Source organism: Natator depressus, chromosome 2, assembly GCF_965152275.1.
Source record: "Natator depressus isolate rNatDep1 chromosome 2, rNatDep2.hap1, whole genome shotgun sequence".
In the NCBI taxonomy this organism is placed as follows: Eukaryota; Metazoa; Chordata; order Testudines; family Cheloniidae; genus Natator; species Natator depressus.
In genome coordinates this window covers 251,364,218-251,652,575 of record NC_134235.1, presented here as the reverse complement: position 1 = coordinate 251,652,575, position 288,358 = coordinate 251,364,218, and the positions used below count along the sequence as shown (strand labels likewise).

Genomic DNA, 288,358 nt, shown 5'->3' with positions numbered 1-288,358 from the left:
TGCCCAAAGGAGCAATCTCCCTCTCTTGGATTTATTGCCATATGCCGCAGGAATAGACACCAGGTTAGTTCCATGCCCAGTTTTGAGCAGAGTGCACCAAGCAGGAGTTCAAAAGTGGGCATGTCTTGCAAGGCCTTCAAAGCCTGCCACCACTCCAGCTGCCCTGTGGTACTGCAAGAGTAGAGACCCGACAAGAACGGTCCTGCCCCAAACCAGCCAGTTTTCCCAACGTCGTGCACAGCATCACAGTCTGTTGCTTCTCTGGAAAGATTTTGCACAGCAGTGAAGAGCCACTCCTGATGATGCAAAATACTCTTGTGAATAGATTGCTCTTGCAGGTCTGAAACAAAACGATGATCAGGCCTTATGGGTAGGCTGGGCCCAAAAAGAATTAATTGAAATGATCCACTAATTGTGAGGGCTTTTAGGAAGGGCAGTGGTCTCTCCAGTTGGCTCTCACACAGGGAACTGTAGACAAAATATAACTACTGAAGTCAGAATTTGTAAATTGTAACATCTCTGCTCTTCCAAGAAGCAAGATGGGATCTCATATGATCATGAACACTGTGGGCCTTGGTCCCAAAATATAAATGACGTTCTGTGAAGTCCTTTCTGTGGGTTTATTCTTCTCAGTCTGGAGAGATCAACAAACAACAAAGTCAGTGCTTAAATAAGGACAGTGAATACTGAATTTGCAAAGGGCAGTTTATAATGGCCAAGAATTGCCACATTTATCATCAAAAGATTCTTTGAGCTGGAAAATCATTACCCAGAAATGTACGCTGAAAAAGAAACCTTTGACACCAGGCTTGAGCCAGTGAGTGAGTGCAAATCAGAGAACTGGGTACATAAACTGACAGATGACCCAAACTGAGAGGCTGAGCAGTTCTTTCCTCTGTGTGTTATTACTCTATAGAATAACATTTTGTACATTTCTATAGAGCCTGATCCAAAGCCCACTGAAGTCAATAGAAAGGATCCCTGTGTATCTTCTATCCAAGGATCTTAAAAATCACTTTATAAACATTAATAAACTTAGCTCCTCAGCTCCCACGAGGTAGGTAAATATAATGAGACCCATTGTATGTTATTATTACTAATCATGTTTATTACTGTAATGCCTAAGGGCCAGCCAAGGATGAGGCCCTGTTGTGCAAATACAGAATAATAGACAATCCTTGCCCTGAAGCGCTTACAATCTAAATAGACCAGCCACACACAGGGGAGAGAGAAGGGTAGAACACACCTGCAGAAGTGATCAGTGTGGTGGCAGTAAATGGCATGTAGTGCCAGGACTTTAAAGATATATTTCTGGTCCGGTTATTTTAGAGGTAGAGGGGACAGGGCTGGGGAGCAAAGGGTCAGGGGGGCAGGTGCGGAGTGAAACTGAGGAGAAGAGACTCTGGACGAGGATTGGCATAAGCAGTCAATCAGCACAGGGCAGAGAAAGTCCAGGGTAAAATCTGCTTCCCTATTTTAAAATTGGAGGTTGTCATTTTAAATTTCAGGGGGGTTCCTGGTCCTGCTCTCAGGCTAGGGGGCTCTGTAGGAAAGCAAGCCCCTGCTTGGGCCTCGAAGTGGTCAGTTAGTAGACAGCCAATCTAGAGTAAGCTGGGATGAGTTGTGCTGCTCAGTTTTTAGGGAGCAGCCTGCTTTGTCTCTCTCTCTTTTTGAGTTCTTACATGTGTTATCATTCTGAATTCTAAGAAATAAGTAGTGTTACATTTCAACCTGCCAGCAAGAGTATTCTATGTTTTAATCTAACTTCTCTATTCTAGGTAATGAAGCCTAATAACTCTGTGCCTCAGTTTCCCCATCTGTAAAATGAGATAATCATACTGATGTCCTTTGCGATATATGGATGAAAAGCACTATATAAGAGCTAGATGTTATTATTAGATCTAGCCCATTAGTTCCTATTACATTATTTATAACTGTCTCACTGTTACCTTGTACTCCCCCATCTGTCTATCGTCTCTTGTCTTACAGTTAGATTGTAAACACTCTGGACAGGGACTGTCTTGTCATTACATGTATGTACAGTGCCTAGCATAATGGGGCCTTAATCTCTGACTCAGGCCTCTGGGCACTATTGTAATATAAATTATGTGTCCTATTTTACTTATTATTTGACATAGCTCCACTAAGTCAGGTGGGTGCTTTATGGAGAAGTGGTCTGAAGACAACTTTCTGTTTCTGAAGATTTTACAATGCTAGGCCCTAATACCACTATCAGCTGCACATGGAGAGAAGGGCCAGTGTGGCCTTGTGGATAGCTCACTGGACTCAGATTCAACAGAGCTGCAGTCTCTCCCTGTCTCTGCCACTGGCCTGCTGGGTGGCCTTGGGCAAGTCACGTCATCCCTCTGTGCCTCAGTTTCCCCATCTGTAAAATGGGGTTAATGATACCTCCTCCTTTGTAATGTGCTTTGAGATCAGATATAAGTTGGGGGAGGGGGAATAGTGGTGTTCAGTGATCACACTGTTTACATGTTTTCCATATTTCCAGAGACTTTCAGCTCTGATGGGGCTTTTAACTACTCCGTTCTTCCACTCAGGCTATTTCCTGGTTCCTTTTGACTCCTGGTGCCATGTGGTGTTCAGTGATCACTCAGCGCCCTGCTTTATTCTGTGTCCCGTCCCAACTAGTTGTGCATTACAAGAGCTTCACAGCGACCCACCCAGACTCTCTGTCCGCCCAGGACGCTCAGCTCTTAAAAGGCACAGACAGGGGTAGGCACAGGGGTATGCAACAAAAAGCAGGTGACTGAGTGAGAAGGGTTAGCACCTGTCTTGCTAGGCTCCTCTGGAATCTTTATTTTCTTGCGTCGAGCATGAAGAAGCATGGAGGGCCCAATGTAGGAGAGAGATCCAGGGCCCGGGGAGGAGAGTAGAAAGGAAACAGCTGCATGGGAAAAAGGCATGGACAGAGCTGGGAAGAAGAAATTAAGGGGGCGTTTATTTAGTTGAGTGGCAATGTGGTCTAATGCCTAGGGCAGTGGCCTGGGAGTTAGGAGAGCTGGGTTGTGGTCTTAGCTCTGCCACTGGCCTGCTGGATTCACGCTGGGTGGGTTGCTTCTCCTCTCTTTTCCCTGCCACTATTTGTCTGTCTTATCTGCTTAGACTGTAAGCTCCTCAGGGCAGGAACTGCATGTTAGTAGGAGTTGGGGCCTGTATGTTGTACCGTAATACCCAGTCATAGTAACGTGGCCCATCTTGAATGAGGGTTGGTATCTGAGACCTGGCATGAGACTGAGCAGGGCCTTGACTGAGGGGAACCAGTGAGGGGATATGAAGAGGGACTGGATGTGATCAGAGGGCAACAGATAATTTTTCTAGCATCATGTCTGATGGATCGACCTGAGGCTACAGAGGGCCAGGATTTTATGTGAGGAGCTCTGTTTTTGCAGTTATATAATGTTGTTTTGATACTTGTATTCCCATTAAAACTGGTGAGTTTCTGTGTGTGTGTGTGGTGTTTTTTTATATTGCATGTGCTCAGCTTAATTTTTACTGCTTTGTGTTGGTTTGTTCAATGGTTGTTTGTTCCTTACCACTTGGCTTGGTTGTCAAACATCCCATGTGTGGAGTGACTGAGTTGATTCAAGTATCAGAGGGGTAGCTGTGTTAGTCTGTATCCACAAAAACAACAAGGAGTCTGGTAATGCCTTAAAGACTAACAGATTTATTTGGGCATAAGCTTTTGTGAGTAAAAATCCACCTCTTCAGATGCGTGGAGTGAAAATTACAGATACAGGCATAAATATACTGGCACGTGAAGAGAAGGGAGTTACCTTTCAAGTGGAGAACCAGTGTTGACAAGGCCAATTCAGTCAGGGTGGATGTGGTCCACTCCCAGTAACTGATGAGGTGTCAATACCAAGAGAGGAAAAATTGCTTTTGTAGTGAGTCAGCCACTCCCAGTCCCTATTGAAGCCAAAATTTAATGATGTTAAATTTGCAAAGGAATTGTAGTTCTGCAGTTTCTCTTTGAAGTCTGTTTTTGAAGTTTTTTTGTTGAAGGATGGCTACTTTTAAATCTGTTACTGAATGTTGATTCAGGGCTTTGAGATCAGCATGGCGGTTTTTTTTTTTTCAGGTTAATAACAAAAGCCTCATCACCAGACTGTTTGACAGAGCATGGTAGAGAGCGCCACCTTCTGGACTTGATGATTTTTAACCTTTTTAGCCAAAAAATTTTCAAGTCAGGAGATTCTTCAAAACCCACCCTGTTTCATGAACGCTTTTGGTTTTAAGGAATTGCATTTTTCAGCAAAAATAACAACAAAAAGATTTGTTGGAAAAATGTCTGATCTGCTCTAACTCTAATTGCTTTAGAATGTTTTGTTTAAGTTCCACCAAAGATTTTTTTTTAAAAAATTCCATCTACTTTACAGAAAACAAAGGAAAACCAAAAAATGGAACCTGCTAACAGGTCTCAAAGACTTGTTTCACAACAGCTCCATCTAGTTCTGCTATGGTTAATACTCCGCCGGTGCATCCTTTATAAACAATCTATATCGGGGGTTAGTGTCTCTGAGTCTTGCTGAAGGTTGCCACATGCTACGTCAGGTCAGGAGTGAACTTTTTTAAACTAATTATCAAAAACCAAACAAATCATTGTACTACTGTTTTGAAATTAAGGCCAAGACTTTCAGAAGTGGCCAGTGATCTGCGGTACCTCCATATTGGGGGTTCCTCAACTTAAGATAATGTGATGGGGCCTGATTTTCAGAAAGTTCTAGGCACCCTGAAAATCAGGCCCAGTTTAAGGCATCTTAGATTGGGCCCTGAGAAACTGAGGCCCCCAAAATCATTAGTCTCTTTTGAAAATTAGGCCTAAAGTCATGTGCTATTTTCAAGCCAGGTTCTAGCGTCTCATCACATGAAACCAGGACTCGTCTGATCTGACGCTGAGAGGTTTGTTGTCTCAAGGCTCAGCTGGATTCTGTCCTGAGAGGGCTTTGGGTGTTAATTACTAGGAGAATATGGGTAGAGTGGTAGATTCTCCATCTTTCGATGTCTTGAAATCAAGACTGGATAACTTTCTGGAAGATGCTTTCATCAAAACACAAGTTATTGGGTTCAATACAGGTGAGTGGGTGAATAGAGGGTGAAATTCTGTTTCCTGGGTTATACAGGAAGTTACATGGGATGACCTAATGGCTCCTTCTGGCTTTGAAAATCTGTAAATCTATGATATTAAGGTCGATGGAAGTGATTGATCTCAGTTACTGATGGCAGTCAACAGCTTGCAAATTTGAAGGCCGCCCTCTTAGCCAACACAACAGGGACTGAACTGGGCCTCCAGAGCTAAAAGCATGAGCTCCCACTTGAGCTAAAGAGCTGGAAAGGAAGGTGCGTGTGTGTGTGTTCTGTAATAACACATGGTGTGAGGATCAGCATAAAGGAGGCCCCATAACTCACCCTGTGGGTTACACAAGCATCCCCACATGCTGCTCTGCAGCCATCATCCAAGCTATTCCTTCTGCTCCTCAAAGCAAAGACTTCCAGGCTGCATTTGCTATGTAGTCACAACAACTGATGTAGGGGCAAGCTCAGAACCACCCAATTTATGTTTTTGGACTTCCTGTTCATTTATAACCAGTGTCCTTCCAAAGGGGAAAGGTGCTATGCTTGAACCACCATATTGCCTTTTCTTCTTGGATTGTGTCCTGAAGGTGGCATTGGGCTGAGTCTGGCTCTGTATGCAGGTCTCCTTTTCCACACCCCTCCTCCATACTCTATGCTCCAGGCCTGTAGTAAGGTCGACCTCTGCCAGAGACAATCTCACTCTTGTCTTTTTTGTGCAGATGAGTAAAGTGAGATTAGCCATTATGTTGGCCACTTCCCATTTATTTTTTAGAAAGGTTGAGAGAGAAAAGGGTGGCCCAGTGTTTCAAGCACAGAGCTGGATATGTGGCAGTCTGTAGCGCTAATCCCACTGTTGACACCAACTCCTCTGTGGCTTTGGGCACCTCCCTTCATCTTTTTGCCTCAAATCCCCTTCTCCGTAAAGTAGGAAAAGTGCTATGTAAGCACCAGGTATTATTAATTACCCACAGCCCCGTTCTGCCACCCTCACACACCTTGAGTAGTACCTACCCCATTCATTTCAGTGGTACTGCTCACTAGAAGCAAGGGTGAGTAGAACTGAGCCCATCGCACGTAGCACCCCCCACTGAGAGCTTTGATGCTACAGCCACTGTGAACTTGGACCATGCACGTGCAGAGCTGGACATGACCCAACGGAACTGTTCCTGCTTTTTCACCCTACCAGTATCTATAGGAGCAAGACACAGTATCCGAAGTTGTTTCACAAGAGGACAAAACCCCAAACAAACCCTGTGCCTTTAGCCCTTAGTACGGCAGTGGTGCATAAGCTGTCCTGCTCCTGGAGCAGGTCTGAGAGGAACTGTGCCTTACAGATGCTCCTCTGGCTCTGAGGCACAGTTCCCTCCCTGCTTACCCCTTGCTCCAGTATGGTGGTAGTTTGCAGCCAGCCTGTCCCAGCACTGCAGATTATGACACCCCCTCTGTGCTGGCTCAGCAGCATTGGCTGGCATTTTGTGGAGAGTGGAGCCAAACTCCCTGCCCACGCCTCACACATGTGCGCTGGGAGAAAGTATCAGGTATGTGGTGTCCATATATATATATGCTTGGCTGGACTCATGGCCCAGGTAGCATGTATAGGGATGTAAGGGGCCAGGGGTGCGGGGGGTTCTTACAGTGCAACCTTCAGGAGCAAATACTAGCAGAATTGATGTCTTTATTTCCTCTGGTCTGGAACATAAAGCTCTGCATTATCAGTTTATTGGTGATTTCTGTTTAAGAAAAGAAAAAATTATCCCTTGCATTGCCTCTCAAATTCCATTCTCTCAGCTCTGTGTTGTTTTCAAGAGGAGAAAATCTGGCCCTAGCTGTCATTTCCCTGATTGTGGGTTTCATGTTAAGTGACAAAAATTATCTCTCAAATGCACATGTGGAACAAATGTGGCTTATTTGGAAAGGCCCATTTTTATGTTTACAGTTGTTGCATCACACGCAGTCAATTTTAATTAGGTGCCACAGCATCAAAATCTGCAATGGAGGAAATTCACAGGCACACACCCTAGCTCCCTGCTCATCTGAACAGTGGGTTATCCTGGAAAGCCCAGGTTTCCACTTGCATTCCAAATGTGCTGGTCCTCAAGTGCATGTTCCTCGGGTTTGGGTGCATGTGGAGGACACCAGGATAAGCGATGGGGAGGCTCAGGGTTTGTAGATTGCATTTGAATGTTCCAGAATGGATATTTTAGATTCTTGATCCAAACTTCTCTCTTTTGGGGATCATGCAGGAGATCTGCCTTTCCATAACCTTGGTAAGAATAACCTTGGTCCTTGCTAGCCAGGGCCAGGAAGTAAAACAGCATGTCGTTTATCATGTTAGAAAAGTCAGTCAAGCTTTTTTGAACTCCATACGTTCAGGTTCAGTTGGTGTTTTGGTTGAAGAGGGGCAGCATGGAAGAGGGCACTGGATGGGAAACTAAGGCCAAGAACTCCTGGTTTCCAATCCAGCTCTTGCTGAGCCTTGGGCAAACTACTTAATCTCAGAGGCCTGATCCAAAGCAGACTGGGATCAATGGGGATCTTTCTGTTAACTTCAGTGGGCTTTAGATTAGGCTCTGGACACCTCAGCTTAACTATCAGTGTAATGAGGCTCAGGCTTACCTGCCTCAAGGGGGTGGCGTGAGGATGAATTTGTTAATTTTCAGATTGTGCTTTGAAAACACAAAGCACGATGGCCACCATGTTCAGAACGGATCATTAATTTGGGGCACCTCCATTTTTGGTTCTGATTTTCAGCGCTGCGCCTGGAACTCGCATCTCCTGTTGAAGGCAGTGGATTTGTGGATTGAAAGCGCCTGCGAAGATCGGGTACAAGCTTTCTCGAGTTGGGCACCTAAATCTGGGCCATGGTTCAGGGTGGGTGAATAGTTTGACCCAACAGTGAGTTTTGTGGGGCAGACATAACTGCAAATCAAAAATTTTGGGGGGAGGGAAAGGGAGGGGCTTGCCACAAATTCTCTGTTATTCCCCCCCACCCCGCCATTCTGCACTGTTTAGCCAAATGAGAGCCAACAGGTTTTAGCACCTGCTCATCTATCTACAGGAATTGTGTCAGACCGCAGAGGCTCACTGTTATCATCCAGTCCCGGTTGTCTAGTGGGAAATGAATCCAGGCACTCACACGGGAGCACGTTCAACAGTGTTGCATTGGCAGAGCTCCCACTGGCTGCTTTAGACTCAGCAACAGACTGATCGTACGAGCAGTGGGCGGGTTCTTGGCTTACAGCCACACAAGGCCCTTATAGGGACATGCCATTACATCTCCCTACACTGAGGAGAGGCAGATTTCCACACAGCTCTCTGCACGCCAGCCAAGTGCTGCACCTGGATCAACAGGGCCAGGCACTCAACTTCTCCCAAGTTCATGTCCTGACACATGCACAGGGCCTGGTTCACATGCTTCATCTCTGTGTTGCCAGCACTGATAGAGTGGTTTATGCTGGGGTGGGGGGGATTTGTTATCAGCTCACTCTGATGATCTACTTTAGTACCAAGAAAGTGCTGCAACCCAAAGTGAGGAAGTCAGTATCACCAGAAGAAAATTGCTGCTTTTTAAATAGACCTCCCCCCTCCCCCCCCCCGAGGGCCAGATTTCCAATTCAGCACAGTAGGGAAGTGCCTAGGGGCGCCTAAAAGTCAAAAGTGGGCTAAAAGTTAAAAAGTTAATGCATACAGCTCCCATGCGGGCGGCTGGGCTCCTGGCACGGGTTGGTGGTCCCCCAGCGTGTGGGGCTGGAGCAGGGTGAGCATCCCAGTCAGCCAGCCGGGGGGGCGCTGTGAGCCACGGCCAGGCGGGGCGGCTGCTGAAGGTGCTTGGAGCGTCCCAGCCCATTCCCAATCTCAGCCGCCCCGCTGCTTCCACCCCCTGCCAGGAAGGGAGAGGGAGAGGCGTGGCCGGTGCCCCATACACTTGCATGAGCAGAACTGGAGTGTGGCTGCAGCACCGGGCTGCAGGAGGGACAGAAGACACCTAGGGACCGCTCACTGTGGGGAGAGGTACAGTCCCCTCACCACGGTGCCTCGTCTGGGTGGGAGGGCTGCACCCCAGCTCGGACTGGGAGCGCCATGCATGGCGGAGGGTATTGTGCCTTCCAGGGAGGCTGTGTTTATATTTCTTTTTGTTTCATTTTTTTTTTTTTTACAGAAAACACAAAGGTCAGCTGTAGGCCGGGGGTGTGTGTGTGTGTGTGCTGAAGATGCTGTGCCTAGTGGCCCGTAAGGTGTAAATCCAGTCCTGCCCCCTCCAGGCCTGTCAAACTGAGCGCTCAACCCCTGGCCCTTTCTATAGGTGTCGGGGGTTGGCGTTGGTGTAAGTACCCTGTTCTCTCACCTGAGCCTGATGATATCTGCTTTTACAAACAGTTAAAGCTTGGCGACTTTGTTCGTTCCCAGAGAGATGGCTACATTTCAATGGAGAGTAATGCTACAGTTAAGTGGTCCCAGTCCTTTCTGAGCTGGTCCCTAAGGCAAATTACCCCCTCCTCATTTAAAGCTCTCCAGAAGACCCTCTTCTTCTATGACCTTTACAGGAAGCTAGTGAAGTCACCTCCCTGTCTATTTCACTTATGTATCATAAGAGTGAACTGCTCACCTCTACAGGAGGGAGTAAGGACTCTGGAACTGAAGCTGGGGATTAGACTAGCAGATGGAAAGAAGGCTGAATGTTGGAAGGTGTGTGAAAGGAGATGAATGTAGGGTGTTTTTAAAAAAAAGAACAATCATGTAACTAACAAGCGCTACATCTATCACTACCCGGATTGTCCTGCTTGTGTATATCTCTTCCCCACCCTTCATCTGTCTTTGTATTCTCAGTCTATATATTCTTGGGGGCAGAGACTGTATTTCCCTCTAACTGCTATCAAATTAATACATTCATTAGAGCTGGTTGCCTCTTACATTGAACTGGTTTTTTGACAAGCATTGATTTTTCAACCAAAACATTTTGGTTAAAATTTTCTGTTTTTTCAGGAAAGCTCCAAACCAAAAAATGTTTCAGATTTAGTTTTTTATTGAAAAACCAAGGTGTTTTGCCAAAAATTTAGGGAAAAAAACCATTCAAATCTTCTTGCAGAAAACAATTGGTGGGTTTTGACCATGTCTAAAATTAGTATGTTGAGTGAATGAATATAATGCATATATTCTGTAATCAGTATCTGTACACACACACACACACACACGGAATTTGTAGTGTGTCCTGGGCTCCTTCAGAATACACACCAGTTATTGTTTTTCACTATTAGGAAACCTCTCTTCTTAGCCAGCATCGCAAATCGTTCCACCTTAAACTGCTAAGACAAAAGGGATAGTTGAACAATGGCTCAGGAGAAGCAGGTCTGAAGGCACTTTTGCCTGCCAAGAAAGATAAAGTGCACTGCAGCAGGTTCATAGGAAATCTATTAAGATCCCTCTTGGGAGTAAGAGTAAGTACAAATCTATGTGAGGGAGAGATGCTGTGTGCTTTGTGCCCAGCGAAGTGGGCGTGAGGCCAAAGGAGCGTACCTCTCAGCAGTGGTGAACTGTCTGTAATACCCTATCAATAAGCATAAGGCAAGACGGCCGAGAGACTTGCTTAGCCTGGGTCTGACTCTGGGGAATCTGAGCAGCAGACTCTCAGCTGATGTAAATCTCTGTCATTCCATTAACTTCAGCGGAGTTACTCCAATTTACACCAGCTGAGGATCTGGCTCTGAGTGTATACAGAGCATAATGGAAATTAAGTGCATAATAAAATAGGTATTCTGTTTCTTCGCCCAGGGTTATGAAAAGGGCTGGCTTGACCTTCTAGACTAAATGCTAGAGTGACTGTGGGCTGAAATGCAGATATTTTCCACTTTGCCTAGGGCAGCAAAAACCTTGGAGCCGTTTCATGAATATAAGTAAATGGACTGGGGTCCAGGTATTATGTTTCAGTGCCTGCGAATTCCCTTTGGTAGGGCACAGTGCTGAACCGGGTAAGTGTATCTTAAAGGTCCTAGAAGTGTCACTTAGCAGTCTTGTGCTTTCCAGCTGCTTAGGAAGGATCCAAATCTGGGGGAAAAGAAGGGTTGATGTGTCTTTTCTACCTGAACTAACATGGGTTTTTTTTTGGGTATCCTTTCAGTTTTCGGATGTGGGGATAGATGCAGAGAAATGGTGACAATCCCATAGGAGTCAGGAGTTCTCTCCCAGCAGGGTCAGTTTGCCTCTCTGTTGAGGTACCCGCACCAATCTAGCATCTGGTTAGGTGTAGGTATCCTTTCCATGTCATCAGTGTATGGGGTCATCTTCTAAACACGTGCAAGGGGAGAGAAGTAACCCTTTGTTTCCTGGTATTTAAGAGAAAGGCTCCTGAAGATGGAAATCCAGCATTTAGTGGAGTGCCATCTATTTTGAAAAGGTAACGCTGGACTATCAGCTGCTACAAAAAGTGTTTTAAAAGATTTGGAGGTTGCCCACTTCCATCCCACAGAGTAATGTCTCATCAGTCCTGAACATATTTCAAGACAGCTGTAAAATCATAGACACTCATGGGATATAACCATCAAAATAGGGCGTATTTGTCTATAACACCATAGGCACTCATGGAGGTGTATATAGCCAATAAAGATACAAGCCCTACCATGAAAAGCTGACAATCTAAATTGATCGTGAGAAGAGAAGACACTGTGAAGGGGCTAGATAGAGGGAGGTAGGAGCAGTGGTGAGCTGGAACCGGTTCGCACTGGTTCGCTAGAATCGGTTGTTAAATTTAGAAGCCCTTTTAGAACCGGTTGTTCCGCAAGGAACAACCAATTCTAAAAGGGCTTCTAAATTTAACTGGCCAAAAGTGGCGCCTTAGGCGCTGACTCCACGGCTGCTCCAGCCCTGGAGCACCCAAGGGGAAAATTTGGTGGGTGCAGAGCACCGACCGGCAGCTCCCCGCCCCGCCCCCGGCCTCAGCTCACCTCTGCTCCGCCTCCACCTCCTCCCCTGAACGCGCCGCCCCGCTCTGATTCTCCGCCCCCCCCAGGCTTCCCGCGAATCAGCTGTTCGCGTGGGAAGCTGGGGCAGGCTGAGAAGCAAGTGGCGGCTTCCCACTCAGGCCCAGGGAGGCGGAGGTGAGCTGGGGCGGGGGGGCGCGAGGAGGGCCGCCCGCGCCGCAGCAGGTAACCCGGGGGGGGGGTGCACAGAGGAACCGCTCCCCACCCCAGCTCACCTCCGCCACCCTCGGCCTGAGCGGGAAGCCGCGGCCTGCTTCTCAGCCCTCCCCGGCTTCCCGCCGAACAGCTGATTCGCAGGAAGCGGTGGGGGGGAGGGCGGAGAAGCAGAGCGGGGCGGCGAGTTCAGGGGAGGAGGCGGAGGCGGAGCGGAGGTGAGCTGGGGCCAGGCGCGGGGTGGGGAGCTGCCGGTGGGGGCTCTGCACCCACCAGTTTTCCCCATGGGTTCTCCAGCCCTGGAGCACCCAGGGCGTCGGTGCCTAAGGTGCCACTTTTGATGTGATCAGTGGGGGGAGCGGCTGCTCCCCCTGCTCCCCCCAGCTACGCTCCCCCGCCCCTAGGAGCCAGAGGGACCTGCCGGATGCTTCCTGGGAGCTGCCCTAGGTAAAGCACCTCTGGGACTCCCCACCTCGCCCCCCAGCAGGTGCCTCTGGCTCTTAGGGGTGGGATGGGCACCCACTACGGTGGCCCACGAGACCCTCCTGCCCGGTTCTGGGGGCAGTCAGGGGATGGGGGAGGGGGGTGGATGGGGCAGGGGTCCTGGGGTGGGGCGTCAAGGAACATGGGGGGGTTGGATGGGGCAGGAGTCCCAGGGGGTGGGGGGGGCAATGACCCCCTCATGGGGTGAGGAGGGAACCCGTTGTTAAGATTTTGGCAGCTCATCACTGGTAGGAGTACATAGAGTAAGGTTCTATGGCTGGGTGGATGTATGGGAAACCTACTCTCTGAGTAAATTAGCTACTGGAGCAGCTTTTTATAGCCTCCATGCCCATAAAAATATTAATCCTGTATGTATTGTCTGCAGGGGCACCCATCACTTGAATATCTGAGGACCCAACCCAGCAGTCTTCATGTGCTCAACTGCTTATAAGCTAAGAGCAGGGCTGTAACTGCTTGGTGTTTTGTCACAACCCTTTCTTGTTCTGCTTTTCTGATATAGCCAAAGTAGAGTGAGGACGCAAGCCAGCTGAGACTGGAATACAGGCTGCTGGCAAACCCACTGCTGGGTTCAGGACAAGCAACCTTTGGACTGAGCTCTGCAGACACAAGCCAGAGGCCTTATCTATTTCTGTGTTTAAGGATGAGTATTCTATCAGTTCTTTTTACTACTCCTTGTTTACAGGCAACTATGCCGATGAGGTCCCTAACCTGAAGAGTTTACACAAGTGTGGAGAACCGTGGGTGCCAGGCAGTTCCAACCTGCCACCCAGTGACCTGCAAGCAGCTGCCAGCATGGAAGCTGAACTCTGACAGAAATTCAAGTCCTGGGCAGGGGCACCGGAAAGGGGTGGGAGGGGGAGGACAGGGGGACACAGCCACATCACTTTTAAAAGTGGGAGGGCTTTGCTGTACTGTTTTACTGGCCATAAGGGTGAGCGACGGGAGGGGGAGGGGCGGAGAGGAGCGAGCAGGGGGCGGGGTCTTGGGGAGAAGAGGCGGTGTGGAGGTGGTGCAAGGGTGGGGGCTCGGGGACAAGGAGTGGCGTGGGGGTGGGGCCTCAGGGAAAGGGGGTGGGCCACAGTTCAGGCACTTTTAGGGAGCTTCCACTGCTCCTAGTCCTGGGATTTGATTGGTGGAACGCTGGGGGTCCTGATTGGTCCCCAGTTCTTAATTAAACCAAACACAGGAACAGGAAGTTGTCTGTGCAACTGGGTTCCCTCCTGCTTAGGACATATTTCCCTTGCACTATCTGCCCCCGAGTTCAGGAGCAATTGTCTTAAGAGACCAATCCTATCTTGTAGGCCAATGTGCACAGTAGTAAGAGCAAATGGAGAAATATATAGAAAGAGAAAAGTTTCTCATGAGGGGTCAGCCGCAGTTAAATTAAGGCTGGAATATTTCAAAGGACCCTAAGAGAGAGGTTCCGAAATCTTATTCATATTCAATGGAATTTGGGTACCTAACTCCCTTAAGCTCCTTTGAAGATCCCAGCTTAAGGACATAGCTGCAGGTCCTTTGACATCCATGAGAGTTTTGCCCTGCTTTCAATGGGACTGGGTTTGGTTTTTGCACTGTGGGGAGAATGGCTCCATTCTTTACCTTCATGAAAAAGAGAAGATTCTAGGTGCCATTTTATTCGTCTCTTTTGTTCTTATGATCTCCCAGCTTTTTAAAAAATGCTTAAGAAAAAGGTGCATAGATTCATAGATACTAAGGTCAGAAGGGACCATTATGATCATCTAGTCCGATCTCCTGCACAACACAGGCCACAAAATCTCACCCACCCACTCCTGCAAAAAACCTCTCACCTATGTCTGAGCTATTGAAGTCCTCAAATCGTGGTTTAAAGACTTCAAGGAGCAGAGAATCCTCCAGCAAGTGACCCGTGCCCCATGCTACAGAGGAAGGCAAAAAACCTCCAGGGCCTCTTCCAATCTGCCCTGGAGGAAAATTCCTTCCCGACCCCAAATATGGCGATCAGCTAAACCCTGAGCATATGGGCAAGATTCACCAGCCAGATACCCAGGAAAGAATTCTCTGTAGTAACTCAGATCCCACCCCATCTAACATCCCATCACAGGCCATTGGGCCTATTTACCATGAGTATTTAAAGATCAGTTAATTGCCAAAATCATGTTATCCCATCATACCATCTCCTCCATAAATTTATCGAGTTTAATCTTAAAGCCAGATAGGTCTTTTGCCCCCACTGCTTCCCTTGGAAGACTATTCCAGAACTTCACTCCTCTGATGATTAGAAACCTTCATCTAATTTCAAGTCTAAACTTTCCGTTGGCCAGTTTATATCCATTTGTTCTTGTGTCCACCTTGGTACTGAGCTTAAAGAATTCCTCTCCCTCTCCAGTATTTATCCCTCTGATATATTTATAGAGAGCAATCATATCTCCCCTCAACCTTCTTTTAGTTAGGATAAACAAGCCAAGCTCCTTGAGTCTCCTTTCGTAAGACAGGTTTTCCATTCCTCAGATCATCCTAGTAGCCCTTCTCTGTACCTGTTCCAGTATGAATTCATCCTTCTTAAACATGGGAGACCAGAACTGCACACAGTATTCCAGGTGAGGTCTCACCAGTGCCTTGTATAACGGTACTAAAACCTCCTTATCTCTACTGAAAATAGCTCTCCTGATGCATCCCAAGACCGCATTAGCTTTTTTCACAGCCATATCACATTGGCGGCTCATCTTCATCCTATGATCAACCAATACTCCAAGGTCCTTCTCCTCCGTTACTTCTAATTGATGCGTCCCCAGCTTATAACTAAAATTCTTGTTATTGATCCCTAAATGCATGACCTTACACTTCTCACTATTAAATTTCATCCTATTACTATTACTCCAGTTTACAAGGTCATCCAAATCTTCCTGTATGATTTCCCGGTCTCTCTCTAAATTGGCAATACCTCCCAGCTTTGTATCATCCGCAAACTTTATTAGCACACTCCCACTTTTTGTGCTGAGGTCAGTAATAAAAAGATTAAATAAGATTGGTCCCAAAACTGATCCTTGAGGAACTCCACTGGTAACTTCCCTCCAGCCTGACAGTTCATCTTTCAGTAGGACCCGCTGTAGTCTCCCTTTTAACCAATTCCTTATCCAACTTTCAATTTTCATCTTGATCCCCATCTTATCCAATTTAACTAATAATTCCCCATGTGGCATGGTATCAAACGCCTTACTGAAATCTAGGTAAATTAGATCCACTGTGTTTCCTTTGTCTAAAAAATATGTTACTTTCTCAAAGAAGGAGATCAGGTTGGTTTGGCACGATCTACCTTTTGTAAAACCATGTTGTATTTTGTCCCATTTACCATTGACCTCAAAGTCCTTAACTACTTTCTCCTTCAAAATTTTTTCCAAGACCTTGCATACTACAGTTGTCAAACTAACAGGCCTGTAGTTACCCGGATCACTTTTTTCCTTTCTTAAAAATAGGAACTATGTTAGCAATTCTCCAATCATACGGTTGCCAAACACTGATTATGCCAAATGCAATAATATCTTGAAGTATTCCCTCTGCAATGTGGATGGTAAATGAATATGAGATCGTAGATCTGGATCCATAAAACTCTGAATTTCCCAAATCAGGCACATTCACAGAAGCAAAATCTCCGTCTTGCAAAGAAAGAGCAAGTTCTGAAAAGCATTTTAATCAGAGAGTGGCCCCTGGATCGGAATACCCCAAACCCTGGGGAAGTTCAGCTCCCAGTTTGAATTGTGCAGCTCAGGCCCACCTCTGAGTTTAATGCCATGACAGCTCTGTCGTCTCTCTCTCTAGGTTCTTAACTAGTGCTGTAAATGAGGCTGAGTGGTGTGAGATTCCCTCCCGTCTTTTATTTCCTTTGATTTGTTCGAAGCAACCTGCGTCCACCCTGAGTCTTACAACCAAATTCCCACTCTGTCCAATACTGTCAGCCAGGAATCAGGTTCTGCAGGAGACCCAGGTTCCGGGCACTCTAGCAAGCACAGGTGACCTATAGTAAGATGCCTGGTGGGCTGCATCACCTGAGTGGTTGGAAGAGTCAGCATGAATATTAAGCTCTGCAGCAGCAGCAATTTGGTGGTTGTTCAAAGCATTTGGCCACGGCTGCGATAGCTTCCATATCTGTTTGTTCTCGCCCCACTCCTGCCTCGGATCCAGCCCTGCTCCTGGCTTGGCCCCAGCCTCACCCCTGCCTTACCTCACTCCAGGTAACCTAGTCCTGACTCTTGGCTCAGATTTCTGGCTTCTGAATTCAGCTCTGACTCTTGGCCCTTGCATTTGGCCCCTGACTTCAGCTCTGACCCTGGGCTGCCACTGCTGGCTACCCACTGCAGCTCTAACCACTAGGCATGACTCAGGCTCCAACCACTATGCACAACCACCTATGTCCTAGTCACTTACAAGTATGAATGAGAGGTAAACGCAGCAGCCCCAAAGCTGACGGGAGACCACTGTATCAAAATTTACACCTGGGGAGACAAATATAATCTGGACAACATTTTTCTCCATTAGGCTGTAAGACATTTGGCAACCACGGCAGTGGCCTTTTTAAAGTGTGATGCAGCCAAGAGCATGTAGACTAAGTAAACATTAGCAGGTAAGTTTAGCTTCAGTTGGTGTGTTATCTCTCTGCTCTTTTCCTCTTTAGCAAAGACCCCAGTCCAGTGGGGCCAAATTCTGAGAGGTGCTGTGTAGTTGGAAAATGGTGGGGGATTTCCATGGGAAATTTTGACTTTTGATGAAAAACTTGAAAACTTTCATCCAACACCCCAAAACTTTGACTCGGAAATGCCACCATGATGCTTCCTGAGAGTGGTAGTTTGGGTCCTCCATGCCAATAGTCTCATTATGGCCCAGGCTCCCTGACCAGACTATTTTTCTGATCACCATGATGCACTGCTGTGGCTCAGCAAGAGGGAAAATGTGGTGCATCGTGGGAGTCTCCAGCCATGGTGCATCATGGGAGATGTAGTGCTGGGCAACTCAGCCTACAAAGTAGAATGGAGGCAATGAGGCACCGGAACTACAACTCTCATGAAGCACTGTGGCAGCGTTTCCAAATCAACGTTTCTGTTTTTGGGTGTTGTGGGTTTTTTTTATGAAAAGTTAAAATTTTCCAAAGAAAGCAACAACAACAACAAAAACCCGTTAGCAAAAAAACTTGTTTAGATGAAACCCCAAATTCGCATCGAAAACAATTTTGATGGAAATTTTTTGAACAGCCCTGGTACTGGAATATCTGTAATTCTCAGTGGGCTTCAATGGAAGTGGCAGGTGCTCAGCATCGCACAGATTTGGGCCCCAGTGAACTGGAATTCCTCCTAAGTGCCCCTTTAAGAGCAGCTCCTTCTCCTCCCCACCGCTTGCAATTGCAGAGGTCTGGACAGCAGGACTGTCTCTCTGTCTATTAGACCTACCTGCCCCTGTATTTGCTGTATCCAGGAGCGCTCCATCTTGCCTTTCGACCTCAGCCTGCCAAGCAAAGCAGCACAGAGCCTGTTAGAGGTTTTCTCTACTGAGCCTTGGGCCTGTTTGCAGGAGTTTGTGTGTCTGGGGAGTAGCCAGTGTTGAGCTCATTCTAGGGACAGATGCCACCGACTCCATGCTCCGTCACATTCCTCACGTCCTCAGAGGAGCCAGGTGCCAAGCAGTGGGAGTGGTCCTGCCAGCAGAAACATCTGGGGACTGGGAAAACACCACAGGACCTTGATTTTGTTTTGGGATTGGTCTTGCATCTGTCACCTGTTTTGGCTGCCAAGTCATTGCCTTGCTCCTGGGTGGTATTTTCTTTCCTCGTCTCCCATTCAGAGGAATTTAAGACATGTTTTTTAGCCTGTTCTGCCTGCCAACTCGTGGTCAGATGCCATAGCAGGCTTAGCCAATTAGTGGATCCCCCCCTCCCTTCACTTCACACACACACACTGGCTGGTATTCTTCTCAACTCAAACAGAGACTGGCTTGGTGCACAGCCAGAAGTACTGCTAGGTTACCCAGAAGGAAGTCTTCCCTTGACCAAGCTGGTGGGAGCAGAGCTAGTCTTGTCTCTTGATAGCATCCATTTTTGGACAGCTCTTGTGCACGGAAAGAACTTGGACAGGAACTGTCATCCTTCCTCTGTGCTGGTGCCTGTCTATGAGGGGAAGTACACAGGAGCCAGATGGACCACTCTCACGCTTACTGTGGGCATCATGTCTGCTGTGTAGCATGACCCCTGCACCTTTCAGGTTACCCAGACCACCTCAAGGCTCTGCCAACTGAGGGTCTTCATAGGATCCAGTGACTCTGAGGGTTTCCATTTGTCCCAGCACTCCATCCCACCTCTCCCCGGTTGCATCTCCTACCTGCTGGGGCTTAACCCAGCCTGGTGCCCCAGCAATGGATAAAGTAAACTGAACCAGGAGGGAGAGTTCTCGCTGCCCCAGCCTAGAAGGAGGGGGTGTTATAGAAGTGCTGCTTACTGAAGCCAGGCAGGGGGATTTTCCCTCTGCTTTTAGCCCAAGATGGGAGCTGAGCTTCTCACCTGCTCCCCCTGACTTTAACCCCTGTTCTCCCGGGGCAATCCATGCAACCACCTGCCCAGGATAATTTGTGCCTCAGCTCCCCTCCTAGCAAACACAAGTCTGCCACATTCTCCTAATGACAAGTGCTTCTAAAGATGTCCAACCTTCTCCTGCATGTGCCATGCAGACAGAGCCGTCCTTTGGGTACTGCGAATTGGGACAACAGCCTCAGGCCCTGCACTTTGGGGGGCCCCACGCTTCAATAAAATCACGCGGAGGTGGGCGGGAAGGTGAGGCGGGAGGCGGGCAGGCTGAGGAGGTGAATGGGCAGGCGAGTGGCAGGCAGGTGGGGGTGGCAAGGAGGAGCCCCCCATCAGAACGTCTCCCGCCCCCAGTGCCTCCTGCCCACTGGTGGGCCCCGCCGATTAGCGCCTCCCCCTCCTTCTCAACACCTACCGCCTGCTGCAGATCAGATGTTTCGTGGTGTCAGGAGGCACTGGGGGGAGGGGAGAGGAGTGAGGGCACAGTGCGCTTGGGGGTGGGGGTGGAACTGGGCGGGGAAGAGGTGCGGCAGGGGTGGGAAGAGGCGGGGCAGAGGCAGGGTGGGGGCAGGAAGAGGTGAGGTGGGGGTGGAGTGAGGCCGGTGGGGAGCACCCTCTGGCAAATTTTAAACTCAGCACCTATGTCTCGGGCCCTGTGCCCCCTAGGGGTAGCCCTGCATGCAGGCTACCTCAGCCTACCTAGGGCTAGGGGTGCTGGAACAATTTGTAGAGTGGGGGTGCTGAGAGCCATTGAACCAAACTGTAAACACTGTTTATAAGGGAATCCACTATAAGAGAAACCAAACTGTAAACACTGTTTATAAGGGAAAACACTGTTTATAAGGTGCTGCAGCACCCCCAGCACCTCTAGGTCCAGCACCTATGCCTAGGGCCTTGCATGTCGGTCTATGCATTAAGCCTCACCGAGCCTAGAGCTGGCTCTGGCCCTATTTGCATAGTACTCATGTCATCCCATTTCCCAAATCATCTCCATTCCCTGCTTGTGTCTGTCCAAGTCTTTCTCACTCCTGATGGCTTTATTTTACCTAGCGACACTCGCAATCCCTCTGCTTTCCAGCATCCTCCCCATAGCCCCTGTCTGTATCTCTCACAGAAAGACAGTTGGCTCTGTAGGTTGCTTGAGCACTAAGGTTTCCTTGTGGCTCCGTAGAAAGTCACTTGGCTTTCTCACTGGCCTATTTTTTGATTTGGGAGCAGAGATGTCTCTATGTGAATAGCACTCCTCCCCCTACTGCATTTGTACCAGGAGATAGGGCTTTTCCAGTGCACTCATGTCATGTCAGACAGTAAGAGCTCCTTGTTCGTGCTTCTCTTTCCATTACACGGCAGTGGTGTTACAGACTTACACAAGGGGGAACAAGCGCAGGCCTGTTTTCTGAGCCGCAGATGTTGAAGCAACTAATGAAACAACTCAGCTTCCAAGGGAGGACAGTAGAGGGCACCTTCACCTTAGTTTTAAACAGATTCTGCATGTGATGCCTCTCTTCCATGCCACAATAACCCTGAAATAATAAGTAAATCACAATAATGGGCAAACCTCAGATTTTTGCTCTTTGGGGGCAGGGACAGCATTTTCCTATGTGTTTATCTAGTCCCTGGCCCAATGGGGGCTTGATACTTATTTATTGGGAACTCCCACAATTCAATTATTAAATTGCAATAATTAGTACTAAAAATACGGCTGTTTCTCTAGGCTGCTTGTGTCTACAGAATTAGGTTCTCTGATAACACTTCCAGCATTTCAGCTTCCAATTGAGCAGGAGAGGCCTTGAGGTCAAGTTTCTCTGTGCGAGAAGGCTGAGGTATTCAAAGCCTAGTTTTCTTCAGTTTTCACTAAAAAGGTTAATTATGACCAGATACGTAACACAATTAATATTAACAACAAGAGGGAAGGAACACAAACTAGCATCTGGAAAGAACAGGTTGAAGACTATTTAGATAAGTTAGTTGTATTTAAGTAAACAGGGTCTGACGAAGTTCACCCTGGGGTATTTAAGGAACTAAATGAAGCAATCTCAGAACCATTAGTGATTATCTTTGGGAACTCACAGAGGATAGGTGAGGTTCCAGAGGACTGGAGAAGGGAAAACATAGTATCTGTCTTTAAAAAGGAGAACACAGAGGACACAGGCAATTATAGACCTGTCAGCCTAACTTTGATCTGCAGGGTCAGCTCTTGGCTCTATACTATATGACTTTTTTATCAATGCTCTGGAAGAAAACATAAAACATATTCATCATGGATAAAGTTTGTAGAGGACCCAAAAATTGGGGGAGTGATGAATAATGAGGAGGACAGCTCATTGATTCAGAGCAATCTAGATCGCTTCATAAACTGGGTGCAAGCAAACAATATGTATTTTAATATGGCCAATGTAAGTGTATACGTCTAGGAACAAAGAATGCAGGCCATACTTACAAGACGGGGGACTCTATCCTGGCAAACAGTGACTCTGAAAAAGATTTGGGGGACATGGTGGATAATCATCTGAACATGACTTTCCAATGTGACTCTGTGGCCAAAAGAGTAATGCAATCCTGGGATGCATAAACAGGGGAATCTTGAGTAGGAGTACAGAGGTTATTTTACCCCTGTATTTGGCACTGGTGTGATCGCTGCTGGAATACTGTGTCCAGTTCTGGTGCCCATAATTCATGAAGGATGTTGGTAAATTGGAGAGGGTTTGGAGAAGAGCCACAAGAATAATTAAAGGAGTAGAAAACCTGCCTAAGCCCTGGTCTACACTAGGACTTTAGGTCGAATTTAGCAGCATTAAATCGATGTAAACCTGCACCCGTCCACACGATGAAGCCCTTTATTTCGACTTAAAGGGCTCTTAAAATCGATTTCCTTACTCCACCCCTGAGAAGTGGATTAGCGCTTAAATCGGCCTTGCCAGGTCGAATTTGGGGTACTGTGGACACAATTCGACGGTATCCTCCGGGAGCTATCCCAGAGTGCTCCATTTTGACCGCTCTGGACAGCACTCTCAACTCAGATGCACTGGCCAGGTAGACAGGAAAAGAACCGCGAACTTTTGAATCTCATTTCCTGTTTGGCCAGCGTGGCAAGCTGCAGGTGACCATGCAGAGCTCATCAGCAGAGGTGACCATGATGGACTCCCAGAATCGCAAAAGAGCTCCAGCATGGACCGAACGGGAGGTACGGGATCTGATCGCTGTATGGGGAGAGGAATCCGTGCTATCAGAACTCCGTTCCAGTTTTCAAAATGCCAAAACCTTTGTCAAAATCTCCCAGGGCATGAAGGACAGAGGCCATAACAGGGATCCGAAGCAGTGCTGCGTGAAACTGAAGGAGCTGAGGCAAGCCTACCAGAAAACCAGAGAGGTGAACGGCCGCTCCGGGTCAGAGCCCCAAACATGCCGCTTCTACGACGAGCTGCATGCCATTTTAGGGGGTTCAGCCACCACTACCCCAGCCGTGTTGTTTGACTCCTTCAATGGAGATGGAGGCAATACGGAAGCAGGTTTTGGGGACGAAGAAGATGATGATGATGATGAGGTTGTAGATAGCTCACAGCAAGCAAGTGGAGAAACCGGTTTTCCCGACAGCCAGGAACTGTTTCTCACCCTGGACCTGGAGCCAGTACCCCCCGAACCCACCCAAGGCTGCCTCCTGGACCCAGCAGGCGGAGAAGGGACCTCCGGTGAGTGTACCTTTTAAAATACTATACACGGTTTAAAAGCAAGCATGTGAAAGGATTAATTTGCCCTGGCATTCGCAGCTCTCCTGGATATACTCCCAAAGCCTTTGCAAAAGGTTTCTGGGGAGGGCAGACTTATTGCGTCCTTCATGGTAGGACACTTTACCACTCCAGGCCAGTAACACGTACTCGGGAATCATTGTACAACAAAGCATTGCAGTGTATGTTTGCTGGCGTTCAAACAACATCCGTTCTTTATCTCTCTGTGTTATCCTCAGGAGAGTGAGATATAATCCATGGTCACCTGGTTGAAATAGGGTGCTTTTCTTCAGGGGATACTCAGAGGAGCCCATTCCTGCTGGGCTGTTTGCCTGCGGCTGAACAGAAATGTTCCCCGCTGTTAGCCACAGGGAGGGGGAAGGGTTGAGGGGGTAGCCACGCGGTGGGGGGAGGCAAAATGCGACCTTGTAACAAAAGCACATGTGCTATGTATGTAATGTTAACAGCAAGGTTTACCCTGAAAGAGTGTAGCCAGTGTTTTATAAAATGTGTCTTTTTAAATACCGCTGTCCCTTTTTTTTTCTCCACCAGCTGCATGTGTTTCAATGATCACAGGATCTTCTCCTTCCCAGAGGCTAGTGAAGATTAGAAAGAAAAAAAAACGCACTCGAGATGAAATGTTCTCCGAGCTCATGCTGTCCTCCCACACTGACAGAGCACAGATGAATGCGTGGAGGCAAATAATGTCAGAGTGCAGGAAAGCACAAAATGACCGGGAGGAGAGGTGGCGGGCTGAAGAGAGTAAGTGGCGGGCTGAAGAGAGTAAGTGGCGGGCTGAAGAGAGGGCTGAAGCTGAAAGGTGGCGGCAGCGTGATGAGAGGAGGCAGGATTCAATGCTGAGGCTGCTGGAGGATCAAACCAGTATGCTCCAGTGTATGGTTGAGCTGCAGCAAAGGCAGCTGGAGCACAGACTGCCACTACAGCCCCTGTGTAACCAACCGCCCTCCTCCCCAAGTTCCATAGCCTCCACACCCAGACGCCCAAGAACGCGGTGGGGGGGCCACCAGCCAACCAGCCACTCCGCCACAGAGGATTGCCCCAAAAAAAGAAGGCTGGCATTCAATAAATTTTAAAGTTGTAAACTTTTAAAGTGCTGTGTGGCATTTTCCTTCCCTCCTCCACCACCCCTCCTGGGCTACCTTGGTAGTCATCCCCCTATTTGTGTGATGAATGAATAAAGAATGCATGAATGTGAAGCAACAATGACTTTATTGCCTCTGCAAGCGGTGATCGAAGGGAGGAGGAGAGGGTGGTTAGCTTACAGGGAAGTAGAGTGAACCAAGGGGCGGGGGGTTTCATCAAGGAGAAACAAACAGAACTTTCACACCGTAGCCTGGCCAGTCATGAAACTGGTTTTCAAAGCCTCTCTGATGCGTACCGCACCCTCCTGTGCTCTTCTAACCGCCCTGGTGTCTGGCTGCACGTAACCAGCAGCCAGGCGATTTGCCTCAACCTCCCACCCCGCCATAAACGTCTCCCCCTTACTCTCACAGATATTGTGGAGCACACAGCAAGCAGTAATAACAGTGGGAATATTGGTTTCGCTGAGGTCTAAGCGAGTCAGTAAACTGCGCCAGCGCGCCTTTAAACGTCCAAATGCACATTCTACCACCATTCTGCACTTGCTCAGCCTGTAGTTGAACAGCTCCTGACTACTGTCCAGGCTGCCTGTGTACGGCTTCATGAGCCATGGCATTAAGGGGTAGGCTGGGTCCCCAAGGATACATATAGGCATTTCAACATCCCCAACGGTTATTTTCTGGTCTGGGAATAAAGTCCCTTCTTGCAGCTTTTGAAACAGACCAGAGTTCCTGAAGATGCGAGCGTCATGTACCTTTCCTGGCCATCCCACGTTGATGTTGGTGAAATGTCCCTTGTGATCCACCAGAGCTTGCAGCACTATTGAAAAGTACCCCTTGCGGTTTATGTACTCGCCGGCTTGGTGCTCCGGTGCCAAGATAGGGATATGGGTTCCGTCTATGGCCCCACCACAGTTAGGGAATCCCATTGCAGCAAAGCCATCCACTATGACCTGCACATTTCCCAGGGTCACTACCCTTGATATCAGCAGATCTTTGATTGCGTGGGCTACTTGCATCACAGCAGCCCCAACAGTAGATTTGCCCACTCCAAATTGATTCCCAACTGACCGGTAGCTGTCTGGCGTTGCAAGCTTCCACAGGGCTATTGCCACTCGCTTCTCAACTGTGAGGGCTGCTCTCATCTTGGTATTCATGCGCTTCAGGGCAGGGGAAAGCAAGTCACAAAGTTCCATGAAAGTGCCCTTACGCATGCGAAAGTTTCGCAGCCACTGGGAATCGTCCCAGACCTGCAACACTATGCGGTCCCACCAGTCTGTGCTTGTTTTCCGAGCCCAGAATCGGCGTTCCACAGCATGAACCTGCCCCATTAGCACCATGATGCATGCATTGGCAGGGCCCATGCTTTCAGAGAAATCTGTGTCCATGTCCTGATCACTCACGTGACCGCGCTGACGTCGCCTCCTCGCCCGGTATCGCTTTGCCACGTTCTGGTGCTGCATATACTGCTGGATAATGCGTGTGGTGTTTAATGTTCTCCTAATTGCCAAAGTGAGCTGAGCAGCCTCCATGCTTGCCTTGGTATGGCGTCCGCACAGAAAAAAGGCGCGGAACGATTGTCTGCTGTTGCTCTGACGGAGGGAGGGGCGACTGACGACACGGCTTACAGGGTTGGCTTCAGGGAGCTAAAATCAACAAAGGGGGTGGCTTTACATCAAGGAGTATTTCATGCAGGACTTCACGGAGGGTTCCAATAAGAAATGGTGCACCTAAGTTATTGTTCTTATTGGAACAAGGAGGTTAGCCTGGCCTCTGATTGATACATGGCTAGATTTACCTCGCTGCACCTTCTCTGTGAGTGACTGCAGTGTGACCTAGAGGAATGAGTCCCCTAGACAGGGGAGGAGGCAAATGAGTACAAAACAAATCTGGTCTATTTCTTGTTTTGATCCACTCCATCTATCTTTTACATCTTTGGCTGGCAGCAGACGGTGCAGAAGGACTGCATGCCATCCACATCCCATGGCTGCTCGGCAGAAGATGGTACAGTACGACTGCTAGCCATCCTCATCTCTTGCCTGCCTGGCAGAAGATGGTACAATACGATTGCTAGCCATCGTCATCTCTTGCCTGCCCGGCAGAAGATGGTACAATACGACTGCTAGCAATCCGTATTGCCTGCCTGCTCACCATAAGACGGTTCAATAGGACTGACTGCCGGACTTAAGAGAATGACCTGGTCAGGTCACTAAAAATTTAGTCCCTGCGCCCATGTCTGCCCAGGCGCTCCTGATCGACCTCACACAGGCGACCAGGAGCACCTCGGACATGACGAGGACGGCTACCAGTCGTACTGTACCGTCTGCTGCCAGAAGGCAATGGGTTGCTGCTACTGTGTAGCAATGCCGTACCGCGTCTGCCAGCACCCAGGAGACATACGGTGACGGTTACCTGAGCGGGCTCCATGCTTGCGGTGGTATGGCGTCCGCACAGGTAACTCAGGAAAAAAGGCGCGAAACGATTGTCTGCCCTTGCTTTCACGGAGGGAGGGAGGGAGGGAAGGGGGGACTGACGATATGTACCCAGAACCACCCGCGACAATGTTTCAGCCCCATCAGGCATTGGGATCTCAACCCAGAATTCCAATGGGCAGCGGAGACTGTGGGAACTGTGGGATAGCTACCCACAGTGCAACGCTCCGGAAGTCGACTCTAGCCTCGGTACTGTGGAAGCACTCCGCCGAGTTAATGCACTTAATGCACTTCTGTGGGGACACACACACTCGAATATATAAAACCGATTTCTAAAAAAACGACTTCTATAAATTCGACCTTATTCCGTAGTGTAGTCATACCCTTATAGTGATAAATAGATTGAGCTCTTAGAGCTTATCTCAACAAAGAGAAGATTAAGGGGTGACTACAGTCTATACATTCCTACATGGGGAACAAATATTTAACAATGGTCTGTTCAATCTACCCGAGAAAGGTATAACATGATCTAATGGCTGGAAGTTGAAGCTAAACAAATTCAGACTGGAATGAGATGTAACTTTTTGATAGTGAGGGTAATTAACTATTGGAGCAATTTACCAAGTACCATGGTGGAATCTCTGTCATTGACCATTTTTAAAATTAAAATTGGATGTTTTTCTAAAAGATCTGCTCTAATAATTATTTTTGGAGCAATTCACTGGCCTGCGTTATGCAACACAGAGGTCAGACTGGATGATCACAATGGTCCCTTCTGGCCTTGGAATCTGTGAATCTATGGTACCTGAAAAGATACTAGAACAAATGTTTAAACAATAAATTTGTAACACCTAGAGAATTATAGGGTGATTAGTAATAGTCAACATGAATTTGTCAAGAACAAATCATGCCAAACCTAGCTAATTTGACAGGGTTACTTGCCTAGTGGATGGACAGTAGATATGATATCTTAATTTTAGTAAATTGTTCGACACAGTCCCACACATGACATTCTCATAAGCCAACTAGGGAAATGTGACCTAGATGAAATTACTAAAAGGTGGATGCACAACTGGTTGAAAAACTGACCTCAAACAATAGTTATAAATTGTTTGCTGTCAAACTGGGAGGGTGCATCTAGTGGTGTCCCACAGGGACCTAACCTGAGTCTGATACTATTCAACATATTCATTAATTATTTGGATAATGGAGTATGATATAAATATGATATGATATAAAATTTGCAGATGACACCAAACTAGGGTGGGTTGCAAGTGCTTTAGAGAGCAGGATTATAATTCAAAATGACCTTGATGAATTGGATAATTGTTCTGAAATCCATAAGATTAAATACAATAAACACAAGTGCAAAGTCTACAATTAGGACAAAAATATCAAATGCACAGCTCCAAAATGGGGAATAACTGGCTAGGTGGTAGCACACCAGGAAAACTGAATGAGTGAACAGCATGATGCAGTTGCAAAAAAAGGTTAGTATAATTCTGGGGTATATTAAGAGGAGTGTCATATGTAAGACCTGGGAAATAATTATTCTGCAGTTTTTGGCACCACACTTTAAGGAAGATGTGGATAAATTGGAGAGAGTCCAGAGGAGAGCAACAAAAATGAATAAAGGTTTAGAAAATGTGGCTTATGAGGAAAGGTTAAAAAACCTGGGCGTGTTTAGTCTCGAAGAAGAAGACTGAGGGGGGAACCTGAGAACAGTCTTCAAATATATTAAGGTTTGTTTGTTACAAAGAGGACAGGGATCAATTGTTATCCATGTCCACTGGAGATGAGACAAGAAATAACCAGCTCAATTTGCAGCAAGGGAGATGTAGGATAGAAAAGCATTCTATATTATAAGGGTAGGTAAGCTCTGGAATAGGCTTCCAATGGACTCTGTGAAATGCCCATCACTGGAGGTTTTTAAGAACAGGTTGGACAGACACCTGTCAGATATGGTCTAGGTCTGGGGTTCTCAAATGTCATTGCACCATGACCACCTTCTAGCAACAAAAATTACTTCACAACCCCAGAAGGGGGGACTGAAGCCTGAGCCCACCCAAGCCCCACTACCTCAGGTGGGGGGACCAAAGCCCGAGCCCCATCGCTCTGGGCAGGGGGCTTCAAAGCTGAAGTTCAAGGGCTTCAGCCCTGGGCAGGAGGCCTGCAACTTGAGCCCTGCCACCCACGGCTGAAGCCCTCGGGCTTTGGCTTTGGCCCTGGGCAGTGGGGCTTGAGCTTCAGCCCCAGGCCTCAGGAAGTCTAAGCCAGCCCTGGCATTCAAAGGGGGTTGTGACCCACTTTGGGGTCCTGACCCACAGTTTGAGAACCACTGGGCTAGGTTTACTTTGTCCTACCTTAGGATGGTGGATGGACTAGATGACCTCTTGAGGTCCCTTCCAGCCCTACATGTCTATGATGCTATGATATCTTCTTGTTTCCATTCCCAGTAGGAAGCATGGAGGCATGTCAGAAAGAAGGGTGATGGTGGTGGCAATACTGTATCTGAGCATTTGAGAACTTTGAAGTTGAGCTTGAGTTTGGTTCTAAAAATGGGTGAAGGCTGGTAGGGCAGAGGGAAATGGGGGCTGGTTTCTTATTCTTTCATGCTATCGATGCTGAATGAAAAATATCGCTAAGAGCTCCTAACCATACCCCCTCCCGCAGCTACCCTCCACAGAACGAACCTCTGTGATCATCCAGTCTGACCTCATGAGTAACACAGGCCATAGAATCTCACCTACTTCCTGCCAGCAGAGGGCATTATTTTTCTCTATGTTAAATGAGCTTTGTCACAGTTCAGCATGACCGCATCTGTATTTCCGCTCCAGCAAGGACACCGACTCTTAGGCTTCCATCTCCCTAGCCATCACCTCTCTTGGACTGAGACATGCTCCTCTCTCCCGCCTGGCCAGGGTATTTCTAGGCTGCCCAGCCCACTGCCTACACTGTGAATTCTGCCTCAGCAGGCCTGCTTCGCCCTCTCCTCAGAGGCCACAGTTAAGCTATCTCACAGCTCTTTCTAAGCAAGCACATCTATTCTTGAGGTAAAAGCATTACAGAGAAAACATATTAACCCGGATGCTAACACACATACCAGAGATCATGCCAACAAGGGCTCTGGCTTGCAAACTGTCATTCCAACCCCTGCAGGTGTTTCCTGTGCTGACCAGTTCATAACGCTTTTTGCTCAGAACAAGAAGCCCCCTAGTCTAGTCCTCTTCCAATGCTTCCCAGGATGGATTGGGGCCCCTTTCGGACAGAAGGTCTTGTCCGTTTGCTGGATCAGAAAGGAGGCCCTGAGTCAGCTTAAACTCAGCCTATTTATTCAAAAGTCCTTTCTGGGTCTCTTGGCCTCTAGAGAATCCAGTCTGAATCAGGTATATGCCAGTCTGTCTAGGTGGTGGTGCCTCTCAGGAGGTGTTACAACCTGAGTGAATTTGCCTAATCACCCCATGCTGTTCTTAGTTCCTGGAGGGCTGTGGTCCCTATGGAATGACAGACAGTCCCTGGCCACGATGATACCTAAGCTTAATACAGTAAGAGCTCCCAACAATATTGCAGGAATTTGCCATATCCGTCATGAGCTCTATCCAGCCCAATAACTTGTTATTGAACTAGAATACGTCATTTAAAAAGGCATCTATTTTATTTTTTTCTATTCTATATAGGATTTTATACTCCGCTCATCACTGTAGAGTCTGAGTGCCTTCCAGTAATGCATTAAGCAACGTGACTAAAATGTATCATACGTTGTTCATTCTCTTATCCTTTCCCCAGAGGGAGAAGCATATACAGTGGAGTGTCTTGTCTTGGAAGGGATTTTTTTTTATTAATATGATTATTGCTGTGTGTTTATATTAGAGGAGGCAAGTCTCTAATTAGAGCAGAGGTGGGCAAACTATGGCCCACGGCCACATCCGGCCCGTGGGACCCTCCTGCCCGGCCCTTGAGCTCCTGGCCTGGGAGGCTAGCCCCCAGCCCCTCCCCTGCTGTCCCCCTCCTCTGCAGCCTCAGCTCATCGTGCCACCGGCAGTCTGGGCAGCGGGGCTGTGAGCTTCTGCCGGGCAGCATGGCTGTGAGAGCCGCCTGCCTGGCCTGGTGCTTTAGACTGTGTGGTGGCATGGCTGGCTCCCGCTAGGCGGTGCAGATGCAAGTCCCAGTGCTCTGAGTGGCATGGTAAGGGGGCGGGGAGCGGTGGGGTTGGATAAGGGTCAGGGGTCCCGGGGGGCAGTCAGGGGGACAGGGAGCAGGGGGGGTTGGATAGGCGTGGGAGACCTGGGGGCCTGTCAGGGGGTGGGGGTGTGGATAAGCGTCAGGACAGTCAGGGGACAGGGAGAAGGGGGGGTTGGATATGGAATGGGGTGCCAGGGGGGCGGTTAGGGGCAGGGTGTCCCGGGAGGGAGTTGTCTGGGGACAAGGAGCAGGGGAGATTGGATGGGTCGGGGATTCTGAGGGGGGCAGTCAGGGGGCGGGAAGTGGGAGCGGGTGCATGGGGGGGGCAGGCTGTTCGGGGAGGCACAGCCTTCCCTCCCTGGCCCTCTATACAGTTTTGGAACCCCGATGTGGCCCTTGGGCCAAACAGTTTGCCCACCCCTGAATTAGAGTATTCAAGTGCTGATGGGTTTATCACATCCCTTTTCAATCTGTTCCAATGGTTAATTACCCTCCCTGTTAGGAATTTGCTTAGTATCCCTTAGATTATAACTGGTTTGGATCAGGGACTATGTCTTTACCTGTGTTTGTACTGCACATAGTAAAATGAGGCTCTAGACTCAGTTGAGTGTCTGAAGATAGGCACTAAACATTAGGAACCTGATTAGTGACCTAAAATGGGATTTAGGTACCAGAATCGCCTGCTGTAATACAAATAATTTATTAAAAAAAACCCCACCTAGTTACACCCTGGTGGGCAGTGGAAAGGTCCAGTGGCAAGGCTGCTAGCCTAGGATTTAGGAGACCCATATTTAATCCCCTGCTTGCCCACAGATTTCCTGTATAACCTTAGGCAAATCATTTAACCTCTCTGTGCTTCAGCTCCCCCTCTGTAAAATGGGGATAACAGCACTGCCCTACCTCACGAGGGTGTGGTGAGGGTAATACAGGGAAGATTGTGAGGCATTCAGATACTGTGGTGAGAGTGGCCATATATGTACCTAAGACAGCTAGAAAGGCCAAGGAATGATGGAGCTACGACCTCATCCACACAACAGAGTGGGTGGCCAGGGAAGCTTGCACTGTTGTTGAACCTGCTCTGTTTCGAGAGAACTCCACTCCTTAGAGTGATCAAACTGCCCTTGTTAAATCCCCTCATCAAATTCCTGCCCCTCACACAAAGTGCCACTCGCTACTAATGTCAGTGTTTTTTTTTTTTTAATAAAAACTATTGTCCGTGGCTCAGAGTTAATTGGGCGTCTCCCTGCATGCTCCCCAGGAAACGTCTAACCTCCTCATTGTCATGCTTGTCACCTGCAGTAAATGATTTGAAGGGCTGGGAGCTGGGAAGTGACTCACGACTCAGGTGATGTGTTCCACTTCTAACTTTAAATGCCGTTAACTTCTATTTAAACTTTATATGGCCATTTCAGTTTTATTGCCCTAGACAAGAAATTAATCTCCAGAAACCGCATATTAAAGTCCTCAGCTCTGCCCACCACCCTTTAACATGCAGCCCTACTCTGGAATAAACAAGCAGCCCCTCTGCAATGGGCTTGTATGCCCAGAGCTTTGAGGGCCAGATCCTCAGCTGGTGTAAATCAGATTAGCTCCATTGAAGTCAACACTAATAGACGTCGGCTGAGGATTATGCCCTGATTATCCAGCAAATGCGGTTTCAGGGATAAGATGGCTGAAGGGATAGGTAATGGTCCATGGAACCTTTCCCCTCTCAGTGCAAAGGGTCTGATTCTATGATGTACTGAGAACCCTCAGTCCCATGTTGTGTTTAGCCACAATGGCAGAAATTTCTGAAAAATTTGGTCAACCCGAATCTGCATTAGTACAGAAAAAAAGGTTTTGGCTGAAAAATTCCACTCAGCTGTATGTATGTCACGACTACTTGGCAGATTTCACAATGTCCTTGATGTGCTATAACAACTTCAGTAGAGCTAGATCTATTAATTCTAGCTGAGGACCCAGTCTCTTATATTTAAATACTCAAGCAGAGTTGTAGGGGATTTGACCTTGCTTTGTCAGGTGATAGCTCACCGGTGACTGAGATATTTCATTGTAGTACTTCATCCCCTTAGAGCTTAATTGGGGTGTGATGTAGTAACACAGCCAAAGTGTCATGAGACAATATTGAACTGACTCTTTGCAACAATATGACGTGTTACACAATGTCACCAGGAAAAGGGAGGGTAACAAAGTGACAAGGGTCTCCAGACCCTCTGCCTTCCCTAATCCCAAGTGCAGGCTGGTGCCACGGAGCTACCAGAACATAATATAAAGTAACAGAATTAGCAGATGGGAATGAACTTTGGCTGGATATTGTTGGGGGTTTGGGTTTGTCAGTGCTGTAACTCCGATTGAAGTTGTTCAAAGGCCCAATTACAAATGCGCTCATTCCAAATCCCTGAAGTGACGTGTATGTACACTATCTATACACCTGCTTTTCTGTTGCACGCTACCTGTGTCATAGACATGCACTATTCATTTCTCTCATTCCTGATCTAGCACATACAGTCACACAGAAGTCCGGTCCAAAAGGGAAACTGGCAGCATCAGGTCAGCACAGCTGACTGGACTATGAGAGTCCGGTTACCTGCAGTAACCGGCCTCCGCCACCAGGAGGCGAGAGGAGCAACTCTGCTTAGGACCCGCTGCTCTTCCTGCCCCCACCCCAGCCGCACGGAGGGAACTGCTGGCTCCCGGACCAGGCTCCAAAGTAGGTACCGGCACCGTCGGGGGGGAGGGGGTAATTTGTCTGCCCCCCCGCCCGGCTGTGCCCCGATTTCCCCACCCCAGCCTCTTGCTCCAGGCCCCGATTCCCCTCCCCCTGCTATGCCCCGATTCCCCTCCCTGGCCCCTCACTCCCAGGACTGACCCCCTCGCCCTGCTGTGCCCTGATTTCCCCACCCCAGCCCTTTGCTCCAAGGACCGGCCCCTTGCTCCACTGTGCCCCAATTTTGCCCTGCTGTGTCCTGATAGGGCAGGCGGGCAGGGGGCAGGGCCTCAGAGGAAGAGGTGGGGCAGAGGGCAGGGCTCGGGGATGGGGTGGGGCAGGAGTGTTCAATTTTCAGGGATTAGAAAGTTGGAAACCCTATCTCCCACTACCAAGTGTACTATGTTCACTGAACTGTTTAATCTGTGTCTGGCTTTGTGTGTGGATGATAGGGCTTTTGGGTTTAAACATGTCAGAGCCTGTGTCCACACTACGAGTGTAGGCACAGGCTTCTGGACTATAAGGATGAAATCCTGGCTTCACTGAATCAATGACAAGACTCCTGTTAATTTCTATGGGGCTGGGATTTCACTTCAAGATCCTTGAGATACTATAGTGACCAGCTTTGTTAAAGTACCTAAGACAGGACAAGACCTGAAAAAGAGCTCTTTGTAAGCTTGAAAGCGTGTCTCTCTCACCAATAGAAGTTGGTCCAATAAAAGATATTACCTCACCCACCTTGTCACTCTAAGGCAGACAGGACAGGGACTGAGGCATGTGAGATAGTATGTGAGATAAAAAATTTTTAATATTAAACAATAATTATACCAGTTATTCAAGATTATGGAGATGGGAACCTCATCTTTATTAACAATCTTCAACTCTTTTATTTCCTTGCCCATTTTACAGGTCAGATGTGATGGTCCAGGCTGCTATAAAGTTTGTATCAGCATGTGTGTGAGTGACTTCATTACTGATGAGTGACAGAGCCGTGATGAGGTAGTGAGTTATGCTGGTCTTTCCAGACAAGTGGCAATAAAAATATCTTTATGGCACCGCCTCCTGCACCATCACATATTTTATTTATGCCACCGATTTATCTTGCTTTGTCAGCTTTTTATGCTTTCTTGTCTTGCTTGGCTTTTTTTCTGGAGTTACAAAGTGCTGGATTCTGATACCTTGAGTGATAACTTACACCCCACTGCCTTTAATGAGGCTATCGGTGGAGAAAAGTGCTATTCCATATGAGAAAGGGGACCAGAATTTGAGCCCATGAAAACAATGGTAATATTAATATGGGGTTAAGAGCTGTCCGGAAGAAAAGTTTACAATCAACTGATGTCACGAGGTGTGATTGGGATGGCTCTGATGAGCCACGTGCTGTGGGTGTGTGTATTTTTTGGAAGCAACCAGTGAGACATACACTGAGTGCCTACACTGTGGTAAAGGATGCCAGCCATAGGTGCTGGAACTAGGGTTGCTGCCGCACCCCCTGGCTTGAAGTAGTTTCCATTATATACAGGGTTTACAGTTTGGTTTAATGGCTCTCCATAAAAATTGTTCCAGCAGCCCTGATGCCAGCACCTTTGTGTGTATGCCATGCAGTGGCTGCCTTTACAATTATGTTCTCCTCATCCTCTTCTCTCTGAGGCTACTCCAAACCCAGTGCCAAGCCTCTTGCCTCCTCCCATTGTGGGTCTCTGCCTCTTCCACCCCAATTCCTGTATGTAAGACTCATTTATCAATTCTGAGCCAGACACTCAGCAGGTGTAGATTGGCATTGCTCATCTGAGTCATCAGCATGAGACCAACCCAAACACTTTGCAGCCCGGTGACTAGACAACAGTCTGATTTACATTGTAATGTAAACCTAATGTTTTGTGTTGTGTAATTAGTGGCAGATTGGTTCTTTGGCATCTGCCATTGTAAAATAACTGTAAATGTCTGAAAAGTTTATATAGCCATTGAAGGTCCAACATGTATAGAGGGCACGGCATTTTGAGATGAAGGAGATTAAATATTGCACATAAAGGGCCTGATGCAACTCCCATTAAAGTCAATAATGGGAATTGGATCAGACCCCGAACCTGAGAGAACCTTTATGAGCTCATATACTTGTATGTTGGGGTCTTTCTTTCTTTCTTTTACCAGCACACTTTCTGTTATGAGCCTGGCTCTGGTTACTTGCAGTACCTTTTCTCTGACTTTCTAGACCTTTGCCAGGCCCTCTGACTTTCCATAATGTGCAGCTCCAATACAAAGACATAGCAAGTGTGGCCATTTGTCACATTTGACAGCTGTATGGAAAACCAAGGGCATTCCAACAAGAATTTTGTATTGTGACACTTTTGCTTTCCAGTTCTGTACACTGCAAAAAGGGAGAATCTTGTTATGAGGTCCCATTGTAAGAAATATTGGAATTATTCACCATGTGTTACATTTCAAAACTAAGCTAAAGAAATCCGTGAAGCCTACAAGGTGGGGGGAGAGTGGTTTTTCTTTGTGGTCCTTTGTACATTAATTACCCGGAGGCTGGACAGATATCTGTACAGTTAAAAAATGAAGAGGCTAAATTACAATTAAACCTCACCTTCAAAAAGAGAGTAAATATCAGTTTGATTTTTTTTGACAAATCATGAAGCCTTTCATATCTAATCTCTTCTCCTTTCCAGTGAAACCAGACTCCAGTGCTACAGTGATGATTATGCTTCAAATCCTGCTTGCTTTCCTTACCTGAGTAATCAAATCAGTGGGACAGCTCAGGTGGATATGATCTGACCTTAGAACCACATGGCCCTGATCCTGCAAACACATACGCAACGAGCACTAGCATTTCTGTTGAACTCCACAAGCCTGATCCTCAGCTGGTGTAAATTGTCATAGCTCCATTAAAGTCAATGGAGCCACACTGTTTTATACCAGCTGAGGATCTGGCCCCATGTATTCGTTGGGGCATAAAATTACTCACGTGCCTAAGTGTATCCAGGATCTAGGCCGATAGTAGTAGAAGCAGTGCTAAATATGGCTTCCAAATATACACAGCCTTCGTGGAGTTCCGGACATTTTTTAGTATAAAAGTGGAACACTGACTTGGAAAAAGAAATGCAAAGGGCTTAAGATTTCACTGATTTCCCCTGAGACCAGGAATACTTGATTTAATCATGGTTTTCTATATAAAAGTGCATTCTTGTTGGTTATTATAACCTTAATACATATTCTTCACAACTCAGAGATAGATGTAGGTTTCATTTTTAGAAGGTACGCAATGTACATTTTTAAACAGTGATTTATTTTGAAAACTTTTCAGATTAGTTTTACAGCTATATCAGAAAATGAATGATTGTTTGGTTATTTCATTTACCAAAGGTAATTGAAGCAGATATTTATGAAGTCATTGGGAGGTGAACTATCTCCAGTTCAACAGGTTAATCATTAATATTTGGAGGATTTTCCTGTCATGCTGTATTAGGAGAAGAACATCACCAGACAGACATTTAAATTGTTTTGTTTAACTAAAACAACAAAGTTATGTATTCTGGATTTTTTTCTTCAACAGCAGACATCTAATATTTTAACAAAACACATAGGCAATGCAGTTATTTAATTATTAATTACCATACTGCTCATTTAGTATTACTCAGTGCATTCACTGACACTCAGTACTACTTTAAAGGTGGAATTGAAAAAGGAAGATCTGCCTATTTCAGCTATTTATTTTTTATCACAACTACATCTAAAATGATAGTACCATAGAATGACAGCTGTATTTTTTGCTCAAACATGAGAATTCAAGAATAGTCCAGAAGGAAGACAGGCAGTCCTTAAGAAAGAAGTATGAAATAAAAAAGTTTCCTAACTTGAAGATCCTGCATGTTCAGACATTTTCCTTTCATCATCTTCAAGTTCCTCCTGAGAAGGAACGCTTCTCATGATGTTGTTTCATTTGGGCAACCAGGCCTTGCATTTCTTTGTTGCACTGTTTACATTTTGCACGCATACCTGTCTTACCCACAGATAGAGGAACTTCATTAAAGTATTCCCAAACTGGGTCTCTTTTATGGCCTGCTGCCATTATAGGTTTTCCCTTCTAGTGAGAGAATGGTATGGTAGATCTCAAAATAATGAAGGCTACACTCAGCAAGACCTCAAGATTTCTGGAATATGCCACTCAAACAGTTTCACTTTTGTTTCTACTGCCTGTCCTTCGCTTCTCACATTTATCTCCAGACTTCTTCTCCTTGTCCAGATCTATTCCGCCCCCAACAATCTTCTATTCATTGAGCTTTTTGAAACTTTGCACTTTTAGAGAGAGGTAAGGGATTGACTCTGTGTACACAAATTTGCAGAGGGACAATAGAGTTGAGGTCTGTTATTTCTCACCTCTATATATTATTTGTAACCCTTCTGCCCATCAGAGTTGGCAGCAACAAGGGCCGGGTTCAATATCTAGGGGATCCATTCCAATAACACAATGCAAACCGGCTCAAGCCCCCACCCAGTGAACTGGGACAAATATATACCACCCCCGCTGGGCGCCTCCAAGAGGCAATACTTCCCCTCTCGCAAGCACATAGTCTGAGTGTAGCAAAAAGCCTTTTAATAACAGAGAGAAACAATGTGGCATTATGTTGGGGAAACACCACCAACAGGATTCATAACACAACCCATGAGCAAAAAAATCCACCCCAAGCAAATTGGGGCATGCCCCTTTCCCTCGGGTTCTTGAGTCCCAGCACCCAAACGTCTCTTGAGTCCAGCAATCCACAAATCACCCAAAGTCCAAAAAGTCCAGCCCCAGAGTTCAAAAGTTCATCTGCATAGTGTTACTCCCCAGTCTGGCTAAAATGTGCCTGTGTGTGGGGGGAAAGGGGTAAGGGGCACCTTACGTGTCCTGAAGCTGACTGCCCCACAGGGCTCTGCTCTGCTACGCTGTCTCACGAACGGCTCTGCTCCACCACGACCGGCTCCGCTCTGCACCGCTCGCCGTCTCACGAACAGCTCTGCTCAGCTCGCCATCTCACGAACACACCGCTGTCTCACGAACGGCTCTGCTCCACCACGACCGGCTCCGCTCTGCACAGCTCGCTGTCTCAAGAACAGCTCTGCTCAGCTCAGCTCGCTGTCTCATGAATGGCCCCGCTCTGCACAGCTCGCCGTCTCACGAACAGCTCTGCTCAGCTCGCCGTCTCACAAACACACCGCTGTCTCACAGACGGCTCCACGCCGCACAGCTCGCCATCTCACAAACACACCGCTGCACTCTAGATCTTCCGGCTCCCCACTACTTGATACAGTGCTCAGTGATTTCAGCTCATAGTAGTGGGGGCCTTAGTGCTGGTGCACCTTAAGGCCAAAGTGAATGCAGCACAGTACCTGTAGCAAGACTCTTAATAGACCCAAAATTAGCTCTGACATTCCACAGTGGAGAGAGACAGAGGTGCAATTGGTGCTTCAGGCCCTCACAAAGGGGCCCACACCACCAGGTACTAATACCTGTCTCAAGTCTCTCTCAATTCACACAGTTTTGGAACCCATGACCCTTGCCTAGCGAGTGCTACTTAGTTGATGGTGAGTCCCTCCATCATAGCAAAAGGCCAAGTACAGTTCCAAGCACAGTTCCCATAATCAGGGTAATAACAATTTATTCTTCCTGCCCCAATAACAGAGACACTGGGGATCCCACAGCAGCCGAAGTGACCATTTGGGCAGCTATGGCCTCAGTCTAGGTGGGGTGGGTGTGCCTATGCAAATGAGATCAGCCCCTGAAGTTTTTTTTTTTTCACAACTTGCCACACCTCACCACCAGATGTCAGGGTGGAGCTCATCCTGACACTGCTTACATCTTTATTTATTTAAAATTTTTTTGCTGTTAACAAGCATGTTTCCTCTGGAGACACATGTCCACAGTTTGAGAACTACAAAACAAACGAAGCATCTTTGAGGGTATCTTCTAGACTGAACACTGAGTCCCATTGGGTAGATAGAAGATTAACCTAAATAATCTATGCAGAAGCCTGTGGAACCCCATAAGATTGGGTCCCTTATCCATGAACTATTGGAACTCATTTACAAAAGTTTTCTTAAACATTGCATGAATATACACCTCTACCCCGATATAAGATGATCCGATATAACACGAATTTGGATATAACGTGGTAAAGCCTGGGAGGGAGGGAGGAGGGAGAAGTGGAGCAGCGGCGTGCTCAGGGGAGGAGGTGGAGCAGTGGTGAGCTGGGGTGGGGAGGGCACGGGGAGGGCCGCAGCAAGTAACGGGGGGGAGGCCAGAGGAACCGCTTCCCACCCCAGCTAATCTCCGCTCCGCCTCCTCCCACAAGTGCGCCGGCGCTCCGCTTCTCTCCCCTCCCTCCCAGGCTTGGTGTGCCAAACAGCTGATTCGCGGCAAGCCTTGGAGGGGGAGAGGGAGGGGGGAGAAGTGGAGCAGCGGCGCGCTTGGGGGAGGAGGTGGAGGCAGAGCGGAGGTGAGCTGGGGCGGGGAGCTGCTGGGGGGAGCACCCACGGAGTTGACACCTATGGCAGCAGCGTGTTTGGCTCTGACACGCTGCTCTGAGCGGCGTGTTAAGGGGGCTGGGCCGGGGGGTTGGATAAGGGGCAGAGGGTCTCGGGGGGGTGGTCAGCGGACAGGGAGCAGGGGGGGTTGGATGGGTCGTGGGTTCTGAGGGGTCAGTCAGGGGGCGGGAAGTAGGTGGGGGTCGGATAGGGGGCAGGGCCAGGGTGTTTGGGGAGGCACAGCCTTCCCTACCCGGCCCTCCATAGCAAGTTCGATATAACACCTTTCCACCTATAACGCGGTAAGATTTTTTGGCTCCCGAGGACCGCATAATATCGGGGTGGAGGTGTATTGTCTCATACCATAGAATTAGAATTTATAATCCCTATTCCAGGAGGAGCTATCTTTGAGCTATAATGTATCTTAATTCAAACTATCTTTAGATAAGTTTTTTCCTCAAAAAGCATTTTATAAAAAAAAAATCCGATTTAAATTAAAAAAACGCCGATTTTTAAAATGTTTTTATTTTTTAAAAAATCATTAATTTTTATCCATCCTGCCCGAGACCCATTTCCGTACCTGAAGTGTTTCCTGTTCAGTTCTGGGAAGCCCTACCCTTGGCTGGGACCGCCCTCTGTGTGGTATAGACAAAGCCTAAAACATTACCAGCTGCATGGAGGACAGAATGCAAAGTGCCAAAAGCCCCTCAAGCTATTTACATTTGTCTGGAACTCACTGTTCTGGCCAAGCTACAGAGATACTTTGTTCATCTGTCTTGCAAGGAAGCCAGCTACTTCAAGCGGTTTGGCCTTGATTACGCTTGGAGTTACCATGGAATTCCTCTTGCCTAGCAGCTTTGTAAACCGACATGTTACAGCTATATTTTCCAGGTCTGCCTCCCTTCCCTTCAGAGGAGTGCCTGTGAATTGGCAGGAAGATGTGGGATGAAGGTCAAGTGCAAACTGACTGACTGCTTGCAGTCAAAGATCACTCTCTGTTGGATGGAGCCCTGATTCTCTCTTGTTGCAAGAGAGAGCAGACGGATTGAGATTGTATATAGTGTAGGATACAAGATAGAGTGGTACCAAAGATATTTATCAGCATGGATTTGGGATGGTGGCAGCCAGGGTGAACTAGTCAGGAAGACTCGATTTAATCATGGATTTCTACATAAAAGTGCATTCTTGTTGGTTGTTATAACCTTAATACATATTCTTCACAACTCAGAGATAGATATTGGTTTCATTTTTAGAAGGTACACACTATACATTTTAAAAGTGATTTATTTTGAAAACTTTTCAGATTAGTTTTACAGCTATATCAGAAAATGAATGATTGTTTGGTTATTTCATTTACCAAAGGTAATTGAAGCACATATTTCTGAAGACATTGGGAGGTGAACTATCTCCAATTCAACAGGTTAATCATTATTTGGAGGATTTTCTTGCCATGCTGTATTTGGAGGAGAACATCACCAGACAGACATTTAATTATTTTATTTAACTAAAACAACGTTATGTATTCTAGATTTTTTTCTTCAACAGCAAACACCTAATATTTTAACAGAACAAGCATATGAATTTTTGAATTTATTTAAACATTCAAGTTTTTTAAAATCAGGTTTGTTTTGGTTAAACTTGTTTTTAACTAAAATAGTTAAATGAAATATTTAAAAAAACCCAAAAATTAAATCGACTGTGTCAGCCAGGTCAACATGAGAAACTTAAAATATTGTCTTCTGCAGCTAACTCAGTCGTCTTCACCTTAATTTTCCTGTTTGTTCATAATCTGGAAAAGAAGAACAAGCTTTCCTGCTTTTTCAGGTCCCAAACGATTTCTCAGTTTGGAATGAATTAGTCCAAAGGAAGGAAATATTCTTTCTACACTGGCAGAAGAAGTTACTGCTGTTAAAAGTGAGATTATCACTTCAACAGTTTCTGAATCCAAGTGCTTAAGTGACTTCCACCAGTTCACCGGTGTGTCTTTCTTTAAAACATCATCAGCAAACATATATTTCTTGAATGGTTCATCCTTAGCTCTGAAGTTTATTGTAGTTGGCATAATGGCCATTGCCAACTCCTCTTCTTCAGCAGTTAAGGTTTGACCCTGGTACCGAGTATTGAGAATATTTGCAAGAAAATGAGCTGGAGATAGTGCTTGTCCCATTCGTTTTTTTAATGCTTGTAATTTAACTCTGTCATTGCATATTTCTCTTTTAAAGATCTCACTCAGTTCCTTCCAAATTCCAACAGCGTCAGCAATAAAACAGCCATTTCCCTGCATTTTGTTCAAGGCTTCAGAAATAGGCTTCAGGGTGCTCGGCATGTGTTCAACATTTCTCTTAAGCCCAACGTTGAGCACTTTGGCTGTGACAGTGCCATCTATTTTTTCATGATTTTGTTCACAAATTGTCACCAGATTAGGCCAGTTCTTGATATAGTGCTCAAAACAGTCCACTACTGAGTTCCATCGCACGCCTTGTGGGAGAGCTAGCTTGGTTCCTCCCACTTTTCTCAGAGCAGCAGCTGCAAAGTGGTTGTTACGGAAGCATTTTGCAATTTCAACAACATTAGCCTTTATTTCTGGAACACTGAAGTCTTTGGCTAGGAGGTGCATCAAATGAGCACCTCAACCGTGTGTTATTAGCTTGGGACTCTCTTCACTCTCTTCTAAATTTCTTCTCATCTTGGATATGTTTGCAGCATTGTCTGTGACCAAGCTATGTACTAGACATTTGAATTTTTTTCACAGTTTGTTATAGCTTTTACTGCTACTTCTTGTAAATATTCTGCTGTGCGTGCATTTCCTGATGTATCAATTGTTTCGGTAAGGAAGATATTCCCGTCTTCTGTTGTCACACACAACAGAATCATCGTGGATATTGCTCCGCCCATCAAGACTCAGGTTAACAATTTCACCCTCTAGACCATTTGCACACTGCTCAATTTCTTTTTCATACACTTTATCCAGCAATTTGCTTGCGACATCTGCTCTGTTGGGTGGACTGTATCCTGGTCTTAATGACTGAACCATGTTAATGAAGTGTGGGTTTTCAATCATTTGGAAAGAAGCGTTTGTTGCATAAATAAACCGGGCAATTTTTTCATCAATTACCTCTTTTTGTAATCTGCTGGTTCTTATTACAAACTTATCTATGGATCTTTCTGGATGATGGAGATTTTTTTTTTCTTTTTCTACAGGTGATGTACTGTGTCTATGTGATGTACATGATGTGACTGAAACACTATCATTGGCAGATAATTCTGAAACTATAGAAAATGAGGATGATCTTGAAGGTGGATAGTCTTCAGAATCGTGTATGTTGAGGATGGATTCTCCTAAACAAAATAAGTCAATGCAGTTATTTAATTATTAATTACCATACTGCTCATTTAGTATTACTCAGTGCATTCACTGACACTCAGTACTACTTTAAAGGTGGAATTGAAAAAGGAAGATCTGCCTATTCCAGCTATTTATTTTTTATTACAACTACATCTAAAATGATAGTACCATAGAATGACAGCTGTATTTTTTGCTCAAACATGAGAATTCAAGAATAGTCCAGAAGGAAGACAGGCAGTCCTTAAGAAAGAAGTATGAAATAAAAAAGTTTCCTAACCTGAAGATCCTGCATGTTCAGACGTTCCTTTCATCATCTTCAAGGCAGCTTCCTCCTGAGAAGGAATGCTTCTCATGATGTTGTTTCATTTGGGCAATCAGGCCTCGCATTTCTTTGTTGCACTGTTTACATTTTGCACGCATACCTGTCTTACCCACGGGTAGAGGAACTTCATTAAAGTATTCCCAAACTGGGTCTCTTTTATGGCCTGCTGCCATTATAGGTTTTCCCTTCTAGTGAGAGAATGGTATGGTAGATCTCAAAATAATGAAGGCTACACTCAGCAAGACCTCAAGATTTCTGGAATATGCCACTCAAACAGTTTCACTTTTGTTTCTACTGCCTGTCCTTCGCTTCTCACATTTATCTCCAGACTTCTTCTCCTTGTCCAGATCTATTCCGCCCCCAACAATCTTCTATTCATTGAGCTTTTTGAAACTTTGCACTTTTAGAGAGAGGTAAGGGATTGACTCTGTGTACACAGATTTGCAGAGGGACAATAGAGTTGAGGTCTGTTATTTCTCACCTCTATATATTATTTATTTATTTAAAAATTTTTTGCTGTTAACAAGCATGTTTCCTCTGGAGACACATATCCACAGTTTGAGAACTACAAAACAAACGAAGCATCTTTGAGGGTATCTTCTAGACTGAACACTGAGTCCCATTGGGTAGATAGAAAGATTAACCTAAATAATCTATACAGAAGCCTGTGGAACCCCATAAAATTGGGTCCCTAATCCTTGAACTATTGGAACTCATTTACAAAACTTTTCTTAAACATTACATGAATATATTGTCTCATACTATAGAATTAGAATTTATAATCCCTATTCGATGAGGAGATATCTTCGAGCTATAATGTATCTTAATTAAAACTATCTTTAGATAGGTTTTTTCCTCAAAAAGCATTTTATCAAAAAATCCAATTTAAATAAAAAAAATCTGATTTTTTTAATTTATTTTTTTTAAATCATTGATTTTTATGCACCCTTGTGGCAGGCCATGCAAGTGGCAAAGCCAGTGATGTCATATGTAGGTCATTTCAAGCAAGGTAGTTTCAGGTGAGTAACTCCCTTTGAAATCAATGGGAGTTAGGTGCCTAAATACCTTTGAAGACCTGGGTCTAAGGGCAGGTCTTCACTACCCGCCGGATTGGCGGGTAGTGATCGCTCCCCGAATGCGCTCCCCATCGACTCTGGAACTCCAGCTCACAAGAGGCAGAAGCGGAGTCGACGAGGGAGCGGCAGCGGTCGACTCACCGCTGTCCTCACGGCCAGGTAAGTCGACCTAAGATACGCTGACTTCAGCTGTGCTATTCGCCTAGCTGAAGTCGCATATCTTAGGTCGATCCCCCCCAAGTGCAGACCAGGGCTGAGTGACAGGCATAACATAAACTGGGCCCAATGGTCAGCTGATGTAAATCAGCATAGCTGATGGAGGTCAACATAGCTCTGCTGATTTATACCAGCTAAGGATCTGCTCCAGGATCTTTAACTATGCTTGAGGGCAGGGTTTGGAGAAAGGGTGAACTTCTGGTCCTCCTGAAGTCAATGGGAGTTTTGCTGTTAGTGGTGCCAGGATTTCTGCCAGAGACAGCAGTTTTGGGAGGAGTGGCAGAGACAGTTTGCCTCTGTGTCTCTATCCCCTACTGGCTGGCTGGAGCCCAAACACAGGTTTTGAGTGGCATTCCGGACAATGGAGCTGCTCCTGTGAAATGAAAGCTTTCTCGCTGCTGCTCTTGCCATTAAAAATTCCCGCTCAAGAGTGCAAATAGGCATGGATAAAATCCGTGCGGTTTGCTATCTGCATCCACCCATTCTCTCCCAAATAAGGAACAGTCCAAGCCTGGAGTTCATTCTTTCTTGACCAATAGGAAACCACAACACTGCTAAGCTTTTTCATTTCAAATTAGGGATGGATGAGGGAGCTGGATAAAGTTACAAAATTCCTGAAAGCCCAATCTGAACCTTTTAACCGAAGTTTAAAAAGTTCACTTGTCTGATAGGCTCTGACGTGGCTGGAATAGGAAAGCAAAGCTGCTTTTGGACAGACAAAAGAATACATTACAATGAATTATCAAACACATGTCCTCCCACTTGCACTGGCTTGACACCAGAGTAACTCCACTGATACCAGTGAAATGCCTCTGGATTGACACCAGCCTACAGGTCTGTCTATACTGCAGTCATGGGGTCTGATGGAAGCTCATGTAGACATACCCAACCTAGCTCTGGCCTAGTTAGTGTGGGTACTAGAGCAGTGAAGCTGAAGCAGTGGTACAAGCCTGCCTGGAACCCTGGGTAATTACCAGGCTGCTAGCCTGCACTGATGCACTTGCTGCTGCAGCTTCATTGCTCCAGTGCTCAATCCGGTTAGGGCTTGTTTACACGTACAGTCTTGGAGCGGCGATGGGAGAGCTTCTACTATGCTTAGTTAATCCACCTCTGTGAGAGGCAGTAGCTATGTTGATGGGAGAAGCTCTCCCATCATCCTAGCACTATCTACACTTGGGGGCGGGGTTGATATTCTCACACCCCTGAGCGACTTAGTTATACCCATGTATGTTTATAGTGTAGACCTGGCCTTAGATTAAAACTAGCTCAGGTGGGTCTACTTGAGCTGCAATCACACCTTATGGTTGCAGTATAGACATACCCTAAGTGAGAAGAGAAGCACATATTGTAGGTGGCCGCTGGCCCAGCCCAGGGCCGGCCCTAGACCAAATGACAACCCAAGTGAGGAGCGTCTTCAGCGCCTCCCCTCCATTTGTTAAATTTTTGAATACCTTATTTTTAATTGCATTTGTACTCATTTCACTACTTCGATGCATGATTTACATTCATGATTTATCCCTGTCATATAAGGCAATAAATTTGCATGCTAGGATCTGTAAAACTGTATTTATTCATGCCATATATAAGCAAATAAGAAAAATTAGTTTCCTCTAAGCTTATAGAAACTTTTTAACTTTAAGAATAACTGAAATGTGCTAACACCAAGAAACTGAACTGTGCACCAATGCTGGGTGGACCAGTATTAAGCAAGTTACAATAGGTGACAGCCTTAGAATGTTATCCCTAGTATTTTTGTTCAAGAGGTCACTTTTTCTCGCCTTTGCCCTCACGACTGAAGCAAAGTTTCAGAGAGATCCAAAGACTGGCCAGTGGCATTTTCAAGTGATAAAATAGCAAGCAATGTCAGTCTCTCATTAGCCATCATTGATCAAAGATATGTTTTAATAAGCCTGAGGTTTGAAAAGCTCCACTCACAACTCGCAACTGTGACTGGCAGCATGAGCAGAATCCTCAAAGCTTTCCACACATTAGGAAAAGTGTCCTTCAGCTCTGAATCATGAATGAATTGGAGAACTTGGAGTGGAGAGTGCTTCCTATATGGCAAAATGTGACAGATGTTGTCCAATTTGACATAGTGGTCTTTATCATAGATATACGAAAATTCCCAATGTGTCAGCCATTTGGTGAAGGTCCGTAGAATTGTTTGAGTGTTTTCCTGTCCACTGTCAGCTTACTAAGATCATACAACCCCACCCTTCCCCATCCCCAGGATTTTTTGTGGTGCTTCATTTGTCCAAAACTTTCTTTGGTGGACACTCGAGCAATGTCAAGGAGTGAGCAAAAAAACTCCCTCTTGAATTTTTCTTCTGAGCTTCCCATCACCTAATCTCTGCCCTCGGAACCAAACTGTTTCTTCTTGCAATGAATATGAGTTTCCTTGATGATAGGCTCAATGCCTAAGTTTTAAGCCATTTCTTTGGCAGCAGTGATGGCATCTTCAAATCTGTTTTCTCTGTAGGCCACAATGAAATCAAGGCAGCTTCTCATAAAAGTAGTAGTGATTGCGATGTTCATCGACTGAGTTCATAATGCCTTGCTTACAACATTTCCTTGGAACAGGATATCATGCCAAACCACAACTGAGACCAGAAATTTGAAGTCAGTGATCTGATTTGCCAGGCTTTGCACCTCATGTCGGATTCCCGCCTTGGCTTTACTCGACTGCGCGAGTTCCATCAGGGTGTCGTAAATCTCAGTCACTTGGTACCTCACTGGCCTTTTTCTGTCAGTGCAGCTCTCCCAGAGAGTGTCACTTAGCAGCTGATAGTTGATGCTGAAAACAGGACGTATATCCTTTGCAGTACTCCGAAGAGAGATAGTGAATCTAAAGAAGATGACGCTGCATCTGACGCAACCAGGTTGAGGGAATGGCAGCCACAAGGCATGAATAAAACTCTTGGATTCATCACAAGGATCCTTGCCTGCATACCACTGTTTCTTCCTTTCATCTTCATGCTGTTGTCGTAGCCTTGGCAGTGGCAGTCCTGAAACTTTATTTTATTCTTATTCAAAACATTCATAAACAGTACTGTTAGGCCTTTTTCAGGAGAATCGTCCACAAACCGGAAACAGATAAAATGTTCCTTTACTTGGATACAGCCATCCTCATTGTCAACAAATCTTACTGTAAATGGCATATTTTCATTGTGACTAATGTCAGGCATGCAGTCCATCATTACGGCATAGTACTTCACTTTGTTGAGCTACATCAATATGTTATCAAGCACCTTCCTTGCCGTAAAGTCAATCAATTTGTTTTGGATTGTTTTGCTGCAGTAATGTGCTATATAGCCTACTCGATGTTGGTGCTCATGCATGATCTGTGGAAGGTTCCACGAGATTGTACAAAGGTCCAGAACATTCTAGGAGGTTAGTGAAAAATGAATCCACAAATGGAATACCTGGATGATTTTACTTCAAACATTCTATTTCCCCCACAACAAAAACAGCACCTGAGCCTGGTGCCCCCCGCCCCAAGTCTGGCACCTTAGGTGGTCGCCTGGGTCACCTGCCCCTAAATCTGGCCCTGGCCCAGCCTAGTACAGCTCTGAGGATTATCCTAACTTGCTTCAATAGAAGGGTACAGAAGTATCGAGGCAGATGTCTGCCTCAATCATGCTTCCTTGCACCACAATTCATCTCTGTCTTGTCGTGAAAACCCCCCGCCTTAGTGCTATTCAGGCCCCTATGCTAGGAGAATGCTCCTGGGCCTGAAGGCCGCCCTGCACCTAACCTGAGGACAATGATGCATTAGCAATATTGCCATCCTCCAGCATTCAAAAGTCATGAGTCAGGCCATGAGATTGATAGAATAATAAATTTTGGGTTCTTTTTCTTTGCCTTCTAGTTTCTGAGCCTTTTGGTTCCTCTCACTTCATGTCTTTAGGTTTTTCTCCACAACTACATGGGTGAGAAACTTACTTTAAAAAAAAAGAAAGAAAGCTGAGATTCTCATGGAATCTCCTGATTATGGAAGCTGGGGCTTTAAGAAATACACCAAAAATCACAAGACTTGCTGTAAGAGCGGGCAAAAATGAATTAGGCTCAGCTTGACAAATGTTACCCTTATTGACATTAATTTCACCAATATAAGTTAAAGTAGACTCAAACCCATTGACTGCAGTGGGGCTATTCCTTATTTAGAACAGTGTAAATAGCTCCACCAAAGTCAATAGAATGGCACTTATTTACACCAGCTCAGGATCTGGCCCAATGTTTTCTGGAGGTTTATAAAATATGTATTACTGGTAGGGGAAAAATACAGGCTCCTTAATAATTAGGTACTGGGGAAAAAAAAGAAATCTGTATTTGATGGAATGGCAGATCTGTTTGGTTTTTTAAAGAGCTGTTCTGGGCCCTAATATAATGATATAATAAATGGTTGTTCTAAACATGGTATGTACTTGCTGGAACAGAATAGCTCCTTTAAGCAATTCATATCAATTGTGTTGTTACATAATGAGGCCACATCTACCATTTTCAAACTCAGAAAGTCTTGTGAAGGGGAAGAACTTACCATTTCAAAATAACCGGTCCCATCAGGACATTTCTTTTCTGCATTCCTGCAATTTAGAAGATGCAAAGCCATTTTTAATACCACCTGTTTGTGGCCACATGAAGTACTCTTGGGGGAGTAAAGGGCCTGTAGTTTATTTACAGTGGAAATGCTACCCAGAACTGTCTTGATCACTTGCTGGAGTCTTCTAGGTGAATTAGTTCTATGCACACATGCGCACACAGGCACAAACATACTCATTTCGCCCCTTCGTGCTATCAGCTACTGTGAGATCGGGAAGTCCAAGTCCCAGTGGAGGAGGAAGCTGAAATCAAACAGTGGCCAATTAAGACTTCATTGAACAAATTAGCTGAACCAAGCCTCATGTTTGGTAATGAAATCCACACATTTCCTAGAGTGGGGAGGAATTTTGTAATCCACCCCCACTTCCTAAAAAGACATGAGTATGGCTTCCGGAGCCCACAGCTTGAGCTAAAGGACTGGCTCCCCTCATTGGAAGCAGTAGCAGACTCATATCTACTGTGGGCTAGCCACTAGAGCAGGGGTAGTCAATAGGCAGACGGGGGGGCCAAAGGCGGGCTGCCAGATGCTTTCGAACGAACCACAAAATCTCTTTATTTACTTTTATTATAATTATTGTTATTTTTGTATTATTTTTATCTTGTCTATAACTTGACAAAGAAATTTGGACCTTGACAAAAAATAATTGATTACCCCTGCACTAGAGGGAGGTGCGTAACACACATGGGACAGTGCCTTATAGATTTCCCCTGGATAGAAGCAGCTCGTTGTGAGCACCTGAGACCCACAGCATTTCTGACCCTGGACAAGTCCTCACTTTTGTAATAATTGTCAATTTTATTGTCATTGGCTCAAATCCAGGATCTCCAGCGCTAAAGCATAATAAACCAATACAGCTAAATCACCTAGCTGGAAGCAGTAGCAAACTTGTATCTTCTGTGGATCAGTCCAGGCACAGAATGGGACACATAACACACACAACAGTGAGTTATATTGCTCTGACCTTGGTAGCCCTGGCAACCCCTGTGTGTTGTCTGACGCTTTTGAGAAGGAGACTGATTCTTGATGGGGCTGGGAGAGTTCATATTTTTTTATTCGGCGTCTGTGTGTAAGATTCGTCATTGATGGGAATATACATGTGCTCAGAGCACTGGATAGATGCATTTAATATAAACCCAGACAAATTAAATGATGCAGCTATCAAGGGATTCTGGAGCTGGGCTAAAAAATAGGCTTGGATTTCCGATAAGCCAGGGATTGAATATTAGTCCTTGCTTCAAAGCCTGATCCTAACCCCACTGAAATCAGTGTGAATCTCTCCATTTACATCAGTGTGTTTTGGATCTGGGCCTTCGTGTTTGCCTGTTCCATCATCTCAAACATGTATCATGAAGGGATATGTGAGTGTCAGATTTTGATTAATGTGCCTGAGCAGCGTCTCTTTGATATAGTGGTTCTGTGATGGACTGTGTCTGTGGAAGGCTTCCTGGGGGAGGGCTCTTATGGTACAAGTTCCCCTCATTCCTGGGCCTGATGTCGCTCCTGTGAATTAAAAAAGCCAGGTGGCTGTGTGTTCATTCATTTTTCAAGCTTATTTTTGCATGTGGGAGCAGTAAGCCAGATTCTGGTCAGAGTTACGCTGATGTAAATCCAGAACAATTCCATTAAAGATCAGAATGTGAGCCACTGTATTGAACGTGCTATTCGTGTACCGCACAATAGCACTGTGTATGCTATTCTGAGTCACTCTTCTTTTAATACAAAATATACAAAAATTTCATTACTAGACTTTTATAAAAACAAACAAAAAACTCCCAAAATTGGAACATTAGTGAGTTTTTCAGCAAAATCTCCAATCCTAGATTAATTTTTCCATCTGAAAAAAAAGCTTTTGTTTTCATTTTTCAGTGAAAACCAGTCCTTTTTAGAAAATGCTGTGTAATAGAGCCACATAACTGGCTGAAATAAAACTGAAAATAATTTGGTTAAATTTCATGAAAAAGATGTTGAATTTGTACACTACTACCCCTTACACAGATGATACAACTGGAGCTCTGCTTTTGCTTAGGCAGGATTACTGATCTGTTGTATAATTATATTCATTGTTCTCTACTACTGTACTGTCACAGGGTGAGCTGTCCTTTAAGACATGGCCCAGCTCCCATCTGTGCCTGGCTTTCTTCTCAGATCAGATTGTAAGGAGAGTGATCACTTTAGATAAGCTATTACCAGCAGGAGAGTAGGGTGGGGGAAGAGAAAACCTTTTGTAGTGATAAACACCCATTTTTTCATGGTTTCTGTGTATAAAAACATCTTCTGTATTTTCCACAGTATGCATCCGATGAAGTGAGCTGTAGCTCACGGAAGCTTATGCTCAAATAAATTGGTTAGTCTCTAAGGTGCCACAAGTACTCCTTTTCTTTTTTCTCAGATCAGGTGATTGCAGGCTACAGCAAAACCTGCTAGGAAGGTGGAAAAGACTGTACAAGGCTCTGTTCAGCTCCTCGAAGGGGAAACCTGGAGATGGAAGACAGAGAGGTGTGGGTGGTGTCTTTCCTGCTGCCCCCTGGCAAGAGAGTTGGGATAGGAGCCTGTGTTAAGGAATTCTGGGGAGGAGCCCCAGACAGCTGTGTTAAAGATCTGCAATGAGACAGAGAACAGGCCTTGAAAGAGACAGGCAATATAGGAAGAGGCTGTGAGAACAGGGAGGTTTTGGGTGCAGGGCAGGAGTCCCATTGTGGTTTAGGGTCCCATGGCTGGCACCTGTAGTACTGAAAGGATATGAGCCTTGTAACAAGATGGTTTACCCTTATGGGCTGGAGGGTCTGGGGTGAGTCAATCCAGATTACTAAAGAGACACATGGGGGGGCGGTGTGTGTGTGTGTGTGTGGATCAGGTAATCCCCTATAAAGGGCAGCAGGTGGCTGCAATGAAGGGGGAGGCTCAGGAACAAAGAAAGGCTTCCCCAGGGACGACCCGGATACCAGGTTGGGAGCCAGAAATGTAGGGCAAGGCCTGGGAGGGTGTGGCCCCTGAAGGCAGGAAAGGCCCCAAGCAGGAAGGCCTGGGAGTAGGGTGAACTGGTGACTGCTGGGAATGACCTGGGGCTGCCAATTTTGTTTGGACGTATTTCTGGAAGTTTCATCACATGACATAATCTTTAATTAAAGATTAATCTTTAATTCCTGGAGACTCCAGGACAATCCTGCAGGGTAGGCAACCCTACCTGGGGCTTGGGGTTTCCCTACTGAGCCTACAAGCAGGAAAAGCCTGGGAGTGACCTTGAAAGAGGGTAAAAGTGATGGACAGTGTTTTGGGACTTTGAGGTTTATTTTGGCACTTTATTTATGTGAATAAACTCGGACCCCTGAGAAAAGGGGGTGAGTGGACAAGAGAACCTTTGTGGGTTTGTTTAAGAAGCACTTTGAGGGAGAAATTGTTAGGAGGGCATCGCAGAGCCACCCCTGCTAAGAGGAAGCACACGGGTGGTGGCTGACCTCACTACAGGTCTCCTAAGGCCTCATCTGTGGAGATGGTGCAGAGACCCCCTGCAATGAAGTGTGAAGGACTTTGGAAACCACTGCCCTCTAGGGGTGAAATGATTATGGATGGATGTGGGACTGTTTAGCCTGGGGAGGGCAAAGGACTGCTGAACACTTGTACTGAGGGGAAAAGGGAGTGTGGAAACCCCTGCAGGCAAGATACTTAAGGACTTGGAGAAAGGGGGAAAGGACTTTTGTTACATGTTGACCTCTTTGTTACCCCAGAAAGGGAGGACGCATGCAGGAGACCAAGAAGCGCCAGATTCTCCTGAATCCATCGCCAGCAGAGGCAGGGAAACTGACCTACTGGTATGTGCGGATAGGGAGAGGTAAGCAACCCTGCTTGACAGCCCAGTCTCACTTTGGTGGCTGAGGCAAGGGAAACCATTTTGAGATAAGACAGCGGGAGGAATTTACAGTAGGACCACGATACAGTCCTCCAGATCTGGTGAGCAGACCAAACCTGGGCACCCAAAGTGAAGTAGGGAACACTAAAGACTTGGGGGAGGAAGAATGAAAATCTATCCTTGCCAAAAAATGTTGAAGTTGTTTTTATTTTGGAGTGTCAAAAGCAAACCCATTTTTTCCCCATGTTTTGAAAAAGACTGCAATTTTAAAGGTTTTTTTCAGGGAGGAATTTTTATCAAAATGTTTGGTTTACTGAACCTATTTTTGGTAAACAAAAATGCAATAGCCTTGATGATAATTTCATAAAGTGTGTGTGTGTGGTGAAATAACGGGGGCAGAGGAAGGGAATTTTTTACAGAATACTGACAATTTTGATAGGTTTTTTTGGGGGGGGTAATTTTTTTTGGTTTTTGAATGCAAACTTTTTGTTTGAAAAAATTCTTGTTCGAAAACCTTTGACCAGCTGTAACGCAGGGCCAGATTTTCTCCCCTGCCTCTGACCTCCTTTGTACTGCTCTGGTGTCACAAAAGGACTAAAATCTGATTGTATCTGGCCACTTGAGAATTTATTTCCCCAAACTGAGGACGTTCTCAGCTGTTTAAAGTTGATATAAATGCCACCTACCTTTCTTGATACACCCCTTATTCTGTAGCCCCTGTTAGGAGAAGGTGTGGCCAGAGTGCCCTGCTTTCCAGCCATTCCCGGGTGGTGCATGGTCCCTGAGGAACCATTACTAGCTGTGCTCTGCTGGGGCTGGCCCAAATCCAACCAGACAGCAATAATCAGTTCCCTAATGGCTGCCCCAAGCAAATCTCAGCTCAGCGGAGAATCTGGCTCTTTGTTATTTTTATTACAGGCTTTTGCAATCTTAATGGCCATATTTAAAATAGCATAAGGATGCTGGCTGCTTGTTGTTTAACAGCCCCCTCAGCACTGATAGATCACATCAAGAGAGGTAAACAATTGCAACACTTGTCAGCCTCTAATCTCCTTATAGCTAAGGTATTTCTAAGGCTCTAATCACCTTGATGTCTAAGTACTAATGCCAGCGCTTAGATTCTCTGTGGCTGTACAGCAATTGGAGGTTCTCCAGTGCTCAAGCCACACTGAGATCATGGGATGGGGACTCATCCAGTGATTCTGGCTGAAGACTACTACTATTTATTATTTGTATTGTGGTAGTGCCTAGCAGCCCCAGTCATGGGACCAGGACACCATAATGCTAGGTGCGGCCCCAACACAGAACAGAAAGATGGTCCCTGCCCCAAAGAGCTTGCAATGTAAATCTAAGATGAGAGACAACAGGTGGATGCTGACCGAAGGGGGAGCAAAAGAAAACATGAAGATGGCAATGGGATAGACTCCAGTCCAGAAAAGGGATCATTCTATATACAGACTCTTTCTCACCTAGAGTCCCAGTGGTGCTCTACCAAAACATAGGGGTCCACATGTCTCAGAGAGATCCCTTTACAGGGTCATGGCCTAAATATGTGTTTGGACACCTCAGCACATTCAAGGTGTCTATCTCCAGAGCTCCAGAGTGTCAGGACTGTTTCTCTCCAGCACCATATGTCCACAGAGCAGTTCCTTGGCTCCTCCGATCGTCTCATGGGCAGTGACAGATTATTTTCTAGTTCGTATTTCACTCAAGCTCTGCTCAGCAGTCATTGTTTAATACTCTGAACCATGATCGTTCCATCTGTTTGAACTTGTTCTCTTTTGGTGAGTGTTTTAGTTTTCCTAGCCTTATATGGAGATAGCTTCATCGTTGATATATCTGCTTCCCTGCGCTCTGTAGTTTTTCATCGGCTGATGGTGCATCTGTATTCTAAGAAGCTAACACGTGGTTAACATCTAATTTCTCTCTGTCTCCTGCTCTTCATGTGGTGATGTGTCTTTGTCAATTTATTGAGGAACAGCTAAGGATAAGAATCTGTGTACACTTTATACGTAACTTCCTAACACCTGCCATTAATAACAGATATGTCCTCCATGATCTAAGTTTTGTTTTAAACAAATGCAATGATTGGCTTATTTCTTGATGCTCCATAGTCCTTGCAGTTTTGTTATTGTTCCGTGAAATGTTTTGGAACAGATTGCTGGAATATATCACCAACGATGAGTTTTGCTTGTCTAGGTTTGGTCTGTTGGGATCAGGGAAGGGATGAATGTTTATTAGGTTTTAATCAAAGGAAGTACTCTCATACTCAGCCAGGCTACTGTCTGCCATCTGATCAAAAGAAAGACATTAGGACCCCGATTCTTAGCTGTCTTACAGCTTGTGTAGTCATTTACATCCGTGGGGAGGGGTTACAAAACATGATGCTAGGTTTACATCTGGTTTGCCCAAGTGTAAGAGTCTAGGCAAGGTGCACGGCAGTGGGGAATCCAGTCCATTTGAGTTGACAGTGTACTTCTGGGAGCTGGATGGCTCAGGATTTGGAAATGGGATATGGAGTTTTGCCCCCTATTAGTTAGTGAAAGCTGTTGTGATAACTGCAGGGTCACTTATATAAAGCAGTCTCAGTCTAGCTCCTAGTGGAGTGCTGTGAACATAAAGACTAGCCTATTGTAATGTGGGGTGGAAAGCAAAGCTGGTGCCCAATACAGCCATCCATTCATTGTGTGTCATGGTGGGAGCACAGCACACGGGTGCTCAATGAAATGCACTGGATGCCTGGTGAACTTCGGGGTGTAGATTTGAACCTACAAAGTCACACATGGATCAGGACTAGACTAGCTGTGAAACCACCTCTTTCCCTGTTCAGTGCTGCTCCAGTTGAGATCAGTAGAGCTGGAGAGAGCTGTTGATAGGGCATTTGCTGAGAAGGCCCAGGAACATCGGCACTTGTATTCCCCTTGGTCCACTGGGGCCCAGATTTCTTAACCTTCTGTACGTTCCTCAAAGCATGTCCCTTCTCAGGTATTTGAGGATGCGGCAGACCAGGGGCTTTAGGGTATAGAGGGGGTGGGGTTTATGGAAGATTGATTTTGGTAGTAAATGTTTAAGCCACATGGGCACTTTATCCTTTTCTTGTTTGATGCGGTGTGGGTTTGACACATTGTTGTAAAAGTGCATGGAGGAACTTGGATGAGTGCTTTGGCCAAGATTTTCAAATGTGACTCATTATTTTGCGTACCTCAATTCTTGGGTGTCCAGCTTAAGACCCCTTTCAAAGGGCTTAATTTCCAGAGGGCAGGTGCCCAGCACTTTCTCAAAATTGGGTGTGTTTAAGGTGATTGGAATTGGGGGGCCCCAAATCACTACTCACCTGTGAAAATCTCATCTATTGTTTTTGTGATTCTAAAACAGAATGAATAAATACCCCCGCACTGCAATGGCTGTATATGGCACCCCTATGCTAAAAGGGCCTATGCTGCGAGTCTTTAGCTTGAGTTTCAAAATAACCAAAGAGACATTTTGAAGAAACCACTAGGCAAGTTTCGAAGGAGCTCAAGCAAAGACCAGGCTAATTCAGAGACATGTTTAAGTTGTGTTTCACTTCATAAGCCCCCAGTCCTGCAATGGGCTCCATGCAGGCAGACCCCTGAAGTCAAACTATCTAAGATACTTAGGTGGCCTTCATTACCATAGCATCTGAGCCCTGCAGTTTGAGCCACACAGCCCTCTTGTGAGGTAGGTATGTGTAGCCTTTGTTCCTGTGACTTGTAAAGGGTTCATGGTTCTGTAACAGTAGCCCTGACAAACTCGCTACACTCAACACATTGCTGTCATGGTATTTATCTATAAATAGTGGTGTGTGAGATCTGAAATGAGAGCCCGGATCACATTGCTTCCCATAATCACTGCACCGTATGGGTAAGATTTAAGTTGTTGTGTATATGTACTATACTTACGTTTTAAAACGTGTCCCCCATGCAGAGTGGATTAACAGGTTTCTTCCAGACAGGAAATGTGTATTTAAGATGTAAATTAAGCATTGCAAGTCAATGCAATGGAAGTCCTTTGTATATGGAGCAAACAGGAGTATGTGAAGACACCTTGGAGCCAGCGGCCCAGGAAAGGAACTGTGGGGGGGTCACCCTGACTCTGGGGATAAAGACAATGAACTGGGGTGTCAATGGAAGGCAAAAGGACACCTCATTGATTCTTCACTGTGGAAGCAAAAAGGACGGTGTTTTTTGCATTCATGAAAGTGGGACCCTAGCCATGTTAGTTAGTAAGGCTGAGAGTTCGCTTTAGGTGAGAAACTGCTTTAGTCAAAGGGTTTAACCTGTTAAAGTTAAGTTTAGACTCTAAGAAGCATTTGATACCTTTTGTTTTATATGTAACCCGTTGTTCTTATTATCCTTGCTCACTTATTGCTTAACCTTTGTTAACAAATTCATGTTTGTTTTTCACTATAAATACATTAGTGCCGTGTTGTTATCAAGGAGCTGATCCTGAATTGTACCTGTCAAGCTGTGTGTGCACTGTTCCTTTGAGGGCCGCTCACCTGGTAACTTCGGTGAGTGTCCCGTGACAGGAGCTGGATGCTGCAGAGGGATTGTTCCAGGGACGGGCCTGTGCCTAGCCTGCCCAGACAGAGTGAGGTCTGCAGAGACCTGGAAGGCCGTACTTGTGGGCCAAAGGCTTTTGGTTTCATGGTGTTGAGCTATAGCAGGCCCAGACAAGACTGCTTCGCGCTCAGGGCAGGTAGTCGTGAGGCACCTCACAATCCTGGTTACTGTCTCCAAGTTCCCAATCTCTAAGTGACTTGCCCAAGGTCTCAAGTCCATGGCTAGTACCCTAACCACTGGACCGTCCTTCCTTTTCATAGGGCTCTTTGCAGACACAGGGGTCTAGCTGCACGGAACTCATTGCAAGTTTGGAGCCTTATGTGACAAGCAATTAATGTTACTTTTTTTTGGAGGCGGTATAACTTTCTGAACTGGTGTGGCATGCTGAGGGCCTGATGCTGTACGGCCTTGCCGAGCCACCTATATCTGTGCCAAATGCAGGTGCAGAAAAGAGCTACTAGGATGATATGGGGCATGGAGGGCCTATCCTAGGCGAGGAGGCTGAACGAGTTCAGCCTGTGTGGCCAAGCCAAAAGAAGACTGAGAGAGGGTATGATGTGTTTAGAGAGTAAACACCAGGGAGGGTAAAGAGCTATCGAAGCTAAAGGACAATGTTGGCACAAAAAGAAATGGGGATAAACTGGCCATGAGCAAATTCAGGCTGGACATTAGAAGGTTTCTAACCATCAGAGGGGTGAGGTTCTGGAACAGCCTCCCAATAGGAGCTGTGGGGGGCAAACAACTTTATTAGTTGTAAGAGAGCTGGGAAAATTTGGGTATGATTGTAGGATGGGGTCACTTGTGATGGTCGGGGTCTAGCTGATCACCACATGTGAGTTGGGGAAGGAATGTTCCCCCAGGTCAGATTGGGATTCACCTTGGGGGTTTTTCACCTGCCTTTGCAGCATGTGGGTGTAGGTCACTTGCTGCTATTACTTGGGGTTACCTCACTTAATCCTTTCCCTGCCATTGCAGGGGCCTCAAGCACTGGCGCAGAAGCTATTCTCTGTCTGTGTCCTTGGCATGTAATAGTTTTGTCTCCTGTGGACTGGAATACTTTGGGCTAATTCTGGTTGTTGGGTTTAGCATGCAGATGCTGTGTGGCAGTCGTGGCCTTGGATGCGCAGTAGAGGAGACTAGATACTCTGGTCGTCCCTTCTGGCCTTAAACTCGGACGAGGTGAAATGCTGCCACCTCGGAATGGTAGTGTTTTCCTCCTCCGCTGCGCAGGGTGAGATGGGTTTCAGAGTAGCAGCCGTGTTAGCCTCACGAAAGCTTAGGCTCAAATAAATGGGTTAGTCTCTAAGGTGCCGCAAGTCCTCCTTTTCTGTTCAGGGTTAGGTGGAACGCCCACGCTGCAGTGGCAGTGGCCCAGTGTCTGCTTTGTAGGAGTCCCACTGCTAGCAGCAGTATGTGGGGTGAGCTGCAGGGGCTAGAGCTTACGGAGAGGTTATTTTTTCAGAGTGACGTATTGCAATAATCTTAGCCAAGGTATAAAAAAAGTGATGGGTGACTAGGGTGTGCCTCAGGCTGTGAGAGCTTTCTCAGTCGGTGTCCCAGAAAGTTGGGAGCCCTGTTGTGCAGACGTTCCACGGATGAACTGGAGGAGGTGGGGGAAGCACATGGGGACTTGCTCGAGCCCCTTGGGAAGAACCAGCCTCAGAGCCCAGTAAAGGGAGGGGTTGAGTCTCCAGCTTTTTTCTTTGCAACTGTGTTCTTGAGATGATAAACTGCTGCAGACTGGCTGGTTAGCAGGAGGATCTGTGTCTGGGGAGGGGTCAGACCCTGTCTCTCTCTCACACCCTTTGTATGGGAAAGGAGAACAGTTAATTTGCTTTTGTTTCCCAAAGGCTCCTCCCTGCAAATCCTTTGGCTGGCCCTGTGCGCTACGGTGGGAACAGAGCGGGGTCGTGTTTGGGGTGTAGCAAAGTATCACTTCTCGACTTGGTCTAAAAATGTAGTGTCCAAGCGCAGTTAACATTCCTGCAGCTTCAGTGGGCTTGCCAAGGAAAACTACCCTAATCCACTCTGTGCATTACAGCCCAGGGTAAAACCCACATGGGAGTAAAGCTCCCCCCCTAATAAATGAGTGCAGGGTAAGTCAGCATGAAGCACGTCGTGGTTGTAGCCGCAGGGTCTGTTGTGGGAAGTGATGGAGCAGAAAGCTGTGCTTTAGCCCGATCGGCATGCACCCGTACCTGCTGTGCCAGCTGCTGCCAAGGGGGCATCCCTTTCCAGTCTGCACTAAGTCCCTGCAATCCTGCTCCCCACAGGCCACTCCAGCACCATGCATGGAGGAGAGGAGGCTGGAGCAGGCTGTGCTACTGAGTGGGAGTGTGAAGGCTGTTGCAGCCCTTCTCTGTCTTTGCCTGTGCCTACTTACACTCCAGGCTGGTGCCCATTACTGAGCCAGAGCCCTGCGCCTCCACTGACCAGACAGGGAGTCCTGCTGGGACCTGACTTCCTTAGGCACCTTCTAAACTCTCACCCAAAGTATATTCATGGCTCTAATATTTCAGTTGCTGTCTTCTCTTGCCCCGTGACTTTATTTATTTATTTGCATTGTAGTAGCACCGAGCAGCCCTAGTGATGAGCCAGGACCCCGTTGTGCTAGGTGCTCCACGAACTCAGAACAAAGAGATTGTTCTTGTCCCCAGGACCTTTTAGTCTAAGTACCTTCTCTGCCGTTCACCTTCTCCTGAACAGTCCCTGTCTCCCACAGTGCTGTGCAGTAGCCAATCCAGGACTGCTTCCTTCTCATGCTAGGCACTCAACTGCTGTTCCTCAAATCAGCCTCGCTTGTGATGCCTTCTACCACAGTCATTCTGGGCAGCTCATCCATCTCCTGCCAACACCACTGACTGAGAGTGCTGACTAAAATGCATCCTCTGACCTCCTAACAAGGTCAAAGCAAGTGTAATAGCTCATACGGGTCATGGTATTATCAGGCAACCCGTGTACACTTTCCCACTGGATTTTCATTGTTGGTTTTGCTCTGTTGCCAGGGCACTGATCTATCAGATGGACAGAGAAGATAAGTTCTGGATAGTTACATGAACAAATACAACCTTGGCAGCCACATTAATAAATTGGGCACAGAGTTTCCCGGGCTCTCTCCTCAGCCTGTGGGTTTTAGGGCATGGTTGGACAGGCAGCGGGAGACAGGAAGTAACAGACTCCCCTTATGCTATAATACATTATATAACTGGCTACTCGTATTTATGGAGATTCTTCACCTTTCTCTAAAGCATCAAGTATCTGCCAAATTCCATATAATTCTTGATTTTTGCATTAAGATTCCTATGGCCTCTGCTTATGACCTGCGATCTTTAGAGGTGAGGCCATCAAAGTCCTTGCACACAGCACCACCAGTCTAGGAATGAAAGCTTGGAGCTTTGATCAGCGTAGGGCACCTGTGTGTATCTCTTCCACTCAATATGCCTGCTCTAGTCAACTTGGTAGAAGAGAAGGGGCCTGATTCTCTTCTGCTCTGCACTAGGTGTGGTCACTGAGCAAAGAGGGTGTAAAATGCTACCAGATCTAACCACTCTCTGCCTTGTGTCGTCATTTACACCTGTGCCCAGCAGTATCAGACCCAAGGGTTTAATTCAGAAATAAAAGAAAGTTCCCTCTTTCCTATTTCTTTTATGATTTGTTTTTAACCTGGAGTTGATTTTTCTTTAAGGCACGTTTTGATCAGCCACGTAGTCAGCTTGGATCAGGAGATGTCTGGCCAGCTATTTTGGTGGTTCAGCATGTGCTGTCTTCCAGACGCTGTGCTGTTTTGGAGAGGCTGCTTGGTGTGGGAGACACAGTCCACCCTGTAGTTTGCAGTGCTATTGATCAAAGCCTAACTGTGAGTAATCACTCTGGGCCTTGTGCCAGGCTCTAGTCTCAATAGAGCCCTTTGATACCTGGCAAAGATAATCTCTTTTAGGAGTCCTAATCCTATTTAAGTGCTTTTGCCTACAGTTTAACTGAAGGGCTGCTGCTCAGGTGTGAAATGTCAAACACAGATCTGGAATAATCTAACAGGACTTTGAAAAGCAGCTCACTTTAATTTGCTTTATGCAGTGACTCTGATGTAACGGTGTGACTGGAATAGGCTTTTGTAGCCTGGTATTGCTATACATTATTTATTAAGACCTAGTGATGTTGGTGCTTCCTTCTTCTATCCTCAGAAGTTTATAGAATCAGAAATGTAGGACTGGAAGGGACCTTGATAATCCAGTCCAATCCTCCCACACTGAGGCAGGACTAAGTATTATCTAGACCATCCCTGACAGATTTTGTCTAACTTGTTCTTAAAAACCACCAATGACAGAGATTCCACAACCTCCCTAGGTAATTTGTCCCAGTGCTTAACTACTCTTGCAGTAAGGAAGTTTTCCCTAATATCTACCCTAAATCTGCCTAGCTGCAATTTAAACCCATTACTTCTTGTCCTGTCCTCAGTGGATAAGGAGAACAATTTATCACCCTCTTCTTTTAACAACTTTTTATTTACTTGAAAACCATTATCATGAGCCCCCTCAGTCTTCTCTTCTCCAGACTAAACACACCCCATTTTTTAAATCTTTCCTCATAGGTCATGTTTTCCAGACCTTTCATCATTTTTGTTGCTCTCCTCTGGACTTTATCCAGTTTGTCCACATCTTTCCCAAAGTATGGTGCTCAGAAATGGACACAGTACTCCAACTGAGGCCTTGCCAGTGCTGACTAGAGTGGAAGAATTACTTATTGTGTCTTGCTTACAACACTCCTGCTAATACATCCTAGAATGATGTTAGTATTTTTTGCAACTGTATTATGTTGTTGACTCATTTAGTTTGTGATCCACTATAACCCCCAGATACTTTTCTCCAGGACTCCTTCGTAGGCAGTCATTTCCCATTTTGTATTTGTGCAACTGATTATTCCTTTCTAAGTGTAGTACTTCTCATTTGTCCTTACCGGATTTCATCCTATTTATATCAGCCCATTTCTCCAGTTTTTCAAGATCCTTTTGATTTCCAATCCTGTCCTCCAAAGCACTTGCAACCCCTCCAAGCTTCATATCATCTTCAAACTTTATAAGTGTACTCTCTATGCAATCATGCAAATCATTTATGAAGATATTGAACATAACCGATCCTAGGGCAGATCCCTGTGGGACCCTGTTGGATATGCCTTTCCAGCTTGACTGAGAACCATTGATAACTAACTACTTTGACCATGGTTTTCCAACCAGTTGTGCACGCACCTTACAGTAGGTTCATCTAGGCTATATTTTCCCTTATTTGTTTATGAAAAGGTCATATAAGACAATATCAAAAGCCTTACTAAAATCAAGATATATCACATCTACTGCTTCCCCCATCCACAGGGCTTGTTACCCTGTCAAAGAAAGACATTAAGTTAGTTTGACATGATTTGTTCTTGACGAATCCATGTTGACTGTTACTTATCACCTTATTATCTTCCAGGTGCTTACAAATGGATTGCTTGATTATTTGCTCCATTATCTTTTTCAGGTACAAAGTCAACCCATCGGTCTGTAATTCCCTGGGTTGTCCTTATTCCCCTTTTTTTATATATAAGTAGTATATTTGACCTTTTTTAGTCCTCTGAGAACTTGTGGAAGACAAGAGAGAGCCCCAAAATAATTGCAAATGGCTCAGAGATCTCTTCAGCCAGTTCCTTAAGTATTCTAGGGTGTATTTCATCAGGCCCTACCAACTTGAAGACATCTAATTTGTCAAAGTAATTCTTTACTTGTTCTTTCCCTATGTTAGCCTCAGATCCTACCCCACTTACATTGATGTTCACTATGTTAGTAGTTCAATTACTGCTAACTTTTTGGTGAAAACTGAAGCAAAAGACACACAGAGCTTCAGCCATTGCTGGGTTTTCTGTTGTTGTCTTTCCTTCTCATTGAGTAATGGGCCTCCCCCTGTCCTTGGTCTTGGTCTTCCTCTTGCTTCTAATCTATTTGTAGAATGTTTTCTGGTTGCCCTTTATGTCTCTAGCTAGTTTAATTTGTTATGTGCCTTGGAATTTCTAATTTTGTCCCTGCATGCTTTTTTATATACCATATATATTCATCCTAAGTGATTTGACCTAGTTTCCACTTTTGTGTGACTTTTGAGTTTCAGGCTCCTGGTTAAGCCAAGTCTCTTACCGTGCTTCCTAGTTTTCCTACACATTGGGAGAGTTTGCTCTTGTGCCCTAAATAATGTGTCTCTAAAATACTGCCAACTCTCATAAACATTTTCCCCTTAGACTTGCTTCCCCCGGGATCTTACCTACCAATTCCCAGAGTTTGCTGAAGTCTGCTTTCTTGAAGTCCATAGTCTTTATTCTGCTGTTTTCCTCCTGCCATTCCTTAGAATCATGAACTCTGTGATTTCATGATCACGTTCATCTATGCTGCCTTCCACCTTCAAATTCTCAACCAGTTCCTCCCTGTTTGTCAGACTCAAATCTTGAGCAGCCTCTCCCCTAGTCACCTTTTCCACCTTCTGTAATAAAGTTGTCTTCAGTGGATTCCAACAACTTGCTGGAAAATCTGTGCCTTGCTGTATTGTTTTCCCAACAGACATCTGGGTAGTTGAAGTCCCCCTTCACCAACAAGTTCTGTGCTTTGGATTATTATTATTATTTATTATTATTTATTATTATTTTTAAGCCTCATCCACTTCTTCTCCCTGGTTAGGTTCTCTACTGGACACCTACCACGACATCACCCTTGTTTTTTTTTATCGCTTTTATCCTCATCCAGAGATTTTTAATAGGTCTTCCTCCTACTTCTATCTGGACCGCAGTGCAAGTGTTTGATTTACATCTTTGATTTACAAAGCAGCACCTCCTCCTATTTTACCCTTCCTGTCCTTCCTGAACAAGCTGTACCCTTCTATGCCAATATGCCAGTCATGTGGATTGTCCCACCAAATCTCGGTGATGTCGTAATTATGATTATTCACTAGTATTTCTAGTGCTTCCTGTTTATTCCCCATTCTTCTTGCATTAGGATATAGATACCTAAGATGTTCATTAGATTTCCCCTCTATTCCCTCTTGTCTCTCATTTGCCCCTGCTCTGATTGCCCATGTTCTCCCGCACCCCAGATTCTGACCCTCCACCTTGGTCTCCATGTTTTTTAGACTTACCTGTGGGCTTTTGTCTGATGCCCCGTCAACACCTCGTTTAAAGCTTGCCTCACCAGGTTAGCCAGTCTGTCTCCGAATAATGACAGGTTTCAGAGTAACAGCCGTGTTAGTCTGTATTCGCAAAAAGAAAAGGAGTACTTGTGGCACCTTAGAGACTAACCAATTTATTCGAGCATAAGCTTTCGTGAGCTACAGCTACATCCGATGAAGTGAGCTGTAGCTCACGAAAGCTTATGCTCAAATAAATTGGTTAGTCTCTAAGGTGCCACAAGTACTCCTTTTCTTTTTGCGAAGATGCTCTTCCCCTTCCTTAATAGGTGGACCCCATCTCTGCTCAGCAGTCCTTCTTGGAACAGCATTGCATAGTTGAGATAGCCGAAGCCCTCTTGGCAATTACATCTGCACAGCCATGCATTTACCTCCAGGATGTGTCTGTCTCTTCCTGGGCCCCTAACCTTGACTGGAAGGATGGATGAAAACATCATGTGTGCCTGCAACTCCTGCACCCTCAGTTGCTTTTGAGCCCTGTAGTTGCTTCTGATCTGCTCAGGGTCATGGCTTGAAGTATCATTAGTGCCCACATGGCTGAGCGCATGGGGTACTAGTCAGAGGGCTGGAGGAGCCTCATCAATCCTTCCATAATGTCTCAGATATGAGCCCTGGCAGGCACCACACCTCCTGAGATGCCCGGTCAGGCCGGCAGATGGATGCCTCTGTCCACTTTAGAAAGGAGTCACGACCACCACCACGCTTTGTTTCCTCTTGGGTGTGGTGGCCACAGTCCTCCCAGCCATGGGGGTATATCGGGTCTCCTCCTCCACTTCTGGGGGAGATTCCTCATCTCTTGTTGCCAGGGCAGCATACCTTTTTTGTTTTTTTTATCTCTATGCGTGGTGGGTTGGGAGCAGAGGTGGAGCACTGCCTGCTGTCAAAAGTAACCAGCAGCTAGCTTCCTCCCTGTGAAGGAGCTGTTTTCTTCTCCCCTGGTGGTCCTACTGCAGTCCTGTCCAACTGAATTGCTTCCTCAAACTTGGAGGTCCCCATATTTATATTTTCAATTAATTCCTTGTGTGCATGGATGCTGCTCAGCCTAGTCACCTCCTCCAGAAGCTCTCACACCTGCTTCTTGAAAGAGGCTACCAGTAGGCACCTCTCACACTGGATGGTCTCCCCTGCCTGGCTTTCTGTGATGGGGAAATGCAGGCCACAGTCTGCAAATCCACAGCAGGACCTGGGCAGAGGCATCCACGGTCGGGTTCTCTGTCTATATGCAGGTGGAGGAGCCAGGAGTGTATAATCACAGCCCCATATTTGGAGCTGGTCAAAATGTTTCCACCAAAAAAGTTTCATGACAAAACATGGGGTATTGCTGAGATATTTTTGTGGGAAAATATCCATTTCGATTAAATTTTCCAGTTTTTTTTTTTACACGAAGATTTGAAATGTCCAGATTGACATTTGAATTGTCAAAAATGGCAGCATTTCAAATCCTCAAAATTGGGCCTGTTTTCTGCCTCCCCCCCCCCCCCCCCGGCCCCACATTTCCAAATTGAAATTTTTCAAAAGTCTCTCTGTGCTAGGAAAGTGTTGACTATTGCACCCTATATCAGCTTGAAAACAAACATTGAATTTCCCATGGGACAGAAATTCCTTTTTCCATACAGCTCTCCTCGCCCCATTTTGATGAGGCATGTGGCCCGACTTAAAAAAACAACAACCAGGGGCGAGGTAGAGCACTCACAATTCCATTTTGAAATGTGTGGGATCTGTGGCTGCTCAGGGCCTCTGGAGATCAGGCCCTATATTTTCAGAAGGGTCACTTACCCTGGGGACGCACCTGAGGACTGATCTTTCAGAAGGGCTAAGCCCGCACAGAGCCTACTGAAGTGAAAGGGAAAACCAGGGGTCATGTGTGTCTGAGTTGGTAGCAAATGAATGCACCAATGTGGCTTGGGAAAAGTAAGGTTGTGTCTTTTGGATGGAATACAAACCAAGTTCCTGAATCCTTCCTGTCACAGCAGAGTGTGAGTTTTAATGTGACGAGTGTCCTTGTCACATTACAGTGATAATTCCATTGTGCCTTACTCAGTTCCCTCCGCAGTTTCAATGACAGAGGGTCGTAGTCTTCCCTTCATGACGACACATCATGTGAGGACTTGCCGTGTGCTCTCAGAGAACTGCTGAGCCCCATCAGCAAGGTGCTGAACGCTTCTGTAAAGCAGAGATCCCACATAGGCCAGTGGGAGTTGCGGGCATTCAGGAATGCTGAGGACATGGCAGGATCAAGCCCAGGGATCGTTGGTTTGCTTCCTTGGGTTGCTGGCCTTGGGGTCGGGTGGGGCCAAGGACAGGGAATTGAGGAGAGGGAGCTTGAGGTGAGTGCCCATTGAGTGAGAGGGAAGTGGTGGGTGGGGGTGTCAGCCACGTAACTTACCTGGCCTTAAGGCTGCCCCTGGATCCAGGTGTAACAGTTTTTTGACATCTTTAACTTGGTGCTGCTGATCAGTGTCCCCCATATATGGGCTCCATTGTAGGCCCTCATCTCTTCCCGCTGAGACCCATACAAAGTCAAAGCACCTTCCAGCCTGTGGCTGAAACTTAACAGCATTGGAGAGGAGCCAAGAGAGGAGAGTCGGAGCCAGCAGCCAGGAGAGAGTCATCGCTGCCAGGAGTCTGGAGAGGCAGCGGTGCCAGGGTGATGAATGGTATTTGTATACCGCTGCTCCACTGGGTGTGGGGTCCCCTCTGGATGCATTAGCGGTAGCAGCTTCTTTTAGTCACACTTTTTTGAACCAAAGGTGGTGAATTCTCTCTCTGGTTATTACATGGGACCGATGACAGTGGTGCTGGTATATGCATCCAGTACAGCTTTGGGCACAAATGCTAGGTGCATTAGCATTAGCAAGTGATGTGCCAAGCAAGCCCCAAATCCCACGCCTGCAGTGGAAGCAGAGAGGCAGGAAAGTCATTGCCACTTCAGATTCACCCAGCTTGAGGGCCTTCAAAATAAGACCGCACAAGTATGGCAGGAAGCCGGCAGAGATATAAGGGAGCCCGTGCTAGTGCCCTGTAAAAGCCAGTGTTAATGCTATCTCTGTATAACAGTGCTTAGACAAGCAAGTGATAAGTGCTTTAGAAATACAGTTGACAGAGTAGATAGCAGTAGCTTAATCACGTATGTGGGATCTTATGAATAAATGCATCCTCTGCCTTGCTAGCTGCTGGTTGTTCTCCATTAGCCATGCCAGCTGCAATGGATGCTGTAGTATGTCATACATTTGTCAGCTCCTAAGCAACCAGAGGAGCTAGGGAACAGGAGCAGGGAACAGGGAAGTTTTGCAAGGGAGTTCTCCAGGTGAAGGAGGAGCGACTACATGAGTTTCTTGTTTGTTTTGTTTATGGGCTTGCTGCTTGACTGTAGTAAATTGTGTGGTCTGTTTGGGGGGCGTGTGCCAAGCCTAGCAGATGCCAGGCTGGCTGAGAGCTTCTTAATGAGGCTGTGATCCCTAATCCCTGTAGGATCCATTAACCAGGGAGCGTGGCTACTCAGGGAGAGCAGGGGTTTAAAAAGCCAACTCCTACGTGACCAGAGGAGCTAGTGAACAGGAGCAGCGCATAGGAGAATTTTGTGAGGGAGTTTAGACAGGGAGCGAGAGAGTAAGATACACCTAACATTCTCCAAATTTAGGGCAGTAAACACTCCCCTGACCACCCTAATCCCAGACAAAACAAAACAAGCTGCAGGAGTAAAAAGAATGCAGGCAGAAGTCCAGCAGCAGAGTGGGGGCTCTCCAGTTTATTGCACTGAATGAAGCATTTATGCTTACCTGCCTTGTGGGCAAATGGCTTACGTGTGCAAGGAGCTCATGGCCTTTAGAGACCCAGTCAGGGCTCTTGAGACCAAAGTGGCTGAACTGGATGACAGTTCATGAGCTGGATGAGCTAAGGGAGACAGAGAGGTTCATAGATGAGACTTTCCGGGACATAGTAGAACGGTCCCACCCCCGGTCTGACAGCCTCTGTGCTGTTGAAGAGGATGAAAAATTCAGGGAAGGAGAACATCAAATTGTAGCAGAGGGAAACAATCCCATAGATATCATGGTATCCTCTCACACTGAAGATAGGTCTCCGGAGGAGTGAATCCCAGTTACTAGGAAGCGACAGGTAATAGTAATGAGGGATTTGATCATTAGAAATACAGATAGCTGGGTTTGCGATGAATGGGAGAGTTGCCTGGCCGGGTATAAAGATCGTAGATCTTCAGACATCTAGGCAGACTTATGCGCAGTGCTGGGGAGGAGCTGGTGGTCGTGGTACGTATTCGTACCAATGACATAGAGAAGGCTAGGAGAGAGGTCCTGGAGGCCAAATTTAGGCTGCTAGGTAGGAGATTAAAATGAGGACCTCCATGGTAGCATTCTCTGAAAGGCTTCCAATTCCATGGACAGGGTCAATTAGACAAGCAGAACTGCAGGGTCTCAATGTGTGGATGAGACGATGGTGTAGGGAGGAGGGGTTTAGATTCATTAGGAAATGGGGAACCTTTTGGGAAAGGGGAAGCCTATTCAGGAAGAATGAGCTCCACCTAAACCACAATGGGACAAGATTGCTGGCATCTTAAATTAAAAAGGTTGTAGAAGAGTTCTTAAACTGAGGGCTGGGGGAAAGCTGACAGGTGCGGAGGAGCACATGGTTTGGAATGAGACATCCCATGGGGAGGATCTATTAAAGGGGAGTCTCTACATCCTAGTGAAGAGGATAGACGTTGATAGAGTGCAGGTAGGAACTGAAGAGAAACAGTCAAATGAAAGAGTCCCATTCAGTTACATCACATGAAGGCAGACAACTAAAAAATGACAAATTCTATAAGTGTTTGTATACAAATGCTAAAGTCTAAATAGTAATATGGGTGAACTTGAGTGCCTGGTATTAAATGAGGATATTGATAAAATAGGCATCACAGAAACTTGGTGGAACAATGATGATCAATGGGACATGGTAATACCGGCGTACAAAATACACAGGAATCACAGAATAGATTGTGCTGGTGGGGGAGTGGCACTCTTTGTGAAAGAAAGCATAGAGTCAAATATAGAAAAAATCTTAAATGTATCAAACTGTACCACAGAATCTTTACTGATAGAAATTCCTTGCGTGAATAAGATTATAGCAGTAGGAATATACTACACCTGACCAGGCTGGTGACAGTGATTGTGAAATGCTCTGGGAGACTAGAGACCCTATAAAACTAGTAAACTCAATAATAATGGAGGATTTCAACTATCTGCATATTGACTGGGTACATCCATAGGCAGAGTTTGGGGGGGCAAGGGAGGGCGTTGCCCCCCAAAACTGCAAGCCTCAGGGCTGCGCAGGCAGCCTGAGTGTGCAGTGCAATGAGTTCTGCAGAGAGACAGGAGATTTGCTACTACCAGTTTGCACCCCTGAGGCAGAGTGTCAGAATTTTGTTTATAAACAGAGTGATTAACAGGTGATTAAGATAAGATAAGGCTGTTAGGATGTTCCCTAAAGTTAAAAGAAAAGGAGTACTTGTGGCACCTTCATCGATGAAGTGAGCTGTAGCTTATGCTCAAAAAATTGGTTAGTCTCTAAGGTGCCACAAGTCCTCCTTTTCTTTTTGCGAATACAGACTAACACGGCTGCTACTCTGAAACTTAAAGTTAAACTATCTCTTCCAAGCTTGGTCCACTGCAAAAAAGTTAGGCCTTGTCTACACTGCCACTTTACAGCACTGCAACTGTCTCGCTCAGGGGGTGTGAAAAAACACCCTCCTGAGCGCTGCAAGTTTCCGTGCTGTAAAGTGGCAGTGTAGACAGCACCGTGCTCCCAGTGCTGGGAGCTACTCCCCTTGTGGAGGCAGGTTTTTTAGTAGCACTGGGAGAGCTCTCTCCCGGCGCTGGTGCCGCGATTACACAGCCACGTTAAAGTGCTGCTGCGGCAGTGCTTTAACATTGCTTGTGAAAACATACCCTGAGTAGCCTAAATGATAGAAAGTAATTGGAGATGTTTCTACAGTTGTTGTATTCAAGAGGTGGTAACAAAGTTACTAATACCTTTATTTGAGAAGATAACTGATTTTTTGGACAAAGGAAATGCAGTAGATCTAACCTACCTGATTGTCGGTAAGGCATTTGATACAGTTCTACATGAGAAATTATTAGTTAAATTGGAGAAGATGGGGATTAATATGAGAACTGAAAGGTGGATAAGGAACTGGTTAAAGGGAAGACTACAACAGGTCATACTGAAAGGTGAACTCTCAGGCTCGAGCATGGGTAGGCAACCTAAGGTACGCGTGCCAAAGGCGGCATGCGAGCTGATTTTCAGTGGCACTCACACTGCCCAGGTCCTGGCTACCGGTCCGGGGGGCTCTGCATTTTAATTTAATTTTAAATTAAGCTTCTTAAACATTTTAAAAACCTTATTTACTTTACATATAACAATAGTTTAGTTATATATTAAAGACTTATAGAAAGAGACCTAAAAACGTTAAAATGTATTATTGGCACGTGAAACCTTAAATTAGAGTGAATAAATGAAGACTTGGCACACCACTTCTGAAAGGTTGCTGACCCCTGGGCTAGAGGAAGGTTACTAGTAGAATTCCTCTGGGATCAGTCTTGGGACCAACCTTATTTAACATTTTTATTACTGACCGTGGCACAAAAAGTGGGAGTGTGCTAATAAAATTTGCAGATAACACAAAGTTGGGAGGTATTGCCAGTACGGAGGAGGACTGGAATACCTTACAAGAAGATCTGGATTACCTGGTAAACTGGAGTAATAGAAATGGGATGATATTTAATAGTGCAAAGTCATGCATTTAGGGACTAACAACAAGAATTTTTGCTATAAGCCGGGGACTTATCAGTTGGGAGTGACAGTGGAGGAGAAAGAGCTGGAGGTATTTGTTGATCACAGAATGACTATTAGCTGCTAATGTGATGCGGCCGTGAAAAGGCTAACGCAGTCCTGGGGTGTATCAGGCGAGGTATTTCCAGTAGCGACAGGGAAGTATTAGTACCATTATACAAGGCACTGGTGAGACCTCATCTGGAATACTGTGTGCAATTCTAGTCTCCCATGTTTAAGAAAGATGACTTCAAACTGGAACAGGTGCAGAAAAGGGCTACTAGGATGATGTGAGGAATGGAAAACTTATGAGAGGAGACTCAAAGAGCTTGGCTTGTTTAATCTGACCAATAGAAGGCTGAGGGGAGGTATGATTACTCTGGATAAATACACCAGAGGGATAAAAACTAGGGAGGGAGAGAAGTTATTGAAGTTAAGCATCAGTGTGGACCCCAGAACAAATACATATAAACCGGCCATCAACAAGTTTAGGCTTGAAATTAGGTGAAAGTTTCTATCCATCAGAGGAGTGAAGTTCTGGAGCAGCCTCCCAAGGGGAGCAGTGGGGGCAAAAAACCTAACTGGCTTCAAGACTGAGCTTGATAAATATATGGAAGGGGTGGTATGATGATACTGTCTACAATGACATTTGGCCTAGCTGCGACTGCTAGCAGCAAATATCTCCAATGGCTGGTGATGGGACACTAGATGGGGAGGGCTCTGAGTTACTACAGAGAATTCTTTCCCACATGCTCAGGGTCTAACTGATGGCCATATTTGGGGTCAGGAAGGAATTTTCCCCTGGGTCAGATTGGCAGAGACCCTGGGGGTTTTTCACCTTCTTCTGCGGCATGGGCTATGGGATCACTTGCAGTTTTGAACTAGTGTAAATGGTGAATTCTCTGTAACTTGAAGTCTTTAAATCATGATTTGAGGATGTTAGTAACTTAGCCAGAGGTGAGAGGTCTATTACAGGAGTGAGTGGGTGAGGTTTTGTGGCCAGCAATATGCAGGAGGTCAGACTAGATGATCACAATGATCCCTTCTGACTTTAATAAGAGTATCTGAGTAAGAATATACATTACAATTTTTAACCTAGCCAGTGTCCCATAAGTGACTTGCCACAAGATGTCAGAACATGTTAGTATTAGAGCTGTGGGTCTAATATTTATTTTATTTTGTTTCTTGATATAGAAATTAGATACAATGCCCCTGTCAGACATTTCTAAGTTATTATCTGAAAAAACACTAGCGTTTTCAGTTACCTAAGTAGTCCCTAGAATCACAGTTAAAGTTGCACCCCCAACCCTCCCAAATCTCGACTGGTGCCCCTGTGGGCAGGCATGGAATTTGTCATCCCTCCCAGCCCCATTTGCCTGACTGGAGCTGCCCCCCCAAATATTGAAGTCAAACTACGCCTATGCATGTCACCTCAGGATGAGTTGCAGAGAGAAAGTTTCTAGACACCACTAATGTCTACTTCTTGGAGCAGCTAGTCCTGGAACCCACAAGGGGAGAAGCAATTCTTGAGTTCGTCCTAAGTAGAGCAAAGGATCTGGTCCAAGGGGTGAATATAGTTGAACCGCTTGGTAATAGTGACCATAATCTAATTAAATTTAACATCCGTGTATGTGGGAGTGCGGGGGGACCAAAGAAGCCTCAGAAAGGGGAACTACACAAAAATGAGGACGCTAGTTAAATGGAAATTAAAAGGAACAGTCACAAGTGTGAAATGCTTCCATGGAAACTTTTTAAAAACACCATAATACAGGCTCAAAATAAATGTATACCCCAAATTTAAAAGAATAGTAAGAGAACAAAAAAATGCCATTATGGGTAAACAACAGAGTAAAAGAAGCAATTAGGGGCAAAAAGGCATCCTTTAACAATTGGAAGTAAATTCCTACTGAGGAAAATAGAAAGGAGCATAAGCTCTGGCAAGTCAAGTGTAAAAGTATAATGAGGCAGGCCAAAATAGAATTTGCCGAGCAACTAGCAAAAGACTCAAACTAACAGAATTTTTTTTTAAGTACACCAGAAGCAGGAAGCCTCCCAACCAATCAGTGGGACCATGGGACAATCGAGATGCTAAAGGAGCACTCCAGGAAGACAAGGCCACTGCGGAGAAGCTGAATGAATTCTTTGCATTGGTCTTCACTGCCAAGGACACGAGGGAGATTCCCACATCTGAGTCATTCTTTTTAGGTGACAAATCTCAGGAACCGTCTCGGATTGAAGTGTCAGTAGAGATGGTTTTGGAACAAATTGATAAATTAAACAGTAATAAGTCACCAGGACCAGATGGTATTCACCCAAGAGTTCTGAATAAACTCAAATATGAAACTGTAGCACTACTAATTGTTATATGTAACCTATCCCTTAAATCAACTTCTGTACCAGATGACTGGAGAATAGCTAATGTAATGCTTTTTTTAACAAATAATAATTTAAAAAAAAAAAAGCTCCCGAGGTGATCCTGGCCCTTACAGGCCAGTAAGTGTAACTTCAGTCCCAGGCAAATTGATTGAAACTGTAATATAGAATAGAATTATTAGATGCATAGATGAACACAATTTGTTGTGGAACAGTTAACATGGTTTTTTTTAAGGGAAATTGTGCCTCACCACTCTATTAGAATTCTTTGAGGGGGTCAACAAACGTGGACAAAGGTGATCCAGTGGATATAGAATACTTAGATTTTCAGAAAGTCTTTGACAGGGTCCCTCACCAAAGCTCTCTTAAGCAAATTCAGCAGTCATGGGATAAGAGGGTAGGTTGTCTCATGGATCAATAACTGGTTAAAAGACAGGAAACAAAGTCTAGGAATAAATTGTGAGTTTTCAGAATGGAGAGAGGTAAATAGTGGTGTCCCCAGGAATCTGTACTGGGACTAGTGCTGTTTAACATATTCATAAATGAGCTGGAAAAGGGGATAAAGAATGAGGTGGTAAAATTTACAGATGATACAAAATTACTCAGGTTAAGTCCAAAACTGACAGCAAAGAGTTACAAAAAAAGATTCTCACAAAACTGGGTGACTGGGCAACAAAATGGCAGATGAAATTAAATGTTAATAAATGCAAAGAAATGCACATTGGAAAACATAATTCCAACTATGTGTACAAAATGGTGGGGTCTAAATTAGCTGTTACTACAAGAGATCTTGGAGTCATTGTGGATGGTTCTCTGACAACATCCACTCATTGTGTACCAGCAGTCAAAAAAGCTAACAGACTGTTATGAACCATTAGGAAAGGTATAGATAATAAGACAGAAAATATCATAATGCCACTATAGAAATCTATGGTATACCCACACCTGGAATGCTGCACTCCGGTCTGGTTGTCCCATTTCAAAAAAGATATATTAGAAATGGAAAAGGTACAGAAAAGGTCAACAAAAAATTATCAGGATGGAACAGCTTCCGTATGAGGAGAGATTAAAGGGACTGGGACTGTTCAGCTGGGAAAAGAAATGACTAAAGGGGGATAAGATAGAGGTCTATAAAATCATGACTGGTGTGGAGAAAGTGAATAAGGAAGTGTTGTTTGCCCCTTAACATAACACAAGAACCAGAGGTTACCCAATGAGATGAATAGGCAGCATGTCTGGAACAAACATAAGGAGACTTCTTCCCATAATGCACAAACAACCTGTGCAACTTGTTGCCAGGGGATGTTGTGAAGGCCAAAACTATAACTCGATTAAAAACCGATTTGGTTAAGTTAATCATAGAATCGTAGACTTTAAGGTCAGAAGGGACCATTATGATTGTCTAGTCTGACCTCCTGCACAACGCAAGCCACAGAATCTCACCCGCCCACTTCTGTAACAAACCCCTAACCTATGTCTGAGCTATTGAAGTCCTCAAATCGTGGTATAAAGACTTAATGAAGGAGAGGTCCACCAGTGGCTATGAGCCAAGATGGTTAGGGATTCAACTCCATGCTCTGGGTGTCCCTATGCCTCTGAGTGCCAGAGGCTGGGACTGGACCACAGGACATGGATCACTTGATGATTGCCTTGTTCTGTTAATGTTCTTTGAAACACTTGCTATTGGCTACTGTGGGAAAACAGGATACTGGGCTAGATGGACCATTGGTCTGAAATAGTATGGCCGTTCTCATGTTCTTATATTTTAAGTCAAGGAGAGCTAGCCTGTATCTTCTATCTATACCCCTCATTTGGAAGGAGGAAGTGGCCTATAAGAGTCTTAATGTTAGTGCAAAGTAACTGGTAGATACATTCTCCAGTCAATGGGAAGCTACATGTGTATCTAGGGAAGAATTTGTCCCTGGTTGTGTTGAAAGCTTGAGTTTGATTCTCATCTGTCTTTCTCCCTGTGGACTCATTTACCTCCGTGCAGACTGAGTGCAAAATGCTACCATTCTGATTCGATAAGGTTTTACTTCCACAGTGGGCAGGTGCAAGTGACTGCACAGGATACAAGGCAATGGCGAATCAGGGCTTTTGGGTCTATAAAGTCTTCATTGTGTGGCAAAGTGGAGGCATGCAGTTAGCTTTTACAAACAACCCCTCCTAGTATTAGTAGCTGCAACGTAACCGGTGGTTAAGCACTGGAATACATTGCCCAGGGACGCTGTGGAATCTCCATCGTTGGAGATTTTTAGGAGTAGGTTAGACAAACACCTGTCAGGGATGGTCTCAAGAATACTTAGTCCTGCCTTGAGTGCAGGGGACTGGACTAGACGACCTCTCGAGGTCCCGGCCAGTCCTGTGATTCCATGGTAATGCTTCATGTGTCTATCTGAGTCTCCGAAAGTGCTCTCAGAGAACACGATGCTCGACCTCACAACCCTGTTTTCCAGTTATCTATTTGGATTGGCCTAAAGGCTGAGTCACCTGCCTTTAACCACCCTGTCGTCTCACCTGGCTCAGCCCCAGCAGCAAGTCTGCACTAGCATTCCTCCCACAGCTGCTTCTGACTGAACTGCGCAGGTGGCAGCAACAATGGGAAACGTCCGTGAAAATAATCGGTCATAGACCGGGTCCAAATGTTTGCATTGGCAGCAAACGGATGAGTCCACTGCCAGCAAGATCGCTCAATGTGTGGGAGCCTTTGTATGAAATATTTACAGGAAACCTCTTGGCTTTGAGGCGCTCATCCTTCCATCCCCCACTGGGTTGGAGTTCACTTTAGCACCATGGCACTCAGAGCCCTTCGCGAAAGGTGGGTTTGTGGCTGGAAATCTCTGTTGGGGTTTCTCAGCTGGGATTGTGGGAAAGGTACCTGGTGCTTAACATTGATGTGGCTCATGCATAAAAGATTTTGGCCTCCAGTTCTCTCCATCCTTCATGTTTCCACCACCCCGCCCCCGCCCCCGGTAAATCCATCACATCAACGAAAATGTAAAATTAGCCCAGGGGCACAGTTGGAGGCTTGCACATGAGCTGGAAATGCTGGTAACAGGCTCAATTCTTCGCTCAGCAAGGGGAGGGGGGATTCCAGAGGGAGCGGAGGGTGCCTGCCTTTAGTCTACTGTCTTTTCTCTGAAAGTTTCTTTTTTTGGGGAAAAAGGGATAGGTCTCTATTAGTGATAGTGAGAGCTCCCCACCCCGGCCCACCTGCACAGGAGGGGACATAGCTGCCCAGTCAGGCTGTGGCACTGTGGTTAACCCATACAGTGGGGTAAGGAGGCTCCTTACATTCCCTCACTCCTTGGCATGGGCATGTGGCAGTGCTTGCAACTGGGCCCTTTATTAGAGAAATTGGGGGAAGGGATATCATGCCCAATGGGGCCCTGAAGAGCTTGGCCTGCCTGCCACGGGCTCCCTCCTCCTTCAAGCTGTGCCCCCACTGTCATTTGGAGGGTATCATCTTGTGGGTGGAGCAGTGGGCTTAGCCCTCCAGTTTTGTGGGGGGCTTGCTCTTCCTCTGTAGGAGGCAGCCTGCTGGGTCTGCTCCCCTCACCGTGGCTGGAAGTATATCAGGATTGCCCTTGGCGGTTCGGAAGCACCCTACGGTTACTTAGTGTGGGTCTCTAAAGCTAGGCCTTGAGAGCAGAAGCCCTGCCTGCTCTGACAAAGAAGTGTCAGGAGGTCTCCACTGTCCAAGCAGAGTAAAGGTTTGCTCCATCATCCTTGGCCAAAATATCCCCTCCCTTTGCTACTCTGCATCCAAAGGTTGCCAACCTCTCAGCCCAGAAGTGGCTGCATTTCCAGTGAAAACTTTTGCGATAAAAGCTGCTCGGAAAGGTGGCTGACTCTGATTTGGGGTCAAAACTTTTCTTTTTTTTTAAGATAAAAGATTTTTTGATCAAAATGAGAAATTTTTGTGGAAAACTTTTATGTTGGTCAATATTTTCCAGTTTTTCAACAATTCTCTCCCCACCCTTCCACCCCCTTTCACCCCCAATGTTTTTGTCATCCCTCCTCTTCCACTGTCGGGGGATGGAGGAATACGAAAAACATACAGTTTTAAAAAAAAATTGTTTCATCAAAAAAAGAAAAATTCAACAACAACAAACAACTAATGAAACTACATATTTTTCAGTTTGTTCAAGATGTTTTGTGGGAAATATAGAGCAGGTTTTTGAGCAGCTCTACTTGCTACCATTCTATAATTACACACCAGTGCCTGGGAAGAAGGGCCTGAAGGCTAGCTGGGGTCTCAGAATAGTTATATATAAACAGTTCTCTATGCAGCAGGATTTTGTGGGATGGGTGGTCAAATTATCCATTGGAACAACACAAAGCTGAAGAAGCCATATGGCATCTTGTTTTTGTTTCAGGTGGCATCGGTTCTGCTTCGAGGATTCATCTCATTTGGTGCCACCTTGCTAAGAAAGAAATCAGACAGTTCATCTCACTGGCACTTATCTAATTAGAGTGTGCAAAAATGCTTGCCTCCTGCAGGAAAAATATATGAAGATGGCTTGGGGATGAGGGTGATCCATACTCGGCCTTGTGTTTCCCTTATCCTGACTGAAGTCATTTGGCCGCTAGTGTGTGAGGAGGAATACATGGGGGGAAGGGGTGAATATTGCTCCCAGCCAACAAGCTCAGGTTTTGAGATTTAGTTCTGCTGCTTCCCATTTATCACTGGTACGTGACTGTCACTGCAAGAGCTAAACTCAGCTAGGAAAACAGCTGTCTTTAAAACAAGGACAGCTGAACATGCTGGGTAGTTCTCAAATTAAACAGTAATGAAACATGGGGAGGCCAGCTTTAGTCCTGGGCACACTAGTTTAGATCCAGGGCTTGGGTCCCCCAGGATAGAAAATACAGGTGAGATTTTCAGAGGTAGCCTCTGGTTAGGTTGTCCAATGGGTGTCATTTAGCTCTTTGGAAAATGTGGCCCGGAATCTGGACGGAGACTGGGACAGCACAAAATGCCTGAGATGTTTCTTCCACCAGCAGGACAGCAGCCAGGCAGCATGGCTTTCAAAGTGGGTGGGTTGGTCAGAGAGGGTGTATGGCCGTGCTTTCCAGTGGCGTATGCTGATCAAGCACATTCTGCTGGTGCTCCCCCAGAACCCAGATAGCAACTTATAGCCAGCACCACCACAAGGTTGCAGCAAGGGGCAGCTGCCTTCTCTCATAAATTGACATTGGCACGATGTATCTTGGTGAAAACTGCCACTTTTGCTAACATCCCTGTGTGAATTACACTGTCTCTAATGAGAGTGGTTTTGTTCTTTGAGTCTAATCATAAGGACAATGCCTCTTGACTGAGAGAAGATGGAAAGTGTCTGTCCAGCGGAGGCCAGAGATTTAAAGGGGAAAGCCAAGATACTATGCCACTTGCTTCAGCTGAATCTCTCTCACTCGTGTTCTGCAGCGTGGCAAGACAGCGAATCTGGTTGCCCTGGCATCTTCAGGAGAATCTTAGAGATCCCTTTCTGAAAATTGTACAGATGGACTAACACCTCTTACGTGAAATCATAGAAAACTAGGGTTGGAAGAGACCTCAGGAGGTCATCTAGTCCAACCCCCGCTCAAAGCAGGACCAACCCCAACTACATCATCACAGCCTGGGCTTTGTCAAGCTGGGCCTTAAAAACCTCTCAGGATGGAGATCCCACCACTTCCCTTGGTAACCCATTCCAGTTCTTCACCACGCTCCTAGTGAAATAGTTTCTTCTAACATCCAACCTAGACTTCCCCCACTGCAACTTGAGACCATTGCTTCTTGTTCGGTCATCTGCCACCACTGAGAACAGCCTAGCTCCATCCTCTTTTGAACCCCCCTTCAGGTAGTTGAAGGCCGCTATCAAATCCCCCCTCACTCTTCTCTTCTGCAGACTAAATAATCCCAGTTCCCTCAGCCTCTCCTCATAAGTCATGTGCCCCAGCCCCCTAATAGTTTTTGTTGCCCTCCTCTGGACTTTCTCCAATTTGTCCACATCATTTCTATAGTGGGGGGCCCAAAACTGGATGCAGTACTCCAGATGTGGCCTCACCAGTGCCGAATAGAGGGGAATAATCACTTCCTTCGATCTGCTGGCAATGCTTCTACTAATGCAGCCCAATATGCTCTTAGCCTTCTTTGCAACAACGGCACACTGTTGACTCACATCCAGCTTCTCGTCCACTGTAATTCCCAGGTCCTTTTCTGCAGAACTGCCACTTAGCCAGTCAGTCCCCAGCCTGTAGCAGTGCATGGGATTCTTCCGTTCTAAGTGCAGGACTCTGCACTTGTCCTTGTTGAACCTCATCAGATTTCTTTTAGCCCAATCCTCCAATTTGTCTAGGTCACTCTGGACCCTATCCCTATCCTCCAGCATATCTACCTCTCTCCTCAGCTTAGTGTCACCTGCGAACTTGCTGAGGGTGCAATCCATCCCATCATCCAGATCATTAATGAAGATGTTGAACAAAACCAGCCCCAGGACAGACCCCTGGGGCACTCCGCTTGATACCGGCTGCCAACTAGACATCAAGCCATTGATCATTACCCATTGAGCCTGACGATCTAGCCAGCTTTCCATCCACCTTATAGTCCATTCATCCAATCCATACTTTTTTAACTTGCTGGCAAGAAAACTGTGGGAGACCATATCAAAAGCTTTGCTAAAGTCAAGATATATCAGATATGTTTTCCCCATGTCTACAGAGCCATCATAGAAGGCAATCAGGTTGGTCAGGCATGACTTGTCCTTGGTGAATCCATGTTGACTGTTCCTGATCACCTTCCTCTCCTCCAAGTGCTTCAAAATGGATTCCTTGAGGACCTGCTCCATGATTTTTCCAGGGATTGAGGTGAGGCTGACCGGTCTGTAGTTCTCCGGATTCTCCTTCCCTTTTTTGAAGATGGGCACTATATTTGCCTTTTTCCAATCGTCTCGGACCTCCCCCGATTGCCACGAGTTTTCTGAGATAATGGCCAATGGCTCTGCAATCCCATCAGCCAACTCCCTCAGCACCCTGGGATGCATTAGATCTGGCTCCATGGACTTGTGCTTGTCCAGCTTTTCTAAATAGTCCTTAACCTGTTCTTTCACCACTGAGGGGTGCTCACCTCGTCCCCATACTGTGCTGCCCAGTGCAGCAGTCTGGGAGCTGACCTTGTCTGTGAAAACCGAGGCAAAAAAAGCATTGAGTACTTCAGCTTTTTCCACATCATCTGTCACTAGGTTGTCTCCTCCATTCAGTAAGGGTCCCACACTTTCACTGACCACCCTGTTGCTAACACTACCTGTAGAAACCCTTCTTGTTACCCTTCACATCCCTTGCTAGCTGCAACTCCAGTTGTGCTTTGGCCTCCCTGATTACAACCCTGCTTGTTTGAGCAATATTTTTGTACTCCTCCCTAGTCATCTGTCCAAGTTTCCACTTCTCGTAAACTTCCTTTTTGTGTTTAAGCTCTCTGGTAAGCCAAGCTGGTCAGCTGCCATATTTGCTATTCTTTCTGCACATCAGGATGGTTTGTTCCTGTGCCCTCAATAAGGCTTCTTTAAAATACAGTCAGCTCTCCTGGACTCCTTGCTCCCTCATATTAGCCTCCCAGAGGATCCTGACCATCAATTCCCTGAGGGAGTCAAAGTCTGCTTTTCTGAAGTCCAGAGTCTGTATTTTGCTGCTCTCTTTTCTTCCTTTTTTCAGAATCCTGAACTCGACCATCTCATGGTCACCGCTGCCCAGGTTGCCACCCGCTTCTACTTCCCCTACCAATTCTTCTCTGTTTGTGAGCAGCAGGTCAAGAGGAGTGCAGTCCCGAGTTGGTTCCTTCAGCACTTGCACCAGGAAGTTGTCCCCAACAGTTTCCAAAAACTTCCTGGATTGTCGGTGCTTTGCCGTATTGCTCTCCCAGCAGATGTCCTTCTTCCTTTTTGTTTGTGTTGCTCCTGGGCTGCTAAAGCCATGACTACAGGCTCAAGCCTGACTGTTTGTGCTTGATGTCCTGGCCAAATTTCAGCTCAGTCCCACTACATTCCTTTTGCTGAAGCTTCTGCTGCATCTTTATTTGGAAATACTGCTCTTTCCTTTTCCATTAATTAAAGAACCTATTGCATGGATCTACTTGTGCAGAATGCCTGCTGCATTTCTAACACAGTGGTGGCCCCAGCCATCCCATTAGGTAAATGCTGTGGAGCGTACTTTGGGATGGAAGGTGCTATAAACTGTAAATGGAAGGTATTAGCATTAGATGCGTTAAATGGGTCATTAAGGTTGAATCTGACCTGATGTCACAGGACAAAGATTTGTGTTTTCATTAAATCGTTGTCCAGATTTATAGGTGTCACATAAGAAAAACCCATTTAGGGGAGACATGGGTTATGATTAATAATTATGAATAAAGATAAGATCGTATGGAGGGAGAGGAACTTAAAATATAAGGTATATGTAAAAAGGATGATTTTAGAAAATCCGGTGAGGCGTTCTGACACCATGGTGGTGATAAGATGGAGAGAACTGATGGGAGACATCTGTAAAGACACTACTGCTGAGGTTATTTTGAAGGCAAGGGATAGTGTAGTGGGAAAAGATGTTCCATTCCCAAGGGATATTTGTATAAAAATAACGCAGCATTTCTTGGAGTACCAGGGCATTAATCACTTCCTCTGATCATGAGAAGACAGATAGTTCCAAGTAAGTCTAGGATGGAGATTCCAATGGGTTTGGGGGGAGGACAGGTTCACAGTAGACAAACAGGCCAAGGAATGATGGTGGCTGGATGCCCTCACCTCTGGTGCTGATGTACCCTGCTAATCTCTGGGCTAGAAATGGGTCTGGTGGTTGAAGTGGAGTGATACCAACACAACTGCTGGTCATTTTAACCAGAGCAGCCCGACTAAACTCCTTGCCACCTAGAGCAATCCACATTTGCCAAGGATAAGGACATGTCCTGATTGTTCTAGTACTACCCACGCATCCCTAGGCTTTGGGAGCCGAGCTGCGTCCCAACTGAGCAGCTGCATTGCTGTAACCTGGCACAGAGCTGGGCTTTATTTACTCTGGCCCCAGCTCTCCCAGCCCCTGACAGTGCTCGTGCAGAGTTTGAGAAGTGGGGTGGTGGTGGATTCTCCAAGCCAGGATCTGATTTTTTTCTAAAATAATATGCTCTTCCTCAGCCACAAGATCTGAGCTGGGTGCAGGAATCACTGGGTGAATTTCTATGTCCTGGATTAAACATTAGCATAGGTGCTGACTTTCCAAAGCACTGGGGGGGGGGGGGGGGGCTCAAACCCTGGCTTTGCCCCAGGCCCCGCCCCCACTCTACCCCTTCCCCCAAGGCCCTGCCTCTTCCTGTCCCGCCCTAAGCCCCACCCCACCTGTTCCCACCGAGATCCACCCCCTCCCCCGCGTGCCGCATCCTCACTCCTCCCCTCTCTCCCCCCAGAGCCTTCTGTATGCCGCGAAACAGCTGATTGAGGGGGAGGGAGAGGGAGGCGCTGATCTGCGAGGCCCGCCAGCAGGCAGGAGGCGCTGGGGAGTGGGAGGGAGCTGATGGGGGGCTGCAGGTGGGTGCTCAGCACCCACCGTATTTTCCCTGTGGGTGCTCCAGCTCCGCAGCACCCACACAGTCAGTGCCTATGAACTGGAGAATCCTTTAAAACGATTTTAACACGTCTTGAAGTGTAAACAGAGCAAACAGCCGCAAGGGTGCCATGTACCATGTGTGGGTGAAGTTTGCAGCAGGAGGGGAGATGCTGCCCCTTGTCCCCCCACTGCCCTGCTCCGTTGCCCTCGGAAGCCACCGTGCTGCCCCTGCCCCCCCGTACCCCCACCCGCACTGCTATAGAGCCGCTGCTAGCCATGCTGCTCCGGACCAGGAGCCTGCCTCCTGATCATCTGTGCCCAACCAGGGAAGAGGAAGACTGATGTCAGGGTGACCCCCTGCCCCAACCCATCGTGTCCCCGGGTGGGCAGAGCACGCCCCTTTCCCCAGCCCCTGCCCAGTGGAGCTACCCCCACTGTGCCAACTAGGGACTGAATGCAGGGCTGGCCTTCAAGCAGCAGCAACCCCTCGCACACAGCCCCTAGCTACCCTCTGCTTGCACCCTGAGCTCTCCCCCACTCTGCACACAGCTCCTAGCTACCCCCTGCCTGCACCCTGAGCTACCCCCCTTCTCTGCACACAGCCCCTAGCTACCCCCTGCTTGCACCCTGAGCTACCCCTCTCTCTGCACACAGCCCCTAGCTACCCCCTGCTTGCACCCTGAGCTACCCCTCTCTCTGCACACAGCCCCTAGCTACCCCCTGCTTGCACCCTGAGCTACCCCTTCTCTTCACACAGTCCCTAGCTACCCGTTGCTTGCACCCTGAGCTACCCCCTCTCTGCACACAGCCCCTAGCTACCCCCTGCCTGCACCCTGAGGTACCCCTCTTCTCTGCACACAGCTCCTAGCTACACACCTGCCTGCACCCTGAGTAGTTTTCAGACTTTTTGAGCTGAGCCCCCGCTTTGAGTTATAATTTTTGGTTGCCCCCCCCCATTATCTGCAAAAATACTATGGTTTTCAGGTGTCTAAGTAGCCCCTTGAATCATGGTTAAAGTTGCCCCCCCTTCCCCAATCTGAAATGGTTCCCCGGGCAAGCTGTGTGTAAATCCTGCTGACTATGCCACTACCATGCTTTGGGGTGGAATTCAGACCAGTGAGAGGTTGTGTCACCAATTGTGTTATAACCCTGAATGCCCCCAAATGCTTGTGCTATTTGTCGCTCCTAGCCTGGGACACACACCTCCAGCAGCCAGCATGTGCTTCATGTTCTCTATGCCCAAGCCAGAGAGGGAGGGAGAGAGAGCAAGGGTAAGCTACCCAAACTAAGCCCCAGGATTAGTGTGTTCATCTGGGGTGATTGAAGTACACAGGTTCAAGTCTCTGTTTGAGTCAGACATTGGGCTTGAACCTCAGTCTCCCATGCCCTAGATGAGTGCCCTAATCCCTGGGCTATAGGCTATTCTGGGGTTTGTCATTCTCTCACATTTTTCACGAAAACCTCAAAAGGTCACAGTTTCATCCTGATCCAGAATGGGAAATATTTTGACATCTCAATTATTTTCACGGTGTGAGAAAACCATTTCCCTCCCAGCTATATTACTCTTACTAGAATTAGGCCAGGACACTGGAGATAACTCCTCCACTCTGGTGTATAGTGCAGCCTTGTAGAAAATGTCATGAACATTTACCAGCCCAGATCTCCAGTTTCAAAAATTATTTTTGAGTGTCCAACTTAGTTACCTTAAAGAGGTCTGATTTTCAGTAAGAGCAGAGATTCCAGGGTCTCAAACTGGGCACCCACCAGTATAATTCATTTCTGAAAATGTAGGCCAAAATCTATTTGCTTGTCCTGATCATAATGATTAACAATAATTAAAAACGAACGATATTTTACCCATCAGGAAAAAAAATGCCTTAAGCAAGTAGAAGTTTGCAAGGCTGGAATTGTGCCATGGGACCTTTTTGTGCATTGCACATCTACATAACTACATGCAACAATCCTACATACAATACATTTATACCAGGACAAAGTATGAATATGGCACAGTAATCCTTTTAATATACTTCGTCCCTATTAGTACAAAGGATATACTGGAAACTCTACAAAGTACTTTTTAATTATTATTTTGCAGCTGGCCCCATTTATCTTTTAGGCATTTGAGTACATTTTTTTGAAATGCCATGTTTTTTAATACCGATTTCCCCCATAAGCATTCCTACTGTGCCCATACAGCTGATAAATGAAAGCTAGAGGAACCATCATGCTAGGAACCCTGGACCCAGGTCTCTAGCTTCCCAAGCTCTGAATTGCGCCCAGCATGCCAGCTGTGGGGTTCTGTCATTTCAGCCTCTGCCAGATGTTGCAGAGACTTTATCACTCATAGCTCAAATATTACATGATTAAAATATTCCCGTAATCTGCATCTGGGAATAGAAGTTGCCAGTAAAACCAGAGTTAGTGGGTGAACCATTACCATATAAAGGCAATATTTGCTGTATGTGTGAAATGAGTCTGTTGTCTCAGGTCCTACTGGATAATAATCAGCAGTGTAGTCAGCAGGATTTAGGGAGACCCTGCATGATGATACTATGTAGCACAGGCTGTGTTTATTTAGTCTGGGAGGACTAGAGGGACCTGTTTGTGTCCAGCACTGTCAGGACAGAATTTCCTTTTTATTGATTCTAGCAGAGTTCAGTCTCTTTTCTACCATGAGGTGCTAGCCCCATCATTAGCTGGCCATCTTGCTGGCAGTCTCAGCAAGGAGACGTCAAGGACTGTATGTACAGCTCTGGTCAGTGTGTATTAAATGTCCCCCTTTGTACCAGATCCACAGAGGATGAGAATCTGTTACAGCCTCCAACTCAGATCGGATAGAGAGAGGTTTTAGCTATGGAGAGCCCCCAATTTAATCCCTGGTTTTGGCCAGGGTGGCAGCTGTCACATAAATTGGGGCTTATCTGGGATTTGAACTGCTATGGATTTCAGATGCCCAGGGTGTGCTCCCTCTGTCCAGGAGAAGCGTACATCACACTGATCGGTGTGCACTGAGACTGGTCTTCTTTCTCAACCCATCTCTCCAGGTAAGTATTGAGGTATTTAGCTGGGGACATTGGTGCTGCTGCTCCTGCCATTCCTGTGTTGTGATCAGACAGAGAAGTAGAACTCACTATGGAACGGCCACCCAAATAGCCCGAGACAACCTGCTTCAATACAGAAAAACAAAACAAAACAAAAAAACAACCACTGATTGCACACCTCTAGTTGTCACCTGCCATCCCGCATATGGGGTATCATTAAATAATTACAACCCATACTTGATGGAGACCTCATCCTGAAATCAATCTTTCCCAACCATCCTCTTATGCCCTTCCAATAACCCCAGGTCAATCTTCCCAAGCTCATTATCAGAAGCAAGCTCCCCACAGACCAGGACACACCAACTCAGAGTGGCACGAGACCCTGCCAGAACAACAGGTGCAAAACCTGCAGCCATATCAGCACTGCTATGATGATCAATACCTCCCACAGCACACCTTTCAAGATCTATGGGTTCCACACATGCCTATGACAATATGGGGTGTATTGCATCCCATGCAATAAAAGCCCCAAAACAACTATGTGGGTGAAACCAGACAATCATTATGCTCTTGAATGAACTGACACAGAAAAAGGATAAAAGACAAAAATGTCCTATCACCCGTGGATGAACACTTTTCACAAAGCAATCACTCCATATCTGATCTCTCACTCCTAATCCTCGAAGGAAACCTGCACAACACCATGAAAAGACAAATTTGGGATTGGGAATTTAAATTCATAGCTCTGTGGACACTAAAGACCATGGATTTAACAGAGACACTGGTTTTTGTGGCTCATTACAATAATTTGCAACACACCTTACTGCCTATTACTCTTCTTTGTCCTAGGATTGCAGAGATGTTAATTGCCCACTTCATTTTAAGTGGTCTCCTACAACATGTATAAATCCCTTATGTTTAACAATCTGTCTCACCTTGTATTTAGCTTGGACACTCTCCTTATCTTTTCCAGGTCTGAGAAAGAGCTTGTCCCTTTGACCAACAGAAGTTGGTTCAGTAAAGATATTACCTTGCCCATCTTGTCTCTCCCACATCTTGGGACCAACATGGCTACAACAAAACTGCAAATAGACAGAGGATATCAGTTTCCAGGACACTTCTCATTAGTGTTTAACAGTGCACCTAAAATAAATTAGGGGCTGGGGTTGGGTGGAAGAATGGGATAGGAGAATGATTTAATTGTAGGTCAACTCTCTTAACTATAAAGTTGGCCCCATCATGCAAAATGATGGCACGTCCAATGCGATTGCTTGTGCCCGAATCTGTCATTTCTATCCAAATGGAATAATTTTGTTCTGCAGATCCCATGTCCAAGCAGGAGCTTTCTTCCCAAAACAGCATTTGCTGCTGGTGCGGCATGGTGCAGTAAAGTCCATATGCCTGAGACAACAGCCTATTCATAGTAATTGTTTTATGTGTGCTGGGCAATAACATGAGAGGACTCCATGTTTACACAACTAAACTGGCTCTTTACTAAGAGAAGTATTTCCCGAGGTGTTCCACCCACAACTTGCGTTCCAGCCATGTGCATGCAAACTGGCTTCCTGGTGCCTCCTCTGAACTCTTCCCACCTGGCATCTATGCTCCTCTCTCCAGTTCCAGGCAGATTGCTATGTTAGTCAGCAATGTATGGGCCAAATCCTGAGGTCCTCACAGCATTTCATTCAGTCTTTACTCAGACAAAACTCCCACTGACTTTGCCTGAGCAAGGACTGTGCAAAGACCTCAGGATCTTGTTTTGATGCAGTAATAAACTTGACCCTTTTATAGATGAGATTCATCCTAATTTTATGGTGCAGAGTCCCTAAGGGAAAAAGTCGACCAGGGAAGGAGGTCATGGTGGCTGAAACCTCCCCAGTGCCAGGGGGCTCTAAAGGAAGGGTGGAGCCAAAAAGTGCCTTTCTATGGTTGAGAGGAGTGTGAGAGATGAGAAGATGCCAGCTTGTTCTGTAGAGCACTGGCAGGGATAGACTGTCTGGCCCTGAGCAGAAGGTGGCATCACTCAATGCCCTTCCCTTGGGTGAAGGCCCTGTGGGATGGAGGATTAGCTGGAAAGGGAGGTGGAGTCTACACTCCCTTGTATGAATCTGGCCCTCCATCTTCAAAGCGCTTTGCATGCATTTGTTAAGTGATACGAATTATTGTGACACAAGTCTGGGGTTAGAAAGACACAGTAGTGGTTGAGTTGGCTCTTGAGGAAGAGAGGGGATGCCTTATGGTTATGACAATACAACTAAGAAGACCTGGGCTCAATGCCTGGCTCCACAGACTCCCTATGTAACCTTGGGCAAGTCACTTAATCTTTGTGCCTCAGTTTTCCCAGCTGCAAATAGGGAATGAGGAGATGGTGTCCCTAGCCTCTGTTTGCCAGAAGCTGGGAATGAGTGACGGGGAATGAATCACTTGATGATTACCTGTTCTGTTAATTCTCTCTGGGACACCTGGCATTGGCCACTGTCGGAAAACAGGATACTAGGCTAGATGGACCATTGGTCTGACCCAGTATGGCCATCCTTATCATCTTATGAGAAATTCATTGAGCTTTGTGAGATGCTCAGATATGATGATGATGCTCCAGGAAGTGAACCACACAAATATACCCGACAGTTTATGATGGACGACACAAAATAAAGACTTAATCCCATGTTATAAACACCACTTCCTGTAAATGGTGTTGCAGCATGAACATCCTTTTGAAAAATAATGAGGAAGATAAATCTCCTGCTAATGTGTCAGCCACAAACAGCAGTGGAAGGGACCGCTGAGGTACGAGTGCTGGAAACTGTATTTTCACAGTTTCATCCTATACAGCAAACAGGGAAGGATTAAGAATGACCTCTCAAAACTGGATACTCTCATAAAAAAACAACCTTCCACACAAACTTCCTTATGGCTGGACTTTACAAAAACTAGACCAGTCATTTACAACACACACTTTGCTTCTCTAGAAAGGATAAAGGACACTAAACTATCTAAACTACTACATGCCACAAGGGGACACAAGAGTGGTTCACTTAACCCACTCAACAATATTGTTAATCTATCCAGCTATACTCTTAGCCCAGCAGAAGAATCTGTCCTATCTCGGGGCCTCTCCTTCTGTCCCTCCATCCCCACGAACATGATACAGTTCTGTGGTGACCTAAAATCCTACTTTCAACATCTCCAACTCAAGGAATATTTCTAACACACCTCTGAACAGCATACTAACCCACAGAAACCTTCCTACCAACACTACAAAAAGAAGGCTTCTGCATGGACTCCTCCTGAAGGTCGAAGCAACAGACTAGACTTCTGCATAGGGTGCTTCTGCCGATGTGCATGGGCTGAAATTGTGGAAAAGCAGCATCACTTGCCCCATAACCTCAGCCGTGCAGAACACAATGCCATCCACAGCCTCAGAAACAACTCTGACATCACAATCAAAAAGGCTGACAAAGGAGGTGCTGTCGTCATCATGAATAGGTCGGAATATGAACAAGAGGCTGCTAGGCAGCTCTCCAACACCACTTTCTACAGGCCATTACCCTCTGATCCCACTGAGGGCTACCAAAAGAAACTACACCATCTGCTCAAGAAACTCCCTGAAAAAGCACAAGAACAAATCCGCACAGACACACCCCTAGAACCGCGACCAGGGGTATTCTATCTGCTACCCAAGATCCATAAACCTGGAAATCCTGGATGCCCCATCATCTCAGGCATTGGCACCCTGACAGCAGGATTGTCTGGCTATGTAGACTCTCTCCTCAGACCCTACACTACCAGCACTCCCAGCTATCTTCGAGACACCACTGACTTCCTGAGGAAACTACAATGCATTGGAGATCTTCCAGAAAGCATCATCCAAGCCACCATAGATGCAGAAGCCCTCTACACCAATATTCCACACAAAGATGGACTACAAGCCACCAGGAACGGTATCCCCGATAATGTCACGGCAAACCTGGTGGCTGAACTTTGTGACTTTGTCCTCACCCATAACTATTTCACATTTGGGGACAATGTATACCTTCAAGTCACCGGCACTGCTATGGGTACCCATATGGCCCCACAGTATGCCAACATTTTTATGGCTGACTTAGAACAAGGCTTCCACAGCTCTCGTCCCCTAACAGCCCTACTCTACCTGCGCTACATTGATGACATCTTCATCATCTGGACCCATGGAAAAGAAGCCCTTGAGGAATTCCACCATGATTTCAACAATTTCCATCCCACCATCAACCTCAGCCTGGTCCAGTCCACACAAGAGATCCACTTCCTGGACACTACAGTGCTAATAAGCGATGGTCACATAAACACCACCCTATACCGGAAACCTGACCGCTATACTTACCAACATGCCTCCAGCTTTCATCCAGACCACACCACACGATCCATTGTCTACAGCCAAGCTCTAAGATACAACCACATTTGCTCCAACCCCTCAGACAGAGACAAACACCTACAAGATCTCTATCAAGCATTCTTACAACTACAATACCCACCTGCGGAAGTGAAGAAACAGATTGACAGAGCCAGAAGAGTATCCAGAAGTCACCTACTACAGGACAGGCCTAACAAAGAAAATAACAGAACACCACTAGCCGTCACCTTCAGCCCCCAACTAAAACCTCTCCAGCACATCATCAAGGATCTACAACCTATCCTGAAGGACGACCCATCACTCTCACAGACCTTGGGAGACAGGCCAGTCCTTGCCTACAGACAGCCCCCCAACCTGAAACAAATACTCCCCAGCAACTACTACCACACAACAGAACCACTAACCCAGGAACCTATCCTTGCAACAAAGCCCGTTGCCAACTGTGTCCACATATCTATTCAGGGGACACCATCATAGGGCCTAATGACATCAGCCACACTATCAGAGGCTTGTTCACCTACACATCCATGTGATATATGCCATGATGTGCCAGCAATGCCGCTCTGCCATGTACATTGGCCAAACTGGACAGTCTCTATGCAAAAGAATAAATGGACACAAATCAGACGTCAAGAATTATAACGTTCAAAAACCAGTCAGAGAACACTTCAATCTCTTTGGTCTCTCGATTACAGACCTAAAAGTGGCAATTCTTCAACAAAAAAACTTCAAAAACAGACTCCAACAAGAAACTGCAGCACTGGAATTAATTTGCAAACTGGACACCATTAAATTAGGCTTGAATAAAGACTGGGAGTGGATGAATCATTACACAAACTAAAAACTATTTCCCCATTCTAATTTTTCCCCTACTGTCACTCTCACCTTCTTGTCAACTGTTTGAAATGGGCCATCCTGATTATCACTACAAAAGTTTTTTTTCTCCTGCTGATAATAGCCCACCTTAATTGATGAGTCTTGTTAGAGTTGGTATGGCAACACCCATTTTTTCATGTTCTCTGTATATATATTTCTTCCTACTGTATTTTCCACTGCATGCATCTGATGAAGTGGGCTTATGCTCAAATAAATTTGTTAGTCTCTAAGGTGCCACAAGTCCTCCTTGTTCTTTTTGCGGATACAGACTAACACAGCTACCACTCTGAAACCTGTCTTTTCACAGTGTGCAGTGTGGGGGTGGGGAGCGGGTACATGGTCAAGAGCTATTTATATTCCTATTGCTCTGAATTGTCAAGTCTGACAAGAAATACAACCCTGCCTGCTTTCTGTAAAGGCTTTTATGTGATGAGACATAAAGTATGAAATTAGAGGCTAGATAATGATGCCTCTATGGTAATAAGAGAACAGAATGGTCTCATTACTAATCACTGTTTACAGTAGCTTCTTGACCCTCCTAGGGATGTATTTATTACTGGCAGTGGTAACTTGGGCATGTGTTGTGTGTTCTCCAGGATAAAAATAGCTCTCGAGTCTATTTCTGTCACCAGGAAGAGAGCAGAGCAAAGCAAGTCTTTGTTCAGCAGTTGTCTTTTATTTCTATGTAACTTGGAGTCTGAACATTCCAAAGACAGAAGGAAAAGATTTGTGTCAAAATAGAGGGAGCAAATTTTAGAGCTGTTGGTGAACAATGTGAGCAACCTACAGATAGCTTTAGAGAGGTAGGGTTATAAATGTCCCTCTTCAGAGAAATAACGGGGCACCCTGCTGAGTATTGTTACTACAATATAACTGGCGGGCCTGATTCTCTATTGTCTTGATCAGTCATCTCCTCCTGTGCAAAGTGGGTGTAAAATTCTACCCCTGGTATTTGGGTGCATTATAAAGTCTCTTTGCACTCCAAGGGCAAGCAGTGGAGTACCCAATCCTATGGAGTTGACGAGCACAGCTGAGGAAGGGAGGAGTGGGGAAGGAAAGAGGCAGTGCTGGCAATTCCTGCAATTTTATTGTGAGCCTCGGGATCTTTGGTGTCTTTTCTTCAAACCCCAGCTCCTGGAATCTTGCTATGATGTGAGCATCTCAGCTTTCATATGTTTGTGTTTTTTAAAAGAAAGGGTCTAGCTCTGATGATTACAGAGTGAAGCTTGGAAAGGTGGCCCCTAGCAGTTTATAACCTGGAAGGCAGGCAAAAGAACCCTAAGGTGTTTTGTTTTTAAAATAGCTCACATTTTCTTAAGCTCATCTCATGATTTTTGGGAGTAGACTTACCATTATTGGCTGCTTGAGGCTGGCAATACCGAGACGCTTTCCAGTCTCTAAATCGTGGGCCGTGCAGGGGCTGGAACGGCTCCTGATGTACTGTTAGAGCAGCTGTGCCATGTGTCTCCCCGCTCCCACCTCTGACATGTCCCGCGTGTGAAGCCGGGAGCAGCAGGTTGGGTAGAAGCTAGCTCTGTCAGCATTGTGCAAGCTGAGGCTCCCTTGTGGCAGAGAGAATCCTCTATTCTTTTACAGCAGCTGGGTCTGTCTCCACAGAACTGGGGTTGGGGATTGAGCCCTGTATCCCACACTGTTGCTAATACCCTTCTACAGTTCTTGTTCTCCAGAGCCAGGGCACAGCATATCCCAGGCCAAATCCTAAGCCACATCATTAAGGAAACTCTACAGTATAAATAGCAGTTTGCTTGAGAAAGGATGGAGGAAAATTCATCTAAACGCACTCAGGAGTTGGCCTGCAGTACTTAGCCAGCTGTACAAGAAATAGTGTGGTCTAGTGGTTAGGGAAGATGTGCTGAGAGTTGGCAGAAATTGGTTCCATTCTGATGTGGGACCCTGAAAGACATAACATGTCTTTGCCTCAGTTTCCCTGGCTGTAGCATGAGGATAATATTGACCTTCCCCCGAGCTTGCTATGAGGCTTCTAAAATGCTGTGAATACCTTGTATGGAGGGGGTTTCACGAGTTTAACTATTTTGTACTTTATGTTTCTTCACCTCATCTCTGCCTTCTCTTACTCCACATTCCCTCAAAATGAGAAGATTGTTATAGTTTATTTTGATAATCCATTGCTGTGAAATAATTTTTTAAAAAGGCTAAAACCCAACTGCTATGGACTAATTTACCACAGGAAAGTAATTCATTATGGGCCAGATTCTAATCTTAGTTCAACCAGTGAAAATTCAGCATAAAAGTGATCAGAATCTGGCCCCATGTAAATGAGATAGGGCTAACTTCCATGTTTAATTTTTTAAGTGGAATATCATTTTGTTGAATCTGCTTGGTCTTTTTCATCAAACAATACCTTGTGGACTTTATTGTTTTAATCTGTTGGGTCAATGGCAAGCATTTGTTAAAGCCAGAGACCAGTTTTCAGTCTATAGTTCATTTTATTCAAGCTAAAGGAGAATTAAAATACAAATACACGCTCAGCTGTAAATCACCATAGCTTTGTTCACTTCAGTGGGGCTATACTGATTCACAACAGAGGAGGGTCTGGCTCTCTATTCTGGAGAAATTGCTATTTTATGTAAGCCTGATACATTTTTAGTATTTTTAGTATTATTTATAGGAAAAAGTCATGCAGGTTGGTGTAATTCATATCCAAGCACTATCCATCGCCATCAGCTTATTGTTATTGATGGGGATGCACACACCGGCAATATGTGCAAGCTGAAAAGATCCCTCTTTTTTCATTACTGCTAGGACACAGTCTGTCTTCCAGCTGCCGTTCCTTCTGTCTCTCTGCTGCCAGAAACCTCTCCTTCTCCTGGCCCCTTCATTGCCACTTCCTGCTGTGCAGCTGCAATATCCCGCTCTTGCTACTGTCACATCTATTCAATCACTTTAGTCTGCATTTCTGACATAATTTCACAATATATTTGAATAGTACTAATTCTTTAACTCATCCAGGGAGTCATAGATTTTTAAAGCCAAAAGCAACCATTATGTTAACCTAGTCAGCATCATAGATAGCAAAGGATAAAATTAGAAGTTATGAAGTGCATAAAATTGATAAGGGAAGCTAAGGATATCATGATTGGTAGGGTTAAGGACAGTAAGGAGGTGTTTTTATGTATATTAGGAACAGTAATATGTTTTTATGTATATTAGAAATAGTATAGGCCCATTACTAAATGGAGATGGTAGAATTGTTAATAATGATGCAGAAAAGGCAAATGTGTTCAATAGATATTTCTGTTCTCTATCTGGAAAGAACCAGGATGACTTACTTGTATCATATGAGGAGGATGAAATACTTTCTGGACCCTTAGTAACTCAAAAGGATTTTAGACAACATCCATTAGGGATGAACATTTTTAAATCAGCAGGCACAAATAACTTGCCTCAAGAGTCCTAAAAGAGTTGGCTGAGGCCTGTTGATATTAATTTTTAATAAATCTTAGAATACTGGGGAAATTCCTGAAGACTGAAAGCATGTTAATGCTATGCCAGTATTCAAAATGGGCAAGTAAGAAGACCAAGTAACTATAGGACAGTTAGCCTGACATCAATCCCAGGCAAAATAATGGAAAAGTTGATACAGAATTCAATTGATAAAGAATGAAAGCATAAGGTCTAGATCCACTTATTCCTGCCTCTGCTTGTGTGTGTGTGTGTGGACTAGATGACTTCTTCAAGTCCCTTCCAGCCTTACATTTTTATGATTCTGTGCTAGATGTAATTAAGGCTAGTCAATATGATTTTATGAAAAAAAGATATTCTACTTCAAATAGTGTCCCTATGGGAGATCCAGTATAGGTGCGCTTGCATCCCTGTGCTGCTGATCTGAGAACTTTGGTACCAGTTTCCGTTAGGCCGCACATGCACTGTCTCTCCTTGTGCCCAGCCACGAGGCTAACCAGCTCACTCAGTTCCTTCTCAATCACCCCTGCCTAGAGATGGAGCTATTCACAGTCCGTTAGGTCCACTTTCACTTTTGCATTTCCATCATTAGTTAGTCTCCTCGTACTTAGTTTTTAGCATAGTTGTAGTTTTTTTTTCCTCTTTCTTAAAGTTTTCTCTCTGAAAAAACAAAACAAAAAAACCGCTCCCCCCCACTTTTTTCTAGTTGGGTCACTGGGCTTCAAGAAGTGCCTCTCCTGCAAAGAGACTATCCCTGTTGCAGACAAGCACTCCTGGTACATATGCTACCTTGGGGAAGGCCACGTTTCACAAAAGTGTAGTCTGTGCTTGCAAGCCAGGCCCAGGTCTCGCAAGGATAGGGAACTGAGACAGGAGACAGCCCTCTGACCCTCTCTGGACCTGCACCAAGAGTCACCTGGCAGACTTGAGTCTTCCCCACAGCCATCAACATCTAAAGGCTGTGGGTCAAAGAAACCAGCCACTGACCCCTCTCATAAGTCATCGAAAAAGAGAGCAGGAAGTCCCCACAGTGAGCCCCAGCTAGCCGCAAATGATTTCCAGCATGCTTGGTATCCACTGAATCCTCAGTACCGTTGGCAGCAAGACAATCCTAGCGTGGTACCCACAGCTTACGTTCTACAGCGGCAGGTACCATTGACATGCCTATGGACCTGATGGGCACAGGCCCCAGTCAACAGCACTGAGAGACAAGGACAGGAGTAAGGACTCCTCTAAGAAGATGTTGCCGATATGTGATACTCGATCAGTACCATCATCGATGCCCCATCCAGTACCAAAGCGATTGATGTGGGCAAGATCTCCGTGTCCCCCGCGGTACCACCAGTGGCACTGAGTCTGTCAGGATTGCTGGAATTCCAGTACTTGAGGGACCTCCATGTACTGGAGTCTCCTCTTCTCAGTACTGGGATCTCCGCACTGAGTCTTTGTCTGGCATGGGAGTCTTCCTTATTCTCTAGTGAGGACTCCGATACTGAACCAGAGGAATCTGTATCACAGTACTCCTCCCAGACTCCTTATGGTGCCCAATACCAACAGGGCCCCCAAGCATACCCTCAGATGGCCTCACCACCGCCATCTCGGTATGGGCAACCATGACCACTGCCTCCAAGCTCTATGCCACCACCACCCCAGTGGCCATACTGGGACCCTTGGACTGCATATTGCCACCATGCCTCTTGGGCTTCTAGCCTCACCCAAGAACCCTCGAGATGCACCCCCTTGGCTGCAGCATCCAGAGCTTCGGAACCTCCAGAAGAAATCATGGAGGAACGAGAGGGCCATGTTGAGGAAGAGATAACCCTGAGGACCATATCCTCCTGATGAGGCCATCATGCCTCCCCCACCATCTATGGCTGATGACTTTCACATCTTCCAGGACCTAATGAAGACAGTGGCAGACACTCTTCAAATACCACTAGAAGAAGTCAAGGATACCCACCACAGATTTCTTGACATAATCCATTCATTCTCATCCTCGAAAATTGCCCTACCTATGAAAGAGGCTCTTCTGGACCCCGCAAAAACCATTTGGCAGACCCCAGCATCGGTGGCACCTACCTGCAAGTGGGTGGACAAAAAATATTATGTCCCAGTGAGGGAGACTGAATTCCTCTTCTTCCACCCTCCATCTGACTCCATCATGGTGGATGCTGTTAATTCCCATGGCCGTCAACACCAGAGGACGTCCACTCCCTACAATAGGGACTGGAAGCGTTGGAACCTTTTTGGGAGGAAAGCGTACTCGGCCACGCTGTAGTTTCAAATTGCCAGTTAACAAGTTCTCATGGTGAAATATGACTACATAAATTATTCAAAATGGGACAACTTTATTGCACAGCTGTCCGAGTTGCACTACGACCAATTTAAAGCCATCAAGAGGGAGAGTTAGTGGCCAAGACAATGCTACAATCTGCCCTTGACGCAGCCAGCACAGCAGACAAGTCCACCTCTACAGCAGCGATTATGCAATGTGCGTCATGGCTACATCTGTCAGGCTTCCCGAAGGAGGTGCAGTTGACCACTGAAGACCTTCTCTTTGAAGGCACTAAGCTCTTCGCAGAGAAGACTGATGTCTCTCTTCACACCCTAAAGGATTCTAGGGCCACTCTCCATTCACTGGGCATCTACATGCCAGGACAAAAGAGGAAATTTAGTTTGCAGCCCCAGCACAACTCATGTACTCCCCAATGCCCAACCCAGAGCTACTACAAGCCACAGAAAAAGAAAACTAAGTTCCTGAGGCATAAACCATCTGGCCCGCAATCTTCCATATCCCAGATGTCCACTTCAAAACAACAATTTTGATGTGTTGGTCGAGGCATCAACAGACCACTCCCCCCGAACCGCTACAGCTGACCATTGCTATTCACCCATTTGACCACCATCTGGCAAAGTTCTGCAGCACCTGGGAATGAATAACATCAGATCGATGGGTCTTAGAGATCATTTGCAAGGGTGCTCTATCCATTTTACATGGGGCATATGGCAGCAGGCACAGCGGTGATGCCACATGCCACGCTTCACATGCAGTTCCTCCAGATGTGGTTCAGCTCAGTTTACAAACCAAACAGAAACAGACTGGACAAACCCCTGTCACTACCCACCAGGGTGAAAAACTCCTTAGACTGGTGCCAGCGAATGCTTGCAAAGGGATCCCCTTCTTGCAACCCCCTTGAGCTCCGTCATTGCTTCTCACCACTGATGCATCACTCATAGGGTAGGGTGCGTATCTACATGGCCTAACAACACAAGGCAGGTGGTCATTCTTTCACAACAATCTCCATGTGCTAAGGGTGTTCAGGAATGCCTGCACCATTTCCTCCTGTTGATCAAAGGATCACACATGAGAGTCCTAACAGATAACATAGCCTTTACGTACTACATCAATTGACAAGGTGGAGCCAGGTCACCCTCCCTCTATGCGGAGGCGATGAGACTATGGAACTGGTGTATCTCCCACAATGTAATACTATCTGTGGCTTACCTCCCGGGCACACAAAACTCAATAGTGGACAGGCTCAGTTGCAAATTCCCACATGACCATGAGTGCGAGATAGACCCAGCAATGCTTCATGACCTGTTCTGGCTAATGGCCAAGAAGTAGTTGTCAATGAGAAATCATCGAGAAGGGATGTTTCTAGTGGGGTTCCACCAAGTTCAGAACTAGGCCCGATGCTATTCAACATTTTCCTCAATGACCTGGAAGTAAATATAAAACCATTGCTGATAAAATGTACAGAAGACACAAAGATTAGCGGAGCGGTAAATAATGATAAGGATAAGGGTAGTGATAAAGAGCAATAAGGATCGCTTGTAAGCTGGGCCCGTTCAAATAAAATGCATTTTAATACAGCCAAATGCAAAGCTATATATCTAGGAGCAAAGATTGCAGGCCATACTTACAGAATGGGGGACAGGAGCGCGGAAAGCAGTGATTCTGAAAAGCATTTAGGGGTCATGGTAGAGAAGCAAGTGGACATGAGTTCCCAATGCAGTGCTGTGGCAAAGAGGGCAGATGTGATCCTTGAGCGTATAAACTCTATGACCTAAATCTAAACTGAGCTCCTGCATAACGCAGGCCACAGCCCTTCACCCCGTAATTTCTGTTTCAGGCCCATAACTCCCGTTTGACCTATAGAATATCTTTTAGCAAGACATCCAGTCTTGATTTAAAGATAAAGATCTGAGAGCTCTTCACAAATATTAACCACTGATTCCTCTCAGCCTTGCTGTGACAAGTATTATCCCCTTCTTAAAGACAGGGAAGCTGAAGCACTACAGCAGGTGTGAGTTTGGCTTTGGATAGCATAGTGAAATAAATTCACAGCTATGTAAAACCTGATGGATCGCTGAGCACCTATGAGGGTAACCAGTGTTTGTCTCTCTGACTTGCTTCTGCATTCATCCAAGTGTGTTCAGTGTCAGCGAAAGCCCTTCTCTATTCCTGACAGGTATTTTTCAGGTCTGTTCGTATTTGAATTTTGTACGATTGGATGGGATTCTCCCTTGCTAACTTGAGTGGGACTTGTGAGGCTAGATCTCGTGCAACTCTGAAGACTGAGAAGAGTGAGCCTCGGCCTGCAGCACTTCGAGACCTGTTGGGTGGCTCTCTGGAGACCTAGCCGCTGCTTGGAACTGCATTCATGCTGGCTGGGGTCCTTGCAGGGCATTTGTCATTGGAGCACAGACCAAACTGCCTGAGTGGTGTGAACGAGGAATGGTGGGAGTGGTGAATGGGTGGTGCTGGTAGTGTTGGCTCTTTCTCCAAACAACCCTTGTAGGTCAGAGTGGCACCTGCACTCAGGAGAAAGGGAGAGATGAGGAATAGCCCCTCGCAGCCAGGAAGAGAAGAGAATGAATTTGGAGCTGGTCAGAAAATAAAGGGGTTTCCATAGAAAATTTTTTTTTTTTTAAGTTAAAATTGGAGTACCCAACCCCGAAATATTTTGATTAGGTAATGTTTCTGTGGTGCCTTATGGGAGTTATAATTCGGGTGCTTCATACTCCCATTGTCTGTAGGCTGGGCACAGAGATTTTAAGTGACTTGCTCAAGGTTACCTAAGGAGCCAATGCAAAGTTTGTAATAGAACCCAAGAGTCCTGACTGCCAATCCCTGTTGAAATTGGACAACAGTGGTACTTCCAACCTCAGACAAGAAAACGTTACTGGTGGTGTATCCTTAGTAAAAATTATCCATGCTTCTTGGACAAAACATGCATTAATGAAGAGGTTGAGGAGGGACCTTCCCTGCCCCCCCTTCCCCCATTAAAATTCGCTGTGATCATTCTGGTGCCTGGATTGGCAACAAGAGATAACTAAATAGAGTGGTCTAGATCCTCTGCTGGGATACATCAGCACAGCTTCATTGGCTTCACTAGTGGAGGATCTGGCCCAATATTTCAGCAAAGGCGGTTTCAGACCTGGGAGTGCAGAAGGAACACAATATGCTAAGATGCTGCTGTTGGGGCACATCAGGGCTGTGATTTTGTAACAAGCTTCCAGTAGATCATTTATTTATACCCGGTACAAAGAGAAGTAGGCCAAGGAGAGAGCCCAGAAGGACATCCACTGCTACATATTGCTAGGCAGGTTTTGGTATTGCAAGATCCTATCCTATCACAAACACTGCTGTATGACTGAGGGGCACCTTACTTGCCCCATGGCTTTCCAAGCTATCGTTCCGAGTCTTGCAAGGAGCCAAGGGATCATTTAATGACAAAAGCTTTCCTTTGCTTGCTATTAAACGGACCAAGCCCCTGCCAGATTAGTCGGAGATCTATGAACTACAGGAGGGCACTCAGAGGGGAAATTTATCTCTGAAGCAACTGTACACTAGACAGGCCTGTAAGTGATGATGAGGACTAGTGTATATTCCACCATTGCTATCCAGGTATAGCAGAGCTGGAGTAGGGAGGATGATAGCAATACGTAGGAGCTATGGAACTGAACTTTGATAACAGATGGACACAGGCCAATTTCCATCTTGAAGAAATAATACCGCACACTAGTGGGAAGTTAAATCTGAACTAGGAAGCATGACAACATTTTGGCAGAACACTGTATCTGCAAATACCCAGCATCTGTAAATCTCACGCTGGATGCTTTTGATGTCCAAGGGTTTCAGCTGTCTTTTGGAAAGTAAAATGATGATCGTTGAGGTGCTGGCAGGCGATGAAAAGGGTTACTGAGGGGGTTTTTTTGGTTTTTTTTTGCACAAGTTGCGTTCCAACAGATATAAAATAAGTGATTGAATTGGCTATAGAATGCAGGTCGAAGGTCGTTTGGTGTGAGTTGAGAGAAGCTATTGCAATGTTTTCTTTATGCAGCCCAGGCTGGAGATTTTAGGTTTTTCCAAATGTCGTGTGTTTCCCATGTTGGGTTGCCATTGCTCTGTGCTGAGGTTTCAGTTTTAACCTTATCATGAGAGGCAAGGATTCTGTATTGCTGCAGTAATTTAACCAGCGCTTCCTTGGTTTTCCAGTCCAGTCCAATCCAGTTGTAGATTGCTCTTCTCCATTTATACTTATGGGTTAGATCGGGGGTGGGCAAACTGTTTGGCCCGAGGGCCACATTGGGGTTGCAAAACTATATGGAGGGCCAGTAGGGAAGGCTGTGCCTCCCCAAACAGCTTGGCACCCGCCCCCTATCCACCCCCTCCCACTTCCCGGCCCCCCTCAGAACCCCCAGCCCATCCAACCCCCCCTGCTGCTTGTCCCCTAACCGCCCCTTCCCGGGACCCCCCGCCCCTAACCGCTCCCCAGGACCCCACCCACTATCCAACCCCCCCTGCTCCCTGTCCCCTGACTGCCCCGACCCCTATCCACACCCCTGCCCCGTGACAGGCCCCCAGGACTCCCATGCTTATCCAACCTCCCCTGTTCCCCGTCCCCTGACCGCCGCCCCCCCCCCAGAACCTCCGCCCCATCCAACTGCCCCCTGCTCCCTGTCCCCTCACTGCCCCCCGGGACCTCCTGCCCCATATCCAACGCCCCAGCCCTGGCCCCCTTACCATGCTGCTCAGAGCAGCATGTCTGGCAGCCGCGCCGCCTGGCCAGAGCCAGACATGGCGGCATGCCTGCGGGAGAGGGGGGACAGCGGCGGAGGGGCTGGGGGCTAGCTGCCCCGGCCAGGAGCTCAGGGGCTGGGCAGGACAGTCCCGTGGGCTGTAGTTTGCCCACCTCCGGGTTAGATTGTGCTTTGATGCTGTGCCCTGGGTAAGGGGTGGCACAGACAGGGGCAGTGCAGGGAAGGAAACAGTCCACAGAGACCATGCTCCATGAGGCAGCAGTGTGAGCTTACCTATACCAGTAGCACATTACTGCTTCTTTTGCCCAAACCCCATCCACTCAGGATACGATGAGGAGCACGAACTCCTGTCCTCCTGGGAGGGTGACCAGGTGTCCGGTTTTTGACTGGAACGCCCAGTTGAAAAGGGATCCTGGTGGCTCCGGTCAGCACCGCTCACCGGGCCGTTGAATGTCCGGCTGGTGGCGCTGTGCGGCGGGGCTGGCAGGATCCCTGCTAGCTGCCGCGTGGCTCCTGGGAAGCAGCCAGCATGTCTGGCTGTTATGCTTAGGGGTGGCCAGGGGGCTCCATGTGCTGCCCCCACCCCAGCTTCCACTGGCCGGGCCAGGTCGCGGCAGGGGACGAACTAGCTGGACTCACGAGTGCTCCGCAGGTGGCTGTTGAGGGGTCGTGGCGTGCGCCTCTCCCGCGGCTGCCGGCCCGTTTCTCCTCCTCCTCCTCCTGAGGCTGGGCTTGGGCTGCGGCGCGTGCCCCTGTGGTGACCCACGGTCTGTATCCCCGTCTCCCACTGCTGGGAATGGGGCTGCTGGAGGGGAGGGAAGGAGAACGAGACCAGGGCCGGCCCTGCGGATGGGAGAGGGACCTGAGCCGCAGAGGGCAGTGAGCCAGGTGACTTCTCTGGAGCAGGGGTGCCCCTCCTCCCCCCCGCTCCACTGCTGTGTGCAGGCCACCACTGCTCCTGTCATCCCCCCGCCGTTCCCCGTTTCTCCCCGGAGCCCTGGTCACACCAGACTGGGAGCATCCTCCTATCTGCTCTGCGGGGGCAGGAGGGAGGCTGATGTTGGGGTGTCCACCTGCCCGTGTACCCAGTCTCCACTGAACTGGGGTGACGGGACACGGGGAATCTGTGTGTGCTGCTGGCTGCCTCTCTGGGTCCGGAGCTGCTGCATGTAGGGAGTCCTGACCTCACACCTTGCTCCCCCCCTCCCAGCCTCCTGGGGGTGCGTGGGGGTGGGGCAGACAAGCAAAAGTCCAGGGGGGGAGTGAGCAGCAATGCCAGCTTCTCAATCACTGCATCCAGGACAGTGTTCCCATGTTGGTGCAGGAGGGGGATGCAGAGATTAGGGGCACAGTAGTGGTTGGGGTGAAGAGGGCACAGTGCAGGGTCAGGTGAGCATTACCTCATCGGAGTCCCAAACTGACCAAGGGAAGGGGGGTGACTCACTCGAGAGTCCAACAGATCCTTTGTTGCTGCCTAGGACAGTGTCCTTTGTTCATGTGAGGCTGGGCTGGGTTTGTCCCATGCATGCCCTGATGAGGTGTGAACTGCCCCTCTGTTCCTGGAGAGTTTTCCCTGGGCTTGTTTTAAGCCATGAGGACAAATGTTCAGCCTCATAACTATATATGTGAAATTATAACCTATAACATTACTATATCAACAATGCTCAGTGCATCATGAGCCTTCCGAAGACACCCGACATGACAAACTTGGCATTGGATACCACACAATCATATTATGAGGATGAACATGGGAGTTCAGGGTGTTCCCCTGAGATACAGAGTGTCACACAGGGACAGGGGTTAGGGGCACAGGAGGGGAGTGCAGGGATTGGGATGAAGAGGGCACAGTGCAGGGGTTAGGGGCCCAGGAGGGAGGAGCAGAGATGGGAGTGAAAGGGTGAAGGGCTTAGGGGAACAGGAAGGGAATGCAGTGATTAGGGGCGAAGGGGGCACAGTGCAGGGGTTAGGGATGAAGGGAGCGTGGGGAGCCCATGGGGGCAATTGGAGTGGGGGCACCAAAATGCAAGTTTGCCCAGGTGCCATTTTCCCTAAGGCCAGCCCTGACATGAGACTGCTCCTCTCGGGGCCCTGCTGGACTCCTGCGCCACCACTCCTCTAGGGCCCCGAGAAAACGTATGAAAAAAAGTCTCTGTGTAGGCAAGTGTGTGCATCTCCCACATTCAAACTGCTGCAGCTCCTGGCCTTCTCCTGGTGCCTATTTCGGCCTTGCAGTGAAAATGAGCGAGTGAGCGAGGGTGGCGGAGAGCGAGTGACGGAGGGAGAGGGGTGCATTGAGTGGAGGTCGGGCCTTGGGAAGGGGCAGGGCATGGGTGTGACCTCAGGAAAGGGGAGGGGTGGGGCAAGGGTGTTCAGTTTTCTGGAATTAGAAAGTTGGCAACCCTATCCTGGTGCAATGTCTGAGGAGGCCATGCAGGCGCATGGGGGAGTTGTACTCTGGCTTATACCCCACACATACAGCCCAGGCCACATCCTAGTCCTATGATACTAATATTTAACATTTTAACTGGCTGCTCTCATCTCGCAAGATCAGAGCTCTGATGCAAGATGGAAATCACTGTGGTGGATCTACTAAGCAGGGGATTACAACTCCCATCAGCCCCCTCCCCACTGCATATACCCTTCTGCCTGGCCGTATGAGGGAAAGGGGCTGAACCAGGGAGAGCCCAGGCTCTGTTAGGAAGCAGCAGCCACATGGCTAGCCAGGAGCTGCAGAGAAGAACCCGCAGTAACTGTATGGAGAGCCGTGTGTGGATCAGACTCTGACTGCCAGACACTACGCTGGGTGCAGGTCTGTGTGGGATTTGTGGGGGAGCAGCAGCAGCTGATCCAGGAGCCAGTGCAGAGGGGCCCCAGTGAGAGATGCTAGCTGAGCCTGGCTTGGAAACCAAAAGGCTCCTATTTGCTTGAGTAGAGACTGGGCTGGAGAGGGCACCCCAGGCACTAGGCCTGAAGAGCCCTGCCTCTTGACTGGACTGCCCCAGGGGCCCAAACAAGAACCGCTGTCGCTCACTTTGAACTGTAACTATTTAAGCCTTTGTACCAGGGTATTTGCAACCTTCCCTTTCCTGACAGCCCTGGCAAAATACTCTTTCCTTAGCCATGTGTCTGAGTGATTATTGGGACCCACCAGGGATAGAGCCTACAAGGCCTAACTGCTGAAGCACCTACAGTGCTTGCCTCCGCGTCACGTATACCTGGCATGCTACCGGCACCCTAGGGCTTTGGTCTCCTCTGACATGGAGCAGGCTCAACATTTACGTAATAAATCGTTCTCTGCCTCACACGGTGCCGTGCGGGTGGATTAATGTTTGTAATGCACTCCAAATGTGTAAAGCGCTGTGTAGTGTGATTGCTGATACTGGGATCTTTCAAAGGGGCCTAACATGATTAGGCACTCAACTCCCACTGAGTTGGGTGCCTGGTTCTGTTAGACCGCTTCGAAAATCCCCTCCTAAATATTAATAAATGCAGCCACCTCTAGGGTGAGATGCGGCAACAGTTTAGTTGTGCACAATACAAAACTGTTCGGGATGGAAAGTGCAGAAGAATGCTAGATCCAGTTGAAACTGCTCGTGGAGTTTAGGCAGGCGGAATGCAATTACCCAAACTGGAAGGTAGCTAGGACTCCACAGTTAAATAGTCTCTTGTGCGTAGTGTCATGGGATTATTTTAATGTGTTGCATATTTATGCAAATATGTCCAATAATACATACATTTGACATGGGCCACTACAAAATGTTGCATGGGTCATATTAAAATGACACTTTTAATATCATTCTTCGGTGTTGAAAGTGTACAGAATATAGTGGAAATGCCAGGTGGTAATTTTTGGGCAAGCCATCAGCCTAACTCCCCTCTTCATGCAGAATGTGCCCTGAGCACCTTCATGAGCCCAAGTGCTCAGTACCTCTCATTTCCTCTAAAAGATGGAAGGCCTGATTCTCCCCTGGCCTGTGCCCCATGCAGTTATTGAGCCCTTTGCCAAGTGGGTGTAAAATGCTATCGAATCAGAATGGGAGCTCTTTACACAGGTGCACGTGACTTCACATGAGGGGCAAGACAGGCTCGGTACCCAACTACGCAGTGCCCCCTAATGCTATAGTGGGGCCCAACTCAGAGAGAAAATAATAATAATTTAATGCTACCTAGCCCTTAGATAGGGCTTTTCATCTCTAGATGTCAAAGCACTTTACATAGGAGGGGAACAACATTATTCTCATTTTATATGTAGGGAAATCAGAGCACAGGAAGATGAAGTGACAGAGCCAGGACTAGAACCTAGTTCTGCTGAGTCCCTGGCCAGAATGCTAGCTGCTAGGCTACCCTACTGAGCTCCACTCCCCGTAATATGCTAGGGTTTTTTCTGGCAGCCTCTTGTACAAATACTGACGAGACCTGACCCTGCTTAGCTCATGAGAGCAGACTTGGACATGATATAGATGTGCTAAGGCATGGAAACATTTTTAATTTCAAACAGAAATAATGTATGGCACATCTAAAGTATATTGCAGCTTTACATTAGAAGGAAACCTGTAATTTAGAGTATATGCAAAAATCAGACCAGTGCCTGAGAATTCCTGCAATAACACATCCACTTGCTAATTTGAGTGGCATGAAATGTGAAATATATTGTTAATCTAATTGTATTTTTATGCATACATACTCAATTCCTATTAGTGACAAAATTGCACTGGCTTTTGCCTAGAGGCAAAGAATTACTAGTGGACAGTTTAATCAGGATGAAAGAAGGAAAATAAAATTAATGTAGCATGTGCTAGGCTCAGACATTCATGTTGGAAGAATGGTGACATCTTTGTTGAGTGACGTTGGGTCATGTTTATTTTAAAATCTTGGCAATCAAGGTTAAATGATTCCAAACTAGAATCACAATCACCAGTTTAAGGACTGAGATTACTGAGAAAATATTCACTGTTTGCCTAAGAGTCCTTGTCAGCAGCCAATGGTTCAAAAAAGATGGGATGCAATATACCCAGTTTCACCCCTATGTAATTCCAGCAATATGTTGTTTATTATTTATATTAGGATAGTGCTTAGAGACTCCAGCTACAATTGGAGCCCCTTTGTTCTGTGCTAGGCATTGTGCAAACACACAGTAACAAGTAGCCCATGCCCCATACAGAGAAGTGACTTATTGAGGACGACCCAGGAGCAGAGCTGAGCATACAACACTAGTCTCCAAGTCAAGCACCCTATCCACTAGACCACACTGCCATCTGTACCCATTGCATTGTCATGCAGAGCGCTTCAGGTCCCACAACTGTCATTACGCTATCTTCCACAAGCACTAAATTAACTGAATAAAACCAAGCAAACATGCAACAGGGATAAAGAAAAATCCATGGAAATGAATATAAGATGGGAAATAGCACCATTTTTGGTTACATTTCTATCGGCTCTGGCGTCCATACAAGAATTCTACACTGAGATGATCAATCTGACAGGAGGAATTTTCTTTGCTTGTATCTATTTAGTTGAACGTTTAATGCCGAGTCTGTTTTGTCAGGAAGGAGTTGCTTCCAGAACGTGCGGTCCATGGACAATTTATCTTGTCCACCAGCAAATTAAGCAGAATGAATAATTAAATGGAAGTGCTCAACCAGTATTTCTCAGACCTCTCTCTAACAGTTCCCTGCCACATCCTGCCTCCCTCACCCACCACTCCTCCAGACGATTTCAACTCATCTATTCAGAATAGTTATTTCTGGTGTCAAATCCAGCTCATGCCAATAATGACCAAAGGTCATTATCATCTGGGTGGCCAAATTGAAAGCTGTCAGTAGTCTTAATACTATTCCTACAAGAAAAAGCTTCACAGCACAACCCCCCGCCACCCCCCAGCCCCACAATTGGCATTAATCAGGCCCCCTTGTTGGGAATCACATCAGGGAACCTAAGGACTGAGTAAGCAGGGAAAATGTATGACTGTCTTGCCAACAAAGTTGGTTCTTCCAGATTAGGTTTGGTGGGTAAAATGTTCAGTGCTGCTACTTGTGACATAGCTATTCTTTAGCTAAACAGAGGGCTCCGTTCTCCAGAGCTGTCATTGTAGCATGCTTTTCTAGCATTAAATTCACTTGATTTTAAAGAGAAGCATTGAAAAAATGGCTTTTTAAGCCAAGCTACTTCATTGGAAGGGTTTAGGGGTGGCAGAGGGCATTGGTTATAGGTGGCACACTATACATGGAGAAAAGAATAAGCAAGAGATGAAAATCTGATTGTTCCCTGCAAAACTCTTTAGTTGGATTGTTGTTCATGTGTGCATGGGGTTTAGCCAGTGGAACAAACTCCCACAGGAATTAAGAGCCATCACAAACCTCACTACCTTCTGCTCTAAGAGCAAGGCATGCTTCCTTGAGCTGCGTGGACATATAATACACTACATTTATTTTTAGACACCCAGAAATTAATTCCACCCTCCAATTTTTCCTGGGGAACTGAAGGAGAGAGAGCCCCAAATGTGCTGGATGCCCGTCAGATTGCTTAGTGCACTTCTGGAAGGTACTTGGATAGCGTGGTGATGACAGCCATATGAGAACCTGATTAGAATAGTGGTGTGGGTGGTGGGCAAAGGTGTCTTGAGGTGTGGTGTGAACAGGAGGAAATGGAGAGCAGGGTTGTGGTTGTGAGGAAAGGCTCTTTGACTTAGTATCCACGCTCTTGCTCCAAGATTTGGGCTCGTTTGGTTGACTGTGGAGGAAGGGGGGTTGCATTAGTAAGCTGGGGTCTTACAGCCAATTTGTACTGAATTGCCACTGCTTTAAAATCAGGGACCTGAGAGAAGCAGGAGGGTAAAATCCTGATTTCACCATAGTGATATTTCATCGTAAGACTCCAAATCATGCCATTTTTCATGGATGGTGGGTGTTAATCTGACACAGTTCCTGAAGTAGAAAGAGGCCCAGACAAAATGACCAATACCACAGTTGGGGAAGTGAAGAACAGCAGAAGATTAGCCGGAGAGTTGTGGATTGTATTAACCTACTTGTTCGCTTGTCCCTGGGGTCCTTGTGGTGAGCCAAGTACTCTGCGAAGCCTGTACATTCTGACACATCATTTCTCATTGTTCCCAAGGGATGGGGTGAAAGTCCACTGCTGGCAGGAGAGAAGTACTGTGAATGTTTCCTGGAATAAGTACTGTGGGAGTCAGTCCCTGAAAGCAAAGAAAATTACCCTCCAAATGTAATAAGCAGAACAAAGCAAGCCAACCTTCCTGTCACTGACTGTAGCTCCATAAATGAGGGCTGTGGAAGAATACGAGTACCTGTGGGAGAATTAAGCTTATCCCTCTGAAGAAGGTGAAGATCTCCTCTAATATGAGCAGGTAAAGACTCATGTGAAGAGATTTTTATAGGCGCACATTGAAGTCTATGGGCCAGATCCTCAGTCGCTGTGAGCTACATTGACGTAGCTACATTGACATCAATGGAAATACCTCAGTTTACACCATCTGAGGATCCGGCCCCACATTTGTACTTTTTTTTTTAATATACTCTTCTTTAAAGGTTGAGGTAAATCCTTCCTGACATGCTATTAAAATATGTGGATTTTACATCTGGATCAACTCCAAGTTACCAGCCTTGCTTCCAAGTTGGATTTGCAAAAAACAAGTGCTGACAGCTTTTCAAAAACAAGCCAAGAAAGCCGACAACCATCCTAATGGCCAGTGGGGTCCAAGAGTGAGTGCTGCATGATTCCTAGCCTTGGCTTAAAGGAGCGAGTTACCTGTAGAGATTGCAATAGTGTGTTGATAATCACACAACATTCACATGTGGAGCTGGACTGCTAGCAAAATATGATGGCTTCCTCCTGAGGAACCTGCCAAATCAAAGGAATCATCGAACTCCAAGGAAGTTTGGATCTGGATCCAACCTTCATGGCTTGGTCCGCCCCCCCAGACTCTTTTTCTCATCTCAGCTGGACAACGATTACCTTTCAGACTCCTAGTCACTGAGAGTCACAAGAATCAAGACATTCAGCAATAATAACGATCCTGTATTATTTTATAGCACCCGTGCCACAAGTATGCTAGGTGCATCTCCAAACCCCCTTAGAAGACAGGTCCCTGCCATGGAGAGTTTACAATCTTAGTGCCCAATCTTGCAGAGTGACCCAAAAGAGCACCTCTGAGGTCAGTGGGGCGCCACACTGGTGTAAATGTCCCCTAGCCTGGATCTAGTTATAGGATCAAGGCCTAAGTGATGGATTTGGCAGATGAGTAAGAATACAGCAGGAAGGGAAGGCATGAGGAGGGATACTGGCTATAGGCATGATTACATGGCTTAAGCAGACTTATTATAGGGCCTGTCCAATTAAGGTGGGTGTACGGCTGCTTTGCAGCATGGGAGTGGCACAGAGAAGCCTGAGTGTACCCGTGACTCTAGCCCCTATTCGAAATTAAAACAAAACATCACAGGCTGGTGAGAAAAGCCGGTTTTACAGCCCTGGAAGCTGGAGTCCTCCATCCACAACCCAACTGCTGTACAGGCTAGACAGAAACAGGGCAAATGTAATACATGGGTGAGCATGTTTTATCGGGTCCCCCTGTGTACCTGATGGGCCGAGGCTAGGAGTCTGTTACATTAGTTAAAGAGTTTTAGTTCAAGCCGTAGCGGCTCATGGATCTACCTTTGGAGGTCCCTGGTTCAATTCCATTGTGTCATTCAAACTAGAAGCTGTCAAACCAGCTTTCCCTTGCCAATGCACCTTAACCCTGCTTAGGATGGATCACTTCCTGGACAGTGGACCAGTTCATTCTCCAAAAGCTCATCAATCCTTGGTGTCTATGAGCAGGTTTCCAGTTAGTCCTACTGTAGTTCTGTGTTGCTACTGATGTTTGGAAGGCTTTTGCAAGACTCAGATGGGGCTGCATCATTCTGGCTCAGAAACCTGCCACTCTTTTGAGGGTGCTATCCTTTCTCCAGAATCTCAGCTTTCATTTCAAAGAAGTCTGCAGCTCTTATGACCCCAAGTATAACCAATGTTACAATGTCCGCTGAAGTCTGAAACAATAGGTTTGAGCAGTACCAACTGCCAGTGGTCATTTCAGTACAGCATTAGTTGGATGCGCCAGGACAATAATTTAAATGCTGACATTACCTATTTCACTGCTGATCAAAGCATGTAAGCAAAGAGAGGGGCAATTAAAATGTGAAGATCAGCACATTTGACTATGGCTGGAGTCTCATTTTGACATCTCAAGTGGGTGGAGTTTGGTGCGTGGGTGGAACTTGAGAGTTCCACTATGGGGTTTTTCATCTTCCCACTTTGAGCCCCGGGTTTAGCTGCATTTTGTGTTCATTAAACTCCCCCGATCACCAGTAGTTCCACTTCCCTGTTTTCAGTGTGTCTACATGAGGACCTGCCAAGCAAAACTTACACCTTGTGCTGAATTTCACGGTTCATTGTCAATACTGTATGTTGAGTGACTGATTGTGCAATGTATGAACTTGAGCTCCAGCTCATTGCCTGGTTCTCAGACTACACTATGGCAGCTAGTGGCATCATGTCGGTCCATGACATTCTGGGGGAACAGCCAGGAAATATCTTACGGGCTAAATAAAGAAGCTTAAAATGAATTTGCAGGGAGACTGGGAAGCAACAAGCATACAAATTAGCCAGCGCATGAGTAATACATTTACATTTCTTGGATTCACTTAGCTTGAAAGCTGGCAAAATTCACAACCTATTGAATGCCAAACATAAGGCTTAAAGAGGTTAACGTGTTTATGATTTACTTTAAGTGTTTCTTTGGAAGGCAAAGTTTGCTTAGGCAATAGGCAATATTTGCAGCGTACAGTGGTGGCCATCAGAGTTTAATGCAGGATGAAAAAACAACTGCTGAGATTAGTTAAAGATTAAATCCCCAGTTCTAAAAATGTTGCATTTTAAGGATATTCCAAGAAAAGCAGTTAGTCAGACAAGCCACAGTAGAGCTGAGATTGTGGCAGGAGGAACAGAGATATAAATCCTTCTGGTTCAAGACATAAGTGCCAACCACTGACTGCACAGGATTAGGAAAAAAACCTTTCTCTATTGGGTGTGTGTGTGTGTTATTCTTTTATTTCATAATTGTCCTTTGTGGGGTTTCTTGCACCTTCCTCTGAGGCATCTGCCAGTGATCACTGTCAGAAGCAGGATACTAAACGAGGTAGACCACTAGTCTGAAGTGGCTATTGTTATTCTTTTATTATCTGTAGTGTACTGTCAAAGCTCTAATAATTTATCAGACCAAAGCTTCCTTGATCATTGATTGACTGATTTCTCACACTCACTCCCAGAGAGAATGTCATGACTCATTTTTATAGTCTTACCCTTTTAAGGGTGGACACCTGGGACCTCCCAGTTGTATCCCATAAGAGAGGCAACAAGCTGCCTTGCTGGCCCCTAGAGAGCCAGTCCCAACCATACAGGACAAATCTGCGCCCAGGTCAAGCCTAGCCAAAGGTAAGGTTCTTGGAAAATCCCCAGTCTCTTCCTAGGCTGCTAAACCATAGTAACTCTGTCACGGAGGGTTCTGATGTATAATATGTGTGTCCCTAAAGTACTAAAAAATTACATACTTCATGTAGCTGTAAGAAACTCAGGGGGGGGTTGATTTGCATTGGGTTCAGGTCATATGGTCTCCTTCTTCCATGTTTCAAACTAGAAAACTCAGATTACAGTAATGCCTAAACTGCCAAGTCTTGTACAATTTATTCCTAACCCTTTGCATCTCTTCTGAGCATACTCTCACCTGGCCTTATTGGAAATAGGGGGAGAGGATGTCCCTACTTCATATCTTTGGAAGGCCTAGCAGGAGACATTCCCCGTATCCTTTGTCGTCATCTGACTGGGGCTGCTCACTGGTCTTCACCCATTTCTCATAAGAACATAAGAACGGCCATATTGGGTCAGACCAAAGGTTCATCAAGCCCAGTATCCTGTCCTCGGACAGTGGCCAATGGCAAGTGCCCCAAAGGGAATGAACAGACAGGTTATCATCAAGTGATCCATGCCCTGTCACCCAGTCCCAGCTTCTGGCAAACAGAGGCTAGGGACACCATTCCTGCCCATCCTAGCTAATAGGCACTGATGGACCTATCTTCCATGAATCTATCTAGCTCCCTTTTGAACCCCGTTATAGTATTGGCCTTCACAACACCCTCTGGCAAGGAGTTCCAGAGGTTGACAGTGCGTTGCATGAAAAAATACTTTCTTGTGTTTGTTTTAAACCTGCTACCTATTAATTTCATTTGGTGGCCCCTTGTTCTTGTATTATGAGAAGGAGTAAATAACCCTTCCTTATTTACTTTCTCTATACCACTCATGATTTTATAGACCTCTATCATACCCCCCCTAGTCGCCTCTTTTCCAAGCTGAAAAGTCCTAGTCTTATTAATCTCTCCTCATACGGAAGCCATTCTATACCCCTAATCATTTTTGTTGCCCTTTTCTGAACCTTTTCCAATTCCAGTGTATCTTTTTTGAAATGGAGTGAGCACATCTGCACGCAGTATTCAAGGTCCCATGGATTTATATAGAGGCAATATGATATTTTCTGTCTTATTATCTATCCCTTTCTTGATGATTCTCAACATTCTGTTCACTTTTTTGACTGACGCTGCCCATTGAGTGGATGTTTTCAGAGGACTATCCACAATGACTCCAAGATCTTTCTTGAGTGGGAACAGCTAATTTAGACCCCATCATTGTATATGTATAGTTAGGATTATGTTTTCCAATGTGCATTACTTTGCATTTATCAACATTAAATTTCGTCTGCCAGTTTGTTGCCCAGTCACCCAGTTTTGTGAGATTGCTGTCTGCCTGGGACTTAACTATCTTGAATAGCTTTGTATCATCTGTAAATTTTGCCGCGTCGCTGTTTACCCCTTTTTCCAGATCGTTTATGAATATGTTAAATAGGACTGGGCCCAGTACAAATTCCTGGGGGACATCACTATTTACCTCTCTCCATTCTGAAAACTGACCATTTATTCCTACCCTTTGTTTCCTATCTTTTAACCAGTTACCAATCTATAAGAGAACCTTCCCTCTTGTCCCATGACTGCTTATTTTGCTTAAGAGCCTTTGGTGAAGGACCTTGTAAAAGGCTTTCTGAAAATCTAAATACACTAATTCCACTGGATCTTCTTTGTCTGCATGCTTCTTGACCCCCTCAACTCTCCCTGCTTCTCCCCCTGCTTCCTGTCCAATATGTCCTTGGGGAATTCTAGATGGCTCCTTTTTATGTTTGTCATTTGGTGGCAAGCTGGCCTGCTCTCCCCATCTTTATTTTCTAGGGGTGCTGACAAAGCTGCCCTGATTCCTCCCCAAGTTCTGTAGCCGCTGGACCCCAAAGCCTCCAATATGTTAATGTTGCCTCTGGCTGCTTTCCCCCTCTCTGTGTCCAGGAATGCACCAGCATGGGCCAGAATCCAGCATGATAATGATGAGTCTGGTTCTGGGATTAAAAAAACCCAAACAACTATATTATATATTATATATAAATAATAATAAAAATATATAAAAAATTAAAAATAAAAAAAATTAAAAATAAAAAAGTTACAAAGTTTGAATCTGAACCTCCACAAAGCTTGGTGGTTTGGGTTTCATTATATAAGTTTCATACAGGTCCAGTTACGTGCTGCAAGTAAATCTCCTGTGCTATAAAAAGTTCCCCTGTGATCAGAATGAACAAGTTCATGTTATTGGTGACATTCCAAATCACTGTACTGGGGTAAGGCAACATTAAAAAAAGAGGGTAATTGGATAAAAATATCAGTGCCTCATCTAGCAACTTCAGGTTCCTTCTGAATGCTATTGTGGGAGAAGGTAAAATTGAAAAGAGCAGAAAAGCCAAGAAAAACAACCGTAGGTCCCCAACAGGCAGTTACTAAATTAAAGCAGTGCTACCCAGAGAGCACTGGAAGCAATGCTATATAACAAGGGGATATGGTGATTCTTTGGAAACAACATGCAATCACCTTGGTGTGTTCTCTTAAAACGAAAACCCATCATATCCTCATTGAAATCGTCAAGCCCCCAAAGTATCTGCTAATCCTTTTCCCCTTTATATAAAGTGTTATTGCCATGTGCTGCATGAAGGGGGCCCTCTTGCAATAGCAGGGAGTTTAGTTTAGGAAGTGTACCTCATACGCTCAGTGTGACGGGCTTTGGTGAATCTCTCCTGGGCATTTAAAGCTCAATGGTAATATGTAGCTTTGTGTTTTTAAGAAAGAAAATCAGGCTTAATCAGAGCTCTCTGTTCCTAGAAGAATGGGGCTATGTTCACGCTGGTGTCTGAAGCCCTCCGTTTGTTTAGCTCTTTTAAATATCCTTTGTGGAAGTGGGAAATGCCTGGAAGTTTGCCATTTGAACACACCCCTTTAGCCTCAGCAGCCTGTGTTACTTCTTCTATGAAATCGTGACCTCACAAACACCATGGACAAGGTCAATGAAGAAGTTGTAATCTGAGTTCTAGCCAGTCAGTGAGTCCCCCCCACCCTCCCACATGTACACGCACACATTCACTCTGTGCTAGGGAGCAGCAATGTGGCATCTTTAGCCAAGACAACGTAGGGCTAAAATTTTCAAAGGACAGCTAGGTGCCAACTCCCATTGAAAGTCAACGAGCTGGGTGCCTAACTACCTTTTATGCCTTTGAAAATCTCCTCTCTAGAACAGAGCATGATACAGAGAGAGAGGAAATGTTATTTGCATCTGCTTCGCATGCAAATAGCAGTGGTGTCATCAGGGGAGGAGCTTAAGTCCCCATCAGTCTGGTTTTTCCAGGACTGTGTGTAAAGAGGTGGGATGGATCAGAGACACTAATGTCCATATTAAAAAGTCATGATAACAGGATCTGACAAATATCAGTAAAGCAGAAATTGGCCTTCATAGGCCATGACCTTAATTCTCATGCTGATAAAGTTTTGCCCATCACTTTTTCAAATTCAGCCTCACTGTAGCTTTCATTCTTGTAGCCAGTTGCCCAGGGCTTAAATAATGGAAAAAATGGTCAATTATTTGCTGACTGCTGGGGAAAAATACAAGTAACGTATTTGGTTTCTAATTTTAACCATATACCTGGTCAAATAAAAAGGGGTGGGGAATGTTTGCAAATAATTGAAAGGGGGAAAAATAATTGGATGCATCAGTCACATATATTTGATCAGCACAACTTGTGAACTAACTTAGAACTAAGCAACAGAGCTGGTCAAAATATTTTTATTGAAATACTTTCTCCACAAATATTTGCATTTTGGTCAAAATTTTCATTTTTATCAACATTTTCTGGTTTTTCAGTAACCCCCTCCCCTCACGCCTATATTTTTGAAAACCTAATTTTTACAGAAAATGGTTTTTCATTACAAAAACATTTTTAAAAGATCACGAGACGTTTAGGAAAACAACAATTTTTCAAACTTTTCTGCCAAAAAGAAATTGGCATTTTTCAACCGACTGTACTAAGTGACCAGTGTTGACAACTATTCCTTATGACCAAGGAAACGTCTCCGGTGTCCTTCAAGGAAGTTAAACCTAGTGCAAAGTTCAAAGGTGGTAATAGGCTCATACTTGGTAAAGCCACTAGAGGGTAGCAAAGACCCACACTGCGTTAGTGTGGGTTGCAACTACATGGACCCATTGTGCATTGAACTCATCGGAACAGCCTGTGAGCACTGCAATTAGTGTTGTAGCTCCCAACATTTGCAAAAGTTAGCACCAAGCCTGTGCAAGTGTTTTGTTAGGTAAGGCAGTTGATGCTTCCTTTCTTCCCTTGACGATTACACAGGTATCAGTTTTTCCAAAAGGCCATGCAGACCTTTGAATAATAGACACCGGCTTCTCCGCACTTATGTTTTCAATTAGGCCCCTCAACAGCGACAGGAGCAGGTGGCTGCGTCATTCGCTTGCCTGATGGCACTTTCTGGTGTACAATCTGCCATTGCTTGTTGCATATGAATAATAGTTTTCATAGTATCTTAAATCCTTAAGATCGTCAGTGGGCTTGGTGCCCATATTTCTGTTAATAAAATATATCAGTACTCTTGTCTCTTGATCTGAGCACTGGAGAGATGGAGAGCCTGTGAATCAGAGCGCGGAGGACGTGACCGCTTATGATGTAGGAATGCCGGTAGTCTCTTGGTCTGTGGGTCATGGCAAACCTCATGAGGTTCTCTGAAGTGCTCTCAGGAATTAGTATTATTTTGAAAGTATATGGTCTGTATTGGAGCTGCTCTTTATTTATTCTGTGGTTCTTATTTATTGGGTCTACTTGTTATTTATTATATTGACATTACCAGAGCTAGGAGAATGCGTCCGAAATCTTTCTACAAATTTTCCCTGTAACTAAAAAAAAAACAAACAAAAAACCGATTTGCTTTTCCTGCATTTATGCCCCCAAGACTGATGAAAATTAGAACTAGGAATGCCCCAAACAGCTTTTAAACTCTTAGAACTTGTTTGGTTTTCATCCTTGATACTGATTCGTGTTCGGTGAATATTTTAACAAGAGGGTCTCTTGGAAGGAATTAGTAATCCTCTTTACTATGGTAGTGCCTAGGAACCAACCGGGAATTGGGGGCCTTTTGTGCTAGGCACTGAATAAACACAGTCTCAGACAGCTGCTGCCCTGAAGAGCTCACAATCTAAGCAGACAAGACAGCCGCAGGGCAGGGGAAAGAGAGAAAACATACAAGCAGAGTGAGCAATGTGATTGTGATAAATGTCATTAGTTCCATGACTTGTTGAGGGTGAGTGGTTAGTTAGGAGGAATAATTGGGAAGATTAATTAGAAGGGCCAGATCATCACAGCCCTTGCTAGGCTATACAGGGAGTTAGGTAATCCCCGCTCCCTCCCTTCCCAGGGTGTGACTCTGGCTGTGGGAGGAGAGCAGGGAATAGTCGTGGGATTCCCTCTGCTGTAAGCAAGTGGGTGGGGAATGGGCAGAGGTGGGGAAGGAGAGGAATCCTGGCTCTGCCCCACCTCTCCTTGCTGACCAGAGGTGCTCCAAGCAAAGGGGTGAATCACTTACTCCTCCCCAGAGCAAGGGGAGGAATGCAGTTCATGTTCTAGTCTGCTCCTGTGGTACTATAGCCATGCATAATCCCTTACTTGGGGCAGATTGTGGTGCTACAAGGATCACATTACTAAGGAACTAAGACCAAATTTGCGGTCCTTACTCACTACTTTCTTACTCAGTATTCAACACCCTGAGACTCCCATTAAGTTAAAGGAAATTTGAAAATGATCCCATCAAGGATACTCCATAGAGTTCCGTTCCCCTTTTAGACCACTCTCAGGAGGTCATTCTCCAAGGGGCGGAATCCCTCCTACAATGAGGGGGAATAGGCATCTCATCTCAGTATCAAGGGAGAGGATTCTATTCACCATATTTCATAGTCTCAAAAAAAAAAAAGACTGAGGGTAAAGACACATTCTGGACCTTGGGCAATTAAACATCTTTATTTAAAAGTTGAAATTCAGGATGGTTACGTCAGCATCAGTAATCGAGGGGATGTGGTTTGTTGGTCTTGACATGAAGGATGCATGCCTTCATGCAGACATTCATCCCTCCTAAAGAAGGCTCCTGCAGTTCATGGTGGGCCAAGAACATTTCCAGTTCAGAGTTCTTCCCTTTGGGCTAGCAACAGCACCCAGAGTGTTTACAAAAGTTTTCTCTGTGATGACAGCCCAAATAAGGTCTCAGAGTTACACGGTTCTCCCATATCCGGATGATTGGCTTTTAGTAGGTTGCTCCTGCCAGAAGTTTAAGTCGGTGATGCGATTTCTTCTTCATCTTCTAGCAGCCCTGAGCATCTGTATAAACAAATAAAAGTCTGTTTTTATCACTCACACAGATGATAAACTTCATCAGAGCAACACCGAACTCTGTTTCCACAAGAGCTTTCCTTCTACTCCTGAGGGAATTCTGCATCATAAAGGCAGGTTCCCAGTTTTGGTTCCCAGAGCTCCTGAAAACATCAGCCCGTTCCCTGATGAGGATCCACCCCTTCCCAGACCTCCTAACTTAAGTGGAGGGCAGAATCAGACAGCCCGATCCAGACTCGCTCCATCTCACGGCCTAGTGTTTGGATGGGCATCAGAAATGGAATGCCCCAGTTTGGTATCTCTTCAGGCTATCCTCACCCAAAGTAGGAAAGATTCAACTACAGCCTGCTACTTAGCTGAATGTAGACGTTTCTGTACCTGGGTGCAGCGTAATCAGTCTACTGCAGATATTTTGGTCATTTTAGATTATTTCCTGCCTCTAAAAAACTCCAGGCCTTCCATTAGCTTGCTGCAAGTCCATCTCACAGTGATTAGTTCTTTCCTCCCTCTGGTAGACGGACTTTCTGTTTTCACCCACCTAACTACAATAAGATTTGTGAGGGGCCTAGTCAGGACCTTTCCACCAGAGGTAAAACATCACTTCAGTGGGATCTCAATCTTGTCTTGTCAACACTCACCAGACCACTGTTTGAACTCTTGGCAACATGCTTGATGTCCCACATGTCCATGAAAGCAGCATTTTTAGTTGCTATCACCTCAGCCAGGGTGTTGAACAAGTTGGGAGCCCTCCTGGCAGACCCTCCTTATATGGTTTTTCCACAGGGAAAAGGTAATCCTTCACCTTTAACCTAAGTTCCTCCCCACAGTTACTTCTGAATTCTGTGTCAACCAAAGTGTCCACTCACCTGCCCCTTTTCTGAAACCCCTCAGTTCTGCTGAAGAGAAAAGACTTTGGTCCCTCAACATGAGATGGGCCGTGGCAGTATACCTGCAGAGGATCAAAACTATCAGAAGATCTACAAGACTTTTTCTCGCATCTCAGAAAGATTGAGAGTTCAGGCAACATCCTCTCAGAGAATCTTTAAGTGGGTTTCTGAGTGCATCATCAAGTGCTACAGGTTACCACGCATACCTCGTCCTGTTGGAGTGCCAGAAGGGCACAAGCTGCTGCTACAGCATCCTTGCAGGACGTTCCAGTGCTGGACGTATGCAGAGCAGCCACCTGGAGCTCCAGCCACACATTCGCAAGACGTTACGTGCTAGTTCAGGCCCCTGTTGTGGATGCAGCAGTGGGAACTGCAGTACTGTGGGCATCTTTGCTGCCGGCTTTCTTGCACCCCACTCCAGTCTGAGCACAGCTTGTCAATCACCCCTGTGTGGAATACACATAGGAACCAGCACTTGAAGAAGAAATGCAGGTTACTTACCTGTAACTGGAAGTTCTTTGATATGTGTGGTCCCTATCTGTATTCTACTATCCATCCTCTGTTCCCTCTGCTTTGGGCCCTCTTGGATTCACAGTAAGAAGAGGAACTGGAGAGCCGTTGGCTTACACTGCCTCTGATGCCCTTGGTCAGGAGCATGAGGAGATCTATTACACATCTGCCAGCCAACAGACACTGCTTATTAGACTTCCTTGCCGTGGGCGCATGGCACGCAGGCATACCCACGTGTGGAATACAGATAGGGGCCACACATCTCAGAGAACTTCCAGTTACAGGTAGGTAACCTCCATTTCAGTCTGGGCAGAAGCAATGAGAGAGGAAGCTGCGAGCACCTCGAGTGTCTGCATTAGTCATGAGTGAAATTCCCCGTACCACAATTCTCATGTATCCCACTTGCGCAGCTGAGCCGCAATATACTAAGTGTGAAGAGAAGGGACAAGGGAGAAGCATCAGCTGGCTAGCTCCTGGAAGAACAGATTCCTGGGACTGATATTTACTGGGAATATCCTGGAAATATCCTGTAAGTGGTGGCATGTTCTTCCAAACACAGCAGGTATTTTTGGAATGTCCTGGCTCACTTGTGTGTCACTGCCCTGGCGTAAACTAACCTACGCAAGGGTCTGTCTCCACTGTTAGCTCGGGCTCTTGCTCAGGTGCTGCCCCTACCACTCCTCCTGTCCACACACAAAACCCTTTCACCAAAGTTAGGTGGTGCTTTCAACCTGGCTCGCTGGCCTTGGAGGAGCCATAGGCTAAAACCCAAGCAAGGTTTTCACTTAGGATGACCAGATAGCAAGTGTGAAAAATCGGGACAGGAGGTGGGGGGTAATAGGTGCCTACATAAGATAAATCCCCCAAAATCAGGACTGTCCCTATAAAATTGAGACATCTGGCGACCCTACTTTCACTAGGGATGGTAACCTGCCCACTTTGCAGTGAGTATGCAGGCTAAATCACGTGCTGATAATCTTCCAATGCTTTCCTGTAATCCCCCCCGTGTGTCCAGAGCACAGACAAGTTCTCCCACAGTTCAGTGGGAAAGAATCAGAGCAACTGCCATGCTAAGAACCATGGGATGTGCCCCCAGAACTCTTAATAACACACGTGCAGCACCAATGAGGACATACTAACTCCAGGAGGGCTTTGCAGTTTGGCCTCTCACACCTGGGCTAGGCTAAGGTGAGTGCTGATCCCCTGAGTTAATTGTGCCATGAAGACATACTCAAAGCCAGCAGACATCACAGAGCCCTCTTGAGTGATGCCTCTGATGTCTGCTGGCCCGCGTGATGGCTCTGTGATGTCTGCTGGCCCGGTGATGGCTCTGTGATGTCTGCTGGCCTGGTGATGGCTCTGTGATGTCTGCTGGCCCACGTGATGGCTCTGTGATGTCTGCTGGCCCGGTGATGGCTCTGTGATGTCTGCTGGCCCGGTGATGGCTCTGTGATGTCTGCTGGCTTGGTGATGGCTCTGTGATGTCTGCTGGCCCGGTGATGGCTCTGTGACGTCTGCTGGCCTTGAGTGATGGCTCTGTGATGTCTGCAGGGAAATAAGCTTGTCCCTACCCCGCTTGGCTGAGTTAGTGCAGCCGTACTTGCTGAGTATTAGAAGTGGCTTGGAAATGGGCAGAGTAGTGGGGAGTGGGTGGAGCCTTGTGTCTGCCCCTGCTGCTTGCTGGCCAGGGTAGCTAAGGAGGTGCGAGAGCAGGAAGTAGGGGGAACTCTGCCGAGGGCTGCGGTATCTTCTGACCCCGCTCGAACGAGAGGGGCCAGGGCAGGAATAGTGCCCTAGGGAACCATGGTGGGTTTAGTGTTGCTGATGGTGTCATCCCTCCCGCCTTGTGCTCAAGGGGCTACATTTGGGCAGTAATTGCACCTGTTCACACCAGCTCTGAATTTGGCCCAAGGAGCACAAAGATTGGGCATGCAAAGGGGGGAAGTAGGGAAAGGTTCCCTTTGTCCTCTTCCCCTCTCCTCCCCCTCCCCCACTCCTTCCCCCTCTCTCACACCTGCACAGGGACAGTCAGGCTGCATGGGGAGAGTATAGCTAGTGTGTGTGGCTTACAAAGCAATCCAAAAACTCAACACAATGCAGCTGAAACCAGAGAGTCTGGGTTGCTTTTGCATCAATTCCACATAGCACCATCTGGTTCACATGGCTGAAAACTCATCCTGATTACTTCAGGAGGTTCCCCAGCCTCGGAAAACCCAGCAAAGCTCTTGGGCAGAGATTCCACTGGGGGCTGACATAGATTCACTTGTTCAGCTGCAGAGCAACACCATGGGGGATCTGAGTCTCTTGCCAGCTGGCTGGCACGGGCTGGAAATACTGCAATCATTCAGCCCTAAGGGAGGGAATATTTTGCTTCAGTCTCTAGATACACCCTCTAGCTAAAACCCTGTTGACAGGCTCTGGAGGGAGCTGCTGTCACAAATACATGTGGTATGGGCAAGAGACCCAATTACTGTTCTAGCCATCACTCCCACTGCTAGGGAGTAGACCACAGGTCTCTCATCTCCATGAACCTGGGACTGTACCAATGGCTAAAGCAGCAGTTCTCAACCAGGGGTCCGGGGCCCCCAGGGGGGCCGCGAGCAGCTTTCAGGGGGTCTTTCAAGCAGGGTTGGCATTAGACTCGCTGCGGCCCAGGGTGGAAAGCTGAAGCCCCACCGTGTGGGGCAGAAGCCCAGGGCCCCGAGGCCCACCACCCGGAGCTGAAGCCAAAGCCTGAGCAACTTGGCTTTCATATGCAGAAAACCAGTTGTTGTGGCACAGCTGGGCCGTGGAGTTTTTATAGCATGTTGGGGGGGCCTCAGAAAGATAAAGGTGGAGAACCCCAGTGCTAAAGAACTCTTTAATACCAGTGATACTCGGACTGTGGCTTCCAAGCTGCAAGTGGCTTTTGAAAGTGTCTCCTGCGGCTCTGTGTGGCACATGATATTAAAACACGGTGTGATTTAATTACTAACTAATCTAAGTTATTAACCAGTCGGGATGCTTTTACTATGTTATTAACCAATTGTAGTGGATAAAATAATAATACTTGGTCGGTCATTTGGCTGGGATGATAATAATTATATATATATACACACACACTTTATATTTCCCACCATACTGTTTAATATGACTATATAGTACTATAGTAAATGAAACAATGAAATCACGCTTCTGTGGCTCTTTCGAGTAAAACTGATCACTAATTTGGCTCCTAAACCACTGAGGTCTGGGTAACACTGCTTTAAACTACTACTACTGGTAGGCCCTGTAGCCTCTTTTAGGACAGCCACTAGGGGGCAGCGTTACTAACTTATGCACACAAGGCCAATGCATTTCACTGCAGGCAGCTCACATTAGTGGAAAAGAAAATTGCTTGAATTCTGGCTTTTAGATGGCAGGGTTTTAGAAAGGGGTATTAAAAACAAGAGGGAACGGGGGGCTCCTGCAGATTTATTAATTTATTATTTAAAAAACCTTAATTGATTTGAACTGAGCAAAACAATTGCACTGATGCCATTTACAGATCCAGATCTCTGCCTAGCTTTCCCCAGGGAGACCAATCTTGGAGTGAATTTGGAGTGAGTTCTGTAAAGAATGCTGAGCTACAGACTTTGGGTCTGTGAGTTCACCAGGACTTAGCACTGTGCGTGCACAGTAAAGCCACCAAGGGCAGGGTTTTTCCAATACGGGGCCATCTCTTGTGCATGGTCGCTGGGTGCCAAACACTGTACTGAGTGACCAGGAGGTGTTATGCCCATGGCTTTATCTGAATTGTGTGTTAAAAGTCTCTCCTGAAAGCCAATGCGACAGCAAAGATTTTGCACAGTTACAATGGTTGCAGTGGAGATGGGCAGGAGTAGGTTAATGGGAACCTCTTCTTAAAATTACTCTATACAGGTTCTTACACCATGCTCATCACCATAGCATTAGAGTGTCCTCCAGCAGTGCATTAAGCAATGGGGCTAACGTTTCTTACTTGTGGTTCAGTCTCGCTCTTCCTCTTCCCAGGGAAGAATTATGTGTGCAGTGTAGTGCCTTCTTTCAGTAAGGTTTTGGGGTTTATTTTTAAATGTATATGCTATGTGTGTTAGAGAAAGCAGGTCAAAGAGGAGGCTAATATGAGAGGGAAAGGAGTCCAGGAGAGCTGGCTCTATTTTAAAGAAGCCTTATTGAGGGTGCAGGAACAAACCATCCCAATGTGCAGAAAGAATAGCAAATAGGACAAGTGACCAGTTTGGCTTCGGTGAGCTTAGACACAAAAAGGAAGCTTACAAGAAGTGGAAACTTGGACAGATGATGAGGGAGAAGTACAGAAATATTGCTCGAGCATGCAGGGATGTAATCAGGAAGGCCAAAGCACAACTGGAGTTGCAGCTAGCAAGGAATGTGAAGGGTAACAAGAAGGGTTTCTATAGGTATGTTAACAAGAAGAAGAAGGTCAGGGAAAGTCTGGGACCCTTACTGAATAGGGGAGGCAACCTAGTGACAGATGATGTGGAAAAAGCTGAAGTACCCAATGCTTTTTTTGCCTCTGTCTTCACAGACAAGGTCAGCTCCCAGGCTGCTGCACTGGGCTGCACAGTATGGGGAGGAGGTGAGCAGCCATCAGTGGTAAAAGAAAAGGTTAAGGGCTATTTAGAAAAGCTGGACATGCACAAGCCCATGGGGCCGGATCTAATGCATCTTGGGGTGCCGAAGGAGTTGGCTGATGTGATTGTAGAGCCATTGGCCATTGTCTTTGAAAACTCATGGTGATCGGGGGAGGTCCGGGACGACTGGAAAAAGGCAAATATAGTGCCCATCTTTAAAAAAGGGAAGAAGGAGAATTAGGGGAACTACAGACCAGTCAGTCTTACCTCAGTACCAGGAAAAATCATGGAGCAGGTCCTCAGGGAATCCATTTTGAAGCACTTGGAGGAGAGGAAGGTGATCAGGAACAGTCAGCATGGATTCACCAAGGGCAGTTCATGCCTGACCAACCTGATTGCTTTCTATGATGAAATAACTGGCTCTGTGGATATGGGGAAAGCGGTGGACGTGATGTATCCTGACTTTAGCAAAGCTTTTGATATGGTTTCCCACAGTATTCTTGCCAGCAAGTTAAAAAAAGTGTGGATTGGATGAATGGACTATAAGGTGGATAGAAAACTGGCTAGATCTTTGGGCTCAACAGGCTCGATGTTGAGTTGGCAGCCAGTATCAAGCGGAGTGCCTCAGGGGTCAGTCCTGGGGATGGTTTTGTTCAACATCTTCATTAATGATCTGGATGATGGGATGGTTTTCACCCTCAGCAAGTTCGTAGATGACACTAAGCTGGGAGGAGAGGTAGATATGCTGGAGGGTAGGGATAGGATCCAGAGTGACCTAAACAAATTGGAGGATTGGGCCAAAAGAAATCTGATGAGTTTTAACAAGGATAAGTGCAGAGTCCTGCACTTAGGACGGAAGAATCCCATGCACAGCTACAGGCTGGGGACCGAGTGGCTAAGCGGCAGTTCTGCAGAAAAGGACCTGGGGATTACAGTGGATGAGAAGCTGGATATGAGTCAACAGTGTGCCCTTGTTGCCAAGAAGGTTAATGGCATATTGGGCTGCATTAATAGAAGAATTGCCAGCAGATCGAGGGAAGTGATTATTCCCCTCTATTCGACACTGGTGAGGCCACATCTGGAGTACTGCGTCCAGGGTCGTCACTAGCCATTTTGGTGCCCTACGCAGCGCTATGTAGGGCCCCAGGCCTCCGCAGGGCGGAGGGGGGGTGCGGCTGGCCACTTCCTGTGGGAAGTGGAGTGACCCAGACCCAGCCTGCTCTGCTCCCCTGGCTCCCAGGCTTGGAGGGCAGGGGGGAACCGCGCCCCAGCACTCGCTGGTGGCGCAGCTGGGAGCTAGGGGAGCAGAGCAGGCTCGGGCCCGGTCGCTCTACTTACCGCCACTGGTGAGTGCAGGGAGCCCCACCCCTGCTGCAGTCCTCAGGAGAAGGACTGGCTGGAGTGGGGTTGGGGTTGGGACGGAGCCGGGGTGGTAAGAGGCAGGGCTGAGGTGGAGCAGGGGCGGGGGCCATGGGGAAGAGGCGGAGCAGGGGCTGGAGCAGCACGCAGCTGCCTACGGCACGAGGAAATGTGGTGCCCAAAATTTCCTGGTGCCCTACACAGCTGCATACGGGTAGGGACGGCCCTGACTGCATTCAGTTTTGGGCCCCCCACTACAAAAGATATGTGGACAAATTGGAGAGAGTCCAGCGGAGGGCAACGAAAATGATTAGGGGGCTGGGGCACATGACTTATGAGGAGAGGCTGAGGGAACTGGGCTTATTTAGTCTGCAGAAGAGAAGAGTGAGGGGGGATTTGATAGCGGCCTTCAACTACCTGAAGGGGGGTTCCAAAGAGGACGGAGCTCGGCTGTTCTCAGTGGTGGCAGATGACAGAACAAGAAGCAGTGGTCTCAAGTTGCAGTGGGGGTGGTCTCGGTTGGATATTAGGAAACACTATTTCACTAGGAGGGTGGTGAAGCACTGGAATGGGTTACCTAGGGAGGTGGTGGAATCTCCGTCCTTAGAGGTTTTTAAGGCCCGGCCTGACAAAGCACTGGCTGGGATGATTTAGTTGGGGATTGGTCCTGCTTTGAGCAAGGGGTTGGACTAGATGACCTCCTGAGGTCTCTTCCAACCCTGATTTTCTATGATTCTTCTATGATTCTAAGTACTCCTTGCATTTGGAGTGCAAGGTGGTGAGGTTTGTGATGGTTTGTAGTTCAGTGAAACTCCACCTCCTCCCTCAGGGGCAGGGATAACCCCCTAATCTCCATTGCATTTGATCTCCTCCTCTGGAGATGGCAAATCAATAAGGCTCATAAAAATACTTTTGAAAAGCAAATATTTTCCCTTTGTGGGATTCACCGAGGGCTTATGTCATGAGAAAATCATGATGTGCTGGAGGTGGCTGTAGTATTCTTGAGCAAGCAGGGCATGTTTGGTTCCATTTAACAAGCATGTCAGCACCACAATGGAGGGCACCAGCCAGATTGAATATCTCACTCAGAGAACCCTTAAGCTCTATCTCCATGTCTCTCTCTAGCCAATTCACTGTTACATACTCACAGAGTCCACAAGGTGGACCTGCGCCATAACATCCTTGATGACTCATGTTAACAAGCATGATCTTAAACAAGACATTGCATTCAATAGGGACAAGTCACATTTAACAGCTGTCGTGGTAAAGCTTATGGTTCTAGTAGGGTTTAACAACAGCCGGCTGACATGATGATACACAACTTAAACCTGTCTCTGCAGACTTCAGGGTCATGTTTAACATAGGTTAGTTCACATGACTCCTGAAGGTCACGTTTTAGCATTGATAAAATTTAGGAAGGTATTTCCAAACAGAAAAGGAGGACTTGTGGCACCTTAGAGACTAACCAATTTATTTGAGCATAAGCTTTCGTGAGCTACAGCTCACTTCATCGGATGAAGTGAGCTGTTGCTCACGAAAGCTTTTGCTCAAATAAATTGGTTAGTCTCTAAGGTGCCACAAGTCCTCCTTTTCTTTTTGTGAATACAAACTAACATGGCTGTTACTCTGAAACCTGTCATTATTTCCAAACAGTGTTCCTGGTTGAAGATCGGCCTACAGCCTGACCTATCCTCTTTGTGGATGACATGAGCTGAATGCTGTGCTATCCATACACTCTACAATTTTTCAGGAAATGTCTCCTCTCACGTTGGTTTCTCTTCTGGGACAGTGGTTTGTTTAAGCAGGAAAGCAAATGAATAGATTCCCCAGTCCCACAGCCTTCCTTGTGCCACACACAACTAGAGTGTGAGTGTTTTATCACAAGCCATGTGGAGAGGGGGATTTAGGCAGAAGACCCTTGTTAAAATCTCCAGAGCTCATGCCAGGCAGAGACATTAGTGGGATCCTTTTCAAACAGTGACCTGTGATCAGAAATTGTCAAAAAAAAAATTGAATTTTGACTCAGGTGAATTTTTTTTTAATGGAGAACTCTAATTTTGGTGAACACCCCCCAAAAGGTATTTTGACGTGTAGATCCAGAAGCTCTGAGTTCAGTCCCTGCAGGTGACCTGACCAGGTGCCTCATTACACTTGTATGTGGTGTACAATGATGAGGATTTTTCAGATACAGACAATGAAATACTTACAAACCCTATGGTACCAGGTAAAGAATTCCTCTCTCATCTACCCAACGGTTTGCCTTACCCACACGGCCACCCTCTGTGTCTAGGGAAATGCACTCCCACCCACCCTTCTTCTTGCCCAGCTGCATGGTTAAGTCCCTGCCCTTGTCTGGAGCGCAATAGCTCAGCCACACATATTTTTAAAACAAAAGGAGTTCTGTGGCTGTGCTGACTTCTGGGGTGTGTGACGAATCGATCACCTGGAACTGAAGCCTGGGACATTTTGTAACTCGTGTGGCAGAGAAGGCTACAGATCATTCCAGATGAATGGAGCCCTAAATACAGTAGTTAAAGTTCCTATGAATTAATCAAGCTGTTCTCTGCCGTGTACATCATTTAAATCACCAAAGCACTCCTACTGGAATCAGTTGGTGGCGTTTTATTTACATGGCAGGGAGCCTTTGTGTAGTATCACAGAGAGCTTTCCCTCACCCTCCCATCCAAACCCAGGATGCAGCTAGGAATTTTAAGTTGAGACACATACATGCTGTCTGAGCTGCTGCTGCATTCTCTTCTACTTACCCTGGAGCACTTGTAATGAGCTCCCAAAGTAGGCATACCGTTTCCACATTGTGAACGCAGCACAGTCAGTGCAGTTAAATAGAGAAGTAATAGCATCTTAGTAAAAAGCTACACGAAGAGCCAACCGTCCCCTGCCCCCACCAGTCTCTATACAAAATATTGCCACTAGAAAGTGGAAATGATGCTTGTGGGCCTTTACCTGCCTACACCTCGGAGCAAGAACACAAAGGATGGGCCTAAGTCTTCTCTCCGCTGTAAATCAGGAGTAACCCCACTGAAGTTAATAGAATTACACCAGTGTGTGCAAAAGGAAAGTCAAGCCCACCAACACAAGGTAATGATACAATGTTGGCCCTGCCCAAGACATGAGATGCTTCATTTACTTCATCCATCCTGGGCTTCTGGTTTTCCCCTTCTTCCTAGCCCTGCCCCTTTCCATCCCTTCCCTCCCTTTGCCAACTCAAGCTGGAGCTGCTACCTGAGGGGAAGTGCTCAGTAATATGGATGATGATTTGTCTCTTCCCCAGGAGGAATATCATTGTCCCGATACTCTCAGGCGCTTCAAGCCTTCAGGAACTGGAAATGTGCAATGTACCCAACAGCAGGTCTTCCCCACTATGTTTAATAGACAAGCAACAAGGTTCTTATTGATACTGACCTTCTCCTAGTGATTTCAAATTATGAGTCAATACAGTATCGCTTAAGGTAGCCTGTTGGCACGTAGATACCTGGGTGAGAGGCACTTCAGAATCTCTTAAGAAAGAGATTTTACAGTTCGACCTACTTGGCAGGAGAAGACACCTTTCAAGAAGCCAGCCAAGTGAACCTGCACTGGAAGTCATACAAGGCACATCTATATGCAAGACTCAAGGTGTTCTTCAAGGTGATATATGCTTCACTAGAGAGAGGCTTTAAATCTTATTGGAAAAGTGCCCTTTGTCCCATAATACATATACTGTAAAAGGCTTTAAATAATAGCTGCTCGTGTGGCCCTGAAAGAGGTCACCATGTGGCTGAACTCTATAAATCTGGGCATTTGCTGAATTGACTTTGCCAAGAAGCATACTACAGCTGAAAAATGAGAGCTGCGGGAACAAGGTATATGGGGCTTGCAGAAGCAGCCACCATGCTGTTCTGTAGAGTGCTTTGTTCCTCATTAAAAGACTGATCCGGAGCCTGTTGAAGTCAATGGGAGGCTTTCAGCTGACTTTGAGAGGCACTTGGATCAGGCCCAAAGCGACTCATGAAAGGGGCCTGATTAAAAAAAAAATAACTGGGTGTGGCAGGGCAGGGGTAAAACCCCTTGAATGCCCTACCAAAATGCTGGCTAAGCCCTGCTTTCTGGTAGGGAAGCCAGGTGCAGGGGCCCAGGCAGCCAGCAGAGATCCCAGCTGCAGGCCCTAAGAAGGGCCGGCTCACAGCAATGACTTGAGCTAAGTAATGACAGCTGGGCTGAGGAAGGGAAGGGCTATAAAAGCCCCGGAGACAGCTCAGTCAGGAGGCTAGCCTGGGAGGGGATAGGAGGCTTACAGCTCTGTCTCCTCACCAAAGGCAAGGAGCCTCATGGGCTAGGAGACCCTGGGAAGGGTCTGAATGGGGATAGCTGTTGGGGGAATAAAAGGGACTACATGGTTGCACTGTAAATAAAGACACAAGGGTGAAGCCCCAAAGAAGGCGTTGGGACTGTTTATTTGGCCGGCCAACACAGGGCACAGGCACGAGGAGGTGGAAACCTGTGTGGGTCCTGTGACACTGAGAGAGAAGGGAAAAATGGTTTGAGTTAAGTAAGAGCAGAGAAACTCTTGCTCAAACCAAAGCTGATTCTCGTGTGCCCCCAGCTCTTGTTGGTTTTGTCTCTTGCATCTGTCTCAGCTGCGAAGGGCTTGTGTACATGGGAGATTTTTCCAGTTATACCAGTACAGTTCAATGCTGTAGTTATACCGGTATAACCCTGTGTGGACACTCTTATCCCAGAATAAACGTGGGTTTTTGTTGCAGTTTTAGCTTCCAAAGTGACATAAGCTAAACTGGAGGAAAAAAAACCCTCTTGTACCAGAATAAAAGCATCCACTCAGGGAGTTATACTGGGATAGCTAGAGTGTCTTAATTCACACCCTGTGTTATATTAGTGTAACTGCCTATGTAGACAAGCCCTAAGAGTCTTCCAATGTATTGTTCCTTTCTGAAGTTCTGATGCCTCCATATCCATGGTAGGAAAGCTGGTAGGCATCTGCTCTATGATAACCCATATCAGTTTTCTCCGTCCTCTGCTTCCAAAGCATATGTTATTACAAAGCCAGGACAGAATATCTTTGCTGTACACAAATAGCGAAACCCTAGCTGTGTTTTACTACTATGCTGTATTGAAAGAGACCCAAACCATGATGCTCACAGGTTCTGGCCACAGAGTTTAAGACAGCCGTCTGAACCCTTGTGGCACGAGGAGGGTGCAAATTTCCTCCACTGTGGTGGAGAAGTTGATCAACCCCACTAGTGAAACTGCTTTAATCCAATGAAGTTAGAAACTCTGTCAGTGGGGCTCTCCCACATCAACCACTCCGATAGCTCAGCCATGGCTTAGAGTTGCAGACCTGTGTGTCTAGAACGGTGGCATCCAACCTCTTCAACCTGAGGGTCAGACATCTTCCAGCAAGGTCCAGGAGCCGCAATCAGTATGTTGGGGCAGATCCTCTGCCTGCTCTGCTACCTTTAGAGCACTCCAGTGGCACAAGCCACCCACAGGGCAATGAAAATGATTAGGGCCTGGGGCACATGACTTACGAGGAGAGGCTGAGGGAACTGGGCTTATTTAGTCTGCAGAAGAGAAGAGTGAGGGGGGAATTGATAGCAGCCTTCAACTACCTGAAGGGGGGTTCCAAAGAGGATGGAGCTCGGCTGTTCTCAGTGGTGGTGGATGTCAGAACAAGAAGCAGTGGTCTCAAGTTGCAGTGGGGGTGGTCTCGGTTGGATATTAGGAAACATTATTTCAATAGGAGGGTGGTGAAGCACTGGAATGGGTTACCTAGGGAGATGGTGGAATCTCCATCCTTAGAGGTTTTTAAGGCCCGGCTTGACAAAGCCCTGGCTGGGATGATTTAGTTGGGGTTGGTCCTGCTTTGCGCAGGGAGTTGGACTACATGACCTCCTGAGGTCTCTTCCAACCCTAATCTTCTATGAGTCTATATCCCACTTCTGGGGACTCCCTCAGCATGGGAGTCTCACAGAATCGGCACAGCTGGCTCCTAAGCCACCTTTCTTGCAACCTCTGTCACAGGGGGCATGTGAGGAGGGGCACAGAGAGGGAGTGGCTGGAGAGTGTTGTGCCCCAGCTACCTTATGGACCTTAGGGGAGTATAGCGACCTGGTGCAAGTTAGAATTCCTCCACTGCTGGGCTGCTCTGAGTGGCTGTATGAGGGAGGGAAGCCATCCTTTCTTAGCTGCTCAGGCGGAGACAGTCAAGGTCCTGTCAGTGCTCTCCTTGGGGCTGTTATAGGGCAGCAGGCAATGGAGTAGCCAGAGCCACCACTCTCCTCCCTCCCCTGTGATGCAGCAGTTGCTAGAGCGGGAAACAGCTGCTGCAGGGCAGGGACAGCAGCTTCTCAGACTAGCACTGCCAGGCTCACAGCAGAGCCGCTCCTGGGGTGGCCGGGGAAACGGTGGGCGCGGGGGAAGGTGGTGCCCTGTGCCATCTGCCTCCTCGTAGCGATGAGGCCGATTCAAACGCTTCCATTTCAGTGTCGTAGAGCGCGGCTCAGGAAACACATTTTCAATTCCTAATCAAACGCGTTTTCTGCTTAACGCACAGTCACCCTGAAGTGGCGCGTGCTGGGAGCCACGGGTCTAGGCTATGGTTTGGTCGAAGCAGCCTCACAAAGGAGAGAATCGCACAGGAGACAGCTAGCCAAAGCCACTGAATGGATCCTATTCCAACAACAAAGTTAGAGCTGAGGACCCCCACGCTGCTGCTATGCCCAGCCTTTCATAGGCACTTTACCTAGCCCCCCCTTATCATATTACCTGAGCACTCACAATCTCTTTAAAGTGTATTTATCTCCTCAGCAGCCCTCTGAGGGAGGCAGGAAGAACTACCAAGTTACAGATGGAGAAAGGCGGCAGAGACTAAGTGACTTGCCCAAGGTCACCCAGAAAAATCTGTGGCAGAGAAGGGCTTGACTCCCCCCTCCCCCCAGCTTGCCTGATTCCCAGGCTGGTAGCCTTTGGGCCAGCCTCCGCCTCTACTCAGTACTCCTTTTCAGTCTCACAGAGCAGCTATCCTTCAAAACCTGGATGCACGTCCTGGTGTCAGTGCTGAATGCTGTGCAACAGAAGCAATGCCACCATTCCACAGCCTGTCTGTTGTTCTCCTCTGAGCAGACTGTGTGCACGCCAGCGACAAGAACTGGTGCAGAACTAAGAAGAATGAAGACGATCCCGTACGCAATCTGCGTTTCTCCACCACTGGAGGCACTGAGGAGAAAAGCATCTGATAATGACTCCAGTCAGCGGCTGACTCCTGCTCAAAGCGCTCAGCCAGCTGTGGCAACAGAGAATTATGAGTGCTGAAGGACAGCTTTTACCCTTCCCCCTCCTAAAAACAATCTGGTTAGCTAGAGTCGGTACAAAATCAGACATCTGTGTAGCAGATAGACACGGCCCCGTCTGTCTCTGTTGAGTCACCTGCAGCACATGCTACATCCCAGCGACGTTGCACTGTGGCAAAGAAAGACAAGGGATCTATTAGACAGAAAAAGCCCACAGTGTAATTAGGAGTCAAACATGGTTTTGTTTTTTGTGTTGCCCTAATATTTCTTCCTTACTTCACAGTCCTTTGTCCTTTTCAATTAGGCTGATACAGGGCTGACTAGTCTGGCAAATATAAGGAGCTATTTTTGTTTTGTTTTTAAAGCAAGCTTCTTCCAGGGTTTTTTTTTTTTTAAAGCCCATAGCCTTCAATTTTTTCCAACTGAACACTAGTTTCTGACCCATTTTGCACGAGAAAAGTGATATTTTCAAGTGGATAGCAGATTTGATCTAAGGCAGGGGCTCTCTAGGTGCGGTCGAGCAACTATTGTTTGCTATACCCTAAAGGCATAGTCTACAGAAACTGTGCAATGATAGACTGGAGTGGTGACAGGGAAGATGGGCTATGAGAAAATGTCCCCCTTACGTGGTCCATGCAGAAAGGGGCAAAAAATTGGAGAACCACTCAGCTAAAATAAAACTTCCCCATATCTGCCAGTAACTGCAACTGCTTGTGACAAAATTCCATCCTGTGGGGAAAATTTTACACATGCACTATGTGGTAATTTTTAATGTTTTACACATAAATGTGAGCATTTTAGCAGCCCAAAGTGCTCCTAGCAGTAAAATGACCCTTTTCTGTCTCCAGAAGCAGCCATTTTTATCTGTATAAATATTCACAGGAAGGATGACTCAGAAATGATAACAGGATACATAACTCATCAACATTGTGTCACCAATTCAAATCCAGCTATGTTCACCTGTTGCTATCTTACAGTTTTTTGATTTGTGAGAAATGAGTTGGTGGTGCCAGTGTAATACTGTAATATTGTCTTGGAGTCATGAGATGATGCGATTACAAACTGAACTTGAAAGATTTCTTTTATCTGAGCAGGTAGGCAGTTAGATCTCTGAGAAATGCTCTGTTGTGCTGCATGTGTTCTTAGAAATTGTTGCATTTGTCTGTGGAGCTGGTTTTCTGTAGAGCGAGATGAATACCTTCAAAAATATTTGTGTTCCATGACTATGGTACTCGAGTAATAAAGTGAATTTGCTTTGTGTTTGCCTAATGCAGCCTTGGATTGCATTTGCTTTTTTCACGGCTGCATCACATTGGTGGCTCATAGTCATCCTGTGATTGACCCGTACACTCAGGTCTCTCTCCTCCTCTGTCACGTCCAACTGATGAGCTCCCAGCTTGCAGCAGAAATTATTATTATTAGACCCTAAATGTTTGACCTTGCACTTTGTACTATTGAATTTCATCTCATTTCTGTCACTCCATTATTCAAGGTCACCCAGATCTTCCCGTAGAACATTCTGGTCTTCCTCTGTATTGACGATGCCTTCCAACTTAATATCATTAGCAAATTTCATTAACACGCTCCTATTTTTTTTTGCCAAGGTCATTAATAAAAATATTGAATAAGGTTGGTCCCAAGACTGATCGTTGAGGAACTCCACTGGTCACCTCCCTCCAGTCCGATAAGTCACCTTTCAGCACTACCCGTTGCCTTCTCCTCTTTAACCAATTCCTTGTCCACCTAACAATCCTTTTACTGATCCTCTATCTTCCCTAATTTAACTAAAAATTTCCCACGTGCCATGGTGTCAAATGTTTTCCTGAAGTCCAAGTACATTAGATCTACTGCATTTCCCTTACCTAAAAAATCACTTATTTTCTCAAAGAAGAAAATCAGTTAACTATTTTATCCTTCACAATTTGTTCTAAAATCATACATACTACTGAGGTCAGACTAACAGGTCTGTAATTGTCCAGATCACATTTTTTGTTTCCCTTGCTTAAATATTGGAATGACATTAGCTATTCTCCAGTCATATGGTACGACCTCTGGCTAGACAGACTTAACTAAAAATCCTTTCTAGCAAATTAGTGATCTTCGCCATCTTCACTGACAAACTGCAGAAAAGCAAAGGGCTGATCCAACTCTCATGGAAGTCAATGGAAAGACACCCATTGGCTTCAGCGGGCATCGACTCAGGCCATAAATGGTTATGGGCATTTTACCACGCCTCTGGCCCCAGCAGTGTTCTCTCCAGAACAGGGCCGTTTCCCTTATGGAGCAGGCAGGGGACCTTTTGCTGTCCATGTTGTGCTTGTTCTGTACCTCTCAGCTAGACGAATGAAGGGCTGCACCCTCTAGGGCTTATAGTCCAGCATCTTACCGCAGTGTTTTCAAGTGAAAATGATAATAGCTCATGGTGGGCTTGCGGGGGGGGAGGAGTTCAGGCAGGAGAATTGTTTTCCCACCCAGCTGTGCTCACCCCTGACAGATTTAGGTCAAGCTCTTCGCGCTGCAAAAGTGACAGTTGAATGTTGTGGCCAAACAACTTCCCTATTTCCAACGAGAGCACTTTAAAACCAAAATAAAGCTGCAAACCCCAGCCAAAGCTAATGCTGTTTTCTGGGCAGCTCTTCCAGTGCTATCTTTTTAGCCCCTCCCTTGTGAGTCTTGCTTAAAATAGCAAACCGACCACAACTATAGCAATAGCCCAAACAGCGGTTATTCAAAGCAGCCTCTTCTGTTTTGGTATAACCCCTTCATCTCTGACCTTCAGCAACAGTTGGGGGAAGGTGGGTGTTGGTGAGATTGGAAATACTCCGTTTCAAGAGACATTACAGCCAGCCCTATGTGAGTAACAAACATATCGTCCAGAATGACAGATTTCACTCTTCAACGTCATGGATTCATCATGTTGTTTTGTTTTTTAAGCCAGAAGTTTCCATTACAATAATCTAATCTGACCTCCTGCATAACACAGGGGATCTCCTGCCCTGCAAGGTGACTTCCATTGGGTACCACTAAGTTCCTGTATAACAAGATCCAGCCAGGAAGAATTATAGGGATCCCTGTTTGTAAAGTCATTGAAGTTTGACAGCACTGGGGCATGCCCTTTGTTTCTACTACTCATTAAATCAATGTTCCTTCATCCTTCCAAGGTACTGTAGCATTTTATTAAGTGAAAATCACTTGGACAGGCCCTTAGAACTGAAGACCTACAATGAAGTCCTGGTCACATTGAAGGCAAATGGGAATTTTGCCATTGACTTCAATTGGGCTAGGATTTCACCTTCCATCGGCTCTCCCTGGAGGTTGACATGCCAACAGCTTCTATCATCAGAGCAGAGGTCTGCCCTTGTGTCCTTGTCCTGCCGTTGCCTCCTTCCCATTCAAAATTGTTCCTAGTTAGGAGGGGAATGAGGTGCCCCTGTTTTTTCTCTCGAAATGTCCATTTAGATTTAGAACATAAGCAGCTATTGTTCCCTATTGTTGGAAAGCACGCTGCCCATCTGCTACTCCCCACCTCAGCGTTGGCTCCGTTTCAGTGGTATTATATGTAAACCAGTTGTATAGTGCTGGGGTTCTTTGGGACGGAAGGTGCTATACACATGTAAAATACTGTGTATTTATATTCAGGTAGCACGTAGGGGCCCAGCAGAGATCAGGGCCCCAACGCATGGGAAGAGACAGTTCTGCCCCAAACAGCTTACAATCTAAATGGATAAGATCGACAAAAGGTGGGAAGAGAAGCTGATGTGAAGTGACTTGCATAAGGACATGGAGCAGCTGAGTGGTGGAACTAAAATCCAGGTCCCTTGAGTGCTGACCTCAGGCCCTATCTAGTAGACTAGGCAGCTGTTCTGCTTATGTTTACACTATTCAGGTAGTATGTCTGTTAGAGCAGCTGATTTAGGACACGACAACTTTGGGCTTTAACTGAAAGTGGTGCTAGCGGGTCCTTTCATTGAGCCCCTTTGGCTTCAGGTGAACATGGGCTGAAGGCAAGTCTGGATAGGAGGCACCTGCTGAGCTGATGAATGTTCTAGGTATGTCCAAAAGTTCCGTTGACCTCACTAGATTGTGCCGGCAGAGCAGGTGCAGTGGAAGACCAGTTGAAGGGTTAAATTTGCTTTGCAGCCCTCTGCCCAGAGCACTAGTCTATCATCTAATCGCACTTCCACTGGGCAAGGTTGTTTTGGCCGAAAGGCTCTAATGCAATGTGCAGCTGAGCCGGGATGGGGAAAAAAGAAAATGAAATGACTTTTTAGGGTCCCCGTGACTATCTGCCAAGCAGCACACAGAGAACCACAGACCTTATCAGGCTGCTCTGCTACCACTGAGCAGTGTCTTGCTATCCTCCCCCATCAGAAACATACAGAAAACAGTTGTGCAGCTTAGTGACACCTATATTTTGGTAAATAATCTCCAGATCTCTGCACAGGAAAGGCCCTTACTTCTTGACTTCCTAAGAAAAGAAACTGCTGCAAGTGTAGCCCGAAGGTTGTGGCTGTCTCACGGGGCTGCTAGGAACAGGCAAATGAAGAAAGGAACTCTGGGGACTAACAGCTGCTCCGGCAATGCACATGGATTCCGATATGGCTTCCACACTCCTCCCTCCTCCCTTTGCAGGTAGCGTTGTGGTTTGGAGAGGTTTGCAATCCAAAAATGCACCAAATAGTCTCAGATCTCTGCCACGTCCTTCAGGGCTGGCTTGCAGGACAATCCCATTTTGCATTTATAGGCTACATCCTTCCATCCCAAAGGTCCTCATCAAATACATTCATGCATGCGCCTGGAGTGGAGGGTGAAAGTTAGGTAAGCAGCTAGAGCAAAGCATGCTGTGCATCAAGGCATATGTGTGTGTGTTGGGGGCAATTTGGGCCTAAGGGCACCTGAGTTGAAATCTGTTATGAAAAATGCAATGGAATCCTTAATATCCACCCAGAGCTGATGGGTGCTGGGTTTTTAAGGTCTCATCTGAAAGACTTCTGCCCAGTAAACTGCACAGAATTCCACCTGGTACCTCAAAGGGATAGCAAGCCATGGTGACCTTGCCATGGTTCAAACCTGCAGGAATCAAATCTGATACTTAGATTCCTAAACTCTTCCCTCCTGAAGCCTGTGGCCTGGAGGTGGCACTGCAGCATCATAAAGATAAGGGAGACCATGTGGTCCAATGGTTAGAGGCTAGGAGTCAGAAAGCTCTAGTCCTGGTTCTCTCCCTTCTTTGCTCTGTGGCCTTGGGGAAGCCACAGGCATCAGCGAAGTTTTCAAAAGCAGACACTGATTTTTGAGTGCCTCTGTTTTTGGATGTCAATTTGAGACACCTTGGGGCTGACATACAGAAGAGCTGTGCCTGCTTCTGAAATTGCTGACCTGTCTCTATTTTCTCATCCGTACAATGCAGCTAAATCCCACCTGTCCGGTGTGTGAGCAGGAGCAGACTGAGGGCAGATCCTTGGCTCTCTGCTTGGTGGGTTGAGCGAGGATTTTAGAAGCCAACAATCTTTGATCTGAGAAGGGGCTGGGGCTGGTCCGGAAGCTCTGCACAGCTTCTGGCCCCTGCTTGCCTATTCTGCCACCCACCCTGTGTGAATTTTATTATTTATTTGTATTTCCATAGTGCCTAGGAGCCCAGGTCATGGACCAGACCCCACTGTCCTAGGTGCGGTACAAACACAGAAAAAAAGGACAGTTCGTCCCCCAAAGAGCTTACAATCTACAAGGTAAGAGACAACAGAGGGACAGATGGATGGGGAACAGCAATGAGACAATATCGGTCAGCATGATGGGCAGTTATCTGAGCACACTGGCAGCTGACATGTTGTCCAGTGTTTTGAGGCCTCATGGCAAAGGAGAGTTTTAAGGAGAGAGTTGAAGGAAGATAATGAGGTAGCTTTGTGGGAGCTCCTCTCAAGCATGTTACCCTGCTCTGCGTTATGTGGCACATGATGGAGTGCCCCATAACAGAGTGGTTGGTAGCCCCCTGACCAGGAGGAGGTGGCAGATAGGCAGGGTGTACTGTGTGCCTGGCACTGAGACAGCTGAGGGCGGGCCAGAATCAGATGGGACGGAGGGACGTAGTGGTGGTGGTGAATCAGAAGGAAGTGTTTGTGTGGGCACCTTGAGGGTAGAAAGTCACCAAAATTTGGAGGAATCCAGGTTGTAGGTTAGCAGTAAACCACCTCTTGGTTGTGGAAATGAATTAGGGTTTATAAAGTACTTTGGTATCCTGACACAAAAGGTGTGGTCTTGTTCCGATTATAGGCTTGCATGATTCAGAAAAGACCTATGCCAATTTGGGATGGGCAGCAACTGCCTTTAGCAGAGGTGTGACATTGATGTAATACCAATTGGCATTGGAGAGTAATGCCTTGGGACATGAAGTCACTGGAAAGCCCCATCTCCCGTCATTGATTTCAGTGGGCTTTGGATCAGGCCCATAGGCCTCCTGCGGGCGCTCTGGATATTTCAGTGTTGCTGAGTGGCAAGAGGCATGCAGGATAAATGGGCAGCTGTCAGTGGGCTTAGCTGTTCCACAAGCATCTTTGCACCAGCAGGATGTAAATGAAAATGGTAAGGTGTAAACTAAATCCGTGAAATCAGGAGTACAGATCAAGGCTCTGGGAAGCAAAGCTAGATGTGAACTGGTGCAGTCAGGATAAATTAAAAATACACACAAGCCATTGATCTAAGCTTGACCCCTGTAGCACAACCGATGCCTTTCCTAGAAGCCCATTATCACCTCATCACAGCAACTCCCTTACTTACATAGGAAATGAATTTCAGAGGTGATTACATGAGCCAAGCAAATAAACAGCACTAAACAGAAACAGCTAACCCAAGGACTGGAAGTTCACTGGGCTCTTTACCCGAAAATAGTCTATGATGCTGAGTGTGTCTGTCCCTTTTAAATGTCCCTTAGTTCAAGGGGCATCAGTAACGTTAGTCCCAAAATTTCCTGCATTTCGCCCACTTTTGGTGTCTCCTCACTTTTTGTATTACTCAAAAGTCTTTGCATCTGAAATAAAGGCTCCTGGAAGAAAGACTATAACAGGAGAGAAATGGATTATGGAAATGGACTAAAGGAAAGAATCCTACATCATTTTAGGTTTCCCGCATGAATAATTTTTTGGTGTGTCTCTCATTTTGGGTCTATCCAAACATTGTATCATCCCATGCTTGGTCCTTGGCAGGTGATTGATGGAGCTGAGCTGATGATAGAAAGTTTTGTTTAGGTTTTACATTTCAGATGGCTTTGGGGTAGGAGATGGCACACAATAGCAATGGATTTTCTACAGTTCCCTGTGGTTGTTCACTCTTTGTACACAGTGTCACCATGCCTCAGTGGATCACAGCTGAGGATGCCAGATTCAGGACAAACTGCTGAGAAACAGGGCAGACTCACCAAAAGCTGATGGTTATTCTACCATTAGATATACCAAGCTGGTAACAAAAGTAAACTTCTATCTCACCTCACTGGTTAACAAGCAGTCTCCTAGGCATTCCAGCCCTTGTTTCATCACCCAGCCACTAGACTTTATGACGACTGGTTACTGAAAACCAATTTAATCAAACAAAGGGTTCTTCTGATCTCAAGAGACCAACCCCACAGCCAGGTCAATATCTAACTCAGATCTTACCCAATAATCACGCTGTTGCCAATCCTTTAATAGCTAAAATCTAAAGCGCTGTATTTAAGAGAAAAGAAATAGAGTTAAAATTGTTAAGGAAACCATATGCATACAATCATTGAAAAGTTCTTGTATCAGGTTTGAATCAGCGACGGAATAAACTGCTAGTTTGCAAAAAGTCTCTCTGGAAATTACCCAGACAGCTTGGGGGTCATCAGTCCTTCTTTAGAGCTTCCTTGTTAGAAATCCAGTCCAGAGAAATGAAGCAGGAACTGAAGATAAAATGGAGATATTTCCAGAAGTCTTTTATACCCTTTCCCATGTGAATGGAATGTTACTGTCCAAAACAAAGCTCTCGGTCTCAGTTTGTGGAAAATTACAGGCACAAGATAGAGTCCAGGGTCACATAAGCAAGTCACGTGCCCTTACATGCTTTGATGACTAACAGGAGCAGCCATTGTCCATGTTCTTTCTAAAACATCCACAGGAAGGCTCACCGGGCTGTGAGGAGCTTCTTCTGTGGCCCATTGTGAGAATCAATTGCTTTTGATGGGCCATCAACACAAAGCTGTCTGGCTTCAAATGTAGATTTTACCTAGTGAGTATTACCCCAGGAACAGACACATTTGAAATGCAGGTACATAGTCAATATCATAATGTTAGATATAAGGATGATACATGCATACAAACAGGATAACCATATTTGATCGGTTGTAACTTTTCCATTGATATCTTACATGACATACTTTGTATAAGATTTGTTGCAACTGTATAACAGTGGTAGTAACAATGATCTCTATATGGTCATATTTCAATCGTACAGCATCACACACACCATGGTCTTTCCAGGGATTTTTCAGATTGCACAGGGACCACTGAGACCAGCAGAAAAAAAAATAATGAATAGAAAGTACTGCAGATTTGAATGTCATCCAAATCCAGCAGCATCGCAGATTCCTTCTGTCCGGGTGTACTGCCAGGAGAGGAAGAAGGGTCTTGTGGTGAAGGCAATGGAAAGGGATTCAGGAGTTTGACATTCAGTTTCCAGCTCTGCTGCAGACTGGCCATGTGACCTCAGGTGAGTGATTTAACACCCATGCATTGGTTCCTCATGTGAAATGGGGAGTGCATGTCCGTACATCCTAGGGGTCTTGTCAAGACCCTTCTTAAATATCACAGTGACTGAGATGATATAAGTGTGACATACCAGGGGTACAGTCCAGACTAATGAGTATCTGTGCCACCCCTGCCCTGTAACCTGGGGTGTCCTTTACAATGCCTCGCTGCTGTAGCCTCCAACCTGGACTGCTCACAAGCATGTAAGTCACTCCCAGCTACGTCTGTGTGTGTGCTGCAGCCAGCCAGCCACCCCTTGGCTCTTACCAGCTTTGGTTATGCTGCAGAGTGACCCAGCACACTCCCAGTCCCAGATCTTCCTCCAGAAACGTACATCCTGAACTGCCCAGCCCTCTGTACAAATATGTCACATCTGTTATTCCTTTAAGGAAAAATTGGCCAGATTATTATTTGAAATAGCGTACCCAGATTCTCCAATGTGAACACACTGGATTACATAAAACAATAAAACAAGATTATTAACTACAAAGAGAGAGATTTTAAGTGAGTACTAGTAATGAGGCACAAAAGTCAGAAATGGTTACAAGAAAAATAAAGAGAAAACACTTCCTGGTGCCAAACTTAACAAACTCTATGAGATTCAAAGCAGTTTTCTCACCACATGTTTTAGCAGGAGTCTTACTGACCAAACTCTTCAGGTCAGGACCCCTCCCTCAGAATCCAATGGCTGTTTCCTTTTGTCTTCTCAGGAGGGGTGAATGCGATAGACAGGGAGAGACAGAGAGAGAGAGCGGGGTGCCTTGGAGCGTTTGTCCCTCCTTTTCACAGTTTCAGTCCCTCTCTTGAAAAACATTGCCAACTGAGAACCAGGAGACAGACAGTCTATGTGGAAGGATGTTCCCTGTTGTTTTTTTCACCTGCTTGAACTTCCTTTGTTTTCCCTTCCTGCTTGATGACTCTGTTTTCTGCTTAAATGCAAGATAAGGCAAGCACACATTCCTTTGTTTAGAACAGACCTGTCTGCCCACTTCTGCTTGGGCAGAGCTGTGGGGTTCGGAAGATGTATTAATAACATCATACAGGGGAATCATAACTTCAATTACAAGGTTGCCACACGTATTTTATCAGGACAATACTGACCAGCAAACTATGAGTTTTCAAATGATGCTTCACAAGGCATGCCTTGTACAAAGATCATTATAATAGTGTATAGGGTGTATTCTGTTACAATAAATACCTAGACAGATAGTAGCACAGCTGGTAATTCCAGCAGTAGGGCACGTATGTTCTAACTGGAAGTACTAAGTCCATCCAGTAACAATAATACCCAGCTCTTGCATAGTACTTTTCATCCATAGATCTCAAAGCATTTTACAAAGGCGCTCACTATTGTTATCCCTATTTTACAGATGAGAAAACTGAGGCACAGTAAAATGACTTGCCAAACATCACCCAGCGGTAGATCCAGGAATAGAACCCACTTCTCCTTAGTCCCAGTGTGGTGCTCTATCCACTGCTGGCTACAGTCTACCTAGATGTGGCTGTTAGTCTATCATAAATCCACAGGAGATGAAAATTAACTGTAAATTACCCTATTTGCAATTTATTTAGTGAATTCAGACCTTTCTGGACAATATGTATTCTCCTGAATCTTCGCCAATATTGACTTTCTATTTCCTGTTCCCCTACGCCAATTTTACAGCCCACCTATCAAAACAGACAATATGATCCTAATAGTTGGGGAACAGAGGCAATATCCAGTTTGGAATATTCCTGGGTGAGGTGTGGGTTCGAGTGTCAGATATTGAGACATTCCACTCGGGAACTAAACAAATGGTCCCAAATACGAATACAAGACAATAGCAAACTTTCAAGTTCATGCATGTATATATTGCAATGAGAGTGTGGGGATTATCTAGCTCTATGAGCCAGATCTTCAAAGGAGCTGCCCTCCCATTGAGGACTATGGGAGCTGGAGGGTGCTGAACACCCTTGCAAATCTGGTTATGTAAGAACAAACTCCCTGATTTGGTTTATGACGAATACCCTTCAGAATGACATTGCTCTCTCAGTCAAAGAGAGAAGAGTGGGGGGGGGGGGTGGGGATTTGATAGCAGCCTTCAACTACCTTCCTGAAAGCCTTCAAAGCTTTCAGACTGAGTCACTTCTAGGAGTTCATCACTTACAGGCTTGCACAGATACAGTCATAGCACTTTGTAGCTCTTCGGTGCCTGTCATCTGAGGATTCCAAACAGCTTTCCTGGCATTTTATTAAACCCCACAATGCCCTAGTGAGGTAGGTAAAGGATATGGAATGGCTTCCCTCGTCAGCTAAATGCAACCGCCTCTGGGATAGTATAGGGCAGCTAGTTAACAATGCACAACAACACTATGCTGCAGGTCTATGGCTAGGCAGTGAAATCCAAATAGAACTGCAGGGGGAGTTTCAGTTGGTGGAATGTCATCGCCTGGGTGGGAATGAGCTAGCTCACTGGTACCAACCCCCTGACTCTCTGAAAAGTGCCCGAAGGTCTTGACTGACTACATGTTCACAGGATGGTCCCCCTAACTCCATACTGAAGCATTAGTTCAGCACTGTCTCAGAGGGAAGTGCGCCAACTAACTAATTACAAATACCACCTCTTGCAACCCCTTGGTGTCTCTTTATGGGCCCCCTTCCACAGATAGACCTGACTAGACCAAGAGCGAGCTGTACGACTTGACAGGTGCCTCAGAGATGGGCGAAGTACAAGCAGATAGATTATAGTACCAAGCGGCGTGGCTGCAAGCTGTAGATCCACCCAGGGCACAGCGTCAACTGGCACTTCCACTTGTCTTCCCCGTGCACGTCACAAACATGGTGATGTCTCGGGGTTAGTTATTTCCAACTTTGGTGGCTTCCCAGCTACTCACCCACTTGCTTGTCACGGCCAATTCCATGACCGTTTCCCCACAGGCTGTTCTGCTGTGTACTGCTACTCCACGGCTTTTCCCTAACCTAAAGGAGGAGCAGGGGACACAAGGAGCAGGCAGGAGTACCAGATGCTTCAGGGGAAGGTGCAAGAAACCCTGTAAGGACAATTAAAGAATAACCTGTCCATTAGAAAGCTTCCGGCCTACCTCCCATCAGCTAGTGACTAATGGCCTGAAGCATGAGGGCTTATATCCCTTACACATTTTTGTATTCTGGATGTCCTCAGTATCTCTATAAACCCTCAGTCCTTTAACAACCCTTGTAAACTCCAGGTCTTGTAATATCTAGTGACTTTATTGTTATTTATTTTCCTAATTGTAGGGCCTCATCCTGGACTGTGACCCCATGTGTGCTAGGCACTTCACAGACATGACAGACAGTCCCTGCCCCCAGGAGCTTGCAGTGACTTCCACTGGTCACTTTGGTGGTTTGTAAAAGCAGTTACCATAATTCTGCATGGAATCATAGTAGGTGCCTGTGCAAATGATCAGCTGGATGTCTCGCTGGTCTGCTGCACATGCAAATAGCTGGGACTATGCGTACAGTCATGGTAATTTCTTGAACAAATTACATGCATTCATTTTTTTGGTGCTCGCAATTCTGACAAGCTGGGCCTTACTTTCTAGGTATAGAGTCAGACACGAGAGAGATGCGAGCACACATCTTCTGATGGTGTTGTGTCAGTGACTGATGCTGCCTGGGGACTACATCTCTAAGAAAGCAGTCTTGCCCTGGTGTCTGAAAGATAGTAATACGCAATTTTATGTTTCAACAGACATCTGTGTTAACAACTGAAACAAAATGAGGGCACATTAAAAACTTTACCGCACTGTTGCAAATGACTTGCAATGTCCCTGGGGAGCACCATTCATGTTTTTGCTGCTGTAAATTACTCAGAATTATGTTTGAAAATAGCAGATCCTACATTCCTTGTCAGCAGCACCCTCTAGGAAATCTAGTTATCTCCTGGAAAATAACACAAGAAACTGAATGCATGTCTCAACTTCTATTTTCAGTGATGAATCTGACAAGTAACAATAACAGTTTCAGCATCTATGCCTGGTAGCACTTTACAAACGTTAAGCCACCTTTCCCCGGGAAGCGCACAAATGCTACACCCATTTTACTGTTGGCTAATCAGAGGCACAGGAAATTAGGTCAGCTGCGAGATTCTACCCTGCGAGCCAATGGCATAATCAGTAAAAGAATTCAAGTCTCTCAACTTCCAGTTCACTGCTCGGCCTGGGACAACACTTCCTGGAATGTGATGACTCTGGGCCTGTCTATGCTGGGGCATATGTATACAGATGCAGTTACACCTACATAGCAACTCCAGTGCAGCTCTTCTACATTGTGGGGTTGCACTGGTGAGGCAGTATTTTCCAATGCTTAGGGCATTGGACTGGGACTCAGGAGACCTGGGGCACTTACCTGATTCTGCTACTGACATGTTGCAAGACCTTGGGCAAGTCACTCCTGTGCCTCCATTTCCCCATCTGTGAAATGGAGACAATGATACCTGCATCCTCAGTAAAATGCTTTGAGCTGTACAGAAGAAAAGGGCTATGTAAGAGCTAGGTGGGATTGTTACACATTTACGCTCCTCTTTGGAATTAATGAAAGGTGGAAGAAGATTTTGTGGCTTAAGCCTTTGCTAAAAGTCATGTTGCTTCCACTTTAAACCAAGAGATATTGCAGTTCACAGATGCTTGAAATCTGATTTAGCAGAGGGGTGTCATGTAGCAGCAGTCTGGGAGAGTGAAACTTAGCTGTATCATTGTTTGAGTCAGAGAACTGATTGCCTCAGTCCCTGTGTGCATCACATGAGAAATTCTTAGTGTTACACGTAGAAGAGGTTGACAGAATTATAGTGGCCTCTCTTAATAAGCTCCAGACGGAGGTGGTGTGTTTGTGTTCCAGCATTGTTGTCAAGCTTCGCCCACAAATCCACACTGAGATGGGAAAGCACTGGGATAAGCAAATGGGTCCTGGTACACCTTCCATGTTCAAGAGTGTAACATGTCGAACTAGATCGGAGTCTTAATGTACCTGTGACTCAGTGGTGCAAGTGGACTCCATTTCTTACAGGTACGCACCCCCCGCCCACGGGGGGCACGTGACCTTCTCAAGTGACCGTCCATGTGACTCCTCCCCACCCCTTCCCCAGCCCAGAGCCTCCACACTCTCCCCGGTCCCTTCCCATGATCCACCCCCCTTACCTGGGGGAGGCTCTGTCCTCCTCCCAGCACGGCTGCTGTACCACCCCAGCCCTTCCACGCAGGGTCCCCTCCATCTGTACAGCAGCCAGCCCCCCGGAGGACAGGGCTGGGGACGGTACAGCTGTGCCAGAGGTGCTGTGGGCATGGGGCCACCCAGTGGCCCCACGTTCTGCTCCTACTCTATCTGGTACGCTGTACCAGCTATAAATATCTTGCAGGTACGGTGTACCGGACCGCCCTACTTGCACTGCTGCCGTGAGTCCAGAGGACCTGTTGTATTCGGACACATTGTATCTTTGGGTGTTAAATGTACCTCAAGAGTACCTAGAGCTTTGGCTGGGCTCCCTTTGTGGTGACGTTTGTATAAGGCCAACTTGTAGGTGAAAGGGAGGCTGGCTGAAGCTAAGTGCAGAGCATCTGTACCCCTGAGTTGGGATGATGCATCACTAGTTCTGGATTATCAAAGAACTATATGGGCTGTGAGAACTGATCAGCCTACAGACCAAAAATTAATCTTAGACATGGTTCAGGGAATAACTAAGAAACAGCTGTTTGCAGACAATTTGTGAACAAAGAGGAGAAGCACCTGTGGGCATGTTTTCATTGCAGTTATCTGGGTTCTTACCATGGTGTTGCCTCCAAAACCGCTCCCTGTCTCCACATGTAAACCTCTCACTGGAGTTAGGTGGTGTTTTCCGCCTGTGTTAATTGGCCAGGCTGAGGGGGTGGGTTAGAGACTGGGTCCTGCTTTCACTCGGGCTGGTAGCCTGCCCACTTTGAAGTGAGGACACAGGCTAACCCACTCGAGTGATAGGAGTCCTCCAATGCCTTCCCACAACTCCCCCAGTTTGCCCAGAAAAACAGATAAGTTCTCCCATAATTCATTGTGAAGGACTCAGAGCGACTCATCTTACTGCTGTGCTAAGAATCATGGGATGTGTGCCCAGAATTCCTAGTGACACACACAGGGGAGAGCAGCAGCAGTGAGGGCATCAGTAACCCAGGTAGGGATTTGCAGCCTGGCCCCCATCACCTGGGCTAGGCTAACTCAGGTCACTCAGCCCCTGGTGCTGGCCACCTGAGTTAACTCTGCAGTGAAAAAATGCCTCGAAAGAATTACGAGCACAAGTCCCATTAACTTTCAGTGGAGCTTGTGCTCCTAACTTACTTAGGTGTTTTCCAAAATCCCATGATAAAGCCATTTATTGGCCAACTGTAGCCACAACTATATCCCTTAGAGGATTGTGTGACACACTCTGGAGAGGAGAACTGGAATGGGGTAAAAACGTGGATTTTTTTGGGTGAAATCCTGATCCCACTAAAGTCAGTGGTAGGTTTGCTATTGACTTCCACGGGAGCAGGATTTCACCCACAGAATGCTTACCCAATGGAAAGAACTGTGTCTCTATATCTGTTTTAGTTTTGTGGAGATAAACACCTACTGTAAGAGGAGGACCTAGAATTTTCTCCATTTAGGAAATAGAAAGTACTTAGTACATCTCTAAGATACTCAATGAGCAGAAAAGCAGCTGCAAGCGAAAATATCTGTTGCAATACTGTAAACACATTGTATGTTTGTTCCATGCCATTTGTGGGCAGGAGAAACATGATTGGACCATCTTCTTACATCTCCCCTACTCTTTGTTAACAAAGCCACAGCTTAAAACCTAATCACTAAACCAAACTAGTATCCTCCCAACTGGCTTCCACACCAAAGGTTCCGTCCAACCTTTTGCAATCGCGATGCGCACTCTTTGGAAAAGCACGCAATCTCGGACTAGCTAGCAATTATTTTAATACAGTGTTATGAATGGGATCAAAGCCTTCTCTTCTTGAAATGCTTCATTCCAGATGCCAAAAGTTGTCACCGAATGACAAATGGATTGTCTCTCATCTTGCACAAGCATGTTCTAACTGGACGGGGCCAGGCAGTGTGTGGGATGGGGATTTTAATTAATAACAATATTTAATTTCTAAAGTGAAGCATTTAGGTAAGAATGAATGCTGCAGCAGCTGCTTTGGTACAGCAGAAGTGTCTGCCTTCAGTTGTGAGTGCAAAGCAGCCCATGCACTGATGAAGAATGACTCCATCAGCAAAAAGCATTGCCGCATGTACTGTGTAGTGCAGGCGTGTGAGCTGAATAACAAACATCTCCGATAGTTGCCTGAAATATTTCAGTCAGGTCAGTTTTTCTCAGTTACTTGGCAGCATAAGTGTCGTAGTTCCTCCAGCTGATAGTAGCTATGGAAACCGTGACATCACTACAGACATAGTGGTACATAAAAATTCAAGTGGCTGGGGACTGGTTGCTAGGAGAACTCAACTCAGGAAAGTCATTGGGCAGGCAGCCAAGGGACTGGAATCTACTGGACATGCTGTACTTTACCTTGGTGATTTTTTTCTCCCCTTCACTTTTCAGACAAGTAGCTTTTTGCATTATTCATCCTTAGATTATCTCAGAAATGTCAACAATAAACTAACGATCTGAGCTAATGCAGTACATTTCCACAACGGGTGCAAGGTCATAAAAGGAAACCTGATACTGTACCTACAACCAAGTAGTAGTCACTGTCACTGATTTTAGTGTCCAGATTATCATAAATATGCATAAAGCCAGAAGGTAGTCCAGAGTTTTGACTCAACCCTGATTTTTGTAGATTTGCTTCATCTCTAATATTTATGTATACATAGATGCTTGCATGCATGCAAACACACCTCTCTTCTCTGTGCTAATTATATGTATTACATATACAATTATGTAAACATATCCTATAATATATAGTATTCACCGTGAGTGTGTGTATTAAGTATACAACTCAATAGTAACTATGCAGCTGTAACTAAAACTTCTACAGGGTGTATGTGTGCCTTAAAAATGCACAGTGGTGTGTATTCATTTGTGTCTGTCTGTAGATATTTAAATTATTCTTTTTCGATCAGACAAAAAACTTACATGAAAAGTTGCTCAAGTATATTTCCTCACAGCAATGCAAACACTGAAAGAGCAAGGAAATCCTAAACTAAGGCAACATTCACTCCTAATGATACCAGTCTCCAGTCATTAGCTCCAGTTTTGAAGCGCTTGTGAACAGTCTTCAGACCCAAATTATGCACAGAAATTATCTGGTGAATAATTTTGTCAAAAGAATGAATTTGAGAAATTAGTAAGACAACCCGGTAATTTGCAAACAGAAAAAGAGGGGAAATTCACTGAACAAACTATTTGTTACAAATAACTTCTGCTGTTTTAGAGAACATGGACATTGACACGGATGGACACACACACAGAGCACATGAGAGCACACACAATCAGAAATTGTTTTCATATAAATTGGATATGGTGCTCTTCATTTCTTGCTCCAAACTGTTTGTTGTGCTCTGTGAAACAGCGACTGTGCTTCACTCCAGAGGTGGCCGAACTTTTACTTAGTTATGGTTGTGTAATGGATTGGATTGGTGGTCTTGGAGATGGAAATCTTCTAATCAGAGAGAGGACAGATGTAGCTGCAGTGCAACCTTCTCCACTACTGTTCCTCAACCCTGATCTGCCCAGGACCTCCTCTTGTGTACAAAGACTAACTCATTGTACAGGCCTATTCAGCCTTTCTGTCTCAGCTGAGATAGTGAACATCAGTGCTGTTTGCAACAGGGGTTTTTACGGCGTGGCACCATAAGTGTAACTCACTGGTGAACATGTGTTACTGGCCTCCTTCTGTGCCTGATCCCCAGAGGGCAGGAGCCTGTTAAAGCTAACCAAGAGGCTCAATGGTAGCAACTGATGCTTTTAGCTCTGGAGGTTCCCCAGTTCGATCTCTGGTGTGTCATCCAAGATGGTAGCCATCACATAAGCAGAATCAGAAGCACCAGCGTTATATTTTGTAGGCCACTAAACAACCACTGTGTAATCAGCTTTAATTCTCTCCCATCCTGGGCTGCATCTGAACTGGTGACTAAGTGAAAGACTTTATAGTCAGAGCATTGCAAATCCTCGAGCTAGCCAGTTCCTTCAGCGGCTGTATTTTAGTCATGGGTAGTGTCCCTCTCTAACTTGCATACTTTCTCACCTGCACTCTTCTTAGCAAAGACTGACTAGCCCAAGTACTGCTACAAGCCCTTCCATTCTGAGGTTTCATTATTCATACAGCAGGTTTACTTGTGCATTATGCAGTGTTATCCTAAATATCCCATTGACTTCAGTGGGTTTTGGCTCAGGTTCCCAAAGACTGGATAGAAGGACTTTGTAATGGATCCTGAAGTGAACAAGATTATCCCTGGATTTAAATGTACTCTCCCTGCTACTGTCTTTGGCTGAAGAGACATCTGGAGGGTTTCCAGTTTGGGGCACAACAGGGGACAACTGTTCTGTTCAAGATGAGAGGGGACTGGGGGTAAGTCTACACTGCAACTAAATACCCATGGCTGGCCCATGTCAGCTGACTCAGGGTTGCAGGGCTCAGGCTGCAGGCTATAAAATTGCAGTGTAGACGCTGGGGTTCTGGGACCCCACAACCTCCGCAAGGGGGGAGGGTCTAGAGCTCGGGCTCCAGCCCAAGCCCAAATATCTACACTGCAAGTTTACAGTTCTGCAGGCCAAGCTCCACAAGCCTGAGTCAGCTGACACCGGCCAGCTGTGGGTGTTTAATTGCAGTGTAGATGCACCCCATACGAACAAGAGTTTTGGCAGCTTGGTCAGGATAACAGTGAATGAGGAGGATGGTTTCAAGGTGGAAGGTTAAAGGACCTGGAGGATGTGGGAAACAAAAGAGACTTTGGAGTTGAATCAAAGGGCAGACCCTTTGGGCTGCTCTGCCAGTGCAAAAAAGATGAAAAGATGGTTTAAATAATTTGCAGTGGGGAATCCCCAGGTGATGTAAAGCAGATGCAATCAGCTCTATGCCACCTGCTCTGCCCTATCTAGTGGAGGGGGCATGGTGGGATCATACTGTGGTCTGGTGTTCCTGGGTCAGTGGAACAGCTCCTATTGCCTGGGCAATTTAGAGCAGCTTTGAGGTTACTCTAATATGCACTGGGGATGAACTACTCCTTAGCCACCTTTGTCCTTTCTTGATCTGGTGTGCTGAGCACTGCTCAGGTGCACCTGAGGATCTGGCCCCTAGGATCAGGATGACAGTGGTGAAATTGAGGTTTGAGTCCTGGATGGACCCGGTGAATGGTCTTTTCTAGTAGGATATCATTTTTGCACACATTTTTGGGGGGATGTTATGGATGATCCTGACCCTTCTCCCATTGCAGTCAATGGGAATTTTGCCACCAGCATTCAATGGCAGCAAGAATGAATGCTTAGGGTCTGATCTGAAGCAAAGACTTTCCATTGACTTCAATAGGCTTTGGATTGGGCCCTTTATGAGGTTGTCACAGGCAGCCAGAAAAAAGGTCTGAGTTGTGAAAGGAATGCCAAGATTGGTATCATTTGCAGGAGAACCTCCTATACAATATGTGTGTCTAGCTGCAAACGTTATGTGTATCAAAAAGAAAATCAGTTTAGAAATACATGAGCTACAAGAAAAATAGCTACCTTCGAAAAGGCATAACCTAACCTACCAAGTTAAACAATACACACACAGGGTTAACTTGATTCCCCTTCCCAATTCACAGCTCCTTTGTGTGGGATTATGATCAATATTAGCCATACTTTGTCTTGTTTAACATGATCATTTAAATGGCTAACCTCTTCCAACTTGGCTGGGGGTGTATCTATCCCATCTGCATGGGGCTAAGTGGTTACTCGTTTTAGCTTGACTTTGAGACACGTAAAATAACGTGTTACATTTTTTGTTGCTTTAGAAAAATGGGCAAGAATTAATTTCTAATCGCAGTGATGGGGAAAAAAAAGAGACTTTTTAAAATAAACGTATAACCCTAACCAGATGCAAATGTATCTCCTTTGAAATAAGGGAGACATTTTATTATCCGTTAGGATATATGAGTCTTTGGCTACCATCCACAGTGTGTATAGGTGTTAATTAGCTACGAGAGGGTCCCATCATTGTACAATGGGAGCATGTTGAAATTTACAAGAGGAAAAAGCGAATAATTAAAAGTTGAACACAAGCCAATAAAGTATAAAGTGCGTTCCCTCAGACTAGCATATGAAATGTCATGACAATTAGTGCTCCCGTAGCACTGTGCTTTTTTCTGAAACAACAAAAGAGTAGTTTGAAAAGTGATGTTTGCTGTACAATGATAGTGTGCGCCTTGCACTGTTCTTCCAGGGGATGATGATGGCCTTGGGAAAGGTTTGAAATGGTATTTCTTATAAAGGATTGTTTTCTGCTTGTTCTGAACATAATAAAAATAGGAATGATGATGATATCATGGTCGCTCCTAAAGACCTGAAATAGAACCAAGGGCCTCCCTGTATCCAGCACTGGGTAAAAAATACCAGCATTCCTTTCCAGACACCGCAAATCAGGTCCTTCTTGTGATCTTTAAGCTTGGAAGACTTTGGCAAGGTTGTTGGAGGACCTGGGCCTTGGTATCACGGGATGCTAATAATGAAATCTAAAGAGGGGGAAATCTATTGGGTGTCTTTCCCCCCCCCATTGCTACTGCAGGATTTTCCTGTTGTAAATTAACCACTTTGGGGTCTAATTTAGTTTTTAAATACATCAATTGATCAGTCCGCTGCATTTCCCTTGGGAGAGACAGGCTCAGTGTAAACCTCTGTCAGGATGTTCTTCTTGTTCAGATTCAGTTTTCCCCTCTCAAATCCATTCCCTTTGTCCTCGATATAGTTCCTTTATCATAGCATATTTGTAGCCTATAATTTTTTGTTTGATCTGCTGCCTCTTCTTCCATGTAAACTACCAGGAGTCTTACTTCTTAAAACCTCAGATTGCTGAAAGTCCCTGGTGAAACTGCAATCTAATTATACTGCCTCATAGGACGTTCCATCTTCTTCTACCCTATTGGATTTTAATCTTTCCTTATTCAACCCTCCTCTCTAGATTTCTTTACTCCTCAAAATTTTGCTTGCCTGAAGTAGAATAGCCTGACACTACTGCATTCCATTGACCCATTTCCTCCAGGGCTGGCAACAGAGATGGGTGGTTGAAAAATGGGCACAGATTTTATGGTTGTAAATATGTTACAAGTTTTCCAGTTTAGGTCTGAAACTTATGAACAGGAACAATTTTTGTGTACTTGAAAATGTGTGGAGGGGGGTTTGGCGGGGAGGGGTTGGTTCCCTTTTCTCCTCTTGGAAGAAGGAGGGAGTGAATAGTCAAAACATTTTCATTTTCAGGTTAAATTGAAGGAACCTGGCACACTTCTGGTAAGAATTTTCATTTTACAAAAAAGAGTTTTTCAGCAAAAAGTGTGTTTTTGAAAAGCTTGGGCCTGCAACAGGGACTGATGTTGCAAGTAGGATAGTCCATTTGATTCACTACACAGGGCACTGGCGAGGAAGCCACATGATGTGGGTTTTATTCTAGCCTTTTCTGTTGATCTCCTGTGTGACCTTCAGCTCGCTGTGTGCCTCAGTTTCCCCACCTGTAAAATGAGGGTAATGATTTGCAGCCACTTTTGTAAAGCCTTAGGTCTTTGGGGGTAAAGTGCTATATAATTGCCAAGAATTGCGTTCAAAGGCCCGAATCCCAGGCCCATATCCCATATGTCTGTGAAACAACTTCTCAGGGAGCCAGCTGCAGCAGAGTCAGTCTCCTAGCAACATGTGGGGGCACAGCTGATCCTGGCAAGGGCTGCCTGATTGATTGCACTTCCTGACTGGTGGAAGGGTGGAGCTAGCTACTACTTGAGTGTGCCCCCAGGTGTCCCGTGGTCCTGATTCTGGACTCCAGCTCAGCTCTGCTATAACCTCCAGCCTTGGCCACTCTCATGGCTCGGACCATTAGACCTGATTGCCCACACCCCAGTCGTGTCCCTGACACTACTTTTCTCTAGTGCTATGAAGGCTACTTTTTCAGTAAGGCTGAGAATTGGCTCAACATCTGTATTTGCATGCGCTGAGAATTTGTCTGACTAGGCATTGGTAAAGCGCCCGATCTGTGACGCATCCAATTGTTCTCTTACAATGTCTAGGCGTGTTCCTGGTGCCCTGTATTTATGATGAGTTCTTGCTGCTGGCTGTACCTGCTGACGGTTCCACATCTTCATCTCATGTCAACAGCTAAAGCCATCCTGTCACTTCCTTACCTGCGACTGGGATGCCAGGAAAAAGAGTGTTAGAAATTCCTTTTGAGTCGACACTGCTGCTGTTTCCAGTACCAGGCAGCAGGGGGCTCTGAAGCAGCAAGGCCTTCCCTGCTGTCCACTTCCAAACTAAAACCTTTCATCTCTGAAACACAGTCTGTCTCAGTGGGCCTTTCCCCAAACCTGAGTTACATACGCCAGCCCCCGCCAAGGCTGTCCATCTAACCAGGAGTTCTTGGAAACAAGATCTGGGATTATTTCACTTTGCAAAGTATTTCAGTTATCAGCCAAACTGATTGTTTTGTATAGTAGTCAGGGTCTTCTCGTCTGTAGAAGTCAATGGCAAACTTCCCATTAACATCAGTGGTAGCATCAGCAGACCCCACTGGATGGGAATACTGGTTGTTTTCCACGGATGGTGAGATTCAGAACTCATTTTTAGCTGGTGTATAATTTTCCCTTTTATTTCCAGAAGACCCTTTTTTATCATATTTAGGGAATAAGAAGTAAAATCAGGACCATGACCATTTAAATTGTGGTTCCATTAATAATATATATTAAAAAGGAGATTTGGACCAAACAAAATCACTGGATACAAACTCCCCTGGATTTGCGGGGGAAGGGTGGATTCAGACTGGATCAGAACTACATGACTGATCCCTATTTCGGTAATGCTCCAATCCAAACTTTGTAGCTTGAGCCTCTCTTAAAACAGGGTGTGATGGGGTGGCCACCCCACACAGGTTTGGAAGGGATTAAGGCTGCACGCAGGCCAGTTAACTTCACAGGGTGCACCTGGAGGAGCGTAGGAGCAGGGAACTAAGTGACTGTGAGCAGACCCACCTTTGCCGGAACAGGCAGGGCCTATAAAGCCAGGTAGCTGGAAACAGAGAGAGGCTTCTGGGAAAGGCTGCAGGAAGGCAGGCAGCAGTCACTCCTTGGGAAGAAGGTTCTTGGAGCTGGTGCACCCAGAGAGAGAGGGGGAACCAGAGTGGTAAGAAGCAGTCCAGGGAAGGAGCAGGGAGGGCAGAGAGGAAGCTCAGAACTGCTGAGCTGAGGGTCCCTGGACTGGAACCAGGAGAAAAGGGCTGGCCTAGGTTCCCCTACCAGCCACAGAGGGCATGGCATAGAACTGAGGCAGTGAAAGGGAGGACTGCCTAGGACTGCTGATGGACTGTACCCCGGAAGGGGGACTGCTGTGTCACCTAGCTGGATGTCTAAGTCATGAAGGAGAGGCTGAGGCTCTTGGAGCGACAGTAGAGCTGCAGACCAGAAGGAGATTTAGTTTAGATTTGATTTAGTTGGGGATTGGTCCTGCTTTGAGCAGGGGGTTGGACTAGATGACCTCCTGAGGTCCCTTCCAACCCTGATATTCTATGATTCTTTGAGAGACAGAGTAATGGTGGGGTGTCGACCTCAAGAGCAAATCCCCAGAGCAACCAGAAGGAGGCTCCAGACCAGCGGTGACTGATGCACCCTGTGATGCAGATGGAAGTGGGTATTAGGAAGTAAATTGACCAGCTGTGGATCTTGAGGTTGCAAAAAGACTGGATTATCTCACTAGCAGATGACTGTCAGGCAGTTTAGGTCCAGAATATGAGTGCGTGACCTATTTGACTGTTGTAATCTGCACGAGTCTTGGAAATCTCCAGCTGTGTGAAACGTTGCCACATACCCCAAAACCACCTGGCTACGTGTTTTATTGCAAACTTAAAATATAGCCCACATCTCTTAAAGGGTTTGCTGAGTGTCACGAGGCACGGAAGTGAACCTGGGCTGATTTACGATTTGGGGCTGGAGATGATACAACGTTGAGGCCAGGTAGTTCTGAGGGAGTTTTTGTGGGAAATCTCTCTGGGGTAGGGTTGCTTTTGGTCAAAAGTGCCCTGGAAGGCTAGTGGCAATTCAGAAAAGGGTTAGACACTACTATGGATAGTGAGACCATCTACAGAGACTCTAGATAGGGGGGAAATAAGATATAAGCCTTAATGGTCCAATCTCTCACTGACAGGAGTTGGGGAGAAATTACCAAGTTATTCCATATTTGTCCACTTATGAATGAGAAGATGCATATCGTAATAACACATAATCCCCAGTTGAGGACCAGAGCCCCATTGTGCTAGGTGCTGTACAAACACAGAACAAGAATATTATCTCTATTGAGAGCTTACATTTTAAGTATAGGGTGAGACAGCAGTGAATAGAATGAAGAGAATCCAGGGCGGGAGGGAACACAAAGAAACACTATGAGGATTTCTTCCACTCTCCTCTGAAGCATTGAGTACTGGCCACGACTAGAGATGGGACACTGGGTACTGGCCTAGATAGACTTCTGGCTGCTCTGGTATGGCTGTTCCTATGTTCCCCACCTAAAACTTTAACCTAGAGCATCCACTGGGCTGTTGTCCAGAGTTATGTGGTGCAGCACATACACCAGCAGGAGGAGCAGTTACACAGCTTGTCCATTGGACCAGATGGGTTTCAGGCTGTTTGATGTCAGAATTTTGATGGAAACTCAGCTTTCACCTCAGTTTACACCAAAACAGAGTTTTATTTTTTACATCTTTCCACTCGAAATAGTCCTAAACACTTCATCTGCCCATGCCCATCTTCACCCCGGCACCAAATTTGGGGATGATTTGGATCCAGATTTGACTCCAGGACCTGTGTCCATTTTGCAGACCAATGACACTCACAAATATCGTTAGTCTCTCTCACTGATTTTTCTCTCTTTGGGAACCTGACCTACTTCGCAGCCCCAAAGTCTGCTGCATCCTGGCAAAGGGGCAAGCATAGTGCTGCTACTTATAAATGCTTCGATAGCTGAAGCCCTGGAAAGAGGAGTATTGTGTGTTGCCCAGAAAGAGGAGGAAATGGGGCCCCTAACTGCTATAAAAATAGCCTTCTTCGCAGGATTTGTATTGAAATTTATGACCGTGCCGGAATTCCAGCTCTGTACCATGCCAGAAAAAAATCTCATTGCCAATTCATGCCAATCAGCTCCACACTCTATAAAGTACTCCAGCAACGGTCCTGATTAATGGTGCTTACAATAGCCTTACTACAGCATTGTGGGTGACTACTGCAGAATACTACAGTCGATTTATAAGAACTAGAGGGAAATGGCTCATATTTAACCATGGAAGGACAGATCCGGTGCTGGCATAAATGGCATAGCTCCATGCAAATCAAGTGATTTATATATGAAGTGTGAAGTTGGTGGGCAGGGGTCAGGAATGGAGCTAGGCTGATTTGTGCCAGCTGATGAGCTGGTCCAGTGTCTGTTCCCAGCAGCTCGGAGGACTGGCTCTGACAGCCGGGAGAGCCAGGAGAGACTGAGATGGTAGCAGACTGAGAGAGGAGAAGCCATGTTTGCAGTGGAAGGAGGACGGGGCTGACCTGAGTGGAACGCCTGCGGAGCCGCGTCTCCGGGGCGGACAATGTGCTAGGCTTCTTCCCAGCTCCTCTGGCCTGCCCTGTGGAGCAGGGGCTGCCTTTCCATGCTCTCTGCAGACCTGGGCCAAGGCGTTGCTTCTGGGAGCCCGCAGGAGTTGGCTCGCTGTGCTGGGCAGGGTGTGGGCCGTTTCAGGGCCTGTTGCCACAGCCTCTTGGCTCCTAGGAGCAGGGCTTTGGAAGCCAGTGGGACCGCCTCTGAAGCCAACACCCCGTGGTTCTCTGCCTGAGGGAAAGCAACCTCCTTGCTGGGCCTGTGAGAGACCAAGCGAGAAACCTGATCTGCCATTGTCCAGTGTTGCTGCTGGACACACAGCACCCCAGGCCGAAGCCTGGCTTCCCCAGGGTCCTAGATCTCCGTACACACACAGGGCTGGCTCTGTTACAACTATTAATCCTGTTTGTTACGGTGGTGCCTCAGAGCCGGCCACGGTTCTATGCACTGAACACAGAGAAGCTTTGAGCAAGGGCCTCTGCACACAGGAGATGGCCTACTGCACTCAGGGAAATGGCTCTGAATCCGGGGGGACCCCACTGCTAGCACTGAAGTTGCCCCTATGAGACAGAACATGATTTATCCACAAGAGGCCAATTAATTGAAGTCAGTGGGGCTCTGCACAGGGGTAACCGAGGGCCGTATCTGACTCTCCTCCACACGTAGGGAGCCCCAGATAGCAGATCCCAGCCTACAGAGCCTGGCAAGTGGTGATGCAAGCCTGTGCAGCCAGGTGTCGGCACTGCCCACCACACTGATGTTCCAGGTGCCCTCCTGCCCTGGCTCTTCCCTGGGATGTGGAGCCCAGCAGGACGTGTGAGGAGGGGACCTTATGCTCCACGCTGGGTGGTTTCAGTCCCTCGGCCGTGCTGGGCAGCTCCCGAGTCATTGCTTCCCTGCGCTACAGCACAAGGCGGCCCTGGCAGCCAACCCACCCTCCTGCAGAGTGTTTCCTCCTCTGCAAACACTGCATCCCTTTCCCCTTCTCTCTCCCAGCTGCCCTCTTGGCTCAGTCTCTGCACCACTCTTCACTGTCGGAGTGGGTTAATTGCGGCGGAAAACCCCTGCCTTTGCTTTCCTCTGCGGGGGCAGGGTCGTTTCCATGAACTCCCTGGCTGTGGGAGCTCCAGACCCTGCCTGGCCTATCTGTGATGCTGTCAGAATATCTAGGACTTCCCAGCTTCCGTGCAGTTTACTGATGCTAATGAAGCCTATGTGGGGAACGCAGATCAGCTGGCCCCTTCTTCCCCTAGTGTGCTGAGTCAGAGCCCTCCAGATTCAGAAACCTTTGCAAAACTTTCCCACAGCTGAGTGACCACTTCCCCTTTTTACTGGCAATGGACCTGAGGGGCATGCTGCTCCCAGAGGTGCTCTGATGGGCTGCAAAATCCCACAAGATTTGAAAGTCGCTGTGAAAGCAGCTCCTCCGTGAAGCATCTCTTATTGCTTCCTATTTCTTTGTTTGTTGCAGTTTTTCCTAGAGTCTCCAATCAAGATCAGCACCCTGTTGGGCTAGGCGCTGTACACATTCTTAGTAAGAGACAGTCCCTTCCCCGAAGCACTTACATTCTACACAGACAAGGAGAAAGAGAGGCACCGAGATACAGTGACTCACCCAAGTCACACAGGAGGTCAGTGAGAGAGCTAGGACTAGCACTCCCAATCCACTGTCCTAGCCCCTAGACTACTCTGCTTCCCAGACAGCTCCCGCCTCAGTTTCCCAACCCCCCACTCCGCAGTCGTGTAAGGTCAAGCGTAGCATTAGTTAAGTAACTGAAACATCCCCACTTGTGGGATGGGGGAGGGGAGAAATCCTGTACTTGCAAGAATTGATGATCTAGCTGGTTTCCCATCTCCAACTTGTCTGAGCCTATGATTGAAACCTGATAGGCCGCCCATGCCCCAGGCGAGTCAGCCGGTTCCCCGTTCCAAGAGTCATTTTGAAGGCCTGTCACCTGAGACATTTGGAAGCCTGGGTGGGAATTCTGTGCTGGGTCTCTGCACCCCCAAAGGGGGTCATGGTGCACCATCCAACACAGTGTCCCAGCGCCCCCAGAAAGAGGTACATGGGAGGTGTGGGAGCTACAGTGAAGCTAGGGCAGAGGAGAGTTCATCTCTTACCTCAGGGGAGAATGGGCTTACGGATCCATCCAGGCGGTTGTTACTAATGGAGGAGCCTATAAAGAGGGCTTCTGGGGAACTCAAAATCCCCAGGAGCTTGCAGAGTCCACTTAGGCAGTTCCCAGATCATGTGATGGTGTATTTGTTTCTACATGCCCAGAGGCACTGGCTGGCCTCTGAGTCTACACTCCTTGGGGAGGGGAGATCTAAACCCTGTAAATCAGGCCACCAGCAGAGAATCCCTGTCCCCTACCTCATTGTTGCTTATTACATAGGAGCTGGTGGAGGCTGGATGTGGGGCCAGCTACAGTGATGAAATGATTCTTGCCCTCGGTATCCACATAATACACTAAATAGCAAAATGACCTTTTCATCTCGGATACCGGGTGAGGTGGTAAACTGATGTGAATAGTGAATTTCCCCAGGGTAGCTCCCCATTGACTTTTAATGGAGGGGTCTGCCTGTGTTCCTAACTCATTAAGGAAGCAATTATCAATTGAAGTTTCACGTTCTGTAGCCTTCGGTCACCCCACCTTTGGCATGAGATTCCATGGCAAAGCGAGGTTGGGTTGGTCGGTACCTGGCTGGGAGGCAACCCAAGGGAAACCCTCGGGTCTGCAGGGAGTGGTACGGGTGACTCAGAAAGTGGCACTCCTTAGAGTAGGACAGTCGATACTGCGCTGACGCCCAAGGGTGATGCTGTGGCAGGGGTCTCCAGTGCTGCTAGAGATCAGTCTTTCAGATGAGATCTGCAAAGGAGGTCCTAAAGGTGGCGTGTCTGTACACCAGAACCATATACACTCAGTCTGAATGACTTTCTTTTTAAATTCAGGAAGAGAAGCACAAACAAAAGTGAGGTCTCCATGGGGAGAGCACAGTGTGTGTGTGTGCATGCGTAGCCTCTGACAGTCTGCGCTGCAGTGAGGACAAAAGGGACACCTGTCTCTGCCGAGAGCAGTCCTTACATTTTTAAAGGGCCAGGACCCAGAAAACAAAGGTTACAAAGCTAAACGCATCATATTAACCAGCTGGGTTCATCAGGCGTCTTCTGGCACGTCTCACCACGTTTGGGTGTTCTCACCCACTGTCCCCATCAAATTCCAACGTTTTGGCTGTAGTTTAAATTTGCTAAGAAGTGTGTGACTTGGACAAAACAGTCGAGGTAGAAAAGGAGGATGTGACTCCCCCAGAGCAAGCGAGCGATAGGAGGCCAGATCCCTGGGACTGGCCCTTTTGTGCTCAGTGCAGCGTGGGAGAGGAGGTGGGAGTGAAGACGGGTTTAAGCCACTTTCAGGTATCTCTGTTGATTAGGGTTGTCAACTGTCTAAACACACAAGCCCAAACACCCTTGCCCTACCCCAGCCCTGCCTGCTCCCTGTGGCCCCGCCCCTGCTGCACCCCTTCTCCAAGGCCCTGCCCTGCTCACTCCATCCCTCCTCCTTCCGTTGCTCGCCCTCCCCCACCCTCACTCACTTTCACTGGGCTGGGGCAGAGGTTTTGGGTGCGGGAAGGGGTGTGGGCTCTGGGCTGGGTCTGAGGGATTCTGAGCGTGGGCGGGGGCTCCGGGCTGAGCCTGGGGCAGGGGGTTCGGGAGCAGGAGGGGGTTTGGGTGCAAGCTCTGGGAGGGAGTTTGGGTGGTGGAGGGGGCTCAGGGCTGGGGGAGGGGTTTGGGGTGTAGGAGGGGGTGAGGGGTGTGAGCTCTTGCTGGGCACCACTTAGCTTGGGCAGTTCCCAGTCAGTGGCTTACTGCCTGCCTTGGCCCCACACTGCTCCCAGAAGCAGCTGGCATGTCTGGTCCCTGTGGGGAGGCAGGGATCTCCACTCGCAGCCCACGCCCTGAGTACCGACTCCGCAGTGCCCATTGGCCGCAGTTCCTGCGGCCAGTGGGAGCTGCATGGGTGGAGCCTGCCATGGACTGGGAGCCGCCAGAGGTAAGCCAGGCTAGGGGGCTCCGCATGCTGCCCCCTCCTCATGCCACTCCCGGAAGGGGCCAGCATGTCCCTGCAGCACCTGGGGGGAGGGGCGGGGGCTCTGCAAGCTGCCCCTGCCTGCAGGCAACGGCCCCGCAGATCCCATTAGCCGCAGTTCCTGGCCAATGGGAGCTGGGGAGTCAGTGCTCAGGATGCAGGCAGCGTGTGGAGCCCCTGCCTCCCCAGAGGCCTCAGGGATGTGCTGGCCACTTCTGGGAGCAGTGTGGGGCCAGGGCAGGCAGGGAGCCTGCCTTACCCCCGCTGCTGGACTTCTAGCAGCCAAAAATCTCCCGGATTGGCTTGGTAGCCTCCAGGAGGTAGCGCATGATCCCGGGGGACTCCTGGTGAAACTGGGACGGTTGGCAACCCTACTGTTCATGGGGCAGCCCAGTACCAGTCTAACCCTAAGGCATGACATGAGAACCGTTTCAAGGCTGCTCTAAGGTGCTTCAGCTGGTAATAGCCCCCAAGAGGTCATTACGACAACTGAGGATCTGCCAGGTGTAGCCACTCCCTAGCCATGCCTCTATGCTGGGGATCAGAGATAGGGTAACGTAGGAGCTACTATACCAGTTCTATGCCATCTGGGGATTTGCTACCCTGGGAGAATCCTGGGGGAGCTAATTAAACATATTTCGGCCTGCTTTGTGCTACCAGTGTGGGGCAAAACGGGGAGCAAGATCTGAATGCAGGTCTTTGCCATGTGGGTCTTAAATGCTGCCGCTGGCGTGAGAGGGGAATTCTGATTTGATGGCATTTTGCACACACTTTGCACAGGGGCGAATGGGCTGCCCAGGAGCAAATGGGCTACCCAAGGTGCCACGTAGTAGAGAATCAAGTGTCTTCACAACGTGCACACATGTAACTGAAATCCAAGTCGAGCCCTTGGTGCGTGGAGCGCTTCTGAAGCTGACGAGCAATAAATTGTTCGTCTAACCCCACTTGGGAATCTCTACAAAGGCAGCCCCTTCAGGATGCTTTCCTCTCAGTTAGGGAGAGAGCTGCATGGGTCTCCCGAAGTGGCATAAAACCAAGGGAAACTAGTGATGCTGGCACGTGTCTGGGTGATTTGACCAAATTAGCATGGCTTTGATTCATTTGTTTTTTTGAGAGGGAAACATTTGGCTCAACCAGAGACTAATTCCATCCTCTCCTGAGGTTTGCTTTAATAGGGCTTGTCTATACTACGGGCTGGATTGACGGGCAGTGATTGATCCAGCAGGGGTCGATTTATTGCATCTACTCTAGAGGCGATAAATTGACCGCCTAGCACTCTCCCATCCACGCCGGTACTCCACTGGAGCGAGAGGCGCAGGCGGAGTTGACGGGGGAGGGTCAACCATCGACTTACCGCAGTGAAGACACCGCAGTAAGTAGATCTAAGTACGTCAACTCAGCTACGCTATTCATGTAGCTGAAGTTGCGTATCTTAGCTCGATCCCCCCTCTAGTGTACACCAGGCCTAAGTTAAATCTCAGCTCCTTCTTTCGTGCCTCTGCAAACAATTGAGTCCATCTCTTATTTCTAAAAAACATGCCCGTGTGTACAGTGTACAGAATAAGCGAGCAAGACAACAGCCTTCATGTGGCATTCTGGTTACATGTTATTGATTAACACAATGAATGTCATCAAAAGGCTACCAGATATCGATTTGCTGATCTCCTGGTATGATTGGCAATGCAAAATCTGTTGCAAACCTTTGTTGGGGCCAGCATGGAAGACCTGTGGGACCAGATGGACATGGGTACCAACTTAATGTGGAAAGTCTGTCACATGCAAAGTGTAACTATCTTTCGAGAGCTCCAAGGGGAATGAAATTGATGTGCTTGCTCTACAAAAAACTCATGCATCAGATCATGAGCAAGCTGTATCATACAAAACTCATAGCTGTGAACTTACTGCCATGGTGAACAATGTGAAATATGGTCTCACCACAGATATCATACATAGTCTTAAAGATGGCTCAGTCCTGGAAGAATCCACAGCCCTGGTAATCTCTGTTGCTGCAATAAGAATCTGACAACTGACCATAATAAATGTCAACAAACCTCCAAATTTTGAATGGCCAAAGTCTACGTTACCATTTTTTCCCACCAGCTGTGCATCTTGGTGACTTGAATAGCCACCACTCACAATGGGGCTATCACAGAAACGATGCAGCTGGTGATCAGGTCACAGACTGAGCTTCATTCGTAAATGTCCACCTTCTTTTCGACCCCAAACAATGAGGGACTTTTCACCCAGCCAGATAGCACACTGAGCACTACCTGCAGCTCTGTGACCTGACAATAGTGGTTTTCCTCTGCAAGCCTGGCCGACTGTGCTTGGAAACTTCCATTAGTCTGCCTGTCGACTGTGGAGTTCCGCTGATTGAATCAACACCAAAACCAGGCTGGAATTTCTGCAGAGAAAACTGGGCTGCATGGACTGTAGAAGCTGAAGACAAGATACACCGTATCAAGCCTGCCCCAGAAAATTATGACTGCTTTGTTCACCATCTAAACAAAGCTGCTGTGAAATACACTCCCCGTGGCTATGGCAAGGTTTGTACACCTTGTTGGCAACTGGAGACAGAAGCATTCTTCAAAGAGTTTGAGAAGAACGGTGATCCTGACCCAGCAAAAGCACTAATAGTCATTGAACTCTGCCTGCCTGGAGAGAGGGAAAAAGACAGTAGAGGGTCTTGGCTTGACTTATTCCAGTTGCAAAGCCTGGGCACTCCTCCATAAGCTTGGAGCTACTGTCTTTGTAAAACACTGTCAACCGAAAGTGACAGCCAGTGCTGTTGCCTCATCTTCTCCATAATACAAAGACGAAAACTGACTTGCCAGAAGGTTCAGGGCAAGCTCTTTTGGGGGGCAGACGGGTGGCAGACCTATTCGCTGCCATACATTAGATGGGAAGATCGCAAAAAGTTGCCATTAGGGGATAGTTGTTGCCCTTCTCAAGCATGATGCCACCAGATATCATCCAATATCACTCCTCTCCACAACTTGCAAGATAATGGGGCACTAGTGGCCTCCGCCCCTTTTAGGGACCTTCCACCACTCCTGATTCAATGTCACCTTTTGCAGTCAGCAGATCAGAACTGAGCCTCACCTGAAGTATCTGGATGTAACTTTGGACACAAGCTTCACTTTTAAAGCTCATCTGGAAGGTAAAAGCCAGCACTAATCTCATTTGAAAATTTACAGGCAACACATGCGGTGCAGAGGCATACACACTTGATACGGTGACGCTAGCTCTGGTATACTTGACTGCTAAATATTGTGCACTGGTCTGGGCAGGCAGCTCACATACCAAATCCCTGGATGTGCAGCTTCACGCTACGATAAGAACTATAACTGGAATATTGAAATCAACATGTGTTCAAAGGTTGCCCACTCTGGCACATATATCCCCACCCAAAATCCAGAGTGACAATATGCACGCAGTTTGGGAGTCAAATCAAACCATGGCCAGCTTCAACTTACCAGTTCATGAAGACCTCCATCACCTTCCAAAGACACATATGGAATCTCGCAAGCCTTTTTGGGATTGGGCTAAAGCTGGATGACTGGAAAAAGGCTAATGTAGTGCCAATCTTTAAAAAAGGGAAGAAGGAGGATCCTGGGAACTACAGGCCAGTCAGCCTCACCTCAGTCCCTGGAAAAATCATGGAGCAGGTCCTCAAAGAATCAATCCTGAAGCACTTACATGAGAGGAAAGTGATCAGGAACAGTCAGCATGGATTCACCAAGGGAAGGTCATGCCTGACTAATCTAATCGCCTTTTATGATGAGATTACTGGTTCTGTGGATGAAGGGAAAGCAGTGGATGTATTGTTTCTTGACTTTAGCAAAGCTTTTGACACGGTCTCCCACAGTATTCTTGTCAGCAAGTTAAGGAAGTATGGGCTGGATGAATGCACTATAAGGTGGGTAGAAAGCTGGCTAGATTGTCGGGCTCAACGGGTAGTGATCAATGGCTCCATGTCTAGTTGGCAGCCGGTGTCAAGTGGAGTGCCCCAGGGGTCAGTCCTGGGGCCGGTTTTGTTCAATATCTTCATAAATGATCTGGAGGATGGTGTGGATTGCACTCTCAGCAAATTTGCGGATGATACTAAACTGGGAGGAGTGGTAGATACGCTGGAGGGGAGGGATAGGATACAGAAGGACCTAGACAAATTGGAGGATTGGGCCAAAAGAAATCTGATGAGGTTCAATAAGGATAAGTGCAGGGTCCTACACTTAGGATGGAAGAATCCAATGCACCGCTACAGACTAGGGACCGAATGGCTAGGCAGCAGTTCTGCGGAAAAGGACCTAGGGGTGACAGTGGACGAGAAGCTGGATATGAGTCAGCAGTGTGCCCTTGTTGCCAAGAAGGCCAATGGCATTTTGGGATGTATAAGTAGGGGCATAGCGAGCAGATCGAGGGACGTGATCGTTCCCCTCTATTCGACACTGGTGAGGCCTCATCTGGAGTACTGTGTCCAGTTTTGGGCCCCACACTACAAGAAGGATGTGGATAAATTGGAGAGAGTCCAGCGAAGGGCAACAAAAATGATTAGGGGTCTAGAGCACATGACTTATGAGGAGAGGCTGAGGGAGCTGGGATTGTTTAGTCTGCAGAAGAGAAGAATGAGGGGGGATTTGATAGCTGCTTTCAACTACCTGAAAGGGGGTTCCAAAGAGGATGGCTCTAGACTGTTCTCAATGGTAGCAGATGACAGAACGAGGAGTAATGGTCTCAAGTTGCAATGGGGGAGGTTTAGATTGGATATTAGGAAAAACTTTTTCACTAAGAGGGTGGTGAAACACTGGAATGCGTTACCTAGGGAGGTGGTAGAATCTCCTTCCTTAGAGGTTTTTAAGGTCAGGCTTGACAAAGCCCTGGCTGGGATGATTTAACTGGGAATTGGTCCTGCTTCGAGCAGGGGGTTGGACTAGATGACCTTCTGGGGTCCCTTCCAACCCTGATATTCTATGATTCTATGATTCCTAAAGCATCCTCATTCAGTCCTGAATCACATTGGAAAGAATTCTGGGATAATGTTTGTGTCCCAAACAAACACTTGGTTGCTGACCTCTCAAAAGAATGTCCAGGCATCAACCTACTCCAAAAACAATGGTCCAGATGGAACTATTTTAGAATACTGTATGGCAGATGCTGTCACCTCTTACCTCTGGACTATGAGAGACAATGCAGAATGTGACTGTGGACAGCAGTCAAAAACTATGGACCACATTGTAAATCAGTGCCCACTTCAATCGCTTGCTCTTGGCATCTCAAAATTACACCAAGCCACCTCTGAAGTTATCCATTGGCGCGCTAATCTACCCTGGTTATTTGAATGTTGCTAATCACCTATCTTGTCATAGGTAAGAACTCTGAATAAACCCTTCATTCCATTTCCCTGCCAAATCTGCATAAAATTCTGCTTTGCAGTGAATTTTCTCTATTTTTTGGGCATATTAAGTTACTGCATCACAAAAGATGCAAATTAGAGATGGTCCTGAAGAAAAGCCCAGATCTAAATACACCCCAAACTATAGTGAATTCAAGTCCTGATCTAGATCAACATTTTTTTGCTGGCCTGTATTTCTATGATGGGTCCAAACCATAGATCCAAACACTCCCAAACTTCAGGAAACAGTATGCTGATCGCTTCTAGATCAAATGTCTGGGGAGTGTCCATGCTGGTCTTAATGAACATGCTAAGTACCTAGAGTTAACTGGCTATCAGTTAACTCAAGGTAAAAAAGGTCTAGTGAAGACCAGCGGGGGCTTTGCTGCACTGCTAAAAATGGTGTCTTTTTTTTACCACAGGGTAACTAATGGGCAGGCACTATCTTGTGATAAAACCAAAGGGAAACGAAGTACTTTAGTTCTCCTGTGAGACAAACTAGGCAAGGACAACCCCAGGTGTGGGTATAGTGCTGACCTTGCCTAGTTTTCCTCATGATAAAACCAAAGTGCCTTGCCTTCACTGTGTTTTTTACCTCAGGATAGCTCCCATGTGTTAGCTGCACTGAGGTAAAATAGGCACCGTTTTTAGTGTTGAAGACAATGCCTATGGGAAGAGAAATACTGAGTAAACTCACCGTGCACCTCATGCTATTTTGCTTCTTTAGGTATGCTATGTGACTTTATAAATGACCATCGCCAAAAGAATGACTTCAGGTGAATTTTACCATAGCGGAAGCTGGCAGTTTTGCTCTATAGTGGGGTCAGAGGAGACAGACCTTGCATCCACTTCTGGCAAGCTTCCATGCTGGTAGCATGGTTTTTCCCGAGCTGTGAAAACGAGGCTCTTTTCTGCTTCACCGCCCAATCTTGGCACAGCGTAACTGAAGCCACGACCAGCACAACTGCACTTCTCTTTGATTAGCTGGGAAGTCCCTGCTGGTGACATGGACAAACCTCAAAGGTTCAGAGCAGGTTCTACCTCTGGACCCTATGAAGCTCCCAGCTTATGGCCCCTCTGAGTTGGGGGAACAGCTGCGTAAAGGGAAACTAGCCACATTCATAAATAGTTTATAAAGGGTTGATAAATGATGAATAGATGTTATAGGCCTGAGCAGAATGTCTTAGTGACAGTTAGAAGCCTATCAGTGGGAGGTTTTATAGATAGTTATCAGTTATTGACCTAAAGGACTCTATAACAATTGATTAACCATTAATTAAAATATCTATTAATCATTTACTAATCCTTTATAAACTATTAATGAACACTTCAGATAAACTTTCATTTAAAAAGAGCCCATTTCTTGCCCTTGTTCCTTGCAAAGGCAGCCTTAACAATAGAAACCCAACTGCTGGAGTTAAAAGATGCTGAATCTGGGCTCTGTTTCTGCAGTAGGAAGCTGGCTAGGCCCAAATATCACCCCCCAACCCCAGCACACAGATAACTTTCATATAAAATGACTCGGTTAAATTTTGGGGTGTATCCCAAAAGATCGTCCCACTAATCTTGCCCAGACTCCTGAGCCCAGCCCTGGGCATTGTGCTGTGATCACAGTGGTGAAACTCAGTTGTGTTGGGTGAAAAGAGTGGCAAAAAATTGCTTTGCAGCTCAGAAGTGCTAAACTCAGCCCCAGATGCTTATGCAGAGCTCTTAGTGGCCAGAGCCTCAGTGGGTGTAAATAAGCATAAATGGTAATCCTCGGCGCGTGTAAACAGGCATAGCTTTGCAGACTTCAGTGGAACCATTCTGGTTTAAACAGCTGAGGAATTGGCCCCTTAGGTTTGCAATCCGACCTGGAATCCTGCTTCCTTAGAGGATCTGCAGCCGGCAACACCACAAGAGTATTCTGGTATTTCAGCCATTCTAGTCCTGGCTGGAAAACACAATGAACAGGAAAAGCCATATTCAAATATTTTCATCGAGCAAAAGGGTGGATTCCAGCAATGGGGCGGGGGGCGTTTGGAGGCTGCGGGGGTGAGGTATTTCCCCCCATCCCTAGTCTCTCAGTGCTTGCCAGCTTTCCTCTGTCCATAGTTACTCCCTACAAACAACCTCCCTGCTGACACAGCTGATGCCATAAATATGCACTGCAGATGCTGGATGTTACTCCCCCATGGTGATGACTCATCTGGAGCTGGTGGATAACAAGGCATGTTGGACCTTGTGAGTCAGCAAGGCTAGTTTCTTTTGAACTCACACCTACGAGGAGAGGAAGTATATGTCAGCACAGTGCTTGGAGACAGCATGTCACGTCCTCGATGCAGAGATGTCTACTCCTCGAGACTCAGACCCTGAGAAGTGAGGGATGCAAAAGTTCTAGCAGGTCACCCTTCCTGTTCCCAACTGGCCCTGGGCGAATGTAGGGCTTGATTGTGTCTGGACTTGTGCTGTGAATTAGTCATCTGTGAGGTTTGAACCTGAGACCTTTGGCAGCAAAAACACAGGCCTTGACTAGCTGAGCCAAAAGGACAGCTCCCTTAGCTGTGAGGAACCAGTAGGATTATAGTTTCTGGGGCAAGCCAACAGAACAAATCTTAGCCACCCCCAGTAGGCCAGTATGAAATGGGAACAAAGGCCATAAAGAGGCTTCTTCCCTGGTTCCAGGGGCAGATGCTGATCCCTGCTAGTGTTCTGTCGCCTGTATCGAATGAGAGTGAACGGGGGTGGGGGAGAAGAGCTATGCTCCCCCTGACCCTACCCCCAGCTGGAAGAACTAGCTGGACACAGGACAGCCCATGGTGCCCCACCTTAGGGATGCTGGAGCTGCCAGTGCAGCAGCATATGTTGCCTGGGGGAGCCCCTAGGTGGAATGATGCGGCCCCTTTACACCTCACTTAGTGCGGACAATGGCTCGTGATGAGGGTGGCTAGAGAACATGTCTGCTATTAAACCCGCAGAAGGTAACTGGAGTGGAGAGCAGCTTGCCTGAATATTATGCACATTCTGCAGAAGCTGGAGTGGTGGCCCAGTGATGCTTGATTGGGACCAACTGAATAGGTACCTCTCTTAAATATGCAGCCCTCAAAAAGCCAGAGGAAGTCTTTTCCCATTAATATGTGGGGGGGGGCGTTAATGGTTGGGACATGCTGGGTGGGTGCCTCTTCTGATTTCTCATCCTTTTCTGTCTTCTCTACCCCCTCCTCCACGTTCTGACTTTTGTTCTCCCGGGACTGAGGCCTCTCGCTAACTACCGCAGCCCGCGTTGTTGGTCAGGTTCCCAGATCCTACTGAACCGTGCCGTGTCTGCCATTCTGACCGTGCTGGCCCCTCTCACTGCCGGCCCAGTAGGGTGCTTCCAAACAGACCCTCCCAAAGCCATAGAAATGGACACGCTGGCTGTGAAATGGAGCCGTCTGGGAGGCTTTTTGTATGGGGAAAATAAAACACCCTAACAGTCGGAGCAGGGCGGCGTTGCTTTTCCTGCTGCCAAGGCAGGCGCAATGGAATAGCATGCAGTTTTATCTGGAGAGTATCTGCTGTAGAAAGCATCGCTAAATGGTTTACAGAAGGTGACTGGCAGAACTGAAGGAAGGTGGCTTTATGGAGCTGGGTTCAGGTAGTAAGGGGCAAATTGATGTATGAAGGTGGCGTAGAGGAGAGGAAAAGCCCCTTACATTGAAAGCTGCAGGTATCCTCTTGACTAATTACACTGCAGCTGGGCATGGGGCCGTAGTTTAAGATCAGCCATGGCTTCACGTTGAACAAGAAGGATGTGATGGGAAGTGAGCCCTAAAGATGGGGACTGATGTGGAGGGAGAGAGGGAGTTTGAGACAGAAGGGGCAGCACAAGTGAGAGGGGCCGCCAGTTGTGGGGAGCTCCGGGGTAAGGAATGGAGGCGCTGTGTGAGCAGGTAGGGAGGCAGAGATGAGTTACAAATTTCATGAGCTGTCAGCAAGATGCAATGGGCTTGACTCTCCACTGCCTTGCATCCTGTGTAACCACTTACCCCTGTAACTGCTAGATGATACTTCTTTCCAGAGCCAGGAACTGAACCCAGAAAACCTGATTTCCAACATTCCTCTGCTGTCTAGCAAGTAGCTGTGTAAACCACTGGCAGAGCATATATTGCAGCTCTCTTGTGATTATTTCACACTGAAGATAGTAGCCTACTACTGCTAGCAGTTACTCCTTTAATTTAAGTGGTAGAGATCTGTGCTGTAGATCTAAAAGTCCCAAGTTCAGACTTTGCTCATGATCTATTGCTGTGTGTGTGTTCCGTATTGCTCCATATGATGGGATTTCTGGTTTTTACAGTTTGCTTTTTTAAAAACCTAGGAAATGCCTTACAAAAAACAATGATAATAGAATGTTATGGTTGCAAAGTTAAGTACTCAGGAGTTTGGAAATGCCAGACTTAAGGCTGCTGCCTGTGAAACTTGAGTTCACCCTTGTGTTTATGCATTATGATAATCTTTAAAGACGTGATCACATATGGACTTTGTACAGAACTCCAGCCTCATTCAGGGCACAGGAGGGACAGTGAGATGAAGAGGTGCAAGAAAGAGAGAGGTCTCTGTGTGTAAGGCAATGGACTGAGACCCAGAGCTCAGTTCTGTTTCTGGCTATGCTACAGCCCTCTTATGTGATGTTAGGTTTGGTAAGATTGCATCACAATATATATGCACAAGGGGACTGCATTAAGGTTGCCCAGGTAACCTTAATTCTGGCATGCCCAATCCTAACTTTTAAGTGCTTGCATTTGCAACCTTGATGTTCTTTTAACTCAGTTTTTCATTACATTATTATATAGATTACACACACAACTAGAGAGCTGGGACTAGCACACACCGCTTTCAGCTCAAAGAGCATAGACCTCTGGAATGTGAGAACTTGCTAAATTGGTTGCCCTTTATTCTCTGAGCTTCCCCGGCAGAGGGCACCATCACTCGCTGATTTATCCATACATGACCAGCATATCAGAGTGATTCTCACCACTCAGGAACTGGAGGGCAGTTTAGAACCGAGGCTGTGTCTACACTGTGCTGCAGTGCGGGCTACAGGGTGTGAATTACAGCGCACACCGAAGTGCTGTAATTTCCCTGGGTGGATGCTGCTGGTGTAAACTAAAAGGCAACCAGTTCACCTTAACATAATCCTCTTCCAACTGGCCTGCATTAAGACAAAGGAGGTGCCTTCTAGTTCATGTTAATAGCACCGTTACAGTGCAGCACTTTGGTGCACTCTGCAATTCACAGCGCCATCATCCAAATTGCAGGGCCATGTAGACAAGCCCTGAGTGTTGTGGTGCCAAGTACCTCCTGAATCATAAGCGCCGACTCCATGGCTCAGCACCTACCTGCCGATCAGCTGTTCAGCGGGCCCCACCGATTCCCAACCATCAGTTGCTCTGCGGGCCCCACCCATCAGCTGTTCAGTGGCGGGCGGGAGGCGCTGAGGGCGGGGGCAGAGTGGGGTCAAGAAGAGGCAGGGTGGGGTTGGATCCTTAGGGGAAAGGCTGGAGCAGAGGCGGAAAGAGACGGGGCAAGGGTGGGGCCCTGGGGGAAGGGATGGAGTGGGGTGGGGCCTCAGGGCGGAGTGGGGGTGAAGCAGCCACCCAGACAGAAGAAAATTCGCACCTGTGGGCTGACTGCTCTGACCTCTCACTGAAGGAGGGCTTTGAAACACAGTCTTACCTGTGTGATGTGGATTTGCAGTGCTTCTTAGTGCAAACATCTACTCTGCTCTGTGGGTTTTTTTCCAGCTATGCAGCACCACACAACCCATCTCAGAACCATCTCTTACAATCCAGAAAAGGTAACACCCACTCCACAAGCATCTGAATAAAAATGGCCCCGTGCTGAACTTGGATTAACTTGATTTGAAATGCTGTTTAGGTTTTGTTTTATTTGTGGACACAGGAGGTTGCTGAGTGTCTTTCTAAAATAGAGACTATAAGAGGGATGTTACAGAGTGAGTAGCTTCATGGAGCTGGACTCTGCCTAAAAAGTGCCAGCTGAAGATGGCAGATACCTACTGATACAATGCCAAACACAACACGTGTTGCTGATTAGCAGCAGCATAAACAAACCAGGAAATGATACTGTCCTTATGCTGGCAATAGCCTATAATGAAATAAATAGATCATCAGTATCTCTAGCCCTAAGGAATATGTTGCAAGGGAGTATGTGGCCTAATGGTTAGTGCCCTGGTCTGGAACTAAGGAGGGCTGGGTTCTATTTTTGGGGTTGGCCACTAGGCTGCTGGGTGACCTTGGGCAAGTTGAGTCACTGCTCTGTGCCTCAGTTTCCCCATCTGTAAAATGGGGATGTTGATACTGACCTCCTTTGTAAAGTGCTTTGCAATCTATTGAAGAAAAGCAGGATATAAGAGCTAGGTATTATTGTCCAAGCTAAGAGATGAGGCTCCATGAAATCTTTTCTGGACCCTGGCTGCCACGATCAGAGCTTTTCCAACTTCAAGTTGCTTCTTGAAACCTGTTTCTGCCAGGAGGTGCTTAAACAACTGTCCTCTCACTGAAAAATCCAAACCAGAGGGATGTGCATTACTCTCTGAGTGAGCACATAATTTATATTACAATTGCACCGGAGTGTGGTACGCACTGCTTAAACAATCCCTGCTCTAAGGGTGTGCTAGGCAAGATGAAACAAAGGGTGGGAGAGGAAACAGAGACACAGAGACTTACCCATGGCCAACAGTGGGTCAGTGGCAGAGCAAGAGGGACTTCTGGACTCCTAGTTGAGTGCTCTAGACATTGGACCACAGCACCACGTTCTGACTTCATCTCCTCTTGCCCTTTTCTTAATTTGCATTGCAAACTCTGCAGCAGCAGGGACTTTGTCTGCTTTTGTAAAGTGCCATGCACATCTTTAGTGATACAGTGGTAATTAATTACAGTAAGTAATACAAGTATTAGTAATTTGTAGAATAGAAGATGGCTTTTGGATCTCAGGACTCAGGAGGATCAGAGCTTCAATGAGAGATCTTACGAGAAAGCCCAGCTGAAGATGGAGAAAAACTGGAATTATTTGTCTTAGAGAGATGACTGAGATGGACCTGATAGTAGTATATAAAATTAGTGAATAATAGAGAGGAGGTAGATGGTGCACTTCTATTCATCTTGCTCATGATGCAAAATCAAGAAGATAAAAAATGGAGAACAGCAAATTCAGAACCGATAAAGACAATTAATTTTTCACATAATTCACGTTTAGCCTGTGGAACTCATTGCAACAAGATAGTATTGAGTCCTAAAGCTTAGCAGGATTCAGAAAAAGGAAGAAAACTTTCCATCCTTGGCTGAGTAACTACAGTGATTCTCACTTGCTTGCATTAGAGAGAAGTGTGGTGTCAGGAAGGAGTTTTCACTCAGGCCGTGTTGACAGGAACCTCAGGGGATTCCCCTTCTGCTGGAGCAATGAAGAAGGCTACATGAGCAATTTCCTGTGCCTGCAGATAGCAAGCAGTTGTGGATCTCAGTCTGTTCTGTCCTGTCAGCTGGGTGACAGCATCCCTGCCAACAGACAGAAATCCATATTAATGCAAATTGTGCTGCTCTCGTACCTTTGCTGTGGTTACTTATCCAAAGTCCATACATGCCTTACGCATCAGGGACCCGTCTTCTGAATTGCCACTCCAGCAAACCCTTCTACAATGAGCGGCGAGATATATATGATTCTCCAACCTTATTCTGGTAAACATGGGAGCCTTCTGTCTAGCACTAGGTCTGTGCAATGCACATGGTGACGTTCTTGCAGAAAGAACCCTTGCTAAGGAATCAGCCTGCAGAGGATTGCATTTACTGGCTGTGTTGAAAGCTTCTACTGTAGTGCTGAGGATAACTGGAATATTTGTTGATCCTGGACTGCTTGCTGAGGATTTGACATCATGCCACATGAGGGGCGGGGGGGAACTGGCAAGTACTATATGACTAAAAAAACCCTATTGGTTGAAAGAAAGGAGAGCCAGGAAGGGAAGTACCTCAAGCAGGAAACTGGTAATTAGAAGTTGGGAGAGGCTCCAGGGTCCTTCAATTATCAAAGCCACCAGCTTCTTACTCTGTTAATATTTCAGCTCCCATGAGGACTACGGCTGTGAGTTTTCCAAGAACGTAGAGGAGGAGGATGAGAAAGGGGGAGATTGTCACAGGCACACATGGCAGTTTAGCTCCCAGTCTCCACTGACTTACCCTGGGAGCTGGGCTCCTAGCTGCCCTTTGTGCCCTTGAATGGGGAGCCATGCACTTGCGCTAAACATTTGATGTTGTGTCTGACCTGATGTGCTGGCAGACACCCACGATTGGATGTATAGGACACGTGTATCATGTACACTGTGTCCTACAGGAGCTATGGGGTATAATTTGGGACCTTGTCTCCACCTCTTTGCTTCAAGAGAATAGAATTTAGCATCCGACAGTTCCATTACTGGAAGGCATTACTCAGATACTACAGTGGTGAGGGTGCTGTGAGAAGCGGTGCAGACTAGAATAGACAAAGATACTTTTGAAAGCTTCACTGATAAATCCGGCTCATAATGGGGTTGGAAATGAAAGTTACATGTTGTCATTACAACATCCATAGTTGGGCCTAACTTTTAGGCCCGACCCATCCCTGACCGAAGCCCACTAGATCTGACCCAAGCACCAAAGGGTCCAAGTCATTTTCCAACCCGACCTGATCCAATGTTTCTCCCCAAACCTAGGTCAGCCCAGTCACTGCTGTCTCTTCCTGCCCATGGGGCCAGTGCTGTGGCAGCCAGGTACCCTGCTCCTGCCATCTGCTGCTCCCCGCCACGCTGTGCTGTGAGGTGCAATGACTCTTCGGCACACGCAGCGCAGCGAGGTGGTGGTGACTGGTCAGAGCAGGACATGTGGCTGCCACCGCACCATCCCATGGGCAGGAGGAGGAGAGCTGACCCTACCCAAGCCTGAGAGGAGCCGGTTGTTTTCCCACACAGATCCGACACTTGTAGTTGTGTCCTGTCAAGTTTGGCTTGGGCTGCAGTGCTCTAATTAATGGGCCATAATGGGATCTGGCTCATAAGAATTTATTTAAAGAAGATAAACTTCCTATAGAGTTTTGGAACCGTACTCGTGAATTAAATGGACAAATAACAAATAAATTATGTCCCTGCTCAACAAGTCTACTGAATGCTCTAAAAAACAGTATAGTCAAGTGCTCATTCTCTGTTGGAGTATGTAGCCTTTGAGTCACTTCTTTGGAATCTCATTGGTCTCATGGCTCTCAGACTCCGGAGGAGTTTCTCCAGAAGTGTGGGCCCAGCTTCCTCTGTTAGTAATGAACTCCCAGCTGGCTCTCCAGAGGCGCTGGAAATGCTGATCTGGTGCTGGGGGGAGCCGTGGGAGAGAACCCAATCCTATCCTGCTGTCCCTTCCACGGCTGTCACCCCACTGACTCCAGTGGATGGTGTAGGTGGGCAGAGAACTGGGCCCTTCACCAGCATTGTTCCCATCATTAATCAGCTGCTGTGTAATAGATCATATTTTCCATCCTAATGGGTACGTTAGGATTACCATTAAGAACAGCTGCACCATGTTGATTCTGGGCTGCCAAGTGTGTGCAGTTGGCATAACACATTCTTGGGTGACTTCACTTGAGGCTGACAAATCCATTCCCAGCATTGTCCTGAAAGGGCAAGGCTTGATTCTGAAACTTATTTTTTTTTTATTTCCCTACCTGCTTGTTCCTAGATGGCTGTGGGAGGGGTCCCAGCAGACTTCCCTGGAAATTCTCATTGCAGCTCAGGTGGTATAAAGCCCAGTCTTGTAGACCCTGGATTCTCCTTGAGGGTTTCGTGCAGTTGCAGAGATTTTTATGCATCTTCACCATCTCAAGGGGCATATCTTCAAGTGGGTGTTTTTATCAGCCACGACATCGTTTAAATCCAAAATACAGTGCTACAAGAGGCCAATATCTTTCGTAAGGCCTTAACAGGGATGCAGTTTGTTTAATCACAAAGGTACAGGGGATGCTAACAAACCTAAAAGACTAGACAACATGATTAAAGCTGGCAAACAGTATAACGTGAAATGACAAGAGCTATCAAACTGCATGCCATGGTATGATATTATACAGGCAGCGCTTTAAGCAGGTTTTATTGAGTGCATTATGGGATCACACAGAGACCCCCAATCAGGGATCAGATTCTTCTGATTGGTCCAAGACAGCACACTGCCATGGTGCCTGCTAGAGGTGGGCGATCTGGTCCAGATCAGGTAAGGACATCTGCCTCCTTCCACAGCCCTCCATGGACATGGTGGGTCATATTCTCTGCTGGTGTAATTCCATTTAAGTCAGTGGCGTTACACCAGTGGAGAATTTGGTCCAGAGCGTTGCAAAATGTCAGCAGCTCGGACTTGAACGCCTGTGGATCCGAGAGGCTCATGCTGGACTTAGCTAACAGGGTGTGTCTGAAATACTGCCTTAGTGGGTGTGATCACAGTTCCTGCTGGCTCCAGCCACTCTAGCAGCTTTTTACTTGCAGCAAAGGGAGTTCTTTAGCTCTGGCTACCTACGGAGGTCAGCATTACTGTAGTATCTGAGTGCTCGTGTGCTGAAGGCCTGACTATCTTATGTTCAGTCCCCATGGATGAACTTGGTATCTGTGCATATGCAACCATATTTCATCACGTGGGCATGCCCAGATTTAGGGGAAAGCTCACACAGGGTCTGAACCTGGTAGCTCGAACCTGGCTCTTAGTTTTGAATTTTCTAGAATACCCACTGCCGTAATATCTAGATGCCAGGGTAGCAAGGCTAGCTAACTGGGTCCAATCTGTTCTGGCTCGAAGAAGTGTCAGAATACTATCGGATGGGCTATTTGTCCAGTATTCTTCATCTGGCCATAAACCAGAAGTCTCAGCAATCCTGTGCGAACATCCCTCCTGAGACTTCCAGCCTGGTACAACAGAAACGTTTGATACTGCTGCGTAGGGCCATATGCCGTGCTGCTTTATACCCTGATGTCAGCGAGGCTGCAGGGGGGGAGAGTCATTTTATTATATCACACGATGTCTTCAAAGCCCTGTACAAGCACTATTGAATTAGTCCTTGCAACGCTCCTGGTTGGGGAAGGGGGAGGGAGAGAAGTATCATTCCCCACTGTACAGACAAGGAACTGAGATGAAGAGATTCCCATGACTTTCCCAAGGCCACATAGCAAATCAGTAGCAAACCTATTCAAGCTAAACTCTGAACCTTCACCCATCAACCCAATGCCCATGTATGCAGCACAATTGTTTGGCTCTTTAGACTTTGTCAGTGGTTGAAGCACTCCCTTCAGTACTGCACTTACTCAGGAGCAGCAAACCAAAGGGAAGCTTTTCCAGAGAGAAATATTTACGCTCTCGGAATAACAGTCACACCATCTGCAATCTTTCAGTACTTCTCTATTTAAGAATAAGGTAAGTCTCAGGGCTTAAATTGTCCTGACTTTTGCCTAGATTTTTCCATTGCACCTGTTGAAAGGTACCATCATTTTTTGTTTTTTTATTTTGCAACAAGCTGCAAAATATCCTGGTGCTTCCTAAGAGCTCAGTGTGACAAGACACAGATGAATCACGTTGATAATGTATTACAGCGTCCAACACCTCGCACAATAGAACCCCAACCCGATTGGCCGCTCCGTCCTACTGCAAGATTAATGTGTAATGCAATTAGCAAAACAACTATTCTTAAACAGATCCACCAGAGAGCAGAGAACTCTGTGTGGACCGGAGTGTGGAGGTGAACAAAGCGTTAAAAACCCTGGCAAAGCAGCTGCTGTTGACCTTCTGCTCTGAGGCACCACTAAACAAAGCTCCTGTTACAGCTGAACTCTAGCACCAACTTCTGCAGCCTAAGGGATCCTCTCAAAAGTTCACATGCGCTTGTGAATACCTCAGTGTCGATGTAGAATGATCAAAGATGCATTGGAGGAGTTCTCCATAAAAATCCACTAAGCCACTACATTATCCTCCTTCAAATCTCACCTCTGCTGCAATACAGCCGAAGCACTCAACAGTGACTACGAGTTGTGTACTGTGACAGCTGCTACTGACACGAATCATAATCTTCTCACTGACTGTTCCCTTGTGCTCCTGTGCTCTGTTTGTATCTACCTGTTGTCTCTGTCACAGACTGTGAGCTCTTTAGGGCAAGTACAGTCTTTTCAGTATAAGTGTGTATAAGGCCTAGAACAATAGGGCCCTGATCTCTGACTGGGGCCTTCAGGTGCTGCTGTGATATAAATAACTATAGGATACAAAGAGCTATGTTAATGAGACATCAATATGATCATGACTAGAGATGGGCCCAGACCAGAGCACCAAAACCACAGCTGAATATCCCAATTTGTCTTAGTTCATAACAGGCTGGACAGAAACTACAGATCTAAACACCCCTGAATTCTTGGGATAACTGGGTTCAAAGAATTTCCAGATCAGAACGTCACAGTTAGGGTCTAATCTCCTATTATGAGCCTAACAGGCAAGAGAGGAACTTCCACATAACACATTTGTGCTCCATTGCTAGACGTACCCCATCTAGACCTGCACTGTGCTGTGCAGAGTATGGCTGTCCCAGGATGTCACGGCATTATGTGTGTTCTCATGTTGCTCTATCCTCCGATTTGTGAGGCACAAGATTGCAAACAGATGTCACACCGCAATGTGCAGGCTCCCACTGAAGACTTGGCAGGATGCCTGGCCTTTTTTTGTTTGTTTTTTGCGCCTGTCTTTCTCGAAATGTTTACAGCCTTTATTGATACTTGCTCTTCGGTCAGGTCGGTCCTTGGCTATGTCTTTGAAGGTATTGATATTTATGCTGCCTGAGGTGAGACTCTGCCGAAGGGTGTCTTTGAAGCATTTTTTGGTGATTCCCTCCTGTGCTTTCCGAGTTTTAGCTCATCATAGAAAAACTTTTTTGAGAGTCTGTCATTGCCCATCCTGATCACATGACCTGAGCCTGGATTGTGTGCATGCTGGTTGTGTGAACTCTTTCAAGAATGCTAATATTTGACACTTTATCTCACCAATGGACCTTCAGAACAGAGCGGAGACTATGCATGTGACATTTTTCAAGCTGCTTTGTGTCTGCAGAGAACTGTCCATGTTTCACACCCATATAAGAGGGGTGCTGTGCTATCTATGTTCATTCCCCAGAAGTTTTAACGATGCAGATGAGATCAAATGGAGATGAGCAAACCAAAGGTATTTTGGATCCCTGTCCCCATTTGATCTGGGACCCCGTTTTAGATGGGGAAGCAGTTGGGATAAATGGGTTTGGCCCTTCTACTTTTCAAATGGAGATGGGGGCATTTAGGGGAAAACTAATCCCCTGGGGTGGTTTGGATCTGGTCTCCATTTCATCTAACCCCCGTCCAAATGTTTACACATGTTCAAACAAAAGGTTCTGGTTTGGGTGCATCTGATAAGAAATCAGAACAATCAGCATTTACTTTATACGATGCTTATTGCCTTCCAAGTACACTATAGATATGGATTCACACTGGCCTACAGTGGGGTGCATATGAGAAGGAGCTGAAGCTTTTGCTTGGAATTTCCCTGATTCTTATCACAAGTGGACCCAGATGAAAAACTCAGTTGGGATCAAGGCTGCAAAGTCTGGGGCTAGGAAATATATTTGTGGCAGAGGAGACTTTGCGAATGCTGTGAACAGTGGGCCAGCCCCCCAACCAGGACACAGGCCACCTCCCCTCACCCCCCCGCCACCCTCAAAGCAATAATTAGGAAAACATTTGTAGTGTTGCCAATATTTGATATTTTTCTTAAAGCCCCAGCTCCTGGAATTTTGGGAATACATGAGAATCTCGGCTTGCCGGCTTGCTTGCTTTCCAGCTAGGTCGCTGGCCCTGGTGGTTGCTGAGAAAAACTTGAAAACGTGACCCGAGTGTTACCAAAAGTCTCAGAAAGCAGAAATCTACTAGACCCCAACACTTTTTTTTATCTCATGAATTTTTAGCGGCGTGACTCATGATTTTTTGAATGTTGGGAGTAGGTAATATTGTATTTTATCTTTATTTGTATTGCAGTAGCCCCTGCGATGACCCGACCCCCCCCACCCCCCAGTCATGGAGCAGGACCCTGTTCTGCTCAGTGCTGCACAAACACAGAACAAAAAGATGGTCCCTTCCCCAGGGAACTTACCATCGAAGGCTATGTCTGCTCCGGGGCTGGCCCTAGAGCAAATGGCACCCCAGGTGAGGAGCATCTTTGGCGCCACTCCCCTCCGTTAAACTTTTGAATACCTTATTTTGTATTGCATTGGTAGCCCATTTCTCAACTTTGCTGCACGATTTGCACACGTGATTTCTCCCTGTCATATAAGATGATAAAATTGCACGCTAGGGTCTATAAATCTGTATTTATTCATGCCATATATAAGCGAATAAAAAAATTGTTTCCTCAAAGCTTGTAGAAACTTTTAAATTTTCTACGTACTAACATCACGAAATTGAACTGTGCACCAACATTGAGCGGACCAGTATTAAATCGTGTTACCGTAGGTGACAGCCTTAGAATGTTAACCCTAGTCCTTTAGTTCAAAAGGGCGCTTTTCTCGCCTTTGCCTTCATGAACTGAAGCAAAATATCAGAGAGATCCAAAGACTGGCCAATGGCATTTTCAAACAATAAAGTAGCAAGTGTTGTCAGTCTCTCCATCACAATATTGCAGCTGGATTCTCACTTCACTTTGTTCTTATATCTCACTGACTGAGTGGTGACGCCCTGCCCCTTATATACCTGCAAGGGCGTGGCTGACAACATTCTAGGAGGTTCAAGGAAAATGTAGTTCTCAGAAAGTCCGGAAGAGTCCATGAGATTCTACAAAGATCCAGAACATTCTAGAAGCTTAGTGAAAAATGACTCCACATACGGAACACCTGAAACATATTCCTTCAAAGATTCTATTTTCCCTTTTGCCGCTAAAAACAAAAAGAGCCCCCCCCCCGCCCCCCGCAAGCCTGGCGCCCCCAAAGCCCGCACCCCAGGTGATCGCCTGGGTTGCCTAAGTCCAGCCCTGGTCTATGCTACAAACTTCTTTTGGCGTAGTTATGTTGGTCAGGGGTGTAAAGAAGGTGTGATCCCTGAATGACACAGCTGTGGCAGTAGAAGCCCCTAGTTTAGGTGCAGTTACACAGGTCCAGCTACACTTTTACCCATATAGGGTGGTTTTGCTCAGGGGGTGGGGGAGGCTATATATCAGTACAAAGTGCAGCTTTACCAGTATAACTGCAGCCACACGAGGAGCACTCTGCTGGCCTAGTATATCAGTATAACTTATATGGGGAGAGAAGCAGGCCTAACTTGAGTAGAAGACAAAAGGTACAGAGGTAAGGCTGTGGTGGATACACACAAACAGACAGAGGAACACAAGGAAACAATACTGATTTTGTTCCCTGCACTCAGCCCTTAGGCATCTGCAAGAAGATCTCACTACATCTGTACAAAAATAATTCTCAACTATCCCCAGATGCAGCGTTTTACTGGTTTCAGAGTGGTAGCCATGTTAGTCTGTATCAGCAAAAACAATGAGGAGTCCTTGTGGCACCTGAGAGACTAACAAAAAGCTGATGGCCAAATAGATTCGTTAGTATCTCAGGTGCCACAAGGACTTCTCCGTGTCTTACTGAGGACAGATTACAGTGATAGGTTGTCTCCAGTATCTGGTCCTCATGACATGAATAAAATGGCTCTAACTGTGTCGTATTTGGAACTCTCATGAACTATGAAGGGCAGGTCTCTCGAGGTTCACAGGTTCAGTCTGGGTCAGAGAAGATTAATAATGCTTAGCTCTTATGTGGTGCTTCTCATCAATAGATTCAAAGCTCTATGCAAAGGAGGTCAGTACCAGTATCACCCATTTTTTTACAGCTTGGGAAACTGAGGCACGGAAGTTTGGTTGAGATCGTCCAAACATTATCCTTCCAGATGGTGGTATCTGAACCTCTGGTGTCTGCCTAACTAGAGAGAAATCTGCATGCAGAGATTCCTGCCAGATTTCAGCTATGTCTGGTTGGCCAGTGATTAGAGCAAGCGGCTGAGAGGTGGCCCTCCTGAGCTCTGTTCCATTGAGCTGCTGGGCAATATGCTTGGGGTCTGGTTCTTTTGCACCTTACACTCTCTGTCATCATTAACACCTGCTCAAGGTGGCTCTGCAACACTTCCATTCTCCTCTGGCACATATGGACTTGCTTTGCAGTGATGTAAATGACCATGCAAGGTGCAAGGCAATGGAAAATCAATCCCTAGATGCCCGTGCCTCTATTTATCCATCTGTGGAATGGGAGGGTGAATATTTGTCTGTTTTCCAGAGGGTCCATGCAAACGAGCTCTTGAGATTAGAGGATGAAAGAGGCTATGTAAGTGCTGAGTCTTATTGTAACATGATGGCTCCAGTGTTTCACAGTTTAGGCTCTTGCTGTATCTTATTGATTGATTCTTATCTTCCCACCTCCCTGTCCTAGGCTATAAGTCTAAAAAGGAGCTCAAGGAATACTCATGCAGCAGAGAAGGGGAAATTCCCAAGGAGAAAGGTAGGTGTGACATTTCACTCCATATTCTTTATGAAAATATGCTTGATATGAATATGACATAACTGAGATATACTTTATGCAAGATGGTGCATATAAGATATCATTTGGAAGGTTATGATTTACTGAATGTGATTATCCAATTTGTATGCCTGTATCATTTCTGTATCTGAATTTAGGAATATTGACCATGTATCTGTATGTCAAATGTGTTATTTTGGGTGTCACCCCCTATTAGCCCTTCAGGTACATCAAATGAAAAAGCCAGACAGGGCTAATGGGCTATTAGCAAAGACAATGGACTGTGAAAGAACTCAGTCTTCCTGTGGACGCTCCAGACAACCTACAAGTAATGGCTGCCACAGCCCTGCAGAGACATGGATCTGAGTCACTTGGTACTGGACCCATCCCTTGGAATGCCAGTGTTCTTCCATTGGGAGACAAAAGGTTCCCGCCATACACAAGAGCTGTATAAGGCAGGGGAGTGACATCATCGTGGTTCTCCTCTGCCTCCCCACCCAAAGAAAGAAAAGGAGTACTTGTGGCACCTTAGAGACTAACAAATTTGTTTGAGCATAAGCTTTTGTGAGCTACAGCTCACTTCATCAGATGCATGTAGTGGAAAATACAGTGGGGAGATTTCATATACACAGAGAACATGAAACAATGGGTGTTACCATACAGACTGTAACAAGAGTGATCAGGTAAGGTGAGTTATTACCAGCAGGAGAGCTGGGGCAGCAGGGACCTTTTGTAGTGATAATCAAGGCGGGCCATTTCCAGCAGTTGACAAGAACGTGTGAGGAACAATAGGTGGGAGGGAAATAAACATGGGGAAATAGTTTTACTTTTTGTAATGACACATCCACTCCTAGTCTTTGTTGAAGCCTAAGTTAATTGTATCCAGTTTGCAAATTAATTCCAATTCAGCAGTGTCTCGTTGGAGTCTGTTTTTGAAGTAGGGTACTGACATAATCACTTTAGGTACCATCCGTCTCACATACACACCTTCTCTGGGCACTGAACTGAAATGCCAGTCAATAGTGGAGTGGAGGGAAAGGTTACTGGTGCATAGTGGTAGGTAGTGACTCCGTGCCCAAAGCAGGTGGCCAATTAAATTGCTGATTAAAGCACTGCAGGAGTTAAGAAAGGAAGCTCTTGGCCTAACGTCGTCCTGCTTTTTTTTATTTCATGTGATAGCTTTATAAATTTCCCCCCTAAATTAACTATTTAATATCACCTAATCAGTTAATTGAATTAGCTAATTAGATTGCTTAATGGAATTTCTAAAGAACAGATTTAGAACCTGTTAAGGAGTCTTTAATCACTTTTTATCTGGAAAACAGGGCACCCGACATCTCCTGACAGCCAGTGCTTTGTGTTCATTCAGCAACTTACAACAATCACTGTTATCAGCAGAATATTTCTGAAAATCACTAGTAAGGCTCTATCCAGCCCCAGAGGTGCTGCTACAATTACCCAGGCTCGAAAGGTCAGGGAGAACCTCCCTTGCTCTAATTTCTGACCATTAGATCTCCCTGAAAATCTCTGGCTATAAAACGTTCGACACAATTTTTTAACGAAATCAGATTTAGGGGAGAGAACTGCTGAGGTAGCCAATTGCGTTCCAATATTTGAAACAGTTTGTTAGCCCGTGGCATTTTCTCAGCTTGTTGCTGATGGTGTGTTTAAGTGGCAGTGAATGATGGAAAACCACTCCCTCTTCCACTGCTGCCCTGGTACTGACAGTGATCAAAGTTCCATATCTACCTACCTGTAGCTGTCACACATGTGTGGAGACTCGGCACCTGCTGCTCTTTAACTCTCCCTAAAGCAGGAGTGTGGCAAGTGAGGGTTGTGTGTGCAGAATAAAAATAGCACTGGGAGCGAGCCAGGGGGTATAAAACGCTCAGCGTTCCTGAATGAAGGGGCCTGTTAATTCAGAGCAGGGCTTCAAAGATTTCATGCTCTTAGGCCTTGTCTACACTACAGAGTTTTGTCTACTAAAGTCAGGTTTCATCGGCAAAACAGTGGAGGTGTCCACACTGGAGTGGTCCTTCTGCTGGGAAAACGATCCTGCTTTGCCCACAAAATTAAACCATCTCGACGAGAGGCGTAGAGCTTTTTGCAGGAAAGTTATATCGACAGCGTGTCAGTGTAGATACCGCGCTTTGTTACGTCACTGGAAATGGCCTCCAGGAGGTGTCCCTCGTTGCCCATCCTGACTGCTCTGGTCAGCAGTTCCAACTCCGCTGCCCTGCACCCAGGAATACAGGCAGCTGCCCCTCTCCCTTTAAAGGCCCAGGAATTTTTGGAATTCCACTTCCTGTTTGCACCGTGTGGCAGTGCCATGCAGCAAACGCTCTCCCACTTGGAGAATCTCACCCAGTGTCTCTGCCTCCGTTTGTGGAGCAGGAGCACGGGGCTCACTAACTGGCTTTCCAAAAAAATTCACTATCATGGCTATGGAATGATTTTCCCTCTCAGTTTAGCTGTAAGCCCTGATCTGAATTGGCATTCTCAACTGGGTGGATGGCAGCAGCAAAGGAAACAGAGTCTTGGTGGGCCTTTGATTTGCCTTATTGGATCGGACCATTGGTCCATCGAGTCTGACCTCCTGCTTCATGGGGGAGTATAAACCCCCTGACAATGTAATTCACCAATTATGGAAGGAGTGCCGATCAATTCCTGGCCTCTGGGGGCAATCAGCTTGCACCCTGGGGTATGAGATCTGATTGCCTCTGCCTTAGAAGGCTTAAGTACAAGTATTTATGGTCATAAAATTTAGCTACAGTCTTTGACAGCCTGACCTCCTGTGGCTGTGAATTTCACAGCCAGTGTCTTTTGCAGTGATTGTTTTAAGTTCAGCTGCCATTCATTTCATCAAGTGACCCCCTTGTTCTCCTTATGGGGACAGTATAAAGTGGAAGGGTTGATCAATAATGACACTTAGCGCTTCTACAACACTACATTGTCAAAGAGCTGTACCGGCATTAGCTGATGAATCAATCATTCAGTTTCTACTAGACCCTTCGTAAAATTAAACATAATGGAAACCTTTACAAGGTCCACATTTGTCAGCCCTTACCACAGAGATCTCCTACTTTAAGGACTTGTCCTTACTGGTGATTTTCCCCAATGTTAGCCAATAACTGTTACAGCTGCAACGGTGCAAATCCTACTGCAGACAGACAAAATTGGACTGGTGGAATGGACCTCTGCTTAAAACCAGAGTAACCTCAACCAGTGCAAATTATGGCTTTCCTTTTTTACACTGGTGCAGCTACGCTGGGGGCTGGACAGTGACTGCTGAATCCCAAGAGTAATCAAGGCATACAGGTAGGAGATAGCTCAGATCCTGTGCAATAAGCATTGCTGACCGGTGGATGATGATTCCCTTTCGTGGCAACTTTTGAGCTTTCAAAATTTGGTTTAGTTCCATATTGTAAACGAAACCTTTTGAACATGTGTGTGTTTTCATGTTCTGTAGCTTGGTAGCTGGACCCTGGGTTGGGATATAGAAGATCCAGGTTCCAAGGCTCTTCTCTGCCTCATGAATTTAGAGGAAAAGTTCTTCATCCCAGATCACTCTGAATTGGGTGGAGAAGGGACTTGAACCTGGTTTCCCATGCCAGTGCCCTAATCCTCAGGCTACAGAGCGCGAAAGAGGTTCTTGAGCTGAAATATTTTTTGACAAAGTCTTCGTTGAAACTGAACCATCACCGTGAAACGTTTTGGCTTCAATGAAACAGCGTATTTCACCGAAATCTGATTTGGTCAAAAATGTTCCCATATGCTCTAGGAATAAATAGAAGGGATTATCTCATTGTATTTCTGTACTGAGCCTAGCACATTAGGGCCCCGATCTTGGTTGGAGCCTCTAGGCGCTACAGTAATAAAACTAATTAATAATTAGTCAAGGATTGGTTGTGGTTTGCTACCTGCCTCACAAGTAAATATTTACAGTTTGGAGGACATTCTGTAACACACATGTTAGACACGTGTCATAGGACCTCCGAGAAGTAGATAAATATTTATCCCTGTTATACAAGTGGGCAAACTGAAACATAAAGTAGACTTGCCCAATGTCACACTAGAAGTCATTAGTACAGTAGAAGTTTATTCCTAAGGCTCCCAGGTTCATGCTTCAGCCACTACATATACTCCTTTCCTCTCACTTTATTACAGGTAACAAAACTTTGTGTGAGAAATCCATCTCATGGGCTGACTTGAACCATCCATATGATATGAAAATCAGACACCAGGATCAAACATTCCATCACAAAAATTCTATCGAGTGACCATATGCAGTACTGGAGCTGTCCTGTATAGTTTCAACAAATGTTTGCACCAGTGCCATTCTGACAGCTTGGTACAATGGAAGTTTCGTTCCTTGCATTTCACACTATTATTCCGCTTCTTCTTTCTAACAGAGCTGAAATTCTACACCCAGAATAAGAACAGAGTAGCAGCCAGAAGTGCCCCAAATGGCACATTTTCCTCTACAACCACTTGCAGAAGAAGCTGAGTTGCTACTCCAGGTAACTGCTATTTCCACTATTGTAATAACACTCCTCCCAACAGCTGCCATTGTAACAATGCAATTATGAGGGCCATATGGCACCCAGGCAGCAGCCCTGGTTATAATAACTTCACGTAACCCTTCAGACTGCAGATTTCTTCCTGGTCATGTCTTGTTGTTATTACCTGCATATTTATTAAAGGAATAGGGTTTTTTTGTTTGTTTTCAATATCTAGTGGAGCTGTCATAGCGTGTTGTGATGTTCCCTCGGTAATCTTTGAGCTTGCTTAAAATATTTGCTCCAGCTAAGTCGAACAGATGTTAACTTAAAGACAAAATGAGATGAAATATTTAATGTTAAAATATTGTCACTGGACATTGAAAGGTTATTGGATGCTGGCCAGAAGAAGTAGCTCCATTAACTGTTTTTAATTAAAATACAAATCACATAATTTAGTAAATTATAAATGTCAAAATATTGCTGGAAGATGAAATATCAGACAATAATATATCACCTTAAGTGCTTCAATTTCTGCAAATATTATGGTATAAAATGTTATGTATATTTCCTAAGAAGAAATATGGTAGGGCCAGGCAAAGAGAGGGTGGTGATGTGTGTGGATGGGGACATGTGCTGGGGGGGGGGGGAATGCTGGGAAAGTGGATGGATGGGAAGATGGGAATATGGCTTGTCTACACTGCCCCACAGTTTGGACTATAGGGACATGACAACAGTGTGCACCAAAGTGCAGCACTGTAACCCCCCGTGTGGATGCCGCAGGCACAAATTAAAAGCTTCCTAGTTTGCATTAATGGTAGTCCTCTTCAAACAGGATTACATTAATGTGAACTAGGAACCTTGTAGTTTGCACCTGCAGAGTCCACACAGGGAGTCATAGTAAAGCACATTGCTATTCACGCCCCACAGACTGAACTGCAGGGCAGTGCAGGCATAGCCTAAGGTTAAAATACCAACCTCTGGCTTGCATTCTCTTTCTGATTCATTATTTATTTATTTATTTATTTTAAATGTTGTTTTCTTTTTCAAAATAACACAAGACCAAGTGCACCGAGCAGGGCATGTTCCCTCCTTACACTGTCGCTCCGAGTTGTGTTGCTGGCCCATGAAAAGTGGTTAGCGTTGATCTATTAAGTCGTCCCCTGCAATGTATGTTTCTTAGCTATGCCTGTTTCCTTAGCAAAGAGGGAAGCTGAATGCAGGCTAAGTGGTCCATTTTCTGCACTGTGATTAATTTTGAGCATGCAAAATGTTACTGCTTTCCAAAACTGCAAGCTCCCAGCAGTTTGCCAAAGTCTTAACTTTCCCTTAGCAAGATCAGCTGCAAAGCTATACAAAGCACTCACACAAGAGCTACGAGCCCCTTCAGTTCTTTCTGACAATTTCACCCTCCTCGTTTTTTCTGCCAAATATATATATAGCTATATCTTCCATCGTCATAAATGGAGAAGCTCAATGAGTGTGATGGATCAGGAGTGACAGCCATCAGATTGCCCGCACCTTTCTCCTACATGTGTGTACATATGAACACATCCTTAAACGTATGAATATCCATCAATCCATAGGGCATTGAGCCACTCTCAAAATCCCTTGATTTCCAGGGACAAATCAAAACACAGACATCAATGAGAATCCTTTTATACTTAGTCTAAGATCCTGATTTTTGTTCCCACTCACCTTAAAATTGTTGAAATGGATCATTAGTACAGGCTGGACCTGGCTCCCTTTTACTTCCTCAGCAAGAACAGAGGGGGAGGGGAGGAAGGGAATTTTCAAAAAGAACTGGAAGAATAGCCTTCCAGCTGGCAGCTCTGCCTGGGTCTCCCTCCGGGAAATGAACCCGTTATATTAACTGTGATACACCAAGCTGCCTTGTGCATATATCACTCTCCAAAATGTTTTTAAAAGTTCATTAACTTCTAGTGGAAAGTTGTGGCTGCGTCAGTTGCCTCGGAGAGGTTCTTGTCGAGTCTCGGCCCTGACCGGGGAATACTTTGTTGTTGTAGACGGGTCTATTAGGAAGTGTAGGTCTGCTGGGATATATAAAAGGCAAAGCTTCACTCTTCTGAACATTTCCTTAGTGCCGCACTTTAAACATGGCATGGGGAAGCATGCTCTGAATGCCTTAGCTGCTTTTTACTAGCTGGACTTCAGGTTGAATGTTTCAACCTGGTTAGCAGCCTGTAAAGGACGCCAATAAAAAAGGGAATTTGGGGGTGTTGCGGAGAGGGGAAGGATGTGATACATCCAGAGGTTTCTTGTTCTTCTTTTGAGGCTTTGTTTTTAACCGGTAATAGAACTGTCTTTTGTCCACTGGGGATCGTGACCCATTTATCCAAGAGATAATTGCTCATCCTTGAAATAAACAATGCACTTTCTTTAAATGTAAGGAACGTACATATTAAAAAGGCGAGGAGGGGGAAGGGCAGTGGCGAGATAATCTGCTGCCAGGAGTCCTTGTTGCTGACATGCTCTATGGATCCACGGTTCACCTTCAGCAAGAGGCATTTATGAAATAAAGCAGCGACAACTACAGAAAAATAAATAGGCTTCCACAGAGCTTGGTCTAGCTTTGTTTGCCTTGTTTGTCAGCGTCCGTACTCTGTGGAACTCTGTGCAGCACATCTGGTGGTTGAATAATATCCTGTAAGGAGACATAGCATTATAGCTGCCATGAGTTTCTTTTCCATGTGGTCAAAGTTTAATTTCCATTTTTGTTCTAAGGCCCAGCTCTCATGTTTCCCCATCGGAAGAAACCACAGGGGAGCTCCCAAGTTAGGCAGAAAAGTGAGGCGAAAGTGTTTCCAAAACGCCGTGTTGTCTAGAGGAGTGTCTTGCTGCACCATGGATCGGACGTGGGGGTGGGGCCTACCTAATGCACAGACGTTCTGAGAATCAATGGGAAATTCTGCAGGCTTTTCCCTGAAGAGGAAGGGTGGCCTAGTGGCTAGCACACTGGTGTGCAATTTGTAAGACCTGGATTCAAGTCCCTCCACTGCAGATCGCCTGTGTGACATTGGGCAAGTGACTTAGTCTCTCTTGGTTCTCACCTCTGCCACTGTATCATGGGGATAACAGCACTGCCCAGGGTGCCCATTAAAAAGTACAAGACAGTCAGATTCTACAGTGTAGGGGCCATGTGAGTACCTCAGGTAGCTAGATCTTGGGACATACTTAAAGGCTGTGCCATATACACAGTGGCTCTACATTCTCTGCAGAGCCAGTGCCCACCCATGCAATAGCAGCTTTGCCAATAATCTAGTTTGAACATCCTCTGGGTTTCTCAAAAATAAAATTTCTAAAGTGCCATCGTTCCCCCCACCTCAGTGTGCATTTCGGATGGATTTACAGAGCATTGCTCACACCCTTCTGCATCTGCTGCTGGCTTACTGCGCCTTGGGCATGACTGACAGGACCTGCTGCTGTTCGTGGGAGGTGCTGCCCGAAGCAGGTAGACTAATTGTCCACACATAGTTGGAAGCAATCCAGGTATGTCACCAGCTGTTCACTTGAGACACTGCCTTCCCTGAAGATTTTCTTCAGATCCTGTGACCCAAACCTCAGCTGTCTAGCCTTTGACTTAGCAACTCACAGGAGCTGCCTGATTTAAGACATGGTTTTGCTCCCGCCGGCATCCAGTGGAGTTTTCGAGTGTTGTGTTATGGCAGTTAGTAGGAGAGGTAGGATGAATAAAAGGACATTTTTAAGAGTTGAAGGCAGGTTTATAGCTGGCTTGGCCTCTGACAGGCACCCCCTTGGTGTCCTTCCGTAGCCCAAAATCTTGCATCAGCAGAGAACCAGCTCAGGGTTGGATCCCCCTTGCACCAACAGAACTTTCCTGGATGTGATGCAATGCAGCAGCTCTTCCTCAGGGGAGAAGGTCTGTACGGGCAGCACACACGCACTTGAAAGTGTTAACTCAAGTTGGCTGCAACCTTTTTGAACAAAAATGGGCTTTGTCTGATTTTTTTCCCCTATTTTATTTGCTAGGATTTGGAAGGAAATCCCCCCAAACGTCTCCGTTTGAGATTTCTTGGTGGTTTTTTTCCGCCTTACTCTGCATCCCCCACCTCCACCCTTTTTTAAATGGCAACATGGAAAAAGAGGGGAAATATTCAAGTTCTCCTTTTTTTAACTGAAAAATGGGAAAAACTCAAATTGTTGCTAAACGTATTTACCATTTTTAACCAGATTCAGTATTAATATGTGGCAAAAGGAGGGGGCATTTTGTGTTTTTCTGTGGTTAATTTGTATTTAATTGAGCCTAATACACAGTTAATATATTAATGCAGATGACTGAACTCTGCCTGCTGTTAAGTTTGTTCTTTGGAGACTTTTTTTGCATATTGCCTAGCTGTTGTATTCTGTTCCTCTTGAAGCCCTGCTCATGAGTCTCACTGGAAAGGGAAAGATGCAGGAGAGTAAAGGTTTGTTTCATATCCTGTAGGAAAGTTTTTAATTACTATTTTGGCAGAGAACAAGTTTAACTGGTTTTTCAGTCACCAACTATAAGGTCATTGTTATCACGAGCCATAAAGAAGATACAGAAATGAGGTACTAAAGTATCGGGGCTGTGTACCTCTGGTAATTTAACACCACTCTTGTAATCCTATGAGTCACCTGTGACTACTTTGCAACTGCTGATGCACTTAGATAAAAGCCACAGAAAATTATCTAAATCAAAGCTGGAGAGCTGTAAACATTGTTGGAGGGGGTGAGGAGGAACTAATTTGGGAGTTGATCCAAGTTTTATCTGAGGAGATGTAAGCAAGGTGTGCCTTCCCCTAGTGGCTCAAGGGTCCTGAGAAATTACCTGCTTCGCACAATTGTGCCAGTGTGCTGATTGCTGCAGCATTGCGATGCGGGGCTCCATCACCCTCCTCTAGTTTTTGTGCTCACTTTTGCCAGTGGAGATGAGCTAAATCAGTGTAGAAGAATTCAGAATATGGGTATTCTGGGGTTTATGGGTGGGATGAATATTGCTACCTCTCACGGCAACCACAATCCAACTGGGTAAAATTCAGCCTGTGTGAAGGAACATAGGATATAGGTCTGGACGGGACTTCCAGAGTCATCGAGTCCAGTCTCTTGCTAGTGTAGGCAGTCCTACCATACAGTCCCATTCAGAAGTTTATTGAGCTCTAAAGGGCCAGCACAAGGTATATGCACCACCAAAATCCCACTTAAGTCCTTAGGGATTCCAGCTACTTGGAATTCTGGCTACCACTCTTTTACTTTTCATGTCTAGAATAACTCCCACTCCTCCTGCACAGCAGGTGCAGTTTTTATTTTCAGGGCAACGTCAAACCCTTTAGAGGGCTAGAGGCTAAAAGTGGGGAAATGCTCCCTCTCCTGTTGGGCAGAAGTTTCGGGTAAGGATCCCAAACGGTCTGAACTCTGGCCAAATGAGCGGATACGCATCATGACATCAGCCCCGAAGATCCATGGGCTCCAGGATGCCATCCCCATGGTTCATCTTCACCAAACATTGCGGTTAAAATCGGAATGAGGTTTTGATCAAAAATTTTCCACTGAAACTTTCCATGGTTTTTGGGTGGAAAATTGGGTTTTCAGTGCAACAAAGCGTCTGTGAAAACTTTTGATTTTCGGTTGAAAAACCTAGACAACTGAAAACTGAAATGTTTTGATTCGGATATCCCACCATGGTGCCTCATGTGAGTTGTAGTTTGGTTTCCTCATGTCCCTATTCTCCTGTATAGGCTCAGCTCCCCAGTTAGACAGCTCCCCTGATGTACCATGGCCAAGGATTGTCTTGAGGCAACTTCCTCCTTTCACCATAAGTGGAGACTATGGTGCACAAAAGAAGATGAAGTCTGTGCAGGGATTCCAGCCTGGAGAGGAGAATGGTGACCGAAGCACTATATTCTGGTGAAACAGAGTCATAGAACTGAAGGCCAGAAGGGACCACCTAGTCTGACCTCCTGTATATATCACAGGCCAGCAGCACCTGCCCTCTAAACCCAGCAACATTTTCCTTTGAGCTGACATAGAACCATTTTTTATTTTTTTGCCAAAAAGTTGCAATTTTCCATAGCCCATTTTCGGCTCTAATCTGACCCCAAATTCCCCGCCTGATCATTTCACACACCCGGCTTACAAATCGTACCAAAAAAGCCCAATATATGAGCTTCCTAGGGGTTGCAGTGAGTTCTTTCTGTTTTGTTTGCAGGCGTGATAGGAGAGATCAGAACACCGGGACTTGGGAAAACCTTAAGGAAACAGTGAAGGTCAATGGGTGTTGATCTGGCACATCTGTGCACCCAGCTTCTGCAGTAACCGAACAAAAGCTATTATTCTGAGTAGGTGTGAGAGAGATTGTTTCGATAGACCTGAGGAGCAGCTAAATCAGTGACCATTTGTTTGCACAGTGCCTAGCACAATAGGGTGCTGGTCCATGACTGAGGCTTTTAGGCACTGCCACAATACAAATAATAAGTAATAATTATTATTGGCTTTTTCCATACTACACTGTACAAAAGGATGTGCCTGGTGTTTGTGTACATGCACGCATGTGCACACGCGCATGCGCACATGCACACACAGCCACAGAATGTGACACTGAAGCGTTGTTGCAGCCTGAGGCCTAACTATTAGCACTGCTTGCTGCAAGGGATGATGGGATTGTACATCACTGGAGTACATTTTAAATTTATGAGTAAAGCATGAGTAAAGGCACCCAGAGGAAGAGTTACCCAGACCCAATGACTCCAGAGCGGGTGCCTCCCCAGGAGCCTGGGATAAGCAATTCCTGTATGTTCCCTTAGAAGACTCTGAAGAAGTGGAGGGGACCTGTGAGGCTGCCCCTTAAAGACCTCAGTGACAGGAGAGCAGACCTCCTTTGTCACTCTTTAAAGGTGAGATCCCAGTGCTGGAGGACAACTGCCAGGCACCTTCCTCAAGAAAACCTACCACTGATGGTAAGAGGATTGCTGAGAAGAGGGCTGTGTTAGACCTTTTCACCAAGGCTCATCTCCTGAGCGGAAGACATGACCCTAGTCGCATGTTTTTCCCCTTGCTAGTTTGCCCAATTCTTTATTGTAACTGCAGAGAGGCAACAAGGTCTAGCAGGTGTGTCACTGACTGGGAATCAGGAAACTTGGGTTCCCAGCTCCATCACTGACCTGTGGTGTGACCATGCGCGAACCACTTCACTTCACCTAGCGGTGCTTTGGTTTTCCCTTCCACCCATCATCTTGTCCATTGAGAGTGTCTCTTGTAATGTGTTTGTCCAAAGTGAGCAAAATGGGTCCCTGGTCACAGTTGGGACTTTGGGCTCTACCATAGTTCAAATAAGACAGTATCTTACAAAATCTTCACATGAAAGTTCTTAGTATGACACTGACCTCCTTTGTAAAGTGCTTTGAGATCTACAGAGGGAAAAGACTGTATAAGAGCTGGGTATTATTATTATGTATTGTTATGTAACATTTTATGAATCATCATTTCTATTTATTGGAGCTGGTGGGAAATACAGACTTTCCATCCCCTGGAAAATGCTGATGTTGTAGCATTTGCTTCCATCATGAAACAGGATGAAAAGATGAAATATCAGAACCTTTTACTGAGTGGAAAGTTCCCCCCAAAAGCTCTATTTGGAAACGCCAAGTGAAAACTTTCAACATTTTAGATTGCAACAGAACATTTTGTTTTGAATTTTCCTTTCAAAATCGGAAAAAGGCATCAAAATCCATTTCCAGCATTAAAAAAAAAAGCTGTTTTGACACAATTTCATGGGGGGGATTTTTCAGTTGACAATTTTTGACCAGTTCTGCTGTGTACTGACAACCAACAATGTTTGTGCAATTGTTCAGAACCCATAAAGAGAAAGTGGCATACTACAATGTCAACAAATACTTATTTGAAGATTTAGTTTTGATTTATTTCCTCTGGACTATGCGTTTTGAGAACGGCTGGAGGTATCTGATATTTCCTGACATATAGTCAACTGTTTGTTCACTGACCATAGACTATCTGTGTTAATAGGTCTGTGAATCCTGAGATTTATTGGGCAGGAAGGTAATGTGCTGCGACTGGCACCTGTGTATTTGTTAAAAGAAAAGGAGGACTTGTGGCACCTTAGAGACCAACCAATTTATTTGAGCATGAGCTTTCGTGAGCTACAGCTCACTTCATCGGATGCATACTGTGGAAACTGAAGAAGACATTATTATGTACACAGACACCATGAAACAATACCTCCTCCCACCCCACTCTCCTGCTGGTAATAGCTTATCTAAAGTGATCATCAATACACATTGTGAAGAGAGTGGTCACTTTGGATGGGCTATTACCAGCAGGAGAGTGAGTTGCGGGGGGGGCGGGCGGAGGGTGAGAAAACCTGGATTTGTGCTGGAAATGGCCCAACTTGATGATCACTTTAGATAAGCTATTACCAGCAGGAGAGTGGGGTGAGAGGAGGTATTGTTTCATGGTCTCTGTGTATATAATGTCTTCTGCAGTTTCCACAGTATGCATCCAATGAAGTGAGCTGTAGCTCACGAAAGCTCATGCTCAAATAAATTGGTTAGTCTCTAAGGTGCCACAAGTACTCCTTTTCTTTTTGCGAATACAGACTAACACGGCTGTTACTCTGAAACCTGTGTATTTGTTGAGAGTGATGATGAATATCCGATGAATTTAGCCCTTTTTCTTTTTTGCTGTTCATGGTCTGATCTTATCTTCCCTAAACCTCACTCTACTTTAGTAAGTACTCATGGAATAGCCTTTGCAAGTGTGTTTCAAGCTATGGGTTGTTTGCAAACTCTTTGCTTTAGGTATTTGCTAGTCATATTGTGTGATTGGTGGTTTTTTCTGCTCTCTGATTGGATGGCTGAAACTTTTCAAACAGAAGATCAGCATGTGATGATTAGGTGTTTTTGAAAGAATAATCCATTAAACTCTGGGAATTTACGACAATTTTCCTGACTAGATTGGTGGTTTTCTGAACATACACAAACATCTAATAATCTGACACTGTGGGTAACAACTAAGCAAATTTGATGCATTTATTTGATGCATTTGGGGATCACTTTTGGTGTAATTCAGCCAGCTCTGAGATGCTGTATTAGGCCTTTTAAGTAAAACTGTTGGGAAGAACATACTCATGTGCATCTGTTCCAGCCTTCGATTTTGAAAACGTTGGATGAAAACAGAATTAAATAGCAACATCTGTTCTCTAATGAGCAGTATGACAACCTGGTGTTAAACCCAGACCGTGGAGCGATTTGGACATGTTTGCTCTCATTGCTAATATGCACAAAGGGCTCAATCCTGCTTTGGAGTGGTGACACAAAGTAACTGCATCGCAGGCTTAAACAGCCAGCTGGGGATCCCCACATGGCATAAAGATGGGGTAGGTGGTCCAACACCATCCCCTCTCAGCCCTCATTATAGGGTATATAAAGGGGGTGTGTGGCTGGAGACCACTGGGCTCCAGCAATCCCCAGCTGGTACATGCCTGTTGGCTAGGGTTTGCTGCCAGGTTGTAATTGAGATTGCCTTGAGTCGTTGCCCAAATCGCCACATTACTTCCAGGGCTGGGGAGCTGCAACAGTCTCTGTAACAGAAACCAGACAGAGGAATTTGGGCTGGGAAGGAGGGTTGTCAAACTGAGATGTCCAGAGATCCAAACTCATGCCTTTTAGTTCGCCTTGCTTCTGGGCCAGCAATTTATTTTGAGGTGAGAATTTGCAAGTGCAGCAATTGTCCGAACAGGTTGGTGCTCGTTTTCGGATTGCGACGACAGTGGCCCCGTCGATTGCAAATGCATGAGGTGCGGCAGAGTGATTTCCCAGCATGCTGACAGTAACAGTGGGACCACAGGGGTTTTCCGGCTAAAATGGAAGTCCCAGCAGTGTTTTTATTTCCTCTTCTTATTATTATTTATTATTATTTTTAGTCTCACTTTGTTTGCATGTTTGAAGGAGTTTTGACAGAGAGGGAATTTCACTGCAGGAGACCTCTGCAAAGTTTCCTGTGCAGCATAGCTCAGTGCAGCTAGCTCCCTTCCTAACTAGATTAAAGAAATATATTATGGGGCTTTTTAATTTCCCTGTGTGGAGCTGAGAGATGAAGAGCCGCCACTTGAGAAGTTTGCCAGGGGCAGAGAGTAGATGAGAATGTCAAGTCCAGCGAGGAGCTACGCAGAAATACCAGAGCAGCATTTTTATTCGAAGGGAGTTCTTGTCTTCAGCTTCCACAGCTCCAGGCTCCAAGCTGGAGTCTCAAATGAGATCCCTAGGGTCCTACCAAGAGGACAACATCTAAAGAGTCCCACTCAATTACAGTCTTAAGGCTCATTGTCATTCCCATTCTTATTGCTCTCTTTGTCATGAGGAGAATGAAATATCAGGATGTGCCTGTCTGCCGTGTGGTGAATTAATTGGATCAGTGCATTGCATTACTTTGGCTAGATCCAATATTCTCTTATAAGAGGCTTCTGAAAGCCCAGTACAGGTGGTAAAGCCATGGGATACATTGTGAGGTTCCGAGCAACAACCTGCACGTGTGTTACTGCTCAGTGTTCAGCATTACATCTGTGATAGCCTGTGTTCATAACACCTATGGAATAATCTCCCGGGGGAAGCGGTGGAAACCCCATCTCTTGGCATGAGTAAAACTAGACCCTATAAAAACAAACACGAATAACTATACAAGGAACAAATCTCACTTACAGGGAGATGGAAGAAATGATCTGATCAGTCTCTGGCTCTTATGAGAATGTACTAATGTTTGTTTTCAGTTTCCCATAGCTAATGGGACCATCTTCCTCTTCACTCTGCTGCGTTTTCCAGCAGCTTCTGGTACTTACAGCAACAAATCAATTGTTTCGTCTTCTAGGTCCTGTGTTTGCCCCACTCAGCTACTCTCATTCCCCCAGAGGGGGTGAAATTTTCAAAAGCGCCTCTGTGACTGAGGCTTCTAAGTGCCATTTTCAAAACTGCCCTATACACTTAGGAGCCTAAGCATTCTTGAAAGTCAGTGAGACTTGGCTGCCTAAGGGCCCAGGTCACTTTTGAAAATGGCACTTTAGAAGCCTTAGTCACAGAGGCGCTTTTGAATATGTTACTCAGGATCTAAATTTTGCTAAATGTAAAGTTAAGGAAACATCTGTATCAATGAGATAGACAGAGCTGGTGGAAAAAAGGGAAATTATTTTTCTAGGGGAAAGTTTAAAAATGTGTGGTTTCTTTCAGATTTCCCAGTGAAAACGTAGGGGGGCGGTTGTATAAAAAACCCACATAAACAAGAATCTTTTTTAAAGAACAGTTTTCTGTAAAGATTTCTTGTTTTTGGTAAAATGTTGGAGTTTTGTAAACCAAAGCCAAGCTAGACTCGACCTGCAAACTCATGTGAAAACTACAAACTGCCATGTCTTCACTAGGATTTTACCTCCTGTTAGATAACTTGAGTTGGCCAACTTCACACCTTATACCTGAGCGAAGACGCACATGCTTTTTGTGAGCAACAGCCACGTGGGCAAGGGGAAATTCTCTAACTGCAGAAGAGCTAAGGTCCTCTGACAGGAACTGAATGAAGTCACCCATGTGAGCATTTTGGTGTGGCAGAACTGACAAATGTGGTGGAATTTGGCTGGGATGCAGGTGTGTGTTTAGGGAGGTCATTTAGAAAATGGTTTCTGGGGATCGTCTATGAATGACAAGCACAGAGAGAAAAGGAGGATGGGGCAGCAGAAGTAAAATTAAGGAAAGATCCAAGAGTACCTGGGGTGAAATGGATCAGGATTGGATAGTTTCTCCTTTTCTGGAAGAGTGCCTTAGTGCCAGTGGATAGGGTGAGAGTTAGGAGGAGGGGCCTGGGCTTGGTCACACTGAATGATCGGTTAATTCCCCCAGCCAGGTGTCACTGGTGCATTTAATCTATCACACTTTACCGCTGCAAGGTGAGTCATAACCTGGGGTCATTCCTTTGCCATAGATCTCATGGGGCAGCCCCTGGTACCTCACATTCTCCCTACAACTACATGGTTTACTGTCCGCTTTGCTGTCTGCTTAGCACACCCCGCTGGGTGATTCTCGGAGGCCTGAGGAAAAGGTGCGACCAGCTCTGACTACAGGGGGAATGATGTGCGGTTCACAGCTAGCAAGCTGACTCAGCACTGGATGATCATGTTAAAGAAGGATTTTCATATTAGGAGACAGCTCTAAATACATTTATATGAAAAACTGTGGGCGGATTCTTCAATGGGAAATGAGTCAGTGGTGGATCTTTAATGGTGCTAGGCAGAGAGGGCTCTCTGCTGAAGCAGCAAAGGACAACTTCTCAGTTGAGTGAGCTCCAGCTAAATAACGCTGACATCACTGTAACTGGTAGGTGCGGGAGTCTTCGGGACAAGACCAGGTAGCATGTCCCAAGGGACTGGAGACAGGCCTGCCAAGGGCAGCTCAGGATTCTGGACCATCCTTCCCACTGATCCCAGGCCCTGAGTGGGGGTTAGCAGAGTGGGAAGTAGGAAGTGATGTGGTAGAGACATTTGCCTACAGGACATTCACACTGACGGGTAGGGAACCAGGTTAACAGGCTATTGCCAACGTTCCTATGGGGTGTGTTTTACTTATTCGTATAGATCAGTGGTTCTCAACTGTGGTCCGCTGCTTGTTCAGGGAAAGCCCATGGCGCACCGGGCTGGTTTGTTTACCTGTTGCATCCGCAGGTTTGGCCGATCGCGGCTCCCACTGGCCGCGGTTCACCGCTCCAGGCTAATGTGGGCTGTGGGAAGGGTGGGCAGCACGTCCCTCGGCCCGCACCGCTTTCTGCAGCCCCCATTGGCCTGGAGCGGTGAACCGCGGCCAGTGGGAGCCTCCATCGGCTGAACCTGCGGATGCAGCAGGTAAAAAAACCAGCCTGGCGCGCCAGGGACTTTCCTTGAACAAGCGATGGACCACAGTTGAGAGCCACTGGTATAGCTAGATGGTCTCTGTGTGTTCCCACGTTGATGCTGTGTTCCCTTTTCCCCTAATAGTTTTCCTTGTTTCAGACACGTCCAGTGCTTGTGAGTAGGGTTTATTAGCTTTAACAGGGACCCCTAGCTACATGAACCCAGCCCTTGTCGCCACCGAGACATCCTGGCCCAAGGGTTACACATACAAAGCCCAGTGCCTTCCGCCCTCCCCACATGCTTCCAGCCGGGAAGTGACCCAAAGTAGACTACAACCACTGCCTTCAAAAGCTCTGCTTCACTGGCTAGCACCGTGGGGTGGGCAGAGACAAGGCTCAGCCCCTCTCAGCCCCTCTCCGTCCTTCTCCCTACCCACCTCCTGCCTGCAGCAGACAGACAAGGAGGCTACACAGGGAGTAGGGGAGTGCCTTACTCCCCCTGCGTGACTGTGTAGGGAAGGGCCACAATCAGGCCCTAATGAATAAAGTCTCCTAATACCCCTCTGAGGTAAGTAAGTCATATCCCGAGCTGGGGAGGTTGAGTTTGGGAGACTAAATGACTTGCCCACGGTCATAGAGCTGTGCAGGGCTGGGCCCTATATTGCAGGACTCGCTGGTTGTTTTAACCATTTCTCGCTCCCCTCTTTTATGTTGCAACCTGTGATCATTTTTGAGCAGCTCAGGCTCTTCAAAGCAAATCGCTGAATTTCCTTTTCTCTTTCAGTCAAAGGCCGGGGAGGCACACGCACGCACACGCACGCCCTAACAACAAAGGATGCCGACTCAAAGGCTGCTCGGCTCCAGCTGTTAAGTAATTTAGCAATCTGTGATCATCAGCCATCTAATGGCAACTCTTCATGCAACTGGAAAAGTGCTACCGTCAGTAAACTCTCCAGCTGACCGAAAGCTTCAGTGTGTCTCCTTTGCGCTGTCGGCAGGGGTGGGCCTTCCTTAGGAAGACAGGGGTGCTCCTAGATGAATGGCAGGGGGAAGAGCTTCTTTCGATGCTCCTGCCAAATAATTACTAAAAACACAAGCGCTGACGCTTGGAATGTTGGATTTCAGCAGGCGGGGAGCCTGCCGCTGGCTCACCGTCACCCAGCGTAACACGGCGAGGGTTATGGGGACGGACCAAGGACCTGCTATAATATTGTGCTACATTTAGCATATACCTGCTGACAGGTTTAGCGTCTTAGATGCCTAATTGCCAGAGGAAGGTGTAAAACGGCAAACATCATAAGAGCACCTATTATTATTTGTATTACGGCAGGCTTAGAAGCCCCCACTGAACCCCATTGTTCTATAAATATATATGCACTCTTGTAGCCATGTTGGTCTCTCTAATGTCAATATACAGTAAGACATGGTCCTGGCCCCGAAGAGTTTACAAGGTAAATAGACAAGAGGTGGGAGAAAAGAGGTGTTATTTTCCCGGTCATACAGCTGAGGCAGAAAGATGAAGTGACTTGCTCAAGGTCACGCAGGGCGTCAAACCCTAATATCAAACCCAGAGCTCCTGACTTTCTTAGGTGCAGCCCCAAGACCAGCCTTCTCCTTGAGCTGGAGTGCTGGTAGGGCTGCCGTCCACTGAAACCATCCTGCCCCTCACTTACTTCAACTCACCTCTCTCTCTGACTCCTCAGCGTGTAAATTAGGCCAACTTTTACACTCCCTTGCGTGTGGGGCAGAAGTTCAGAGAGACTGAGCATAAGCGAGTCTAACTTATGCCATCGTATGTATCGCTCCTGAATTCTGCCATGTACGAAGATCTAAAAAAAAGTTTTGCTTTAGCAAACCAGTGCCTTTTTATAGAGACTTCAGTGGCCAGTGGATAAATGGCAAGATGGTGCCAAAGCTACCGGAGTACGCTGGTTTTCTTATTTTAATTTAGTAGTGCTTTTTAGGGGCCCAGTGCTGTGAGGTCCCTTCTGTTCCCATTGTCGGTCAGCACCTCTCAGGACTGGGCCCGATGTGCATTGCCTACTTTGTGTTCTCATGCTGTTGTAGTCCTGGAGTAAATTCTCTGACGCCAGTGACATTGCTCTGCAAGAGCAGAATCTGGCTCCCTGTAATTTCTCTGCCTGCACTTATATCCTGTTAGTGATTTAAAACACCACGGACCAGATCCTTATCTGGTGTAAATCAGCTTAGCTCCATTCCCTTCTCTGGAGTTAAATGAGTGTAAGCCCAGAGATGGGAATGGAGCTAAGCTGATTTACACTGGATGAGGATCTGGCAAGTAGCATAAGTAAACGTTACAAACACTTGCATGTTTGCACACATCAAGCCAGTTACGGGGCAAGTAACACACTTGTTTGAGCATTACACCAAGGTGGGCCCAATCACATATATAGTTCTTCTGTAGTAAGTCTTGAGCTCCCATTTTGCACCCACTTTGCACTGGCATAAATGACTACACAAGGTGCAAGGTAGCAGTGCAACAGGCCCTATATTTTGACTTGTGATGGCTGATGCAACACGAGCATCTTTAAAGTTGTCCATAAGTTTAATTTAGTGCTGGTGCATTGTTCCGGATGGCTGAGTCTGCTTATGAAACCTCCTCCTTCCTGTGCCCTCCAAAGACCTCTGTCTCCTCCTTTGAATCTCTCCTTAAAACCCTCCTCTTCTCCTTTCTTTCCATCGCTGATCAAAGATGACCCTGCTTGCTCCCACCCTCGTGTCTTATCTTCTAATTGTTTTGTGCCAGTCCAATGTAGGCAGAAAGAGCCGCAGAGCAAAGTTTTCTTCCCAACAAGTCTGCGTTGTGTAAACCACATTACAGGTACAGTGCTAGAAGTGAAGGATATTAATATTCACAGCACAGCTGCAGGACAGGCTTCCAATCACTGCACTAACAATAAGAAAAGGAGTACTTGTGGCACCTTAGAGACTAACAAATTTATTTGAGCATAAGCTTTCGTGAGCTACAACTCACTTCATCGGATGCATTCAGTGGAAAATACAGTGGGGAGATTTATATACATAGAGAACATGAAACAATGGGTGTTACCAGACACACTGTAACAAGAGAGTGATCATTTAAGGTGAGCTATTACCAGCAGGAGAGCTGGGGAGGGAGGGAACCTTTTGTAGTGATAATCAAGGTGGGACATTTCCAGCAGTTGACAAGAACGTCTGAGGATGTTCCTCAGATGTTCTTGTCAACTGCTGGAAATGGCCCACCTTGATTATCACTACAAAAGGTTCCCCTCCCCCGCCGCCCCCCCCCCCCCGCTCTCCTCTAAGGTGCCACAAGTACTCCTTTTCTTTTTGCAAATACAGACTAACATGGCTGCTACTCTGAAACCTGCACTAACAATGAGCCTCAACCCCAACCGGGAAGATCCATCTGGTAAGACAAGAGGTTTGGTCACCATACAGGCCAGTTTTAAATCCTTGATCTTCATGATGAGGTTGCTATTGTGTTAGTGGTTTTCTGATATGGATGTTCATCTACTACCAGAGCTGGTTGAACTTTTGTTCAAAATAAATTTTTTCAATGGAAATTTGGAAATTTTTGGAAAAAAGAATTTTTTCCCAAAACATTTTGATTTTTCTCAAAATTTTCCATGTTTCAACAAAAACTCCCTCTATTGTGGTGCAGGGGCTGGGTTGTTTTTCTGTTGCCAATTTTGATTGGGCAGCCTAGTCACACATGAGATTTGGTTTTCAAAATAAACAGATTTCTTAGCATGAAAATTTCCAGTTTTGAAACTGAAAGTTTTTGTTTTAGAAAACTTTTGAAAATGAACAAACCTGAATTTTTAAAAATGGCAGGACGTTTTAAAGCTGGTCTGTTTTGAAACCCAGCAGAACAAAAAGAGCCTTCAAACATTTCAGCACTGGTGCAAATTTTATTTTGATTTTTCTACCAGTGTCAGAGATTTTGAAGACCAGAAGGAACATTAGATCATCTAGTCTGACCTGTTGTGTATCACAGGCCATAGAATTTAATCCAGTTACCCATGTATGGAACCCAGTTGAGTTCTCTCAACTAAGAGCCACAGATTCATTTCACATAGGTTACCAATGGCAAACTCAGGATCAGTACCCCAACACAAGCAGTCAGAACCAAGGGTCAGAGCAGGGCAAACCTGAGGTGGGCAGTAGCAGAGGAGTGCATAGTCAGGCTCCAGGCCAGGCTTGGTACCAAGGGTTGGAGTCCGAGTCAGGTTTCAGGGTCCAAGTCGGAAGGCGAAGTCCATATCAAGCCAAGGTCAAAGGGAGGAGTTCAGGAGCAAGGAGCAGTCATGGCAGTTACAGGGAATCCACACTATTGCCTGGACATCGCCTGGAACACCCCTTCGGTTTATATAGGGCAGGGAGCCAATCAGGAGCCATGGGGCTGCTGTCTGTCAGACCCGTTGAGGTCGGATTTCCCATGCTCTGTGTCCACAGCAGGTCGTGGGCAGTGGAGCACAAGCTGGTTAGAGCTGGCAGCTCTGCAGGCCTGGCTTCTAGACCCACAGGGCCTTATGCTCAGGGCCGCAAAACAGCTACTACTGAAGCCGATAGAAAAGCTCTTATTGACCAACAGGGCCTGGATTGTCCCTCAGTCACTTCCAACATGCTCAGAGTCAGAGCAGTGACCTATCTGTGAAAGCCTTAGTAGTCCCCTCAGCCACCTGCTTTGTACTAGAAAGGAGATGCAGGACTCCAGTCAGTTTTGTCCACTGTCTGTGTACAATGCTTGTTGTAAGCGATGGTTATGTGGCCGCTTTGCAGAGCAATGGTGGGCTGCATTGTTACATTTCTCCGAAAATCAGATGGTGACTGGGGCATGGGGATGTTACCTCTTCTATGATGCCATCAGCAAAGGAGCGACCAGAATATGCTCACGTTGTGAAAGGAGGGTAAGTCTGGCCACGATGATTTTTTTTTTTTTGGACACATCCAAACCTGTTTGGGAAGCTAAGAGCATTTTTGCCCGAGGAAAGAAGAACAATCAAACGTTACGCAGAAGGCCAAAATAATGCACAGATTCTAAAAAAAAAATCGTGGCAGTCTGAGGGCGAGATTGTGCTGTGCTTCTGGGAGGGGGAACATGGATGATTCAGCTCGGATAACTCTTGAGCTCTTTCTGTGGCTCTGTGCATTGTGCAATAAGGTAGATCCTGGTGCAGTCCAGCAGCTGTGGCCCTCAGTCCTGTCACCACTGATCATAGCAAGGATTGTCACAAGCATGGTAATTAGAAGTGAATCTCCAGGTCTCAGGGGCAGCAACCTCGTTCAGCAAAGTGGCTGGGCTACCCCCGAGAATGGGGCGCTAAAGGACAAAGGGATGTAAAATATCGTACCTTGAGCTGTGAAGCTGTGGTTAAGGAGATAGATTAAGGCCAGCAATGACACTGATGCAGTGTAAAGCTGTGACATCACATATCTTCACTAGCTGGCTGGTTTAGCTTGGGATCATGGTGCCACTTATCCCAGGGCAGCTCCACGTGAGGAGAGAGAAGAGAGAGCCACAATGGCATTAACTTCTAATTTGTTGGCAGGATCACAGAATAAAGTAAACACACCTGCGATCGGGCACCTAGTCTTCTGTCTGCAAACAAGGATACAGAGCCAGATCCTCAGCTGGTGTAAATCTGCCTCGTTCGACAGAAATCAATGGAGCGACGCTAACTAAAACCAGCGAGGAATCTGATCCATTGTTTATAGTGTAACCTGTGAACTGGGATGTGCTGCAATCACACTGGGAGTGAGGTCATAGAAAAGCAGCATATTGGAGCCAAATCCTGAGCCTCCCTTCTCAGCTTTCACTTATTCTTTATTCAGGCATGTTCTCATTGAAGTGAGTGTGAGTTTGTCTGAATAAAAATTGAGTGAGCATCTCAGTATGTGACTCTATGGTTTTGCTGAGTGCTGGGGAAAGGGAGCATGGGAGAGAACATCAACCATTTCCAAATCTTCTGCCATTGAGCATAAAGATGACATCTCTTGTGTCCCCATCACTAAAGGAAAGCGAAGCAGAGGGGTGTCAACTGTAAAGAAGGTATTAATGAGAGGTGGGCCAGAAACCAAAGCAGTGACTCTGAGGGCCTTGCATTTTGAGGAAATTTAGATCTGGATTTGAACTGTGTGGCTTGGTATTTCTATTTCTATAACAAGCCAAGCCCTGGACCTGGACCTGGACCTTAAGAACATCAGAACGGGCATACTGGGTCAAACCAAAGGTCCATCCAACCCAATATCCTGTCTACTGACAGTGGCCAATGCCAGGTGCCCCAGAGGGAATGAACAGAACAGGTAGTCATCAAGTGATCCATACACTGGATGGAGCTTGATATAATCTTGGACCTTGATCCAATCCCCCCTTAAACTTTGGAAATATTTGATCCTAGATCCAGATCCAGATTTTGTTACCCAGGTCAGCTCTAGTATGAATAGAAAGTAAAGTTGTGCTGTGTCCAGCTAGATCATATACTGGCCTGAATGTACTTGCGTGGCTTTGTAACACTTAAAGGCCTGGCGTTTATCTATATTTCTTCATAGTTTATCATTATGTTTGCACTGGGGCTACGCAGATATAATCGATTAACAGTGAATGAGATCCCTGCCTTCATGTTCCTTTATTCTGTCTGTGCATGAAAGCACCTCACTCCAATTACATGCCTCCAGCTTTCACCCTGACCACACCACACGATCCATCGTCTACTGCCAAGCTCTGCGATACAACCGCATTTGCTCCAACCCCTCAGACAGAGACAAACACCTACAAGATCTCTATCAAGCATTCTTACAACTACAATACCCACCTGCGGAAGTGAAGAAACAGATTGATAGAGCCAGAAGAGTTCCCAGAAGTCACCTACTACAGGACAGGCCTAACAAAGAAAATAACAGAACGCCACTAGCCGTCACCTTCAGCCCCCAACTAAAACCCCTCCAACGCATTATTAAGGATCTACAACCTATCCTGAAGGATGACCCAACACTCTCACAAATCTTGGGAGAAAGGCCAGTCCTTGCCTACAGACAGCCCCCCAACCTGAAGCGAATACTCACCAACAACCACATACCACACAACAGAACCACTAACCCAGGAACCTATCCTTGCAACAAAGCCCGTTGCCAACTGTGCCCACATATCTATTCAGGGAACACCATCACAGGGCCTAACAACATCAGCCACACTATCAGAGGCTCGTTCACCTGCACATCCACCAATGTGATATATGCCATCATGTGCCAGCAATGCCCCTCTGCCATGTACATTGGTCAAACTGGACAGTCTCTACGTAAAAGAATAAATGGACACAAATCAGATGTTAAGAATTATAACATTCATAAACCAGTCGGAGAACACTTCAATCTCTCTGGTCACACAATCACAGACATGAGGGTCGCTATCTTAAAGCAAAAAAACTTCAAATCCAGACTCCAGCGAGAAACTGCTGAATTGGAATTCATTTGCAAATTGGATACTATTAATTTGGGCTTGAATAGAGACTGGGAGTGGCTAAGTCATTATGCAAGGTAGCCTATCTCCCCTTGTTTTTTTCCTACAAACCCCCCCCCCCCCCAGACGTTCTGGTTAAACTTGGATTATTGCTGTGCACATTGTAAGATGAGCTATTGCCAGCAGGAGAGTGAGTTTGTGTGTGTGGTTTTTGGAGGGGTGTGTGTGTGGGGGGGGGGTGGCGGTGGTGAGAAAACCTGGATTAGTGCTGGAAATGACCCACCTTGATTATCATGCGCATTATAAAGAGAGGTTTCAAAGAGGGATGGGCTATTACCAGCAGGAGAGTGAGTTTGTATGTGTGTCTGTGGGGGGGGCGGGGGGAAGGGTGAGAAAACCTGGATTTGTGCTGGAAATGGCCCTCCCTTGATGATCACTTTAGATAAGCTGTTACGAGCAGGACAGTGGGGTGGGAGGAAGTTTTGTTTCATGGTCTCTGTGTGTATATAATGTCTTCTGCAGTTTCCACAATATGCTATGCATCCGATGAAGTGAGCTGTAGCTCACGAAAGCTCATGCTCAAATAAACTGGTTAGTCTCTAAGGTGCCACAAGTACTCCTTTTCTTTTTTCTTTTTACGAATACAGACTAACACGGCTGTTACTCTGAAACCTCTAATTACCTCGCATCACGTGCAGCTCCGAAGTGTTTGCAAGCCGGGAGGGGAGCTATAAGCTCATTAGAGCAAGTTATCATGACAGATCAGACGCTGGCAGAGGTATGTCGTGATGACTCCTTCGCAGATGTGTTCTTTTGAAACTACAAAAGGGGAAGAAGCCTCTGAAGCCAAGGTTCCAAAAGCTGAAAGTAACCGACGCCTGCAACGAGAACCCTAAGCAGGTGCAGTGTGGCTTGCTGTACTTAGCTTGATGGGCAAGCCACGCTGGCATGAGGAAGTCTAGACAGAGCCCGGCTTGTGCTTTTTAGAAGCGAGCACAACCTTGTCTTCAGTAAATAATAGATAAGTACTTAGCAACACTGTGGTTTAACACTCATAAAATCGTCTGGTCCTCACTAAAACATTTGCCTCCCTCCTCGACCTTCGGTTCTCTGTGACATTTTTCAAATGAGCCATAAAGCTTATGCCAAAACAAACAAAATATTTCTACCAGCAGATAAACGCTCAGCACACCAGTAAATGAGCGAGCTGTCCCTGGCTGCGGGTCACTTTCTGAAGCCCGGGGTGCGGGGGGGGAGGGGGAGGATCTGATTCTCACTTCAGCAAAGTCCCTTTTGCGTCCCTCTCACAGCATAAAGTGCCCTTTAAATTAGAGTGGGTTGGGAAATTATGCCCTGCCCCCACAAAGAAATGGGTGGGGAGGGGGGAGATTGTGTTTGTTTTCATCAGAAAGTTTTCTTCAAAACTTTCCAGGCTTTTGTCAAAAAGCCACCAGAATCTCACAAACTGAAAAAGAAAAATCCACTTTCGATGCAAAAGGGTCTTTCCCATGAAATCGTACGTTTTGCTGAGGAAGAAAAAAATTCCATCCCCCCCCAAAAAAAAGTTCAGAGGGAAAATTTTCTACTAGTTCTAGCTTAAAGTGGACAGAAAAGCCACCTTGGAATATTCCCCACCCAAGGGCTTTGCTGGATAACATACAGGACTCTGTGCAAGACTTACCCCCAGACCCTAAGGTCGGGTTGGGCACTGCACTCCACTGTGGTTAGTCTTGACGTCCTAGGGTCTATGGGGGATCCTGGGAAGCCAAGCATAACCCTGACTTGTCCCAGGGGATCAGAGCATCCCCAATAGATCAAGAGCACAAAGGTGGCTTAAAGTCACCTATCACCCTTCCCCCTTCCTGCCTCTGTCCCAAGTGCAGGAGCTGAGGTTCAGGCCCAGAGTGTTTAAGAAGGTCCAGATCATTCTAAATCGCTCTTTGCTCATTTCAGAATAAGCCTAAACGATCCCTTTCATTATTAGCTGCAGGAGAGTCGCCCTTTCTGAGGTTGGAGCCATTAACGTTTAATAAAGCCAGTGCCTATAACCAGCTAACTGCAGCTGCCAGGCCCATCTGGCAAAGGCATGCCTTCCACCCTGCCAACAAGAGCGGCATGTGCCCTGGCAGCTCATTGATTACGTACATATAATGGGGTGTTAATCTAAGTCACCAGCAAAGAAATGCACACTGGGAGGGGAGGTTTCCAGTAACAAATGGGTTAATACAGATGCTCGTAAGGAGGGGCATACACAAGGGGGGCAAGCAGGGGCACAGCCCCCCCAATAATTGGTTGGGGCACAGAGCTCCTCCACCCCCTGGGTTGCAGCGGGGTCACCGAGCTCCTCTGGCCCCGGGGTGCAGCAGGTCACCGAGCTCCTCCCGCCTCAGGGCTGCAGTGGGGTCACCGAGCTCCTCTGGCCCCGGTGCTACAGCGGGGTCACCGAGCTCCTCTGGCCGCAGGGCTGCAGCGGGTCACCGAGCTCCTCCGGCCCCGGGGCTGCAGTGGGTCACTGAGCTACTCCAACCCCGGGGCTGAGCGGGGTCACCGAGCTCCTCCGGCCCTGGGGCTGCAGCGGTTCACCAAGCTACTCCCACCTCAGGGCTGCAGCAAGTCACTGAGCTCCTCCGGCCCCGTGTCTGCAGCTGGTCACCGAGCTCCTCCAGCCCTGGGGCTGCAGTGGGGTCACCGAGCTCCTCTGGCCCCGGGGCTGCAGCGGGGTCACCGAGCTCCTCCAGCCGCAGGGCTGCAGCGGGGTCACCGAGCTCCTTCGGCCCCGGGGCTGCAGTAAGTCACCGAGCTCCTCCAGCCGCAGGGCTGCAGCGGAGTGCCCGAGCTCCTCCGGCCCCGGGGCTGCAGTGGGTCACAGAGCTCCTCCCACCTCAGGGCTACAGCAGGGAGAATGAGCTTCTCCGGCCCCCAGCAGGGGCACAGAACATGCCCCTCCAAAAGCGGTCAGATTTAAATTCCTCCGCACGCCCCTGCCCGTGTCTTTCTCTTCTCTTTACCCAGCAAAGTCTGGATTTTGTTCTCACTATTAATCAAGAGCATTTCCACTGAAGTCTGTGGAGTTACACCCAGCTGTTTGGAGACTGTGTAATCCATTTGTGTTGAACTCTGCATAGTATCTTCTCTGCACTGCAGTCCAGGTCTTTAGGGCAACCATAGCTGAACCAGCCTCCAGAGACTCCAGGGCTGCCACAAAGTTGAGCACTTCCGACTCCAGCTGTAGGAGGCTGTGCTACACCTATGCACTAGCCAGTCCATTACACTGATAAATTAAAATCAAACATGAACTGTGATTGACCAAGCATGGGCCTCTGCAAATCAAAATGTACCTGGCCATCATTTTGGCAACTTCAGTTAAATATTCTTTTTTACCACTATTACATGCTTAAACCTATTACCCCCAATCACAGCACTTCCTAAAAATACTGGATTGTCACCCAAAGGGTCACTTCTCCTCTTCCTCTTCGGTTGTGTGTCTGTGGTTTAATTTCAAATGCATGTCATGTTCATCCATGATCCAAAGCCCCTGGAGTCAAAGGGAGTTTTTCCGCTGACTTCAATGGGCTTTGGATTAGGCCCAGTTTGCAACAGCAGTATCTAATGGGCGAGAATGAATCAGTGTTGGACTCTAACCATAACACTAGATCTCAGTACACATACACATATTTGGTGATGCTTTGAACCAGATTTGGAGCCAAACTTTGGGGCTCATCTATAGCTCTTTATATTGGCCCAAACCAAAGACCTGGATCAGAACATCCCTGAAATTTGGGGAAGCTTTTATGCAATACGTTAAGACCATTATAAACTCGTACTCCAGATGATGTGCCTTTGCATGCACCCTTGTGTTACTTTCACATCACCACTGAGAAATTGTGAACGAGGATGTGGAGATGGTGAAGTCTGCTTGAACTATAGTGTATGGTACTAGAACCAAAAGTTCTGTTTAGCTTTAGTACAGCTTCCAGATCCTGTAGGACCCTCTGGGCCAAACTCTGATTTCAGTTATACCAGTTTCAATGTGGATCAGACACACCCCCTGAATTATGAGATTGGCTTAAACATGGTGAGATTTTAAAAATAATAACATGCTGGAAGGTTATTTGCCTTCTGATTCCTGGGCCTTTTGGATGCTCTCGGGTTGTGTTTTGAAACTTTCCTCTGAAACCAGGAGGGCTAGAAACTTTTTTCTTTAGATGAAAGCTAAGTTTTTCACCTGCCGACTTGCCCTTGGTGGGGGCTTTAAACAAAACACCAAGGACCATAAGACTCATGATGAAATCCTGAGAGTTGGCAACACTGCAGTAATAGCTACATGAGACGAGAGAGAGAGCGCACGTATGAGCGGGGGAGGGTGCCCTGCGTGTCCCATGTCTCCTCAGGACAATGCTGTTTTGAATAGAATGGAAAACATCACCCGCTCACTTATTGTGAGTGGAGAGCTACTTGAGCACTGGAAGAAGGAGTAGTCTGGTCTGGTGTGTAGATTAGAGTCCAGGATTGGGGTGGTGGGTGAGCGGGAGAATTCCCCGAGAGAGGACAAAAGGTAACTTTTCCAACAGAGGAGTCACTGTGTCTGTTCCTCTCCCCTCAGTCTCTGGTCTGGCTGGCTGAGCTGTTGCAAAACCACCTCCCTGTCTAAGGCTCGGGCTTAGCATCAGCACAGCACATGTACGGGACTGGTTCCAAAAACAAAACCCAAGGAGCATCTGCAAATAAAAAAGCCTGAAAGAAATGGATTCCCTTCCAAACTCTTTGTGCAAAAATACTTTTTTTTTTTTTTTGGAAGGGAGGTGGCCGGGAGGGTAAATGGTGCGAGGGGGATGTGAGTCTGTCTGATCCCGTAGGCGAGGACACTGAGATCACGTGCCCCTGCTAGTTGCAAAATGATTTATTGATAGCTTGAACAAGCAATTGCCAGGCAGGGACTCTTTGTTTCCATGGGACCATAAAAAATGGATGGGAAGTGACTGGGCTGTCTTGTAGCTTGAATGTTTCATTGGCATGTCGCGAAAATCTCCAGAGGATGCCTTGAGGGCATGAGAACTGGTTGATGGAATGTGGTAGCATGTTAATTTAATAGGATACAACGTTTTCCCTTAATATTGTAGATGCAAATCAGAATTGTGTATCAGGTCAGCAATCTATCTAGCATGGGGCTATTAAGCCCCCGTTCTTGCAAGTGCTGAGCACCCTGCAGTCCCACCAGAAGCACCTTGCAGGATTGCACCATTAGAGAGACATTGTACGGTTCATAGAATTAAAGGTGATACAGTGCTTTAATAGGAAACAAGAAGAAACATTTCTATGATACGAGAGGTAATTTGTATCGCACACAGGGTAATCCGAATTCAGATGGCTGGAATAGAGGATCAGAGCAACGTGCCTAGCAAACTGCGGAAATGCATGTGGTCAGCAATGGACTTTGCTGGTGATTCTTTTCGGACCCTTAAGAAAAAGTACTCTCAGATTTATTGGGGAATGCTAACACTTACTATGGAATTTTTAAACCAAGCCTTAGAACTGTATGGTAGCAGTATAATTTTCTATTAAATCCCATAAGGTGGTTTTAAAAATTCCATAGAAAGGATCTCATTCTCTGTTAAATTGTATGTACAATTTTAGACCTTTATTGGTTTAATCTCTATTAAATTCTAGCTACCATTTCCATAAGAGGATTGAGGAATTTTATATATAAAATAAAACGCTGGCCTTTTACAATAACATGGCCGGGTCTCTTGCTAATCCAGAAATAATAATGAGACTGCTCCTGCTCCCATGGAAATCAATTGCAAAACTCCCATTTTGGGGAGTACTGGGTCCAGTAACATGGGCCAGATGCTCAGCTGGAGAACAGCAGCCTAAGTGCATTGAAATCAATGGGGCTCTGCCAATCTAAACCACCGGCAGATCAGGCCCTTTATGTTATACTCTGCCTTCGACCCCAAAGGATTCCTCCAGAGTGCTTTACAAAGCTAGAACCGGATCCTGCAAACTGTAATCACATGAGTAACCCTTTGTGAGTCGTCCCACTGAAGTCAGTGAGACTGCAGGGATAAATTGAAGATTATGCAGAATTAAGAGATGTGTGACTGGCCCCATAAACTGATATAGAAGTCTCATGCAGCCACTTCTTGTAACACTTAGTGCCCAGAAATCTGGTAGCAGTACAGTCACCCACAGGGGTCGCTATATGAAAAGTGAACGGTGGTGTTAATTTCTCCCCAAGTCAAGCAGTGCATTTTGCAAGCAGGGATGACCTTAATTTCATCCTCTAGACCAGGGCTGCACGCCTGTGAATGCTACAGACTAATTTGCTGGATCACAGCTCTCTACAATTCAGCTTTTCATATTGAAATACAAATGCTCTCTTCGCGTTCCAGAAGCGACATTTCACCCCGATGACTTTACCCGTACCACTCCGTAAACAGAGCAGAAAAGGAGTCCCGCCGTAGCTTTGATCTGACATACCAAGGACATCTGGAATCTGTGTCCTCAAGCATATATCATTTCATACTTCCTGAGAATTGTGCGCCTGCCCTGCGAAGCTGCAGTGTGACTGTGGCTGTGGGCTTTGTGTCTACAATGTTCTGTGTGTGCGCGCTCGACAAAGCTGGCAGTTATGTGCCTGTGCTAGTCATTTGGGAAGTGATCCAGTAGCTCTGACCTTGACTCTTTCGCACATCTTTCACCTTGCTCCTCTATGGGCTGTGGAGAAAGCATCTCTGTTGCTTGACTTTGAATGAGATTGGGTGGATGGGTGGACTGGCCCCATGCCAGTTATTATGCAGCACAGCAACATAGGCCCCCGATTTCTTTTATTTTTTTTCCTTTATTGGTTCCCCAGTGGCTTTGCACTTGTGTCCTTCTCTCCATGCCTGCCTCACATTCCCAAAGCTCCAGATTTGGTATCCCACTCTCTGCCCTTGACTTGATCTGCTCCACTCACTAAGCCCGGTGACATGAAACAACTGACAAGACTAGATCTCATGGACTAGGGCAGAGGTAGGCAACCGATGGCACGCACGTCAAAGGCGGCATGCGAGCTGATTTTCAGTGGCACTCACACTGCCCGGGTCCTGGCCACCAGTCCGGGGGGCTCTGCATTTTAATTTAATTTTAAATGAAGCTTCTTAAACATTTTAAAAACCTTATTTACTTTACATACAACTATAGTTTGGTTGTATATTATAGACTTATAGAAAGAGACCTTCTAAAAACATTAAAATGTATTATTGGCAAAACCTTAAATTAGAGTGAATAAATGAAGACTCGACACACCACTTCTGAACGGTTGCCGACCCCTGGACTAGGGTATTCTGTCTTTTTGGCAGAAGAAATGGCTGGTCTGTTATTTTTATAATCTATATGAAGTCTGATCCTGCAGTTCTTTTGAAGGTGAAGCTCCCACTGAAATCAAAGAAAGTTTTGCAAGCAGGTGAATCTCAGTAGAGAGAAAAGGCCTCATGCTTTCAACAATGTGCGTTCATTGTTTTGAAAGGAACCCCAGCAGTCCACCTCTAGATTGGAGCTCGAGACCCTAAGCATGTAGTGAGAGGCTTTTCTAGAAGAAAGGGAGGGTATGCCATAAAATACAAGACAACGTCAAGCTGCAACATTCCAGCATTAGAAGAGTGGCCCTTGGTTAGATTCATGGATTTTAAGGCCAGAAGGGACCATTATGGTCCTCTAGGCTGACCTCCTGGATACAGGCCATAGATCTTCACCCAGTCATTCCTGCATCCATACCAGTAACTGGTGGTTGAACTAGAGTGTATCACTTTGAAGAGAGAGTCTCCATTTAAAGACTCCATGCGATGGACTCTCAACACATTCCCTTGGTAATCTGCTCGAGTGGTTAATTACCCTCCTCCTGGATAGAGCACTGCACTAGGACTCAGGAGGCCTGGGCTCTATTTCTGGTTCTACCGCTGACCTGCTGGGTGACCTTGGGCAAGTCACATCACCTCTCTGTGCCTCAGTTTCCCCATCTGTAAAATACAGGTAAAGGTGCTGGCCTTCTTTGCAAAATACTTTGATGACAAGTGCTGTCTGATATTATTTTATTATTATCACTGTTATTTTCAGTTTTCACTGACTACAGCTCTCAGCCTAGTCCAGGTAGGTGACCAGGTTACTTTACTGAATCGCAAGGGGCCAGATTCTGTTACTCTGATTCACACTGACCAGTACCTTTCTCTGTGAGTCATTCCACTGATTTGAATGAGTGGAACAAGGTAATACTGAGTCTGAGTCAGTGTCAAAATGTGGCTCAGACTGAACTGCCCCTGACTTTTCTGAGGTTAGAAAAAGTTACATTCCCTGTGGGTTGTAAAATGTTAGTGCTCTTCCTCACTTCCTCCTTTCAGTTGCAAGCAGAAGTACTAAAATGCCGGGCTAAAAAGGCCATTGCCAGGGCATTTCCAGCCTAGCTAAAAGCAGGATGCACGAGAAACCAGTCTCGAGTGTTTTGAATACCAAAGGGGTGGATTTGCATGGCAGATAAGCGGCCAAACTGTGTGAGACTCATTCAACTGGAACCAAATTTCCGAACCTTTGGAGATTCCTCTGACCCTTGTCCTATTAAAGGATGGGATTTTAAATGAGAAATACTATACCGATCTGTTTATGAGTGGGGTTTTTAAAAGCACGGTTCTATCCAGAATATGATCGCTAATAGCTTTGGTCATATTTGCAGATGCGAAGACAACCCTAAAACAAAATACGGTTGTATAACTGTTAAGCTTGTTTCATTACAACCACCAATCCAAATGTGAAAAAAATTAAGAAATCCGGTTATGTTAAACAACGAATCAACAGTGTCCTACAGACAGCAGAGTCTTGAGCTGTCACCATTCAACACATGTTATCATCTATCATGCTCAAAGAAATGTACCATCAAAACTACCTTAACTCTGGTCCTGCAGTGACGTCAGTCTTCATCTCTTTGTTCATTTCTTATCTGCAGGGGTCAGGAAGTAATTTCCCTTCCTAATATACAGCACTCTACAATTAACAAGCTCCATAATTGTATCTAGTTCACCTTTCTCTGAATAATCAGACAGTGACCAATACGGTACAGTGGATACCGTATCAGAGGAATTAACTTCCCCTCTGTCCGTATTGTGCCAGGAGAAAGTGATCTTCCAGTGCTTCCCCATGGACCAGATATATTGTACCATCCCTTTGTGATTTCGCGGGAATGTTAAAGAACTCTAGCACACCGCAGATAGAAGTCTAGGGAACCAGCAGTGAAGTAGTTAATGATGTAATATGAGATAACAGTTCTTACCTTCCACTGCCTGAGGCCACTTCGTGTGTTTTCATTACTGTTAAACCATGTGTTAAAAGCAATTGGATGTTGCACATGAAGTCCTGGCCTTGAACGCCTGGATATTAGTTTAAGAACATAGGAATGGCCACACTGGGTCAGACCAACGGTCCATCTATCCCAGTATCCTGTCTTCCGACAGTGGCCAGTGCCAGGTGCTTCAGCGGGAATGAGCAGAACAGGGCAATTTATCGAGTGATCTATCCTCAGTTATCCAGTCCCAGCTTCTGGCAGTCAGAGGTTTTGGGACACCCAAAGCATGGGGTTGCATCCCTGACCGTCTTGGCTAATAGCCATTGATGGAGCTATCCCCCATGAACTTATCTAATTCTCTTTTTAACCCTTTTATACTTTTGTCCTTCACAACATTCCCAGGTAATGAGTTCCACAGGTTGGTGCATTGTGTGAATACGTAGTTCCTTATGTTAGTTTTAAACCTGCTATGTATTGATTTCATTGGGTGACCCCCTGGTTCTTGTGCTATGTGAAGGGGTAAATAACACTTCCCTATTCACTTTCTTCATACTATTCATGATTTTGTAGACCTCTGTTGTATCCCCCCTTAGTTGTCTCTTTTCCAAGCTGAACAGTCCCAAACTTTTTAATCTCTCCTCACATGGAGGCTGTTCCACACCCCTAAACATTTTTGTTGCCCTGCTCTGTACTTTTTCCAATTCTAATAGATCTTTTTTGAGATGGGGGTGACCAGAGCTGCACGCAGTGTTCAAGGTGTGAGCGTACCATGGATTTCTATAGTAGCATTATGATATTTTCTTTCTTATTATCTATCCCTTTCTTGACGATTCCTAACAGTCTGTTAGCGCACTGAGCAGATGTTTTCGGAGAACTATCCATGATGACTGCAAAATCTCTTGTTTGAGTGGTGACAGATAATTTAGACCCTCTCATTTTGCATGTACTGTGAAGTCAGGATGGTGGGGCAAGGGGGAAAAGGACACAGTACAAGGAAATTATTTAAAACCCGAGCTGGGAAAGCAAGAATTCAGTGGAACAAGCTCTGCTCTTGCATAGTGACCTGTATGAATCCCAGTTAGAGTCTATCTAAGCTTTACTGCCAGAGGAGAAAACCCTCTGCTTTGCATCCAGCTCTAGTAACTCCACTGGATGCTGGGGATTGTCATGGGGAAAAGGGGAGAGGAATCCTCTCCCTGAATCTGGGGAGAGCTAAGTGTGCTGCGGAATGGCTGCTGCTCCACCCTAAGCATTGGAATACATTCCTCTTCACTAGCCTCCCCTTCCTGCCCTGAACTCACTTAATTATTTCCCTGTCATTATGGGGGCCTGGGGCATTGGTGCACCTTGGTCCCTCCTGCTCTGCTTGGGGCACATAGCAGTCTAGTGTCCTGTGGGCACTCACATTGGTCTCATTTCGGTTGCTGGGTTTAGTGTGTGGTCACTGGGTGCGGTTGGCGGCCTGTGATATGCAGGAGGTCAGACTAGATGATCTGCTGGTCCCTGCTGGCCTTAAACTCTATGACTAGGGCCCTACCAAATTCCCGAACCATTTCGGTCAATTTCACAGTCATAGGATTTTTAAAATCGTAAATTTCATGGTTTCAGCTATTTAAATCTGAAATTTCACAGTGTAATTGTAGGGATCCTGATCCAAAAAGGAGTTGGGGGGTTGCAAGGTTATTGTAGGGGGGGTTGTGGTACTGCTACCCTTACTTCTGTGCTGCTGCTGGCAGGGCACTGTCTTCAGAGCTGAGCGCCCAGCCAACAGCTGCTGCTCTCCAGCCACCCAGCTCTGAAGGCAGTGCAGAAGTTATGGTGACAGTATCGCAACCCCCCTAAAATAACCTTTTGATCCCCTCTGCAACTCCCTTTTGGGTCAGGACCCCAATTTGAGAAACGCTGGTCTGCCCCGTGAAATCTGTGTAGTATAGGGTAAAAACACACAAAAGGCCAGAGTTCATGGAGGGAGACCAGATTTCATGGTCCGTGATGCATTTTTCATGGCTGTGAATTTGGTAGGGCCCTATCTATGACTCTTCTCTATGGGGGAAGAGCACAGAGGATTTACACTGCAGAGGATCCATCTTCTGGCCTCTACAACACGATCCAACGGCTGGAAGCTGAAGCTGGACAAATTCAGACTGGAACTAAGGGATGCATTTTTTAAAGGGAGAGTAACTAACCTTTGACACAATTTACCAAAGGTCATGGTGGATTCTCCATTGCTGGCCATTTGGAAATCAAGACAGGGACATATTTGGAAAAGACCTGCTCTAGTTCAAAGGGAATTGTTTGGGGGAAGTTCTCTGGCCTGTGTTACACAGGAGGTCAGACTAGCTGATCACAGTGGTCCTGTCTGACCTTGGAATCTATGACTATGAGTCTGAGCCAATCACTGCACTTCAAAACTGGACCCGGCACTGCACACATAGTGTCTGCTCCCCCTTCATGAGATCTGCAAATCCCTCCCCCACCCCCCGCCCCCCTGCCTTATGCAGAAGACCCACAGCAGCTGCAGGGTGTTTGCAGGGTCCTACGGAGGTTTGCTCTGAGAGCAGAATTTGCTCCCAAATCTACATTGACTAAGAGCTTGTACGAAGGTACTAACAAAAGGATGGCTTCACAAACCAGTCATTCATTGTATTTATTGAGATGATGTATTGGCTGGGCCACAGAGAAATAATGAAAGATGGGAATGTAATAGACAAGGATTTATAGCAAAAATGACTGAGTATGTTTGGCGAAGACTTTGCATGGCATATAGTATCTTTTTGCCCTTACATTGATTATGGTGCATTTTGTGTACTGCTTTAATATTGACTTGCATGTCTGGAGAAACATGTTGATCCTGATGTAATTAAATATCCCTCCATGATATGCAGAAATACTAACAGCACCTAGTGACTTCAGGGAGCTTTCAGTCAGCCCCTAATAACCCCAACACTGACTTTGAACCCTGCTTTGGAGCATGATTTTTGCCTCACTGGCATCGGTACTTCACCTAAGAGCAGAGTGCGGGTACAGTATTTAATGTTAATTAGCTAATATTTGGACGGTGCTTTGGTGTTGTCAGATGTTGCATCATTATACGTTGTGTGTTGTTATTTGGTAGCAGATTTGGGAAAGTGTGTCCAAAACACATACAGTAATTGCTCTTGGATTAGATCATCACATCTACTCCTTAGCAAGCGGACATCATGCATTGTACAAGGAAGCTGCCTCCTGATAACAAAGCAGCATGAGAGGGTAGGAATTATCAGCTCCTGAATCTTCATTCACACTGGGTTGACTCTGGTATGATTCCATTGGCTTGAATGGAGTCAGTCCTCCTACTCTCTGGGTGAAAGGAGAATCAGGCCCAAGTGCTGGGCCAGATCCAGGCTGGAGCTACAGCTGAGGGTCTGGCCTAGTGTCTGCATTTGCAGATGAAGGGGCTGATTCCGCCCCATACGCTGTTCTGAGGGCTTATGTGGCGGCAGTACAGGAGCTGCAAATGGGTGAGGGAAAGTTCCCCTGCCACACTAGTTGCATAGGGCTGGTGTAAATAGCCCTGCACACACCCCATGGCAGTCCCTGGTGTGGACGGCATGTTGGGACAAGAGGCGGAGTCGCATGGAGCTCAACGTTGTGGGGGGTTCTGGGTTGCTGGGCAGCCCTGGGAGGGTGCCATAAATTAGAGAGGCCTCATTTATGCCAGGGGCCATGCCAGCCTCAGAGGGTGCAAAGGTAGCACTTTTGCCATTGTGGGTGCTCCTTTTCCGAAGGACTGATATTTCTCCTGAGAACCCAGGTTGCTGCTGGTCGGAGGAAGGAGGATGGTCTGGTGGCTAAGCACTGGCCTGTGTTGCCTTAGGCATGTCGCAGAATTGCTCTGTGCCTTAGATCGAAAGGGCTTCGGAGCAGGGTCTGTCTTTATGGTCTATGTTTGTACAGTGCCTAGTACAATGGGGTCCCGGTGCACGACTGGGACTCCTTGTGCTCGGTTCCTCCAACTCTGTCTCTCTGGCTGACGTAGGTGGTGAGCTCTTTGGGGCAGGGACTGTCCCATGTTTTGTATTTGAACAGCACCTAGCACGCCATGGAGGCCTGCAGATGCTACTAGAGTAGCAGTAACAATAGCAGGTGCTACTTTAACTTACCCCTTTGGCCCCTTGCTGTGGCTCTCTGGCGTGCAAGGTGCTGTATTAAACACTACCCTGCTAACAGCTATGTGCTAAATGGAGCACGGTGTTATTGCAAGGGCGGGGACCATTTCCTGCTATGAGTTTGTACAGCACCTAGCACAATGGGACCTTGATCTCGGCTGGGCCTTATAGGTGCTACTGTAATACAAAGAACAATAATGAGCTGCTAGACTACGAGAGAAGCCCAGTGGAGTGGCAGCCCCACTATAGTGAAGGCTGAGCTGAACCGACTGTTTTGACAATGAGGAAGATAAAACAGGCGACAGTGCAGAGTCACCTCTGCTGGCATCGTGGGCCACCTGCCACATAGCTCTGAAGTGCTCTGCCAGGGCTAGCTGGAAACCAGTGAGGGAAAAATAGAACGCACTTGGGAGACAAACTCCCTAGGCTTGCCTTAGGATTTTCCTCATGCTGGCAGGGGTTCCTCCTGAGAGGTAGATTCCAGTGGGCCATGTGCTCCATCAAATGGAGTGTTTGTTTTCTGGCTGGCAGCATTTCTCAATGTGATAGTGGAGTACTAAATATAGCCTGCAGCTCATGAAAACCGGAGTGCGTGATGCCAGGTACGGGGAATGATGATTGCGATCCACGCTAGGCCTGTAGCAAGAGCCAGCTGCTGCCAGGCTGGGGGTGCTCCGTGACTCCCGCCAAGTCAGTGAGAGCTGGGGAACGTTCAGCACCTCGCAGGATAGGAACTCGGTCTAGGTAGGGAGGATCCTGTCCTGATTTGCCTCTTAACTTCAGCAAGGAAGGCCCTGGTGGGAGCGGAGGGGGAAACCAGAGGCGCTAGCCTCTGCACAGACTGTGGGTGATTCCGGGGCAGCCCCTCCAGTGATGATTCCTACAGGGGAGAAGGGGCGGGTGGAACAGAAGGAGTGATTACATGAAGGACAAGGGAGGATTTGTCCCAGTAACCGATCCTGTGATCAAGAAAGGGTCTCTTCCCCCTGAAGCCTTTGTCCACCAGCACCCAGCATGCTGCCCATGTGGACGAGCAGCCAGTCAGGCAAGTTCTAACTCCAGCGCAGGTGTTGGGTTAGCCTTGTTGCTCATAGGACAGATTTAGTCTGTTATCTCCCCATGCCTCCTCTCCTTAAAGTGTGCTCCATACTGAGCTCGTCACCCCTTACCTCTCCAGCTGTTCTGATCTTTCTCCCCACTGCTGCTTATGAATGGTTCTGCTTTTTCATACCTTTCAGGTCCTCCAGCTTCTTGGGGAGCTAACCTAGAACTCTGCATTTCTGACTCCCATCTGTCATTATCACCTCAGACTAGGGTGTTCATTAAATCTATTCAGGAAGCTGTGCCATCGCAGTTGGGTGCATTTGCATAAGCTCAGCGATAACAGTACAAACACACGTTCACCCACCCGCGCAAATGGTTCTCATAATGCTCAAAATCCATCCTAAACCCGCAAAAGCCAGGAAATTCAGGGTTAAGTCATCTATTCTCTTCTCAACTAGCCTCCTCATTCCTGGCCTTGCAAGGGTCACAGATCAGTGCACAAGTTTCTTCACTGGTTGCACCAATGACTTTGCATGGTGGGGTGCATTAAAGTCAGAGAGGATGGAAACTGGCCCTCTGAACTATGCTACTGCCACACCAAAGAACTCAAAACCCAGGAGTCAGACTCCAAAAAATCCTGAGATTGGCTTAAAAATCATGCAATCAGAAAATACAGTTTAGGCTCTTTTTATTTACCCTCTGGTTTCTGAGCCTTTAGAAAATGCATGTTTTAAAGCTTTTGTCTGCCAGGAGGGCTAGCAATTTACTTTTTTAACATGAAAGCTGAGATTCTCTTGTATTCACCTGACTCCAAGAGCTGGGGCTTTAAGAAAAGAATCAAATATGGAGTGACTTGTGGTCAAATTGCAAGTGTTGACCACACGGGGACTGCTTTGTTTTTTTTGTTTTTGGTGGTTTTTGTTCATTTGTGGATTTGTCAGCTCCTTATTGCTGCTAGGAACCAGGGGGTTGTGTGCTGGGGGGCTGGGTGTCAAGATCTGAACCCAGTGGCCAAGCAATGAGGGGCTGATCCTGTGCCACCGAAGTCAATGGAAGCAGGAACAGGTGATTTAAGAGAGGAAAGGGTGATCCTGTGGTTAAGGCACTAGATGAAGACTCAAGATATCTGGGTTCTAAACGCTGCCACAGACTTCCTGTGTGATCTAGGGCAAGTCACCTAATCTCTGCATTTCTCAGTTCCTTATCTGTAAAATGTGGTTAATACTTCTTCTCTCCCAGCCTTTGCCTGCCTGGTTTATTTAGACTGTAAGTGCTGCAGGGCAGGGATTGTCTCTTCTTGTGTATATGTACAGCACCTAGCACAAAGGGGCCCTGATTGAGCCTCTAGATGCTGAGGATGCTAAACTGTGGGAAAGCTCAGCAGTTTCCTTTCACAAGGCCTCAAATGAACCAGCCCTCTCTTGTGATCCGCATCCAGGAGCTTTGCACTATTTAAGCTGTTTACCTTTGAGCTGAATTCAAATGCTCCCGCCGACAAAAAAATCAAAGCCCAGACTGAGTGACTCATCGAAAATTGCATTCCGCTTCATCGCCAATTTCACATGGTCTCAGTGTGCCCAGCTTCACTCACAGCTGGAACCAGATTCACCTCAAAGCTCTGCAAACAAATGGGCCAACTTGGGCTGAGACTGAAGTTTATAAAGAAACCTGAAGCCCGGGCAGCTTGGTATAGTTTAGGAGTTACAGGCCAGATCCGTAGCCCATTTCCAACAATGGAAAGACTTCCCCTCACTTCAGTGAATGGGCTTTGCATCAGGCCTTTGGAACACAGCTTTCTCACCACGACCAGGATGCTCCTGGCTGTTACCTCGGAGTTGGGCCCAGCTGAGTTAGACTGGTGTAATCTCTCTGTGTCGCCTCTCGCACCCCCCTGGCTCTTGGTACCTTGGTACCCTGGCTCTTGAAATAATAGTAACAGAACCTGACTGGGGAGCCTGTCCTTTGTTACTAGTGTCTGAGCAAAGCAAAAGGTACTGAAACTTTGCTTATTATGGCAGCACATAGGAACTCCCATCAAAGATCAGGGCCCCGGTGTTCCAGACAAATAACCTAAGAGAGTTTGTGATCTAGGTATCAGAGAGGATGTGGCAGGTGGACAAAACAGACAAGCGGGTGGGAGGATCACAAAGGGAACAGAGGTCACGAGAATAAAGGAAGTCTCGCTCACCTTCGACGTAACCTATGCCAGATGGGAGGGATTTGTAGACGTCTCAGCAGAGATAGTCTATCTTATGCTATTTAGGTTGTTTTCCTGTGCTCACACCCTGTAGTACCTGAGCTCCTTCCACTAGTGCATTAAGCAACATTACTAACGTGTCACCTGTTTGTTCTCTCATCTTCCCTGCCAGAGGAGAAATGCGTGCAGGGCAGTTTCTTGTTTTGGTATTTTGTTAAAGTTGTATATACATGGCTATGTGTGCACGTTACAGGAGGCACGGTCAAAGAAATGCACCGGGCACTTAGAGTGGAAGGTGGAGAGGTTTGGGATGGTCCTACATTCCTGGGGGAGTTCATTTCACAGACTTGGAACAGGCCCCGTGTCTGACATACTGTGAGGTTTACAGACTGATTGCAGAGCCTGATCCTGCATACAGTTTATCCCAGGAGTGGACCTCTCTTGTGAGCAAAGATTACTGGTGTAAGGATTGGAAGGATCTGGCCCTTATACTGTAACTATCCACTGGCAATCATAAGACTGCATTGTACACAGAGCAACAGTTCTCAGATACCATGGTAGCAGGGTCCATATAAATAGACAGAAGGATTCTGACTCAGTGAAGAGCATTGTGCATATGGGTTTCTGTTTCAGATCTGGGAGGGAGGGATGAGGCAGAAAAAAATCTGTGTGTGTGTGTGTGTGAGAGAGAGAGAGAGAGAGAGGATGATTTAGGACAACTTACTAGGCATGTTCTGCACTTGACTCTCCTCCAAGGTCTTGGCACCATCACATTTCTCAGCAGAGGAGTCACAGGTGTGAGCACACAAAGTGATATTCTATCAAATGTGAAAGCCATTTACTTTGTGCTGGCTCTGCAGATTTCCAGTGTCTCTGACTGCAGACCTCAAAGTTTATCTTGCTGGATGAATTTATATGGTCCTGTGATACCGGATGGTGTTATATGGCTCTAAGTAGTTACATGAAGCCTCTGTAGGCTAATAAAATAGTATTAATTGTATTGCCAAGGTTGCATTTTAAACATTAAATTATAGATTGCTTGATAGCGTCATGAAAACCCAGCCTCATGACTTGACCTAACCATTATCTATTCAAATGGCTAAAGCACCATCTTGCAATCTGCTCTGGCTGATTTAACTCTTTGAGAATGCCATCTGCCTTAAAGTATTTCCTCAGGCACATAGAGATGGATAAAGGCTGGGGTTGTTTTCCTGCAACGTAATGGATATTTTCCTATATTGCTTCCTACATGCATTTAACCCACATACCATTCGTTAGCTGGGCGATATCAGATATTGCACAAATGCATGGCAATTTTTTCCCCTCCCCCTCACAAACTGCACCAGGACTGAAAGAAGCTCCAAGGAGAATAGATGTTCGAGTCCTCAACTGTGTCTGTCTCCACGTGCCACTTCAAAGGGGAGGCTTGTTTTGAAATAGGAAGAGGTGGCTTTGGTCTCCTGTCCGACTGGAACGGGTGGCAAGATTGGGACCCAACTTCTAGTCCTCAGTGAGGGTCAGCGTGTAGCTGCATCTCATACTAGAATCCTTCTCTGAGTTACAAATCCTTCTTTACTCTGCCCTTGCTCCCAGGTTAGGGTGACCAGATGTCCAGATTTTATAGGGACAGTCCCAATATTCAGGGCTTTTTCTTATATAAGCACCTATTACCTCCCACAGCCTGTCCTGATTTTCCCCACTTGCTATCTGGTCACCTTATCCCAGAGGGAAATAAGTCACTGCAGCTACTGTATTTACAAAGCCAAGCTCACTTTCCACCTCTGCTGGCTGTGCTGGGGGCGGGAGGGAGCCGAGCAAGACTCCACCCAGGCCCTACCCTCTTGCTCCACCCAAAAACCCTGCTGTCCCCTTCACATCCAGACTCGTGACCCAGGCAGGGCGTGGGGAGAGAGGGACTTACAGACCTGTACGCCTCTGTGGGGCCGCAGAAGAGGATGTGAGAACCGTATGGAATGGGGGATGGCCAGGCTTGTGGTGAGGGCACAGGAACCAGGCTATCTCTGTTCTATTTCTGGCCCTGTCACAGACTTCCTGAGAACGACTTCACACAAGTCACTTAAGACAACATTTTCCAGGGTGGGTGCCTAGAGTTAGGCATCTAAATCCAATTGAGGGACCTGAATAACTGGCCTGATTTTCAGAGGTGCTAAGCACTCAGCAGCTTCCCTTGACTCAAGTATAAAACTCAAGCTCCTTATTTTGGTACATGAGCTGAAGCTTTTTGAAACTGATTCTCTTCAAGCAAGGCAGTGTGGTCCAGGCGATATGACCCTGCACTGTGAGTTAGGTGACCTGGCTTCTTTTCCTGGCTTCACCCTTGATCTGCTCTGTGACACCAGGAAAGCCGTTTCACCCTGCTGTGCCTCAGTTTCCCCATATGTAAAATGGGCTAGTGACACTCACTGCTCTTTGAAAGTCGTGCTTTGAGATCAGTGTGTGAGAAGCAGTATGTAAGAGCCAAATTTAATTATTCACACCGGTTTTACATTGGGGTAACTCCATTTGGCCTTTGCAATTACTCCTGATTTAATGTACCCTGGTGTGAGAGGAGAGTCGAATCCAGTTCTGGAGCCTGATTCTCCACTATCTCCCACCTTGTACCGTCATTGGTGACTGCATAGCGAGTACAAAAGGCTACCATTTTCATCTGGTAGCCTTTTATGTCCAATTTGCACAGGTGAAAATGGCAACACTAGGTGCAAGACCATGGAGAATCAGGCCTATGATTAACTGGACTGATGGTGACAAGCACGGCACTAAAGCAGGGGTCTGGAACATGTAGCCCCTGGGTCAGATCACGGTGTCTGTCTGAATCTGCAGACAGCCTGAAACCTTGAGTCAAAGACACCTGCCCCATTAATCTAATTGGAGGCATTAGCTATAAAGGCCAGATCTGACCCCAGTGCCAATGCTAAATTTCCACTGCTGATTCTTTTAGTGGATGGAATGGGGTAGGGAGTGGGAGTGAAGCCTTGAATTGAGAGTTGCTGCAAAGAAGGAAATACAGGGATTAATAAGAGTTTAGTGACTACATCAAGCGGTGTTCTCCCCTTTGATCTCTGTGCTAACCTCCCACTGACAGCAGTAGGGTTTCCGCTATGGATCGAAGGGATTATGCCATCTTGAATTCATACCCCTGCCCATAGATCATAATTAAACATGGAATCCAGCCCGCTCCTCAGAATGAGTTTGGCACCCCTGCACTAAGGCCAATGCTGGGAAGCCGGCAGTAACCAGCAGCTCCCAATGTAGAACATTACATGCAATTTGCAGTTATGATGCTGACAAGCTACAGGGTCTCATGCCACTCAGGTCTTTAACTGAGATTGCAGTGTGGAAATCCAGGTTCCAGTCTCTTGGAATTATTCAAAATAGGTGAAAGGCTAAATCATGCTGTGCAGTGACCTTGTATTTTACACTAATAAAGCTAGTTGGTGTTTTTTTTAATTTCCTATTACAATAGGTTGCAGTCCCCTGATGGCACTTTGACATTCTATCCCCATAATGCCTCTTGTATTACGGAGTGTTACTTTATCTCGGAAGCCAGTGGCAGCTGCTCAAGTTGCATGTGGGAATTTCTTCCCTTTTGTTTTCGTGGAGAATGCTGTACTGAGCTCCGCTTCAAGGGTTGATTTAAGTGGATTTGCATTACAAATTGATGAGATATTTCCTATAAGTGAAATGATTAAACTTGGTGCTTTTGCTGCTTTTGCATTTCAAATTGGCTAATCAGTTCTGATCACCATAACCTACCCCCTTTTGGAGCTGATGCTTAAAAGTCTGCGGGCCTGATTCTCTTCTGGCTTACAACAGTGTATATCAGGCGAAACACCATTGAAATCAACTGGGTTACGGTAATGTAAAAAAGATGATCATCCTGTTTATATTTTCCAAGCCCCCCAGAGGCCCCAGTTAGAAGCAGGTCCTTATTGTGCTAGGTGCTGCACAAATACAAAGAAAGACACTGTCCCAGCCCAGAAGAAGAGAGGTCAGCATTAGACCCAAAGTTCCCGACAAGGCCATAGCAACTCAAAGAACTAAGAGAAGAAATGGCCTTATCCTCAGCAGTAACTGTTGCATCTGAGTCAATAGCATGGTGCTGTCACAAAAAAGACAAACATCATTTCTGGATGTATTAATGGCAGTGTCGTATGCAAGACATGGGAGGTAACTGTTCTGCTCTACTCAGCACCGGTGACGCCTCAGCTGGAGTACTGGGCCCAGTTTTAAGAAAGATGTGGACAAATTGGAGAGAGTCCAGAGAAGAGCAACAAAAATGATAAGCAGTTTAGAAAGCCTGGCCTATGCAGAAAGGTTGACAGACCTGGGCATGTTTAGGCTATGTCTGCACTACAAGCACTGCTGTATCACTCTTCATATGCTGACGGAAGGGGTTTTTCTGTCATGTAGTTAATCCACCTCTCTAAGAAGCTGCAGCTAGGTCAATGGAAGAATTCTTCCTTCAGCCTTGCAGCACGAACAGCGGGGATTAGGTTGACCTAACTACAGTGCTCAGGGTGTGAAGGTTTTGATGGCCTTGAGCGATGTAATTAGGTTGATCTAATTTTTAAGTGTAGACCAGGCTTGGTCTAGGGAAGAGAAGGCTGAGGGGGGAGGGGATATGATCATACAAGTATGTAAAATAAGTTAAGGGTGTTATAAAGAGCACAGTGATCAATTGTTCTCCATGTCCACCGAAGGTAGGACAAGAAGTAATCAGCTTAGTTTGCAGCAAGGGAGATTTAAATTAGATACTAGGATTCCTTTCTAACTAGAAGAATAATTAAGCCCCAGAACATGTTACCTAGAGTGGTTGTGAAATTCCCGTCACTGGAGGATTTTAAGAACAGGTTGGACAAACACCTGTCAGGGATGGTCTAGGTTTACTTAATCTGCCACAGAACAGGGGCTGGACTAGCTGACCTCTTGAGGTCCCTTGCAGCTCTATATTTGTATTGTTCTGATAGCCTGTCACAAACTGAATGAGTTAAAATTATAGGACACTGTTATGCAGCAACTCTTAAACCCAAAGTACAACGAAACTCCATAGGAATTTCCACTCTTCAGTTCTCCTAGGCAACATCTATATGCTGGAGTGATGTGACCAGAGGTTACTTTAAATAAAAGATAGGGTATTTTCTAGAGATATCTCTAGACTCTTCAACAACTGCGAGCATCTCACAAAACAAAGTTCTAGATCAAAGTGCCATCTCCCTCACTTTAAAAGAGCCCCATCCTTTTAATCAAAAATAAAGGTCAGCCAAACTGCAGATCTGGGATATGAACCCCGATGTTGAACACCTCCAAGATTCACAGGTGTTTGGACCTACAGTCTGGCTAGGCCCATTTTAGAGATAGAGTCCATCTGTAGCATTGGGATCCTGAAACAACGTCTCCACCACATAGCTAGAGCTTGGCCACAAAGAAGCCGGATGCCATATTAAATTCTCCTCCTTTGGGGTTTTGTTACAAATTCAAAGCAAGGACCAGGTTGCTCCAAAGATTCACTGAGGTTTGTGAGCAAACCTGGGCCTAGATTCTCATTAACCCCCAGCACAGCTTCTGCTTCTGCTTGCTAATGATTTGAAACTTGTGGTTTTACCCAGCTTTGGCTAGAATGGTGATGGAACACGGCCATCTTGCCCTTGGTTTGCTATGAAGTTTTTGGGTCTGTTCCAAGTGAAATGTGTGCGGGGGGAAGCGAAGATTAATATAAACCAACATAGATTGAAAATCAAAACCAATATTTGTACAAAGCATTGAGAAGTGAAACCCCACCAAGTTTTGCACACCACCTGTCTGTCTGGCTAGGTAGGGTTGGCTCCTTTGGTCACGGATCTTTACAGGGTCTGGCCCGTGTCAGTTTTCAAGGAATAGTCCCTCTCTTTGTTCTCAGGATTCTCAGAGCACATCCACACCATCCTTTCCTATTTTCAGAACCCTGGCTATCTTTGTGCCTCTAGGTCTGTTTCTTTCTTGACTGAAGCTTCTGACCTTAAAAACAATCAAAAAATTTCCCACTCCCATTTCACCTTTTTGAAAACACAACACACTACCAGGCTCAGACTCCTCTGTAGACATAAGGCAATGCCACTTCCCAAATAAGTTTTTCACATCTAGACTGGCTTTTAGAAAGTATCTCTCACTGATAGTTTCCATCTACTTGTTGGTGATATGTCCAGCTGCGGGTGAGATCTGCATGGTTGGAAGTTTCACTGTAGCTGTCAGTTTATAGCACTGAAGGAGAAACATCTTTCTGCTTTCATTTAAGATCAGCGCCCTCAGATTGTCTACGGATAGAGTGGGTGGGTGGCTTCTGAGGACTGCATGAAAGGGGTGTGTGTTTGCATAATCAACAAATTACATGGGCAGCAAGCGAAGTTTACTACTACTGATAGGTGACCCTCAAAAGATTGAGAGGTTTAGCTTGGAGAAGCATCCAAGAGTTCAGATGTTTCTTTAAAGCTTAACCAAAACTCTTTGGCCTGGAAATTGGGCTAGGAAGAATATTGGTATTAGGCTGTGTAGCAAGATTTACGGTCCTACCTGGTTCCACCTTTCCAGCCTTTCTGACAGCACTTTGGTGCTTCTGCTTTTGGATGCAATCCAGAAGTGATGCGACATGATAAATAGAAGGTTTGGGGTTTTTTAATATAACCACATTTTTTTGAAACATCAATATCACATTACGCTCCAGTTTTCAGTTTGTATTTGGGAAGTACGGCTGAGTCAGTTTGTATTTTATTCAAATCTACACACCAATCCCTAGCTTCGACACACAATGTTTTTAGGAAATGAGACTCACTGCTGGGCCATAAGGTTATGGAAGCACTGTATGTAGATCCTCAACTGGGGTCCATTGGCTTAGCTCTCCAGACATCAGGGAACTATACTGATTTATACCAGCTGAGGAGCTGGTCCACAAGTTCATTAACTTAACCAAATTTTGTCACCATCCAGCATCAGTATTCAGGAATTCCACTACTTTTTGGTCTTCCCAGAATGCTTATATCTCTGAGAGTCTTAAAGTGGCTGCATCACATGGAGTTCCATCACTGCGGTTAGTTCCTTCATCCCTGAAATATCAAAGACACCATCAGACCACAGAACACGGAACCATTCAATAGCTTTGCATTATGCAGTAAGTCAGCTCTGAATATGCCGACTCTCTCAGGATTCTGTGTTCACAGGAACATATCATCCCATCTGCTTTCTTTTTCACCTCTGTCCAGCAGCCACCAGGGCTGGCACAGATTACCCCAAAGAACCTAGCTACTAGCTGCCCAGCCAGTTTCTGACTGCATGAGTTAGCTGGGGTTCAGTGGGCTGTGTGGTGCTTAGCATGACAATCATTTCAAAGCTAACCTAGAACGGCTGGATGGTCTCATGGTTAAGGCACTGGCCTAGGACTCAGAAGGGCACCTAGTTTTGTCACAGACTTCCTGTGGGACCTTGGGCAAGTCATTTAATTTCTGTCTGTTTAGAATGTAGCTCTTTGGAGCAAGGATTTTCTCTTATTGTGTATTTGTACAGTGCCTTGCACAATGGACCCCAGTCTCAACTGGCACCTCTGAATGCTACCATAATATAAATAATTGTCACATCAGATCATTTTTAACATTGTACCGAGGGCTTTAATAAATGCATTACAGGTATAATCATGCAATGTAACCAGCACCCAGCGAGGTCAGTAGATACTGTCATATGACAAGGGTATTGACCATTGTCACAAATCATGTGCTACACTGAACCAGTAAAGTCACATGTCCTACCAGCACTCCCATGAGTCAAGCTTTCCTTACACTCCAGGTCTCCCTCCCTTCTTTTTTTTTTAAGAAACGCCCTGTTTTGTCCCTAAAGTACTTGACTGTGTCTCTTTGAGTCATTACAAGCATCCTGCTTTATTCCATTGACTGGAATACGCTGCTCATCATCTGCTTTCCTTGCCAGTGCTGGAGCTAGCATGAATTAGACTGAAATGGTTTATGGCAGCGACAGTTTTTGAACTGCTGATCATTCACTTTCATAGTTTCATGGGAGAAGGTACGCACTCCCTTTTAAAAAAAAAATCATTTCTCCTAACAAATAAAAATAAATGATGATGTGTAGGGAGAAAAGTGTAAGGTATCCCTTGGCTGTTCTAAGTACTCTCCATAACAGTCACAAGGAGAAAGCAGCCTGAATTTGCAGGGGAAGCATCTGGAAATGGAGACTTACACCAGATGGTGTTTAAGCATCTGTTACCCAGATCCATACCTTGCAACACATTTCACTTGTGGGGAGGAAGTTTTCTGACAAGCTGCCAGCCAGGAACATAATGACTGAAAGAAAGAGAGAGAGCCCTTGTGTGTGCACACACGCACACACAAACACACACACTTTTCTTTTGTCCTGATGAGGGTCCATCCTGAGCAGGGGTTGGCCTGTGTTATGCTACTCTGGCATAAAGGGATGCAGATTCCCCCTACTGGGAATTTCAAGCCCCGGGCATGGTGTGAGGACAACTTAGACAGCCCAATACTACCACCCTATTGTAGGGTAGGGGCCTGCTAGGGGTGTACTGAGGGCAGGGAAGTATGTGACTGGTGTTCCGGCTATTCTGGGCTGCAGGCTGTGTGCGGCAGCTATAAGGTAGAGCAGCCCCCCCCCCCCCCCCGCCGTAATGCTCTTTATTATTGTAGTTCTGAGGAAGCTGTAGCAAAGAGATGGGCCTTACATTTTGTAGACAGTCACGGTCTGGAGGCAGCGGCTCTGCCAGGCGAACTGTGAAAAGGCACCTACCCGTGGCCAAACTCATAAGTGCTGTGTGACGCTTATCTCTGCTGGCAGCCACACTCTGCGTTTCTTGCTTGTGGCCATGTTGTCCCCAGTTCTTTATTCGTTGGGCTTGAACAAATCCACAGTCCTACCTGAAAAATGGTGCCAGCGCTCCCTTGCTTGGCGTATGGTAGCTCGATACAGCTCTCAGCCCAGATGTCATTCATCTCTGAAGTGTCTGCTCACCGGGCTTTTGAAGCGTGGTTCATTTCCACCCCAGGTCTGCCATTACTTCACAGCAGGACTATCAAATAGAAAAGCAGCCTTTGAAAACGATGCTCCAGGAGGTCAGGAATTTACCCCTCACAGGCAGTGGAACCATCCTGCGGGCAGCCTCTCTTTTTTAAGCTGTTGCCTCAGACTCTCTTAACTAGAAGCCTGCTCCAAAGCACACCACCATCCAGGGTGACTTCAATAGGCTTTGGATAGAGCCCTCTGGTAGGCAGAGCCCCCTGAGCTCATTTGCGAACTCCAGGACATTTTAATTGAGGATTCCGCGTGTATATTGCGGCTCCTTGCCTGGTGGGAACAGAGCAGCACAAGGGGAGCAGTGATGTGTGAGAGAAGAAATTAGCCAGGGGATTGAACAGCCTGCTAAATTTCACACCTTCCTAGAGAGGCTCACCTCCCACACGATTGTTGGGGGGAAATTCCAGGAGAAATTCTCACTATGCTTTCTCTTGCCCAGTGGGGATTCCCTTTCACATTTGAATGAAGAATCTCCCCCCACCCCCTCCACCTCGCCCATCTAAATCCCTCACAATTCTGAAACCTCGTTCCTGCTTGCGTATTCAAAGAGTGGAGGTGGTTTGGATATGGTAGGTGATGGCAACAATCTGCACTTTACTACAATGGCTCGGAAGACGGCTGGTGGACTAATTTAATATCACTTGGTCTCCGTTCTTTTAATTATGTCTTTATGATCTTTTAATTCACCAAAATCCTACTAATTTAAACCGTCCTTATTTGGAGAGACTTCTGTTCAGCAGCTGTTCTCATTCAGAGCTTGCTCTGGGTTGGAAAAAGGAGCTGGGATGGTTGTTTCTACTCTCGGGGCAGATTTTCTTTTTCTCCTGCATCAGCAAAAGGTTGCAAGGTAACCAGGGTTCCTCTGAGATGGAATAATGTGACTTACAAATAATTATTTTTGTCCGATACCTGTTTATTGGCTTCAGGCAATTAAAAGCTATAGTGCTGCTATTTGCATATAATGCACTCCTGCTTATATTACAAGAAGGTGGGGATTAGGAACCACAAGGAGGAATCTTACAACAAGCTCGTTTGAAGGATACCGCAGATGCCTAGTTATGACACAGCCCCTCAGCAAAGCTACGTTTACGGGACAGTTATGGTGCTTTTTCAAGAGAGGAAGGATGGTGCAATGGTTATGGTGCTGACTTGGGAGATGAGGGGTCAGTTTCCTCCTCTGCAAGAGACTTCTTGTGTGATTTTTAAGCAAGCCACCTCGTGTCTCTGCCTAACAGCACTTCCCTGCCTCTCTGGGGTGTTGTGAGGATAATACATTAGGAGGTTGTGAGATGCTTGGATCCTCTGGTAGTAGGGACAATATCAGTATTTTGTGCAGAGGGTGTGATTTCCAGCTGGAGGAGACATACCTGCACTAGGTCAGGTTGAGCTCAAACCAGAAGTGTAACCACTGCAGTGGGAGGGGCTAGCTGCCCTGAGCATGGCCCTATAGCCTGGGACAGGATCATACTCAGGGTGGATAGACCCTCCTGCCGCCATGGCCACGCTGTTATTTTTAGCATGCTAGCTCGAGCAGAACGAGCACAGGTATGTCTCCTTCCGCTGGGAATTAGCCCTCCAGCTTGAGGTAGAGACATACTCTCTGATCTAGCCGAGCCTGGGCCAAGGCAGGGATGCAGGAGAAGTGGGAACTGTGACATTCCCCTGTGTTATGCGGATCGGTGATCTGCTAGGTCACTCCAATCCTCAACTCTGGGAGCCAGCCTTACCCTGCTCTGCTTTGAGAACCCCCACTCCCGGACTGTTCACGCACAGCCTCTAGCATGTATGCTGTTCCCAGCCACGTGAGTGAGCACTTTTGGCCAGACGCTGCTTGGATTGTGCAACCGAGTGACACTAGCCAATATCTCCGGTCCCAGATACAACCCTAGGAACCTCCGTCTTGCACTGTCCAGTTATGCCCACCGGATGCTGCAAGCTTATATGAGTTCATCAATTTAACAAAGAAATTGATATGTACCAGGCTTGTTATCCCAAGGGGAGTCTCTGACACACTTCAAGCCAAAGGCACTGCTTCAGGTAGAATAAACAAACAAATTTATTAACTACAAAAGATAGATTTTAAGTGATTGTAAGTCAAAGAACAACAAGTCAGATTTGATCAAATGAAATAAAAGCAAAATGCATTCTAAGCTGATCTTAACACTTTCAGTGCCCTTACAAACTTAGATCCTTCTCAGCACAGGCTGGCTGGTTGTCCTTCAGCCAGGCTCTCCCCTTTGATCAGCGCTTCAGTCGCTTGGTGGTGGTATCTGTCGATGGAGGTGGAAGAGAGAGAGCATGGCAAAAGTATCTCCCTTTTATCATAGAAGATTAGGGTTGGAAGAGACCTCAGGAAGTCATCTAGTCCAACCCCTGCTCAAAGCAGGACCAACCCCAACTAAATCATCCCAGCCGGGGCTTTGTCAAACCGGGCCTTAAAAATCTCTAAGGATGGAGATTCCACCACCTCCCTCGGTAACCCATTCCAGTGCTTCACCACCCTCCCAGTGAAATTGTTTTTCCTAATAGTCAACTTAGACCTCCTCCACTGCAACTTGAGACCATTGCTCCTTGTTCTGTCATCTGCCACCACTGAGAACAGCCTAGCTCCATCCTCTTTGGAACCCCACTTCAGGTAGTTGAAGGCTGCTATCAAATCCCCCTTCACTCTTCTCTTCTGCAGACTAAATAAGGCCAGTTCCCTCAACTTCTCCTAATAAGTCATGTTCCTCAGCCCCCAATCATATTTGTATTATGGTAGCTCCTAGAGCAGTGGTTTTCAACCTTTTGTTATTTGCCAACCCCTAAAAAATTTCGAATAGAGGAGCAGATCCCTGTGGAAATCTTAGCTATAGTTGTTAGTGATGGTAATATAGTATTTAGGCCTGTTTATTAGTCTGAGATAGAATTTTGGGTTTTGTTTGCCTGTTTGATTTTTGATATTCTTATATCCTCATTAACATATGTGAACAAAGACACTGTGTGTTGCTTCTGCCTACAACCAGATTGTTTTTTTAGTACAATGAGAAAAGATAAGAACTAGAGCTAAGGAGTTGCTGGACATGGTGGGAGTTTAATACATATACGACTGCCTCTACTCCTATCTCAAGACAAGGTCAAGCAACCAGTTGGGAGGGGCAAAGGGTTTGTGGGGGAAAGATGTAAGAAACACTAAAGCCAAAGAAAAGGTGTCCTTGGCCAGAACACAACCTTACTCCCTACCCCTCCCATGGGGTACAAAAAGGGTGGTACCGAAGTCCCCAGACTCTAGACCCTCCAAAATGGAACATGTCCATAAATTGTAAGGGGTGGTACCAGGGGCAGGCACCATGGGCAGCCGGTGACCCATCTGTTGGGGGACGCTAGCTCCGGGCCCCTCCCTTTGTGCCCGAGGCCCTGCCCCTCCCCTTCTGCCCCCCTCCCTTGCATGAGCCCAGAGCACCCCACCGCGGCCCCCCGGCCCCAGCACCGAGCAGGCGGGGAGTGAGGCCGGTGCTCCAGGCATCCGGGCGGTGTGGCCGCAGCACCCCCAGCCCCAGTGCACCGGGCAGCCAGCTCTACTGGTGTACAGAGCTGTGGATTATGCTTGCTTGGTAACCCCAAAACATTGCATTGCCTGCGCTTTGGACTCTGGCCTTCTGCTTTCTGTCTGCATGACAAGAACCAAAGGAGGGCAAGGGGAAGCCCTGACAATAGTCCGCGGACTTGAAAACGGCTGTCCTAGAGGCTCCAGTCATAGACACTGCACTAGGTGCTATACAAGCAGACAACAAAGACTTTCCCTGTCCTGAGACGATTGCCATCTTAGTGTAAGGCAAGAGTCGACAAATGGATACAATGTGCCTTTCTTTCCTATTAATTCACAAAAAAATATTATATTTTTGTAAGGCAACAAATAAATGTGAATTTGTTGTCTAGGGAAAGTACCTTTACTGTAGTAAAGACAATAAGACAATCCTGTTCTGCTGGCTCAGGGTAAGTCAGAAGTGAGGTGAGTAAGAAAGGGCAAAGCGGAGAGGAAAAAAAGTCACAATTATGAGATTAATTGTCATTACTGCTCTGATTGCTGTTCAGTTTTATAACCCAGCCATCGTTTTCGTTGTCATTATTTATGGTAAAATTTCATGGCATGCCTTTAAACAGACTATGGTAGATTTTTCATAAAAGATTAAACCTTTGTATAGGAGAACTGGCTATGTCCTCTGCTGCAGGGGCACTGACTTTCTTCTTTCCGGGTGGGTGCTCCACCCCTGCTCCGCCCCTTTCCACTCCTGCTGTGCCCCTTCCCCTGAGTGTGCCCCACCCTCACTCCACCTCGTCCCGCTCCGCCCCCTCCCTCGCTCCTCCTGCCTGCTTCTGAACAGCTGATCGGCAGGTGGCTGGTGGGTGTTGAGCACCTGCTATATTTTTTCTGTGGGTGCTCCAACACCAGAGCACCCACAGCTCTGCTGTGTGATCTTTGCTGGTCATTGGAGAAAGATGGCCGATTTTTGATGATGGTAGTTTAGCAAAGCCCAGGTCAATGGAAGGTTCTCCACTAAAAATTAAAGGTGAGCCCAAACCATAATCTTGGAGAGGGTCGTTGGACAGAACAAATAGTAAAGTTGGTCAAAAATTTTCCATTGAAAATTTTTTCAGAGAAAGGCTGGGTTTTTGACAAACTGGAAAATTTTGCAAGCAGTGCCTGCTTTCTTAGAAAATTTTTCATTTGTCTGATTATTTTGTCTATTTTCAGTCACAGACTGAAAACATTTTTTGATGAAAAGTCTCAATGTTCTGCAAGGGGAAAAAGAAATTTCTGACCTGCTCTAGAGAACACTTCTGGAGCCATAACATTTGACCTGTGCTCTTGAAGGTTCTGTGCCCTGCAGGGTGAATTCCATTGGGTCACATTAAGTTCCTGTTTTAAAAAAATATCTTCTTATGTAAGACAGGAGGACTTTAAAGCCAGTAGGCTAGCAATGAATATTTGTACACGTGTAGTGCACTGGCTAAAGCTACAAAGTGGCTAAGGCGACAAAAGTGAGTTGCCTGCTCTGAAAGGCACTATGCGTGGGTTTTAGGCAAAACACAGCTTCTTGTGTTCAAAAAGACAGACCTCAGCTTTCAGTCAATGTGCCCCCACGTCAGCCTCTCTTATTCACTATTATTTTTGTTAATCACATTTCCTTTCAGGCTCCCCCTCTCACTCCCCAGGTTTTCTGCCTCCCCATACTGGTAGAAGGCTGCACCACAAGGATATTCATCCCCTCCTCTTTGCTACTTCAATTGCATATGGAGCCAATAGGAACCAGCAAATATATTATACCAGCTGGCTGCTTTGATAACCCATCAGGCTGGGAATTTCAAAGGTGCCTAGGAAAGATAGATACCCACTTCCCATTGAAACTCAGTGCCTACAAGGAGGTCACCAGGAGTCGGGGGCTGTAGGGAATTCTCAAGCAAGGGATGTTTGCTCTTCCAAGCCAATCTCCTTTTCTTGGGTGGCTTCAGCTTTGCCAGCTGCCGTCATTAGTCAAGTTTATAGTGTTCATTAAAACTCGAGGAGGCCAGGAAGGTGACAGACCTGCAGAGAGCTTTATGAACAGAGTTTCACTTTTGGTGGAGTGTCATGTTTTCTCGGGGTTGCAAAGAGGCAAAGCTTTTGTGTTTGTCCTTTGAATTCTTTGCCCAAGTGTAAGCCTCTGCGGGGGGAAATCTGGCGTTTGTGCACAGGGACCATTGTCGTCATTTGCACGACAGTAGTGTCTGGAAGCCCCATTCAGAGTTATTATTATTAACCTATTTATGATGATAGAGCCTAGCAACCAACCAAGACTGGGGACCCATTGGACCAGGGACTGTACAAACGGCCACAGACATCCCTTGCCCTGAAGAGAGACCACAGCTGTTCTGAACACTATACACACATTTAATATAAGACAGGCCACCATGCCCCAATGAACCTACAGTCTACAGAAGAACGTTGTGGAATACAACATACCCCCGATTATCCGAATAGCGGGGGACATGGGTTTTATTCAGATAATCGGGAGTTTGGATAATCGAGGGCAGGAGCCATACAGCAGTGGGGTACCCCCTACCCGCACGGCAAGGGGCTCGTCCTCCTGTTCCTCACTGTCCTGGCCTGGGGTCTTGGTTCTGCCCTGCTCACTCACTCCCATGACAGCAAGGCTGCAGAGGGCTCCCTACACTGCCGCAGGGCTGATGATGCCCAATCCCTGCAAGCGCAAGGTGCGGACAGAGCAGAGACCCCGGTCGGGACTCTGCTCTGCCCTGCCATGACCGCAGCCTTCCCTTGCTCCTGCGGCACAGCTGGGAGCCCTCTGCAGCTGTGCTGTCACGGCCCCCTCAGCAGCAGGGTGGCCAGGGGCTAATCCTCCTCCTCGCAGTCCTGGCCGGGGACATCTGCTCTATTATCCGAACCTGCACATTATCCAAATCCCTTCCTTGTCCCCCAGCATGAGATACGTGGGGCACAAGAAAGGGATTGGGATAATACGGAGGTTCGAATAGTAGGACTTTGGATAAACAGGAGTATACCATATTCACAAAGCCCAAAGGAATATATCTGCATGGCTGTCTCCCCAACCCTGGGAATCTAAATAAATCACCGTCCTTCCTTTCGATGGTAAGTAAAGCCCATTGCTCAGGCAGAAGCAAACAAGGAAGGGCTTTTTTGGATAATTGGCTGCATGGTGACTGAACATTCGTGGACAAAACCCCTTTGTACTGCCCAGGTCGCTGTAACAAATTCAATACATGACCATGTGCCGAAAGTATTATGGAGGGGTGTTTGTTCCTGCCCCCTCCCCATCTCCTGCTTCCTCCGTCATCGTAAACAGACTTCTCATCTTCCAGTGCAGAGAGCGCTCGCCATATGAAGTGAATCCGTGAGCCATATTGCCAGCTCCTGTGACCTAATGCGATTTTAGCCCCAGCTGGAGTCCGCCCCATTAGGATGCCAGAAGCTCCAGCTTTGACAGGATTTTCATCTCTGGATTGGGGGGGACCCCATCTGATTGGCTGCAACTTTCCCACCTCCTGGGGAAGAGCAGCCAATCTGCTACTTCAGGAGGCAGGCAGAGCTCTGCCCCTCTTCTTACCCAAAAACTCCTCTGGGTTCCATGGGGGAGGGAGGGAGGAGTATCTGACCCCATTCTCACAAGAGGGGAGGGGGAGGAGAGGAGCCGAAAGAGCCAATCAACTCAGGGCAGCTCTGCTGCCTTCTTCACCTCCTCTGAAAAAATGGGTCACTCTTCCCCTCTCCATTCCTGCAACACCAGATCTGGGGAGGGGCATCAGGGGGTGAATAGCCCTGGAGCTTCCCTGCCCATTAGGCCTGAGAGAGGGAGGAGAGGAACTTCTGGATCTGCAGGAGGAGCAGCGTTGCACGGAGGGAGTGGGAGAGGTGGGGTGAGGAGTAGAAATGATGTGTGGCTGGGGATGGGCAGATGTAGGGCTGAGGGTTCACAATTAATTGCTGGGCTGGGGCTAGGCAGATGTGGGTCTGTGGGGGCGCAGAATGAATTAAAAGGTTGGGGGTTGGGAAGAAGCTGGAAGCACTATATTATCAGGCAGCATTAGTGACAAATCTGTGTAAATTTGATCTCAGTTGGGTCCTCCAGCAAGAAGCCCAAATCACCTCTCTCTGTGAAGCTTAGAGAGTTGGCCACACTGATTATCACACACACACCAGGAGTGGGCAGGGGCCAGGGGGAGTTCGAAAATCAGATGACAGATCAAAAAACACAATATAACCTTGTTTTAATCACGATTTGGGGGCTGATCTCAAGATTTGGCGGGGGGGGTGGTGTCTGACTTATGATTTTTGAACTTTTGGGATTGGTGATACTAAGAAAAGGGCCAGTTTCAACTCCCTGGATAAATACACTGACTTCAGTGGGGTTGATCCAAGGGTGAGTTTAACCCCAAGCTTCTGGAGACAGGGAAAGGCTGTGTATGGATGTGGTTTTGATTCAGTGTTATTGTTACTTATGACATTCATACAGCATGAGTCAGGAGACCTCAGAGCCAGAAAAGCCTTCCATATCCCACAGGCATTGCCAGATCTGTCCAGGAGGCATCCTTTCTCCCCTTCCCCGCCACCCCCCTGCTTCTACTTCCTGACACAGGGCTTGTCTCACTCCTACTCCCAAGCTTCCGATCCAAGACCTACCGCTCAGTCAGGAAGAGCCAACCAGCAGCCTCCAAAACTTGCTAAGTCTTGTCCTTTCCAGGCTGCTTTTCTGTCAGCACTCAGTTTCCGGTTGAGCCAAGGCACTGTGCATGTCACACATGCCACGGAGCTTAGGAATGGCCAGTCACATTTTCCAGGGCATATCCAGCTACGTGGCCTTTTCACATGCAACTCAATCCCACTTCTTCATCTACACACACCCCAATCTGCAAAACTTGATGGCATTTAATTGATCCAAGGCCCATTACAATCAATGGGAACACACTGGCCAAGTGTTCCAGGCTGAAGCTGGAAAGAGCTTTTTTGTACAGAGGGATCAGAACTGGGACCATTCATCCAAACCCACCTTCATCCTAGCACTGGAGCTTTAAAAAAAATGGAACCCAAGTCTGATCCCACTGGATTCTGGCTTTGCAAAACCAAAATCTGTCCAGTGGTGTGTCCCCCAAGGAGGAATTTCTATGTGTTCCTAGCAAAGAATTTACATGGTCCTTAAGGGAATATGTCATGCAGATACTCTACCCCATAACATGCCGACCAGCTGATCTATGTACACACTGCCTGGCCTCCCTTTCTGGTCCTCTTCTGCTTCCTCCAGACACCAACATTCTCACCCATATCCTCTGTGCTGCTGCCAAGAGAGCCAGTCGGGGAGCACTGCACCCCAGCATAGGGTTCACAGGTGTTGTTATTGGTGTCGTGATTGCACCTAAAGACCCCACACAACTGGAGCACTGGGAGAAAAAGAGTGCGCTCTTAGCTTGGCTGAGCTAGCTCAAGTTACAATCCTAGTGCTGGCAAGGCAGTTTGCACTTTTCACATGAGTTTTACGAGGCTCCCCCAGTTGCTAACTGTAGTTTTCACATGAAACTTCCTTGTCTTCCCTTGAATTGTTACTGTAAGAACACAGGAAGTGAAGACAAGACCCCTATCCAGTGCCTTCACCATCAGAGCCTCTGTCTCAGGCTGCAGTTGTCTTGCTTGGCCTCTCACAGCTGGCCCCTCAGTGCTGCAGAGCAGGTAGGACAGTTGCCCTATGTCGGGTCTTCTGAGCCTGTGGAGCAGCAGAATGGGGTTTGACCTTGACAATGCAAATGGCGTCTAATGACATGCTAAATAGGAAGCTCTCGTGTGCCATGGAAAGCAGAAAAAAACTGCGTCCATCTCGCTTTTGGGGCAGATGCCAGGGGTCAGAGGGCAATCACTTTCCAGCTCCTTACTATTCCAAAGGGGACAGCATCCTTAACTGACAAGAAAAGCAGCAAAAGGCCACTAATATAGGCCTGTCTTTATATAATTACATAGGGAGGAAAACTGGGACATCTCTTTGTAGATCCTAGGAAGGTTCCACTGAAAAACTAGGTTAGGCTGAAAAAGAGAGAGCCTCTGTAAACCAGAAATAGCTGGGAGGGTTAAGTGTAATTTTACAGCCCTGTGTTGTTATGGTGCTAATTCAGGTCTGAGTGAGAAATATAGGTAATAAGGTCTTCCAAGGTCAAGATGACAAACATTTCACTCCCACGGCTTCCTTTCATAACAATCCCCAATCGTTGGCTGTCTGATCTTCATTCACATGGGCTGGGGACTTTTAATCTGACGCTGCGTTTTAAACAACAAAACAAAGCGGGTGATTTTTAAATTGTCTGGAGCAAGTATTTTTCCGTGTGCATCCATTCAGAGGCTGTGAGCTCTTTGAGGCAAGAACTGTGTCTAGCAACGTGCATGCACAGAATTTAGTCCAGTAGGTCCCTGATTTCTGTTGGGGCCTCTAGATGCTACCATGGTACAGATGATAATAATGATACAGCAGCTGTGATTCTACATAAAAACCTTAAACCAGCTTTTTCCATGGTCACGATCAGCAGAGCTAGCTAGAAAGAAGAGACAGTACAATGCTCTATTAACATTATTTTTGATTATTTATATTGGGGTAGCATCTAGCAGCCCCAGTCATAGATCAGGAGGACTTCCTTGTGCTAGGAACAAAAAGAGTCCCTGCCCCAAAGCTTCCAGTCTAAACTGGGTCTAGTCTAACAGCAGTCGAGGTGGGTGAGGTAATATCTTTGATTGGACCAACTTCTGTTGATGGGATTGTCCCAGACCTGGAGAAGAGCTCTATGTAAGTCAAAAGCTCCTCTCTCTTTCTGACAGAAGTTGGTCCAATCAAAGATATTCCCTCACCCACCTTGTCTCTCTAATATCCTGGAACCAATCTGGCTACAACAACGCTGCATCTAACAACAGTCACCAGTTGCCAAATTCTTTTTTGGGTGGAAATTGGTCAGTCCTGAGGAGATTATTTGTTAAAGCTTGTGCACAAGCAACTCTGCCGCAAGGCACCACACTTTTATGGTGGCTGGTGTTGTTTAAAAAAGAGGGCAGACATTACAAAAAATGTTTGGAAGTTCTCCCCCAAAACTGAAATTATTTGGGCCACTGGCGGGGAAAGAGGCAAAACAAAATGTCTAATTTTTCTTTCTTTCTTTTTTTTAAATTTTGAAAAAGTCAGCTGAGGACTGTTGTTTAATATTTAGATTCCACTAGTGCCGGGAGCTCAAATCAGAGTTAGGGTCTCATTCCTTAGGCATCCTACAAACCGATTCAAAGACATGGTCCCTGCTGCACAGTCAGGTAGTTGTTTGGGGGGATTTGACTAGCTTCAGTTTTTTTTAATGAGAATTTAGTATCACAGTCCCTGCCTGCTCTCTGAGCACTGTGATGACACACACATGTACTGATCACTTGTACTACCTAATGGACAGTCCTCAAGACGTCAGCACTTGCCAGTCTTGTCTCTTCCACACAGTGTCAGCAAGAGAAGACATAATGGGTACATCTATGCTGGAATAAAAGAGCTGAGGCATGGCCATGGCTGACCCGGGTCAGCTGACTCGGACTCATGGGGCTTGGGCTGTGGAGCTAAGAATTACTGTGTAGACGTTCAGGCTTGGGCTGCAGCCCATGCTCTGGGACCCTCCCCCCCATTCAGGTTCCCAGAACTCGAACTTCAGCCTGAGCCCGAACTTCTACACTGCAAGTTTACAGTCCCACAGCCCGAGCCTCGCAAGCCTGAGTCAGCTGACCTGGGCTAAACTGACCACTGGTATTGAATTGCTGCGTAGACGTACCCAATGAAGAGTGGAGCCTGGACTCCATAGATCAGCTGTGAAGGCTGGTCCTGTCCTTGGAGTCCCTCCCTGAGGATGGGTAGCTAGAAGAAGCTGGCCTGTCTACACCCTCTGTGGCTGTGGCTGGCTAGAGAGCAAGCAGGAATTTCCCCTTTCCTGCTTCCTTTGACTGGAAGATAGGACTGGGGGGGTTGAGAAGGGACCATACAGACTGCTGGAGAGGGCACATGGTGGTGGTGCTGCAGGGTCACAGCAGGCTGAGGAGTCTGAGCTCCAGATTCAGGATGGGCCAGGGAGCAGCCTGGTTGGATGACCATGGTTCTGCTGCTTGCACTGCATGTGAGACTTCCCAGAACCCCAAGGGAAGGGGGCGCCCTGATTGGTGTCTGAGGCTGGAGGAGGCATTTGAACTGATAAAGGTGTTGGAGTGAGTTCTGGTGAATTCCTGCCTCCCCAAAGATGGGGGTTGGGGTGGGGAGGGGCGTTCTCCGGCCCTAGGGAAGGGGTGGGAATTTGGAACAAAACACCAGCTAGGGGAGCCTCCAGCACAGACATCCAAAGTGGTCTGTTCTAATGTAGCCACCAGCCTGGCATTCTCAGATGGCGGCATGATGAAAGCGCCGCTCTAAACAACGCTCAGTGAATCAGCCATGCTCGAGCAGTCCTCAGAGAACTCAGCACGGACATCAACTCCTTCCAGAGCACCCTCCTGGAGGCATTTCCGTGGGAGGGAGTGATTGAGCACCACGTGTTTCCCAGGAAGTCTGAGATGTTGAACCCGTGTTCAGCATTAAGGCTGAGTGAACATGTGTGGAAAGCAGCTGAATGAGCCACAGGTGAAGGGTAGCTGAGCCTCTCTGTTTCTTTGGTTAACCTTCAAGCTAAGCTTCTGAACTGTAGCCAGGGGGAAAGAGGGAGCTGAGAAACTTTGGCCTGTCTGATCCTGGTGCCGCCCTTTGACTGCCTCATCTTGGTATATGGGTCTGATTCACAACCCGTGAAAACAACATGACATTTCTGGGCCCATTTGGAAGGTTTAATTAGTTCTAGGTAGACGGTCAGTCTGACGGGATGTATCCAGTAAAGGTGATATTCTGTGCCTCTAGTAATGAGGATTACGGCCAGAGCCTCTTCTCACTCAAACCAGGAATAACTCCACTGATATTAGCATGAGTTGTGGATGCTCAGAACTTCTGAAAATCGGACCATTTTGTTTAGATGCCTGGATATGGATTTGGGTGCCTGAATTTTAATCTAATAGTTTCTCTTCTTTAGCTTCCACTGTGCTAAACAGGAACACAAAGCGATCACTCTATATCTGACCTCTAAGGGCCTGTCTACACTTGAAACGCTACAGTGGCACAGTGACAGTGCCCAATCTACGCCACTGTGGTGCTTCAGTGTAGACGCTACCTATGCCAAGAGGAGGGGTTCTCCCATTGGTGTAAGTAATCCACCTCCCTGAGGGGCAGTAACTAGGTCGACAGAAGAATTCTTCCATCAGTCCAGCACTGTCTACACTGGGGGTTAGGTCGGCTTAACTAGGGGCAGGTCTACACTACAAACACTGCATCGGCGTACCTGCACTGATGCAGCTGCCCTGCTGTAGTGCTTTGATGAAGATGCTCTGAGCTGACAGGAGAGAGCACTCTGGTCGACATAGCACTGTCTACATGGGGGTGGGAGGGAGTTTAAGGTCACACCCCTGAGCAATGTAGCTGGGTCAACCTAACTTTTTAGTGTAGATCAGGCCTCAGGTCTCATTGTCTAAGGAAACCTGCACAACACCTTCAAAAGATGAGCCTAGGATCTTAAATTCATGACTTCGCTAGACACTGAAAATCATGGACTGAATAGAGACACTGGATTTATGGCTTAGTACAACAATTTATAACCCACCACCCCAGTTTTTTTCCCCTTCCCCCCATGACCGGTGAGGTGTTAATAGGCCATTTCACCTTGAATGGTCTCTTGAAATATGTGTTAACTACTTACGCTAAACAGTCTGTTCCACCTTGTATTTAGCTGTGACACTCTGAGTACATTGCCCAGACCTGAGGAGGAGCTCTGTGTAAACTCAAGAGCTTGTCTCTCTCACCAACAGAAGTTGGTCCAATAAAAGATATTACCTCACCCAGCTTGCCTGTCTAAATAGGAGCAAAGCACTCCTGTTCCAGAATAAGCATGTCCACACATGGAGTTCTTCAGAAACAGCTGTTCCTGAATAGCTCCCTGTGTAGACAAACCTTAAGTGACTTTCTTATTTTCAAAGAAAGAAACTGTGTCAGAGATGGAATTAGCAGGTACATTGTTCCTGGTTGTGTTCTCTGACTGCTGGATCACAAAATTCAAGATGGCTGAGCCAGTCTGGATTTAAAAAACAAAAGAAAAACAAAAACAAAACTGTCCAGAACCTTCCGCTACGATTCAAATCAAATCTAGTTTGGGGGTTGAATGATTTTAAATTGTTTTTCTTGATGGTGAGCCGTTCTGGAACACTCATAAAGAAACCCTCTTTTCACAACTCCAGGCTGCAGACTCCAAAGGGTTAAACAGTCCTGAGAAGCATCTGTACTTCTGATTGTGCGTCTGAGCCAGCCATCTGACTCTTTCGGTTTTCACCGTAGCTGAGGGTACAGGCAGTAACTAGTTTCTTCACGCGTGTTTTAAAACTAAAGGCAAGTGTGAATCAAACCTCGGGCCTCAATTCCGTTTGAAATCATTTGCAGACAGATGCTTTGAGAGGCAGCATCCCTTTAGCAAAGCCGACCTCGGATGGAGGTGTAAAGGAGAAGCTGGATTCTGTAGAGAGCAGCAAAAGCTCATCACTAAATAAAACCCATGAGATTCCAGATTCCACAGCTGTATTTTCACTTCTGCAGGTTTGTACACACAACATGGCAACTGGTAGGGTGACCAGATAGCAAGTGTGAAAAACCAGGACAGAGGATGGGCGGTAATAGACGTCTAATATAAGAAAGAGCCCTGAATATCAGAACTGTCCCTATAAAATCGGGACCTCTGGTCACCCTAGCAGCTGGGCAATCCCTTTCAGAGGCTGAGTGTGGCAGCTAGCACAGAGCAGTATGTTTTAGTGCGTAATGCAAGATTTTAAATGAATCGGAGCAGGGAATGCAGGTGAATCCTACCTAGATCAGCTGTAAGTCTTGCATACAGGATGAAATTTATCAGGCAGGGAAAACACTCTCTGTCTCCTAAGTCCCCTGTCAGGAGCAGGGAGATGCAGACAGACAGAGAGGAAAAAAGGCTGGCTCATATTGGGGAGCAGTCTGGGAAGGGACTAATGGACCTACACTTGCTCAGTCCCATTGGCCCCAAATGCGGTTGGAAATCTCAGGAGGACAATAATTTTCTCAAGATTTTAACCTAAGGGAATAAGAGATGAAAGAGCTGCATCTTACAGGGCTGGGCCTTGACATCAGTGGAACTGCACAGATATGTTACTAAAATAATGGATTTACATTTTACTGGGGAAGACCAGATCCTCAGCAGGTGCAAACTGGCATCGCTCCTTTGATTTCAGTATAAGCTTGCCAATTTCTACCAGCTGAGGCCCTCTGAGTGTGTTGTGTCTTTGTGGATAATTATCAGTATAGAGAGGCCCTTTTTCCCCTGAATTGTGAAGGGTGTTTTGCTGAGGACATCCAAGCCTGAAATCTCTACCTCTAAGGGATCACTTTAGAAACCCTTCCTTATCTCTTGACCACGCACACTTGGATGAGGATAGGCAGGCGCTTGCTTCATCTCACATGAAGACCAAGCAAACATTCTAACTCCCAGTGATGCAATTCTAAGTTGATTTTTCCAGTTACTCAACTGCTATGTCTGTGCATAACATGCTGAACTTTGAAATAAATGCCTCTTTCAGCGATTTCAGCAATTTACGTCAAGAAAATCTGGATGCATCAGAGAAAGATAATATTTTCTGACACAGCCCAGGAACAAAGCAGCTAGAAGCAAAGGTAGCTCCTGAGTTCTAAACCCATCTCTGCCACTGACTAATTTTGTGGCCTTGAGCAAGTCACTTAACAGCTCTGTGTCTCAGTTTCCTCATTTGTGAAATGAGGATAATGATACTTACCTCCCTCGTAGGGAGCAGAAGGATATAATCCCAAATATGGGAACATTATCATCATTGATAGTACAGCTTTGAGCAGGGGGTTGGACTAGATGACCTCCTGAGGTCCCTTCCAACCCTGATATTCTATGCTTCTATGATTCATTGGAAAGAAATTGTCCTTTGACTAAATGTTGACAGGTGGACTCTACCATTTCAGCAGAGACGAGTGTTCTGTTATCAATTTGTGCTAAAAATACAGCCTTTAGAGAGCAGGTGCTTATACTTCATGGCAAACAGCAACATCTATTCCATTTAGAGAGCATATTCGTTATGCTAATGCTAGTATCCTGGCCATATTCCACTGTGGGTAATTACCTTCTAACAACCACAATTGCCCCTGTGGTTTCATTTGGATCTGCTATCCTTCCCTTCCTCTCCTCATTGGTTGTATGCAGAGGCGACGGGGTAGAGGGGATGCGGGGTCACATGCTCCCCCCAGATTTGCTGCTTGGCTTGTACTGAGCATGTTCACATGGACTGAGCATGCTCAGTAACACTGCTGAAGCCAACTGCCCTCACTCTGCCCCCCTCTACCTCTTTCCCCCTCGCCCCCCATCAGCAGGCACCAGTCATCCCTGGTTGTATGGAGTTGCTGTGTACTCACAGAGCTCGGCCGCAGGAGATGGTAAGCACCCTAATGGGAACTGAGGACTGTCAAGCTGTCCTGCAGTGACTCAAGAGCATGAGTACCAACCTCAGGGCAGGCTGTTAAGAACCAGGGCACAAACCCCAAATTGGGTGTGAACTCTATACTTAGGTTTCACCAACCAATTATCAAATGTAAACTCTTCAGGTACTATAACACGGAGTCACAGACAGTCCCCTTGCGTACTCCGATCTGGCTTGCTACCCAGGAGAGCATACCTTTGTGATAGATTGTCCCTTACACCAAGTGTCCCACCAATATTCAGGTTACTCCCAGTCTCCAGGGACCAGTCACTTACCCCAGGTCAATTGCACTTTCGCCCTCACACCAAAGACAGCACATAGAGCCAATCTATAATAAACTATCAAAAGATTTATTATATAGGAAAAGGAAACAAGAGAGCTACTTACAAGGTTAAAGCAGGTAAACAGACATACCCATAAATGAGTGCCAATCTTAAGTTTCAAAAAGTAATAGAAGCTTCTATAATCAGCAAGCTTTATATGTCCTTTAGGGCTAACCCAGCCTAAGCACTGCAGATCTTTTGCTTATGCCTAGTAATCCTTGCCCCCCCAGAGTCCAAGAAACATAAAGTGCCATTCCTCCTTGTTAGGGGCCTTTATACCTTTCGCCCATTCTGCTTGAGTTGCAACATTTGCCGACGGGATGAATTCACTTGCAAGACTCATCTTCACTGGGGGAGGTAGGAAGATTAAACAACAAAATCTTTTGTCCTCTTCGATGTTCCACTCTAGTTGGTCTGGAGTCGATGGGATTTCCTTGCTGGGCAGGACAAAACACCTTCTGCTGGAGACCAGCATTTCACACTAATTAATATCTCTCTCCTGCCTGGTGATTTACACAGGTATGGAGGCTTACAATGCAAATGCGCAGATATTACCTCGCAATCTGGAGTATAGATGTTGCGAGTGAGATTAATACGGGCAGCAACTCACGAGCATTCAATGGAGTCTAAACACTAATCACATTCTTATACCTCCAAGACCTATTTTAACAATACTAACACACAGGTGTACCAGATGGCTTCCAACTATGTGTTTGTCAATACTCAGCTGAGGCCTGGGGATCCTGGCCTGAGTTGGCACCTGGCCTGCCAGCATCAAAAGGGCTCTCAGAAATTCCTGAGAGGAGCTCATCCACTTGAAGGACTGGACCCACAGCTGCCAAGATCCCTGCTAATGAGAGATGGGCCTGCACCAAAATGCCGCATCTGAGCACGTGGAACCTGGGGGGAGCTTTGAAATCCAGAGCCATCTTTACTATTAATCTAAAAGGCAGAAAAATACGAGCAGTAAATAGGACATAGGCACAGACATTTTTTCTGAAGAGGATGGGCCTGATTCTGCTCTCACCCAGGTGTAACTCAGGAGTAACTCTGCGGAAGCCAGTGGACTTACACCTGTGAGAGGAGAATCAGATGCACTGTTGTTCTGCACTGCTCAGCGAGACAGGGTAGCTGTACATTTTAACAGGGCTCTGTTGCATGAAGAAGATGAGTCTTTCTAGGCAAGCTTGGGCATGTTCCTTACAAATGTGTCTCCTTCTGCAGCCCCTGGGTGCTGGCGCTGCTCAGCTTCACCATTCTGTCATCCCAAAGCTCCAGGAGACCACCCCAAACAGGGTGGCGATGTGGTCAGGGCTGGGGTTTCTGGGGAAAAACCTGGGACTTCTAAACTCACAGGACATGGGTTTGGTCAGGCCACTGCTTCCTCTTTGAATGGCCCCACCCCAGGCTCCCCGCTTGTGAAGTGCAGTGGAAATACTGGCCTGCTCGCTGGAAAACCGTGCTCCCAGTTGCCCATCCGTAGTTCAGCTGCTGGCCACCTAGATGGAAGGGCTGAGCTCGGAGATGAAGGGCCCAGTCCTGCCCCCCTGAAGGGAGTGGGAATTGTGATTGCTCAGCACCTCAGAAAATCTGGATGCTGCTATTTAGGTGCCTAACTTTAGATGCCCCGATATAAAAACATTGGTCTTTGTAACATCCAAGGTTACACAAAGACTCAATGGCAGAGCTGGGATGGGACCCCAGGTGCCAGTGCTCTGTCTATCTTAGGTACTAATGACATCATTAGCATAGTACCTGAGCACCCACAATCTTTAATGTATGTAGCCTCTCAGCACCCCGGGAGGTAGAAGAGGACGATTATCCATTCAATATACACACACCTGGGGAACTGAGATACAGAGAAGCTAAGTGACCTGCCCAAGGTCACAGAGAGAGACCGGCAGAGCAGGAACTTGAATGCAGGTCTCCCAACTCATAGATAAGAGCCCTAACCACTGGACCATCCCACTAGAGCTTCACCAGCATAGCTCCTTTTTGAGTGCCAGCCCTAATCAGGAAAAAGGGGGTCAATGGCATTTGGCTTCATACATTTGGGAGCCCTGTTGTTATGGGACACTCTCTGCCACGTGAGCCCTTCCCACTTTGTGTGTGAGGTGCCACATGTTGCTTTGCACAGGGACCTCCCCAGCTGAGGGCCAGCCCTGCTGTTGTTATGTGCTCAGGCCTCGTGCATTTTGCTTTGTCTTGTTTTGGAAGAAGAAGGAAATTGCTCACCTGGAGGTTTTTCCCCACGTTCTGTTCAAATTAAAGCATCTGTTTTGAAAGCTGTCAGGATAATGGCACATGTGCCTTTTGGGTTCTGAAGCTTAGCTTCAAGTCAGAGTTGCTGATCTAAACTGAAGTGACCTAAACTGACCTGAGCTGACATTCTCTGCAGTCCCTGTCTAGAATCTCTCCTCTGGTCTGAACTCTGGGATGCACATGCTCTTGAACCAGATACCACAATATGGACTCCGATAAAATGCTTCCCTTCCTCTTCACCTACACTCCTGTTACCTGCAAAGTTTTCAGTTTTTCTCCTAACTCACAGCAGCATTTTAATACTACTGTACTCTATACAACTGTACTTTTAGAATATGATGAATATGCATGATATAAGCAAACAATGCAATAGAGCAATGAGGTCCAATTTCTGCCATCGGCTATGCTTGTGCAATGTTATATCTATAAATACATCGAGGGGGAGGGGTAAACACCAGGGAAGGTGAATAGCTGTTTGAGCTGAAGGACAGTGTTAGCACAAGAAGAAATGGGTATAAACTGGCCATGAATATATTTAGCCTTCAACCAAATTCCCCTCTCAGAGCCATGCAGTGTTGTCACTGATGGCTGCAGGCATCCAAGGGAAGAATTTGCCCCCTACCCATGTCTGTGTGCTGGTGGGAACAGTGGGTAATGGGATGCTCTGAAGAGTGCCTTGTATTTAGGATTGTTGCAGATGTTTGCCTCTTCTTATGGTAGTGCAGTTCTGTCGCAGGGGCTATGAAAGCCCTATGGCAGGCACACTGTATTAAATTCCTCTGCTGTAGCTGTCCTCTTGGCCAAATCTCTCCAAAATCCCAGGACTTCCTGGTTGTCACTATTCTGCACACCATGGTCACTCGGAGTGTCACAGCAAGTGTGGAAATAGAAAACGCAGGACTCTACTACATTGAGCTGAAGGAGAATCACTCTTTGCATTATAGGCTTTGTGACACATAGTTGAGCGGTTCTGATTCCATCCAGTAGAGAGCAGCTGTGCACATGCACACTGACTGGTTCATGATGATACAATCATCCTTCTACATAGGGAAGCGTAATTTGGTGGGATGATTTAGCTGGAATATTAAACTCACTCTACTTGACAGGAGACCGGGGAGTTTCCCACCTGGGACAAAATCCCCATAACTTAAAGCCTGGCTAATTATTACTGGAGCCAGATTTTGGATCACATCCTGGCTCTTCATTGGCTGCCAGTAAAACCATCTACCAATTTTAGAGCATGTTTGTTTACTTGAAATTTTGCCTGTGATTAATACTGGCCCAGAATATCATTTGGACTTCAAAGCAGTGAGGCCACATCGGCTGATTTGCTGAGCGCCTGTCCTGCTAAAACACAGGGACACCTGAGTGTTTTTAGGGCCTGATGCTCTGAGGTGCTGGATAGGGTAAACAATTCATTGTTACATAACTCCCCTACGGCACCTGGCAAGCTCCCTGGATCTTGAGGGCTCAGGACTTAGTGGCAGCTTAGCTCCAATAGAGCTGTTCTACCCAGGAGCTGGAACTGGGATTGCTGTGGTTATCACAGTGCTGGGGCCATGGAGTGAACCTAGATACAGGGCTGAGAGAACCCCAGACCTGGTGCTGGGGCAGGGCAGTCTCCTCGTGGGTAGCCCTGGCCTCACTGGTGTCCAGGCTCAGCACCTACTGTCCATTCCATAGGAGGTTGGCCTCACTCTCACAATAACTATTCCAGGGAAATTCTGCAAGAATTCCTCAAGAACTTTCTCCACCCCCACCTCACAGCTGCTTCCCATGGAAATTGCCCTGTGGGTTGCAACTAGCTTGATCTTGTATTCGGATGGTGTGAGTCAGTTCTGGCAGCATGGAACCTGCACTGAGATCTGGTATGCCCAAGGTGCAAAATACAGCCTGCAGCATCCTAAAATGCAGCCTGTGAAACCCCTTCTCCCAGTAGCTGCAGGGCATGGGCAAAGCTGATTACCATGAGATTTGACTGCAGGTGAATCCAGACACTAAAGAATTCCTGCCTGCATCCCCACACAAAGAAAGATTATGGCTGTGTGCTTTTATTTCTGATGGAAACCCTGATGTAAATTTAATGCAGCCTGGGGCTTCCATTAAGTTGCCAATGGAGCCTTTGCCTTGGTGTCACAATATTTGGGTTCCCCGAAGCGATGCCCTTGTCAGGAGGTGTTGCTCGTGATCGGGAATGACAGTGCCACAAAAGAGGCTTGTGGATAATAAAGCGAGTAATTAAAAGGGAAGGGTTTTTCCAAAGGCGTGTTACGTCTGGATTGTGGGTCTGAATAATTCCGGCGTGATAAATAAACCCATTTTCAGAAGAAGGTGGTGACATTCCCATAGGGATTGAGTGGCCGCCCCACCTCCCACACACCGTACTCTACTAGTTACACTGGGAGCCAGTACTATGCTAATGGTGTCATTGGTACCTAAGATAGGTAGAGCAATGGTCCCATCCCAGCTCTGCAAATACCAGGATGTTCTGGGTTATGTGCATTTGGGATCCTGCTCATGTTGGCTGCAGTCTATGTGGATCTTCCTTCACCTTCTGTACTCAGAAAAATGGGAGCAGTGACTGAATCCAGGGGCACTTAAGGCACTAGCTGAAGTAATCTCGGAACTGTTAGCAATTATCTTTGAGAACTCCTGGAGGAGGGGTGAGGTCCCAGAGGACTGCAGAAGGGCCAACGTAGCACCTCTCTTTAAAAAGGGCAACAAGGAGGACCCAAGGATTATAGTCCAGGCAGCCTAACTTTGATACCTGTAAAGATACTGGAACAAATGATTAAACAATCCATTAGTAAGTGCCTAGAGGGTAATAGAATGGTCAGTAATCGCCAACATGGATTTGTCAAGAACAAATCATGCCAAATCAACCTAATTTCTGTCTTTGACAGGGCTACTGGCCTAGTGGATGGGTGTGGTGGGGGGGAGCAGAAGACATGATATATCTTGATTTTAGTAAGGCTTTTGACATAGCCCCATATAACATTCTCATAAGCAAACTAGTGCTATGTGGTCTAGATGAAATTACTATCAGGTGGGTGCCCAACTGGTTGAAAGAACCTACTCAAAGAGTAGTTATCAATGGTTTTCTGTCAAACAGGGAGAACATATTTAGCGGGGTCACACACGGGTCATTCCTGGCTCTGGTACTATTCAATATTTTAATTAATGATTCGGATAATGGCATGGAGAGTATGATAAAATTTGTGAATGACTCCAAGCGGGGAGGGGTTGCAAGCGCTTTGGAGAACAGGATTAGAAATCAAAATGACTTTAACAAACTGGAGAATTGGGCTGAAATTAACAAGATGAAATGCAGTAAAGACAAGTGCAACGTACTTCCCTGAGGAAGGAAAAATCAAATGCACAGCTACCCAATGGGGAATAACGGGCTAAGGAGCAGTACTGTTAAAAAACGGATCTGGAGGTTACAGTGGATCACAAATTGAATCTGAGTCAACAATGTGATACAGTTGCTAAAAAGGCTAATATCATTCTGGGTGTGTTAACAGGTGTGTCGTATGCAAGACATGGGAGGTAACTGTCCCTGCTCGACTCGGCACTGGCGAGGCCTCAGCTGGAGAAGTGTGTCCAATTCCGGGCGACTCACTATAAGAAAAATGTGAACTTGGGCAGAGTCCAGAGAAGAGCAGCAAAAACGATACAAGGTTTAGAAAATCTGGCCTATGAGGAAAGGTTAAAAAAACTGGGCATAATTAATATGGAGAAAAGAAGACTGAGGAGGGACCTGATAACAGTCTTCCAATATAAAGAGGATGTTATAGGCTGTTATAAAGAGGATAGTGATCAATTGTTCTCCATGTCCACCGGAGGTAGGGCAAGAAATAATGGGTTTAATCTGCAGCTAGAGAGATTTAGATTAGCTATTAGGAAAAAATGTCTAACAATAAGGGTAGCCGAGCACTGAAACAGGCTTGCAAGGGAAGTTGTGGAATCCTCATTATTGGAAGTTTTTAAGAACAGATTAGACAAACATCTGTGAGGCACAGTCTAGATATACTTGGTCCAGCTTCACCTCAGGAGACCGGACTAGATGACCCTTTGAGGTCCCTTCTAACCCTCTATGTCTATGATTTTATGTTACAACTATTTTATGGACCATGATACAACCCTCTAATGATTCTGGGGCTCTAACATTACATGATTTACTCCAGTCCATTAAGGCTGTGTCTAAACTAGATCATGGATTCTCAGTTTGGGAGTCATGATCCCCAACCCCTTTCATACCACTGAGTGGAAGAGGGGTCCTAGATAGATCCCAGTTAGATGGAAGGGAGATCCTGGGGGAAACCCAGTATGGAAGAAGGTTGAGAACCAGTGGACTAGATGACAGGTATTAGAGAGAAAGAGAGAGAGAAATACTTAGTGCCTCTTTACACAGAGATCTTTCAAACAAAGAACATTATCTCCCTTTCATATTAATTTCCTAAGATCCATTTCTGAAACACTAGTTGTAATTGTAACATTGATGGTAATTAATTATCCCTTGTCCAGGATAGAAAGTGAATGTAATTTGCTTCTGCCTCCTACTCTATCCCCTCCTGGGCATTCCTGGGAGGAAGGGATTTCATTGGTGACTGTCACCATGGGGAAGTGTTAGCTTGCACCAGCTGTGATGATGTCAGACAGGGAGAAGACAACCTCGCTCTGCCCAGTCAGTTGGAATAACTCGGCCACTGATGTTTCTCTGCCCTGACACTATGACAACGTGGAGGGACTGTGCCATGTTGTCAGAAGAAAGTGGCCAAGCAGAGAAGTTCAACAGATGCCAGCGCTCCCTGCGAGCATGGCCCAGGAGCCCAACCATGGGCGTGGGCAGACCCAGCTAGGGGTAATTGACTCGTTCGGAATTGCAATCAGAGACGAAGCACTGGAGCAGTGAGATGTGTGGGTGGGTTTTGGAGAGACCGGAAGCAAACTCCTGCAGGGGCAATGGGAGACACTGGCCAATACTTGGTCACTATGGTTTACGGTGGGTGTGACCAGCCCCTTGTTGTTTCTTAAATAAATCCGGATTGGTCCTCTAGGCTCAAACTGCTGGGCTGTTTCTCCTACCCTGGTCCACAACCTGTGTGACCTTGCAGAGGCTAAAACAGCCTGCAGGTAGACATGTGTCCTCTTTGCTACAGCAGTTTCAGATGCCTCCATTGTCCGTCATCTCCCACAGGGCACCCGCTACGTGAAATGAGCTACGTGACAGAGACAGGCAAAGTGCAGATCCAGATAAACCAGCCAGAGTCCTTGGGTGTTTGGGTCTGGAGTTTTGGATTGGTCCATTATGAAGATAAGGGATCCAGCCATGTGGGTCAGATCTTGAACTGTAACAGTTTGGTATGCTATGAACTTCTGCAGAGGTCAAGGGTGTTGGGGGCTGGAATGTTTGGCTCTGTGTTTATCAACTAACAATTGGCAATTGATGACTAATGAAGAAATGTAGTTTGGTCAGAATGTGGTCTGGCACAAAATGATGTATTTGCCAGTTCCAGGATTCCTCTGACTGTAGCTGCAAGAGATGGCACAGATCTCTTCGTGTCTGGTGTGGGATTGTTCCGCATGTGCTCTTGTACTGTGTGTTGACCAATCCCCAATTGTCTCCTCCCCCGCCCCTCCTTACCATTTAAGTGAGGAGATTTTCAGATGATTTTCAGTCATTTCCAGCCCCTTCCTCACTTCTTTGTTGTGACAGGGGCTGGGAGGGGAGCTCTCTGAAGAAGTTGGAAGTACCGCTCAGATCAGCACCCAGAGTACTAACTGGCAGAATCCTAGCTGTCTTCCTGGCAAGAGCATGCAGGAGAAGGCAGAAGGGAGCACAGGAGGGTCTTGGGGCTGGGGCACTAATATTGAGATGAATGTGAGAGTTCACACCTCAGAGCTATTGTTTCAGGCTCTCTGCAAACTCAAGCAGATGTCATTGTATTAGTTGCACTAGGGTCACATGCAGAAGGCGTTCTCCGCAACCATAACAGCGAGGGACTTATTACTTCTAACTATGAAAACTAACTCTGGAGAATGACTGGGAGAACTGTTTCTACCCTACTCACCTGCACACACACCCTGCCTAGCCCTTCAAGCACCACACTTCAACAAACACTGATCTAATAGATTTCACCATTAAGAAAATTGCCCTGATATTCTAACTTCATTTCCCCTTTAATTTCATCCTATTGTGCTTAGTAAAACTACCCTGGAGCTCCCCTAACTCAATCCCACCTCCACCTCCTTGGTGTTTATACCAGTGTATACTTGCAGACGGCTATTCTATTCCTTCCACTTGGTAATGGAGTGTCATTAAGAGGACCGGTGCCCTTGGCTCAATCCACCAGACAATGCTTGTATGTCAGAAATGCTGAGTGAATGACTGAGTTGAGTTAGGTGTGCTTCCCACTTCAGCTTTCACTGCAGCCCAAATTACTGTCCCTTGTTCCTTCCCCATCTGTGCTGCTCAGGCTGATTGAGTCAGAAGAGCAGCAGCGCTAGGCAAAGGGATTGCTTTGAGTCAGCGCTCTGATGCAGAAATATCACACTGTGGGGGAGGGCTAAGGCTGCTGGGAATGACTTGAGTTTATCACCACTTTGTGCAGAATAAATCACTGCCTTTCTGAGCTGGTAGCACTCTGCATGAGATTAAATGGCTATGCAAGGTGCAAGGCAGTAGCCATTTCTATACTAACTTAATATATAGCCACACTAACAAAAACTTCCAAGGCTAACTCACCTGACCCAGGGCCTGACCCTGCAAGGTGCTGGGTGTCCTGGACTCCCGGGAGAAGATGCTCCGCCCCACACAGGAGGCATCCAGCATCTCCTGGGCTTTGGACCCTGGGCAGAAGCCTCAGCAAGGAAAGAGTGTGTTGTGTAAATGTTACTATTTTAATGAGAGCCTCCCTCCTGCTTCCTCTTTCCATAAAGTGGATCAGATTCTCCTAGGCCATCACAGCTGCACACACTGGCCACTATATGGCAGCCGCAAGGATAAAACCCAGCTGTTCCTTCACCAAAAGCACAGGTCCCCTTTGATTCGAGCTTAATCTTTACTTCACTTAGCTGGTGGCACTATAGGGCTTATGACACACACATGTGAGCAGTTCTGATTCCATCCACACACGAGCCAGGGCATAAAGTCTGCAAAATCTTTCCACTGTCTGATTTCAGTTGGAAATGGGATCACTCACCTGATTTGCTTTGCTTGACATTTTTGCTCAAAAGAGGACAACTGTTAGAAACAAATGTACGTTAAGCACCATCCCCGAAACCAAATGAGGCTCTGACTACACCAAATAACATAAATCACCCTGAATGCTACCTCATTTCAAGCAGGGTGGCTGCTGCCTCTTTTTCTGAAGTGGTATGGGGTGTTTTTTTGCCTTTTAATGTCAGTGCATATGTTTTGAAACCACACAGCTTCACCCTTGACTGAGAACAGATGGCAACCGAGGAATCCTTGAAACCAGCTGCAACAGAAACCTGGCCAGAGTTTTAACTGCTAAGCCAGACTCTCCCACCTGCAATGGTTTTACCTCTTTCCTGTCAACATGCACAGAAGGCTCTGTTCTACTATAAAACACCATTTTGTGGGGCCAAGTCCTGCAAAATACCCCCAGCGTTGCGGTCAAGGGAGAGCCTAGACACTACAGAATAGTTGAGATGTGACCGAGCACTTGAGATGCCAGTGGGGCTAGAACTGGGATCCTCTAGCTCCAAAAGCAAAGGTCCCAAGCTCGAGAGTTGAAGGAACATCCCTTTCGAAAAGGTGGCAGAGTCTAACCCCTACGTCGAGAGGCAGGTGTCTTCTGCAGAGCCATCCTGATGTCAGGGACCCAATTCTGGGTTGTGTCTCCTGCATGCAGCCCCCAGGGATGGGGGTGAAGCTGATTTTAAGCCACCTTTGTACTTCTCAGGCTCTGGCTGCGCTGGGGGCTAAAGCAGCTCCAGTACAAGTTGGAGCAATGCCAGGGCTGCTCTAACTTATGGCAGCTTCCCCACAGTTGCCTAAAGGCTACTCCACAGCCTAGAATTGCCAGGCAGCAGAGAACTCCAGTCACTTCCTCATTCTCCTTTCATCTCCCAGTGCTTGGGGTGGTAGATACAGCCCTACCCTGCTCCTTGAGGGCCATTGTGGCATCAAGTTACCACAGCAAGGGCTAGAATCTGGTTCCAGATACTGGAATCCTGCATGGTGGCTGATGAATCTTGTCAATTTCAAGCAGTTGGTAAGAGGGGTAGGAACATCTCAGAGGCAGAAGGAATTGGAGGCTGGGCCAAAGAAGGGCTTGGAAGGAAACCCGCATAACACCCAGGACTGGGGAGAAAGCTCAGGCTAAGGTTGATGTTCTTTGGGGGCATCTGAGTTACTCTGTTGTTACCTGAGTTACCAGTGAAGCCAAGCCCTAATAGAAAAGGGTGAGTTTGGACTCTATCCAGTGTGTGAATACTCTATTCAGAGCAGGGTGGGAACTCCACCTTCTTGCACCTCTGTATATGGCCTATGACACACACAGCTGAAGGTTCCGCATTCCATCCAAAGAAGCCAGTAAATTACAGCTGTGCCAGGGGACCTAACACCCCATGCACACCACAGGACTGTGCTCCACAACAGCAAGGCAGGACGGTTGTTGGAAAGGGGAGTGACAAAAGGACAGGTGGCAACTTGGCCACGAAGTCCATGCATTCCATGGCAGCATAGGAGGAACAGCAGGTGCTCTTCCAGTGCACGGGACTGGGAAGGGGGTTCCACAACCCCCAAACTGCTACCACGGTCTCCTGTGTAAAGCCTTGTACTTGGGGGGCACCAGGATTTGGCTAAGTTCTAAGAAAGGACTTCAGAAACTGGCCCATAGTACACACCCTGTCGTGGCATAGTACATTTTCAGATCAGTTTACAAGGAATATTTCTCAATGATACCTCTCTCCTTTAAAGAAATTCAGTCGAGCAAAACCAGTAGAGACAGTGAAAGACCTGCCAATACAATATGTTAGGATTAACAACTACATTCATCAATAATAGGTAATATGACCTGACATGTATTGATTCAGCAATGCAGTGTCACATTTGTCTAGTATGTAGGTCACTTGAACGCAGGCACTTCAAATCAACTGCAAGAAGCATTTCATCTGAGCTACAGGTACAGCATGTAAAGCTCTTTAACTAGGCCACGTGGTCACAATTCACCAAACCACCATATCGTGTTATTCACTATTTCGGGTGCTTTCATCTTAGAAGAGAACAGTGAGGCAGGAAAACAATTTAATTAACGTCAAGCACTCATAATACTGCAATTAGGGCTCATGAGAGAAGATAATTTTGCATTATTTAGAACACAGCCCTCCTTATAGTCTTGTCATTTGACAGCCATTTGAAATGGTCTCTCTGTATATGGCAATCATCTGTCGCTATCATTTTCTGTGGGAGAGGGAAATGCAAGTGGAATTTTGTGGCTAGCTACTGGTTTAGGATTTCCAATTAAAACATCTTGTTGTATCTTTCATTTTCTTCACCTCTTCCAAATCCACCCCAACTTTGACCCAGCTAGTGAAGGAGTGGAAACCCATTTTGATATTTTCTCTTCTTCTTGTTCCTCCTGTGACTGCTAAAGAATTTGAGACCCTGGCACATCAGGTATAGGAAAATCCCATAGAGGAAATAGAGAAGGTTTACAAGTTCCCACTTGCAGATTTTCCACCATTGCGTTCCCTAGGTGGGAACTTCAGGAATTTTCCACTCGCTGCATGGGACCTGACCATCTGCTCCATTAACAGAGGTTTTCAGAAAACCACCTTGTTTCATTTAAAAAAAAATGCAGATTTTTCAATCTGCTCTGCAGCAGATCAAAACCCAGGATGCATTTTTCATAATCATTTCTGCAAAATATTTGTCCCTTTGTTTCCATCAGAAAAAAATGTGATTTCAAAGTTTGACTAGTTCTATTAATTGCACTCTTTGTGTGCTATGTAACTCCCTGGGGTGGAGTGGTGATTCCAGCTTGGCTTTTTTTTTTTTTTTTTTTTTTGCAAGAGCATGCTGACGTACTTTCTGACCTGCCTTCCTTAAGCTTTTTGTTTAGGGCCTAGACTGCTTCACTTATATGAGTTGAACAGACTCCGTGCAGGTATAACTCCCACTTTGGGTCATGGAAAGTGGACAGCACTGACCCTAGTGCCTGGTGCCACCTTCCCTGGGACCCCATCGAAGCCCCTCTGCTGGGACTCTATGGAGTTTTGTAGATGCAGGCTGTGGCTCAGTAATGCTAAACCAGGTCGACTTTGGTGGATTATTAGCAGCCGCCATGTTCCAAATTTTGCTGGATCAAAATAGCGTCAGATTGGTCAGTGCCTAGCATACAAAAGGACAATTGTTCCAAAGCTTATTTGTTTCAAGCATCATAGATCAAAACTGTTACCATAAAATATGTTGAAGAAAATGCTGAGCGTAAAGACACATTGTTGATGGGAATCCTTTGTTGTGGGACTGTGATGGGCTGTTTCACTCTGTAATTGTTGCTGTCAGGTTTTTGAATCCTTAGGTATAAATCGTTCTCAGAAACACAGTAAAGGATGGTGGCAAGTGAACACCACTACCTGGACTGTTTTGGTAGCGTTACAATGGGGTTTGAGTCCCCATTGAACAAAGCACTTAAAGCGTGTGTAAAAATGTAAGCACATGAGTAATCTCATTGACTTCCAGCTTCCTACACGGTCCTACTCTTGGATTTAAAGTTCTACAAATGCTTTGCTCATTCACCATATGGCCAGCAAAACAGGTTCAAAAATTTTGAGTCAGACCCCCCCCAAAGAAATCATGAGACTGGCTTAAAAATTAGGATTCTTTAAGGTCATGTTGTCAAGCTTTTCTCCACAACTGGGAAGGGTAGTGTCGCTGGGTCACCAGTCCCTGTGCATCTCCTTGTGGCAGGGCACCATGCTGCAGCTGCTCTACCTCAGTTTCCCCAGCAGGATTTCCAGCCCACTCTGGTGGTTTAGAGGCATAGCCCAGCTCTCTGACCAGGTCACTACAAATGTTCACCCCCTTCCAGGGTCACAGTCCCAAAGTCCCAATTTCAAACCAAACACAAAATAATGGCTTCCTTATCCCAAATGGGCTTAGTTCTCAGTCCCCACCCTTCCCCCCAAGTGGGACTGCCTTCCCTGCCCCCCTCGCCCACCATAGCGTGGGTTAACAACCATCAGCCGGTCCCTGATAAACTCAAATAGTCCAGCAGCAAGCCTGCTTCCCTCCAGGGAGGCTCTGACCAGCCACGGTCCTCCCTGGCTTCAGCCAAGCTTTTCTCCTCAGCCAAGAGCAGTTGCTCTGCTCTCCTTCCCAATCAGCCACAACTGCCTGAGTCTTCCCATTTCACCGTCTTTCTATAGGCCTGACACCCACTGCAGGTGTAGCAGGTGAGGCTGATCGTGCTAACCGCAGTTGTTAACCCTTTCCAGCCCAGTGGGGTTTGTATTGCCCATCATGGTTAGAAACATCCTTAAAAATAAGTGAAAATTGAGAAACTCATATAATCACACGATTCCAGGACCTGGGGCTTTAGGAAAAACACTGAGTATGGCGAGGTTCACAATAAAATCATGAGAGCTGGCATACCTGGGAAGCCTAAATTCCCACATGTAACATAATGCTTGCAGAAAATGCTGGATTCTCATGACACGGTCTTTATTATAAGACATTTCCACAGTTTGTTTTGGCTCAGGGAGTGTTTGTTGAACCGTAGGCAAGCTGTCCTCTCATTTACACTGGATCAAACTCTGTGTGTGCACAAGATGTGAAATACTCCATGCTTTTATCCACCATTCTCAGTTGCTTAAAAATAAACAATGAAAGGTGGAGTTGTTTTGTGCTCCAAAATGAATGTTGAATTTCACAGGCAGAGTTTTATAGGATATTTCTGTATGTCTATGGACCTGATCCTGTAAACATACACATAACTTTACTCTTACTTTTGATATTAAAGGGGCTTCTCCCACGAGTAAAGTCACCTATTTGCCTAAGTGTTTGCAGGATCAGACCCTGAGTGAGACCCTCATCCCCGCCCTAGCCCCTTTATGCCAGGCAAAAGGACCAAAGCTGCATAAAGGGGCCCTAGAAATCCCATATCCAATCAGGGAAGGATTCCCTGGCTCAGACACTGTGGAGAGAGCGCTAGATCTGCCTGCCAAGGACTCCCTCACAAGCCCTGAGGTAGGGCAGGACTAGGGTATGCAGGGGGTGGGGCCTTAGCCTGCAGCACTGGGAAGTTGCTGTAACATGTACAGATCCCAGGCTGCTGAAGTTACATTGTGGCCTGCTTAAGCCCCGGATGCAACCTGGGCCTGGGGGGACTGAAAGGTAGCTAAAAGTCAGTGTAGTAACCTTCCACCCAGGCTGCAAGTTCTGTGTGCCCGAGGCCCAGCACAGCACCTGATCCCCTGTGTTTGGAAAGCAACATGCAGATTTATGGCACTAAATATGTGTTTCACAGTGATGATAATACTAAAACACAGCACAGCATGTCACCACTGGTACAGCCAGGTGAATCTGGCAGCTGCCCCTCCACACTCACCCTGGCAGCGTGTGCCTTGTAATTCAGATGTCTCAATATAAATACATGCAGCAGGTTGAAAACTGAAAACTTGGGGGCAGGGAAAACAAATGGAATTTAACATCAATGTAAATACCAAGGGATCTGGGACTGATTGCGCTGGTTGGGAAGAGGCGAGGGGTAGAGGGCTTGTACGCAGAGGAGGAAGAAGGACAGTACTTCATAATTCAGAAGATCCAGCTACATAATTTGGGTCTCATTTGCCACATAATGTATGGGTGGTGCCTTCCTTAAAATATGTCCAGTCATGTCTTTTCAATGGTGTACAAGATTAGTAGATGGTTTTGGAGTGCCAACTGCCAGTCACGCTTTATGACTCATGGGAAAATAATGTCAATATTGCTACTAAAATACACTGATATCATCTCAGCTATTTAAAAACCCTGCATTTCAGGGCAGGGCATTCCTGGGGGCAGTATTGCACTGGGGTTGCTGAACGTGCCGTGTGTTGCACCTGCAGTTGTTGTGCTAAAGTCCCTCGAAAATGCAACACCCATTTGGTTTTTAATAACCCAGGACTACGCCTTGAGGGACTCTAGGATTTGGCCCAATTCTTAGCATTTATATTCGCACTATACAGAGTGTTAACACTTTGGAATCATCACTTAACTTTAATACTCACAACAAGTGTAACACTAGTAAATGTTGTTATCTTCAGTTTACAGATGGGGAGGGGAACGAGGCGGGGCGATTTTTTGTCATTTATGTTACAGTAGCAGCCAAAGGCTCAGATCAGAGCCCCCATACACTCGGCACTACACGAACTTGCTGCAAAGAGACAGTCTTTGCCTTACTTGATTTGCCCAAGAGGGCGTCAGCAACAGAGATAGGATTAGAACCCAGGGGTTCCTGGCTTTTGGCCTTGGGTGCTGATTGCTGTGCAACACCTCATCATTAGTGACGAGATCAACCTTTCTCTTTAACGCACTCATCCTCACTCTAACAACTCCTCTGTGGGACAGTCAGGATGCTTGCTTCCTAAAAGATGATGTTAGCAAGAACACAGGTATATATTTAACACAGTACTATAAAATCAATACAGCATCAGCCGGGCCTGACAGCAAATTTCTCAGCATCCTCCTGCTGGAAGCATGGTATAGCTAAACTCATATGCTTGCCTGCTGTCTTGAGTTATCACCAGAGTCTTGGCTTGAGTTATCACCAGAGCAGAGAGATTGCAAATGCTAACCTTATCTTTGATCCTGTAAAGCTTTAGGCACCATGTCTAACTTTACACACCCAGTGGACTACTCATGTGAGCAAAATTAAGCACGGGTGTAAGTCTTTGCAGGGTTGTGGCTTTAGAGTACACATTGGGTTGCTTGTTTCAAAGCCTGAGCAAAGACTTGGTTACATGGTCTGGTCATGCAGGCATTTCCTATTAATTTCACACAGAGTATTTGAACATGGGCTTGTGACATGTGTTCATTTATCCAGCAATCCACATCTCGGTGATCTGAGATCCACGTTCAATTTGTCTGACCTATTAAAAAAAGGCTAATTAAATTACACCTGAAACTTGGGGTCTAAAGAGCACTGAAAATGAAACTCAGCAACACCCATAACTCCAGCTGAACAGAGGGATGATGGATAGCATGACAATTCACAGCACATGAGGCAGAGAGAAGCTGCACAAAACAATACGCTGCCCCTGGTGCTGATACTGCTGAGGCGAGGAGTTTTGCAGCTCTTGCATAATCTGTCATGAGATCCTGAAGTGCACGAGGAAATTAGGGTTCCATCAGGAGCATTCGTTCCCTGGAATCTTGACTGACTTGTTTGCAGAGCTGAGCAGTAGCACGACCTTCAGCTGTTCCAGTCTAACTCCAGGAGTGGGTGTTGCTGCCACAGCCAACAGGAATCACTACGGAGGGCCATGTGATTACTTAGCTTGTAAACTCTTTGTCTTTTTTGTTCTGTGTGTGTACAGTGCCTAGCACAATGGGGCTCTGGTCCATGACCAGGGCTCCTAGGTGCTACAGAAACACACCCAATAATAATAATAATTAATCATATGGTCAGTCCAAGTAATCAAACAAAATTAAAGTGCACTGGATGACTTACAGGCAGCAGGGTGGATCCCAGATATGTTTTTTGCATTCTCATTACCTGCTCTGGGAGGACCCAGGTTATGTTATTGGTAGCATTATATCCCCAGGGCTAAGGTAAGGTTTGAGGTGCCAATATTTCAAGTATGATGAAAATGCAAGATTTACGAACCGCACCGCGACTCGCACGGGGAATATTTTATCTATCTTAGGTATTTAGTTGGCCCCTAGTACTGAAGAAGCTGAGTGCCCCCCAATATTTAATGCCTTTAACCGTCACAGCACCCCCTAGGAAGTATTGTTATCTGCACTTTACAGCTGGGGAACAGCTGAGACACAGAGAGGCTGACCAAAGTCACACAGGAAGTCTGTGGTGGAATAGAATTGAATTCAAGGCTCCCAAGTTCTCGCCTGGTGTCTAACCACTAGGCAATCCTTCCTCACATCTTCCACACTTCATTTAGACCTGCTCTCCCAAGCAATTACCCCTCCCCTACCCTTACATAAATCCCTCTTCAAAACCCCCCTTCTACCATGGTGCTACGAGAAATGAATTAGCTAAGACACTTATTTATGCTATTTTTAAAAATCTCTTTGCTCTACCATGCTATCCACTAGCCTTTGCTATGGAGCTTTACATCTTTATTCATGCAACCTCTTTCTTCCCCTCGCCACTGTTTTGTTACCACATGGTTGAGTCCCATTGGAACTTTGATTGTAAACTCTTTGAGTCAGAGGCCAAATTTCCAATGTATACCATGGGGACTGGAGAGAGGGGTCTAGAACACTTTGGGACTCTGAAATAATTAACAATACATTAATTAATATAAGATATGAATTGCCATTAGAAGAAGAAACACTCTTTAGGGGTTGGTGTATGAATGAAATCTCTTCTTGTTGTGAAGCCTAGTAATCATGGAATGGGGAGCAGGGGTGAGCTGGAGCTGGTTCGCACCTGTTCGCTGGAACCTGTTGTTAAATTCAGAAGCCTTTTTAGAACCGGTTGTCCCGCGAGGGAGCGGGACAACCGGTTCTAAAAGGGCTTCTAAATTTAACAACCAGCCAAAAGTGGTGCCTTAGGCGCTGACTCCGTGGGTGCTCTGGGGCTGGAGCACCCAAGGGGAAAATTTGGCGGGTGCAGCGCACCCACCGGCAGCTCCCTTCGTCCCCGTCCCCAGCTCACCTCCACTCCGCCTCCGCCCCTGAGTTATGCGCCGCCCCGCTCTGCTTCTCCGCCCCCCCCCGACTTCCCGCGAATCAGCTGTTTGTGCGGGAAGCTGGGGGGGGAAGGGGGGCTGAGAAGCAAGCAGCGGCTTCGCGCTCAGGCCCAAGGAGGCAGAGCGGAGGGGGCTGGGGCGGGGGGGTGCGAGGAGGGCCGCCCGCACCGCAGCAGGTAACCTGGGGGCGGGGGGCGCAGGGGAAGCGCTCCCTGCCCCAGCTCACCTCCGCCTCCCTGGGCCTGAGCGCGAAGCCGCCACTTGCTTCTCAGCCCTCCCCGGCTTCCCGCCGAACAGCTGATTTGTGGGAAGTCGGCGACCCCCTCGTGGGGTGAGGAGGGAACCAGTTGTTAACATTTTGGCAGCTCATCACTGTTGGGGAGAATGTAAAATGTCCTCTTCTATTGAGCACACCAGCCAGAGATGGGGTTTTCCAGGGCAGAGAAAGAAGCTGCCTCTAGTTAAATACATCAGGTTTATGGGTTTTGATGGTGATTATGAGAAATGTTCTTTATTTGAATGAGGAACAATCACTATCTAAATCTGTCATTTTATGGTGCCTCCCCTCCCCTCTGTACTTGGGACGGTAATATCTCGTATCATAATAATTCTCTGCTCTTTGTCCTCTCTCCCCACCATGCCATATGCATTTTAGTTCTTCTGTAGGCTTGGATGAACTCTGTGACAGCACTGGGTCAATTCCTACGAGACAAACAATGTGTTGAAAGATGAGACATTAAATAGGTGGAGATTTGGTACCAGAAGGATCCTGGACCCGTTATTATATCACCAGGATCTTTTTATTCATTTGCATCCAAAAGTACAACTAAAAAAAAACTTGGGCTAGGTGCTTGACTCAGCACAGGCGGCCAGTTACAGTGCCTTGATTTTGTGCTGCCTGGCCCAGCTTCTGTTAGAGCAACCTAGGAGCTGCTCTAACATATGCCACTTGGGTAAGGTCCCCCAGTGAAAGATTGGCATGGTGGAGCAGAGCTCTCTTATGCCCCTTTCCTCCCCTGCCATTTCCCCTGTGCTGGGCAGGAGAGGACACAGGAGGAAGTTCCCCTCTGTTTTAAGTAAAGCAGATGCTTAAGTGCTCTGTTGAGTTGGGGCCTATAGAAAAATCACCTAAGGACTTTCTCGTGCCAATCTGTTTACCTGGGAGGCACTCACATACTACAATGATGGGTGCCAGTTAAAGCTGGTCAGGAAAACATTTATTTTTTTCTACCAAAAAAAAAGTCAACCAAAAAGAAAACCAGAGCTCCCCCTCCCTTGCCCCTCCCTCCCCGACCCCCTGTCCAATGTCTGTAACCAAAAGTTTCTGTGTAAACAAAACCAAAAAAGGGCAGGGGGAGGGTGTTTTTTACAGGAACCCCAAAACTTTTCTACCAAAATGGAAATTTGTTTGAGAAATCTGTTTAATCGAAAAGTCATTTTCCATCAGGAAGACGTATCAGCGGAAAATTTCTAAGCAGTTTTAGTGCCAGTTCCAAACCTAAGATGGGTGGGATGAGGATAAATACATGAAAGAATGTGAAGCTCTGGTACAGGGGCCATATAAGTCCCTTAGATAGATTAACTAGAAGTCCAGAGTTTAAAATGTGTTTGACTTTACTGCAATAAAATCTAAAAGGAAGCAAGAAAACAAAAAGGGAAATATGATCATTAACCCATAGTGCTGCTACAAAGAGCGTCAGATTTGTCTGCCTGAATTTAACTGAACTCTTCGGGGGGGTCTTTTATGTGCCTGTAAAACACTGTCAAGATGTACAGTGCTCGATAAATAAATAACATAGTAATCATGTTTAATAAAATATGCTGGGGGATGTATTTTTTTAATATTGGATTGTTCCTGACAATTCAGAGATTTGATTTATTTCTTTAGGCTCAGAATGAGAACTAATATATTAAGATTTTGTCGCTTGTCTGTCTGAAAAACATGCATAAGTCATCCAAAGTTGGCATTAGTCATAGGTCCATGAATTTTTAAGGCCAGAAGGAACCATTTTGATCATCTAGTCTGGCTTCCTGCATAACACAGGCCACAGAATTTCACCCAGAAAGTCCTGAATGAAGCCCCATAACTTCTGGTTGAACTAGAGCACATCATTTAGAAAGATATCCCACCTTGGTTTAAAGACATCAAGGAATGCAGCAACCCTAGGTACACTGTGCCAACGGTTAATTACGTTCTCCATTAAGTTTTCATTTTTTAAAAAATGTAGCTTCTAGCCATTGAATCTTACTGTGTGTTTGTGTGCGAGATTAACGTCCTCCACTATCAGAATTTTTTCCCCGGAATAGGTATATATAGACCCTCACCAAGTCATCTCTTTACTATCTCTTAGATAAACTAAACAGATTGAGCTTCTTTAATCTCTCCCTGCAATGCAGATTTTTAGAGCACAAATTTCTTTTCTGGGCTCTTTTCTGAATCCTGTCCTATTTTAAGAAAACTTTAAAAGTGTGGCCACCAGAACTGGACACAGTATACCAGTAATAGCCTCACTAATGCCTCATACAGAGGCAATACCGCTTCCCTACTCCTACTTGATATTCCCCTTATACATTGAAGGCTCATGGGGGGCGGGATGGCTCAGTGGTTTGAGCATTGGCCTGCTAAACCCAGGGTTGTGAATTCAATCCTTGAGGGGGCCATTTAGGGATCTGGTGCAAAAACTGGGAATTGGTCATGCTTTGAGCAGGGGGTTGGACTCAATGGCCTCCAGAGGTCCTTTTTAACCCTGATATTCTATGATCATGTTAGCTCTCTTAGCCACAGGATCACACTGCAAGCTCAGTTGATTAAACACCATGACCCTGAAGTCCTTTTCAGAATCAGTGCTTTCTAGGACACAGTCCCCTATTTTGTGAGTGTGACCAACAGTCTTTGGTCCAAGATATGTGACTTAGCCTTTGGCTTTATTAAAATGCACATTCAAATGAACCCAGCATAACAAGTGATCCAGATCATTCTGTATAATTAATCTGCCTCTCTTCTTATTCACCAATTCACCAGTCTTTGTGGTATCTGCAGACTTTGCCAGGAATGGTTTTGTATTTCCATCCAAATCATTGTTAAAGATCTATTGAATAGCACTGAGCCAAGAACAGGTCCCTGCAGGACCCAGCTACAAACAATCTCGTTGATTTCATTTGGAGATTTTTAGCAAACCTGGTGTTTAGAAAGTGATGTCCTTTGGGGTGAAATTCACCTTATGAGGAGGCCACCCCAAGATCCATGCAGAGGGTTAACACAAAGATGTGTGCTAGGACTCTGGAGATGAATTTCACCATCTCTAAACGTTCTGATCACCCATGTGCATGAGTTAGTTCTTGGCAAAAACTCAGTCTTTGGAAAGTCAAAATTTGCACATACTCAAAAGAAAGTTGGGTTGAAACCACTTTTTAAAGGGACAGTCCCTTGTTTAATCCCTCCTGCAGGTGTCCCGACTATTTCTGTATTTTCTGTTCCCCCTGCCCGCCCCCCATCAATACTGATGGCCTCCTGCTGGCCGGATCCCTGCTCGCCAGCCGCCCGCCCACCAGCGGTGAGTGGTAGGGTCCAGTGGACGATGGTGGGGGTGGGTGTGCAAGGCTGGTGGCGGGGCAAAGCTGGGGCACTCAGGGCCGGCTGCTCCCCCTGCTGGTCCATCAGTGCAGCCCCCGCCGTGTGCTGGCTCTCTGCCAGCAGGGCCTTGCCCACTGTCTCATTTCCGGCCGGCACTGGCTGTGAGCTGTGGTGGCCAGTGAGTGTGGGCAGGTGCCAGGCAGTGGCCAGTTACATGTCGCCTCCGCTGCTCACCCATTGGCCCTTTACTCGCTCCCCCTCTCACTTTCCTCTCCCTACTTTGCCCCTTCACCTCCCCCCCCAGCCAGCCCTGCTTCTCCTCCATATCCCCCCCCGGTGGAGCGCATCCCTCTCCCAGCACTGTACGGAGAACCAGCCCCTTGTCGGAGCGCTCAGCTCACCAACAGCCTGGCCACCAGGCTCCTTCCTTCCCCCACTGCCTCTGGCTGGCGGTGCTCCAGGAAGGCCCACGACCCTCCAGCCCGGGGCACTGGCCAGGAGGAGCCAAGCCCTGCGTGTGCCAAAGCCCCGCACAGCGCTGGCATGGGGAAGCCTCTCCGCCCCTCAGCTAAGCTCTGGAGTGCGGGGGGAAGCAATTTCCAGCCTGTTTGTGCCCCAACCCTGCAGGCTCCACAGCAGCCCTCTGGGCTGGGGCTTAGCATCCTCTTCACACCCCTCCGCCCCCATCCATTGCCCTGGGTCCTGCCCTCAGGAAGTGCGGGGCTGCTTGTCCCCTGGGCACCCTCCCTTGTTGAGCCATCTCTCTGGACAGGTTTGCTGAAGCCCCTGCAGTCAGGTTCCCTGGGTCCTGATGCTCAATGCATCCTGAGGGATCAGCTCCTTCCTGCCCACGCTGTAGCCGCGGGATAGGAGGCGGCTGGGTTATCTCCGTGGCCAGCCGCAGCCTGGAGGTGTTAGCTGCCTTTTGACACTGTGTGGGCAGGAGGGGGGGATGGAGGGGGAAAGAGATGAGCTCTGCAAAGACATAGGCCAGGTCATCCCTTCCCCGCCCTCTCCTCCCCTGCATCTGGAAGCAGCTCCAGTCCCTTCCCTCCCGCACAGGGCCGAAAAGCTGCTGCTGGCCACATTCTGTTGTGAACCCTGGCAGAAATCTGGAGGGGGGGGGCATGTGACCAGAGGCCAGGTACCAGGAGAGGCAGGTCCATCCCTGGGGCTGAGCCAGGCATGGAGGGCAGAGAGCGCCGGGCAGGAAGGGTCAGGTCAGTCGGTCACCCCACTGTGTGAGAGAGGTGTATGTGTGTCACCTCTCCCCTCGGGAACCCTAAAGCTTTAAAGATAAGAAGGTAAATAAAAAGACTCCAACTAGGCAGTATTTCTTTTTAACAAGAGCTCAGTCAACTTGATGTTAATCTGAGCGTTTGTACTGCATAGTTCTGCTTGATTGCCGTTGAACTCGCTTGAATATGACTAATTTTACCAGGTGTCCCGTATTCAGCATAAGGAAATATGGTCACCCTAAATAAGGCCCATAATCTGTTGGGCTGCATTTTCAATAGCATACACTGAAACTTCAGGAGCTAAATGTGCTTTTGCACGTACAAAACAGTGACTGCAGGTAAAATGGCAAATGCCCAGTGGAGCAGATAAGGATTACCTCCTCAGCCGGCCTCGTGGCTCCAACGCAGGCCCACTTTTTAAAAAAAAATCAGAGATTTTTGAAAAAAGTTGGTGTAAAATTAATGTGCTTGGAAAGTTCAGTGTTGACCAATGTGGAAACTGAAACTAGAGCTGTGTGGAAAATGAAAATTCCATTTCGCAAATGATTTTGAGATTTCAAAGTTTGGTTTTGTCCCAAACTGGAACAAAACCTGAAAAACTTTGGAATCCTCCTTGAAAGAAAAATCTGAAAACAATTTTAGATTCAGGTAGATTGAATTTTCAATGTTTCAGCAAAATCAGTTTTGAGTTTTCATTTCACAAAATACTGTATAATATAATACATTCGAAACTTTTCAAAATGAAACATCAAAATGTTTCATTCCAGAAATGTTAAAATGGGACATTTTGATATTGTTGGAACATTTTTTTTCCTTGCTTTGTTCCAAAACAAAACTCTGGCAAACGGATCTGATTTTGTAAAGCATTTCCATTTCAATGGAACTGCGTACGCTAATGAAATATGGGTCCATCAAAGTTTCTCCAACCAGCACTGACTGAAACCCTCTGGCTACCCAGAGGACAGGTTATGCAAATGTTTGGTTGGTTGGTTTGCTTACATTTGAAACCCTTTATATGAAACTTCTTTGAAAATGAGTTTGATTTTGGGAGGAGCAGGAGTCAAAAAGATCAACATGGAGGGAACAGAATGCTGAATTTTTTTTTCCTATCAAATCTTCTCCATCCAACTCCCCTACACCCATGGTCAGGTCCTTCAGCAGAAAACAGAGAAACATATGCATCCAGCTTTCGACTGATGTGTTGTGTGGGTAGGCATAGGCAAGCTAGTGAGGGCTTGATCCCTGAAATCAATGGTATCAAGTTTCCTCCCCCACTCTGAACTCTAGGGTACAGATGTGGGGACCTGCATGAAAAACCTCCTAAGCTTATCTTTACCAGCTTAGGTCAAAACTTCCCCAAGGTACAAAATATTCCCCCCTTTTGTCCTTGGATTGGCCGCTACCACCACCAAACAAATACTGGTTACTGGGGAAGAGCTGTTTGGACACGTCTTTCCCCCCAAAATACTTCCCAAAACCTTGCACCCCACTTCCTGGACAAGGTTTGGTAAAAAGCCTCACCAATTTGCCTAGGTGACTACAGACCCAGACCCTTGGATCTTAAGAACGATGAACAATCCTCCCAACACTTGCACCCCCCCTTTCCAGGGAAATGTTGGATAAAAAGCCTCACCAATTTGCATAGGTGACCACAGATCCAAACCCTTGGATCTGAGAACAATGAAAAAGCATTCAGTTTTCTTACAAAAAGACTTTTAATAGAAATAGAAGTAAATAGAAATAAAAAAAAAATCCCCCCTGTAAAATCAGGATGGTAAATACCTTACAGGGTAATTAGATTCAAAACATAGAGAACCCCTCTAGGCAAAAACCTTAAGTTACAAAAAAGATACACAGACAGAAATAGTTATTCTATTCAGCACAATTCTTTTCTCAGCCATTTAAAGAAATCATAATCTAACACGTACCTAGCTAGATTACTTACTAAAAGTTCTAAGGCTTCATTCCTGGTCTATCCCCGGCAAAGACAGAATATAGACAGACACACATACCCTTTGTTTCTCTCCCTCCTCCCAGCTTTTGAAAGTATCTTGTTTCCTCATTGGTCATTTTGGTCAGGTGCCAGCGAGGTTACCTTTAGCTTCTTAACCCTTTACAGGTGAGAGGAGATTTCCTCTGGCCAGGAGGGATTTTAAAGGGGTTTACCCTTCCCTTTATATTTATGACAAATGGGAATTCCTTTTGATGGCTTCTTCTGAGTCTCTGCTGCTTTTCGTTTTACATCTGTGCGAGGCATGTCTATAGATAGTCGTACCAGCTCAGAGTGGTAGGTCGCACTTTACAGCCACTCTGCACAGGTATAAGCGACTGCATAAGGTGCAAACGAACTGAGAATCCCAATTTCTCCTTCTGTAAAGTGGGGACAATGCTCACGGGACTCATCGCCCCAGCCTGGCTGTGAGAATGGATTGGGTTAAAGTATGCCAAATGCAGAAGTGCTGAGGATGAGGATTATTAGACGTCCACTAGAAATTCACTTGGTCCCATTTACCGTTAGGGACTGGATTTTAGCAATTAGATACTGTGGTGGAAGGTGCTATAGCAATGACATGGACAGACACATAGCAATCTACCTAATGAATTACACAGAAAGAGCAACACTACCCCACCTCTCCCTCTCAAACTACTGGGCTATGTTTGAAATCCAGATCCAAATCTTACAGCTGGAGCCCATCTCTGTTTACAGTCCAGAAATGAAATCTGCTGTCTCCAAGAGAGCCGGTGTGGTCCAGCGGTCTTCTTGACAAGTGGGAAATTTGTAATCCACGCCGACAATTCCATGACTTTTGATCTTTGACCCCTCGTTGGCCACATTTATCTGTAACCAAAGGAAAAGCAAAGGCATTTTGTTTCCCCACTGGACTACTGTAGCACACAGGCAGATTAGCTTTCACTTTGTGCTTGTAGTTACATCCTTGCAGCCCACACAGACTGTGGCAGAGTTTATTGTTAGAAGCCAAATGGGTGCCAAAGATAAGCTTTCTCTAAAGAACATCCTCTTTGATCCTGTCCTTCCGCCAGTGGCATGTTAATAAAATAAACTTGGCTGTGTATGGGCTGTGTGTATAGCGCATTTCTTCCACCTAGCCAACTTTCCCCCAAACCTTCTTTATTCCAATCAATCATATGGCTGAGTTATGGGGTTCCAGTCAGTGGGGGTTGATTTAATTGCAGTTTTAGGGACTGTGGGAAAGCAGAATTAATGCCATATGTTTTCAGGCTTTAGGACCATCACGTGATCTCGCCTTCAGTTTTGGCTGGGATTCAAACATCACAGTGAATGTTCAGGTTCCTCGGAACTTCAAGTTGTAGCAGGACTTGACGCCATTCTCGGGTGGGTTTTCCAGGGGTGGGAGGCTGAGGGAAGTCAAGCTGCAGCCTGGAGTCCATACTTGCAGTGGCAAGGCATAGTACTCCAGATGGAGAGTGCCATGTCTCCTTCCTGACTGCACTCCAAATTTAAGGTGCTTCAGCAAAGAAAAACGAGGTGGAAACATGTGAAAGGGGGGAAAGATTGAAAAGGGAAATAAAACACTCAGCTTCTCAGTGTATGTTGTGTGCTTTTCATGGAGCCATTCCAAAAGGGGCAGTCATTTACCTCACACTGCCCCCATCTTAGTGGTCTCTGAGTGCTTTCCAGCAGTGCGTTCAGTGACATGCCTGGAATATGTCAGGCATGATATCCTCTCCGTTCCTTTCCCCAGAGGGTAGGCTGGGATCAGATTTTGTTGCAATGTGCAGTGAGCTGGTATTCGTGAAGGTGAGCTCGAAAGAGGCACCCTGCTCCGCAGCAGGAAGGGATGAGATTTGAGGTGGCTTAGTTTCTGAAGGGGTGAGCTTCACAGTCATGGACCAGCCCCTGAGAAAGTAACCTTAGAAAATGTACATCCCTTCTGATTGTACTGCAGCGCCTTACCCCACTGTTGACTTTAGGGGTTGAGAACTGGGCCCAATGCTGAAGTCCTTACTAGAGGACAGATTGTGCCTCCTAGCTCCAAGTGAAAAACTCACCTCTCCTCTGGGGAGAGGTGCAAAGAGGCACCATCCCCTCTCTCCTTTTCCAGGACCCCATGGAGAGCACTCTGCAGAGTCAGGGCTCACACAGAGAGAAGGGGGAGGAGGCATGTTGAGTGGGGTGTCTCTTCTTTCTCGGCACATGGGGGGAATAGTGAGATGGCTAGTTTGCATCCACTCTATAGGGTGGTCATATTGGCAGCTGATGTGCTGTGCTAATTGGAGCTTTAGCCTACACCCCCTGAGGGGCCAGCACCACTGCACAAAGGTTTTTGTGTGTGAACAGGAGTGGAGTTAGGGACAACGCTCAAGTTATGACTCAAGTTAACTTTGCAGTGAGGACAAGCCCGGAATGAATCTGTGCATGGACAGGGGCCAATACTAATATCTATTTATATGGAGCTTGATTGTCAGATTGCTGAGCAGCACGGGGCCCCCGGAATACAATGGAAATTGTGGTGGTCAGGCCTTCTGAAAGTCTGGTCCTAACATGCCATACCCTCTTCCCCAGGGTAAACACACAGCAATCGCTTCACCTGCAGCCATCTCTGGAAAGGAGGTGACAGCTATTTAACACCACAACATGTGAACCAGGCAGCTGATGGGACTGAATAATGTGGATTCATAGATTCCAAGACCAGAAGGGACCATTGTGATCATCTAGTCTGACCTCTTGTATAATACAGACCAGAGGACTTCCCCAAAATAATTCCTAGAGCATATGGATATGCCCCAGCTGACTATTAATGACAGGAGGCAGGGACGTGGGGCAGAAAGCAAGCAGCCCTTCTTTTCTTGCCTCCTATTGTTAGAAGTTTGGAAGAAGAACATGACCCTGTCTTGTTGTGGTGCCAGCCAGGCTCCCCATCTCCTATTCTCAAATACTTTTGCTTTTATTCTAAATCAGTGGTTCTCAACCACGGGTACGCAGAGGTCTTCCGGGGGTACATCAACTCATCTAGATATTTGCCTGATTTTACAACAGGCTACATAAAAAGCACTAGCAAAGTCAGTACAAACTAAAATGTCATACAGACAATGACCTATTTATACTGCTCTATATACTATACACTGAAATGTAAGTACAATATTTATATTCCAACTGATTTATTTTATAGTTATATGATATGAATGAGAAAGTCAGCAATTTTTCAGTAATAGTGTGCTGGGGCACTTTTTTATTTTCTGTCTGATTTTGTAAGCAAGTAGTTTTTAAGGGAGGTGAAACTTGGGGTACGCAAAACAAATCAGACTCCTGAAAGGGGTACAGTAGTCTGGGAAGGTTGAGAGCCACTGTTCTAAAGCATGCAGAAAAAAACATGGCATTTGTAACTAGTGGAGGTGTTGGGAGACACACGTGGGTGCATGGATGTGTTTTCATACAGCATGTGCGATTAGATGAGCATGGGTTAGGGCATGACTAATTAGGGCAATTAATCATCAGGACTGAACAACAGAAGGATTACTACAACCAAGTGAGGTATAATAACTGGTTAGTGCATCTGTTAATGTGGAGTGCGGGGGTGATGGTACAGTAGCTACTACAACTGGTTTGGGCGAAGAATCTAACACTTCTAGTTGCTTAGCTAGATTTTCCATGTCTGAGGATGAATGAGCCTCTTCTCAATGTCTCCATCCCTTCCACGAAATCAGCTCATTCTTAAATTCATCCTACATCTGAAAAGTACCTGCACATAGTGGGGAAATTGTGAATTGTATTAAAAGGATACTGTGAGTAATTGTTTCTGCCAGCTCTGACTGTGGATAGGCACCAAACTTCTCTTAGTTCTTTGCAATGACTGCCACTGTCTCTCTTTAAAAACAAACACAGGTTGTGTTGTATGCTTCTTAGTACAAATGGCCAAATGAAATTTGATGGAACAGTTTTCCGTTGGAAAATACAGCTTCATCAAAATTGAAGCATTTTGCAGGAACGTGTCCATTTTGATGACATATTCAATGGGAAAAAATCAAAAGGAATCATTGTGACCTTTGTTTCATTTTGATAATGTTGAAATGTTTCTATAACTTTGTTTCAACTTTATCGTTTTGTTTACTTTCTATATTTATATTTTAGTCAAATATTCCTGTAAATATATTTTTATATATATTGTATTACACGTAACAGTTTGTATTGTATTATCATGTTTTGATATTATCAAAATGAAACATTCTGTTGGCCCTGAATTGATTTTTTTAAAATAATTTTTGTTCTATGGGAAATTCTGAAATGTCAACTTTTTGTTCAATTTAGAATGACTTTGTTTGAAATGTTGGAATTTCCCACAGAAATTCACAAGGCCTGTTTTCCAGATGTGCTGAGCATCTGCAACTGCCGCTGACTTCAACTGGAATTGAGACGCTCAGCCCCTGTGAAAAATCAAACCCAAAGGGACCAATCTTGCTCCATTAGAATCAATGAGGGTTTTGCCAGTGACTGTTTTGGGCACAGGGGTGAAATCTGCAATTCACACTTCTCCTTTCAATTACACACAGACTGTGTCACAATAGCACTTAAAGAGACACCGCCAAGTTCAGTAGCTCAGCATGTGACCTACTTTTTCTTTCTGAATTGTTTACAAAGTCCACGTAATTCTTTGTGGGTTACACCAGTTTCAGGGCTTTTATCTTTTTTTTTTAAAATTACAGATGCTTAGTACTTCTCCAGCTCCACAACAAGAAAGGGGTGTGTGAGCGCAGAAGGAGAAACATGTGGGCTCTGTGTTCTGAGTCAGTTTATAGACAACTTAATAAGAGTATGGCTACACTACGAAATTAGGTCAATTTTATACAAGTCGATTTTTAGAAACCGATTTTATACAGTCGATTGCGTATATCCACACTAAGTGCATTAAGTCGGCGGAGTGCGTCCTCACTACCGTGGTGAGCATCGATTTACAGAGCGGTGCACTGTGGGTAGCTATCCCACAGTTCCCACAGTCTCCACAGCCCGTTGGAATTTTGAGTTAAGCTCCCAATGCCTGATGGGGCAAAAACATTGTCGCGGGTGGTTTGGGGTACATGTCATCAGGCCCCCCCTCCCTTTCTCCCTTCCTCCATGAAAGCAACGGCAGACAATCGTTTTGCGCCTTTTTTCCGGGGTTACCCATGCGGACGCTATACCACGGCAAGCATGGAGCCTGCTCACCATCACTGTATGTCTCCTGGGTGCTGCTGGCAGATCCTGGGGGGACTGCATGGTCACCTGTGCTGCTGAGTGCTGCTGAGTTCGCCACGCTGACCAAACAGGAAATGAAATTCAAAAGTTCCCAGGGCTTTTCCTGTGTACCTGGCTGGTGCATCGGAGTTCAAAGTGCTGTCCAGAGCGGTCACAATGGAGCACTCTGGGATAGCTCCCGGAGGCCAATACCGTCGATTTGTGTCCGCACTACCCCTCGTCGGGGAGGAGTACAGAAGTTGATTTTAAGAGCCCTTCAGGTCGACGGAACGGGGTTAGTTGTGTGGACGCAGTCATTTTTAAATCGACCTAACGTGGATAAATTTGACTTAACCCTGTAGTGTAGACCAGGCCAGAGAAACAGAAGAGGGAGTGGTGCTCTCTCTCTCAGGAGCTTAGTTGGCAGTTCTTTCTCACATGCTCAGGGTCTCCTTACTCACCTCATTGGGAGTCGGAAAAGAATGATTCCCTGGGTCAAATAGGCAGGGACAATGGGGGGGTTGCCTTTTGCTGCGGCACGGGGCCTGGGTCACTTACTAGCATCATCTGGGTATATCTCATCCAATCAATTCCCTGCCATTGCAGTGATCTCAGGCACTGGTGCACCTCGGTCCCTCCTGTTCCCTGCCTGTGGCAGATAATAGTCTAGTCTTCTGACGGCTGTAATACTTTGGTCTAATTCTGGATGTTGGGCTTGGTGCAGAGGGGCTGGGTTGTGTTTAGTGGCCTGTGATATACAGGAGGTCAGACTAGGTGATCGCTGGACCCTTCTGGCCTTAAACTCAGAGGCACAAAGGGGGTTAGACACTCAACTCTCATTGATTTCCAATGGGATTTGGGCACGAAACACCCAACAGGCCCTTTAAAAATCTCCCTCCAAAAGTCTAAGTGTCCTCTGTTGGTTCTGATCCAAAGGCTCCTAGGAGCTCTCTCCAGCAGGGATTTTTCAATAACTATTCTGAAGTTCTTTTAATACTACAAATAAAGAACCTACCTGCATTTGTGCTGCTTTTGGCCACAGGGATCAGAATGGCGAAAGCGCAATAAATCACCTCTCTTCTCTTTGCTGCTAGCAGCTCCACCTGGCCGCAGGAGATCGACATCTTTCCATTTTGTACGAACACCCACAGCAGAGTTCCAGTGTCTGCCAAATTCACACCTCAGATGCCGCTGTTGACGGCACACTTACAAGGTGCTGAACCTGAACAATATTTCCCATCTCTCCGAACAAGAGCTTTTGTCATAGTTTCACATCATTTAACCAGATGCATCCCGAGGAAGGGAACAAGCAGATGGTTTTCAGTTGTTCTGTTTTGTTCTTTTAAAGGTTAACATCCCTCTCTGGAAATGTACCAGTGGGTCTGATTGCTGAGGTGCTTTTTGTTAATGGGTAGAAAATAATTCATAACCGTTAGTGAATTTCAGGTCATTGTGCCATGAGTGCTTCAGCAGAACGCTCCTTGGGTTTCAACACAGGCCCGTGGGAACTGATAGTCAGCCCCTGTGCCAGAGGTCCAGCATGAGGCATCTGCACCACGTAAGCCCTATTTTGAGGGCTTAGGCCCCAGTCCTGCTGCAGGAGGGTGAACCCCTGTATCCACATGAAGCAGCTTGCAGAATCAGGGCTGTACATAGGACTTGGGCCTGGTTTACACTCGAAAATTGTGCAATATAATGGTCAGGTGAGGGGGGGGGAAGGTGCGATTTTTTTTTTAGCACTACAGTTGTACCGGTACAAGCCTTACTGTGGCTTAGTTGTACTGGTCTAAAGGAGCCTTATACCAGTAAAGTTATTGCCCATCCCTTAAGGGAATAGCTGTACCAGTATAAAGCACCTTTATGCCAATAAAACTGCATCCACATGGTGTGGGGGGGCATTATTCTGCTTAACTAGACCAGTATTGTCAAAGGAGTACAACTTTCTAGAGTAGGCAAGGCCTGGACGGGTGTACAGGCCTTGTTCTGAGCCTCTGCATGGAATGAATTTCAACCTCAAGGCTTAAGTGCCCCATAAATGCCTAACATTGAAGGGAATAAGCAGGTGGCAGGCAGCCACAGAGAGTGAGAGAGAGAGCTTGAGAGCTTAGATAGCCAATAGGTCACATCCTGCAGTTCTCACCCAAGGGCTGGTTTATTCCCATTCAAGTCAATGGAGTTCTGCACTGAGTTAAGCAGGAACAGGGACAAGTGCTCAATCTTTATTCAAGCAAATTCCCATGGCAGCCCACCAGGCTAATAGTTGGAGAAAAAAATAACAACTTTGTAATCAAATTGCACCATCACCTCCCTGGGCATCCATTGCCAGATGAACTGAAATGCTATATGTAAGTGCATGTGTATATATCCTTGTGAGACCTTTTTGAATTAAGTGTAAGTATCTTTCGGGCCAATTGTATTAAATGAATGGTTTATGGATTATTGTGGGCCAGGATTGTATGTAACTTGTCGAGAGTGTGATACTATAAATTTAAAGTGGTCTTCAAGGATTTGGAATCAAATCCTTAGAAGACCAGTTAAAATTATAAATCAATGCATTTGGAATAACAGTGCGCCCGATGCAAACCCCTGCTTTAAAGTCCTAGATATGGATCCATTTGGAGCTGAGTTTGCATCTCAAACCTATTATGTCTCTGATTCTAAACCCCATGAACTTTGGGTGTTAATGATTATTGTGTGTGTTGCAGTTGTGTCAACAGGTCCCTCGCTGAGATCAGGGCCTCATTGTGCTAGGTGCTGTACATTCATATAGTGAGAGACAAGACAGAAGAACGGCGGGAGAAGGGAAGTGTTGTCTCCATTTTACAGATGACAAACTGCAGCACAGCAGGACCGAGGGCCAGATTTGTAAAGGTATTTTGGCATTTATAGGTAGCTAGGTGCCTCGTGAGAGTTTCAGAAGCACCAAGACTTCTATCTCTCATTGATTTTAATGGCATTTAGGCAACTGGGTGCTTTTGATAATCCCACTAGGTTCCTCTCTACATCAGTAGAAGCCTAAACCCATTTAAAAAGAAAAGGAGTACTTGTGGCACCTTAGAGACTAACAAATTTATTAGAGCATAAGCTTTCGTGAGCTACAGCTCACTTCATCGGATGCATTCAGTGGAAAATAGAGTGGGGAGATTTTATATACACAGAGAACATGAAACAATGGGTGTTACCATACAGACTGTAACAAGAGTGATCAAGAAAGGTGAGCTATTACCAGCAGGAGGGAGGGGGGGACGGGGAGGGGGACCTTTTGTAGTGATAATCAAGGTGGGCCATTTCCAGCACTTTACAAGAACAGTAGGAGGGGAAATAAACAAGGGGAAATAATTTTACTTTGTGTAATGACACATCCACTCCCAGTCTTTATTCCTCCCCCTCCCCTCCCCCGGCTCTCCTGCTGGTAATAGCTCACCTTTCTTGATCACTCTTGTTACAGTCTGTATGGTAACACCCATTGTTTCATGTTCTCTGTGTATATAAAATCTCCCCACTATATTTTCCACAGTATGCATCCGATGAAGTGAGCTGTAGCTCATGAAAGCTTATGCTCTAATAAATTTGTTAGTCTCTAAGGTGCCACAAGTCCTCCTTTTTTACGGATACAGACTAACACGGCTGCTACTCTAAACCCCTTTAAAAATCTATTCCTAAGTGACATGCCCAAGGTTACACAGGGAGCCTGTGGCCAAGGCAGGAATTAATTCCAGTCTAGTGCTTTAACCACAACACTCTCCTCCCCCTCACTTAGGGGCTGGAAATATAACTGAAGTGTCTAATGTGTCGTTGCACTTTCAAACAAGAGCATCCTACTCATGTTGCTTCATAGGGCACTGTCGCTGTTTCAGGGTGACCGCACCCCGCTCTGTGTTCCCCTCCAGCAGCACCCAGTCACATCTCAGGTCTTCAGCTATCACCTGTCTCTGGGCAGGGAATCTTGTCCCTCCCCATTCAGGCCGGGGGGTTTTAAGGCTGCACAGCTCCCTGCATTAGACTGTGATATCTTCAGCGTCGGCCCTTGGCTTTCTGTCCAAGGGCTATGAACTGTGTATGCCAGCACTTACCACACAGCTCTTTCTCAGCAAGCTCATTGATGTTTCTGGGAAAAGCATTACAGAGAAAACATACAACGTGCAATAAAGGTTCCTATACACGTGGTTGGGGTCACCCAGCAGTCCGATGGGCCCTAGCAGGCTGAAGTCTTTCCAACCCTTCTGCAAGTATTGGGGCTCTTGGACAGAAGGTCATGCCCATTACCTGGATCAGAAAGGAGGTCCTGAGTCAGTTTAAACCCAGCCGTGTTATATCGAAAGCCCTTTCTTCATCTTTTGGTCCCTGGAAAATCCAGTTTGAACTAGTCTGTGCAAGCCTCCCCAGGAGGTGGTACCTCTCTGGAAGTGTTCACAACCTAAGTGGTTCACCTGAATCACCCCCCACTGGTTCTGGTTCCTGGAGGACTTGTGAGAACCCTCCCCCCTGGAGTTGCATACAATCCCTGGCCCACAGTGAGACATAAACTTAATGCTGTGTGATCCCCAGAGATACTGCATGCAGTTGTAAAAAGATCATCCTCGTCAACATCACGGGCTCCTTCGAGAACAGGACCCCGGCCTTCCGAGAAGCCCGAGCTCGTAAGCTGGAAAAATACGCCCCTCTGGCCGACACCCTGAGAGGGAAAGGCTACGAGGTGCAGATGGATGCCCTGATCATCGGAGCCCCGGGCGCTTGGGACCCCTGCAACGAGCGTGTGCTGCAGACCTGTGGGATCGGTCGACGCTACGCATGGCTCATGCAGCGCCTCATGGTCTCGGACACCATCCGATGGTCCAGGGACATCTATATCGAACACATCACCGGCCACTGACAGTACCAGGAGGTGTGAGCCGGTACGACATCTTGCATCCACTATGGGAAAGGGACTGAGAGGCTTTTTCCATTGGACCATATGAACTGGAACCATAAACTCACTGAACATTAAATACCACCAAATGAGGGTAGATCCATCCCCATCATCATATCCGCTCATTATATTCCACACCTGAACATAGCCATTATATGGACAACATACCCCCATATCTCAATGTCTGTACTTTGACCCGTTAAACTTTTACCCCCAATCGGGGAGATTGCAGATTATGTAATCCTTATGCCACCCATTCCTAAACCGAATTTCGCACCCCTTGATAATCTGTACCTTATTCCCTGATAACCAGAAACTTCTATGCCTAAACTCTGTACCATTTTCTTTTTACTTCAACATTATCTTAATAAAATTATTAAATCTGTCCCAAGCATTGTTGCCCCAACCATAACTCTGGCTTCGCAATGG

General features: G+C 46.4%; 1 protein-coding gene and 1 long non-coding RNA gene across 2 annotated transcripts; both read left to right on the top strand.

The window, feature by feature from the left end:
- Positions 1–17,247: 17,247 nt before the first annotated feature.
- Positions 17,248–24,085, top strand: LOC141981937 (uncharacterized). The gene is made up of 4 exons (XM_074943554.1): positions 17,248–17,322; positions 22,352–22,450; positions 22,547–22,955; positions 23,544–24,085. Exons 2-4 carry the CDS (start codon positions 22,373–22,375, stop codon positions 24,083–24,085), a joined length of 1,029 nt encoding a protein of 342 aa, XP_074799655.1. The 5' UTR covers positions 17,248–17,322; positions 22,352–22,372.
- A 37,593-nt stretch (positions 24,086–61,678) lies between these two features.
- On the top strand, positions 61,679–190,299 carry LOC141981805 (uncharacterized). Its single transcript, XR_012637927.1, has 5 exons — positions 61,679–61,765; positions 139,808–139,910; positions 155,354–155,383; positions 185,693–185,761; positions 190,192–190,299. It is a non-coding gene; the product is annotated as an uncharacterized LOC141981805 (long non-coding RNA).
- The last annotated feature ends 98,059 nt before the right edge of the window (positions 190,300–288,358 follow it).

Excerpts from the sequence above, each read along its gene's own strand:
- LOC141981937 (XM_074943554.1), top strand. The coding sequence starts at position 22,373 with ATGCAGAGCTCATCAGCAGAGGTGACCATGATGGACTCCCAGAATCGC. Across the intron at positions 22,451-22,546 it reads CAGCATGGACCGAACGGGAG|GGCATGAAGGACAGAGGCCA; the intron begins GTACGGGATCTG and ends AAAATCTCCCAG. Across the intron at positions 22,956-23,543 it reads AGGCGGAGAAGGGACCTCCG|CTGCATGTGTTTCAATGATC; the intron begins GTGAGTGTACCT and ends TTTCTCCACCAG.